This window comes from Magnolia sinica, chromosome 1 (assembly GCF_029962835.1).
Source record: "Magnolia sinica isolate HGM2019 chromosome 1, MsV1, whole genome shotgun sequence".
Lineage (NCBI taxonomy): Eukaryota > Viridiplantae > Streptophyta > Magnoliopsida > Magnoliales > Magnoliaceae > Magnolia > Magnolia sinica.
Window position 1 is genome coordinate 15,089,639 of NC_080573.1, and position 288,358 is coordinate 15,377,996.

Consider the following 288,358-nt stretch of genomic DNA (forward strand, 5'->3'; position numbering starts at 1 on the left):
GCGTCAGCCGAGAACAATCTATGGAAGAACCTAACTGCTGCTTCCTTAATTTCAGGTTGAGAATATTCCACCAGCTGCCCCGATTCCAACTCAATAGATCTGATGGTCACTCTCCTATTTTTCTCAATCACTGAAGTATGAAAATACTTAGAGTTTCTGTCTCCTTCTTCTAATCAACTGTTCCTAGCTTTTTGCTTCTAAAAAATATCTTCAATAAGTTCCAGACGAGAGAGGTTAGCTCTCATCTCAATAATCTCTTGATGGGAAGGACTGACCAACTCCTTAGAAGCATCACGCTACCGAAGATTGTCTTCAATATCTGCAAGGGACTTCTCCGCATTCCTGACAAGAGAGAAAATGTTCCCAAAAGTTTCCTTATTCCAGGATTTTAACTAATTCTTGATGTCCTTTAGCTTGATGAGAAGGTTAGACATAGGCTCCGGGTCACCTTCCATGGACCAGGCTTTCTTAACAACTGCAAGGAAGGAATCATGTTGGAACCACATACGTTGGAAGTAGAAAGGTTTTGGACCTGTAATGGGCTACCAAGGAAAGACCATCAACAAAAGAGCATGGTCCGAGTTGGCACGGGCTAGGTGCTCAACCTAGAAGGAAGGAAAGGAGCTGCTCCAAGAAGAATTAAATAGGACTCTATCCAATCTAGCCCACACCTTGGCAGGGCCCTGCTAATTGTTAGACCAGGTGAAGGAGTTCCCAAGGAAGCCTGCATCGAAAAGACCCGCAATGTTAATTGCATTAGAGAACTCGCTGGAGCTACCACTGTCGTAGGACCTACAACTCCTCCTCTCCGTGACATCTACAACTGCATTAAAGTCCGCACTCAGGGCCCATGGACCTTGCACTGACCGGTATAGAGATGTCATGTCCTCCCAGAGGGCCCTCCATTGGACCCTCTCACAGCTAGCATAAACAAAGGACAGGGTGATATGCTATTGGAGGGGCTGAATGCTGGCATTAAGCGAAAGGATCTGGCTAGACTTGGAGAGGATAGAGATGGTTGAAGTATTTTTGTAAAATACCCAAATCTTCCCTCCAACCTCTCCATTGGAGAAGGAATGAAATCCTTATTTGAGCCCAATAGCTAGCCTTTTAAACTCCCTTAGCATGGGTTCAAGGATTGCTATGATCCACGGATTGTGAGTATTAATAAACTTATTAAGAGTCCTGATAATGTGCAAATTTTCTACCCCTCAAGCGTTCCACACAAGGATCTTATCCATCATGTGAAACTCCATTTGACACGACCCTTTTCTTTAAACATCTCAGCTTGGACATCCACTCTCCATTGGACGAAATGTATAGGGAGTTTATCTGGGCAGCCTTCACTCCTCTCTTTCTAGGGATAAGCTTCTTGAACTTCCTAGCCTCCCCTCGATAACGATCCATGTCATGCCTCAAACCTGAAAATCAGATTCACAGGAATGCCGATCGCCGAACCCGGTACCGACAGCCTCTGCTGGTTGATGAAATCAGCTCGATTGGGTAATCAATGTTACCCGCATATCTAGCCCTGTGGAACTAAGGGGATAGATCTACATGAATACCTGAGCTGAAGTTAGCAAACATACCTTAGGATTGAGGGTCAGTAACAGCAGGCAGGGAAGTAGCAGGAGACCTAAAGACCAGGAGATGCTGATGAGAAGCTACTTGAGCGGTTGGTAAATTTGGAGGCCAATTGTCGAGGCCCAATGTGATGTATATGCGGCCCGTATTTGAGGCCCATTTTTATAACACCCCGTACATTCCAATACTCGGGTGTTACCATATAACCAAACTTAGTATAAAGATAAGCTACACTTATGTAAACATTTACGTGCATCCTAGTTTAAATCTAATCGTTAAAACAATTCCCATCCATATGTTAACCCATTTGTCCATTGGCACTCCAATGATATTTAATAAGTATATTTATTTTATTTATTATATTTTACACAAACATAGATCAGGGAAATTTTAGATGTATCTTGATAAATTACTTATTATATAGAAGTGTATGAAAATGTATTGATATGTATATATTTAATGTAAATAAAATATTATGAAAGTAATATTACATTACAATAGTTTTACAATGTATAATGGAATTATAAATATAAATATAGTATTAAATATCTTTATAAATACGTATACAAAAGTTATCAGATATTTTTAGGAAAATTGTATAACAATATTACTGAGTACAGACATGATTTTAAATTGATTCTCAATTCATTTATATGTATGTTTACTTATAATAGAATGTTATAAATTAACGTGATCAATAGCATGTATACAGTAGTGCAATAACATTAAAAATTTTATTTATATGTATGAGATTTTAATCATTAAATTACCAAAATCCTCTCACATTAGAATTTCATTAAAAACGATGCTTAACCGTCCTGATCAAGGCATTTAACCACTAGGTTACCTAGGATTCTCATTTAAACTCGACCTGAGACCCTTAGGAAACCCGTAGGACAAGCATGATGACGATCCGACCGTCAGGTTGACGGGGATTAGGAACCAGAACACCAAATCCCTCTATTGGGCCCCACTTAGGCCTTAACTCCACCTGATCTTCAGTCAAAGTCCATATAGGGGCCTTCCAAGATGAATGGACGGTGTGGATTAGTCACAAACATCATGATGTACACCACACGGGGTGCGAGTGCACCTAGTGCACCCGTACCCGCCGTGCACCAGGCGTGTTTGCTCGGTCAGCTGGCGCTGGCCCGAAATCTCTCCAAAAAGAGAGATTTTCTCTCCCTTCTACTGCTCGTCAGCGGACGGTCGGGCACCCATTTTCCTTGATCAGTGGCCCACCTTCATGGCCCATCTTGATAATCTGAGCCGTCCATCATGTACGTCCTTCATCCCTGACCAAAATCCAACTGTCAAAACTAATTTTCATGCACGTGCGAACACACGATCCTAGCTGCAATCCGGTCCTGCAAGCACACCATTTCCAATAGAGGAAACTGCTCTCCCAGCCAGCTCAGCGATCCGCGTGAGCTGCTCCTACGCCATCTCAACCCTCCATCCTAGCGACATCTCAGTCATCCCATTCGCTTAGGGCTTTCCAAATGAAACCATGACCAGTTTTCATTCCTTCCCATGGTTTTGAGAAAACCGAACGGCAGTATTCAATCCGGGCCATCCAATCCTCATCCGATGGCCCTGAGGGAGTTCAGGGCCCGATTTAAGTCCAAGAGATGGGAGTTGCAATGGGTCTCTCTCCCACTCCCTTGCCTCAATTCAAAAATGGCCGTTTTCTTCATTCCTTCAAAACCACCAAACAAACCTTCCTCAAGCTTCGAAAAGGCTTGTCTGGGAGCTTTCTAGGACCCATCCAGAAACACCATTTTGAAGAAATGTCGACTGACTCCAAATCTGCCATTAACGGCAAACCATTCTCCTCAGCTAAAACGCATGGTTGTGGTATGACGTAAAATGACGCATCCTGCTGTCATCACTGTCAGAAAGGAAGAAGAAGAAGAAAGAAGAAATAAAGAAATGGAAGGTTAGAGAGAGAGAATCGGAGAGCGGGGGGTGAGCTCGACTCGGGCTGTACTGCACCACACCCGCTGTCAGTGCTAATCCGACTCACTGCCGAGCTGAGTCTGCTCCGGCTTTGTTGGACGCTGGGAAACAGAAGGAAAGAAAAGAGAGAAAGACGACAGAGAAAAGAGAGGGAAGGTGCGACCGTGCTGCTGCATCGAGCTGGGCCTGACGGCCGATGAATCTGGACCGAGTCTAGACCGAGTTGGGTGCGGTCTGGTCGAGTCCAGACATTGTCTGGTCCAGCAGACTTGTTGGACAGATCTGATGAAGGAAGAAAGAAAGAAAAGAGAAGAAAAGAAAGGAAGATGAGAAGAAAAAGAAAGAAGGCAGTGCGTCTGGCTGCTGTTTGCTGCAGTAGCATGACTCGAGCAAGTCATGGACTGAGTTGAGTCCTGCTGAGTCCAGATAATGGACGTGAGTGAGAAGGAGAGCAGGGAGTAGAGGAGAAGAAAGGAGAGAAGAAGGAAGGAAAGAAGGAGAAGGAGATTTGTGAGAGAGAGGGTGAGTGGGCGAGTGCAAGTTGCACTCGCTGCCAAGTTGAGTGTGCTCGACTCACTGAGGCCCTGTAATACTTAACTGAGTTGACCCAGCTGATGACCCAAGACCAGGGCGGGTGCTCGGCTAACAAACTTGTCATTCATAGAAGGAAAGGGAGTAGAAAGAAGAAGAGAGGCGAGCAATGGTGTGTCGAGTCGACTAGGTGCGTTCTTCTACCTCTCATTGAAATTCCAGTTTGTAGTTTAGTTGGTTAATAGATTTCCTAATCTCAACTAAGATATAAGTCAGCCTTCCCTCCTAAAGTAAATCGATTGATTTAGAACTATAATAGGTGTCGCCTTAATAATAGATCATAGTATTTATTATTATCATAATAATTATTATCACCATGTTGATAACATTAATTATAACATTAAGGTTAATAATCATTTTTCTAATCATTAAAATAACATTGTAATTTATTATACACCAACTGCAATGTAGATCCTAGAACCTAAGTCTAAGGCTAAACTCTAGGATGGAAACCTAGCTCTACATCAACACATTGTTTGAGCTAATGCTAGTCATTATAAGCAAGTTACCATTAACGATGTTAGTGTAGTATCCATCACGTAAGAATATTATCATTAAAAATAAATTACATGCTACATTGTAGTACTTAGTATTACCATGGTCACAAATATTAGTCATATCATTAACGTTAAAACTGTAACTAACCATATCATTACATTATGTTTAAGCTACACCTACACCCTAGTTCGACTCCTAGAACTAAAACCCTAGGATGAAGCCCTAATTCCATATATAAAACCCTAAAAGAAATCCAAACCCTAGGTAGTGATTAGAATTTGGACCTAATTGTACAAGTTCATGATTTGTGGTAGGATATAATTCTAAGGGCGCAAGCACTTAGCGACACTAGAAGGTGTTGAGGGTCAAATATTACATATTAGACCCCAGTTATTTCTTGAATTTACGAACATGATACCGTTTAACGACCCGCTTTAATCATGTTTGTGATGCAGAGTGTATTTACAAGCGTGGACTGAAAAGAGAGCTTAAAGCATGGATTTAATGCTCCAATGACACTAAAGGCAAGGGACGGACTTCAGAGGACCAAGATCGACGGAATTACACGCCAGGGATCCGTGGAAATCAAGAAACTGAAGCTCAAGCGGCCTGGAAGTTAGCCAGAATGCAAGATCACTGGGTTTCTATCATCTGTTCGGCTCAAAACTTTATTCATGGCTCGAGGACTCAAAAATAACCGTACACGTCAAATTTTAGCCATTGAATCCCTCTAGAAGTGGCCCAACGCTCAAATCAGCCCATAAACCATTAATTTTGGGCCCACCTGAGATCTGGATATGCTTAAAGTTTGGTCTCAACCCATTATCTGAGGAGACAAGACGGATGAATGGAGCGGATTTCCTGGATCCATCATCATGGACTCCACATGAGTTGGATGTGCATATAGTGTACACGCACGTGAGCTGCACCAGACCAGCCGGTCTGGTCAACCCGATGCTGACCCGTCTCCTTCCGCAGTAACAGCGGACAGACGCTGTCCGTCCATTTTTCAACAGTGGGCCCCACTCGCTCTTCAGATTTTAAATCCGGACCATTCATTCGCTCCAGAGTATAGGCGTAACCATCGCCTAGGAGGCGGAACTCCAGAAGACAATGGAGAGATGGTTTCAGCTGTCCAAACGTAAGATAAACGGTGGAAGAAAAACATTTGTGGACCACACCAAAACTCGACAAAAACCAGCCCATTCTGACCGAAAAATCGAGAGAAATCTGATGGACGGGGTGGATTTCATCATAAACATCACCACGGGTCCCACAGAACATGTCAGCGCGTCCGCGTAAGCCTTACGCGCATCCGGGAAAGCCGGAAGTTGCGGGAAGTTGCGGGCCTCCATCCGTGAACGGATCAGCGATCCAAACCGTCCATTTGATCATACAATGGGTGCTTACACTCACCATGCTGGCAGATTTCAAAGAGGGGAAGACTCCTTCTCTCAAACTGAGTCCAAACGCAATCAGGCTAAGCGGTTCCTGGCGTAGAAACAGAGTTCCGCGAGGAATCTGCCGCGAATGATTTCGCAATCTAGCCAGGCCTCTCCTGCACTGCCCCTGGCACCTATAAAGAGAGAAGAAAGGAGTTTTTGGAGGGGACGATTCAAGGCAGGGACGTGAGGGAAGGAGGAGTTTTGAGATTCAAGGTGGAGGCCGTGGGAGGCACCAAGGAGGGCTGAACGTGGAGCATTGAAGGAGAGGCCGTGGTGGAAAGGAAGGGAAGTTGGCTTGGAGAACGAGAAGACAGGAAGAGGAAAGGGGATTCTTTCCTTATTTTCTTTTTTCTTTCCTTATTATTCTTTGCTGTTATTTTTCTTTTCCTTATGACTCTTAAGGATTTTAGCCTAATCATGTGTGGCTAAACCTCTTAGCTAGGGCTAAGAGGTGAAGCCTGTAGCGAGATGGGAGATACTATTTCATGCTTTTAAATTTCTGAACTGAATTTGATTTTAGTTGATTCTGGAAGGAATGTTTTTTAGTCTTTAATGGTCTGTTGTGACTGAAATTACAATGGATCTGCAATGGCCTTGAATATCTCCTTTTCCCTTTTGATGTATATGACGTTAGGAAGTCCTGTTGTTCACCATCGTCTCCTGGGCATGGTAGGATGATGGTACCCTTTCTAACTTGCATGCACTGTGATTGGTTAGTAATTAGTTTAATCCTGTTGTTTGCTTTGTCTCCTGGGCATGGTTAGATGATGGAATCCATTCTAATTCATATACCTTTCATCTTGTGAAGACTAGATCAAGAAGGTTCAGTTTGATTTCTGTGATTCTTGATGCAGGCAAAAGATCTCCCTGATCCCTACAAGTGGATCCTCTGAATCCCTAGTTTTCTTTCTCTGAATTCCTTAAGTTTTACATTAATCTCTCACCATTATTCATCAATTTACATTGGATTTAGATTGCATCTTAGGCTAGTTCCATATCTAGTTAGTTTCAGATCACGTACAAGTTTCAGTCCCTGTGGATTCGACCTCGGTCTTACCGAGTTTATTACTACATCACAACCCTATACTTGGGGAGTGAACAAGTTTTTGGCGCCGTTGCCGGGGACTGACGGTTACGATTCTTTGAAATTAATTAGTTTTAGAATTAGTTTGAGATTAGGATTTTACTAACTTTAGTTTTAGATTTTTATTTCTATTTGATTTCTAGAACTAACTTTTTTCCTGTTTGTAGGATCCTGACATAAACTTCCAAATTGGTAATCCTTTTCTTATTCTTCTACTTTTTCTATTTTCATAATTAGGGCTTGAGTTTTAGAAATTTTCTAATTTTAGTAGTTTTCTATTTTTAGGAAATAGTTTATTTTTATAAACTTTCCTCTTTTGTTTTTAGAAACTTGGTTAGTTATTTCCTTTTTTTTAGAGTTTCTTTCTAATTTTAGAAACTAACTCATCTTTCCTTTATTTTTAGAAATTTTCTAATTCTGGAACTTTCCTTTTTAGAAACTAACTTTCTATTTTTATTAACTTTCTAATTCTAACTCTTTTAGAATCTAACTTTGTTTCCTAATTTATTTTTAGAAATTTTCTACTTGTAGACTTTTTGTTTAAAAACTAACATTACTTTAGAATTTTTAGATTTAGAAACTAATTTCTGTTGTTTTCTTTTGCAGGATCTTAATATAAGAATCTCTAGTCTGGTAACATCTTTCTAACTTCTCCTCTTACTTTATGTATTGCTGTAGGATTTTTCTTTCTTCTAGGATTAGACTCAGAGTTAGGGTTCTACCATGGAAGCGTGGGTACGTGCATATGCCGAGATGGATAAGAGATATTGGGGAATGCCTGAGGATTGTGGAATTCAACGTATACCTCAAAATTTTTTTCCATTAAGAACAGACATTGAGAGCCGACTAGAACGTTATATTCCATCGATTAATATGGCCGTATACGATCATAATTATGAAAATGAGGATTATTATCAACCATCATATCCTCCCATGTATGATCAGTATGACTATTACCAGGGGAAACATCAAAATTTGGGAGATGAACCAACTATATGTTATAATGATTATCCTCTTGGATACCCTACCATTAATATCCAACCAGAAACAATCCAAGAGGATTCAGCTCAACGTAGCCTGGCCTATCTCACGGAAATGAGAAAATCGTTGGAAGCGCTTAATTCGCGCCTTGATAAGATAGAGGAGGCTCGGTTATCTCAGCCACAATTCATTCCAGAAATACAATGCGAGAAAAGTGATCCTAACTCGCTTTTGAAGAACTCTGAAATTACAAATGAGGAGTTGGATTCCATTAATGAGCATACGGTTCAATTTCCCGATGAGTTGATCTCGATGACTGTTCAAAGGAATGGTCAAGATACGTGGGTATCTTTCAAATACAGTGATGATGACACACTTTCCTCACATGACACACAGGATCTCAATGATGAGGTAGAGGTTAGTTTTTTCAAACCTCAACCGAACTTAGGTGTAGAATGTGAGGAGAGCAACCCCATCCCAAGTGTGTACTGCACGGAATTAGACGATGATGCGTATTGGGATGATGATCATGAATGTACAGCCCAGAATCCCCTAGAATCAATCTTAAGTTTAGTCCAGGTCAATGATCAAGACATACACGAAGTGGTCGGTCATAATGAGCCACTCCCCTCACCTGACATATCTGATTTTAAGGTGGAGGATGAGCCCCTTACAATCGACCCTTTTAACTCTTGTGAAACATGTTTGGACTACTCCTCTAAATTAAATGATGATGTGATTCGGGAGAAGGACGAGTTGCTCGCTACGACCTTGGAAATTGAAACCACTAAGTTGAGGCCATCATCTGAGCTGTACACGTTTGACAATTCAACGCCTCGATTGAGTAGTTTCAATGAACAAAATGATCACATCGATGCTTCTCCTATTGATTTTCAATCTATCTGTGTAGGGCTGGAGCAAGAGAGCACACCTTCGTTTACCTTTAAAGACAATGGATTCCTTGGCAGATCATCACGAGCTTTAATGTGGAACATAAGTCATGCTCAACTGAATTTTTTAACTTTTTGGATGATTGTTTGGCACACTTTACAGATTCAAATGATCCCATGATAAGAGACATAGTGAATGCCTTGCAAGACAATATCTCGGTAGTCATCACTGACCGAGAGAACCCTTATTTTGAAGCCCCTTCTTCCCCATATCCTAAATGTCTACCATTAAAGGAGGAGGAGCTGACAATGGAATCGAAGTCTAACACTTCGGAATGTGTTGAGACTACATTACTTCTTGCGAAGTTTTCTAAACTTTATCTACCTGTAGTTTCTGATTCATTATGGGATACTAACGATGAAACTTCTTCTGTCACAGGTGAATCGTATATGCTATGGATACCTCAAGCACTTCAAAGGAAATTTTCTTATGAGGTACATAAGTTTCTATGGAAGGTCATGCTCCAAGGCGTCCAAGCCTATTGCAAAAAGGGCTTTTAGATGATCCTGTTGAGGAACTTACTGAGAAACTTATCAAGATATTGGCCGAAAGAGGAACCTTGCGGCTTGACTCAGTAGTTTTTCCTTGCTTTCTTAGGACTAGGGTAGTTTCCTTTATGCTGTTTTAGGATAGACGGTAAACTTAACGCTCATGGGAGCCAATCTAACTTCGCATTTCATTTCATTTTTTATCATTAGTTAGTTCAATGTTTGTGGGTAACATTACTGCAAACCCTCACGAGACTACAACTCGTCCACTAGGGGCAACCTAGGGGTTTAAAGGCTTGTTGCATACGCTAAATGCAATCGAGAGCACCTGCGAAAGTGGTGTAGGTAGGATTTTATTTTTGTTATTTTTATTTTACTTCTTTTGGTTTCTCTTTTGGGCTTACCCGCTCTTACATTTTTATATTTGGAAAGCCTATTGATTCTTTCGTCCAGGCACTATCTTTCCATCACTCCTATTTTTCCGTTGTCTCATGTGCATTAAATGTCTATTGCTATAATCACATGTGTTAGCTGGTGGAAATTGAATTGATATGTTGCCTGCTTAATGTTCATCATGTATATTTGTTCATGCTTGTGGATTATTTATGTATTGCTTATAGACTTTAAACTGGTACATTAGTGGGAAACCCCCACCTATAAATGTACACCTATACTTGGGATGTAACCTGACTGGTTGTGATTAAAATGGACCTTCGACTTAGTAGTTATTGAGTGGTGGTCTAAATGGATCATTAATGTGGGCCTACCATCCAGGGTTATTGTGTCCAATAGTTTTCAAGGATGGTCTTTTATCCCATGGTTTTGATACTCACCCTATGAGGCCTATTTTGATAATTGCCCTATGTGGCTTGTTTGATATCACCCTATGTGGCTTTTTTCGTATTTCCCTATATGGGTTCGATGTTTTATACCGTGCAACCATGCAATGGCAAGCCCCATATGCTGTAATATAATTAGTCACTAGTCGATAGGTTTCCATTAAATATCCTAAGATGGTAGCCTCATGGGCCGGGGATGGTGGTAATGGGACACTATGACCGAGCCGTCGGCCTACACTGGGCCCTGTGCTCCCCGTAGTGACCGTGAGCTTATCTTAAAATGGCTGATTGTAATTGGACTAATAATGGGCTGGCAAATCATGTACGCATAGTATATTACGACAGCTTGGATCATTATGCCCATACGATTACGCCGCGTGTTGTGCTAATAACCAGCCGATCATTTATGACTTGGATCACTCATGCCCATGCGATTACGCCGAGTGTTGTGCTGATGACCAGTCACATCCTTGGGTGACGACCCCATTGCCTGTCTGGATGTTTTTCCCGGGGCACAGACCATCTGGATGTTTTACCCAGGTCAATGATTGCATTCATGCATCCATGCATTTAATAAGACTGCATTTACTCTGTTTTGGTTGTCTGGATGTTTTATACTATTTCTTACCTAATGCGGCGGTGTGTAATCTTGAGGGAAATTCACACTGAGTTGGCCACTCATCCATCAAATATAAAACCATATAGGTAGTGCAGGTGGCTTAAGTGATATGCATGTTAAGACTTGATAAAGAGCAGGGTACGATCACCAGGAATGCTTGACTATATGCTTGGAGGAGCTGTGTGATCTTGTAGCTTATATTTATATACTTTTTATTATTTCTCATGTATTAGATCATGTAATTCTTGTATTTATTAATTTTGGAGACATTGGTTTGTATAAGTCATTATGGGCATATTTGAATGATAATAAAATTTTTCTTTATGTCGATTTGTCCACACTACGTTCATTTGCTTACTCTGATAAAAAAATATATATATCCGACCATCCTTTAAAGTTGGCCTTGTGTTTTCTTTTTTTTTTTAAATAAAAATGATTGGCAGGTTTCGGGTTATTGAATTTGTTCTTCTAGATTCATAACTGCCAACTTATCATCTTGCGATACTTGAATATAATCAATGTAATATACTAATATGCTTGTAATCTCCTAAAAATAAACTAAAGAAGTATAAATAAACCAATCAAAGTAAACTAAAATAATATGATTCCATGGACGATCAGATTCCTTTAAGAAAAGGGAACCTAAAATATATTAAATTATAGAACTAGATATAAGAAGAGAATTCAGAAATACTATTTGAAGATCTTGCAACTAGTAAGATTACATAACAGATGTAATAAAATAATAATTTGAAAGTTGCAGCACTTCAACTGCATTAAGATCATAGCAATTAATAAAGGAAAGTTGTTGAATCAATGCAATTATGTGCATACATGCACATGTGTCTTTGAAAGAGCACATGCATTGTTGAGTGAATGTGTGGATATTTGTAATTTGTGCATGCATGTATTAGTGTATGACCAATTAATTTTTTTAAAATAAAAAGCAACTTCCATTTCATGATGGGAACTATACAAGACAATAGACATTCGGGCTATCCCAGGACTTAAAAAAAAAAAAATAATAATATGGGGCCTATCGTAAACCCTCTACAAGGCGACCGAGGCCGAGCCAACTACTCCACCACGCTGGATTCTCTAATAGAACCCATCCCCACTTTATTTAACAGGAAGAGCCCTTGAACAGGGAGAGGGAGATCCAAAACCTGCCGGAAGAAGAGGCTCACCCGAAGCTTGCTCCCCAAATGAGCCAGCTCACTGTCAAGGCATTACCTTCTCTCAGGACGTGAACGAAATGAATCTTCCCCCTTTTCTTCAATCTTTCTATTCTAGCTGACCAATACCGCCTGTTCCAAGCTGTTTGGGACAAGCAATTCAGGGACTCCACCACAAACTTGGAGTTTGATTCGACCACTACCTTGGATAGGCCTTGGTTCCAACAATGGGTGAGGACATTATACACCACTCATAACTTAGATCTATTATTGGAACCCACCCCATACCCTATTGAGAACACGAAAAGAAGGATGAAAAGAAGGTCACCTTTTTCCCCTTTACAAATACCTCAGCCTCCCGAATCCCCGAGTTCCCTCTAGCTGACCCATCCACATTCGATTTAACCTAACCTTTTTCTCACTTAACTCACTTGACTAGAGCATACTCTTTTCTTAGAGAAGTTATAGACGCAATCCCCAATACGTTGAGGGTCAACCAATTGGCCATCGACAGGTTCTTGGGAGATGAAATCCCCTTACTAAACCACGCCAACCACCACTTGACTCATGCTATCGGTCCAGCAGCTAGAACCTGCTTGTCGTGTCGAATCTAATTACATTTCTGGCCTCCAGATTTCCCATAGAATCAGGCATGGGGCTAGCCCATGCAGCACAATTATGTTGCCCCCCAAAGAAGCCGTGAGCCACCATTGACTCGTTCTTTCCGAGACCAATTGGCCAACCATGAGGACAATACCAAAATGATACCAAAATGATGCTATACCTTAAAAGCCAGACTATCGCCAATGAACAGGTGGTTTAGCGATTTTGTGTGAGGTCGTTGGTCCAACTCATCTCCACAGCAAGCACACTTAGATGTTAACGGAACCCCTTTTACCTGGACTCTTTCATTAACCGGGATTGCCCCCTGCAGCAGTCTTCAAACATAGGTAAGAGATCTTAGGTGGCATTTTAAAGTGCCACACCCAGTTAGCCCAACCCCTACGATCCCCTCATTTCTACAACCTCTCAGGCCGATTTCACCAAGAATTTACTTGAAGGTTTAAGATGCATCTATCTGGACCGTCCAAAAGGCGGAAGCCCGCTTGAAAGATGAAGTTGACTGTGTGTTGGGGGAGAAATGTTAATGCCAAGGTAGGGGGAAGAGGGCCGCACACACCTAGGGCTTGATTCACTTTAAGAGACAACAGGTTGGGAGGAATTGGCTCTTCAACAATCTGCAGCAGCAGACCTAGTCCTGTCCAGTTTGCTGTCCAAAGATTGCAATCACTAAGACCCAACAGCCATTGGGCATTATACTCCACAATAGGCAGCAGCTTCCGAATCTTCTTCCACGTAGGTGAGGCAAAGATAGTAGGGGAACTCAATCAAGCAGGGAAGAGGTCTTGAACATATTTTGCATTCATAAAATTACTCCATAGACTCTCCTTGGCCTTGTCTTTAATCGCCCAAGCCATCTTAAGCCTAAGAGCCGTCATGAATTCTGAATGCTTTTTGGTGCCCAACCCTCCATCTTCTTTGGTCTATGATTTTGTGTTCCAATTTCTCTAATGTAGTTTCCTCTTACCATCATCCCAACCCCAAAGGAAATTCGCAAAACTGATTTCCAAAGAAGAAAGAACCTAAGTTGGGATGTGGGTTGTTGCCATAGAGTGGACTGGAATACTTCCAAGTATGTGATGCACCAATACAGATCTGCCTGCCTGAGAGAGGAATCGTGCCTGCCACCCCTTAATTCGGCCCTCCACTTTATCCGCTAGAGGTTGGGAAGCACCACTATTTAGCTTGCCAAAGGCCAAAGGGATGCCCAGGTACGTTAGCCCAGAGGCAGCTTTGGAAATTCCCAAGAGTCTCTCAATAGACCTGACCCTAGAAGTAGGTAGCTTGCTTGAACAAAAAAAGGCGCTCTTACGGAGGTTAATTTTTTGGCCCGACGCAGCTTAATAGGAGTCAAGGAAGTTTTTCGTAGCACGAATCGATGTTAGGCTCCTGTTGAGGAATAAAAGGGTATCATCCACATAAAGTAGGTGGGATATTGGCGGGCATCCCCTCCTATTCTTGAACGGCTAACAAAGACCTTGATGAATCAGATTTTGGAGTCCTCTGCTAAGAACTTCAGCAGCCAAGATGAAGAAGCTCGGAGAAAGAGGGTCGCCTTGGTGGATATCTCTTGAAGACTTGAAAAAGCCTGCAGCCTCACCGTTAATTAGAAACGAAAACTAGCATTGCTCCAACACTTTTCCACCAACTCTACCCAGGAGGGGCTGAAACCGAAATTTTAGAAGGACCTGTTTGAGAAACGTCCAATCCAACCTATCATAAGTCTTTTCCATATCCAATTTTAAAACAAGGTTCCCCCCATGAACTTTCCTATCAATGTCTTTGAAAAGCTCTTGGTGAGGGCAATATTTTCAGCTATAGATCAGCCCCTAACGAAAGCTCCTTGCTCAAGAGATATCAACTTTGGGAGTAAGGGGCCAATCCGGTTGACAACGACCTCAGCAAAGATTTTATAAAGGCAATTACATAGACTTATCAGGCGAAAATCAGCGAAGGATTTAAGACCCACTCTTTTGGGCACAAGAATGATGAGAGTGGATGTGAAGGCCCTGCCTTTAAACAGATACACCGCCACTTTGAACAAGTCTTTAAAGCGCCAAATTATGAACCTCACTTTATATGGATCCACAATGACATGCGGCTATGATGGACGAATTCAACGCATTGGTCAAGACCATGACGTGGATCTTTTTACCGATTGCCTTGCCTAGATTCTTGGTTGCATGGGTGTTTCAAATCTCAAAGAAAGGTCAATGGTTTCCATACACTACGAAACGAGAGAATTTTCCCATGCTCTAGGAGTGTAGTGGTTCGCTAGCCATGTGTCCTAGCCACCGACTATCAACATCTTTTACCATGGTGGTATAACAATCTTGGTCCATTTACCAATTAGATGTTAAGAGTGCGTTCTACTGTCAATCTTTTAAAAATGATTTATATGGAGTAATCATCAAACTTCTTAAACAAAGACTTTCTTACACATGTTTGCAAGCTCCACACGATTACGGTATCAAATAGGCCCTACATGCCCGGTTTCAATGCTTTATCCACTTCCTTATTGCGATCGATTTCATTTTTTTCTCTTTCTTTTTCTAGTTGATTTCATTAACAACAAGGTTGATTTCTTGATGTTTATTTGTTGGTGGAAATCATCATGTCTTATCATACATTTGTATGTGGATGATCTTATTTTAACAACAAGCAATCTTAAAGATGTTGAGTCATTTATTTCTGAATTTGGATTAGATTTTGATAAGAAGGCCTTTAGTGACTGCACTTCTTCTTTAATGTACATGCAAAGGGAACAATTTGGCCTTTTATCACAATCAAAATAATCTACGATCATCTAAATTGTGTGCAACCTTTATCATTTCAACAAAGTTAATTACAGGTGCTCCCACCTTTCGAGAAAAATCTATGGATCTTAATCATTCTAACATGGTGGATTTAAAACCAAGCTTGGCATTGGTGGCATTAAGAATGAAGCTTCTCCTTGATGGTGATGTTTGTTAACATACCATCTCCATCTCTTTCAAGAGTTAGATATAGGAGTAAAAACTCATTTTGTTTTATCCAAAAGTTGTTGTAAATAAGCATGTATATCCCTATTCTCTTTTATCTATAAATAGCAATGGGTCTATGAAATTCAATGGATGATTGGTTCTCCAAATCTTAAATATCTTTATGGTATATTAGAGCTAGAGGACTAGAAAGGCTGAGAATTGTTCCCAAGCCGCCAGAGGAGCAAATCAATTGTCATTGTGAGGACCTACTTAGTAGGAGAAGAGATGCGAGAAGTTAGAATGTCAAAGAAGAAAGATGTCCTAACGTGTGATGCTAAAGAGTTGAGTAAACCTAGGTGTTGGAGAGGGTTGTTGGAAGAGCACGCAATGTATTGGGATGAGGAAGTTTCTTTTTTTAATAGAATCTCTTTCATTTAAGCTTTTGAAGCTGTACAACATCTAGACACATTCGGGCGCCCTCCCGGAAAAAAGGACCTGAACACCAAGCCTATCGTATTACTTATAAAAAGACCCCACCTATAGGCCACGCCCACGGGAGTTGGCTTGCCTAACATCTCCCAACCCAACCCTATCCAGGAACAAAAGACCCCTGACCTCGAGGGGGAGGTTACTCGACAAGGAAGAGAAAAAGTAACCTTGGGATTCCAAACCTCTACGGGCCATCCTATCCGCCGGCCTATTCCCTTCCCTGAGAATATGGGAGATGGACACGTTGGCCCTCAAACGGTTGAGATGGGATGTGGCTTTATCCGCCTGAGTGAGTGGGCATTTCTAGGCTGAGTTTGACCAGCTCGTGAGTGGGTCCGCTACCGTTGAGCCTTACCGGTAATTGGTCATCCACAAGCGGGTAGTGAGGTGTAACACCCCAGTTTTCAGAACCCGAGTACGCAACTCGCATTCCAAAAGCTCAGGAGTTAACTAATGATAATGATAACCAACAAGCAAATCAAGTGCAAATAATGGAAATGAAAACATAGCATATATGTGATCTAAAGATGGGAAAAATATTCTGGCCCGCTCAGCTGGGGGCCCACTTACACAACCTCAAGTTTCTCAAATTCTAAAAGTACTGAAATAAAAATAAAGGGCTAATCTACTGGTTCAGCCTAAAATAGGTGGTCGCCTCCTGCTGCGGCTCCTCATCATAGAGCTCCTCCTCGACCACCACCGCCTCCAAATCTGTTGCGTACTCATCGGCTCATGTACCTGCGTCCTCTATACGGTTGAATATTGATGAATGAGTGGCCAGCTTAGTGTGATTTTCCCTCAAGATTACACACTACCGCCCTAGACAAGATATAACATAAAACAACATAGCATACAAAACGATACATGATGCGGTCTTATTAAATGCATGGATGTATGAGTGCACATTAACTGGGGATGCTCATCCAGTTGGTTTTTGGGCAAAACCCATGTAATGTGGCCGGTCACCAGTGAAAGTACATAGTACATACAACATCACGAATTAGCCACCCGTCATCGCCCGAATGCAATGTATGCATGATTAGACAATTCATTATTAGTGTAATTACACTCAGCTAATTTAAATAAGTTCACAGTCACTATGGGGAGCACATGGCCCAACGTAAGTTGATGGCTAGTACATAGTATCTCATGACTACCATCCCCAACCCATGAGGCTTCTGACTTAGGGTATGTGTATAGAACCCACCAACACGTGGTCAATCAGTTCCACTGTAAAGGGCCACTACCATATGCTGACTTGGAATGGATTATCGAATTTGTTAATCACGATAATTAAAACATCATGGCATGTATGATTAAAAGATGAGTAAACAACAGTAATTGTAAATATTGCAAGGTTCATCTCATAGTCAGATAAGAAGAATCACATATGGATAGTAAACCCCAAAATCAATTGTCACAATCCACAACCTCCACGTTAGGGGTCTAATTACGTCACAACTGGTCTAGTTACACCCCAAGCATGGACTCTCCTTAGTTAGAGTTTTCCATGGAGAGATTTTAACAATGTGTGTGTCACAAACAATAACATGGAATCTGCCTATGAATAAGAAGTAGAGAGCATTGCATGTATTCCTACGAGTCACGTGATCATGAGTTTATAATCCAAAATATGTACTAACTGAACTAGCACATTGCGCATGTCATGAATGACTAGTTGAAATATTTGGATAAATTTAATACACATGTTCAAGCGAGCTAACCAAGTATAAATGTGACCCTAAAGCATGCTTTCAATCCCAACAATCAAATGTACTAAATAATCTCACTAGGTAAGTCAATTATTTCTAAATCATGGGAATCATTAATCTAAACAAATATACCAAATAAATGCAATCAATTTCCGAGCTATTAAATCATTCCTTGAAGCAGTTTCTAGGTAACTAATTTAAAAACAATCCACCATAAGTCTAATTGGTCATTCAATGTCTTTACATTTCTAGATCAACACCAGACAAATAGCAATGTGCCCCTTGATCCGAGTGATCGTGAGTACCTAGCAGTCCAATATCATGAGAGTAGCCTCCTGGAGCCATTTCCAATGTAATAACTGGCATTAGAAGGCATTCCTATTTATAAAATGAGCACGACTAATGAGGACTTGGTGATTAAGGGAACATGGTAAGGCCCACACCGTGCATAGGCCCAAGGTCAGCCCATTGCGAGTGGCCCACCAGCGCCTTATGGTGAGGCCCACTGGTCTCCACCCAAGTGCGACCCACTTGTGGGTGAAGCCCACGGTTATGTGTGGTGGATCCACCAGTGCACACAGCCCAAAGCTGGTTGAGAGGGCAGTCTGGCCCATTACCTTGTGAGGTGCGGTCCATTGTGATTTGGAGCGTGGCTCACCATTGTGCAATCCAAACCCAAAGCTGTAGAAAGCTTGGTTCTGGGTTGGGCAGAGCCCGCAGTCCATTAACGTGAGGCCCAGCAACAATGTTCTACTGTGAGCGGCTCACCTGAGACGTGAACACGTCAACCTGCTGAACACTTTTCTCCCTCTAAACGTGGACTAATTGTGGGCCCCGAACAGTACCAGTAAGGACTGCCTTCACGGCCCACCATTTGGACTGACTCTGCCCAATTTTGGGTTGGCTCTCAGCCCCAGGTATCAGCCCATTGAACCAGCCATTTCAGGGGCCAGGCAGTTGCACAGCCACGACAAGGGCTGGAACTGGGTTCTAATTTCTGGTTCAAATCATCGCCCTCTTGTTGGCCATCTCAGCGTGTTACAGAGCTCGATTAAGAGCCGGCCTCAAGCCACAATCCAAGCTAAGAATCAGGCCATCATATGGCCTGATCAAGTTCCAACACAGAGCCATTTCTGGGATTTTCTGGGCGTTACATTGCTGCACTCGCTTGACCAGATTTTGGGCCCCATATACATCCATTGTATAGCCTATCGGTGCCTTACTCCATAGCACAAAACAGGGCCTGTTTCTGCCACAATTCTAGCCTAGAACTCGTCCATCAATTGGCTCGATTTCGGCCCTAACCAGAGTCACGTTCTTGGCCGTGTTCCAGCCCAAAACACAGACATGGATTAGTCTGGTTTTGGCCCGAATTAAGCCTGTCTTCTGACATAGTCTGGGTTCGAATTACAGCCATGGTCTGTCATGGTTTCGATCTGAAAATACTTTCATGACTCGGCCTAGATTCAGCCTGACTTACAGCCATCGTACGGCCTGACTTTGGGCTGAAACCGAGCTGTCCCTTGGTCCCTGTTTTGGCATGTAATGCGACCATAAAACGGCCTCATTCCAGCCCCCAGAATGCTACTGTTTTAGCTCTGTTTGGGCCTGAAATACAGCCCTAGGTTGGCTTGCTTTCAGCTCAGACTCGGCCATTATTTTCGTCCAAAGAGAGACCTGTCCTGACCAGTCTTTTCGTCTGACTCACGACCATTAATTGGCTTGGTCCCTGAGCCTGTTTCGAAGCTCTATTGAGAGCTCAAAACAAAGCCCAAATGTGCGTTGTAGCCTGAAGCGGGGCCATTGCTCAGCTCAACTCCAGCACCCAAACACCACTACTGCTAGGCTGAATCATAGTCATTACTGGGCCTTGTTTCGGTCCAGGCAAGTGTTGCTTTATCCTAATTAAAACTATAAGGAGACAGAAAATATGGTCACCTAAGGTGGGTGCACACCGTCCTCTTCTCTCGAGCTGCAACGGGAGGAAAACATCACCCTCTTCCACACACACACTCTCTCTCTCTCTCTCTCTCTCTCTCTCTCTCTCTCTCTCTTGGCGTGAATCCCAAGAGCTATAGGGCTCCATTTATAGCCGTGGAGGAGAGGGCTCCAACGGTTGGATGTGGTCCATTGGAAGGTCCGGGATCGGCCTTCCAAAAGGGGAAAATATTCCCTCTCTTTTCCCGCTACAGGTGACTGTTCGGTCGTTTTTTGCAAAAGGGGAAAAACATCCATCCAATGGACGGATGGATGGGATCGTGTGATTGTTAAGGTCGTGGGCCACCCGGATGCTCGCAGATGTACCCACCATCTCGGATCCCTACCGCATGAAGGATTCCGAATGGTCTCACCCGATCTTTCTCTTCCCTATGCATAGGCCCAAAAGCCTATACGGTTTTGATCATATGGGCCCCACGGGGAAGTTGAACCGTTCGGATGGTTCGAAAAGTGGCCTGGGTGGGCCACTTTGGAGCTCAAAGGTCGCCAGATTCAAATAGCCATTGGCGGGAGAGGAGTTTTTATGTTTTGGCACCTTCAAAGATAGTTTGACCAACAAGGGACGTCCAGTGCACTTCGTGCACAAGTGCTAAGGTGCACGTGCACCCTATGTGAGGTCCCCCTTTAAGGTTTGTGGCAGATCCACACCATCCATTTACCTTGGGATCCCCGCCATAAGGGTCCCAACCCAGTTTGGGGTGGGGTTGAGGTCCAGGTGGGCCATATCATGCTCTCTAGTCCATCTAATGGATGGATTGACTTGATTTTTGGTCCCAACGACCAAAGGTGGTACTTAGGCACAGTGGTGATTTGGTTTGTCGCCTGTTATCCCGCGGAGACCAGCTACTAGGGCGTTTGATCATTATTTCCTTACTAATTGACTTAAAACTGTTTTAAATCTAATGAAATTAGTTAATTGTTACCTTCTTGATTATCATGAGATTCTGTCTCAATTTTTAGGGCCCTCAGATGGATGGCTTTGATGCTGGCTGGAGTTCACATCTTGCATGTACAATGTTTAACTAACTTAGTTACTCTGTTTTATTCCCTTAGTGTCGACTTAAGAAGGTAACACCCGGGTATCGAGCGAACGGGGTGTTACATGTACTAATAGCGAATATGGTTCGACATTATACACACATAATTCTCTCACAACTAGAAGTAGATTGACCTCTACTTTATTAGTTTACATCTATATACTGTTCCCTCTTTAGATCGGCTAACGTAACACCTAGCCAACGTACACATTCAACTTCATGTTAGAATAAATCCAACTGTCAAGTACAATCGTCATCCATCTACTAATTTTCAAAGCTGGACCATCAAATCATCAGGTCCACCGTTTACCGGGACCTAAAGCATTAAATCCATCGTCCTTCGAGTGCACAACCTTTGAGTTGCCAATCCACCACCTGATTATCACCATGAGACCACTCGATCATTAAAACCACAGTTGGATTCCAATCTAGTAATGCTCAGAGACTTGAGACCCCATGTGGGTCAAATATGGAATGATCTGACACATGATTTTCCTAATTCGACCATCAGGTTATAAAATTGACCATTAGGTGGCGATTAATTGGCCCTATAAACCACTAAAACCATTCAATTAGGACTATGGAAGGTCCTGACCTTAAATCATCATAAAAACAAGACCCAATATGCCAAATTCACCGTTCATCACATCCTTAACAATCCACACCTAAACCATACTATCTTGCTAACTAACCCTTAGTTAATAGTTAAATCCTCCTTAAATGTTGTTGGGGATTTATGAGATCATTGATAAACTAATTTTAGTACAATCTGGCAATTGTATGATCTGTAAACATGTGGTTTGGCACCCAAAACCACTTAGTGTGACCCATCTGAGCCTTTGATCTACCCCACCCTTAATCAGAGGGCCTTTCTGGAACCTCCAAAGTAAATGGAAGGAATGGATTTCTCACAAGCATTATCGTGGACCCCATCTTTAGGAGCGCATGTACATAAATGGAGTGTACCCACCCAACACCGAACTGGTCAGCTCGGTCAAACAGAGCTGACCCGATTACAATCCGAAAAAAGAGAAAACTCTCTCCTTCCCGTGGGGCGTTTAAACGAGCAGCCGTATCTGACATCGTCCATGGCCCATCATCATGATCAACTTGGATCATCCGAACCGTCCATCTTAAAGATAAGAGAATTTTGACTAAAACCATGGCCATCTTACATGAAGTAATGAACGTGCGAAGATAGGATCTCCGTCGTTAGTAAGCTACAACGGTGGATTTCATCGAATTAGGAAATCTGAGCTGTAAAATTGCCGAAAGTCAGTGCCAGCTAGTCCCTCCATCTTGACCCTCCATTACCACAAATCTCAACCCTGCTATCCCTCCTCATTTTAGGGCTTCTGTAGCTTGAGATAAAGGTGGAAAGAATCCCCATTACTTTTTGCTGGCATGATTGTAGTCGTTCATAAACTTCCTAGTTCATTTGGTACGTCCAAACTAGGGCGTTAGGAAGCCCTTTTGCATATGTTAAGGAGATTTCGGGAGAGAACTTGTTGGCTTGATAAATAGCGTATGAAACGAGAAAATCTCGTGCATCATCAAGGAACCCTCCTGTTCTCCTAAAACATGGGCCCCACTGTGATCATTGGGCCAATCAAAACCATCCATATGTATCTGATCACCAGATCCATCACCCATAGAGAATCCACCATTATAGAAGAGATCATCTTCCCCATTCATTTGGAAAAGCCACTACCTGATGATGAGACCCATTCACTGATATGAGACATTCATCATGTGGCCTAGAGTCGTCCGATCACAACCATGCTATTAAAATACAATAAAATCATCTCATATCTTGTCGGCTTATACAACTAAACCTATAACTAATCTGTCGATTAGTTGGATAGAAGCCTCTAGAATAGGATTAGGAAAGCCTATAAAAGGGCGCCTTTTAGGGCAACCGGTACTAAAAATAAAAAATGGAAAGAGAGGAAACTAATTGTGCCATTTCTTCCTTCCGCATTCGTCGACTCGGACCGAGTCATAAGTCTTTCTGAGTCACTGGACGTCGGGCCGAGTTCCGGGTTTTCACTAGGTCTATCCAACCAGGTTTGAACAATGAGAGAGTGAGAGAGAGAGTGAAGCAGAAAGAAGAAGAACAATAAAAAGAGAAGAAGAAAAAGGAGAAGAAGAGATTATTGCGGCTGGTTGATTGGTTTAAATGAACTCAGTATGAGTCGGGTCGGTTTGAGTCACAGTCCATATCTAGATTGAGTCCAGATCTTTCTAGTTGAGATGGAGAGAAAGGAAAAGGAAGCATGAAGAAAGAAGAAGAAGCGAAAGACCGGCGAGGGAGAACGAGCTTGACTTAGTTCGAGTTGCAGCTCGCTGGCTCAACCCATCTTCACTGAGTTAAGCTGAGCTAAGTCTGGTGGGTCTAGTTTGACCCAGCCATCCTGCTAGACATGGGGTTGGAAGAGATAAGAAAGAAAGAAAAGGAAAGAGATAAGGGAAAGCGAGTCGAGCCCTTACCGATTTTGATGCACCGAGTCGACCCGAACTGAGTTAACTCAGTCAGGTGGAGACTAATGTGTTGCTGACTTCAGGTGTTGGCTGGAAAGAAGAAAGGAGTAGGACATGAAGAAAGAAGGAGAAAGAGAAGGGTGATGCCATCACCGAGTCGAATTGCTGAGTCAAGCTACTGAGTCGGCTAATGTGAGTCAACTTGTCTTCCCCAAATTAGAATTTTGATTTGCCATTAATTGTGATTACTATAATTATTATAATTATTAAGCGATTAGCCATTAGTGAACTATTTATGCTAATATTAGCTATTATGAATAAAATTTCAATGATTAAATATTAGTATTTCATTTATCATTCTAAAATATTAATATTTATTACTTTTGTATGTTATTATGTTAGTTAATATTAATTATATCATTATGATAATAATTATTTTGTAGTAACCCATATTATTTACATTGTGCTTAATTATATATCAATTATAATTCAAATCATAAAATCTAAGTCTACACCAAATGCCTAAAACGAAACCCTAAACTTAAGAAATTCAAAACCTAGGTTATGATCTTAACCACGGATAGGGTATAAAGTTGGATCTATGGGTGGAATCGAAGCAATTGGTGGAGAGGTTGACCTTAAAGTGCACATACAAGTATTTGCAACATTGTAAGCCAATTCGATTCTTGAAAGGTGAGGATCACCCTTCAAGCTTTTATACATCTTGATAGTTAGCTTAGTTTATTCATCTTTGTACATTTATATAATTGATTGTTTAAATGGTGAATTTCTCTTGTTAATTTTGGTCTTTTATAGATGATTGATGGATTGGATTTAAATTTAAACATTTCGAAGTGCGATGAAATTTCATTACCTCTGTTCTAGGTTAAGATGAACATTTTACATGTGTAAGTGCCATTGAGATTATACATGACTCATTTTACCATTTATTATTACTTGATGGTAACTTTGGAAGTCCTCGAACTAGTGGCCACTTTATCTAATAAATTAAATGGAACATCTATTGTGGAATTACCATTTGTGCCTATGTGGCTTTTGGGGATAATCCCATTTTTATCACATCCTTAGGACTGATTATTTTCCCTTACAGTTTTGATGGAATATTTGCCCATGTAGCTTTGACGGACCATTTTTATACGTCTTTGCGATGTTAAGTTCCACTTTTTGGACAATGATTGACCACTAGTTGGAGAGATTCTCTTTGAAACATCATAGTTATTAGATCCCACTGAGTTGTTAGCCTATACTGGATGTTAAACTCTCTTATAGTGTCCTTAAGTTTACATAAATTGGCTGGTTGCAACTAGAATAATAATGGTTGAGCTAATCATTCATTTCATGGCATGCGGGCTTTACCGGGTGGTCGATACAAGACACTTGGTTTTCTTGGGTCACTACGGGCTGTACCGTAGAGTATTTTACCTAGTGATCCTAAGTTTTCATTTCGTGTATTTGAGTACCATGGGTTGTCCTCTTCACATGGGATTTTCCAGGTGTTTAGTTCTCTTTGGACGTACATAGAGTACTCTTCCATGAAGCTAGGCCACCTTGGGTGTCCTCATTGCATGGTCTTTTTCGGGTGACTAGTTCTCCTCAGCGTACCTTTGAGTACTTTCTCGAAGGCTAGTTCTCATTGGGCGACCTTTTGCCAGATGGATGTGCATCCCTAGGTCTGTAAGCATGTGCATGCATCTATGCATTTAAACAAGATTATCTTTGTAGAATTTATTTAATAAATGCATATCTGATAAACTTTATCTGATTACTATGATAATCATTGTGAAATATTTGTTATACACTGTTCCTAATTATTGTGCTTAATTATCTTGATGATACGATAAATCTTGGGGGTATACCTCACTGGGATAGTCATTGACGCTATCAAATCGTATTCAATGTGTAGAAGATGCAGATGATGCACATGTTGGTGTTCATGTGGAATAGGAGGAGCCAGATGATCTTGCAACTCTCTATTCCTGACTTCATTTGTATTTAATTTGTACTGTCATTTTTTGTAAAAAGATAAGACATTGGTTTGTATAAGTTTTCGGTAACCACTTGAAATTTTGGTTATGTATATCTGGACTCCCTCTTATACTTGATTTGTTTCTATTTTGCTAGTTTACCAACTTTGATAAAGAAAAAAAATGTACATGAAATTTGAGTCACCGATAAAGGTTAACACTCGGGTTTTTGAAAAATGAGTAGTGTACTCGGGTTTCAGGAACCGGGGTATTACATATAACATCCTGCTGAAGTACGTGAGGGTCTAGCTACCACTACCCTGACGGGCTAGGCCATCAGCCAGGCCATTCCCTTCTCTCAGAATATGGCAGAATTTCACCTGGCCACCACCCTTCAATATCTCTAGAGACCCAATACATTCATTTCCAATTTTCCTTGGGAAGAGGAAGTTATAATGGATAAAGATGTTCCTTGCTTTGTCCTTAAAAGAGGATCTTTCCCAACTTGTTTTTCTTGATAGAAAAAATCAAATCAGGTGAAAATAAAATGACAATCATTATCTTTAGTAAACTATGAAACAAACAAGATATTGGAAGAAATACTACAGGCATGAAGAATTCATGCAAATGGATATTAGAGGCATTAATTGGAGTAAGATGAAGAACCAATGTGTGAAATAGGCAACCCTTAACCTTTTCCAACGACAAGATAGTTATTGCCTGTATATTTCGAGTAAAGAGATAAATTGCCCAAATTAGAGGTGACATGATTAGTATATCCAATATCAATGAACCATGTAGTATCGCTTTGCTAGGCAGAGGTCATAACCTAAAACTTTTGAGGTGGTTAATGACCTTAGAATAAGGGGTCCAATCGATGGAAGCAATCAAGAGTTGAGTGGCCAACTCTATTATAGATCCGACACATGAAACTGTTGGGGATTTACTCTACGGAATCACACAGATCTAGACTCCTAGGTTGCAACTCTTGCCTCCCCCATGAAAAGTGGACCGGCGTGAGACCCTTCAGGGCCTCGAAGAACTTTAGTTGTTTAAGGGTAGTCACCAGTTGCTCTACCGAAGAGCTAGAATGATGTGATTCTAAATGCATTTTAAAAGTAAGGAGCTGATCGAATAATTATTCTAAGATGATTGGATGAACACGATTTGCAATGAAGGTATGGACAGGGTCATATTCTTGGCCTAAGTCATTGAAAACTTTTTTTAATTTTTTAAGGAAATATTATATTCAATGGGGAAGCACAAGGGCTTCACACAACAGGTACATATTTGGGCAGGGCCCCTTAACAAAAAGGGCAAGGGCCCTCCTATCATATGAGAAGAAATAAAACAAAGTTAGACCTCCTGTAAGTTACCTAGGACTACTCTGTCCAAAAATAGTAGGCCCTGCGTTGGCAGGAGATCCACGGATGTGTTGAAGAGAAAGTCCAACTGATTTTCACTTCCCATACAGGCAAGGCTATCAGCAACAGAGTTGGGTTCTCTAGGGGTGTGGGAGATTTGGACCTCCATGTTGCATATGAGGGCCTCTATTCTTGCCTTCCAACACCACATGGACCAAGATGGGGTATTAATTGTTGCGGGAGAGAACCTTCACTACCGAGATAGAGTTGCTAGCCACCTCCACTCTAAGTCATTGAGAACTTGATTGCAAAGATCATAATCCGTAACTGGTTGGCCAATAGCCTCAATAAGATTAACGAGGATTTTCAACCCTGAATGAATGAGATGAAATTTCTCTAACCATAGCCATACCTCCTGAGCAGTTTGAAGACTGACCACACGTTGAAGAAATTGTGAGACTTTCTTATTTGAGGTTTTGGAATTAGTGTTTTAACTATAATATCCTTAACTGTGACTGAATGAGATAAAGCTTCTCCAACCTAGCCACATCTCTTGAGCAGTTTGAAGACCGCCCACACATTGAAAAACTTATGGTGTAATGGTAGCATTTATGCACAGTAGCACAAGAGGGTCTTTCTTCAGACATTCGTCATATGCAGGATTGGCGGCTAAAGTAGGCTCACCGGCATCATCAAGAAGAAATTGGTTCGGACACATAAAGAAACTGTCCACAAACTTGAGTAACTTGTTGGTACAAAGAATTGGTACAAATTGAGTCTTCCATAATAAACAAATATTGCGATCCAATTTAATCAAAATTAAGCTAGTAACATTTGAAACTGAAATAAGCGCAGAAGTAAGCGCAGAGGCAGCCATTGAAATGCGTGAAGTGAATGCAAATAAATAGAAGCTAGCTAGAGAGGCTAGTAGCAGCTCCTAAAAAGTTAATACAACGTAGGGAAGAGCGTCAAACGGTAAGAGGAACATTAACATCCTTCCCAAGTAAACAAAACCTTAAATCCACAAGGTAAATTTTTCAGTCGATAAGAAAACAGGGAAATTTCAGCTATTTTATTGGATAATAGACTAAGATTGTTCGATCACATCAATTATATAGAAGACTTGAAATTTTAATTTGAAATTATCCAAAATAGTTTAAAAAAATATCTCCCAGGCCTAATTTGCCAAAAATAGAAACTTCCAAAGAAACGTTACTAGAGCATTCTGACATTATTACGAGCAACTTCTAAACAAGATAGAACTCTTAAAACTGTAAGAATTATATATATATATATATAGAGAGAGAGAGAGAGAGAGAGAGAGAGAGAGATGCTCACACACAGCTAGTTGGACCTATCGATTTGGTCCAACTACCTGTGCATTAAATGCAAGAATGCCTCTTTTGATTCACATGTAATGCCTCCTTGTAAAGTATGATGTAATTAATACAATGTCCTACTCAAGTGAGATGGTAATAAGTATTAAAGATACTCTCCGTTCATCAAATAGGACCCATTAGTTACATGTTATTTACAAAAATTTATTTAAATATACTAGTTATTTAAATCACATATGGAAGTTAAATTTAAATTAATATAATGCATTTCTAACCACTCCAAATTTCTTCTAAAAGAGTGGTACTCTAATCAACTATTGATTAAAAGAGGAAATAAAAAATAAAAAATTGGCCTATCATATTATCATAAGGTGCCGTACTTGATAAACAGATCAGATTTCTGACACATGTAGCGTATTGTACAAATGCATCACACATGTAAAACTCCTCAAATATAGCCAGAAAAGTTGTAAACATGGCTATGCTCTCACTCTCTCCCTTCTTTTATTACCCTCTCACCATCATTTATTACTCTCTCACCACTTAAATCTCTCCTCCTTTCTCTCCTTATTAAAAGGAAAGCATAGTTAAAAATCTCTCTCCAAACAGCACGAGGAGATGTGGGCTTGGCATCCCATCCTTATATGCACGTTAAATTCACTCTAACCATTATGTGAATAGTAGAAACTTAACCAAAGGGCTAAAAATACAAGTAGATTTGTAATTAAGTAGGCCAAACTAAGAGACAATAGAAGAGGTGGTTGCCAACCCTTGATTTTCATGAGGCCAATGGTGATGTTTACTTACAACCCACTCTGACAATCAATTAAGTCAGATATAGCCATGTCTAGATCCTAAAATTCAGGTTGTCATGCAATTTACGTAGGCCACAAAAAATAAAACAACTTTGATTAGATGTTCACCATTAATTTTTTTACTGGGCTTATCATAATGTTTATGAGAAATCCACTCCAACTATTAGATTTATTTTGACAAGTTATACATTTGGACCAAATATTGGGCCCATGCATGATTTGTGTGCCATATCTAATAAAAAAAAAAAAAAAAGTTTGGATGGTGACCGTCTCCCTACATACTTATTTTCACCTGTGCAACTTACCTGAACCATAAAAGTTGCTGATTTTTATTATTAATATTATTTTATATACGTTATGGTTAACATTCCATGGCACACCTTATGGTCAGAGTAGATTTCATACATAAATCAAGGAGAGGCACACCATTTGCTAGAGACCACATCATTTTTAGCGTGACACACGGAGACTAGTGGCTGAATTCACATCTCAGTTTGCATGGGAATGCAGAGGCCGCACGCCAGCCATGTGAATAATAGGGGGTGGATTGGGGTGGGCCCACATTGACTTGTATGTAAAATCCACTTTGCTTATACAGTGTGTTACAAAGATTTACCAATAAAAAAAAATAATAAAAACAAAAATTTTAAAAAATAGCATAATTCTTGCCTTAAATGTAGCCTTACCTAAATCGTGTGTCAGCATAATTTTGGACCCTAAATGTAATAATGGAACGGATCACGACACTGTTATTGTGGGATAAAATATCAAGGGAGTGAGTAATAAATGAACGGGGAGAGAGAGGCTACCTTTCCAATAAGAAGGATTATAGTTTAGAGTTGTATGAGTGTGATTTATTCATATGATGGATCAAATATGTAAGGGATCTGGTCCATTGAACAAATATAGTACCTTGTACTCATGTTGTGTAAAAAAATAAAAAAAATTATTTTCTATTTAGTAGTTAAAATAGTTATAAGAGAAATTTAGACAGTTAAAAATGTATTACAAGGGTCCAGATTTTACTTGCACCTGTGGGTAAAGATATAAGTATATTTTGATAATTTTTTTATTATAAACAATATCCTATTAGCGGGTTATTTGATAAACGGTCCATAACTTTAACACGTGTACCCACCTTTATTAAATAGGATATAGTATACAGAATTTATAAAGGAGATCATTACTTATTCACAATAAAAGTTTTTTCACCGATCTAATGCCTTGTACCAATTTAAAAGGTCAACCAGTTGTGTGAGAGCATTTCTATATATATATATATATATATATATATATATATATATATATATATATATATATATATAGACACACACATATAACATGTGTGCATGTGCCATTGCGTGGGACATGAAAAATGAAAATAATTTTCTTCGTTGATTTACATTTCTCTTTGCTAACACCTCGTTAAACCTGTGGAACCAAGTTTTACTTTGATCTAAAACTTTGATGGGCCATGAAAAATGAAAACAATTTCCTTCGTTGATTTACATTTCTCTTTGCTATAGCTCATCACCAGAACTTTAGACCAGTGAAAATTTGTCAAATGAGATTTTATGGGATTCCGCATCACATAGACCGTTCAGATTAGACACCTATGGCACGTGTACAAAGGTACGCACGTGCGTAGGTGCGCAGGGGAGCATGACTATATATATATATATATATATATATAACAAAATTAAAAAAGGCAATTACCACTATCCAAATAGGCTCGCATCCACGTGATTCCTATAAAAAGGCAAAAACTCAAGAGAAAGAAACTACATGGTTTAACATATGCAATGAAAGGAGCAAAGGTAGAGAACTAATTAATAGCATTTGAACACGACCAACATAAAAGTTTGATTTGGTTAATCTGGTTCCAAAGTAATAAGTCTCCACCGGACGCGGATTTCCTGTGAAAGTCTTTTGCAGGAAGTTCCTGCGCAAGAATGCTGTGTGGGGCCACCACCATGTTTTCGAGAAACGTACTCCGTTCATCCGTTTTGCATGATAATTTTAGAATAAGCTACAAAAAACGAAGTGGATCCAAGACTCAAGTGGGCCACACGAGAGGAAACAATAGGGATTCAGTTAGAATCGTTGAAACATTCTTATGACCATAAAAGCTTTGCTTCAGGCTAAATTTTTTATATTTTCACTTCATCCTTATGTTAATAACCTTATAAACGGTTTGGATGGCATATAAATGTCAAGGTGAGCCTAGGAAGGTTTCAATAGTAAGTATTTCTTTCTCCAATTTTCCCTCTCGTGTGGCCACTTTAGTTTTGGATCCACTTCGATTTTGGTGGATTTTTCTAAAATTATCTTGCAAAACAGACGAATGGAGTACATTTCTCAAAAACATAGTGGTGGCCCACGCAGCATTATTGCGCAGGAATTTCCTGGGAAAGGCTTTCGCAGGAAATCTGCGTCCATTCTCCACCACAACTCGGGTCACTGGACCACTGAAATTGTACAGTTCTTCTCTCCTGTTTTGCCTTCTTGAAGCACGCGTTGCAGCTTTAAAAAGCCGACCTTACCCATTTGCACCTTTCTTGCATCCATTCATTCATAACATACTTCTTGGGAGCCACATATATAAAATTAATTAAAGATTAAAATAAAAATAAAAACTTTCTGAACGAGCACTGTATTTGAGTGTATGGAAAATGTGTTAGGTTGTGCTACAAGATATTATACAAAACAGAAAAATAAATAAAAGAATGAAAAATAATAATATTAATATATGCACAAGATTCTCTCTCCTCGAGAATCAGAAGAGCTTTCCGGCAAACTCCTCCACCGAAGATGTTGCAGCGGCGAGATTCCTAAGCTCCTGTAAGCTCCTTCCAAGCTCTAAGGTCATCTTCATCTCAAACAATTCCCCATTATCTCTCTTACTGGGTTCTCTTTCCTGTAAGTTGGATTCAATGGACTCTTCCAAGAGGCGGTAGAAGCCGCCGCAGTTCCGATACATCTCAAATACCATTCCCACCTGCCCGCCGTGTTGTACCGTGTTGACTATGCTAGCTAGTGCCCCACCAATGATGCCGATCAACATAGCCCATGACCCACGAGAATCAGATCCGATAAAAGAAGTCCCAAGTGCAGCAAGGCCAGTGAGTAGAGGACCCGATACTGAGAAAATCTTATTGACTTGCAATACCAACTTGCTCAGTCTCACATACTCGGCGATGTCATTTCTCCTCAATATTTCAAGAATGCCTCTCATTTCTTCTTCAAGTTTCCCACTCCAACCGTTCTTTTCGTCTCGAGCGGGAAGTGGGTGTAGCTTCTGTCGTCTTAGATTGAATGAAGGCCACCATCTTGCAGGCTCGACTGTAGTTGGGAACTTGTCGAGCATTCCTGGGAGCAAGGGAAGTGGGTAGGCCTTGTCGAGAGCCAACACCCTCTCCATCGCATCTTCCACGTCTGTTGGAGTAGGCTTACGGAGTGCGAGAGTGGTTTGAATCAGTGTATAGAGCTGACGGAACAACCGAGTAGCATTCCTTTGTTCTTCTGCAAGTTGGGAGGGCTGGATCTTGTTCACCAACAACAGCAGTCCAGTCGCGGCGGAATACAAGATAGTGGATGAAACCTTCAATGCCATGCCAGGGGCGGTCCCTGTCGATATTGCGGAGAGTCCAGCCATGGTCGTTGCTGTGAGAGTGATTGCATTGATGGAGTTGACAAGGAGATTATTCCAGCTATTCCTCTGCTCTGCAACGTTTGCATGCATCTCTGCCCGATCAGTGACCGCTTCCGTGATTACATAAAGCTTGGAAATAGCATCCATGAAGTCATCATCATCACCGTCGATCACCGCCCGCTTTTCTATCTGTATATCGGTTTGGATCAAGTTTCCATTTTTCATATAGAGTTCATTCATGTTTACAATTGGTGTCTTTGCGAATGATAACTTACTCTTTCGGAGTTTTGGGGCTTTTAGAATTGCAGAAAATCTACGCTCAGGATCACACAGTGGAGAAAATGAAGATGATAATAGGCTAGAAGTAAAAGAGGCTGACATTCTCCTTCTCTCCTTCTTTTTAAATCTTTTTCTTTCTTATAAAATCTTTGCTAGATTCTTTGAGTTTGAGTAGAGGATGAGAAGGAAGGTGGGATTTGGGTTGTAAGGATGTATGTCTTTGATGAAAAACAGGACTGAATTTGTGGTGGGAAGATATGATGAGAGAGGTTTGAGGTATTTGTACGCCGGTGCGATTGACTGTACGCCGCTCTCGTTGAATAGAGAGTGGGAGAAGACGCGGATTCAGTACTAACCCCGCCCGTCCTTAGCTAGGAACGGACAGGAGCTCTTAGGGGCCACCGTGATGTATGGTTTTTATCCACACCGTCCATCCATTTTTTTTCAAATTATTTTAGGGTACAATCCAAAAAATGAGGGAGTTCCAAATATCAAGTGCATCGCACAGTGTGGATTAAACACTTACCGTTGATTACTTTTTCGGGGCCATTGAAGTTTTGGATCAAGCTGACATTGGTGTTTTCCCAGGTTCGTCCAGGTCTACGTGACTTTATGAACAGGTTGGATTGAAATTAACCATCACGGTAGGCCGTTTCAATTGCGGGTGTCATTATCACCGCTCGTTTTTTGACCTGAACTCTAAAATAGTGTGAAAAAATGGATGGACGGTGTGGATGAACCCATACATCACGATGTCCCCCTCCGAGCCACTGTCCGTTCTTAGCTAGGGATGGACGGTGTATTAGCCAATCAGCGTCCCCAAGAGAACCATTCTCGGTCAAAAGTGGTTTGGAGACAAGGACGTGGATTAGCTACTGAGCCCGACTGTAGCGAGTTTTCTTTGGGCCTCACCATGATGTATATGTTGTATCTACACCGTTCAAACATTTGGAGAGATCATTTTAAGGCATTAGCCGAATAATGAGGTAGATCCAAAGCTCAAGTAAATCCCACCACAGAAAACAGTGGGGAAAGTGACGCCACCGTTGAAACCATAAGGCCCACCATGATGTTTATTTGAGATCTAACCTGTTTATAAGTTAAAACAGACATGGAATAAGGGACACCACAATTATCAGCTTGATCGAAAACTTCTGTGGCCTCGATATGTTTTAAAGGTAAGCGTTAAATCTCCACTGTTTTCTGTAGTGGGATACACTTGAGTTTTGGATCTAACTCATTATTTGTCTCATGCAGTAAAATGATCTCTCCAAATGTATGGACGGTGCGGATATAAGGCATACATCATGGTAGGTCCCACAGAAAGTAGTGGCATCACTTCAGCTGCCAGTCTTGCTACTGTGTTCAGTAGCTAATCCGCGTCACGGAGACAATGTCTATATTTTATTTGTAATTTATTATTATTTAATATTCTTTACGCATGAGTGCTGACTGATGGCCATCCATCTGTACGGACTCGGTCCGGGTAGGGGCTCTTTGGCGCTCACTGTGATGTGCGGGTTTTATCCAAGCAGGCCATCCATTTTTCCATGTCGTTTTACGCATTAGTCGAAAACAAATGAAGCAATCCAAGGCTCAAGTGGACCACACAACAGGAAGCAGTAGTGAGATGACGCCCACCGTTCAAACCTTCCTAAGGTTGTTTGAAGGGAAAACACAGTTTTTAATGGTGGGCGTTCAATCTCCACTGTTGATCAAAACTTTTGCGGCTCTCAAGAAGTTTTTAGTGGTGGGCGTTCAATACACTAAAATGATCAGGAATTGGATGGACGGTGTGGATAAAATCCATACACCAACCCACGGAGCCCTTTCTTGCACCGAGTCCGTCCGGGCGAGGCCCGACGTAATCCGCTTCCCATCCATCGGGAGCGGAGTAGGTGGAAGCTGGCCTAGCCCCGTAGGGCCTCCTAAGTGGCATGTTAGTAGGAAATACAGTACGGGACCACAGGTTATGGTAGTAACTTGACTTCAGTGTTGCAATTTTCCAGTAGTCAAATCCATAGGGATGTAATGGCGACCTTTTTTTTTTTTTTTTTACACACGCGCACACAATTTTAGAGGTAAGGCATCCATGCCATCCATAATCCATGCCGTGTTATTTTAGGAGTAAGGCATCCATGTTGTCCATAATCCATGCCGCCCATCCTTTTTGCCGTGTCATTTTAGTGGTAAGGCTCAAATATCAGCCGACAAGATGACGGATTGGCTACTCCCCCTAGAGTGAATAAGAAGTTACCTTCTATTTTAACCCCTGAGAAAGTGACTGATTGGCTACTCCCCCTGCCACCTGCCACCAACCAACGGCTGGTGCTTGGTGGTCAGTGGGCCCCACCACCATGTATGTGTTTCACCATGCAGCCCATCCTTCCTGCCATGTCACTTTAGGGCTAGGGCCCAAATATCAGCTTGATCCAGTACTCGTTTGGCCCATATAATAAAAAATAATGGTGACTGTTGAAACTTTCCAAGCTTACTGTGATGTTTGTTAGAAGTGTACAATGCCCATGTCAGGACTTTTTGGGCCCACAGCGAGCTGGCTGACAAGGTGGATGGATCGGATCACCCCATTGTGGGCCTTAAGCTATGGTACCAATGGTTTGGTAGAAGAGGAAGTGAACACGTGGATACCACGATCCATGCAACATGACAACCACGACCCATATCACATGACAACTATGACCCATGCAAGCCACAACCTAAATGGGCCCACATTGATGTATGTGTATAATCCATGTCGTCCATCCTTTTTATAATGTCATTTTAGAGATAGGGCCAAAATATCAGCCTGATCAGCGCTCGTGTGGGCCACAAAATGAAAATAATAGTGACAATTAAAACTTTCCAAGCTCACTGTGATGTTTGTTAGAAGTGAACACTACCGAAGTTAGGACATTTTGGGCCCATAGCGAGATGGCTGACAAGTGGATGGATCGGATCACCCCATTGTGGGCCTTTAGCTATGGTACGAATGGTTTAGTAGAAAGGAAGTGAACACGTTAAAAACCACGATCCATACAACATGACAACCACGACCCATATAATATGGCAACTAAGACCCATGCAAACCACGACCCAAATGGGCCGCAGTTGTATGCATGATCGTAGTTGTCATGTTATATGGGTCTTAGTTTTCCTATTATATGGGTCTCAGTTATAGGAGTCGTCATTGTCATATTATATGGGTCATAATTGTCTGTTATATGGGTCTTAGTTGTTTGGCTCGCGATGTCATGTTATATGAGTCATGCTTGTCATGTTATATGGTTCACGATTGTATGGATCGCAATTGTCTGTTATATGGGTCGCAATTATCCTGTTATATGGGCGCAGTTGTCATGTTATATAAGTCGCAGTTATCCTGTTATATGGGTCATGGTTGTCATGGGTCGTGGTTATCATGTTATATATGGCCCACAATGGGGTGATCTGATCCATCCACCTTGTCGACCAGCTTGTCGTGGGCCCAAAAAGTCCTCACTTGGGCACTGTCCACTTCTAATAAACATCACAATGAGTGTGGAGAGTTTCAACAGTCACCATTATTTTTTATTTTATGGCCTACACGAGCACTGGATCAGGCTGATATTTGTGCCCTACTCCTAAAATGACATGGCAAAAAGGATGGGCATTATAGATTATACACATACATGGCAACTACGACCCATGCAAAGGAAGTGAACACGTTGAAAACCACGATCCATACAATTTGACAACCACGATCCATATAACATAGCAATTATGACCCATGCAAGCCACAACCTAAATGGGCCCACATTGATGTATGTGTATAATCCATGTCGTCCATCCTTTTTATAATGTCATTTTAGGGCTAGGGCCTAAATATCAGCGCGATCCAGTGCTCGTGTGATGCACAAAATAGAAAATAATGGTGACTATTGAAAGTTTTCAGGCTTCTGTGATATCTGCATATGTCATATACTAACTTTAATGGAGGGTAAGGATCTTACAACCATGACCCTAACCACATTACAACCATGACCCTTGTGGTTGTCATGTTATATGGGTCATGGTTCTCATTTCATACTCCTAGGTTGTATGACAACTACGACTCATACATGCACATAAGATCCTTACCGTCTATCAAAGTTAAAAAAGTAACGTGCCATTCTGTAACAAAGCTAGTCTAGCATTTTTCGAATATGAGATGACTATTGATAGACTGCAGGAGCAGGAAATGCAGGCTATATGGGTCGTGGTTGTCATGTTATATGGGCCGTGGTTGTCATGTTATGTGTCGTGGTTGTCATGTTATATGGGCCGTGGTTGTCATGTTATGTGTCGTAGTTGCCGTATAGGTCGTAGTTGCCATGTTATATGGGTCGTGGTTGTCATGTTGCCTGGATCGTGGTTGTGCGTAGTTTTCAACGTGTTCACTTCTTGTTCTACCAAACCATTGGTACCATAACTTTAGGTCCACAATGGGGTGATCTGATCCATCCACCCTGTCGACTAGCTCGTTGTGGGGCCAAAAAGTCCTGACTTGGGTAGTATCCACTTCTATCCACCTTATCAGCTGATATTTGAGCCTTACCCCTAAAACAACACGGCAAAAAGGATGGGTGGCATGGATTATGGATGTCGTGAATTATAGACACAGCATGGATCAATTATGGACGACATGGATGCCTTACCCCTAAAATGACACGACAAAAAGGATGGGCGGCATGGATTATGGACAGCATGTATGAAACACATAAGCACCGAGCACCAGCCATTGCCTGGTGGCGGGGGGAGTAGCCAATTTGCATTATGTGATCTCACTGTGGGGCCAACCTATTGGAAGGATTGTATGTCACTTGCACTTAATAAATTGGAAGTTATTTTAAGGGTGGGCCACCCCATCCCAGCTGTTCCCGTGGCACGACCCACCAGTGTTTTTCATTGGCCTGACTTTTGGGCCGTAGGTTCAACTTGGGAAAGGCATCTTATGAATGGATTGGATGTGGACACTACACCAGAGTGGGCCCACACTGCCTGGTAAAATAAGCTTATAATTCCATGGATCTTGTTGAAAAACCGGCCTTTTCCTGCTGTAGCTATAAACATCTGCGTCAGGTCGTTCTTTCAAAAAAACCCTTCACGCCTAATGGGCATTCGCAGATGTATTTTAATATTAGTAAGAACTTTAATCCTAAGAGCCTGTTTGGCCAGACCGATCCCACGGTATTAGGAGGGATGGGATTGCGAGATCCAGGGATATGCATGACGAGCCAAACAGACCGGTGAACTTGTCCCGGGTTATTAGTATTCCCATGGATCTTAAAACAATCCACTGGCATCATCATCATTACCTAAAAATGGATCCCATCCCTTGGTTGGATGGATTGGAAGGTAAAATCCCGTGATATGTCGGGCGTGCCAAGCAAACCCAGTGAACTTGTCCCGGATATAACAATCCCATGGATCTTAAACCAATCCACCGACACCACCATCATTACCTTAAAATCCATCCCATCCCTCCTAATCCCATAGCATGCGCTAAACGCGCCCTTAGGATATTTGAAAGGTTGGGTAATTTGCCCAAAGTTCGAGGTCAGTATCGTTAAAATCCCAATGAATTTTGCTAAGCCCGCACGCGTCTGCATGTCAGCTAATACACGCGACGACTGCATATGCCAGTGTGGCCCCACAGCTGAAGTATCCATGCCAAAACAGATGGATGACATGGATGTACAGTTCATACATCAAGGTGGGCCCCACAGTAAGTGCCGCACCGTACATCTTGGGTGAGGCCAAGGCCACACCCAATCCCCTCCCTAATCACCCATCCTGCTGGTGGTGTGTTGGCTTTTGGTTTGGTTTTGGTCAAGTGTGGTGTGCGCGAGCATGTCGGAATCGATTATACGACTCAATTTAAACCAAACATCTTGACCCTTAGCATCAAGATGGGCGGACACGTTGATCGCGATTGTATATGATCAAGATATGAGAAGATCAATCACATATTTAGCCACTCGCAAAATAATTGTAAGATGATCGATGATAGTAAGAGGGTGTGATTCTTCCTCCAAAATGGATTACAACTTGCCTTATGTTCAAAAAGACTTTATTATACGGATGCAATCAGACTAGAGAGAAATACTCATAGTCGGTTGAAGCACAACTAAAATAAACTTTTTTGAATCAAGAGCTGCTTGTATTAAGAACAAATAAAGTCCAATGTATAAGCGTAGACTTGAATTACAACTAAAAGATTACTGCTACTCCTAAGATATAACTAATATTGAAAAGATTATGCTACGATAACATAAGATAAATTTGATTGGATTGATATAATATAATTTGTTCTATTCTCTTTTATTTAACTTTGTATCCATTTCTTCTATTTCAACTATTATAGTAGCTAAATCATTGCAACACCACTCTTCTAGATCTTCTTGTCTTTTTATATTTTTCTAATTGTTTAACTTTTTTCGACCGCTTTCTATCCCCTTAGTTTCATGGCAGCGCCCATCATCAGATGATAACATATATAAAAGCATTATTTATATGTTGATGGACTTTATTTATTCATGACCACTTAATTGAAGTAAATATGCTATGTTTCATTATTAATTATTATGCATGTAATCTTAATCAAGTTATAGGGATGCCTTATGTAATCTCCCTGGGTCACTAGAAAAAAAAATGAAGTAGACATAATGCTTAGTAGACATTATTGCCAAGGGAGAAATGTGGCACCATGGATCTTGAGTATTTTAAATTCCACAATCACTTCACTGGATTTGGGCTACTCGAGACTAGTTGTGTGGTCATCCTTCATGGTGAGATATGAACTTACCATTACTCAGTGTCTTATAATAGACACAATAATCATACTTCTTTTTATATATATATATTTAAAAGAAACCATGACAAAATTCGGGCAGCCCTCGGACATCTAAAAACCACTCGAGCCGCCTATCATATCCATATACAAGCCCCTCACCCGACTAGTGACTAGAGACCAACTTTAGACTCTCTAATCGCTCCCAAACCTACCTTATCTAACAGATACAAACCCTTAATACAGATTGGTAAGTCTTTCTCATTTTTGAACAAAGCGTTTCCTTGACAAGCCACGCCTTCTCTTGCGAGTTCGTCGGCCGGCCCGTTCCCTTCTCTTGGGATGAGGGATATGGAAAAGATACCCCTCCTCTTAAGGCCCTAGATCCTAGTCAGCCAATACCTCCACTTCCATGCTAGATAAGACTTACCCCTAAAGGCATCCACCACAAATTGTAAATCTGATTCTATCTTTACCTGATCATATCCAAAAGAAACATTGAAGACCATTGCATCGTGTAACGATCAGAGCTTAGCCCTATTGTTTGTTCCTTCCCCATATCCTGAAGAGAATGCAAAAAGAAAGTTACCGGAGGAGTTTCTACAAATTTCGCCTCCCTAGACAACCCTGGGTTGATGGAAGTTGTGCCATCCACATTCACCTTTACCCATCCCAAACTTGGCCTGGCCCATTTGACAATTTGGAAAGTCTTAGCAGAGGGAGATGGGACTGGAATCCCCAGGTTCTGGTAGATTAGGCACTGGAGAATTTTATTTGGGTTGGGGCTGGGAAGGCTGCTACTATTTTTTGCCAGCAGCCACTTGATGCAGCCAACAACAGCGCCAACATTCTATCTAATGCCATCAAACCTTGCTGCATTTCTGGCTCTCCAGATCTCCCAGATAATCAAGCACGGGGTAATGCGTCAAAGCTTGGACGAGCTGCCACCAGAAAGATAGGACTGCCACCAAGCTGCGAGTCTATCACTGACCGAGCTACTGGAATGGATTTGAAGGTTGAACATTTTGCTAAAAATCTTTCAGACTTTAACTGACAGTGCCTTGCAGATGAAAAGGTGGCTCAATGATTCTGACTGGGGAGAGAAATCTTGCTCTTCTTCACAACACACACATCTTGAAGCAAGGTTGATCCCTTTCTTCTTGATCCTATCTTTAATAGGGATCTCCCCCTATATTAGCCTCCAGAGGAAAATTAAAATCTTGAGAGGGAGCCTCGCATCCCATATCCACTTGGCCCATGGTTTTTCCTGCCCTCCCACTCTGCAAACTTCTCAACCAAATTTGACAGAGAAAAGACCTGAGCGATCATGAGGCTAGAAGCGTTGGTCCGGCTCAGCAAAGGTAAAGAAACCACCCTTGCTAATATGATCTACCACCCCTTTAGGGAGAACGGCTACGCAGCGAGTGAAGATTGATCCCCTCCAAGCTAAGCACTTCATGAACATCGCCTAAAGGAGCTCTTCCGGGATCGGATGGGTTGCAACCAGAGGGCCTAAACTGTCCGATTGCATTGCTAGAAGTTGAGCGAGCCTTGACCGACATGCCATTGCATGTTTCGTCCGAGAACGGGAACAAATTGGATAGAAAATTTTAGAGAGGAGACGCGTTGGTCGGAGGCTGCAGTAGAAGGGCGAAGATGGCCATACTTAGAGAGCATGAAATTGGCCCAAAGACTTGAGCCGTTGCTACTGACCATCGTCCAAGCCATCTTTAGCCTGAGAGCTTTTAAAACCTCCTTGAGCCTTCAAATTCCCATCCCGCCCTCCTGTTTTGGCAAAGCGATTTTGTTCCATTTTAGTCAATGTAGCTTCCTCTTCCCTTCGTGCTAACCCCAAAAGAAATTTGTAAAACTCGATTCCATGCTTGCCAAAACTTGGACCGGGATTATGGTAGCTGCCATCGTGTGAACCGGGATACCACAAAGCACGTGGTTTATAAGAGTAGACCTGCTAACCTGCGATAAGTGCCTAGCCTTCTAGCTTTGGATTTTGGCTTCAATTTTGTCCACCATGGGCTGATAGACTGCACACCTGACCCTGCCTTTAAACAAGGGAACCCCTAAATAGTTGAACGATGCCGATGAGCTGGGAATCCTAAGAATCTGCTCAATGTCTCTCACCTTACCAACGGGGAGCTTGGAAGGGTAGTGGAAACAACTTTTCCTCCGATTTATCCTCTGACCTGATGCGGCTTGGTAAGTGGAGAGAAATTTTGAGACAGCTTTCAGGGAAGTGCTACCACCGTTTAGCAATAGGACCGTGTCACCTGCATATAAAAGGTGAGTTGTTTGCAGCCTTGTTTTAGCTTGAACGGTTGACATCTTCCGCTGTCGATCAAAGCCGAGAAGCCTCTACTCAACACCTCTGCAGCTATACTAAAAAGGCTAGGGGATAGAGGATCCCCTTGGCGCAGCCCTCTAGACGATTTAAAGAAACCCGCCCATCCCCGTTGATGAGGACCATAAACCAATTGTTGTTTCAACATTTTTCTACCATGTGTATCTAGGCTTGAGAAAAGCTGAAATGCACAAGCACTTTTTTGAGGAAGTCCCATCAATTTGTCATACGCCTTTTCCATGTTCAACTTAAGAACAATGTTCCCGCCTCGAACCTTTCGATTGACTTCTCTAAATAACTCTTGGCCTAGAGCTATGCTTTCGACAATCGAACGGCCTCTAACAAAGGCCCCTTGCTCCAAAGATACCAGCTTCGGGAGGACCATGGCCAACCTTTCCTCAATAAATTTTGTGAAGATCTTGTACATGCAATTGCAAAGGATAATTGGCTAGAAATCGGAGATTTTTTTTGGGGCCGTCATTTTCAGGATCAAGAAGATAAGGGAAGTAGAGAATGTTCTATGCAGAGATCCTCCTTGGAATAGATGAGCTATTGGTCTGTGGATATTGGAACCAATAATATGCCAGCTGCTAACAAAAAAGGCTCTAGAAAACCCATTCGGCCCTGGAGCTCCATCCTTTGGGGGGGGCCAATAGTGCATTCTTGACTTCATCTATCGTCGGGATTCCCATTAACTGCCTATTATATACTGCCGAGATGAGTTAAGGGATAATAATGTCCACTAGGTTATCTGTCTGAGGCTGCCTTTACGACTGGAATAAGTTGGAGAAGAAATTTACAGCTTTCTCCTTTATTAAATTTGGGTCTGCAGTCATCTCTCATGATTCCAGCTAGATCTCCCCGATACCGGCCCTTCTGAATCTATCCGTGGCTAATAGATGTAGGACTATTTTCTACCCCTCGGGCATTCCAAACAATGACCTTATCCATTTTGCCTGGCATGCGCGCATTTGGCCTTCCGGCATTTAATGCATGCCACAAACTGACTCTAACTAGTTGATCGCCTCTAATCCCAACTGCATCTGATTTTCTAGATGTAAAAGGTTCTGCTCAGCTACCTTTAATTGTTGGAAAACATTTCCAAATACATTCCCGTTCCATTCTTTTAGATGGCTTTTCACTTTTTTTATTATTTTGAGCATGAGGTTGATCATAGGCTGGTCCGACAAATATTCCTCCCAAGCCTCTTTAATCACTTGGATATAGCCTTGGTGCAGAAGCCGCATTCACTAAAAATGAAAAGGCTTTACAATAGAGGTAGGGGCCCTGGGGAAAACCCACGGAGCCCTTTCTTGCACCGAGTCCGTCCGGGCGAGGCCCGACGTAATCCGCTTCCCATCCATCGGGAGCGGAGTAGGTGGAAGCTGGCCTAGCCCCGTAGGGCCTCCTAAGTGGCATGTTAGTAGGAAATACAGTACGGGACCACAGGTTATGGTAGTAACTTGACTTCAGTGTTGCAATTTTCCAGTAGTCAAATCCATAGGGATGTAATGGCGACCTTTTTTTTTTTTTTTTTACACACGCGCACACACCCCCCACACACTCACGCCATCGTGGGCTTTCACCACCTATGGATACTCGAACCCTTAACCGGGTGTTGAAACTCCCAAGAGTCTACCACCCGAACAGGAGCAAGGATCCATGATGTAATGGCGCCTGATAGGCATGCACTTACAGGCAATTTGGATAGCTGATAATAGTTATGATGCATTACTAAAAAGTACAGTGATTACAAATTTTAGTACCTATCTTGTGGTCAATAGATAATTTGACCAAATTTTCTGTATTTAAATGATTATGATAAAAATCAAATGATAATATTTTTCTATAATGAGATGCCAAATTTGCAAGAAAAATACATTGATTCCAAATGTTTCGGGAGAAAAATTCTCAATATTATAAATTAGTAATGATTAAAAAAAATTACCTATCTTATATTAAATCTGGAATTACTGGATACTTTACATGTTCAAACAAACATAGTAAAATTCATGATGATAGTACTTTTATTTTACAATATAATTCACTGTCCTAATAGCTTAGAAATAGGAAGCAGATAAGTGAGACCTAGCTCCACCCATGACACAGTGCGGCCTGGCCCTTACCATATGCACGGTGAAGTATGCATTCTGTATCTATACTGTTCATCCGTTTTTCTCCAGGTCGTTTTAGGGCATGATCCCGAAAATTAAGGAGATCCAATTATCAGGTAGATCTTATATACCGCCGCAAGGAGTACTGATTATTGAACATCCTACCATTAAAAACTTCTCAAGGTGCACGTTAATGTTTCCATGGTATTTAGTTTTTAATACAATCTATTGATAAGGTCACATAAGCTTGGATAAAGAGAGGACAATCATCAGCTTGATCGAAAACTTTTGTGGCCCATTAATGGTAAATTACCATGAGTTCCTATGGTATTGTTCACCTGATAATTGGATCTGTTTATTTTATTGATAATGCCTTAAGATGATTTGGAATTTTATTGATAATGCCTTAAGATGATTTGGATAGAAGAATAAATAACATAGATATATATAAAATACATACATCCAGGAGGGCCCCACGGAATGGCCCGACCATCTTAGGTGAGTCCAAGGTTTCACCTAATCCACTCCCCAAGAAATAAGCCCATATATAGCATATATTAATTCAAATAAATCATTCCAATTATGGGAACTGTTTAGAAAGATCATCATCTAAAAGTTAGGTTACTTAAAATAATTTAATTTCTGATTAGCGGTCAAAGTTGCTGAATTCATAAAGTTGAAACATCTTTTCACTTGAGCATTCATTGCTAAATTCAGGTGTATGTTAGTTTTACGCTGGGCTGTTTCCGAGGGAAACGGATTGGCTACTCCCCCTGCCACCAGCCCTGTGGCTGATGGTCGGTGCTCTGTGAGCCCCACCATGATGTATGTGTTTCATCCATTCCGTTCATCCATTTTTACAGATCATTTTATGGCTTGATCCCAAAAATGAGAGGGATATAAATCTCAGGTGGACCACACCACATGAAAACAATAGTGATTGGATATCCACCATTAAAATCCTCCTAAGGCCCACTATACTGTTTATTTGACATCCAATATGTTGATTAGGTCATACAGGCCCAGATGAAGAGAAAAAATAAAGATCAGCTTGATCCAAAACTTTTATGACCCCCAAAATATTTTTAATGATTAACCCTCATTCAACACCGTTTCCTGTAATGTGGTCCACTTGAGATTTAGATATACCTCATTTTTAGAGTCATACTGTAAAATGGTCTGTAAAAATAGATGAACGGCATGGATGAAACGGGGCCCACATAGCACCGACCATCAGCCATTGGCTGGTGTCAGGATAGTAGCCAATCCGTTTCCGTTTCCGAGGGACTTTTTTTTCCTGTTCTGGCCTGTGGTTGTATTGTATATTTGGATTTTTAATGAATGTAACACCCCTTAAAAAAAGGGAAAAAAAAAAAAAAAGTGCGTAAGACATACACTAATAAACTCGATCGTCCCTTATGCCATTTAAACGCTAAGATAAAGCTTTTACTGTGGCCCAATAACCCTTTTTCTTCCAAATATTAAATATTTTTATGAATACGCTCTTTTCGAGATAGAAGTATGCTTCTTTATTTGCAAGCCATCCAATCGGTAGCCGCAATTTGGATGGTTTAGTTTAAGTTAATCATAGGTCAAGCAAATTCTAGGTGCCTGAGTATCGATTATCATAATCTGCGAGAGTATCTAATATTTTCTCATTTTCAAACTGAGTTAAAACGTGCTAACTTCCTCCTTTTCCCCACGTTGCATCAAATATAGAGATCGTTTCGCTCCGTCGCGACGTGTTTCTCAATTATATGTCGCCCCGTGCGGTCCACATGTAAAGACGTTTGGATAATCCGAAGCGTCCATACTGCGTATATTATTTTCAATGGCCAATAATCTAACATTAGTTCTTATATAAATGATCTTGGTGCAATCCGCTAAAAAAATTCCTTCCCGTAGTAACTACATCCATTTAGACGAATTTTCTTTGTGTGTGTAGTAAGAAAACTTGGACGGTTCTGATCATCCGAATATCTCCTCATGTGGGCCCCAATGGGGCGACGCAAGTTGAAGATCCTGATTGGGGAAATAGTCGTAACGAGCCTATGAATAAATCATCGATACTTGGTCCAACATCCTGTACAATCTTACATGCTTTTTGCATGCCCACCAATCACGTGTTGCTTTTCTGGCACGTGGGAAAATGTCTTGGACGGCAGAAGTTGCGACTCACTTGCCTGTCGCATCTTGCCGTTGGTACGTGCATTAAGATGATTCGAACGAGTCACTAGGTGCATCGCGCTGTAGAGCTAGGTACACTTGCCTTACGTGTGGATACGAAGGACACGTGTACATAATCGAAGCCGTTGATCAGGAAACTCAGGTTGTGTAGATCCTATGATTCGATAATCAGTTTAATCCGATCATCATATGGACCATATATGTTCATACGAATCCGACTGTTTATCAATTTTGTTAAACCATTCATTCAATATGTAGATAATCTGCCTGCCTTACTTTAGATAGTATCTACCCAGTGACGATCACCTGATGACCGGCTCCGATCTTACACACGTGTTCTTCATTTCAAGTGTGAGGTGAGTGCACTTACCGTTTCTTCACCTGAAAATGTACCACAGCTTAAAATTACAGGGCCAGCAATGTCGAATCTTATTTGGGAGATGACGCGTTGGAGCCTTTTAACCGGCTAGGCTTCGGTGGATCCCTGACTGTGGGGCCCACCGTGATGTATGTTCCTTACATTCATACCGTCCATCCGTTTTGACAGATCATTTTAGTACAGGATCCCAAAAATGAAGCGTATTAAAATATCATGCGGACTACACTATAGGAAACAGTGGTTACTGACCATTTAAAACTTTATGGGGGCCACAAAAGTTTTGGATCTATCTGATATTTGTGTGGTCCCTTAATACATGTCTTTTTGACCTTATCAAAAGATTAGATGGTAAATAAACTGTCCGGTGGTACCCAAGAGTCTTTTAATGGTGGATATTCAATCACGGCTGTTTCCCTTGGTTTAGACTAGCAGTCCACGATGGAGGCGGATTGGTTGGGGACTCCAACACCATTAAGCTAAGTGGTGTTGGGCGCTGTGGGGCCCACTGTGATGTATTTTTTTTTTTGCTTATTTTATTATTTGTTACTAATTGTACTACTTTTATATTCTAATCAATAAAATCAATAATTTAACCCTATTTTCAATCTATTTTTATTTTTTTTATTGAAAAATACAGTTAAATATATCACCACTGAAAGAAAATTCGTCTTTAAGGCAAAAATAATATTATTTAAAAGGTTTTAACCATTTTCTTATAGAATCATTAGAACGTTGTAAAAATTGTTAATTGACCGTCAAGCCTATTTTTACAAATCTAATCCTAATCCAACTAGTTTAGAGACAGGCACTTAGGTCACAAGCGTTCAATAGCATGCTAGTCATCTACTTTAATTACACATGTTTAAGTGAAATCAGTTGTTCACTGCGCATGGCCATGTCCATATTCAACATCAAACACTTCCACCAAACAGATTACTTGATTGGCAAGTTTGATGAAAGATACAACCATAGTGGCCCCGCACCTAAACCTATGGTTAGCATCTCTTTCCTATTGTTCCCTGTGGTTTGGCTGACCTAGGAGAGGATTAGGTATGGCCTAGCTTGACCCAACACGGTGTGGCCCTGGCCGTGGGGTCTACCTTGATGTATGTGTAATATATCCATGTTGTCCATCCATTTTGACCTCATTGTAGGGCATGAGCCAAAAAAGAAGCGTACAAATCTCAGTGGAGCACACTATTAGAAACGATGGTGATTGACCCACCATTAAAAATTCTTAAGGCCCACCATAATATTTATTTTCCATCTAACCTCTTGATAACGTCACACACCTGAAGGGAAATAAAAATATCAGCTTGATCTAAAACTTAATGTGGTGACTCACAAAAAGCTTTTAACCGTCAATCAACACTGTTTCCTGTAGTGTGGTCTTAAGTCCTCTTGATAAGGTCACACAAATGAAGGGAAAAAGAAAAAAGAAAAAAAAAACAACAACAGCTTATCCAAAACTTGTGTGACTCACAAAAAGTTTTTAACAGCCAATCAACTATGTTTCCTGTAGTGTGGTCCACTTAAGAACAATTTTTGTTCGTGCCCTAAAATTAATGATTTGGGTATGGTTATACTACACATGCATAAAGGTAGGCCGCACCTAATCCGGTCCACTGAGATGTGGATGTGATTGATTTTTTAAAAAAAAAAAATTTCAAAATCGTACCAAAGCCTGGAATCAAGGTTATGACCATCATATTAGATTTGACATGTTCAAACATGGTGGTCCTTAAGAGCCTTAATGGTCCAGATTAGATTCCACCAAGTTAGTGTAACTAACGCTAGCTAGGTACTGTAAGTTACTTTCACAGACCGAGAGCTGCATGGGTGCAACTTTCATAAGATCCACCTGGTCCATAAGGTACGTGCCTCATTTCAACCACTGAACCAAAAGTCATGATAGTCTAAAACTCAAGTAATCCAGTCCGCCGGAAAATAATTGGAATGGAATACCCACCATTAGTTTTGTGCAGGGCCACCGTAGTGTTTATATGCTATCCAATCTATTCATCTGATGTGTCTCACCAGGATTGAAGAATTACCCAAGAATCACAGTATTTAAAGGTTTTAAGTATTATGTTTTTGGGGTGGCCCACCTTAGTGTTGAATCACAGAAGGGGTGGAGTAACTGATGGACGCTGTGGATCTTATTCACTCACACGAGTATATCTGCCAGTTCCAGTAACTAGCTGGATACTGAAAACGAAATATTGGGTTATGCCACCTAAGTTGTTGATGGTTGATGCCTCACAAAACTTTAAGATGAGAATATCCTGACCTTTGGATCAATGGACAGCTGAGAATACCATCCACTATCCAAAGAAAATAAGTTCAATGTTCAAAGGGTTGAAATATTCTAACGTGGGAAGCATCCGCATCAACGGTTTGGTCATTAAAAGATTTTCTCACATGTTCTGAATCGTGCACACTTAGATCTTGGGGACATGTTTCAACAATCAAAGCACGGGCCTCTCCGTGGATGGGGGCCACCAAAGATATCTCCCGCATTCGAATATTCAAACACTATGAGCGTTGGATAATTTTCCTTTAAATAATGACCAAAGCAATCTCCTGTCTTAAAGATTTCTGAGGTAGCCCTATCTGTGCTACTTTTCTTCAGATTAGCGGCTTGGATCACCGAACCGTGTCCCCACATGCACGGGATCATGCACGTCAGATAAGAGCAGCACCTTATAATTGGAAGCGGAATGGTTACTGTAGGGACCACCTTGATGTATTTGTTTTATATCCAAGCTGTCCGTCTGTTTTTCTGGCTAATTTTAGGGCGTGAACCCAAAAATTAAGCAGATCCAATCCTCAAAGTGCACCACACCATAGGAAAAAGTGGGAATAATGACACCTACCATTGAAACCTTCCAAGGGCTTTGCCATCCAACCTGTTGATAAGGTCACACAGACCCGTAGGAAGGAAAACACAAATATTAGATTCATTCAAAACGTTCCTGGTCCCTAGGAAGTTTTTAACAGTGGCCGTTAAATCACCACTATTTCTTGTGGTGTGGTCTACTTTAGCTTTTGATCTGCTTCATTTTTGGGATCATACCCTAAAATCATCAGGAAAAACGGATGAACAGAGTGGATGAAATATATACATCATGTAAGGCCCCACATCACCCAACACCACCTAGCTGGTGGCCAGTCCTATAATTCTTGGTGCTTTGCTAAGCGCGCAGGCGTGTCCAATGAAGCTCCTGTACACGCCACACATGGTGTGAGATCCAATCAACATCCATCACGTGGATGGATTAGAAAACTTCAAGGGAGTTTTTCAGTCCCGTACATTTTTACTAACAGTGGCCCAACTGACCAGTGGATCAAACTGATTCTTGGGATAAAGCAACAAAATGGTGGTTCTGTTCTAAGGGATGGATTGGATCTCGGACCTATTGTACCATGCAGGCACATGTATGGCGTGGACATAAGCTTTATCAGACGCGCGTGCGCTTAGAAAACGCTAATTTCTTCTATAAAATACACACCACGCTTCTTTTTCTATTCGCTTCTCCCTCCGATATACAAATTTCCGTTACAACTCCCGCCAATTTTCAACCGCATGTCCGCTTCACCACTCCCTCTCCCTCGTTCCCGCCACCCACAAAATGACCAAAATGCCCCTTGGATTCCAACCCCCCAACTCCCCTCCGAATACCCTTCTCCGCCATCTCCGTTCCTGCGACTCCATCAAACACCTCAAGCAAATTCAAGCCCAATCCATCGCATCCAGAGCCATCCACGACAACTTTGTCGCATCCTGTATCCTCTCTTTCGCCGCTCTCTCCCCCAACGGATCTCTCCCGTACGCCCGCCACCTGTTTGATCAAATTCCCAAACCCGATGCCTTCATCGCCAACACCCTCATCCGTGGCTACACGTCTGGGCCCTGCCCAATCGATGATCTCCTATTCTGTAGGCTATTGTAGCCTTTTTACTTAGTAAAAATAACTTAAAAGGGAATGGGAGAAACCTAATTTTTGTTGTATTACTTCTTCATATATGAAAATGAAATCCATACACATATTTATAGTATTAAAAAAAAAAAAAAAAACAAACCCTAAGGGACATGACTCTTCAACAAAGAGACATGAACCTTTTCAACCAAGGGACATGTGACTTTTCAACAAAGAGACATGAACCACCTTTTCAACTAAGGGACATGTGACTCTTCAACAAAGAGACATGAACCTTTTCAACACTCCCCCTTAGTGCACTTTCCGAATTACTCCCAACATCTCTTGAAGATGACAAAAACTTTCTTTAAGGGGTGCCTTGGTGAATATGTCAGCCATTTGTTCTTTCGTCTTGCAATACGTCAACTTGATCTCGCCACCCTCAATAACTTCGCGGATGAAGTATGCTCGATAGCAATATGCTTCGTCTTGTTATGATATACTGGATTTTTTGCAATTGAGATGGTTGACATGTTGTCGCAATATATAGTAGTTCCTTCATTTGTTTTTCGCTAATATCTTCAAAAATTCTTCGTAACCATATTGCTTGAGAAACTGCAAGAGATGCCGCCACATACTCTGCTTCTATTGTAGATTGAACAACGGTACTTTGTTTCTTTGACGCTCAAGAAATTATCCCGGATCCAAGAGAGAAAGTGTATGCCGATGTGCTTTTCATATCATCTATGGATCCTACCCAATCACTATCTGTATATCCTATCAATTTTGAGCTTGGAATAAGAGTATACATGATTCCATAATCCAATGATCCTTGGATGTATCGTAACACCCTTTTTGCAACTCCTAAGTGATTTTGCTTTGGACAATTTATGAATCTCGAGAGTAAACTTGCAACAAACATAATATCAAGCCTAGTAGTAGTGAGATACAAGAGGCTTCCAACGATACTTTTGTACAATGATTCATCCACCTTTTTTGAACCATCGTCTTTTATCAGCTTCTCATTTACTACAAGAGGAGCAGTAACTGGGTTGCATCCTTCCATGTTGAATTTTGCAAGAATAGATTTAGCATACCTTTTTTGAGAAATGAAGATTCCATTTTCATCTTGAGAAACTTCTATTCCCAAGAAATAATGCATCATGCCAAGATCATTCATCTCATATGTCTTCATCATATCGAGTTTGAACTGATGGAACATATTATGATCATTTCCCATGAGTATCAAATCGTCAACATACAATGATACAATGAGAATAGATGTACCTTCAGTCTTGAAATATAAGTTAGGCTACTCTTTGATGTTTTATTTAAACCAACATGATTTAAATGATTTTTAAACTCGCAAGTATACGAATCAGATGTAGATACGGTACGTATTACGAGATCGTTCCCACGAGGACTGGTCGTCACAATTCAAATCTATGATTCTCCTTGACTAATCCAACAAATAATGGAATGAATTACTAAGCACAATTTTATGAAAAATAATTAATTAAGAACAGGGAAGAAAATTCAATCAGAGAGAGAGCACTAGGACTTTCGAATCCACCCCTAATTATCCTAACCCTTGTTTTGTCTGTTGATTCACCTTGATCTAGATTGATACCACTTAAATAGAGAAAGCACAATCTGTGTCCTTAATCGGGCATACAAACTGCCTAATTCCTTTAAGCAATGCCATGAATGACATATCCCATATCCTTGGTCGGGCATAAGGGATGTACAATTCATTAAAGCATCCTGTTTCTTCCTCTATAGGAAACCTGTTCCTGATCAGACACAAGCACCTATAATAAGCATCCAAACAACATCCATATATATACTTTGGTCAAGTTCATAGATGGAGAAGTATAGAATTTAAACCCATAAAGCCCACTTAAAGAAAGAAATAAATTAATTGAAATTCAAAGTAAATCAACCAATACAAGAGATAATCAAATTAGGGGCTTCATCTCAGCCCTAGCTGAGAGATTAGTGACCCATAAAATCCATGAAAAATATTAAATAAAATTCATAAAAATTAAACACCAAACCAATCGATCTCTCTCTTCTTTCTTCTCTTTCTTCTCTTTCTTCTCTTCCTTGCTCCAGATCTGGAATCCCCTGGTTCTGAATGGTTCTGAATGCCTTTCCCACGTCCAAAACTCCCATTTTATAGCTGCTGGATGGCTGAGGTCGGTGGCAGAGTCGTAGAAGGACTCGGAGTACAAATTTTCGCAGCCGTGATCGGTGGGCCCCACAGAGGCATTTTCTGGAAAATCTACCCCGTCCATTGGATTCAGGACGAAATTTCAGTCAAGAATGGGTAGTTTTGAAGGTCCATTAGCGCGGCCCACAGAAGAAATCTCAAAAAAAACAGTTTTGAACGTCACAAGACGGCCTGTTTGTGGCCTCTGTACCGCACACGTGTGTACGCATGGGCGAAGAATATCAACATGGTTTTGAAGCTCTCGAAGCCCTCTACACGATGGACGGGTCAGATCGGCCGTACGCGTGACGTACGGGGCCCACAAACCTTCGCAAAAACGGCCAGCGGAAGACGCTACGCGGACGCCAAACCGACGCTGCGATGATGGTGGGGCCCATTCCTGGACTTTTCACAGGAATCCACGTCGTCCATTGGTTTCAGCTCGAAAAATCAGTAGGAATTGACTAGTTTTGGGGTGGATTCGGTGCAACCCACGGAGTTTTGAACTCACCGTCCATTTTACGTTTTTTCAGCGATCAACGTCCGTACATATGTATGGAACCAAACGGACATCTAGGCGATGACGATATCGACCTCAGGAAGCGGATGGACGGTTTGGATTGTCCATTTGGACAATAGGTGGGCCCCACAACCGACGACAACGGTCGGCTGCCGCGGACGCTGGAAACGGAGGTTTCCTTTTCAAAGACGTAGTCGGGTCAGCGCTGCTGACCCGACGCAAGCCCGTTCGGTGCTCGGTCAGTGCACATGTGCACCATGCACATGTCACTCAATGTGGGGTCCACTGTGATGATTTCGAGAAATCCAATCCGTCCATCTTCTTTGTCATATAATTTCAACCGTCAACACCAAGTTTGAAGCAGTTCCAAATATCAGGTGGGCCCCAAATTGGAGATTAACGGGCTGATTTGTCAGTTGGCTCACTTCCCGAGATCTTTAATGGCTGAAATTTAATATGTACGGTTAATTTACGGCCCTCATCCCATGTATTAAGTTTCGAACTGATCGGATAGCGGGAACCATGTGATCTTGCATTCTGGACCCTTTTCGCCCCTTTGGCTTGCTTTCCTCAGATCCCAGGCATGTAAAATCTTCATTATTGGTTCTCTGGAGTCCATCCTGTGCCCTGGAGACTTTGGATCATGAAATCCAGCCTTTAACATCAATTTTCAATTAACGCTCCTCACTTCATCCTGTAACAAAAATACAATTAAAATATGGCATTAAACCTTATCATGTACGTAAAATCAGGCAATTACTGGGGTCTGATATTCACACTTGCTCTGATGAAACTGATTCTTGGCAAAATAACCATCGATTTGGCTATACCAAGCACGCGGCACTTGCTTTAGTCCATACAACGTTTTCTTCAACCGATAGACTTTATCTTCTTTACCCTCCACCACAAATCCTTGTGGTTGATCAATATAAATTTCTTCATCGAGGACACCATTCAAGAAGGCTGATTTGACATCAAGCTGAAAAATGGACCACTTCCTTTGAGCTGCAAGTGCAATGAGGGTTCGTATACTCTCCAATCGAGAAACCGGTGCAAAGGTTTCATTATAATCGATGTCTGGTTGTTGTGTAAAACCTTTTGCAATGACCCTTACCTTATATTTTTGGATTGAGTCATCTGAATTGAGTTTAGACTTGTAAACCCATTTTACTCCAACAACATCTTTGCCGCTTAGACGATCAACTAACTCCCAAGTAGAGTTCTTCTCGATCACGCAAATTTCCTCTTCCATAGCTTTCACCCAATTTTCTTCTTGAGCTGCAACTTCAAAGCTTTCTGGTTCTGCAACCGAAAAATTGCAACGCTCGTAGATGTCTCTCAGACTCTTCATTTTTCTCGGGGGCGATTTGGATGAAATACTTGACTTTTTTTTTTTAAAAAAGGAAAATTTCATTCCATAGACAAAAGGATACAAGAGATCCCATATAATTCAGGTTCAGCAGTAACAAAAAGGCCTACTCAAACCTATCGTAAGAGGAACCACTACAAAAAGAAATAAAAAGTTATGCAAAGAAGCCCTGACAAAGTTAAATTCTCAGGGCACCCAGGCCCACCCTATCCAGGAAAATGAGGCCTCTTATCTCCTGAGGGACGTCCGAGAGGGAGAGAAAAAGCGAGGAGGATTGAGACCCACTCCCAAGTCTAGCCAGCCTATCTGCCGGCCCATTTCCCTCCCTAAGAATATGGCGGAACTCAACGTCCCGGCCTTTTGGAGATCGATAATTCTACTCAACTAATACCTCCATTTCCACCCCGCGTGGGACTTCCCAGAAAGGAAACTGATCACCATGAGAGAGTCAGACTCGAGGATGACCTTATTGAAGCCCCTCTTGAGACAAAGGATCAACCCGTTGTGAATGGCCCTGAGTTCACCTTGTGTGTTGGAAGCCCTGCCATACCCTTCAGCAAAATCGAATCTGAAAATGCCATCGTGCCCTCTGCAGATCCCACCCCCACCAGCGAGGCTCAGGTTTCCCCTAGCAAAGCCGTCAACATTCAATTTTACCCATCCCTCCCGGGGTTTCACCCATTTGACAACCCGTGTTTTAGATTCAGGTTAGAGGATAATTTGAAATCGCAAACCCAAATGGGAGAGGAGAAAGTTGTTGGAGCGGCGATGGGGGCGATCCGGTAAGCCTCGGTGAAAGGTCACGTGGAGCCAACCTTTAACCTGAGAGATAAACACCTGGATTGAGGGGTGAGATCCCTCGAATTTAGCCTGGTTCCTGCCCATCCATAATTCCCAAACGATGAAAGCAGGGACCAGCCTATAAAGAGATTTCGCCTAGCCCCTAGGGGAAGGACCCTGCCACCATTGTTGAAGCCTGGCTTGCACTGAAACAACCCCAAACAAGGAGAATCCGAAAATGGGGGCGAAATGGGACCGCAACGCTTCGGCCCGGGCGCTATTGAGGAAGACGTGCTGGACAGTTTCAATTACTGACCTGAGTGTCGAGTGGCCAATGCAGCAGATGCAGCAAGATGCGAGATGGATGCCTTTGGCTTGGACCGCTGACTCCACCGGGATGGCTCCTAAAATCATTTTGCATAGTAGTAAGGAAATCTTAGGCTACAGAAGCGGGAGCCAGACTTTTTCAGGCCAGTCAACCTGCAGCCGGGGAGATCTGTTGTGCTGCCAAGCAGATTTAACAGTGAAGGCACCAGATAAATCGATAGGGCAGACCAGCACATCCTGCCAATCAGAGATGCAGAACCCTCTCTGGAAAATTTCGTCTATCAGCTCCTACGGCAGGAGAGAGAAAGTCGAGGAGTAGGGAAGAGGCCCCATGCGCCCCAAACAGTCCCTGATCCTGAGATCCATCAACTCTGCAGGAATAGCATTCTCCACTCTGAGATAGAGAGGGCCAAAGCCTGACCAGTTATCTCTCCAAAAACTGCACTCGCTCCTCCCGATCTGCCATTGCATCTTAGAGTCCAAAAGGGGAAAGAGTTCTCGGATCCGTTTCCATAAAGGCACGGTTGTGGCCACTGGACGGACATGATCTGAAGTCTGAATGTCTCGAGGGAATCTAGCCCGCATGTGCTTGGCCCAGAGGCTATTTGCATCTTTATATTTGACCGCCCAAGCCATTTTTAGCCAGAGGGCGACCATGACCTCCGCTAAACTCCTGATGCCCAAACCCCCTTCAGCTATAGGGGACGTTATTGCTAACCACTTCTTCTAATGGAACTTTCTTCTGCCTTCCGCCCATCCTCAGAAAAATATGCAAAACGACTCTCGAGGGCCTTCAATGTCTGGGTCAGAACAGCCGCAGCAGCAAGGGTATGCACTGGGACACTGCTGAGGACATGCTTCACAAGAGTGGCTTGATGAAATACTTGACCTTGTTGATGGAGAACTTGATGATGCGGATGGAGTAGCTTCTGGTGAAGAGAATGGAGTTGTGGGTCGATAATCTTCTTCATCATTTTCTGCTTCTGTTTCTTCTTCCACATCTTGAGTGCTTTTCGGCTCATCTTCTTGGATAAGAACGGCTTGTTCTTGTATATTTTTCTTTTTCCAATCCCATCCTAAACTTTCACTGAACAAAACATCTCGACTAATCATTAGCTTCCCCGTCTCAAGGTTATATACTTGATAACCTTTCGATAAAGTATTATAACTAATGAAAATACAAATTTTAGATTTTTCATCAAGTTTTTGACGCTTTTGAGATGGAATATGAACATAATAAATGCAACTGAAAATTTTGAGATGTTTTACAGAAGACTTGTAACCTGACCATGCTTCAATCGGTGTTTTGCCATCCACAGCTTTTGTAGGACTCTGATTGAGCAAGTAAACAGCTGTCGACACAGTTTCAGCCCAAAAAGTATTTGGGATGCCTTTCTCCTTCAGCATAGAACGAGCCACTTCGACAATTGTTCTATTCTTCCGTTCTACAACCCCGTTTTGCTGAAGTGTATAAGCAACAGTAACTTGCTTCTCGATTCCTTCTTCTTCACAATGTCTCAAATTCTTTAGAGACATACTCGCTGCCATGATCACTTCTCAGCGTCTTTATTTTGAGAGACAAATTTGAGACCACTTTGTCTCTCAACTTGTGATTTGAATCCCTTGAAGATCGAAAGAGCTTCTGACTTTTGCTTTATGAAGTACACCCACATCATTCTTGTATAATCATCAATAAAGATGATAAAATACAAGCTTCCACTAAGTGATGGAGTTTGCATTTTTCCACAAATATCAGTGTGGATCAACTCCAAGGGCGCCTTTACACTTCACGTGCTTCTTGAGAAAGGTGCACGATGATGTTTTCCCAATGCACAACCCGAGCAAATGTCATTTTTAATTTTGATAGACGGTAAACCATCTACCGGATTCTTCCGATCCATCAACTTCAATCCATGAAAGCTCAAATGCCCCAGTCTTTTATGTCAAAGACAAGATTCATCAAGTGTCTCAACTTTCCATGCACAATCGATCGAATATCGCAACTTAATAGGAAAATTACGATTTTTCTCCATATTCACCTTAGCAATCAATTGATTTGTGCCATTTTTTTTCATAGATAATGCAAAAATCATTTTCGAAGAATATAGAGTGCTCATTTTGAACAAGTTGCCTAACACTTAGCAAGTGATCCAAGTCAGGAACAAGTAAAACATTTTTTATATACTTAAACCCTTTCTTGGTTTCAATGGCAATTATCCCCTTTCCATTTATTTCCACAATAGCACCATTTCCTATACGGACTTGAGATCTGACAGATGAGTCGATATTTGTGAATATCCGATCATCACCTGTCATATGATTGCTGCATCCACTGTCCAAGTACCATATGTCTTCAGTTTGAGTGAGCGAGTACTGACATGCATCTTGAGATCTGATGGATGAGTCGATATTTGTGAATATTCGATCATCACCTGTCATATGATTGCTGCATCCACTGTCCAAGTACCATATGTCTTCAGTTTGAGTGAGTGAGTATTGACATGCAAAAAACATGTTTTCTACAACTTTTTCTTCAGAGAAGTTTGCAGCATGCTAATTGTCCTTGAAACGACAATCCTTCTTTACGTGTCCAAACTTTTTACAGTTAAAACACTGAGGTTTGCCTCGATTCCAACACTCACTTTCAATATGGCCAGACTTTTTGCAAAAATCGCAGGTAAGATTTGAAGTTTTACCTTTGTTTCGATTTTACCATTTCCCTTGCATCGATTTTCCATCTTTCTTCTAATTGCCTTGATTCTTTCCGAGACCAACTTGTGTCTTTTCGGAAGAACTTTGTGAACCAATTGAAAGTTTTGCTTGAAACACACTTTCAACTGATTTTTCTTTACGCCTCAACAATCCTTGTTCATGTGATTCTAAAGAGCCCATCAACTCAACCAATGATAAGATTGAAAGGTCCTTAGATTCCTCTATTGTGGAAACAGCAGCATCATATTTTGCAGGGAGGCTTATTAAAAGCTTCTGAAGGGCAAAGAATTAGTGTGACTTTAGGGTTATGATTCACCCACAATTGGGCGCCAGCAAATTCAGCGCACAAGATCAGATGGTTAAGATATTTGCTTAGTTTGATTTTTGGGTTTTGCTCCACCAACAGTAGGGCACCCACAAATTCAACTGTCAAGATCAGAGGGGTGCTTAAGACATCTGATTAGTATGATTTTCAGGTTTTGCTCCATCCACGATGGGGCACCTTCAAACTCGAAGTGCAAGACCAGATGGACGGTGGCTTTTTTTTTTGGTCACGCACACTCACATCGCAAGGTTACTCAATCCCATTATCTCATTGTTGAAACGGAGTCGAGCCGGACCAATTCAGATGGTTAAGATATCTAATTAGTGTGATTTTTGGGTTTTCCTCCATCCACAACGAGGCACTCAAAGGCAAAGTTCAGAGTGCTGCATGCATCGCTTGAACCACCCCATTTTAAATGTTATCTTGGTCCCTTCCATTTTCATCAGACATCAACCCACCCATCACAGCTGTACTTTTTTCGAGAGAAGTTTGTGCGAGAAGCCCATACAATAATCAAACACCCTGACCAATGTACAGCCAAAGTGGGATTGGCAAAGTAGCCCGGTCCACATCAGCCTGGGCCTGACCGAGTAAAAGAAATTGTCAGTAGGCAAGGATGGCCAGGTCCAAGTCAGACCAAAGCAGATTCAATAAAAGAAGGCAGGAATTGAGGATGAGATTGGCCTGTGGCTCAAAAGGCTGGTGCCTAAGCCAAAGCACAAGTCTAGCCTGATATGCTATTCTCTAGGTATAAGCTATCATGTAGTAAATATACATGCAATTGAACACATCATCATTAATATGACCATGGTCTGGGCAGGGGTAGTCTTAACTAAAGCTGATGGACCGGTGACCTTCGCCCAAACCCAAGTCAATTACTAGACCTTAAAGCTGATGGACGAATGACCTTCAACCGAACCCAAGTCAATTATCAGACCCTAAACATTTAAGACCATGTTTGGATAGATGGAATCCAGTATATGATAATGGAAAAGTTTATGATTATGTAAATTTCATTCTTCTTGAGAAATGTGTTACCTGGAAAGGATGAAAATGTTACCTTTGAAACCATGGTTTTCATGGGCAACCTGATATAACATGTTAATTCAAGGGATCCCTTCCCATGCCCAACATCTGACAAGCTAAGACTAAGGACCAAGGGATTGGCCTCACCCAACACCATTAAGCATAACCAGATCCAGGCGCAAACGTGAAATGTAGCATCTTACAGACCTATCATGTGATAAAACCAACCATTATTAAACAAGGTAGGCATAGGTCCTCTCCAAGCTAACCACAGACCCTTATGGACCACTAGGAGATTGACCAAACCTAAACTAACACCCAACCTAAACAAATATTTTGGCATCCCATCACCAAAGACCATCCACCATGTCCAAGGCCATTCTTCCTATCCAGTCTTGATAAAATGACACTATTTGGACAGACCAAACAATCCAATCTGTAGCATCAAAAAATGAATGGACAAGATCATTTGCATATGATAGACACAGCAACGGATGCTTAAGAGCATCCAAATTACTTCAATTTTTGCACATTAACCAGAAGAATTGGGGTGGAACGAATGGATGGTTTAGATAGGTGATGTGAATGCCAGTGATTATAAATCAAACTATGCATGGAAGAGTTTCCATACGCTCCGCCTACCAGATCAGGAATCTTTGCAAATTCCATCAATCCATTACTTTGATGTGAATTAACAAGATTGCTAGAACCAAAGTTGAGATTTTAGCAATTACTGTTGTTATCTGTGCCATCATCTACACAAACATTCAATCCTACTTTAAGGGCGCATTTGTTTTTGTGGTATACATTGTAATTAAAAATGGATTCACCATTTCATTTTGAAGGCTGTTTGGATTGGTGATATCCCAATAATCGATTTGAAAACAAAAAGTAAAATGTAGACTGAAATCCCAAGTATGAGATGGTCAATGGTCGAAAAGTAAAACATTTCTCGATAACTGGAACTTTTTTTTTCTTTTTTTCTTTTTTTCTTTTTTTGTGAAAAACAGTGAAAGAAAAGAAGAAGAGAAAAAAACACAATTTTCTACAAATTACTTTATTGTCCCAGTCCACAGAAGGCTCTCTTCTAATGTTACTTTTAAATTCAACCGAGATCCAAAGAGGCCCTTGATTTTTTTTTTTTCCTTATTGATGGCCAAAGGATCAACATCTATGGTAGTCCGATCAATATGATCTTTGATATTTACACCATTCACAACGAGCCCACAATTCAAATGTTTGGACTGAAGCACATCACGCCACAAGTACAGTCTAACAGTGCCAACCGTGTACTACCAGTCTAGCCACTAAGCTAGCAATTATAGAATATCTCAGTGCGTTCAGGTTGTCAGTTTGTACAAGTGGCGCCCCATGGTTCAGTGATCAAAACCAGTCTTGACGGAACCTCTCTAGGTAGCTTAAACAAAAACAATCTTCTATATGGATTACCCTGCCAATTAAAAATAAGCAAGTAACCAGGCATTTGAGCAAAGAGAGTATAGCAACAGTTCACATTCAACCAAAAAGGCCCATCCAGTAAAACCACAGTACGAGTGTAGCCCATTATCCTCGGATTGGTGTTCACACCCCAAGTGCAGGGTTGTGATGTAATAATAAACTCGGTAAGACCGAGGTCGAATCCACAGGGACTGAAACCTGTACGTTATCTGAAAATAACCAGATCTAGAACTAGGCTAAGATGAAATCTAAACCAATTGTGATTTGAGGAATAATGGTGAAATATTAATTTAAACTTAAAGAATTCAGAGAAAGGGAACCAGGGATTCAGAGGATCCACTTGTAGAGATCAGGGAGATCTTATGTCTGCTTCATGGATATTATACTGAACTTACTTGATATAGTTTTCAAGAGATGGAAGGTATAAGAATTAGGTATGATTCCATCACAAATCCATGCCTAAAGGACAAGGTAAACAACAGAACTTAGACCAATCCATACCCATCTAAAAGATGTATGAGTGTTAGGAAGGATTCCATCATCCAACCATGTCTATGAGACGATGGCGAACAACAGGGTTTCCAAACATCAAAATAAAAGGAAAGGAATTATTCAAGCCATCACAGATCTACTGTAATTTAAATCACAACAAACCATTAATGACTAAAAGAATTTCTTAAATCAAAACAAAGTCAATCAGTTCAGTTCAAATCAAACTTGTAGAAGCTCCCATCACGCCACAAGCTTCACCTCTTAGCCCTAGCTAAGGGATTTAGCCTAACATAATCATAGGAAAAAGAAGAAAAATAAAGAAAAAAACATAAAAATTTTAAACACTTCTCTCTCCGCCTCTCTCTCTCTCTATCTGATGTCCCCTATTCAAGCATCCCCTCTTCTCCACGTTTGGAACTCTTTTTATAGCTTATGGAGTGGTGGAAATCGGATTTGGGAAGCTATCGCACGCGCAGCGAAAGCCTTTTCGCAGCCAAGTTCGGGGCTTCATAACTCTCACGTTCCTTGCGTTATTCCTATAAAATCAGTGTCTCTTGGAAGTATTTTGGCCCTACCGATGGATGGTACAGATCGCCATATGATCAAAGATTCCCCCTGAAAAATCCGATTTGGCGGCGTGCCGCCCGTCCGGCGGCGTGTCGGTGGGCCCCACAGAGGTATTTTTAGAGAAATCCACCCCGTCCATTAGATTCAGGATGAAATTTCAGTTAAGAATGGGTGGTTTTAAACGTCCATTAACACGGCCCAGAGAAGAAATCACCTCAAAATTTGTTTTGAACGTCGCAGGACCGCCTGTTTGTGGCCTCTGTATCGCGCACGTGTGCTTGCATGGGTCCAAAAGTTCAGCAAGGTTTTGTAGTAGTCGAGGCCCTCTACACGATGGACGGTTTGGATTGTCCGTACGTATGCTCTGTGGGGCCCACTAGCGTCCGTAAAAACGGACAGCGTCCGTCCGTTTTACGTGAAACGGCAAGAAGGAGACGCGGGTCAGCGCTGCTGACCCGCGTTTGTTGGCTCGGTGCGGCTCGGGTCTACGTGTGCCGTGCACACACACACGCGTAAAGTGGGACCCACCTTGCTTCTTTGATAAATCCACATCGTCCATCTGGTTTCCCATCTAATTTAATAGGTTGAGACCAAAATTGGAGTATATCCAGATATCATGCGAGCCAGAATTAATGGTTTATGGGCTGATCTGTCAGTTGGGGTACTTTTTGATCCGAGGGTTGAAATTTGATATGTATGGTTAATTTATGGCCCTCGGGCCATGTATAAAGTTTTGAGCCAATCATATGGCGAGAACTATGTGATCTTGCATTTTCACCAATTTCGGGCCTTTTTAACGTGAATGACTTGATTTTCTCGGATCGGCATGTAATTCCATCGATCTTGGTCCCTGGAGTCGTCCCTTGCCTTGGGTGTCATCGAGCGTTAAATCCATGGTTTAAACACCCTTTTCGTTCATGCTTGTAAATACACTCGCATCACAAACACGATTAAATCGCTATTAAACGGTATCAATGATTGTAAATCCATGCAATAACCGGGTCGATATGCAATATTTGACCCTCAACACAACTCCCCAACCAACATTTTGCTAATCCCGAGCAAAATATGCGAAAAGTAAGTTGAGAATTACGTAACAATTTCTATAAACTCGAGTGATTTTTGTAGAATAATCCGGATATGAGAATTTCCCGATTCATGAATGTTGGATATTACTTTCTCTAGACTCAAGCGCACGGTAAACTTCCTAATCAAGTTCAAAGTATTATTCCATTAATTAGAAAAATTCTAATCATTGAGATCTATGAGCATATAGTATAATCTACTTATCATCATTAAAATTCACTTCTCTATTTCAGGATATTACTGGTAACCAATAAAAAGATTCATGATAACCAAAACTTGCCTCACAGATCATCTTTTCATTCCTTTAGCTTTTGATTTTTCCATTAAAAGTGACACCAAGAAGGGGAATCAACTCCTCACCTACAGGGAGCAAACCTATGATGAAGACTGTACACCCAAAATTTTCACATATTATTTATAGAGAATTAAATCTACACCTATAGGGAGCAAACCTATGATGTAGACCATTCGCCCAATCCTTTCAATTTCTTAGGTTGGTTCCTTTCAAGCTTAGTGAGTATCAAGTAAATCCTTCAATATCAAACTGAAACCTTAATGTGAAAGCAAGATGTGACATGTGAGATCATAACTCAATCAATGTTTACAACTTCTAATTTTGGATTAACAATTCAAACTTAACTATGAAATCCAACAGATACTGAATCCAAGCGTCTTAAATTATCAACAACACGTATCTTGAAATTCCAAGTGCCCTAGATGGCCGTCAAAATCCTTTCGAATTCACAAGAAAGTCCAGAAAAATTAAAAAAATTTCACAATTTTTGCTCAAGACCAAGAAAATGCTGATTAGGAAACCTAATCTCCCACCCCCAACCTAAAATCTACATTGTCCTCAATGTAAAAAAAAATAAGCATGCAATGCACATGGGACAACAAAAATATAAGAGGAGTGATGGAAAGATAGTACCTGGATGGAGAATCAAGAGGCTTTCTCAAAAATATCAACGTAAAAGCGAGTCAGCACAAGAGAGAAATCAACAAAAGCAAAAATAAAATCACAAAACAGATCCTACCTATACCACTTTTGTAGGTGCTCTCGATTGCATTTAGCATATGCAACAAGCCTTTAAACCCCTAGGTTGCCCCTAGTGGACGAGTTGTAGTCTCGTGAGGGTTTGCAGCAATGTTATCCACAAATATTGAACTAACTAACTAGGAAAATAAAATAAAATAAAAGGCTGGGTTGCCTCCCAGGAGCGCTAAGTTTACTGTCTTCAGTCAGACAAATAAAGCAAACTACCCTAGTCCTATGAAAACAGGAACCTACCTATACATCCATCAGACTAGGAGATCAATCCTGGTAAACAGGATCAGTCAGAGGTATAGACATGTCCTCTAAATCAAATTTCTCGACCAATGGCTTTAAGCGATGTCTATTTACTTTAAACTCCTTGCCATTGTCGGGGTCTCTTATCTCGACGGCCCCATGAGAGTAAGCAGTGATAACAGTAAAAGGGCCGATCCAATGAGATCGAAGCTTACCCGGAAAGAGATGTAATCGAGAGTTATACAAGAGGACTTTCTGGCCTGGCGTGAATGATTTTCGTAAAATATGTTGGTCATGAAACGCCTTCATCTTGTCCTTGTAAATTCTCGAGTTCTCATAAGCGTCCCAATTTCTTCGAGTTCATTTAATCAAGTTTGCGTAGCGAGCCGGGTTGTCCAAATTGAAATTCAAACTTTTGATCGCCAAGTAAGCTCTATGTTCCAACTCCACAGGCAAGTGGCAAGCTTTCCCATAGACAAGTCTAAAGGGAGACATTCCAATAGGGGTTTTAAAAGCAGTACGGTACGCCCATAAGGCATCGGTCAATCGAATTGACCAATCCTTACGGTCAGGGTTAACCGTTTTTTCCAAAATGTGTTTGATCTCCCTATTGGAAATCTCAACTTGCCCGCTTGTCTGTGGGTGGTATGGGGTGCTCACCTTATGAGAGATACCGTATTTCTTCATTAAACTCTCAAATGGTCTATTACAAAAGTGTGAGCCCCCATCGCTAATGATAGCTCGAGGCGTTCCAAATCGGGAAATGATGTTTTCTTTCAGGAATTTAATGACCGTGCGATGGTCATTAGTTCGACATGGAATCGCTTCGACCCATTTAGTGACATAGTCTACGGCAAGCAAAATATATAAATTCTCAAAAGATTGGGGGAATGGCCCCATGAAATCGATGCCCCAGCAATCAAATGCCTCGATGATAAGAATGGGGTTCAAAGGCATCATATTTCGACGGACAACGCTCCCAATTTTTGACAACGCTCACAAGCTTTGCAAAACTCGTGAGTGTCCCTGAACATAGTGGGCCAGTAAAAGCCACACTGTAAAATCTTGGCCGTGGTTTTTTTAGTAGAAAAGTGACCACCACAGCCCGTGAGTGACAAAAGGAGATGATACTTTGATGCTCATCGCCTAGTACACATCTCCAGATTTTGGTCTAGGTAGTATTTTAAAAATATCGATTGTCCTAAAAGAACTTACATACCTCGGTGAAAAATTTTCTTTTCACTTGCGCAGTGTAATGTGTTGGCGTGAAACCTGTAGTAAGATAATTTGTAATATTAGCAAACCAAGGTAACTGGGAGAGTTTGATTAGTTGTTCATCAGGGAACATGTCATTTATGGGAGTCATCTCAAGGGAATCAGAGAGGTCAACTCTCGAGATAAGGTCAGCCACTACGTTCTCCACTCCCTTTTTGTCTCGTATTTCTAAGTCGAATTCCTTGAGTAAGAGGATCCATCTTATCAAGTGGGACTTAGCATCATTCTTAGAAAAAAGGTACTTAAGCGTCGCATGATCGGTGTAAATAATGATCTTGGATCCAATCAAGTAGGACCTAAATTTGTCCAAGGCGAACACTACGGCTAAGAGTTCCTTTTCGTAGTCGAGTAGTTCACTTGGGCGGATTTAGAGTTCTACTTTCGTAATGAATAACGTAGGGTTTCTTATCTTTTCTCCGGCCTAGAACCGCTCCAAGAAATCAGACGCGCCGCACATAAGTTCAAAAGGAATGCTCCAAATGATGGGTGCACTAGTCAATATGCCCTTAAGCTTAGTGAAAGCTTCCGACATGGCTCTCTACTCGTATGGTGCATCCTTTTGAAGTAGATTACATAAAAGACGAGAGATGAGACTAAAGTCCTTTATGAATCTTCTAAAAACCCGGCGTGTCCTAGGAAGGATCACACGTCCCTTATGTTCTTGGGTGGAGGTAGGTTAGAGATAAGATCGATCTTTGCCGTATCCACCTCGATTCCTTTGGATGAAATAATGTGTCCAAGGACAATTCCCCGAACCATGAAATGACACTTCTCCCAATTAAGTTTCTTTTCTTCACATCTTTTCAACCGCATTTAAGACTTTCCGTAAAGATGGACCGAAGACAGAGAAATCGTCCATGAAGACCTCTAAATATTCCCCACCATATCAGAAAATATGCTCATCATACATTTTGGAAGGTGGTAAGGGCATTACATAGTCCAAACGGCATCCTTCGATAAGCAAAGGTGTCGGGGACATGTAAACGTAGTCTTTTCTTAATCTTCAAGGGCTCTCTCTTTGTTGTAGCCCGAATACCCATCAAAGAAATGAATAGGAATGACCCTAGGGATCCAAAATTTGATTAATGAAGGGCAAATGAAAGTGGTCCTTTCCTGTGAAGGTATTCAATTTTCTATAGTCAATACACATTCTCCAACCAGCAATGACTCTAGTTGGCACGAGTTCATTGTCGGCATTGGCTACAATGGTGATTCCGGACTTCTTAGGAACCACCTGAGTTGGACTCACCCATTGACTATCGGATATAGGGTATATGATACCCACATCCAATAGTTTAAGAACCTCGGCCTTAACCACTTCCTTCATGTTTGGATTTAGTCTACGTTGTGGTTACCGAGCGGTCTTCGCATTATCCTCAAGATATATATAGTGAGTACAAATCGAGGAGTCAATTCCCTTGAGGTCCGCGATTGTCCATCCAAGGGCTCCCTTATGCTCCAGGAGAGTAGATATGAGCATACTCTCTTGTTCTTTCTCAAGGTGGGCAGAAATCACCACCGGGTATGTCTCATCTTGACCTAAGTATGCATATTTTAAATCAGAGGGCAAAGGTTTTAGGTCAAGCTTCGGTGGCTTGAGGTTAGACGGTAGAGGCACTTCATCAGTTTGGGGTAACTCTTCAAATTGTGGCCTCCACCGGTTAACTTCAAGTACCGGTACCGCATCAAGCATGGCACACGTCTCCCTAATTATGTCATCATCAAACTCATGGGAGTGGGCCAGGCACGTCTCTAGAGGATCAGAGGATAAGGTAAGGGGTGTCCTGTCATCCACGAAAGTATCGATCATGTTAATATCGTAGATATCGTCATCTTCCTCTATCCGTCTGGCCGTGTTGAAAAAGATATTCATTTCTAATGTCATATTCCCGAAAGACATACTCATGACACCATTCCTGCAATTGATAATTGCGTTTGAAGTGGCAAGGAATGGGCGACCAAGAATGACGGGAATCTGAGTGCTTGTGTTACCAATGGGTTCGGTATCCAGGATGATGAAATCAACTGGGTAGTAAAATCGATCAACCTGGACCAACACATCTTCAATTATCCCTCTTGGTATACGAACAGAGCGATCAGTAAGTTGTAGTGTGGTTAAGGTGGGTTTTAATTCACCTAAGCCCAACTGTTTATATACCGAGTAGGGGATAAGATTAACGCTTGCTCCTAAGTCAAGAAGTGTGTGATCAATTCGATGGTCCCCAATTACACATGATATGGTTGGGCTACCGGGGTCTTTGAATTTTTGCGGCACATCTTGCTTTAGGATGGCACTCACTTTCTCAGTCAGGAAGATTTTCTTTTGAATATTTTACCGTCTTTTGGTCGTACATAAGTCTTTCAGGAATTTGGCATATGAAGGTATTTGTTTCACGGCATCAAGTAGTGGAATGTTGACCTTCACTTGTTTCAACACCTCTAGAATATCCTGAGAGTTAGAGAGCGATTTTGGTGTAACCAACCGTTGGAGAAATGGAGCAACCGGCTTTCCTTGAGGTTCCGGTTCTAATTCTGGTGGGGCATGGCTAGATCCATCTTCTTTATCTACTTCCGGGTCCTTAGGCTTTTCAGCCCTAACCGGAATGGTTTTGTCAATGATCTTTCCACTCCTAAGAGTGGTGATGGATTTAGCTTGCTCCATCTGATTTGAAGAGCTTGGGTCGCTAACTTCATATTGCGGTTTAGGATTGGGAAGAGGTTGAGCTGGGAAGCTCCCCTTGTTCCCAATCGTATGTTCAGCCTTAAGTCCTTGTATTGCTTTTGTTAGGTCTTGGAAGGCCTGTAGCATACCCTGATTGAAAAGCTCTTGCTTTTGAAAATGTTTCAGAACCGAATCCTCTTGAGGTTTCTCTTGAGTTGGATTTTGATTTAGGTAACCTTGAGGTGTAGGGTTTGTCCATTCCTCCAACTGAAGTTGGGATGATTTCTCCAGCCAGGATTGTATGTGTTAGAGGTGGGCCCACTAAAATGTCTTTGGTAATTGCTTACAGCATTGGATTGCTCATTTAATACCTCTTGAAAGGCAGAGATAGTTGGACAGTTTTCAGTAGTATGAATGTTACAACCACAGATGCTACAAACAATTTCCTTAGCCTTATCCTTCTTAAATTTCATGGCCTCGAGTTTCCTAGTGAGATTAGCTACCTTAGCATTAATATCATCGTCTTCTCTCAGGAGATACATTCCACCCCTTTCCTTGGAATGAGTCTGCCTAGACGTAGTACTAGGTCTAGGGGAGATGTCCCATGCTTGTGTATTCTCAACAAGTTTATCAAAGTAATCCCACACTTCATCGACTCCTTTATTCATAAACTCCCCATTACACATCGTCTCGACTAATTGGCGCATGGCAGATGTCAGTCCATCATAGAAAAAGTTCGTGATGCGCCACGTTTCAAAACCATGTTGTGGGCATGAACTGACAAGATCCTTGAACCGCTCCCAACATTGGAAGAATGTTTCATCTTCCCTTTGGGCGAAGTTCATGATCGACTTTCTTAGGGTGTTCGTCTTATGGTATGGGAAAAACTTCTTAATGAACTCCCTTGTCATGTCATTCCATCTGCCAATTGATCGAGGACGTAGTGAATATAACCACGTCTTGGCTCTCTCTTTCAAAGAAAAGGGAAAGAGTTTCAACCTGACCGTGTCATCAGACACGTTAAGAAAGTATAAGGTAGCTATGATCTCGTCAAATTCTTTTAAATGTAAGTAAGGATTCTCTGACTCAAGCCTATGAAATTTAGGGAGGAGTTGGATCACCCCTGGCTTGATATCCATGTGTCATTCATTCTCAGGAAAAACCATACATGAGGGTGTACTCACCCCCGCCGGTTGTAAGTAATCTCGTAAGGTATGAGGCGGGGGTGCTTGATGCACCTCATTCTCATCCTGATGATCTTCTACCCTAGGTTGGGGTAGAAGAGGTTGATTTTCAGTCATATCCTCAATTAACTCAGGGGATTTCGAGCGGTGTCTAGTCCTACGATGGACAGTTAACCCCTCAACTAATCCTCCTTCAGTCAAGAGACATCGAGTGTTGTCACGAGTCCACTTGGGCATGAAACACTCGCAGCCCTCAATCAAATTCTAAGCCTAATCCTAAGAAGGGAAATAAAAATCTAAACAGAGAAAGAGGGTTGGAAGGAAGTTACCAAATTGGAGTCCCTAAATTGAAACCTGCAAAATAGAACAAAACAAGTTAGTTTCTAAGAATAGCAAGCCTATAAAATTCTTAAGAAGAGAAATATAGAAATAAAAAGAAACAAGGAAGAATTCCTAAATTAGAAAGTAGAAATTTAGAAAGAGCGTACCGAATTTAGAAATTTCTAATAAGCCTACAAAACAGAAAAGTTAGTTTCTAAACAGAAAGTCTTAAAATAGAAAATTTCTAAAAATAAAATAAGAAACAAAATTAGATTCTAAAAGAGTTAGAATTAGAAACTTACTAAAAAGGAATCCTAATCTAGAAATAGTAAGGAAAAGAGAAATTACCAATTTAGAAACCTATCTCAGAATCCTACAAAATAAGAAAGTTGGGTTAGTTTCTAAAAAAAAGAAAAACTATCTAAAAATAGAAAGTTATTTAAATAGAAGATTTCTAAAAATTAAAGGAAAACCTGGAATTAGAAAATTCTAAAATAAATCCTAAAAATCAGAAAAGTCCTAATCTTAAACTAATCGTAACCGTCAGTCCCCGGCAACGGCGCCAAAAACTTGTTCACACCCCAAGTGCAGGGTTGTGATGTAGTAATAAACTCGGTAAGACCGAGGTCGAATCCACAAGTACGTTATCTGAAAATAACCAGATCTACAACTAGGCTAAGATGAAATCTAAACCAATTGTGATTTGAGGAATAATGGTGAAATATTAATCTAAACTTAAAGAATTCAGAGAAAGGGAACCAGGGATTCAGAGGATCCACTTGTAGAGATCAGGGAGATCTTATGCCTGTTTCATGGATATTATACTGAACTTACTTGATATAGTTTTCAAGAGATGGAAGGTATAAGAATTAGGTATGATTCCATCACAAATCCATGCCTAAAGGACAAGGTAAACAACAGAACTTAGACCAATCCATACCCATCTAAAAGATGTATGAGTGTTAGGAAGGATTCCATCATCCAACCATGTCTATGAGACGATGGCGAACAACAGGGTTTCCAAACATCAAAATAAAAGGAAAGGAATTATTCAAGCCATCACAGATCTACTGTAATTTAAATCACAACAAACCATTAATGACTAAAAGAATTTCTTAAATCAAAACAAAGTCAATCAGTTCAGTTCAAATCAAACCTGTAGAAGCTCCCATCACGCCACAAGCTTCACCTCTTAGCCCTAGCTAAGGGATTTAGCCTAACATAATCATAGGAAAAAGAAGAAAAATAAAGAAAAAATACATAAAAATTCCAAACACTTCTCTCTCCGCCTCTCTTTCTCTATCTGACGTCCCCTGTTTAAGCATCCCCTCTTCTCCACGTTTGGAACTCTTTTTATAGCTTTTGGAGTGGTGAAAATCGGATTTGGGAAGCCATCGCACGCGCAGCGAAATTGGGGCTTCATAACTCTCATGTTCCTTGCGTTATTCTTGTAAAATCAGCCTCTCTTGGAAGTATTTTGGCTGGCCTACACGATGGATGGTACAGACCGCCATATGATCAAAGATGGTGGGCCACAATCGCCTGAAAATCGACGTGCGTCGCCTTTCGCACGTCCGGCGCCGACGTGATCGGTGGGCCCCAAGAGGTGTTTTTGAGAAATCTACCCGTCCATTAGATTTAGGATGAAATTTCGATCGAGAATGGGTGGTTTTAACGTCCATGACGGCGAGAAGAAATCACCTCAAAAATTGTTTTGAACGTCGCCCACCTGTTTGGGGCCTCTGTATCGCGCACGTGTGCTTCATGGGTCCAAAAGTTCAGCAAGGTTTTGTAGTAGTCGAGGCCCTCTACACGATGGGCGGTTTGGATTGTCCACTGACAATGTGTGGGGCCCACTAGCTAAAAAATACAGCGTCCATCCGTTATGCCACGTGAAATGGCAATTGCCGTATTTGGGAAGGAGACGGGCGCCGGCACCCGCGTTTGTTCTCTGCGGCTCGTCACGTGTCTTTTGCACACACACGTGTAAAGTGGGACCCACCTTGCTTCTTTTGATAAATCCACATCGTCCATCTGGTTTTCTATCTAATTTAATGGGTTGAGACCAAAATTGGAGTATATCCAGATATCAGGCGGGCCAGAATTAATGGTTTATGGGCTGATCTGTCAGTTGGGGCGCTTCTATAGTGATCCGAGGGCTGAAATTTAATATGTACGGTTAATTTATGGCCCTCAGGCCATGTATGAAGTTTTGAGCCAATCAGATGGCGAGAACTATGTGATCTTATATTTTTCACCATTATCGGACCTCTTTAACGTGAATGGCTTGATTTCCTCGAATCCCTGGCGTGTAATTCCATCGATCTTGGTCCCCTTGAGTCCGTCCCTTGCCTTGGGTGTCATCAGAGCGTTAAATCCATGGTTTAAACACCCTTTTTCAGTTCATGCTTGTAAATACACTCTGCATCACAAACACGATTAAATCAGGCTATTAAACGGTATCAATGATTGTAAATCCATACAATAACTGGGTCTGATATGCAATATTTGACCCTCAACAATTGGACCACTGAAACATGGTCCCACATATACTGTCCGTGCAGCCTTTAAGCGCGAGGTACTCTTTAATCATGGCCGAGCATCATACAATAACTGCCCTACAAGGGGAGAAGCAACTCCTTCAGGATTTTCCTGCTTAAGGACATCAATATAACAAAGCAAATTTGGTAGTTAAAAAACTCAAAAACACAGCACAATATGCAGAGGCATTGGGTAGACATCGAGACACGACTCCTACTTAACAATTAAGTTAAAAGGACTTCCAAGTAATATTAAATATTTTAATATGATTGCATTAGAAAACAGCTAAAATAGACAATAATGTGGTCAGATTGTTTCTAGATGAAGTTTGCTCCCATCCTTGGTGTTGTGAGTACAAACTCGTATCCCACTTTCAATTTTTTTTTCAAAAAATCACCCACTCTAACAGGTGACTCGATTCAAGTCCTGCAAGAAAATTGCATTCATTTCGCTATTTCCCTGTAATCACGAAAAATGGTATTCCTAACATCGAAAAACCAATAATTGCACGACATCCTAATCACATTAACCACTCGTTCACCAGCCTATAAAAGTGGTACTTGGGTTTCAAATTACTTTCGTAAGCCAATCCGAACCAGAATCCTTATTGCAACACCTTAAGCATTCATGGATTTCTTTGCACTTTCAATTAAAATAATGGAGGAGATATTCGAAGAAGGCACCAAGTCCTTCTCACGTTCTTCCTTTACGGGTGATCACTTCCCTTTCCTCAGGGATGTTGTCGATTTTCCTGAAGATCAACAGCCTTCACAGAAAATTCTGAAGACAATTTCAAAACTCCGGCAACTCGGAGATAATTTCTCTGAGGCGGGCAGAGAAATCGAGCGGTGTTGTTTCACTTAGTCTCGCGAGCAAGACTTTAACTAGAAAAGGATACACTGGATCAAGAGGTACAACGCGGCAAAGGAAGCGAAAGTTCAGGCCGCTAAAAGATTTGAAGACCTCAAATTGGCCCACCCGTAACTCCCATCCAATTACTCTTCTTCTTCCTTGTCCTGTTATTCTTGTAATTAAACGAAAGTTCACTTGTTGATTTTATAGTCATCTTATAGAGTTCACGGATAATGTAATTTTCAGGTGCAATAGAATGTCATATAAGGTCGTGGTGAGGGTCGTAATTATCATGTGGTAAGGGTCGTGGTTATAAGGGTCGCGTTAAAGTCCTAACTCGTTGGCCCAACTATGTTGCAACATGGTTGACATGTTATATGGGTCGTGGTTGATATGTTATATGGGTCGTGGTTCATAGTTATGTAAGTGTCATGATTGACAACCATGAATCACTCGAAGGGTCGTGGTTTTCAACCAAAATGGGTCGTGGTTCACAGGGCAGTGAACAGCATGATCCTTATAACATGACGATCACGACCCATCCGGCATGACAACTACGACCCATAACATCTGCCAACCACGACCCATGTAACATGATGACCACGACTAATGTGCTTGTGAAAAGTACGATCCTTATAACATGACAACCAAGATCCAATGTGCATGGGAACCAGGAACCACAATCATTCGTCTGGGTTGTGGTTTTGAATACGTGAAGGGTCGTGGTTGTCACTGTCGGTGGTCCAGGTTTGATTTCTTAGAGGGTGGAAGGTTTGAAGACGTGAAGTCGTGATTTTCTACTATCAATGGTGTAGGTTTGATCGAGGTGTGCCCTACAATAAGCTTCCTTCATGTGAGAAGGACCTTCTCGACTCTTCTTCCTTTATCTTATCAAAATGTCTACAAAAAAAAATACAAACCTCGTAGTGGACGAGAATTTCAGACAATGACAAACAGTGTCCCTCTCTGGAAGTTGGTCCATGGATCCTTACTTTTCTATGAAAACGAAAGAAAAAGAAAAAGGTCTGTAAAAGGTGCATGTGAAAGGCGACATTCAGCCATTCTAAGCTCATATATTCTTTCGTATTCTTCGTGGGAGAACAGATTAGCTACTCCTCCTGCCACCAGCCATGAGCCCAACCATGACATATGTGTTTCATCCATTCCGTTGATCTGTTTTTACAGTGAAAGGCACTATCGTTCATCTGTTTTGACAGATCATTTTAGGGTTTGATCCCAAAAATGAGAGGGATCATTTTAATGATCTACGACACTCATTCAACACTGTTTCCTATAATGTGGTCCACTTTATAGCTCATTTTTGGTCTCATACCATAAAATGATCTAGAAAAATATATGGACAGCATGGATGAAACACATACATGGTGGTGGGTCCCAGCGACCATCAAGCACCAGCCATTGGCTGGTGGTAAGGGGAGTAGCCGATCCATCGCTTTCTTGGGCATTGGAGCAACAGGTGACTTCTACTTCACCTCAAGATCGTACAACTCCTGAACCGATGACAAGGGCATTTTCGTCCGAAACAATCTTCAAATGTTGTCAGAAGTCCACTCTTAGGATATATTGAACGTCGTAGCTTTCTAAGTAATTGGCCCAAACTTCAAGGTCAGTACGGTCAATTTCCCTTTTTTCTCTCCTTATCTGGATTCCCAACTCGGACAGAGGATTTGACCGTGGGGACAACCGTGATGAATATGTTGTATATCTACGCCGTCTATTCATTTTTTTCAAATCATTTTATGATTTGGTTCCAAAACTGAAGTAGAGAAAAATCTCAAATTGACCACACTACATAAAGCAATGGAGATGATAATGACCAAGGTTGAAACTTTCCTAGAGACCACCATGATGTTAATTTGCCATCCAACTGTTTATATGGTCACCCAGACCCTGATGAAGGGAAAATTCAAAGATCAGCTTGATTCAAAACTTTTGTGACCCACAAAAAATATTTAATTGTCACTTACCATTGTTTCCCATGGTGTCCACCTGAGATTTGGATCTGCTTAAAATTTTAGGATCACATCTAAAATAAGCTTTAAAAACAGATGGATGGCGTAGATATATAAAATATTCATCGAAGTGGGCTCCATACGGTCAGTTTAACACCCACTAACGTGTGACCCAGGTAACATCTAATCTGCTCCCGAGGATTTGGGACGCTGATTGCCTAGTGATTTGGTCATCACGGATGTCCCCCTGGCACGTACGATTCTACAGGGCCACAGTGAAGTTTGTGTTTTATCCACGCCGTTCATCCATTTCACCAGTTCATTTCAGTAATAAGCTTGCAAATGAGGTAGATCGAAAGCTTAAGTGGACCACACTACAAGAAATAGTGAGTATAATGACAGTCACCGTTAAAACCTTCCTAGGCCCATCATAATGTTTATTTTCCATCCAACTTGTTATAAGGTCACACACCTAGATGAAGGGAAACAACAATATCATCTTCATCCAAGACTTCTGTGGTCCTAAGAAGTTGACTAAGAAAGGTGTTCAATCCCCACTATTTCTGGTGGTGTAGTCTATTTTATATTTGAATCTACCTCATTTTTAAGTTCATGCCCTAAAATGAAGTGGAAAAATGGATGGACGGCTTGGATAAAACACTTCCGTTATGGTGGTCCTCAGAGTCGTGCCACCATAGATATCACTTGGAAATCCGCCAGGATTTGTATGCCGTTCTCGATGATAGTTGTGACTTGTGAATTTGAATCATAGAACAACCCAGCTGTGGTGCCTATCAAGTCGTGCGTGTGATTTTCACTCTGTCCTTCGTGTGCGTTTTGTTCCGCTTATGGTATTAGCCCAACATCAGCAGTTGCAAAACTTATGTGGAGACGTGAATGTTTTAAATGGAGCGTTACCCCACTATTCCTTGCAGTGTGGCCCATTTGACTTTTGAACATGCCTGATTTTTCGGCCCACGTCCTAACATGAGCTGTCGAAACCGATGGACCGAGTAGATCCACTCGGACATCACAGTGTGCCCACAGAACTTAGGGTTCCGATTTGGAATGTCCACGCCAAGGCAGACCCAATTACTAAGTAGATCACACAACAACGATTGAACTCCTGACATCATGTGATTTCCTTTTATTGAGGTCAAAATCTGGACCATCCTCCACTCAATGCCGTGAACTTTCGATGAACCTTGGTCCTGCACAAAAGGGTAAGTAAAGGAGACTCTGGCTTAGCCGGGGACCTTCCGATGCCTAAGTCAGGCTAAGGAATCTGGGTTTAAGTTGAATGTAGAGAGAGGGTGCGAAATATTGCATACCTGTAGCAATGTGGTCCCCTGGTATTTATACCTGTGGGTTGAACGATCCACGTCTGTTAATCTCAGCATGATTTGCTCAATCAGCAAGATATTATGATCGTGGAGATATTATCCGTAATCTTTGGGTCGTGCGGCGTATCGTGTCTTAAGGGCGTGTATCCTTGGGCAAGATCTTCGATCATGTCTGCATTTGGGTGCCTCCAGGCTCGGCACACGAAGTATCCTCACCCGAGCTCGGCCTCAGCCTCGGCATACGGAGTATCCGCACCCAGGCTCAGCCTCAAACTGTGTAATCTCGAGGTCGAGCACTAGTAGTCGGTAGTTTGTCAGTAGATCACCAAGGCCGGAGTTCGCTGAATGAAATTGAGGACGAGGGTCAGAGCTTGGCTCAACCATTCTTCTTCGAATAAGGATGAGGGTTCGGATCGGCCAATCAAGATTATAGTTCCGAGTCGTGATTCATTAGTGGGGAGCTTGTCTCAGCTAACCTGCGATCGTAACTTAGGGATCGGCTCATACTTAATGTGGTATCTTCCTTCCATGGCCTTGTTAACTGATTCGGGAAGCTCAAGTCGATCCCGATTATCCTCGTTCAGATTTCCCCATAACACCTTTCATCCAGGTTTTTATAACCTTATCAACTGGTTGGATGGCAAGTAAACATTATAATTATAATAGGTTTTAGGAATTTTTTAATTGTTTTCATTCAATCAGAACTGTTTTCATGTGGTGTGGTCTACTTGAGATTTGGATCTACTAATTTTTGTGACCATGCCTTAAAATGAGCTAACAAAAACGGACGGACAATGTAGATTTACAACAATAAAAATGGATGGACAACATAAATATACAACATATACATCTAGGTGACCAACGACCAGAGCCTCACCCACTAGGACCTAATCTGAGATTTCCAAAATAATTTTATTTGAGAATTTTACGTAAAATTACCTAATTGGTATATAATTTATGTTCACATACCTTTTCAAAAAAAAAAAATTCAATAAGCTACCTTATTAATCTAGTTACTTATCATCCCACCTTTGGTTATATTTCTTAGTGCATGTTTATTAGAAATTCATGTGATAACTAGGTACTTCAACCCTTTTAGGCGAGGGCACTAAATAATTGAAAGCCATGCACAGGTCAGTACTCACCTTTCAAACTGCTTTCCTTGGTTTGACCGCTTAAATATGAATGGACATGATTTTCTGGCCTTAAGCCTAATTTTTTTAAATGGCATCTAATCATTGGAGTGGATTTCGTAAAACCATCGTTAGGCCTGTAAAAATTGAGAATGGACATTTTTTTAAAAAATGTTTCCTTTTGCATGGCTTAACGGAATCATATAAGTCAACCGGTTTTTTGGTCCTAGGCCATAATGGGATTGCATATCTAATGGTTGGAGTTAATTTATATACACATCACATTAGGCCCTGCCAAATTTCAACGTGGCATCCCTCTCCTAACTATTAAGATAACTAGATATTTATATTAAAAAATGAAATTTTGTGGGAAGCTACCCTTAATTTTTTATGAGGCCCAACTTGATGGGTATATAAGATCATTTATACTCTAAATATATACTCTAACATTAGGCTTAGAGCAAATAATAATAATAATAATAATTAATGTTGATCAGTAATCCAGACAAGCCAGTAAAGGAAACAATTGGGAGAGAGATGTCAACCCTTAACTTCATAGGGTGCACTATTGTGATCATATGAAATCCATTCCAACCATTGGCTTATTTGGACTGCAGGATTAAATGTTATGGAATCACATTAGATGGAATTAACACCATTATTTTACAATAATTACATGTCTGGAAATACTATGGTATTTTGACGTCCAATCTCAAGTTTGAGGTCAAATTCTTTTCTTAGAAAATACATTGATGGACCATAGAATTGTAATAAACAGACCGCATTCCACAACTAATGCCAAGCACCTATGTACACAAGCAACTTGAATGTCATGTGTAAAGTAAACATATGGATGTACAATGTAGATAAAACACGTGCATCAAAGTGGGGGCACAAATACCACCGGAAATCATGCAACATCTGCCATTAGCTCTGGATGATATAAGACTTGTTTCCAAATGCTGGATGAAATTTACAGGGATAAAATACAATTCGATGTCACCTAATCCCACCTAATACAATGTGTTTTGGATTCTCTGCCCAAATTATCGTGAATCAGTTAATGATTAGGTGGACTTCACATCACATCAAGGTAGGGCCTACCTAGCCCACAACCCAATTGCTGGAGCTATAAAAAAAAATTAAAAAAAATGTAATGGAATATAAGAAAAACCTACTCATGACTCCTATGTTGAAACCCGGTGCATCTACCATGAGCCATCCATTTAGACCGTATTATTAATAATGGTAAGGAATGTAAATTCTACATTAATTAGGCAATTATTTGTAATTTTCTTTTATTTTTCGCAAGTTTTTAATGAAATTTTAAATTTATTTGTTTAGTTTTACCATATTATATTTTTATTAATTTATATTCAATATTTTTAATATTTTATTTTCAGCTAGATTTTCCCATAATATTACCAGAAAAACTCAAAATCCCATGCTGAGAAATTCCGAGAATGATATTTTCCCAAATGCAGTGGGGGAAAGCCAGTACAACTAAGTTTTTAAATTTTTTAATTTTTAAACTAGCGGAGCTCTCCCTACCATCACTGCTTTTCGGACACGTTGACGCTTTCACTCAATTGATCTGGACCATCCATCTAGCTCAATCTGCTTTCGATGTGCTGCTATGACAAAACTGCATGTTTGAAGCTCCCATCCATCCTATTAATATCCTAGGAAATAGATGGTCAGCAATATTTCTTACAGACCATTCAGTAGGCCCCACCTTTGACTACTTGAGTATGGAGCGTCACTTTTAGAAAAAAGAAATAGATTTTAACCAAAGTAGCAGTGTGGTATTTTCAAATGCCCCAAAATTTGGAAGGCTTAAATAAATGTCTTATATAGCTCATGACACATTTTTAAAAATATTTGGGATGAAATTGTCCTTCCTTGGAGGCTAGTGTCTTATATATATATATATATTTTCATTTGTTATTTTTCAAGGACTTTTTTTCTTCCTTTTCAAACATGTCTTATGCGTCATTTTTTGGGCCCATGTCATAATAGTATCCAACGAAATGAATGGATAGGGTAGATTTCTAACAAACTTTGTGGTGGGCCTCACCTACCTTCTTATAATAGAAAGTTCCTGCGAGCTTGTCGCAGGTAATCTGCATCCGTTGTCCATCATGTCAGGCTCAATTTTGAAGTAGGCCATTTATCTTTAGGAGCCAACTTTTGATGTGCACAAATTATTATGTGGGGCACAGGTTTGTATGGGTCATCTTTCATGTGGGCTCACTTTTGATGTGGGCCATTTATGATTAGGGGTTGACCTTTGATGTGGATCATCTATTATGTGGGCCTATGTTAACATGAGTCATCTAGCATGTGGGGCGCACTTAATGTGGAACGTCCATTGTATAGGCCCATCTTTGATGTGGACCATCCATCATGTGGGGCCTCTGGTATGGACCATCCATTATGGAGATAAGTAGCTTTCAACATATAAGTTACTTTTACATGGCACTTACTAAATTAACATTAAGTTCAAAAAATATCTTATTAACTTACATATAAGTTAAAAAAGTTATTTATTAGGTGGTATCCTATAAATTCAAAAATTAGCTTAAAGTCAAGAAAGTCCTTAAAAGGCTTTAGCCCAAAGAGGCCTGAGCCAGCCCATCCAGCCCATTTGCCGCACCAGTCTTTAATGAAGATGCCGTGAATGCTTAGATGTACAATCTTACAATTTTTGTGGTCATGTTGTTAGTGATCAACTGTAGTGTTTGGTGTATCCCAGGCCATCTTTAATCTTTTGTGGATCCACTTGGGCCATGTAAATAAATTCACCCACTGAGAATGTACTGATTGCAATATACTAAATCATGACAGATAAAATGCAATATGAAGATAACAGTAAAGTGTGAACTGACAGTGGGTGTACTAACAAGCTAACCAAAAAAAAAAAAAAAAGATAACTTTTAAGTCTTTTGAGACGTCAACAAGCAAACAAGTTATAAAACCCAAATCAAACAAACACATGCTATATTGGGAAAAACAAGAATACTATCCATCCATGCGAATGATGCACCAAAGGCCATCTTCTTGGAGCATATACTCGAAGGCTTTGTTGATTTCAGAAAATGGAATTTCATGTGTGATGAATTTCTCTAATTCAAGCTCTTGCAACCATAATGAGATATATGTTATAATAAAGTACTTGTTGCAGAGGCTGTGTAACAATGGTTCCTGCAGTTAACAAGTTAACAGGCAATGTAAGTTGAAGATGACTTATATTCGATTTGTTAAAAGGCAAGGGATCATAGCATCAACCTATATCCTCATCTAGAGGCATATATGAGGTTCATAACCTTCATCTATGGGGTCCTACCATGAACTGACCATAACGAGTCGATAAACATAGCTGCTGGTTGTAGGATTTTTATTTTTATTTATTTATTTTAAATTTTCCTGTAGGGCTGTGTTCTGGCAACTGTTTTGACCATATATAATCATCAAAAGCCCTCCAATTAGTGGCGGGATTATGCAACCATTTCATTTTGGCTTAAGTCTAACAAACATAGGACAGATCCCATGAACTGTCCATGTATGGATAAAAGTGGTTTTTAACACTGCATTCCATCTCTTGTCGAAATGAATACAAAGATATAATTCATTGTCTAGAGTAAAATATGTTGGTAATTACAGTTCAATGTAACAAAAATCTACTCATGCATACCTTATTCATGTATTTTTCCACAACTGAAGGAAGATCCGACCGTGATTTATAGTTTCCAAAGAAGGTTCATTTAACAAATTCATGGGGTGCGTCTTGAGCACAGCATCTCTGTGAGGTATGCCGACTAGTATAGCAACACCTCAACCCTGTGAACATTAATGGAATTTCAGTGTTATAAATTACATAATGAGATCAAGGCTAAAGGAGCAATGCATAGAAGTGAGAGTAGAAAAATACATCATGAACGCATTCAAATGCAAATATCATGGCGTTGATGTTCCTAGTACATTCAATGCTACAATCTACTCCTCCACCATTCATCTCAGCAATCACCTATTGAAATTCAAGAACTTGTTAAATTACTGAAAATACTTTTTAGTAGAAAATTACAGCCAAATGCTTTGGACTTAGAAAATATATAGAAAACTACAACAAACCTCTTGAACTGGTTTGTCATGTTCTTTTGGATTTACAAACTTTGTAATGCCGAATTTCTTTGCTGATATCAGAAGAAAGTCGAATAGTAAGTAATGTATATAAAATCCAATGATACGTGTATAAAGACAAAACACCAATAAAAAAAATCTATTAATGTAAATAGAGTGTAACATTAACCTTCCTCGAATTATTTTTTTGGGTTCAAATCAACACCAATAATCCTTGAAGCTCCGACAATTCTAGCCCTTTCAGCAGCCTAATCACATGATATAATTACATCATTTTTCATAAAGTGAGAAGTTACATAACATAAATACACTTTATATAGATGAGAGGAAATTGAATTTTGGAAAGAACAAACATACTGGGTATAGAAACAACATTTTTGACTCAACAGTTGGATAGATTAACCTTGTAGATTAGAGTCGCAGTCGCATCATGGGATGGTCTATGCCCTAAAATTTTCTCTATCAGCTCATACTAGTTGTCTAATGAAAATGGATAATTGCAACTAACTCTCCACATTCAACAAGGCTCCAATCAAATGGTTTGGATCATATAATTAGGAATACTTATAACATCCATCAGCTACCATAGCCCCAACATGTGAAAAAAATTGGATCACATTTTTAAATTTGTTTAGCAAAATATTGATAAAACACAAATATTTCCTCGGCGAAGAAAATTAGAAGAAGAAAAAAAAGAAAAGAAACTCACAGCTAGGTCGACTGCTCCCAATCCGAAAACAGCAACACTGGAACCCCTTGTGCGTTCCACAACATTTAAAGTGGCACCAAGTCCTATAAGTAAAAAAAAACTCAATTCAATTACAAGAAAAAAGAATTCATGTTGAAAATTCATGAAACAGAGGAAGTTAACCAAATAGAAAGTTGAATTTTTATGGTAGTGTAGAGTCCACTTGTTGAGATTCCACAACTAAGAACACAAACTTTATCAAGAGGAGCAGCAGGGTTGATCTTGGCAACACAATCAACATGAACAACAGTGTATTCGCTGAACGTAAAAATTCCTACAAAATGGTAGATGGGCTTCCCATTGATGAAAAACCTTGATTGCCCATCACTAATCATTACTCTCCTATCTATTTATTCTAAGGAGATCACACATTGCTTTTCTCCGATTTACAGTGAGCACATTCCTTGCATTCCCCTATGAATACAGGGAGCACATGGCCACCTAGTTCAAGATTCGTCACACCCTCTCCAGCACTCTACACTCCTATAAATAAGATAGAGATTATATAAACTATAAATGCAAAAAGTATTGTAATTGTACTAGTATCATTTTCTTTAAGCTAGAACCAAAGGCCAAAACATTAAATATCTTAAAATATATGAAGAAAAATGAAAATTAAAAGAATAAAAATGTAATTAAAATAAAGAATCATACCCTCCAGCTTCATGGCCAAAGATGTGACGGAATATAGGTGTTTGCCCTTGCAATATTCAAATATTTCAAAATTATTTCATCCATCATTTTACAATAGCATTAAAAAAACATTTGTTTATATATATATATATATAATATATATATATATATATATATATATATATATATATATATATATATATATATATATATATATATATATAATTTTCTTTTCTTTTACAAGCATGAATGATATGATTATGATAAAAAAGAAAGAAAAGAAGAGAGAAACCTTGGCTTCCCAGAAGTAGACATCAGTATGGCAGAGGGAAGAGAAGAGAATCTTCAAATGGACCTTCATCGCCTGTGGTGGAGTCGCCACCAACTCTTCTATCACCAACGGCTTCCCTGCTTCCCATGCTACTGCAGCTGCATCCATCCATGGAAGAACATGATCATCCCCAAAGATATTACAAAATTACATATGATAGAAAGGGAAGAGGGAGAAGGTAATATAAGATGATACCTCTACATCGGATAACCTGATTAGCTGTGCTCGATGACATCTCTCTTTCTACTTTTTCTTCGTTCTTCTTCTCTCTGTGGTAGACTCTGAGCTAATGAAGGGAGATTGGCTACTTTGTGGGATATTTATACATAAGATAAGAGCATTTGAATGTTCTAATCTTTAATAGTGTAAAAATGGAGATTGGACTTTTTAACGAATACAACGCTGTCATGAAAACCATTTTCTCTCTGCCTGCACCTCTTACATCTAGTGTAGTTTTGGGTACCTGAATTTGTCCCACAGGATGCTTTTGTATAGGGAATTTTTATTATTTCGCTGAGGGTCCCGGTCATGATGAATGCGAATAAAGTGGACGCTGATTGGATACGGACCCGGATTTCCTACAACAGTGTCGGAGGAATTTCTTGCTTTTGGAAATTAGGTGGGCCCATCGTTATGTTGGTGAGAAATTCATACCTTCAATTCATTTTTCCAGCTCATTTTAGGAGATAAAACTAATTTTTTATGTTTTAATTCAACCCATGGTAATGACTCCACTAACAACGTGGATGCATATAAACCTCGAGGTGGACCTCGAGGAGCATCAACAGTGGGCATTTCTTAATACTTTGTACTCTCATGTGGCACACTTAAGTGATGTATTTGCATCACTTTTTTATTTCGTCCTAAAATGAGATTGCAAAATGAATGGATGGGCTAGATTTCTCATAAGCCTTATCTAGCTTTTGAGCTCCTGTTACTGTCAATCCACATACATTGGATGCTGCCATAACTGTACCCAACTTCCTCTATATGGCAAGATTTGGACGGCAGGAAGCAACTTAAGAAGAGTCTGTATTCCTTAAAGAAAGGGATGCGGATTGGGTACTATCCTGCCCGTCACTAACATCACAGTGGGCCCCCCTAGCTTTCAAGCTCGAACGCGGATTGCGTCCTACCCCCACCCTGACGGTAATCCGTCCGAGCAGGGCTCTGTGGGGCCCACAGTGATGTAAGTGTTTTATCCATGCCGTTAATCATTTTTCTCAGATCATTTTAAGGTATGATTGTCACGCCCCAGACTCAGTAACCGAACTCAAAAGGAACCCGATGGCCGGTTCTAACCGCAACAGCCTCCGTAGTACACCATTCTCGGCTCCTGAGGTAGGTTTCGATCCTGGAATTTAACAAGGAGGATTTCCATAAAAGCATAATCATTTTCCAATATGAGCATACCTAAGTTCACAGCAAGTACATCTGAGAATAACAAAGGTACACATCGCAAAATTCACTATGAATTTGAACTTTTACAATCATCCATAAGGTCCAAAAGGACATACATGAGAATAAAAGGAAAAGAGAGAGAAATTAGCAACACTGGAGTCCTCACTGCTCAACTCTACTCCACGCTCTGCTGCTACGGTGCCTACCTAGAATTTCCTACACGCATCAATCGTGCATAAGCTTATAGAAGCTTAGAGGGTGGTATAAGTATGTGACAATGGTGCACAGAAGAATAGTAGTAGGTATAAGGAGAGAAGCATAATCAATGAGCATATCACTAGCCTTACCAAGGCTTACCATGAATGCGATGCAATGAGTAATGGGTGTCATACCAAGGCAATGCATGAAGGGGGCTTGTACAGCCAATGCTAATGCGATGCAAGTAATGTCAGTACTCATATCCAAACCATAAGTCAAGTACAGTTCCAATCACATGGAAATCACCGGGGTCCATTACATTGCTGAATGACTGTCACTCTGCAGACCCTACACAGTCAAATGAGTGTAAGAGACCTCACTACCCGCCTGTGGATAACCAATCACCAACAAGGCCTGAAGGTAGCGGACCTATTTACGAGCTAGTGAGACTCAGCGTAGCAATGCCTCCTCACACCAGGCAGGTAAGGCCACACCCCTATCCAACCGACTACACGACAGTGGGAGTCACGGCCTAATGGTATAAGGCCCTCGTGCGCTCATGTATTCCACCCGGTCACAGTGTTGGAGCATATCCTTGATACCATGAAAGTTTTAGAAATTTCACCCATGGGCATCCTATGCACCCGGTATGCTCAACTAATATTTCTGGTGTCTAGACATACGGTCATCCACGAATACCCCTGTGGAGGTAAGGCCCTGATGAAGCAAGGGCGGATATCCACAAGTTATGCAATGCCAGATGCATGAATCACACAATCACCCATGCATCAATCCTAAGCATCCATCTCTCGGGGAGATACTAACATGTCCTACACAATGGCACGACCATGGCCAATCATACCTCAACCAAGCATGCATATGATGCGTATGGGAGTGGGCCATGAAGATGAATAGGGGTGCCAATGAGATGAAGATGAACTCTCTACCTAACCATGAAGGGTATAGGTACTTAACCAATTCCTCATGAGGAATACAACCTCTAGTGGGGGCCCATATACCTGGGGTAGCCCACGAGACTAAGGAGAACAATGGTATGGGCCTAAATAGATGAAACGGGCCTAGCAAGGGTCTATGGTAGACCTTTAACCACTCATAAAAGCCCGTGGGCCTACCTTAGGGCCACCAATGTGGACATCCAACCACAATTGGTCCCCAAGAGGTAGCCCATCTCTAATTGATCATGGATCAAGGCCCAAGGCCCATGCAACATCAGAAATAAGAAATAGGCAGTCATAATCATACCACAAACACTGATGTTGGGCTTCAGAAAGGCGGCCCAAAGCCTATCCAAAACATGGGTCCAAGGGAAACACACATAGCCCAACCCATATATACCACTATGGGCCCATAGGGGAAAGGTTAGGGCCCAACATAAAGGCCACTAATCCCATATATTGTGGTGGCCTAGTGGGCGACCCATTGCTCAAACCACATGGGCAAATGTCATGCTCTTAGTCAAGTAAATTGGGCCAACAACCCGGCCCAAGTATTAAAGTTGATTTGGTGGGCAACCAAGGGCCCATCTACTTATATAATCTGGCCCACTAACCTAACACAATAGTATGGTAAAAATAACCCAAGAGTTTAATGGGCCTATCTGGAAAGTCCCAGCCCAATTGGGCCTAAAGAGTTCAACAACTAGCTACATTCATGGACCCAATTAAATTCAACTGTGGTGGGCCTCAAAAGTGCATTTATTAAGCCCAACATTTAAGGAACCAAAGGTATAAATTATTCCCTCTAAGATCTTCACAATGCGTGGGCCCCACTCCTCAAAATTTCAGCCCAAAGGCCAAGTATAATTATAACAAGTTGCTGGATTTTTAACCCAACAGGTTTATGGGCCTATTGGAGTCCAGTAATTGTTTCATTTGATTAGGACATCAGCCCAAGTGGTCCAATTATCAAGTCAGAGAGCCCCACCACATAGGGTTATATCATACGACACAAGGGAGTAGGTGGGCCACACTGCTAGACCAAAGTTCAGCAGGTAGCCTACATGGGGCGTCCCATATGGGCCTGGGCAGTCCAAGGCCTAGACGGCCTGGCTATACATATATTAAGGCGGGCTCCACGTACACTAAAGTGGGTCTCATAGGGGATGTACACGTAGGGTAGACCCTCCCTACATGGGCCACCCATGGATGGGACGGCTGGGATATACAACACATCAAGGTGGGCCCATGAAGCAGGCTGGACGCCCCAGCCTGGGCATCCCTGCCTAGCTAGACACTCCCGGCCACACCACGGCCAGGTAAAATGTCCGTTGGGTCTAAAATTTTATAGAGTGACACTTGCATAGGTGGGTCACACCCCCACAAAATTTCAGAACTTTCAGACTCTTAAAAATATTTTAATTTATTTAAATGAAACAAACTGTCTAGAAAATCGGACTGATCTGGACACCATATTGTAATGGGCCAGTCTAGCCACCACCATGGTGTGTACAGGTGTCCATTGGCCCTAACATTTTGTAGGTGGGTCGCAACATGGGTGGACCACCTCTCTATAAATTTTCATGATTTTAGGATATCCAGAAGTATTTTAATTAATTTGAAGGATACAATCTGTACAGGGTGGAGTACTGCTGGAATATGACTGTGCTGAATTTGGGTCATTCCAATGGGTGGGTCATGGGCCTCCAAAATTCTAGAAATTGAGGGCCAAGGTCTCTCATCATGTATACAATAAGAGAAAACCTAAAAAGGTAGCCCACCATCATCAAAATAATTTATGAATTTCAGTTTACAATAGTCTACATTGCTGGACTGCACAGCAGAAAATCAGGCTGACCACCCTTCTTGGCCCACCCTTTTGGATAACCAAATGGAGTCATTTAGGGCTGAAATTTGGCATACTTGTAGGTGGGGTCCACACCTTGAAGAAACATATATTACATGGGACCAAACACCCCTCTAAATGCCCAAAAATCTGGCCTCAAGATGACCCAAAAATCTGTCTAAACAGATTTGGACAGCAACATGTTGCTGTCCAAACCACCCCAAAAGATAATTAAAAGGAAAATAAATCACCATTTCTTTAGGGTGGGGTCCACCTAGATGGGTCACACAACTCTCAGACCCAAGCCCCTTTCAAGATCACCCATAATATTAAGCCCAAAGGCTGTCCAAAACATGATAAGAATATGGGGCAACAAGGTGGGCCTTGACATCTAACCACTTGGGCCTAGTTGCATGGCACATCAAGTGGGCCACACATACATCAGATTTACCATAAAGACAGGAAAGAAAAGATGGAGAAGAAACACAATTTGGCCATGGGGTAGGGCCCCGCCACTAATGGGCCCTCCCAAGAATGAATCATACCCATACAACTACATTGATTGTACATACAACATAAAATCACTACATGCATGATCTATAATTGCTATGGATGGTTGGGATGCCATCCCAACATGATCCTTAGGGTCTAGATGACCTTGAGATGGAGTAGATCATTAAATACATCATGATGGGGTCCATGGAGAATGCCCCATCATAGGTCATGACATGCATGTAGGATGGGCCAAAGGGCCACATCCATGGGATCAAATGGGATCCCCCCCATGGATGGGTGGGTCTCATATGATCCATCTAGGAAGAAAAATAAGATCAAAGGATAGAAAAGAAGATCAGAAATTATAATCACCCACCTTAATGGATCCCACTCCAAAGTTACATCAATCTTCTCTTCATGCTCCAAGGGACATGTTTCAATGAGTGAGATGGATTGTTGAAGGTTAGATGGGAGGAGATTTAAGGGAGAAGGGACTGAAGAAGAGAGAAAATGGGGCTAAATTTTTTTGTAAGAGAGAAAGAAAGAGAGAAGAGAGTAGAGAGAAATGAGAGGGAGAGTATGGAAATTTGCTAGAAAAGAGAGAAAGGGAGAGTAACCATTACTCTCTCTCTTAGATAAGAGAAAAATCATCATAGCCTAAGGTGATATAAACTATGTTGCTAGGCTAAAGTAGGGATAGGTAGTGTGTGGGCGGTGGGTGGTGTACAATATGGTGGGTTTAGGTAGTGTATGGGTTGTGTGTGTTGGAATTTGCACCAAATAGGGTTGCTACCTTGAAAAATGTGCCCTCCACACTAGGTGGGCCACATGATCATGCTTAAAGGCTATAAATGAGACACACACAACTTATGATCCACACATTGGATGGACACACAAGATGCGTCGTTAGAACCGCGGCGACGATGCGGTCACAATGGCATAGGTCTCAACTCAATCCGAGTCGGGTCTTCACGACTGGGCTCACGGATGACCGCAAACACTATCCAAGGGTCACGGGTTGCCGGAATTCGACCGGTAGGACTGCGAGATCAAGATGGACGGAATGCATACTTACACCCACATGCACACAAGTGAACTCGGGTCGGGTCTCACAACCCTCCCCACTAACAAAGAAATTTTGTCCTCGAAATTGATGAAATTGGAACAGCAAAATGCATAACACATCATACATATATCAATCATCAATCTCAAGAGAAGGCAATACAAGCAATCAGTCATCAAACAAATGGAGATAACGCTCTCTAATCTCGGCCTCACGTTCCCAAGATGCCTCGGCCTCCAAAACTGGAACAGCAGGCTGAGGAGGGTGAATAAGTGGGGGAACCGGAGCAACTGGAGGTACGGGCGCTACGGGCTCAACTGGAGGAACAGGCCGGATTGGGACCTCAGGAACCTGATCCTCAACAACGGGAGCAGGATGTGCTCGAGTAGGATGGGTAACTCGGGTGCCTCGAATATACAAGAATATCATCAATGAATACCACTACGAACTGATCGAGGAATGGCTGAAAAACCTTGTTCATCGGCTGCATGAATATAGCGAGCGCGTTGGTCAATCCAAACGACATGACCAGGAACTCAAAGTGACCATAGCGTGTCCGGAAAGCCGTCTTCGGAATGTCCTCCTCTCGGACCCGAATCTGATGGTAACCGAAACGCAAGTCTATCTTGGAAAAGTATTGCGCACCCTACAACTGATTGAACAAATCATCAATACGGGGAAGCGGGTATCGGTTCTTGATGGTGACTCTGTTGAGCTCACGATAATCTACACAGAGTCACAACGAACCATCCTTCTTCTTCACAAACAATACCGGGGCTCCCCAAGGTGAACTACTGGGATGAATAAAACCTAACTCCCGAAGCTCATCCAACTGCTCCTGTAGTTTCCTCTACTCCAACGGTGTCATCCGGTAGGGGGCCTTCGTGATGGGCGCTGTACCGGGCACCAAATCAATCTGAAACTCTACCTGCCGACGTGGAGGCAAACCCGGGATCTCCTGAAATACATCCGGGTACTCACAAACAACTGGCAGCTGCTCAATACTCTCTGCCACAGAATCCTCAACGACTGAAGCCAAGAAACTAGATAATGGCTCTCCTTTGGGCTCAGCAACGAACTGGAACACTGGCAAGCCTGGAATGTAAAAGGTAACCGTCCTCGCGGCACAGTCTAAGATGACACCATACTCTGTAAGCCAGTCCATACCCAGAATCACATCAAAACTTGACATCAACATCACAAACAAATCGGCAGGAAGGAACATCTCGCCCACTAACACTGGGCAAGAAGAACAGAGACGGGTCAACATCATAGACTTCCCCATGGGAGTCGAAATGGTCAAAGCCTCAGACACGGACTCTGATGGAATACCGATCGATCGGCAAAACTGCTCAGCCACAAAAGAATGAGAGGCACCAGAATCAAATAAAACATGAGCAATGCAGGAAGAAACAAGAAGAATACCCTCGACTACTCTACCAATCGATGACTGCGGGTCCTGGCCTGGCGCCTGCTGCGCAGAATAAAAGAAGCCTTGAGCTGGTAGGGGAAGTAACTCGGAAGACTGAGGGTCCTGAGTCTGTGCCTGCTGGGCTGCAATACATACTGGACCCAAGGACCGGACATACGGATATCCCCTCTGCTGGTGCTGTAGCTGCTGCTGTCTCTGCTGCTACTGTCACTGCTGAGGAGGTCTGCCTGGCTGCCTATACTACTGAGGAGGAGCCCTAGGAGTGGCGGGTGGAAGCTAAGCTCTCTGCTTCTGCTGAGGAGGACGAGGAGGCAATTGCGATGGCCTCTGCTGCTGAATGGGGAGAGGGCACTCACGCCTCCAATGCCTGGCCTGTCCACAGCCGAAGCATACACCAGAAAAGGGGCTGGAAAATAGTACTGACGATGATGATGAAACTACTGTCTGAACCGTACGCTGCTAAAATCCTGACCTGCCGCTCCATCTCTGCTGACGGTGCTGCCTATAACTGCCAGCTGGTGCTCTCCTCTTCCGGTCTCCACCGGAACTCTGCTCTCTCGACCTCTGGGTCATAGCCCAGTCCTCCTCATATCACAATACATCTTCGTGGAGCCCGGGTGGATAGTAAGTCTTGATCGGTGTCTCGGTCATCAGATCCCAACGCAACTCTAGAATGTCCGGGACACACAATCGCCCTCTAAAGTGTAATCCACCATCGGAACCAATCTGCCAGTCTGATTGCTCCACGGATACGGCCTCTGCTCGGTACTCCTGAAGTGACTCGTCTGTCTGCTGAGCCTCGATCACCCTGGCCACTAAGAAGGGTTGAATCGACAAGCTCGAAAGATGAACAATGAAAGACTGTAGACCGAACTCAAAGTCAAACTCTGATATATCCACGAGCATCTACCACTCACACACCATCATCTGTGCCACCAAGCCATGCCCCAGAATCAGTAAGCGGACTTACAAGGAACCCAATGGCCGATTCTGGCAGCAACAGCCTCCGTAGTACCCCATTCTCGGCTCCTGAGGTAGGTTTTGATCCTGGGATTCTACAAGGAGGATTTCCATAAAAGTATAATCATTTTTCAATATGAGCATACCCAAGTTCACAGCAAGTACATCTGAGAATAACAAAGGCACACATCGCAAAATCCACTATGAATTTGAACTTTTACAATCATCCATAAGGTCCAAAAGGACATACATGAGAATAAAAGAAAAAGAGAGAGAAATTAGCAATACTGGAGTCCTCACTACTCAACTCTACTCCACGCTCTGCTGCTACGGCGCCTGCCTAGAATTTTCTGCACGCATCAATCGTGCATAAGCTTATAGAAGCTTAGAGGGTGGTGTAAGTGTGTGACAATGGTGCACAAAAGAATAGTAGGAGGTATAAGGAGAGAAGCATGATCAATGAGCATATCACTAGCCCTACCAAGGCTTACCATGAATGTGATGCAATGAGTAATGGGTGTCATACCAAGGCAATGTATGAAGGGGGCTTGTACAGTCAATGCTAATGCGATGCAAGTAATGTCAGTAATCATATCCAAACCATAAGTCAAGTACAGTTTCAATCATAAGGAAATTACCGGGCTCTATTACACTGCTGAATGACTGCCGCTCTGCAGACCCTACACAGTCAAACAAGCGTAAGAGACCTCACTACCCGCATGTGGACAACCAATCACCAACAAGGCCTGAAGGTAGCGGACCCATTTACGAGCTGGTCAGACTCAGCCTAGCAATGCCTCTTCACACCAGGCAGGTAAGGCCACACCCCTATCCAACCGACTACACGACAGTGGGAGTTGCGGCCTAACGGTATAAGGCCCTCGTGCGCTCATGTATTCCACTCGGTCACGGCGTTGGAGCAGATCATTGGTGCCATAAAAGTTTTAGAAATTTCACCCATGGGCATCCTATGCACCCGGTATGCTCAACTAATATTTTCGGTGTCCAGACATACGGCCATCCACGAATACCCCTGTTGAGGTAAGGCCCTGATGAAGCAAGGGCGGATATTCACAAGCTATGCAATGTCAGATACATGAATCACACAATCACCCATGCATCAATCTCAAGCATTCATCTCTCGGGGAGATACCAACATATCCTACACAATGGCACAATCATGGCCAATCATACCTCAACCAAGCATGCATATGATGCGTATGGGAGTGGGCCATGAAGATGAATAGGGTGCCAATGAGATGAAGATGAACTCTCTACCTAACCATGAAGGGTCTAGGTACTTAACCAATTCCTCATGAGGAATACAACCTCTAGTGGGGGTCCATATACCTGGGGTAGCCCACGAGACTAAGGAGAACAATGGTATGGGCCTAAATAGATGAAACGGGCCTAGCAAGGGTCTATGGTGGACCTTTAACCACCCATAGAAGCCCATGGGCCTACCTTAGGGCCACCAATGTGGACTTCCAACCACAATTGGTCCCCAAGAGGTACCTCATCTCTAATTGATCATGGATCAAGGCCCAAGGCCTATCCAAAACATGGGTCCAAGGAAAACACACATAGCCCAACCCATATATACCACTATGGGCCTATAGGTGAAAGGTTAGGGCCCAACATAAAGGCCACTAATCCCATATATTGTGGTGGCCTAGTGGGCAACCCATTGCTCAAACCACATGGGCAAATGTCATGCTCTTAGTTAAGTAAGTTGGGCCTACAACCCGGCCCAAGTATTAAAGTTGATTTGGTGGGCAACCAAGGGCCCATCTACTTATATAATCCAGCCCACTAACCCAACACAATAGTATGGTAAAAATGGCCCAAGAGTTGAATGGGCCTATCTGGAAAGTCCCAGCCCAATTGGGCCTAAAGAGTTCAACAACTAGCTACATTCATGGACCCAATTAAATTCAACTGTGGTAGGCCTCAAAAGTGTATTTATTAAGCCCAACATTTAAGGAACCAAAGGTATAAATTATTCCCTCTAAGATCTTCACAATGCAGTGGGCCTCAATCCTTAAAATTTCAGCCCAAAGGCCAAGCATAATTATAACAAGTTGCTGGATTTTTAACCCAACAGGTTTATGGGCCTATTGGAGTCCAGTAATTGTTTCATTTGATTAGGATATCAGCCCAAGTGGTCCAGTTATCAAGTCAGAGGGCCCCACCACATAGGGTTATATCATACGACACAAGGGACTAGGTGGGCCACACTGCTAGACCAAAGTCCAGCAGGTAGCCTACATGGGGAGTCCCATATGGGCCTGGACGGCCTGGCTATACATATATTAAGGTGGGATCCACGTACACTAAAGTGGGTCCCATAATGGATATACACGTAGGGTAGACCCTCCCTACGTGGTCCACCCATGGATGGGACGGCTAGGATATACAACACATCCAGGTGGGCCCATGAAGCAGGCTGGACGCCCCAGCCTGGGCGTCCCTGACTAGCTGGCCACTCCCAGCCACACCACGGCCATGTAAAATGTCCGTTGGGTGTAAAATTTTATAGAGTGACACTTCCATAGGTGGGTCACACCCCTACAAAATTTCAGAATTTTTGAACTCTTAAAAATATTTTAATATATTTAAATGAAACAAACTGTCCAGAAAATCGAACTGATCTGGACGCCATATTGTAAAGAGCCGGTCTAGCCACCACCATGGTGTGTACAGGTGTCCATTGGCCCTAAACTTTTGTAAGTGGGTCGCAAAATGGGTGGACCACCTCTCTATAAATTTTCATGATTTTAGGATACCCAGAAATATTTTAATTAATTTGAAGGATACAATCTGTACAGGGTGGAGTATTGCTGGAATATGACTGGGCTAAATTTGGGCCATTCCAATGGGTGGGTCATGGGCCTCCAAAATTCTAGAAATTGAGGGCCAAGGTCTCTCATCATGTATACAATAAGATAAAACCCAAAAAGGTAGCCTACCATCATCAAAATAATTTATGAATTTCAGTTTACAATAATCTACATTGCTGGACTGCACAGCAGAAAATCAGGCTGACCACCCTTCTTGGCCCACCCTTTTGGATAACCAAATGGAGTCATTTGGGGCTGAAATTTGGCATACTTATAGGTGGGGTCCACACCTTAAAGAAACATATATTACATGAGACCAAACACCCCTCCAAATGCCCAAAAATCTGGCCTCAAGATGACCCAAAAATCTATCCAGACAGATTTGGACAGCAACATGTTGTTGTCCAAACCACCCCAAAAGATCATTAAAAGGGAAATAAATCACCATTTTCTTAGGGTGGGGTCCACCTAGATGGGTCACACAACTCTCAGACCCAAGCCCCTTCCAATATCACCCATAATATCAAGCCTAAAGGTTGTCCAAAACATAACAAGAATATGGGGCAACAAGGTGGGCCTTGACATCTAACCACTTGGGCCTAGTTGCATGGCACATCAAGTGGACCACACATACATCAGATTTACCATAAAGACAGGAAGAAAAAGATAGAGAAGAAACACAATCCGGCCATGGGGTAGGGCCCCGCCACTAATGGGCCCGCCCAAGAATGAATCATACCCATACAACTACATTGATTGTACATGCAACATAAAATCACTACATGCATGATCTATAATTGCTATGGATGGTTGGGATGTCATCCCAACATGATCCTTAGGGTCTAGATGACCTTAAGATGAAGTGGATCATTAAATACATCATGATGGGGTCCATGGAGAATGGCCCCATCATGGGTCATGACATGTATGTAGGATGGGCCAAAGGGCCACATCCATGGGATTAAATGAAATCCCCACCATGGATGAGTGGGTCCCATATGATCCATCTAGGAAGAAAAATAAGATCAAAGGGTAGAAAAGAAGATCAAAAATTATAATCATCCACCTTAATGGATCCCACTCCAAAGTTACATCAATCTTCTCTTTATGCTCCAAGGGACATATTTCAATGGGTAAGATGGATTGTTGAAGGTTAGATGGGAAGAGATTTGTGGGAGAAGGGGCTGGAGAAGAGGAAAAATGGGGCTGAATTTTTTTGTAAGAGAGAAAGAAAGAGAGAAGAGAGTAGAGAGAAATGAGAGGGAGAGTATGGAAATTTGCTAGAAAAGAGAGAGAGAGAGAGAGTAATCATCACTCTCTCTCCTAGATAAGAGAAAAATCATCATAGCCTATGATAATATGAACTATGTTGCTAGGCTAGAGTAGGGATAGGTAGTGTGTGGGTGGTGGGTGGTTTAGGATATGGTGGGTTTAGGTAGTGTATGGGTGGTGTGTGTTGGAATTTGCACCAAATAGGGTGGCCACCTTAAAAAATGTACCCTCCACACTAGGTGAGCCACATAATCATGCTCAAAGGCTACAAATGAGATGCACACAACTTATGATCTACACATCGGATGGACACACAAGACGCGTCGTTGGAACCGCGGCGATGATGCGGTCACAATGGCATAGGTCTCAACTCGATCCGAGACGGGTCTTCACGACTGGGCTCACGGATGACCGCAAACACTATCCAAGGGTCACGGGTTACCGGGATTCAACCGGTAGGACCGCGGGATCAAGATGGACGGAATGCATACTTACACCCATATGCACACAAGCGAACTCAGGTCGGGTCTCACAATGATGTAAAATATTAGATAGGTAAAAGTCTTAAGTTGACCACAATGTGGGAATTGAACGTCCACCATTAAAAAGTTCGTAGGAGTTGGAGAAGTTTCGGATCAAGCTTATATTTGTGTTTTCACTTCATCCATGTCTACATGACCTTATTAATAGGTTGGATGGTAAAAAAACATCACAGTGACCCTCATAAAGGTTTTAACGGTGGGGTCATTATCACTGCAGTTTCCTTTGGTGTGGTCCACTGGATCTGTAGACCTGCCTTGTTCTTTGGGTCATAACTTAAAATAGTCAAATAAAAATGATTAACGGCGTGGATAAAATACTTACATCACTTTGGGCCCCACAGAGCCCTGCCTGGATGGATTACCGTTCGGGTGGGGATAGGACGCAATCCGCGTCCTTCAAGCTCCTACCATACCCTGTGGGAGGCGATCTAAATCCTCGAGTGCAGATTAGGTGAGACCAGGCCTCACCCAACACGGTGCTGCCCTTACTGTGGGGTTACCGTGGGGCCCACCTTGATGTATGTATTATGTATCTACATCGTCCATCTGTTTTTCCAAATCATTTTAGGGCATTATTCTATCGAAACAGTGGTGATTAACCATTAATGGCCACAAAAGTATTGGATCAAATATTTGTTTGTTTATTATTTTTTTATTTTTCCATCTAGGATTATGTGACCTTATCAATAGATTGGATGGTAAATAAACACTATGGAAACATTAAGGTGCGCCCTCAGAAGTTTTTAATGGTAGATCAACGGTCTAGATTAACATAAAGGTTGGATATTGTGATCGGCTGCACTAGTGAGCCCTATTAAGTTGTGATACATCCAGAAATTCGTGAGGGGTGGTGTGCTACCACTGTGATTAGAGCATAGTATCATAAGGGAACTAGGAATCCTGATTTCGCGAGGGATAGGAATTTTGATGGGTTTCAAACTCCTCTACTCCTAGCAACTATAAGAATAGGTTAGGTCCGAATCCAACACCATCTACTGAAGGAAAATTTCCGTCGCATCTTCTTAATGGATATAAGAAAAGGAAGATATTGGCATTCTGATTCTTTAGTAATGGCGTGGCAGATAGGTAAGCTATCTTCCTATTTTGATCACTGTATTATGTGCCCAGCAAGGTCCTTTGATCTTCTTCAGTTTATGGGATAACGCATTAAAGTGATTTGGAAAAATCGATGGACGGAGTGAATGTTAGACAGATACCTTGTATAGCTAAGATACCTTGTATAGCTAGTATACCTTGTATAGTTCGTTTCCATAGGTAGAGGATTCTAATTTTATTATTTTTCTTGTATAGATGACTGTAATCTCTATATATGCAACCCCTTCGGGTTGTCTCAAATACACAAAAGCTTTCAGCTCCTCTCTGTTTTCATGGTATCAGAGCTTCACTGATCTAAATCCGGCATCACCTGTCAAATCCGACCATCCCTGCTCATCCGACCGCCCCTGCGTGGTCTGACCACCCTTGCTGCTGCGTCCGACCACCATCCCTACTCATCCAACCGCCCCTTCATTGTCCGGCCACCTTTACTGCATCGTCCGGCCACCCCTGCTGCGTCGTCCAACCATCGCTACGTCGTCCGACCACCTTACAGCGTCGCCTCTGCTAGTCTGACCACCCCTCTGCTAATCCAGCGCCCCTGCGTCGTCCGGCCACCCCTATTGCTCAATCTGTTCTAGGTCCAGCAACCCCTGTTGTTGTTGCTCCAATCCAGCAACCCCTGTGCTGTTCCAAATCTCACTTTTCCATATCTAGATCCACTATTGTTGTTGCTATTCCACTAGATACAGATCTAGATTTTTCAGATCCAGAGCCCCTTTTGTTGTTACTATTCCACCAAATCTATATCTTGCTTCTCCAGATCTAGATTTTCCAGATCCAACAACTCCTGTTGCTGGTGTTATTCTGCCAGATTTAAAAACTGCAATCCCTTGGGTATCTCCTGTTGTACGATACATCTAAAACCTTCTTCTGCTGTAAATCTTTGCGTGCTTTACATTAATTCCGATCAATGGATAAGAACTCATTACGTACAGAGGCCCCACATTGTAGTTTTGATGGTACCAACTATTCTCTATGGGCCATCCATTTTCAGAACTTCCTCAAGGGTCATGGTTTGTGGGGACTAATTGATGGATCTGTTACTATCCCCACTTCCACAGATGCCGACAAATTAGCTGATTGGAAAATAAACAATAGACGGATTATTACCTGGATTCTCGATTCGGTCGATCGGTCCATTGATGTTGGCCTCACACCTCATCGTACGGCTAAGGCAATGTGGGAGCATCTCCGGACAATTTATCAATAAAGTAATGTGGCCTGGTTATTCCGTCTGGACCAGGATCTCGTTAACCTTACTCAGGGTGACAACAGTATTCAATCATTTTACTCTAAAATTGTCACAATTTGGACAAAGATGGCTATGATAGATCCAACATTTTCTCATGACTTTAAGATATTCCAAACTATGTGCGAGAGTGCGCAAGTCCGTCAATTTCTTATGAAGCTACGTCTAGAATTCAAGTATTGTCGGGCTGCTCTCTTGAACCGTAGCCCTACTCCTTCATTGAATTCGGTTATTAATAATCTATTGGCTGAAGAACAACAATTGAAAGTTCTCTCTCTTCCTTCCTCAACTCCGGGATCATCTGATATGGTGCTTGCTGTGTCCACCACTACACCAACACATGGTTCCACTCCTTTGACTTATCGCAGCTGCAACAAGGTGGGGCATGTTGTCGCTCAATGTAAAGAATGGTGCACTTATTATTGACGGACTGGTCATAGTATTCAAGACAGCCGTACACATGCCTATGCATCTTCTTTCGGCCGTGGACGTTGTGGTTGTGGTCGTGGTCGTGGTCGTGCTTTTTCTGCTGCTGCTGCCACTATTTTTTTCGAGTCATCTGTTAGTGATTTTGCATCTACTATTTCTGTTGAAGGTCTTTCATCACCTTTAACTCCTGCAATGCTTCAGCAAATCGTTCAGGCCCTTTCTGCGGCCGGTATGTCAGGTATATCCCCATCTTCTACATGGTTCTTCGATTCGGGTGCTTCCAATCATATGACTGGTGTTGTATCCCATCTTCATGACATTTGTCCCTACACCAGCAATCAGGCTATTCTATTGCGGATGGCACTATACTACCTATTCAGTCCATTGGCTCATTAACTTTCTCTCCTTCTACTCATTGCCAGTTTACCCTTTATGGAATAATGCGTTAAAATGATTTGGAAAAACTGATGGACGGAGTGAATACATAATACATACACGAAGGTATGTGCCATAGTAACCCTATGGTAAAGGCCGCACCGTCTCGGGTGGGGCTAGGTTCTCACCTAATCTGCTCTCAACTTCCTCTGCCTCTGACACAGAGAGATTTCGTTGTACAACAAATGGCAAAGCATCATAAAGAAAGAGGCGTGGATTGCGTACTACCTCTGCCCTCCCTAGCTAGTAACGGAAGGGACTTTGAGGGCCACCGTGATGTACGAGTTTCATCTACACTGCCCATCCATTTTTTTCATATTATTTTAGGGTAGAAGCTAAAAACATGAGGCAGCTCCAAGGCTCAAGTGGACCACACAGTAGGGATTAAATACTTATAGTTGATTTAATTTTTTGGAACCATGGAAGCTTTGGATTAAGTTGATATTTGTGTTTTTCCTTCATTTATGCCTATGTGATTTTATGAACAGATTGGATGGCAATTAACCATCATGAAGGACCCTAGTTTTAATGGTGGGTGTCTTTATCACCCTTGATTCCTGTTCATGTGGTTTCACTTTAGCTTTTGATCTGTCTCATTTTTAAGCTGGTACTATAAAACTATTTGGCAACATGAATGGATAATGTGGATAAAACCCATAAATCATGGTAACCCCTCACACACCTTGTCCATTACAGGGATGAGTGGGTTAGCACACAATCCTCACTCATTTGAAAGTTGTTTTACCTACTTAACTAAGTCTCCTTCTAACTGGGCCTACTGTCCCATCAAATCCAGAGGGAGGAGTGGATTAGGTGTTACTTGGGTAATAAGTTGGTGTTTCCCTAATTGTGGGGCTCACCCTGATATATGTTTTGTATATCTTGCATCATTTATTATCTTTTAGAGCTCATTTAAAAGCATGGTTGTAAAAACCAAGCATATCCAAATCTCAAGCGGACTACATTACAGGAATATTAATCATTAAATGCCCATCATTAAAAACTTCTTAAGGCCAAATGTAATGTTTATTTGTCATCCAACTTGTTGATAAGGTAACATGGGCCTAATTTGATCAAAACTTTACAACCCCATTAATGGATGACATTTAATCCCTACCATGTGAGTCCACACGAAATTTGAATTGCTTCATTTTTTGGATCATGCCCTAAAATAACTAAAAAAAACTTATGAACAATATAGATATACAACACATACATCTAAGTGGGCCCCACGGCTAAGGAAAAACCCAATATTGTATTACTTGTCTAATCACTCCCACATAAGGGGTGGAATTGGGAGCTGATTAGCTATTACCCAGGTAACACTACCCAGCTAAGACCCGGATTGTGTGGGGCTTACCTTGATGAATATATTCATGTCCGTCATCCATTTTCTCAACTCATTTCAGGACGTTATTTAAAAAATTAAGTATATCCAAATCTATGTTAAACTACACTATTAAAAGCTTTTTGTAGGGCTCAATTTTTTTGGATCAAGCTCATATTTGTATTTTCCTTTATTTATGTTTATTTGACTGTATCGATGTCTGGAATAGTAATTAAACAATATATATTTTCTTACAATTGGCCATGGGAACAATCACCACCATTTCTGTGGTGTGTTCTACTTAACATTTAGATATGCTTAAATTTTGGGACCACATCTTAATATGGGCTGTAAAAATGGGTGGCCAGTATTGATATATAACAAATTATTAAGTTAGGCCCCATGCTAGCAGCTTATCCATTCCCACAGAACTTGGGCCAGGCAGGGCAATACCCTGTTCACGTCCCTGTTCACAGCCCTTCATGATACTACCCCATTTGAAAGGAGCTTCACCAAAGGTGTCGTAGCAAGATTTGCTAGAGTCTGGTTGAGTATGTCATCCACATAAGAACATTCAAACATGCCTTCCCTAACCCATCTCGTCTTGTGTTTGACATTCAATCTAATCATGTCATATCAAATTGGGAAGGAGCTATTTCGTGGCAAGAACAGTACCCAATCTGCCTTGTGCCTTAATGGTGTGTTGACGTCATCAAGTTTTGTGAGTCCCTCCTTGAGATATGTGTTATATCCAAACCATTTGTCTATTTGAGAAGATAATTGTAAGCTCTGAGCCTAAAAAAAAGACAGATCTAAAGCTCAAGTGGACCACACTGCAGAAAGAAGTGGGGTATTGAACGTCCACCACTAAAACCTTCTTAGGGGTCATAAAAGTTTTAGATGAATCTGATTTTTATTTTTATTTTCCTTTTATACATATCTGCATGACCTTATGAACAAATTAGATGGAAAATAAAAATCATGGTGGACCCTTATGAATGTTTTAATGGTGGTAATCACTGTTCCACTGCTATTTGTGGTGTGGTCGACTTGAGTTTTGGATATGAATCATTTTTAGTCTTATACTCTAAAATGATCTTGCCAAATAAATGAACGATGTGGATATAATAAATACATAATAGTGGGGGCCATGTTACTTTAATCTCCTTTCAATCCGCATAACATTTAGTCTTAAAGACCTGACGTTTGTCTTCACCCATGCAATCCGCTTCCCTCAATGTACCCATGTGCACTTCTTCTACTTATCAAGAAATGTAAATTTCAGTGGCATGTCTGAGGAAAAATTGCACTATATCATTCAATTGGTTCACATAAGGCCCATATTTAGACGTGTGGTTCCCGTTGCTGGTTGGGGAAGAAAATGTCAGCCGACATGGTAGCTATTTGCATTTCATGTAAGTGGCTATTTGCATTTCATGTAAGACAGTGAAGAGGGTTACGGCCTCGTGCAAATCCTCAATAACACAAGCTAGGCCCCCACCGAGACTTGTGTTACGTCCACTCTGTTAACCTATCTCGCTACGTCATACAATAAGAAATGGGAGCGTATTAGGTGAGGCCCTCACTCACTCAAGATTGTGTGGCCCTTATTGTGGGGCCTACCTTGATTTATGTATTTTATATCCTTGGTCTATGTGTTTTGCTGGATTATTTTAGGGCATGAGCCCAAAAATGCAATAGATCCAAATCTTAAGTGGACCATATCATAGGAAAACAATGGTGATTGACCACTAAATCATTTTCTTTGGTTACAATAGTTTTGGATGAAGCTAGTATTTTTTTCCCTTCATCCAAGTCCGTACAAACTTATCAACAGGTTAAATAGCAAATAAACATTACCCAAACATTACAGTGGGCCCTAGGAAGTTTTTAATGGTGGGGCATTCAATCAAAATTGTTTCCTGGTGTGGTCCAATAGAGATATGGATATGCTTAATTTTTGGATCATGCCCTAAAATTGTAGAATAGATACATCAAGGTGGGTCCCACAGTAAGTTCTGGAATCTTGGGTGAGGACGACTGCACCTTATCCGCTTTAAAGCTGGGCCCAAGATGACTCGACTCGACAAACTTGACTCGACCGACTCTTTTAGATCCGAATTGATTCGAGCCGAGTGGGTGAGTCGATCCGAATCAAGTTGACTTTGTCCAATCCGAACTCAAACCAAGTCGAGTATGAGTCACCCAGCAACTCGACTTGACTCGACCCGAAATCAAACTCGGTACTAACTTGACTCGATATGAAATTTGACTCGTACATATATATTAAAAAAAAACTCAGATATGAGGTTTTAGATATGAGATGTCGTGTAGCTGATGGAGAGGTGGCAATTATGGCAAGTGAATCTAGGTTTTAAGTTGTGATTTCAGCCCGTGAATACCCGTTACACCCGACCCGACTTAGTGCCGACTTGATACTTGTGACTGAGTTAGACTCAGTCCGGATTAGTCCAACCCTGACCTAATCTTGGATTGGGTCAGGCATACTGAACTCAGTACCAAGTTGGGTCGAATTTGAGCCAAGCCTACTTCATAACTGGATTGATTAAGGTTAGCCCTAACTCAGTTCGACTCGACTTGATACCCAACTCTACCATGTCTAATCCTTTAATAATGATGAACAAAACATACTATAAGATATAATCAGTAATGGTGAATACTCCTTGAAAAATAAAAGTTTAATTGATCACATGATTAGAATTAGGGCTGAAAGTTAGGCGGGTTCAACCCGACCGACCTGTGATCGACCTGACATTAGATTGGGCTAAGGCAGGGTCTATTAGTTTCGGTCTTGAGCTTGGATTATACAAACACCAACCCGATAAAACTTGGGTTGGGCTCAGGTTGAGTTCTCGGGTTGGCAGACCCAACCCGAACCCGATCAATATACAAGTTACTCATAAATTATAATTGAGTGCGGATCATCTGTGTTGAAGGCACAAGAAATACAAGTGTCGTCAGGTCTCCTTGGTACACATCATTTCCAAAGACTCAAGCTAACAAGATACACCGGATTTCTCTCTCCCAAATAGGTTGTGTGGGACACAACACGACATTGAAAGGAGTAGTTGTCATATATTTTATCTTGTTTATTTAAAAAAATGAAGTACTTTAAGATAAATAACTACATATATAATTAATAAAACCATAGGTACAAGAAACAATACATGTATTGAAATATGATAGACCAATGTAATAACAAAAATATTAGCATGTATCCGCCCGACTAACCCGATCAACCCGAACGAGCCCGCTTGGGTTGGGCTTGGATTGAGAATTCCCAACCCAAGCTTGGGTTGGGTTAGGGTTTAAGTATAGGAACCTTGGGTTGGGTTAGGGTTGAGCACCAACCCGACTATTCGAATGTCTTTTGTAATGTGAGGCCCGCCTAAACCGTGTTGTATTTGTTTGAAGTTCATTTGCCATCCAACCTGTTCATAAGGTCACAGAGAACAGGTTGAAACTTGCGCTAAACATATGGAAAGAAAATTTCTGATGGCTTATATTGAACTATACAGTCAATTATAAAAGATTTCATAGCTCAAAATTAGGATAGTCCGTTTTTCTCTCACTGGTCAGAAACTCAAGGAGTGAATGAATCAACCAACTTCAGCCAGCACATTTTCAAGATAAAACCCAACAGACCATTAGATGAGGAGGTGCACTGACAATTGTACATGGCCCAATACCCCTCATCGGACCTTTACAATTATATCTTATATAGAAAATCATTTATAGTATTAATTACATAAAATATATATTGCACATATTAGTTATATAAGAAGTAATATAATATAATTTAGAGAGTTTTGGTAAAAATGTATATTGTGTAATGTACAAATAATCATATAAAATGTATAATTAAGTATAGTTAGAAGTTATAATAAAAATGAATAAAGAGTGATAAATATATAAAAATGAATACTAATATATAATATAAAAAATATGAATGATAGATTAATATAAATATAAAATATTAAAATGCAATATTATTGTATAATAAATATGTTTATTTAGAAAAAGTTTAAATAGTATTTAATTTTTATATACACAAATAGCACGATATTTATATAGTATATGTTAAGTACAATTTATGTATATGTTATACATTATAATTATTATCATTATTAACAGTGTATAGTTAAGTATAGCGATATTAAGGGCGTGTTTGGGCAGACGCATTAAGATGGCTTACGACGGATGGGATCACGCGATCCCACATGCCCATCCCATGCGCGCATTTATGGCGCATGAGATCCGGATTTCATCTCTATCCCATGGTATTTATAACTCATGTACGGTGGATATTGATGAGATATCCATCCCACCTCTCTCGTCTCCTCGAGCCCACCAACCAAATCCTATGGGATTTTGGCTTGCCATCTGCTGCTAGATTTTCTCGTATACAGAGAAAGGAAATGACGCATGTCGAGCTCCATTCATCGCCCCACGGGGAGAAAGTAAGCTTCAGTCTCTAGATGCAGTTTACCGTTCTTGCGTGAGGTATGTCTCCCTTACCCTGATTTCCCCCCAATCTGTCTCCTGGTTAGTGATTGGGCGTTTCAGGAATTTCTGTTGTTATCTACACTTCAAGCGGATGTCGTCTCGTTTTCAAAACTTGTAATTCTTTTGATGAATCCATGTTTGAAATTAATTTCTTTGTAATTGCAAGTAGTTGAGTTCTAAAAATCCATTCGACTGCCACATACATTGCAATGTGAAGGTACGACCGTTGGATCTGTAACTTCGCATGCATGCACAATAAATGCCTCTTTTGGCTGAGAGGACTTGGATTCAAAATGGATTTGGGAATGGAATCCACCATAAACAGACTTTACACAGAGACCATAATGTCAGTGGGTGTTGGAGAAGCTCGACTTCTTGTATGACGCAGAAATGGTTTGGTTTATACCTCACAGATGGACATGGTGGTGCCTTAAAATAGATTTTCACAGAATGTGTAGTAGAAAAAAAAAAACTTTTATAGCATTGTTTTTTGTTATTCTTTAAAGATTACTTGATTACTGTTACTGTCTTCCACTTTTGGCACCATGTTATCAGCACCGAACAATTTGGTTTTCATGAAGGGCAAAGGATATCTGTTGGAACTTCAAGTTGATATATGTTCCATATATTTCTTTCTTTTTTTTCTTTTTTTTCTTACTATGGTGAAAATGAAATGATAGTTATTCTCTATTACCAGCACCATTTATCTATACCGACTGGTTGAATTTGATCTGGAGACGGTTTTTTTTTGTTTTTGTAGATGGCTTAGCATTTCAAATTTGTTTGGAGGTGTCCTACTTCTCATTATTATGATCACCAGTTGTACAGTTAGGATGTGGCTTGTTTATTAAGGTAGCTGAGAACACTGACTTGTATTACAGGTTGCCGTGTTTGGGATGCACTTTCTTCCTATTTATTTCTGTTTACTGAGGTTGCATTGTAGTAGGGAATCATTATGGAATCGCCAATCAAAGAGAAATTGATAATGTACGAAATATTTAATTTGCCAAATGATTGATCATTCAGCCAGTGGATAAATTTTGAAATATGGAATAACTATTTTAGATTCATAGTTCATTTATCTTTCAATTGATTTGTGGATTGTTTAAACCGGTGTACTAGTAGTGAACATGGCCTAATATGGATGGGTACGGTTTTACTCTTCACTAGTTTCTACCTTTCACTTCAGGAAATCCTTACATATAAATTAATTTGATTTTACTTTGTATATGATTTTCAGGTGACCAGAATTTTAGAAACATCGTTCACAGGTACACCTGTAATATCTTCAATTGGCCTGTAGTACTCTGTGTATGTTGATTGTTTCTGTGATCTCCCATTATGGATTGAGTAGTACTTGAAAATTCCTAGACAGGCAATTAAATCTGTTGAATAGTTAATTTTTTCAATGTGGATGGTCATTTCATACTACTCTTAACCATCTATTTGCATCCACATGATGGACACTGCGAATTCATTATCTGAGATCTTTGGTGTGTTTTCATCTCAGGTGTATTGTATCTGTTTTGGCAGCATTGTCAGAAAGATCTTTATACAGAATGTGATTGTTTTGTCAGATTATGAAAGGAGTTTATTTATGTAGTTCTTTGAAATGTTGAAATTTCGATAATCAAAATGTCTTCTGTCTTCGATTTTTATTTTTTACATTTGTGGGTGAAGAAGTTGTCATAACTGATCTCTATTACTAGCACCAGTTATCTAATTTGATGCATGGATTAGGATCTGGATACGGTTTTTGTGAATGGCTTATACTTTAAAATTGTTTTGGATGTTTCCTAGTTCTCATTACTATGATCACTTGTTGTACATGATTGCCTAGTATGCATGTGGTGCATGTTTCATTACGGATCAAGGGGTTGGAGCTGTGATTATATGGAATATTTAATCTTTGTTCATCTCTGTTGATTACTATTTTGATTTCATACCATTTTATATACCTTTCTTCAGTCCATGTTGCTACCACATGTTCCTTTGTTTTTTTACTGATATTGAAAAAAAAAAAAAAACATGTGGAATCATTCCTTTGTTTGCTAGATATGGATCTTCATGAAGGAACCTAATAAGAAAACATAATAGAAAAATGGAAATGTCCTTGTGATGAGGGGCTGAGTTGTGACTAGGATTGAATACATGCATCAAGGTGGGCCCATGGTAAGAACCACACCGTCTTGGGCAAGGGCACCTAATCTGGCCCCAATGGTATAAACTATCAACCCACAAGCAACAGGTGGCTTGGCTCATCCATCTACAAAAAAGAAAAAGAATGCAGTTAAACACACATTGGACCACCACATTATTATACAATCACCATTTCTTACAATGCAATGCCATCCCTCCTGCAAAAAATCATAGTAACCAACACAATCCTTCTTTTCATGTGAGAATCAAACAATCACCCATCACTACAACTAGAGAGCACACAAGCACATGCAACTACAAAACTGGCGCAACACCAAATAGAAGAAAATTGTAACAAATGGCTGCAGCATATACCTTTTTAAATAGACAGCTATAATATAGAACCAAAACAATTATTGAGCGGGCCACAGGTATAAAACTGGCAACGCACTCTCGATGTCAGGGCCACAACTAAAAAATTGGCAGTGCACTCAGGTTAGATCATTTTACGACATGAGTTAAAAAATGATGCAGATTCAAAACATTGTGTGGATGCTCTTAGTTCACTTTGAGATCTATTGTGATGGTCAATTGGTTTAAACACTAATTATGTTTCCATATTCATGCTTGGGTTTTTGCAAATTACAGCGAGGCATTCGCCTATAGCGACATCGCGTTCATATACCTGCAACACGTAGTTTCAGTATGTTTTATCACAACCCAATGGATTTGGACACTGCTAGGTTGATAATGTGCATGGAAATATGTAATATTCATGTGCATACAACTCTAAAATTTATGGCAATATGTGAAATTCATGTGCATACCACCATTGGGTTTTCAAAAACAAAGTATATGATTTTTTAAAGGTTTGTACATGAGTAGCTAGCTCTTTGATGGCTTGGTGGGGAGCTTGAACGAGCCATGCACGTGACCATCTTTTCTTTCGTGGAGGATATCGCGTGATTCTTTTCGACTCGTTTGTAATTTCTTGCAGAATAATCATAATTTCTCTTCTTCTTTATTTATGAATTTTGATGTTATAACTCTATGTTTTCTTCTTTTTCAAACTTGTTTAGGAAATAGTTTCTAGGAAGAGAGAGTTCTATTTTCATTATTGAGTAAAACTTTTTGAGGTTTTCATCATGGATCTTTTCAAATTTTCTAGTACATTCACTACCAGAAGGCTGTTGGACAGATTTCCTAAACTTTTCAATTATAAATAGCAAATGGAAAGGTCTGTGTAGAACAATTCGGTTAATATTCTCAATGGAACGTGTTTATCAACTTGATTAATCAAGGGAAACACTAAGGGAAATAATTTCACAAAATAATTTGAAAAGAAAATAAATTATACTTGGGAGGTTCATGCTAATTTTAAAGTCCTCTACTTCCACCTGTATACGTATTGACAAGTGATGGACGATGAAGATGAAGAAGAGATGGCAGATTCCATTGTAATTCTAGCAACAGTTGCATGTGTCGTAGTTGTTGGGGAATACTATCGACACTACATGTTTAGAGAACCAGCTTGAATAAGGGATGATGCGCGTGCCAGATTTATCAATTCAATTATTCAAACAGGCGATAAGGATTGCATTACCCAACTTACGATGAAGCAAGACGTATTTTTCCATTTATGTGAAGTAGTGCGTGACAAAATGACCCTACGCGATACACGTAACGTTAGTTTAGAGGAACAACTTGTGGTGTTCTTGCATACAGTTGGCCACACCGTCCAAAATCATGTGATAGTACACAGATTTTGTCGATCTAGTGAAACATAAGCCGTTACTTTTACCGAGTTTTAGATGCGATTGTTTCCCTGTACCCTGAGTATGTTAAGCAGGCAGGCGCACAAACACCGATTGAGATTTAGGAAAATACACGTTGGGCCAGTTATTTCCAGGTATCATTATAGACCAACTAATCATTTATTAATCTATACGTAAAAATAAATATCATTTGATTTTAATCCTATAGGCTTGAAGGATGACTGGATCAGAACTCGTGACAGAATCGCGGAGCGCATGTGGGCAGACACCCAAAACAATAGTAGGATTCAATAATCCTACTTAGTTTTTGTAATAATAATGACATACTGCATGACTAAAGTAATGAATGCAATGAGTTTTTTGTACAAGTTCGAAGCACTAGTTTTTTGCACTTTGTACACCTAAGCTAACAAATTTTTCTACATACATCAACAACTATTTATTTGTCTACATATTTATGTTGAGAAATCTTATAATTGACACATACTGTATTCTACATGATTCTCTTTTTGTAATTGCCTTCCCATTTATACATAGGTGATATGTCGGCCAATTTGGGAGGTTCTACTCCAACTCTGACGCAATCACCACTGCGTAGTCCGGTTCTACCGACAAGTTGCTCACCACATGAGAAGTCCGTAAAATCTTTGGCAAAGCCTTCCTCACGCATTGCCAAGATCAAATGGACTGGAACTATGGATCAAGTTTTGTTTGACACCTTGATTGAGAAAATTGCGCTAGGTGGAAAGGCAGATAATGGCTTCAAATGAGAAGCATATCAAGTAGTCGCCGACGAGGTCCATAAACATATACAGATTCTTATCAGCTAGAAAAATGTTCAAAATAGATTGAGGTATCACAAGAGGGAGTACGGTGATATAAAGGACATGCTGGTTGCGAACGGTTTCGATTGGGACAGTGAGCGCATGGTGGTGACAGCCCCAGACGATGTTTGGGAGGAGTATTTAAAGGTAACATAAACTGTAGTTTTGGTTGTATAAAATTTTGAAAGTCAACTGACATTTACTGATATTCAAAATTATCATGTGTATAGTCTCATCCGCGAGCTGAGAGGTTTCGTGGCAAGCAAATTGAACGAATGGATGATTTATCGGTGATTATCGGGTTTGAGCAGGCTACTGGCAGATATGCGCAAGGAAGTAGGAACATTACGGCATCCTCGTCTCGTGTTTATAAAGACCTGAATGATTCATGGAGAGAGCCGGATGATGACACAGATGCTACCGTGGACCTATCTGAGGAAAACCTCTATGAATCACCTAGCATATATGGCCAATTAACGGACAGTCAAATAAGGGAAAATAGGCTGTTTTAGGATACTCCCAATCGTAGAACCAATTCCGATAATAGTCGTGGTGAGAGTGCGACAACAAAAAGGATGCAACCTGCTCGACCATATGATGTCATAGGCATATGCCTCAAGAGTGTTGTAGAGGCTATGCGTAACTTCTCCGTTAGAAAGAATGTCAACTAAATGAGATGTGTATTAGACATACTGAAAGAGGTTCAAGGGCTAACCAATGCTGAATTTATTGAGGTTAGTCAGCTCTTAAATAAAAATGAGAAGCTTGCATCCTTTTTTGTTGTCCTACGGCCTGATCGTCGTGTTGATTCGCTTAAAAAAACTCTATCCGATTTGAAGAGTAATGATGGTGGTGGTTCTGTTTAATGGTTGCTAATCTTTGGGGTTTAAAAACTTTGAAAGTTGGGTACCGTTAATATGGTAATTCAGACGGAGAACAGTTGCTACAAGAAACTCTTTTTTTTTTAAGGTTTAAGGTTTTTTGGTTTTTTTCTACTTTTTTTTGGGCATGTAATAACTTCCACATATTTTTTTTATATTGTTTATATTTTTGGATTCCACATATCTGCTAAGGCGAGTGTTAGACACTGGCCTTAAACCGTTTCTGGCTCGATATACTTGATATGTAATTATTTAATCTAATTCTGGATCATTTGCTTTTGTTATATAACTATTTTACTGATAGGACTACACACTTCGTACGGAGAAAAGGTACGCTCCCCAAACATATGTCAAATGGTTTTATTAGATTATATATTTTTCATTGTAATGTGGATGTCACTCTTTTCTTGTAAATATATATAACTTTCAATCTGTTGCTATTCATTGTGACACTGGACCTCTCTTTGCGGATGGCGAAGGAAAAATACCATGTTGTCCTAGTTGGTCGTCGGCCAGGTATTTATCTTACATGGGATGATGCGCGAGTCGAGGTGGAGGGATATAGTGGGAGCTGCCATCAAGCGTTAAAGAATTGGAGAGAGGCTACGGCATGATGGGACAGTTTTTTCGGTCTGGCAACTGCACCACCGACACATGGATGTGGAGCTCCCTCGGGAGATGTGGCAACATCAGTGGACGCAGTTGATGCCCATCATTCTGTAACGCTACCTATCCAACAGACAGCCTGGGCCACTATTTTCAGGCCCACGTCTACTGATGATCTCCCCTCTTCAGCTGCAAAGAGATTATTGGCACTCCTGATTGGAGTAATGGTTGTTTTTTTCGTATTGTATATTATGATTAAATTATAGATATTGTTGGGTATGTTTTACGGACACTGATACTTTGAACAGCTTTTTTATTTGGATGATTTCATGACATAGTATAGTCATGGTAGGTGATGCATTATTAGTTGATATCATAATCATACATATGGATCTGATTCCGTAAATATCCACATGTATGCACAAATTTCTCGCAGCATGTTGTGTATGGCTGAGATCAAGACCGGGCAGCACCAAATCCGCCCCCGTGCATTAGGTGGCCTACACACATCTCGAAAATGACCATATATAGAAACCATAATGTACACACAATCATAAGGCGGGTCATGGGCTACTTTTCCAACCATCCAAATCGTTGTGGACGGTTCGGATGATACAGTACAACATATGGAGGGTTCGGATGACACAGATACATCGTTGTGGGTCCCACAGAGCACCAGCCACTACTTATAGATGGTTTGGATTGGGTGTGGTAGCCAATGCATTTTAGGCCAGAGCATCCATTCCCAACAAACGGCTAATTCTCCAGTCCGGTACAGGAACACTCGGACGTCCAAACGCGGCGAGTGTGGGATTAGTTGGATTAAAATTCAATCCCATCTCCATCCAAACAGGATCACTCACGTGATCTCAGGATGGCTGTAACAATCCAAACAGGCAGGTGTTTTGGTCCAGGGATATGAAAATCCCATTGGATGCCCGACCATCCACTGACACCGCCATCGTTACCTTAAAACTCATCCCATCCCTCCTAATTCGATGGGATCGGTCCGGCCAAACATGCCCTAATATTATGGATATATATGTATTAGTTGGTAAGATTATTATATGGTTTATATACCATTTACACCATAAACACCATAAGTAATTTACAATATATAGTTAATATATTAAATAAAGATAAATAGTGATGTAGGACATATAAATATATTAATGTTTTAGTATAGTTTAAAGTCAAGTTAATACATGTTAATGTTTATATATATCTTTCAGCACAGTTTAAAGTTAAGTTGATAAATGTTAATGAATATTTAATAAATATTATTAAAATGTAAATGATAGAACATTAACATAACATTTATTAATTATTATGAAATATTAGTATATATAGAGGTATAAATGTTGACATGAGATCAATGTAAATTATAAGTGTATGAACATTATGCATGGTAAATGAGTTAAAACGTATTATAAAAATAATTGTTTAAATACATAAATTGATATGAAAAATAATTGGTAAAATTATACATACATATATATATATATATATATATATAAGTTAAAATATATTATTATATATAAGTTATTATTATGATTAAAAAATGAATTAAGTAAAACACACAATATAAGAAGTACATATAGATGTAGTTGTATGTGAATAATCAGTTGCATATAAAATAGTTATAAAATAAGTAAGTTAATCTATATAGTATTATATGAGAGAATAGAAAGTATTAAATAGTTTGTATGTATAAAAGTATTATAATTGAGTAATTCATTATATGTAAGTAAAGTTAACATTATCATATTGGCATAACAAATTGTTGTTATAGATTAATAAATAATAGGTATTTAATAAAATTTATTACATGAAGTTGTTTACATAGTATGAAAAATATATTTTACAACAAAAATTTTTAATATATATTTTAATGAATAATAAAAAGATTATTAATTAAGTAAATAAAATATAATGTTAAAAAATATGTAAAGAACTATATTAAATATATCATTTGGAGTGAATATAAAATACAATATAATATCAATAAAATCCTTAAAATAAGATTATATTATAAAAAAATGATAAGCATAACAATAACAATATGTGTGTGTGTGTACATATATATAGTGTAATTATTAGTTAATAATAAATGTTTTATATATTGATAGTAATATATATTAAATATGTACGCATTTGTAAGATAAAATATGTAATTATATAAAAAGTATGATAAAGTTAAAAAGTATTAGTCATATTATTAAAATAATATTATGATTTATATTATTTTATATAATATTATTATGTTTACAATGTATATAGTGCATAATAATATTAAGTAATATAATTTTATAAATTGATTTTAAAATTGTAAATATATAACAGTACTAATAAATGCATTGTATATAATTATATACGATTTATACAAGAAAATACAACAAAAATAGTTAAAATGAATAGAATTGTAATATATATGCACATATATAATAAATATATAGATAGAGTATCAATTTATAATAATAAATAATACATATGTAAAATGTATATAATATGAGTGTGATAAAATTAAAATAACATAAAAATTAAAATAAGTATTATGAAATAATAAAACTATAGTATAATTATATTAATGTGAAAGTATAATATAGATATAAGTATAAGATAATAATTATATTTTAATAATCATAAATGTTTAATTATTATTATGAATTGTAATATTCAGTAATAAAATAAAATAAAAATTATTTATTATATGTAAAATGAATGGTAAAAGATGAATGTGAATAAATCCATAATAATAGTGTTGTAACATTTATTAAATAAATTAATAAATATAAAAGTATAGAGTGTGCAGTAATTTAAATGTCTCTAGATTACATGTTAGTACATATTCGATTATACATGATAGTAAAAATAAATTGTGTTGTAGTTTTAATAAAAATAATTATAGATATTGTAATTATTATGTATCATGTATACATGTAAATAAGTATTATACATATAATTTATAAGTACAAAAGTGTTGACAATAATTAGAAGACGTAAAAATTAATATGTTTATATTAATAATTATTATATTATATATGAAAGATAATAATTTAATATAATTATATAATTAATTATATATATATATATATATTTAATAATAAAAGTAATAAAACAGTATATATAATAATGAATAATATATAACATGAATGAAATAAATAATATAAAAAATATTTAATTAAAAACATAAACAATAATTAGAATGCATATGTAGCAATGTATATAGTATGTATAGTAATTTAACATTATACCATTATATAATTAAGAAACATAGAAGTATATTTTAAAAAATATATATGTATAATATAATAGTAAATAAATAATACATATAGTTAAAGATATGAAATATATAAAAAATAATTATTATAATTGTATATTAATTACTAATATAATATAATAATGTTAAAGGTTATGAAAGAAAACGTGTAAACAAATTCACTATCCTTTGATTGGTTCACATAAGGCTCATATATTCAGATATATGGTTCTCATTGCGAGTTGAAAATTAAAATGTGGGCCTACAGGATGGTTCCATGCATTTTAATTTATAGGCTCTTTATTTGCATGGTTATGATTATCTTATGTGGACATATTTTAATTATGCAAATAAATTCACCTGTTAAGAATGTATGAATAGAACTCATATGATACCATAACTCATAAAATTCAATAACAAAAAATCAATGTCACTTAAAATATGATAGGAAAAAAATAAAAATGTTTTTGTTCGAAATTTTAATTATTTACAAACAACTTTAAATTTTCTTATAACAAGAAATTTATGAATGAATGAAAAGAAACTAATAACAGTCCAACACATGCTTTATTCAATCTTTATCCATCCATGCGAATGAGGCATCGAAGACCCTCCCCTTTGAGCATGTAATCAAAAGCTTTGTTGATCTCAGAGAATGGTACTTCATGTGTTATAAACTTATCTAAGTCTAACTCCTGCAATACACAATTATACGCAAGTAAATATAGTATTTTATTGAAATAAATATAAAGATATATAATTCATTGGCAAGAGTAAGATATGCTGGTAATAGTAGTTCAATGTAACAAAAATTTAATCATGCATACCTTTTTCATATACTTTTCGACGACTCCAGGAATATCGGTACGTGGTTTATAGTTTCCGAAAAATGTTCCCTTTAGAGTCCTCTCACTCAACACATTTAAGGGGTTGGTCTTGAACACAGCATCTTTGTGAGGAATGCCAACTAGTACAGCAACACCCCAACCCTGAGAACATTAGAATTGCAGTGTTAAAAATTATAGATTGCAATTAGCCTAACAAACATAAGTTAAGAGTAGAAAAGTACATCATGAACACATTCGAAAGCAGATATGAGAGAATTAATGTTGCCAGAACATTCAACGCTACGATCTACTCTCCACCAGTCATTTTGGCGATAACCTGTTAAACTTGAAGACCTCTTCATATTAGTGAAGATATCAGCTAAATCCAAATGTTATTAAACCTAGAAAATATATACAAAATGCATTTGATTGGTAATCACCAATCAAATATAAATAAATAATTTACTTCAAATCAAGATTTACAACAAACCTCTTGAACAGGTTTATCGTGCTCTTTCGGATTTACAAATTCTGTAACTCCAAATTTCTTAGCTGGTATCAAAATAAAATCAAATAATTAATAATGTATATAAGATCAAATGATAAATGTAGAAAAACAAAACAACTTTCACCTTCATTAAATTTTTTTGAATTTAAATCTACCCCAATGATCCTTGAGGCCCCAGAGATTCTTGCCCCTTCGGCAGCCTAGTGTGATACAAAACCAAGAGAAAGTTAAAATAACACAAATGCACCATATATAGATGAAGGGATAAATAATCTCAAAAGAATATACACCTGAGGAAAAGAAACCTCCACATTCAATAAGGGTCCAATTAAATGGTTGGTAAGAGGCAATTAAAATCTCATCCACCATGGGCCCACCTTATGAAAGAATTTAGATCACATATATTTTCTCAGCAAAGAAATTTACAAAGGAAAGAAAAAGAAACTCACCGCAAGGCCGACTGCTCCTAATCCGAAAATAGCAACAGTGGAACCCTTTGGAGGTTTTGCAACATTCAAAGTGGCACCAAGACCTAAAAGGTAGAAACCAAATTCAGTAACAAAAAAAAAAATCATATTGAAAATTTATGAAACAAATGAAACAAAGCAAATAGAAAGATTTTTTTAGTATTGTAGTCTCCACCTGTTGAGATTCCGCAACTAACAACGCAAACTTTATCAAGAGGAGTAGCAGGGTTGATCTTGGCAACGCAACCGACATGAACAACAGTGTATTCACTGAAAGTGGAGGTTCCTAAAAAATGGTAGATGGGTTTTCCGTTGATGGAGAACCTCGATTGCTCATCGTTGATCATCACTCCTCTATCAGTGTTTATCCTAAGGAGTTCACACAAGTTGCTTTCCTTTGATTTGCAGTGGGAACAATCCTTACATTCACCAGTGAATATAGGGAGCACATGATCACCTGGTTTGAGTTACGTCACATCTTTTCCAACACTTTCCACAATCCTATAGATAGATAGATGATTCCAAACAGGCAATGCAAAAAAAAAAAAAGTATTATAATTGTAAAATAATGAACGAAATTTAAAATTAAAGTAAAATGAAAATCCAAAGAAAAAAATAATTTAAATGAGAAATAAAAAAAGGCTTACCCCCCAGCTTCATGGCCAAAGATGCGAGGGAATAATGGTGCCTGCCCCTGTAACATTTAAATATTCCAATCTCATTTTAGTCATCCTTCTACAATATTATATTAATAAAAAAAATACTTAATTTTTTCATATAAATGAATATTTTTTTTCATTTTTAAAAAGCATTGTCGATATTATTATAATAAAAAGTGAGACCTTAGCTTCCCAGAAGTAGACATCAGTGTGGCAGAGGGAAGTAAAGAGAATTTTCAAACGAACTTCCATTGCCTGTGGTGGTGCCACTTCTACCTCTTCTATTACCAGCGGCTTCCCAGCTTCCCATGCTATCGCAGCTACATACATACATACATAAACATGATTATTATAGAAATTACAAAATTACAAATGAAGAAAGTAGAGAGTTTTTAAGATATACCTTTGCATCGAATAACTTGACCAACTGTAGTCGACGGCATCTTTCTCTTTCTTTGTTACGTTGAAATGATGATAGAAGATAGCTACTTTGTGATGGTATTTATAAGTACAAGGAAATAAGAAGTTGTTAGAAATATTCTAATCTTATCCATTTAATCTTATCCATTCTGGTAATTAGCATTTGACTAGGATTTAGTTATGATCATTGGTCTTATGCACGACTAGGTAAGGCAAAAGTAACATCTTAGAGATGAGGCCCTGATTGCAATGTCCAACTTGATGTATTTATTGTATATCTACATCGTCCATCTGTTTTTCAACATCATTTTAGGGTATGGTACCAAAAATGAGGAAGATCCAAATCTTAGGTGGACCACACTACAGAAAACAATGATGATTAAACACCCATCATTAAAAACTTCCTACGGCCCACTGTAATAATTATTTTCCATCCAACTTATTGATTAGGTCACACAATCCTGGATGAATAGAAAACTCAAATAGTTGTTTGATCCAAAACTTTTGTAGTCCCTAAGAAGTTTTTAATGGTGGGAATTAAATCCCTATTGTGTGGTCCAAGTGAGTTTTGGATCTACCTCATTTTTGGGAGCATGAGCTAAAATGATTTTGAGAAATGGATGTACAACATGGATACACAACACATACATCGAATTTGGCCCTATGGTCAGCTCCTCATCCACTAAGTTTTTTCCCCGCCTCACCTAATTAGGGCCCCCGGTTGGTGCTATGTGGGCCCCATCATAATGTATGTGTTTTATCCACATTGTCCATGTCATTTTTCCTGCTCATTTTGTTGTATGAGAAGAAAAATAAGGCAAATCCAAATCTTAGGTGGACCACACCACAGGAAACAATGGCGATTGAGTCCCACATTAAAAACTTCCTAAGCCCATGAGTTTTAAATCAAGCTGATATTTTTCTGAACCCTTCATTCAGATCTGTGTGACCTAATCTTCAGGTTAGATGGCAAATAAACATTATTATGTGCTCTAGGAAGTTTTTAATGATAAGCGTTTGATCACCATTTTTTTTACTGTAGTGTGGTACACCTAGGAGTTGGAACTACCTTAGTTTTTGGGAACATGCCCTAAAATAAGCTGAAATATGGCTGGACGGTGTGAATAATTCCATCATAGTGAAGCCCATAGAGCACTAACTAGTACCCACTCACTTATGAATAGATCACTGGCCGACCTAAATTGTGTGAGCCTGCCGAGTACACTCTGTGGGGTTCACCATGATTTATCTATACCATCCATATGTTTTATTAGTTGAATTTAGAGCATTAGCACAAGATAGAAGCATATCCACCACTCAAATTGACCACACTTAAGGAAATAGTAGGGATAATAATACACACCATCGAAACCTTCTAAGGGCCCACAATGACGTTGATTTGTCATCCAACCTGTTCATAAGGTTAGACAGACTGTCTATAAAAGGGAAAACACAATTATCAACTTGACCCAAAACTTCTGTAGGCTCAAGAAGTTTTCAACGACAGCTTTCTATTCCCACTATTTCCTATGGTGGTGATCGACTTGAACTTTGGACATGCTTCAATTTTGGATTTTTTTTCCCTCTAAAATAAGCTAGAAAATTAAATGGACAGCATAGATAAGACACGGAGTATAGTGGACCTCATAGAATTTATTAAGTAGAATATAGTGTAAAACGTTACTCAGTACCAATTCCTATCTATCACACTGAATCCTGATCCCTTCGCTTGACCCGGTCTCTTCCCTCAAATTTTCGCCTCCTTATACGTTGAGTTTTTTCAGTTGGTTGAGTGACTGGATAGAGTTTATCCCCATGGACACGGATTAGTTAGTGATTCATATTATCAACTCAGCTATTACTCCACGCTCTGTAGGCCCCACAATGGTGTATGTGTTTAATCCATGTCGAGCATCTGTTTTCCCATCTCATTTTATGGCATCAGCCATAAAATAATTTAGATTGAAATCTCAGATAGACTATGCCACATGATTATAGTGGTTATTAAATGGTCGCCATTAAAAAATTGTTAGGGCTTACTGTAATATTTATTTTCCATTCATCCTGTTGATTAGATGAAACAGATCTGGATGAAAGGAAAATACAAATATAAGCTTGATCAAAAACTTTTCTGAACCAAAGAGTTTTTAATGGTGGGCATTTAATCACCAATGTTTCGTGTAGCATAGTTCACCTCATATTTGGATTTGCCTTGGAATCAAACCCTAAAATGAGCTAGAATAATGGATGGACGGCATGGATAAAATATATACATCATGGTGGGTCCCAAAAAGTGGGGACGAGTAGCAACATGGCTACTTAGAGCGTCGATAATAGTAAACTCGATATGCAATCAATGTGCAATCCCCCAAGCCTCAGCACGGGCAACAGGGATATTCCCGTGTCACGACTTGGCTCAAGCTCTTTGTGGCCCACCATAATTTATGTATTTTATACATGCCATTCATCTATTTTGTAAGCTCATTTTAAGGCATGACCTTAAAATGATGCAGATTTTAAACTTTAAGTAGACCACATAAAATAGTAGGGATTGAACGCCTACCACGGTTGAAAACTTCCTAAGGCCCATCATGATGTTTTATTTGTCATCCAACTTGTTCACAAGGTTACACAGACCTAGACGACGAGAAAACACAAATATAGCCCCTAAGAAGTTTTCAACGGTGGATGATCAATTGTCACTATTTTATGTGGCATGGTCCACTTGAGCTTTTGATTTGCATTATTATTTTACTTATTCCTAAAAGAAGGTGGAAAAATGAATGGACGGCATAGATAAAGCACATACATTACAGTGGACCCCCACATATCTCGGGCCACCTTTGACTACTTGAGTATAGAGAGTCACTTTTAGAAAAAAGAAATAGATTTTGACCAAAGTAGCAGTGTGGTATTCCCAAATGCCCAAAAATACAAAAGGTTTAAATAAATGTTCTATTTAACTTCTCACACTTTTTTTTTTTAATGTTTGTGATGAAATTGTCCTTGCTTGTAGGCTAGTGTCTTATGGATATTTTTCTTCCTTTCTTATTTCCCAGGACATGGTAGATTTCTCACAAACTTCGTGCTGGGCCCCACCTACCTTCTTATAATAGAAAGTTCCTGCGAGCTTGTTTGCATCCGTTGTCCATCATGCCAGGCTCAATTTAGATGTAGGCCAGAGCCAACTTTTGATATGGACAATCTATTGTGGGGCTCATGTTTATATGGGTCATCTATCATGTGGGTCATTTATGATTAGGGGTTGACCCTTGACGTGGATAATCTATTATGTGGGCCCATGTTAACATGAGTCATCTAGCATGTGGGGCCCACTTAATGTGGAATGTCCATTGTATAGGTCCACCTTTGATGTGGACCATCCATCATGTGGGGCCCGTGGTATGGACCATCCATTATGGAGATAAGTAGCTTTCAACATATAAGTTACTTTTACATGGCACTTACTAAATTAACATTAAGTTCAAAAAATAGCTTATTAACTTACATATAAGTCAAAAAAGTTATTTACCAGGTGGTGTCCAATAAATTCAAAAAGTAGCTTAAAGTCAAGAAAGTCCTTAAAAGGGCTTTAGCCCAAAAACGACCCAGTTAGCCCATCCAGCCCATTTGCCGCACCAGTCTTTAATGAAGATGCCGTGAATACGCTTAAATGTACAACCTTACAATTTTAGATCCGAAGCTCAAGTGGACCACACCACAGGAAGAAGTGGAAAAAATGGAAATGCTGACACCTACCCTTGAAACCTTCCAAGGGCTTTGCCATCCAACCTGTTGATAAGGTCACACCGACCTGGATGAAGGGAAAAGACAAATATCAGCTTCATCCAAAACTTTCCTGGCCCCCAAGAATTTTTTTAATGTTGGGTGTTAAATCACCACTATTTCCTGTGGGGTGGTCTACTTGAGCTTTTAATCAACTTCATTTTTGGGATCATACCATAACATGAGCTGTAAAAACGAATGAACGGCGTGGATAAAACACATACATCATGGCCCCATAGCACCCAACACCACCAAGTTGGTGGCCAGTCCTTTGCTAAGCGCGCACGCGTGTGCAGTAAAGCTCATGTACACGCCACACATGTGCCAGCATGGCACGTGGGTGTGAGATCCAATCAACATCCATCAAGTGGATGGATTAGAAAACTTACATTTTTACTAACATTAGCCCACCTGACCAGTGGATCAAACTGGTTCTTGGACTAAAGCAACAAAATAGTGGTGCTGTTCTAACGGATGGATTGGATCTCGGACCTATTGTACCATGCAGTCACATGTGTGGCGTGGACATAAGCTTCATCGCACACGCGCGTGCGCTTAGTAAAAGCTCGTTTCGTCTATAAAATACAAACCTCGTTCCTTTTTCTCTCATCCCCTCCCTGCAGTATTCAAATTTCCGTTACTACTCCCGCCAATTTTCAACCGCATGTCCGCTTCACCACCACTCCCTCTCCCTCCTCACACTCTCCCTCGTTCTCGCCACCCACAAAATGACCAAAATGCCCCTTGGATTCCAACCCCCCAACTCCTCTCCGAATACCCTTTTCTCCGCCATATCCGTTCCTGCAACTCCATCAAACACCTTAAGCAAATTCATGCCCAATCCATCGCATCCGGAGCCATCCACGACAACTTTGTCGCATCCCGTATCCTCTCTTTCGCCGCTCTCTCCCCCAACGGATCTCTCCCGTACGCCCGCCACCTGTTTGATCAAATTCCCAAACCCGATGCCTTCATCGCCAACACCCTCATCCGTGGCTACACGTCTGGGCCCTGCCCAATCGATGCACTCCTATTCTACATCCATATTCTAGAATCTTCCCTCCGTCTCGATGCCCATGCCATTCCTCTCCTTCTCAAGGCATGTTCTGAAATACCTTCTCTTCCGTTGGGCAGAGCGATTCACTCACATGTTTTCAAATTTGGTTGGGGCTCTCACATCCCGCTTCTGAATTATCTTGTTTATATGTACTCCTCCTGCGGATCGATTGATTCTGCAGAACTTATTTTTAGCAGGATGACAGAATTTGATGATGCTTCATGGAATATAATGGTGGGTGGGTATTTGAAATGCGGGCTTTTTGAAGCTGCACGCCGGCTGTTTGATGAAACGCTGGAGAGAGATGTTGTGTCATGGAGCGTGATGATTAACGGGTATGTCCAGAGTAGCTTTTTCAAGGAGGCTCTGGAGCTGTTTAGAAAAATGCTAGTTGAGAAAGTCGAACCCAATGAGAGTGTGTTGGTGAATGTCCTTTCTGCTTGCGCTCATTTGGGAGCCATGGAGCAAGGGAAGTGGATTGAGGGATATGTGACGAAGAAGAATGTAGGTGTCACCGTGCGGTTGGGAACTGCTCTTGTAGACATGTATTCAAAGTGTGGGTGTGTCGAGAGGGCACTTGAGGTTTTCAATGAGATGAAGGAGAAGAACGTACTGGCTTGGAGCGCAATGATCGGTGGGCTTGCAATCAATGGGCATGGTGAGGATGCATTACGTCTGTTCTCTCAGATGGAAATGCATGGAGTCAGAGCAAACAATGTGACGTTCGTTGGAGTTTTAAATGCGTGTAGCCATTCAAGGTTGGTCGATGAAGGATCAATTTACTTCGATTCCATGACAAAGGTGTATGGGCTAAAGCCAAATATTCAACACTATTGTTGTATGGTTGATCTTTATGGTCGAGCTGGGTTGTTAGATCGAGCACAAGAGGTCATTAAAAGCATGCCCATGGAACCCAATTCTGCCGTTTGGGGAGCTCTCGCTAATGCTTGCAGGATTCATGGGAATGCCCAATTGGGCGAGCGAGTAGGAAAACAGCTTCTTGAGCTGGAGCCGGATCATAGTGGGCGGTATGTCCTCTTATCAAATATATATGCTGCTGAAGGGAAGTGGAGCGATGTTGCGGTGCTGAGGAGAGAGATGAAAGAACGTGGTGTTAGTAAGACGCCTGGGTGTAGCTTCATAGACTTGAAAGGTACCATTCATGAGTTTATTGCAGGAGATAACTCACACCCGCAAAGCCAAGAGATTTATGCCAAATTGGAAGATATAAGCAAAGAACTCAAGCTTGCAGGTCATACACCCAACACTAGTGCAGTATTGCTCGATATGGATGAGGAAGAAAAGCAGACAGCGCTCTACCACCACAGCGAGAAGTTGGCAATTGCATTTGGGTTAATTAATAGTGATCCGGGTGCAACCATTCGAATCACGAAGAACCTTCGTGTGTGTGAAGATTGTCATGCCGCTACAAAGATGATATCAAGGATTTACAAGCATGAGATTGTTGTGAGGGATCGGATCCGCTTCCACCATTTCAAGGATGGCTCATGTTCGTGCATGGACTTCTGGTGAATTTCAGTGGATTGGCTCTGCCAGCCATGTTGAATTACAGAAAGAAGCTAAGCTGACATGTTGAAAAAAGACTGCAAACAGTAAGGGAACTTTAATGACATGGACTGACAGATCATCCTCATCGTCGTTGTTGTCCTTGGGGCCTGCTATCATCAACTGCATCACCGCCGTCATCATCATTATCATATCCTTATCTCAGCTCCTGTATAAGGAGCGAGGTATTGTAATGTAGCAGGTGCATCCACTGTTGGTGTATTCCACCGGCCCGTCCTTTGAAAGTAGTCAAGCTAGTTGATATGTCGACGATCACCTGCTTCATCTTCGTCATCCTCAGGTGCATGCTTTCCAAGTTATCTATGCCACCCTTCCCTTCAATCAAACCAGTTGAAGGATGACATGTTGGAATTTACATGGAGAAACTCTAAGAAATCCACTGGACTCATTAAGGAGAAGCAGTAGAACCTGTGTGAAGCTAATCTATTCATCAAGCAGGGCCAGAGATAACATGCCCCAAAATCTGGCCAGTCAACTCATCAGGTGGGGCCTCTCTGTAAATTTAATCATTGATCAGGACCACCCATTCACCACAGCTGTTCTTTAATGGGTTAGCATGAAAAAATGGCATAAATCATATACCATCCAAACCTTCCCCTTTATTGTGATACCCCTCCATTTGTCATCAATGTTCTTGACAGTTCATTTTGTAGGCTATTCATCAGATGGCTAGCGCTTTATGCAGTCTGTTTGATTTTTGCAACCAGCTACAACAGGGGGCCAGACCAAAGTGATGGTCCAGATTTATGATTTCACCACACGTCCAGATGCAGCTACCCTGCATCATAGCCTACAATGCTACTTACATGCGGTTGCTTCACTGTGACAGTTCAATAGTGCGGCATACACGTGCATAAATCCCAATCGTCCAAAACATAGGGCCCATTTGAGGATAGTTCTCGATTATTGATCAGACACCCATCATCTGATAAGTGGCTATCAGATGGATAATAAAAACAGAATGATCTGTGTTGTAACCGAAGGGCAAAGACAAGACTGATTTGTGTGACTTTAGGGTTATGATCCACCCACAATTTGGCGCCAGCAAATTCAGCGCACAAGATCAGATGGTTAAGATATTTGCTTAGTACGATTTTTGGGTTTTGCTCCACCAACAGTAGGGCACCCACAAATTCAACTGTCGAGACCAGAGGGGTGCTTAAGACAACTGATTAGTATGATTTTCAGGTTTTGCTCCATCCACGATGGGGCACCTTCAAATTCGAAGGGCAAGACCAGATGGACGGTGGTTTTTTTTTTTTCTTTGGTCACACACACCCACATCACAAGGGCATTCAATCCCATTATCTCAGTGTTTCAGTGTTGAAAAAGAGTCAGCTATGGAGCCGGACTAAATCAGATGGTTAAGATATCTAATTAGTGTGATTTTTGGGTTTTCCTCCATCCACAACGAGGCACTCAAAGGCAAAGTTCAGATTGCTGCATGCATTGCATGAACCACCCCATTTTAAATGTTATCTTGGTCCCTTCCATTTTCATCAGACATCAACCCACCCATCATAACTGTACTTTTTTCGAGAGAAGTTTGTGCGAGAAGCCCATACAATAATCAAACACCTTGACCGACGTACAGCCAAAGTAGGATTGCCAATGTAGCCCGGTCCACATCAGCCCTGGCCTGACCGAGTAAAAGAAATTGTCAGTGGGCAAGGATGGGCCAGGTCCAAGTCAGACCAAAACGGATTCAATAAAAGATGGCAGGAATTGAGGATGAGATTGGCCTGTGGCTCTAAAGGCTGGTGCCTAAGCCAATGAAGCACAAGTCCTGCCTGATATGCTATTTCTAGGTATAAGCTATCATGTAGTAAATGTACATGCAATTGACACATCATCATTAATATGGCCATGGTCTAGGCAGGGGTAGTCTTAACTAAACCTGATGGACCGATGACCTTCGCCCAAGCCCAAGTCAATTATTAGACCTTAAGCTTTTAAGACCAAACGCAACTAAAGCTGATGGACGAATGACCTTCAACCGAACCCAAGTCAATTATCAGACCCTAGACATTTAAGACCATGTTTGGATAGATGGAATCTAGTATATGATAATGGAAAAGTTAATGATTTTGTAAATTCCATTCTTCAATGTGTTACCTGGAAAGGATGAAAATGTTACCTTTGAAACCATGGTTTTCATGGGCAACCTGATATAACATGTTAATTCAAGGGATCCCTTCCCATGCCCAACATCTGACAAGCTACGACTAAGGACCAAGGGATTGGCCTCACCCAACACCATTAAGCATAACCAGATCCATACGCAAACATGAAATGTAGCATCTTACAGACCTATCATGTGATGAACCCAACCATTATTAAATGAGGTAGGCATAGGTCCTCTCCAAGCTAACCACAGACCCTTATGGACCACTAGGAGTTGACCAAATATAAACTAACACCCAACCTAAACAAAGATTTTGGCATCCCATCACCAAAGACCATCCACCATGTCCAAGGCCATTCTTCCTACTGTCTTGATAAAATGATACTATTTGGACAGCCCAAACAATCCAATCTGTAGCATCAAAAAATGAATGGACAAGATCATTTGCATATGACAGACACAGCAACGGATGCTTAGGAGCATCCAAATTACTTCAATTTTTGCACATTAACCAGAAGAATTGGGGTGGACCGAATGGATGGTTGAGATAGGTGATGTGAATGCAAGTGATTATAAATCAAACTATGCATGGAAGAGTAGCAACGGATGCTTAGGAGCATCCAAATTACTTCAATTTTTGCACATTAACCAGAAGAATTGGGGTGGACCAAATGGATGGTTTAGATAGGTGATGTGAATGCCAGTGATTATAAATCAAACCATGCATCATTTCTCATAAATCTATTAATGTAAATAGAGTGTAACATTAACCTTCCTCAAATTTCTTTTTTTTGGGTTCAAATCAACACCAATAATCCTTGAAGCTCCAACAATTCTAGCCCTTTCAGCAGCCTAATCACATGATATAATTACATCATTTCTCATAAAGTGAGAAGTTACATAACATAAATACACTTTATATAGATGAGAGGAAATTAACAAACATATTAGGTATAGAAACAACATTTTTGACTCAACAATTGGATAGATTAACCTTGTAGATTAGAGTTGCAGTCGCATCATGGGATGGTCTATGCCCTAAAATTTTCTCTATCAGCTGATACTAGTTGTCTAATGAAAATGGATAATTGCAACCAACTGTCCACATTCAACAAGGCTCCAATCAGATGGTTTGGATCATATAATTAGGAATACTCATAACATCCATCAGCTACCATAGCCCCAACATGTGAAAAAATTTGGATCACATTTTTAAATTTGCTTAGCAAAATATTGATAGAACACAAATATTTCCTCGGCGAAGAAAATTAGAAGAAGAAAAAAAAAAAATTCACATCTAGGCCGACTGCTCCCAATCCGAAAACAGCAACAGTAGAACGCCTTGTGGGTTCCACAACATTTAAAGTGGCACCAAGTCCTAGAAGTAAAAAAACTCAATTCAATTACAAGAAAAAAGAATTCATGTTGAAACTTCATGAAACAGAGGAAGTTTACCAAATAGAAAGTCGAATTTTTACGGCAGTGTAGAGTCCACCTGTTGAGATTCCACAACTAAGAACACAAACTTTATCTAGAGAAGCAACAGGGTTGATCTTGGCAACACAATCAACATGAACAACAGTGTATTCGCTGAAAGTAAAAGTTCCTACAAAATGATAGATGGGCTTCCCATTGATGAAAAACCTTGATTGCCCATCACTAATCATTACTCTCCTGTCTGTTCATTCTAAGGAGATCACACATATTGCTTTTCTCCGATTTACGGTGAGCACATTCCTTGCATTACCCTATGAATACAGGGAGCACATGGTCACCTAGTTCAAGATTCGTCACACCCTCTCCAACACTCTACACTCCTATAAATAAGATAGAGATACTTATAAATTGTAAATGCAAAAAGTATTGTAATTGTACTTGTATCATTTTCTTTAAGCTAAAACCAAAGGCTAAAACATTAAATATTTTAAAATATATGAAGAAAAATGAAAATTAAAATAATAAAAATGGAATTAAAATAAAGAATCATACTCTCCAGCTTCATGGCCAAAGATGTGAGGGAATATAGGTTTCTGCCCTTGCAATATTCAAATATTTCAAAATTATTTCATCCATCTTTTACAATAGCATTTAAAAAAACATTTGTTTATATATATATATATATATATATATATATATATAAATATATATATATATATATATATATATATATATATATATATAATTTTCTTTTCTTTTACAAGCATGAATGATATGATTATGATAAAAAAGAAAGAAAAGAAGAGAGGAACTTTGGCTTCCCAGACGTAGACATCAGTACGGCAGAGGGAAGAGAAGAGAATCTTTAAACAGACCTCCATCGCCTGTGGTGGAGCCGCCACCACCTCTTCTATCACCAACGGCTTCCCTGCTTCCCATGCTACTACAGCTGCATCCATCCATGGAAGAACATGATCATCCCCATAGATATTACAAAATTACATATGATAGAAAGGGAAGAGGGAGAAGGTAATTTAAGATGATACCTCTACATCGGATAACCTGATTAGCTGTGCTCGATGACATCTCTCTTTCTACTTTTTCTTCGTTCTTCTTCTCTCTGTGGTAGACTCTGAGCTGATGAAGGGAGATTGACTACTTTGTGGGATATTTATACATAAGATAAGAGCATTTGAATGTTCTAATCTTTAATAGTGTAAAAATGGAGATTGGACTTTTTAACGAATACAACGCTGTCATGAAAACCATTTTCCCTCTGCCTGCGCCTCTTGCATCCAGTGTGGTTTTGGGTACCTGAATTCGTCCCGCAGGATGCTTTTGTATAGGGAATTTTTATTATTTCGCTGAGGGTCCTGCTCATGATGAATGCGGACAAAGTGGACGCTGATTGGATATGGACCCGGATTTCCTATGACAATGTCGGAGGAATTTCCTGCTTTTGGAAATTAGGTGGGGCCATCGTTATGTTGGTGAGAAATCCATACCTTCAATTCATTTTTCCCGCTCATTTTAGGAGATAAAACTAAGTTATTTATGTTTTAATTCAACCCATGGTAATGACTCCATTAACAACATGGATGCATATAAACCTTGAGGTGGACCTCGAGGAGCATCAACGGTGGGCATTTCTTAATACTTTTTACTCTTATGTAGCACACTTAAGTGATGTATTTGCATCACTTTTTTATTTCGTCCTAAAATGAGATTGCAAAATGAATGGATGGGCTGGATTTCTAGCTTTTGAGCTCTTGTTACTGTCAATCCGCATACATTGGATGCTGCCATAACCGTACCGAACTTCCCCTGTATGGCAAGATTTGGACGAAATAGGATTGCGTACTGAGTTACTCAGTACGCTTTCATCGTACGGAGTAAATTAAGTTGGGCCTACTATATGAATGTATGTGGGTTATCTACGTCGTCCATCCGTTTTTTTTTCAGATCATTTTAGTGGTTGAGTCCAAAATACAAGTATATCCAAAGCTCAAGTGGACCACACCAAAGGAAACAGTGGGAATAATGACTTCCACCGTTAAAACCTTGCTAGGGCCCAAAGTGATGTTTATTTGTCATCCAACCTGTTGATAAGATCACATAGACATGGATGAAGGGAAAACACAAATATCAGCTTGATCCAAAAATTCTATGGGCCCCAAGAAATTTTCAACAATAGATTTTCAATTCACACTATTTCCCGTGGTGAGGTCCACTTGAGATTTGGATATATTTAATTTTTGGGCTCAAGCCATCAAATTATCTTTTAAAATGGTTAGACAGAGTAGATAAAATATGTAAATCAAAGTGGACCCCACAGAATTTACTCAGTATGCACATCGTACTGAGTTACTCAGTACGCAATCCGCATCCGATTTGGACGGTAGGAAGCATCTTAAGAAGAGTCCGTATTCCTTAAAGAAAGGGATGCGGATTGGGTACTATCCTGCCCGTCACTAACATCACGGTGGGCCCCGCCTAGCTTTCAAGCTCCTACCATACCCTGCGGGAGGTGATCTACATCCTCGAGAGCGGATTAGGTGAGACCAGGCCTCACCCAACACGGTGCTGCCCTTACTGTGGGGTTACCGTGGGGCCCACCTTGATGTATGTATTATGTATCTACACCGTCCATCCGTGTTTCCAAATCATTTTAGGGCATTATTCTATCGAAACAGTGGTGATTAACCATTAATGGCCACAAATGTATTGGATCAAATATTTGTTTGTTTGTTTTTTTTTTTGTTTTGTTTTTTCCATCCAGGATTATGTGAACTTATCAATAGATTGGATGGGGTCCTTACTCTTAACCGGGTGGTAGACTCCAAGAGTTTCAACACCGGGTCAAGGGTTCGAGTACCCACCGGTGGTGAACGTGTGTGGGGTGTGTGTGTGTGCGTGTGTTAAAAAAAAAAAATTCAATAGATTAGATGGTAAATAAACACTATGGAAACATTAAGGTGCGCCCTCAGAAGTTTTTAATGGTAGATCAACGGTCTAGATTTACATAAAGGTTGGATAGTGTGATCGGCTGCACCAGTGAGCCCCACTAAGTTGTGATACATCCAGAAATTCATGAGGGGTGGTGTGCTACCACTGTGATTAGCGCACGGTATCATGAGGGAACTAGGAACCCTGATTTCGAGAGGGATAGGAGTTTTTATGGGTTTCAAACTCCTCTACCCCTTTCAACTATAAGAATAGGTTAGGTCTGAATCCAACACCATCTACTGAAGGAAAATTTCCGTCGCATCTTCTTAATGGAAATAAGAAAAGGAAGACATTGGCATTCTGATTCTTTAGCAATGGCGTGGTAGATAGGTAAGCTATCTTCCTATTTTGATCACCGTATTATGTGCCCAGCAAGGTCCTTTGATCTTCTTCAATTTATGGGATAATGCATTAAAGTGATTTGGAAAAACCGATGGACGGAGTGAATACATAATACATACACAAAGGTATGTGCCACAGTAACCCTATGGTAAGGGCCACACCGTCTCAGGTGGGGCTGGGTTCTCACCTAATCGGCTCTCAACTTCCTCTCTCTCTGACGCAGAGAGATTTCGTTGTACAGCAAATGGCAAAGCATCTTAAAGAAAGAGGCGTGGATTGCGTACTACCTCTGCTCTCCCTAGCTAGTAACAGAAGGGGCTTTGAAGGCCACCGTGATGTATGAGTTTCATCTACACTGCCCATCCATTTTTTTCATATTATTTTAGGGTAGAAGCTAAAAACATGAGGCAGCTCCAAGGCTCAAGTGGACCACACAGTAGGGATTAAATACTTACAGTTGATTTAATATTTTGGAACCATGGAAGCTTTGGATTAAGTTGATATTTGTGTTTTTCCTTCATTTGTGCCTATGTGATTTTATGAACAGATTGGATGGCAATTAACCATCATGATGGACCCTAGTTTTAATGGTGGGTGTCATTATCACCCTTGATTCCTGTCATGTAGTTTCACTTTAGCTTTAGATCTGTCTCATTTTTAAGCTGGTACTGTAAAACTATTTGGCAACATGAATGGATGATGTGGATAAAACCCATAAATCATGGTAACCCCTCACACCACTTGTCCATTACAAGGATGAGTGGGTTAGCACACAATCCTCACTCATTTGAAAGCTGTTTTGGTTGGTACCTACTTAACTAAGTGATCTCCTTCTAACTGGGCCTCCTGTCCCATCAAATCCAGAGGGAGGAGTGGATTAGGTGTTACTTGGGTAATAAGTTGGTGTTTCCCTAATTGTGGGGCTCACCCTGATATATGTTTTGTATATCTTGCATCATTTATTATCTTTTAGAGCATTTAAAAGAATGGTTGTAAAAACCAAGCATATCCAAATCTCAAGCGAACTACATTGCAGGGATATTAGTCATTAAATGCCCATCATTAAAAACTTCTTAAGGCCCAATGTAATGTTTATTTGTCATCCAACTTGTTGATAAGGTGACATGGGCCTAATTTGATCAAAACTTTACAACCCCATTAATGGCCGACATTCCATCCCTACCATGTGAGTCCACACGAAATTTGAATTGCTTCATTTTTTGGATCATGCCCTAAAATAACTTAAAAACTGATGAACAATATAGATATACAACACATAAATCTAAGTGGGCCCCACGGCTAAGGAAAAACCCAATATTGTATTACTTGTCTAATCACTCCTACATAAGGGGTGGAATTGGGAGCAGATTAGCTATTACATAGGTAACACTACCCAGCTAAGACCCGGATTGTGTGGGGCCTACCTTGATGAATGTATTGTATATTCACGTCGCTCATCCATTTTCTCAACTCATTTCAGGACGTTATTTAAAAAATTAAGTATATCCAAATCTATGCTAAACTACACTATTAAAAGCTTTTTGTAGGGCTCAATATTTTTGGATCATGCTGATATTTGTATTTTCCCTTTATTTATGTTTATTTGACTTTATCAATGTCTTGAATAGTAATTAAACATTATATATTTTCTTACAATCGGCCATGGGAACAATCACCACCATTTATGTGGTGTGTTCTACTTAACATTTAGATGTGCTTAAATTTTGGGACCACATCTTAATATGGGCTATAAAAATGGGTGGACAGTATTGATATATAACAAATTATTAAGCTAGGTCCCATGCTAACAGCTTATCCATTTCCGCAGAACTTGGGCCAGGCAGGGCAATACCTTGTTCACGTCCCTGTTCACAGCCCTTCATGATACTACCCCATTTGAAAGGAGCTTCACCAAAGGTGTCACAGCAGGATTTGCTAGAGTCTGGTTGAGTATGTCATCCACACAAGAACGTTCAAACATGCCTTCCCTAACCCATCTCATCTTGTGTTTGACATTCAATCTAATCATGTCATATCAAATTGGGAAGGAGCTATGTCGTGGCAAGAACAGTAACCAATCTGCCTCGTGCCTTAGTGGTGTGTTGACGTCATCAAGTTTTATGAGTCCCTCCTTGAGATATGTGTTATATCCAGACCATTTGTCTATTTGAGAAGATAATTGTAAGCTTTGAGCCTAAAAATTAGACAGATCTAAAGCTCAAGTGGACCACACTGGAGAAAGAAGTGGGGGATTGAACGTCTACCACTAAAACCTTCTTAGGGGTCACAAAAGTTTTAGATGAATCTGATTTTTATTTTTATTTTACTTTTACACATGTCTGCATGACCTTATGAACAAATTAGATGGAAAATAAAAATCACGGTGGACCCTTATGAATGTTTTAATGGTGGTAATCACTGTTCCACTGCTATTTGTGGTGTGGTCGACTTGAGTTTTGGATATGAATCATTTTTAGTCTTATGCTCTAAAATGATCTTGCCAAATAAATGAACGATGTGGATATAATAAATACATAATTGTGGGGGCCATGTTACTTTGATCTCCTTTCAATCCGCATAACATTTTGTCTTAAAGACCTGACGTTTGTCTTCGCCCATGCAATCTGCTTCCCTCAATGTACCCACGTGCACTTCTTCTACTTATCAAGAAATGTAAAATTCAGCGGCACGTCTGAGGAAAAATTGCACTATATCATTCGATTGGTTCACATAAGGCCCATATTTAGACGTGTGGTTCATGTTGCTAGTTGGGGAAGAAAATGTCAGCCAACATGGTGGCTATTTGCATTTCATGTAAGACAGTGAAGAGGGTTACGGCCTCAAGCAAATCCTCAGTAACACAAGCTAGGCCCCCACCGAGACTTGTGTTATGCCCACTCTGTTAACCTGTCTCGCCAGGTCATACCACAAGAAATGGGAGAGTATTAGGTGAGGCCCCCACTCACTCAAGATTGTGTGGCCCTTATTGTGGGGCCTACCTTGATTTATGTATTTTATATCCATGGTCTATGTGTTTTGTTGGATAATTTTAGGGCATGAGCCCAAAAATGCAATAGATCAATATCTTAAGTGGACCATATCATAGGAAAACAATGGTGATTGACCACTAAATCATTTTCTTTGGTTATGATAGTTTTGGATCAAGCTAGTATTTTTTTCCCTTCATCCAAGTCCGTACAACCTTATCAACAGGTTAGATAGCAAATAAACATTACCCAAACATTAGGTGGGCCCTAGGAAGTTTTTAATAGTGGGGCATTTAATCACAATTGTTTCCTGGTGTGGTCCACTAGAGATATGGATATGCTTAATTTTTGGATCATGCCCTAAAATTGTAGAATAGATACATCAAGGTGGGTACCACAGTAAGTTCTGGAGTCTTGGGTGAGGACGACTGCACTTTATCCACTTTAGAGCTTGGGCACAAGATGACTCGACTTGACAAACTTAACTCGACCAACTCTTTCAAATCCGAATTGATTCGAGCCGAGTGGGTGAGTCGATCCGAATCAAGTTGACTTTGTCCAATCTGAACTCAAACCGAGTCAAGTATGAGTCACCCAGCAACTCGACTTGACTCGACCCGAAATCAAACTCGGTACTAACTTGACTTGATATGAAATTTGACTCAAATATGAGGTTTCAGATACGAGATGTCATGTACCTGATGGAGAGGTGGCAATTATGGCAAGTGAATCTAGGTTTTAATTTCAGCCCGTGGATACCCACTACACTCAACCCGACTTGGTGCCGACTTGGTACTTGTGACCGAGTCAGACTCGGTCCGGATTAGTCCAAGCCAGACTTGAACTTGGATTGGGTCAGGCATACTGAACTCGGTACCAAGTTGGGTCGAGTTCGAGCCAAGCCTACTTCAAAACCGGATCGATTCAGGTTAGCCCTAACTCAGTTCGACTCGACTTGATACCCAACTCCACCACATCTAATCATTTAATAATGATGAACAAAACGTACTATAAGATATAATCAGTAATGGTGAATACTCCATGAAAAATAAAAGTTTAATTGATCACATGATTAGAATTAGGGCTAAAAGTTGGGCGAGTTCAACCCGACCGACCTGTGACCGACCTGACATTGGGTTGGTTTAAGGCAGGGTCTATTAGTTTCGGTCTTGAGCTTGGATTATACAAACACCAACCCGATAAAACTTGGGTCGGGCTCAGGTTGAGGTCTTGGGTTGGCCGACCCAACCCGAACCCAATCGATACACAAGTTACTTATAAATTATAATTGCGTGCGGATCATTTGTGTTGAAGGCACAGGAAATACAAGTGTCGTCAGGTCTCCTTGGTACACATCATTTTCGAAGACTCAAGCTAACAAGATACACCGAATTTGTCTCCCCCAAATAGCTTGTGTGGGACACAATACGACTTTTAAAGGAGTAGTTGTCATATATTTTATCCTGTTTGTTTTTAAAAAAATGAAGTTCTTTACGATAAATAACTACATATATAATTAATAAAATCATAGGTACAAGAAACACTACGTGTATTGAAATATAATAGACTAATGTAATAACAAAAATATTAGCATGCATCCACCTGACTAACCCGATCAACTCGAACGAGCCCGCTTGGGTTGGGCTTGGATTGAGAATTCCCAATGCAAGCTTGGGTTGGGTTAGGGTTTAAGTATAGGAACCTTGGGTTGGGTTAGGGTTGAGCACCAACCCGACTATTCGAATGTCTTTTTGTAATGTGAGGCCCGCCTAAACCGTGCTATATTTATTTGAAGTTCATTTGCCATCCAACCTGTTCATAAGGTCACAGAGAACAGGTCGAAACTTGCACTAAACATATGGAAAGAAAATTTTCTGATGGCTTATATTGAACTATACAGTCAATTATAAAAGATTTCATAGCACAAAATTAGGACAGTCCATTTTTCTCTCACTTGTCAGAAACTCGAGTGAATGAGTCAACCAACTTCAGCCAGGACATTTTCAAGATAAAACCTAACAGACCATTAGATGAGGAGGTGCACTGACAATTGTACATGGCCCAATACCCCTCATCAGACCTTTACAATTATATCTTATATAGAAAATCATTTATAGTATTAATTACATTATATATATATATATATATATATATATATATATATATATATATATATATATATATATATATATATATATATATATATATATTGCACATATTAGTTATATAAGAAGTAATATAATATAATTTAGAGAGTTTTGGTAAAAATGTATATTGTGTAATGTACAAATAATCATATAAAATGTATAATTAAGTATAGTTAGAAGTTATAATAAAAATGAATAAAGAGTGATAAATATATAAAAAAGAATACTAATATATAATATAAAAAAATATGAATGATAGATTAATATAAATATAAAATATTAAAATGCAATATTATTGTATAATAAATATGTTTATTTAGAAAAAGTTTAAATAGTATTTAATTTTTATATACATAAATAGCACGATATTTATATAGTATATGTTAAGTATAATTTATGTATATGTTATACATTAAAATTATTATCATTATTAACAGTGTATAGTTAAGTATAGCGACATTAAGGGCGTGTTTGGGCAGACGCAATAAGATGGCTTACGACGGATGGGATCACGCGATCCCGCGTGCCCATCCCATGCACGCCTTTACGTCGCGTGAGATCCAGAATTCATCTCTATCCCATGGTATTTATAACTCGTGTACGGTGGATATCGATGAGATATCCCATCCCACCCCTCTCGTCTCCTTAAGTCCAACCAAATCCCGCGGGATTTCGGCTTGCCGTCTGCTGCTGGATTTTCGCGTATACGGAGAGAGGAAACCATGTCGCCTCCTGCAGCATCCCTTCCCAGCTATCAGGTCCATACTAGCAGAGATGAAATATCTCTGGTATGGGCTTTGGTCAGTGACGTCCATCATCGGGTATTTAGCCATGGACAGCATGTCGAGCTCCATTCATCGCCCCACAGGGAGAAGGTAAGCTCCGGTCTCTAAATGCGGTTTACCGTTCTTGCGTGAGGTATGTCTCCCTTACCCTGATTTTCCCCTAGTGTCTCCTGGTTAGGGATTGGGCATTTCAGGAATTTCTGTTGTTATCTATACTTCAAGCGGATGTCGTCCCGTTTTCAAAACTTGTAATCCTTTTTATGAATCCATGTTTGGAATTAATTTCTTTGTAATTGCAAGTAGTTGAGTTCTAAAAATCCATTCGACTGCCACATGCATTGCAATGTGAAGGTACGGCCGTTGGATCTGTAGCTTCACATGCATGCACGATAAACGCCTCTTTTGGCTAAGAGGAGGACTTGGATTCAAAATGGATTTGGGAATGGAATCCACCATAAATGGACTTTACAAAGAGACCATAACGTCAGTGGGTATTTCATACCGTATAAGTGGGCCAGTGTTAGAGAAGCTTGACTTCTTACATGACGTAGAAATGGTTTGGTTTATACCTCATGGATGGACATGGTGGTGCCTTAAAATGGATTTTCGCAGAATGTGTAGCAAAAAAGAACTTCTATAGCATTATTTTTTGTTATTCTTTAAAGATTACTTGATTACTATTACTGTCTTCCACTTTTGGCACCATGTTATTAGCACCGAACAATTTGGTTTTCGTGAAGGGCAAAGAATATCCGTTGGAACTTCAAGTTGATATATGTTCCATATATTTCTTTTTATTTTTTTCTTTTTTTTTCTTACTATGGTGAAAATGAAATGATAGTTGTTCTCCATTACCAGCACCATTTATTTATACCAACTGGTTGAATTCGATCTAGAGACAGTTTTTTTGTAGATGGCTTAGCATTTCAAATTTGTTTGGAGGTGTCCTACTTCTCATTATTATGATCACCAGTTGTACAGTTAGGATGTGTCTTGCTTATTAAGGTAGCTGAGAACACTGACTTGTATTGCAGGTTCCCCTGTTTGGGATGCATTGTCTTCTTGTTTATTTCTGTTTATTGAGGTTGCGTTGTAGTAGGGAGTCATTATGGAATCGTCAATTAAAGAGAAATTGATAATGTACGAAATATTTAATTTGCCAAATGGTTGATCGTTCAGCCAATGGATAAATTTTGAAATATGGAATAACTATTTCAGATTCACAATTCATTTATCTTTCAATTGATTTGTAGATTGTTTGAACCCATGTACTAGTAGTGAACATGGCTTGATATAGATGGGTACGGTTTTACTCTTCACTAGTTTCTACCTTTCACTTTAGGAAATCCTTACATATAAATTAATTTGTTTTTATTTTGTATATGAATTTCAGGTGACCATAATTTTAGAAACATCATTCGCAGGTACATATGTAATATCTTCGATTGGCCTGTAGTACTCTATGTATGTTGATTGTTTCTGTGATCTCCCACTATGGATTGAGTAGTATTTGAAAATTCCTAGACAGGGTGTATCATGGCAATTAAATCCGTTGAACGGTTAATTTTTTCAATGTGGATGGTCATTTCATACTACTCTTAACCATCTATTTGCACCCACATGATGGACACTGCTAATTCATTATCTGAGATCTTCGGTGTGTTTTCATCTCAGGTGTATTATATCTGTTTTGGCAGCATTGTCAGAAAGCTCTTTATACAGAATGTGATTGTTTTATCAGATTATGAAAGGAGTTTATTTATGTGGTTCTTTGAAATGTTGAAATTTCGATAATCAAAATGTCTTCTGCCTTCTTTTTTTATTTTTTACGTTTGTGGGTGAAAAAGTTGTCATAGCTGATCTCTATTACCAGCACCAGTTATCTAATTTGATGCATGGATTAGGATATGGAAACAGTTTTTGTGGATGGCTTATACTTTGAAATTGTTTTGGATGTTTCCTAGTTCTCATTACTATGATCACTTATTGTACATGATTGCCTAGTATGCATGTGGTGCATGTTTCATTACGGATCAGGGGGTTGGAGCTGTGATTATATGGAATATTCAATCTTTGTTCATCTTTATTGATTACTATTTTGATTTCATGCCATTTTATATACCTTTCTTCAGTCCATGTTGCTACCACATGTTCCTTTGTTTTTTTTACTGATATCGAAAAAAAAAAAAAAACATGTGGAATCATTCCTTTGTTGGCTGGATATGGATCTTCATGAAGGAACCTAATAAGAAAACATAATAGAAAAATAGAAATGTCCTTGTGGTGAGGGGCAGAGCTGTGACTAGGATTGAATACATGCATCAAGGTGGGCCCACGGTAACGACCACATTGTCTTGGGCAAGGCCACCTAATCTGGCCCCAATGGTATAAACTATCAACCCACAAGCAACAAGTGGCTTGGCCCATCTATCTGCACAAAAGAAAAAAATGCAGTTAAACATACATTGGAACACCACATTATTATACAATCACCATTTCTTACAATACAATGCAATCTCTCCTGTAAAAAATCATAGTAACCAATACAATCCTTCCTTTCATGTGAGAATCAAACAATCACCCATCACTATAACTAGAGAGCACACAGTACATGCAACTACAAAACTAGCGCAGCACCAAATAGAAGAAAATTGTAACAAATGGCTGCAGCATATGCATTTTTAAATAGACAGCTATGATATAGAACCAAAACAATTATCGAGCGGGCCACAGGTATAAAACTGGCAGCACACTCTCGATGTCAGGGCCACAGCTATAAAACTGGCAGTGCACTCAGGTTAGATCATTTTACGGCATGAGTTAAAAAATGATGTGGATTTAAAACATTGTGTGGATGCTCTTAGTTCACTTTGAGATCTATTGTGATGGTTAACTGGTTTAAACACTAATTATGTTTCCATATTCATGCTTGGGTTTTTGCAGATTACAGCGAGGCATTTGCCTGTAGCGACATCGCGTTCATATACCTGCAACACGTAGTTTCGGTATGTTCTATCACAACCCAATAGATTTGGACACTGCTAGGTTGATAATGTGCATTCCAATATGTGATATTCATGTGCATACAACTATGAAATTCATGGCAATATGTGAAATTCATGTGCATACAACTATGAAATTCATGGCAATATGTGAAATTCATGTACTTACTACCATTGGGTTTTCAAAAATAGAGTATATGATTTTTAAAATGTTTGTACATGAGTAGCGAGCTCTTTGATGGCTAGGTCGAGAGCTTTAACGAGCCATGCATGTGACCATCTTTTCTTTCATGGAGGATATCACGTGACTCTTTTCGACTCGTTTGTAATTTCTTGCAGGATAATCATAATTCTCTTCTTCTTTATTTATGAATTTTGATGTTATAGTTCTATGTTTTCTTCTTTTTCAAACTTGTTTAGGAAATAGTTTCTAAGAAGAGAAAGTTCTATTTTCATTATTGAGTAAAACTTTTTGAGGTTTCCATCATGGATCTCTTCAAATTTTCTAGTAGATTCACTGTCAGAAGGCTGTTGGACAGATTTTTTTAACTTTTTAGTTATAAATAGCAAATGGAAATGTCTGTGTAGAACAATTTGGTTAATATTCTTGATGGAACGTGTTTATCAACTCGATTAATCAAGGGAAACAATTTCACAAAATGATTTGAAAATAAAATAAATTATGCTTGGGAGGTTCACACTAATTTTAAAGTCCTCTACTTCCACCTGTATACGTATGTGGTTGACAGGTGATGGACGATGAAGATAAGGAAGTGATGGCAGATTCCATTGTGGTTCTAGCAACAGTTGCATGTGTCGTAGCTGTTGGGGAATACTGTCGACACTACATGTTTAGAGAACCGGCTCGAATAGGGGATGATGCACATGTCAGATTTATCAATTCAATTATTCGAAGGATGAAGTAGGACGCATTTTTCCATCTATGTGAAGTAGTGCGTGATAAAACGACCCTACAAGATACACGTAACGTTAGTTTAGAGGAACAATTTGTGGTGTTCTTGCATACAGTTGGCCACAACGTCTGAAATCGTGTGATAGTACACAGATTTTGTCGATTTGATGAAACTATAAGCCGTCACTTTCACCGAGTTTTAGATGCGGTTGTTTCCCTGTACCCTGAGTATGTTAAGCAGGCAGGCGCACTGTCACGCCCCAGACTCAGTAACCGAACTCACAAGGAGCCCGATGGCCGGTTCTGGCTACAACAGCCTCCGTAGTACCCCATTTTCGGCTCCTGAGGTAGGTTCCAATCTTAGGATCCTACAAGGAGGATTTTCATAACAGTATAATCATTTTAATACGAGCATACCCAAAATCACAGCAAGTATATCTGAGAATAACAAAGGGCACACATCATAAAATTCACTAAGAATTTTAACTTTTATAAGTTTACATAAAAGGACATAGAATAATAGGAAAAGAGAGAAAAGTTAGCAATACTAGGTCTTCAAGCTCAGCTCTAATCCACGCTTTGCCGCTCTATAAAACCTGCCTAGGATCACCTGCACGCATCATTCGTGCATAAGCTTATAGAAGCTTAGAGGGTGGTGAAAGTGTGTGTCAATGGTGCACAGAAGAATAGTAGGAGGTACAAGGAAAGAACATGCTCAATGAGAATATCACTACCCTTACCAAGGCTTATCACGAATACCATGGAATGAGTACTGGACGTCATATCAAGGCAGTGCATGAAGGGGGCTTACACAACCAATGCTAATGTGATGCAAGTAATGTCAGTGCTCATATCCAATCCACATATCAAATACATTTTCAGTCATAAGAAAATCACCAGGGTCCATTACACTGCTGAATGACTGCCACTCTACAGACCCGTACAGTCAAACGAGCGTAAAAGACCTCACTACTTGCCTGTGGACAGCCAATCACCAACAAGGCCTGACGGTAGCGGACCCATTTCACGAGCTAGTCAGACTCAGCCTAATAATGCCCTTCCTCACAGGCGGATAAGGCCATATCTCTATCCAACCGACTACATGATAGTGGGAGTCATGGCCTACAGGTGTAAGGCCCTCGTGCGCTCATGTTTTCACTCGGTCACGGCGTTGAAGCAGATCCTTGGTACCATGAAAGTTTTGAGAATTTCACCCATGGGCATCCTATGCACCCGATATGCTTAAACATTATTTCCAGTGTCCACACATCCAGCCATCCACGAATATCCCTATGGAGGCAAGGCCCTGATGAAGCGAGGGCGAATGTTGATCATACTATGCAATGTGAGATGCATGAATCACACAAACAGCCATGTATCATACCTAAACATCCAACATGCTCAAGAGGGAAAAACTCCATCCCTCACAATATCATGCCCAATGGCATAACCATGATCAATCACATCTCAGCCAAGCATGCATATGATGCGTATGGGAGTGGGCCATGAAGATGAACAAGAAATGTCAATGCAATGAAGATGTTCCCCCTCCTCACTAATAGGGTCTAGGTACTTAGACCGTTTCTCAAAAGGAATGCAACCTCAATGAGGGCCCAATAGCCTAGGGTAGCCCACGAGACTAGATAGATAATGGCATGTGGCCTAAATAATAAGAATGGGCCTAGCAATGGTCTATGGTGGACCTTTAACCACCCATAGAAGCAAGAATGGGCCTAACAAGGGCCTAGAGGGGCATATCAAGGTGGGCATTCAACCACCATTGTCCCCTAAAGGCAACCTAATAATAATCTACCAAGGATTAAGGCCAGTAGCCCGAGCATCACCATAAGAAAGAGATGGGCAGCTATATACATATAGATACATCACATGTTGGGCCTCGATAAAGTGGTCATGGGCCCAATAGGGGCAATATACAGCCAAATCCACATGCAATAATATGGGCCCATAAGGAAGGTTAGGGCTCAAACATAAGAGCCACAAAGTCCATACATTGTGGTGGGTATAGTGGGCAGCCCATTACTCCAACACATGGGCGAGAATCGTATTCAAGATAAGCAAGTTGGGCCTTACAACCTAGCCCAAGAATTTAGTTATTTTGGTGGGCAACCTAGGGTCCAACCACTCATACATTCTAGTCCACTAGCCCAAGAGAATACCATGGAGAATACACTCCAAGAATCCACTGGGCCTATCTAAAGGGTTCCAGCCCATTTGGGCTTACAAGGAATCCAAAAATCTGATTACATATAAATACCCATATAGCCCAAATAAGGTGAGCCTCAATGATGCATTAATTAAACCCAAAATTTAGAGTGTAAAGGCATGAATTATCCTACAAAATCCTCACAATATGGTGGGTTATACAACACATCTAGGTGGACCCACAAGGTAGGCTGGAGGGCCAGCCAAGGCTGGACGCCCTAGCCTGGGCGTCCCTGCCTGATGAGCCACTCCAGGCCATACCACCAGCATTACAAGGGCCCGATGGCTCTGAAATTTTACAGGGTGACACTTTTATGGGTGAGAAATGCCTCCACAAAATTTTAAGATTTTTAGACACCTGAAAATATTTTAATTAATTTAAATAAAACGGTCTATACAGAAAATCAGACTGACCTGGACGTCCCAACGTGGTAGGCCAGTCCGGCCCTTGCCACGGTGTGTACAGGGGTCTAATGGCCCCAAAATTTTTTAGATGGGTCCTAACATGGATAGGTCACCTCCCTGTAAATTTTCATAATTTTTAGAGACCTAAAAATATTTTAATAAATTTTGGAATTCCAACCTGTCCAGGGTGGAATGCTGCTGAAAAAATAGCTGTCCACTATCCTGAATTTGGGTCATCCAAATGGGTGGGTTATGGCCTCCAAAATTCCTGAAATTTTGGCCCAAGGTCTCTCATCAAACTTTCAATAAGGTGGGATCCAGAAATATGGCCCACCTTCCGAGAAAATATTTTTAAAATTTTATTTTTATGGAACTATACTGCTGGACACAGCAGGAATTTCTGGCAGCCCAATATGTTGGCCCACCCTTTTGGATGCCAAAATGGGGTCCATTGGCCCTAAAATTTGTAGGTAGGTCCTAACATGTGTGAGGCACCTCTCTAAAAAATTTTAGAATTTTTGAAGTAGTATAAGTATTTTATTTAAATTCAAAATTACAATCTGTCCAGAATTTCTGCTAAGTGCAGAATTCTGAATAGATCATGGTTGAGCACCCAATGGGGTGGGCCCTGGAGGTCCAAAAATTGAGAAAATTAAATTCAAACATTCTCTCATATATGTAGTATAAGTTGGGGTCCACAAAAGTGGCCCACCTGATCAGAAACTATTTTAAAATTTTACATTTCCAAATTACAACCTTGCTGGAATTACAGCAGAAAACCCAGCAAGTACCCATATTGGCTCACCCTTTTGGGGACCCAAATGAGGTCAATTAGGGCTGAAATTTGGCATGCTTATAGGTGGGATATCCATATTCAAAAATCATATTTCACTTGGTATACAATTCCCCACCTAAAGCCCCAAATCCTGGACTCAAGTCGGCCCAAAAATTTGTCCAGACAGATTTGGACAACAACATGTAATAGAAAGAATTAAAATTTAAACATTGTTTTCCATGGGATTTAACCCCAGGAATATATGTGGTGGACCACCCCAGTGGGCCCCAAAAATGTCCAGACCTTCCCCATCATCAAATACCCCTTATATATGTCCCATTTAGGTAGATTTTGGGGCCACATGTCTAAGGATGGACCGCTATGGGCGTCCAAGCTCCATGGTTGGTCTGGATTTTTGTTGGCCTACAAGGTGAGCCACACATGCAAGATCAGAATTCTATCATTAAAAAAAATAAAGAATCGGCCACAAGAAGAGGGGCTCCGTCACATTGAGGCCCTCCCCTTCATCAATCACACCATACATTCCTTCTATTCATATGTTACAATAAAGATCCACCACATGCATGTCCTAGATTCAAGATCAATGGTTGGGATGTCATCCCAACCATGATTCTAAAGTCTAGATGACCTATCATGCCATGGAATCCAAGTAATCCTCCATAATGGGGGCCCATAGAGGAAAAACTCCATGCATAAGCATGCATGCATCAAATAGGCCATTTGGCCACAACTAAGGGATGATGTAGGATCTCCACCATTGATTGGTGGGTCCTACACTTCCCATAAAAAAAAGAGAAAGAGAGATCTAAGAACATGAAAATAGAACTCCTAAATCCTAGGAGTACACCCACCTTAGATTGCTCCAAACTTGGACCTCATAGCTCCTAGTGCACCAAGGGATCCATATCAATGGGTAAGATTGGATTTAGATGGTTAACTTTAGAGGATTAGAGGGGAAATGGGGCTGGAATGGAGGGAAGATGGGCTGGAATAATGGAGGGAAGTTGCTAGGGAAGAAGAGAAGAGAGAGAGAAATGAGAAGGATAAAAAGAGAAACCTTTTTTAAGCTAAGTAATCATTACTTTCTTACCTTGGTTAGAGAGGAGAGATTATTGCAAGTAGGGAGTTACAACCAAAGTTGTAGGTTTAATAGGTTAGTAGGCATGTGGGTAGTGTTTGGGTGGTGGGTAGTGTAGGTTATCAAATTTTGGGTGTGTTGGGTAATGTGTGTTGAAACTTGTGCATTAGGGATGAGACCATCTAGGAAAATGTGCACATCACTCCTAAGTGGGCCATGTGATCATGATTAAGGACTATAACATGAGATACACACAACTTATGATCTATACATCAGATGGACACATAGGACGCGTCGTTGGAACAGCAACGACGATGCAATGCAATGGCATAGTTTTCGGGTCGATCCGAGTCAGGTCTACATGACCGAACTCAATGATGACCGCAACCACTATTCGAAGGTCGTGGGTCACCGAAATTTGACCAGTAGGACCGCGGGACCCAAATAAACGAAATGCATACTCACACACACACACCCATGCGAACTCGAGCCGAGTCTCACAAGCACAAACACCGATTGAGATTCAGGAAAATACAGGTTGGGCTAGTTATTTTCAGGTATCATTATAGACCAACTGATCATTTATTAATCTACACATAAAAATAGATATCATTTGATATTAATCCTATAGGCTCGAAAACTCTGCCACTATAGGATTGCGTGGGTACGATCGATGAGACACATTCCGACACACATACCAGCAACAGAACATACAAGCTTCCGCAATCGAAAGGGTATCTTGTCGTAGGATGTACTTGTTGTTTGTTCCTTTGATATGTCAATTTTGTATATGTTAACTGGATAGAAAAGTTCAGTGTCGGATGCACGGGTCCTACATAATACCCTGACGCGATCAGACGATCCACTTATTGTGCCCCACGGTAACTAATATTCAGTATCATTCGATTATTAATTAGTGCGTAATATCGTCTTCATGCAAGACTAAAAGAATCATTCCTACAATTGTGTAGGAAAATACTTCATCGTGGACGCTAGTTACGCTCATTCAGCAAGGTTCATAGCCCCCTATCATGCAGTTCGATACCATATGCAGGAGTACTGTAGGGAGAGATCACCCATGAATGTGAAAGAATTATTTAACTATCGACATGCGCAATTGCAAAATGCAATTAAGCGATGTTTCGGTGTGATGAAGGTTTAAAGACGTCTATGCAATATTCATTTGATACACAAGTTAAAATTGTCGTTGCTTGTTGTGTGCTACATAATTTCATACGGAGAGAAGATAGATCAGACCAAGACTTGCGTGACATAGGTGTACCAGTGGGTGACGTTGAGGATAATCCTACCCCAAATGAGGTATCAACAATTGATGAAAGGCAATGGCTAGTCCAAGTCACTCAACGAGCAAAGGATGACTGGATCAGAACTCGTGACAGGAACGCAGAGCGCATGTGGGCAGACGCCCAAAACAATAGTAGGATTCGATAATCCTACTTAGTTTTTGTGATAATAATGACATACTACATGACTAAAGTAATGGATGTAATGAGTTTTTTATATAAGTTCGAAGTACTAGTTTTTTGCACTTTGTACACCCAAGCTAATAAATTTTTCTACATACATCAACAACTGTTTATTTATGTAGATATTCATATTGGAAAATCTTATAGTTGACACATACTGTATTCTGCATGATTCTCTTTGTGTAATTGCCTTCCCATCTATACATAGGTGATATGTCAGCCAATTTGGGAGGTTCTACTCCAACTCCGACGCAATCGCCGCTCCGTAGCCCGGTTCTACCAACACATTGCTCACCACGTGAGAAGTCCATAAAATCTCTAGCAAAGCCTTCCTCCGGTACTGCCAAGATCAAATGGACTGAAACTATGGATCAAGTTTTGTTTAACACCTTGATTGAGCAAATTGTGCTAGGTAGAAAGGCAGATAATGGCTTCAAACGAGAAGTATATCAAGCAGCCGCCGACGAGGTTCATAAACGTACACAGATTCTTGTCACCTAGCAAAATGTTCAAAATATATTGAAGTATCACAAGAGGGAGTACGGTGATAAAAAGGACATACTGGCTGTGAGCGGTTTCGGTTGGGACAGTGAGTGCATGGTGGTGACAGCCCCAGACGATGTTTGGGATGAGTATTTAAAGGTAACATACATTGTAGTTTTAGTTGTATAAAATTTTGAAAGTCAACTGACATTTACTGATATTCAAAATTATCATATGTGTATAGTCTCATCCGCGAGCTGAGAGGTTGCATCGCAAGTGAATTAAACGGATGGATGATTTATCGGTGATTGTCGGGTCTAACCAGGCTATGGGCAGATATGCGCAAGGAAGTAGGAACATTGTGGCATCCTTGTCTCGTGTTTATAGAGACCTGAATGATTCGTGGAGAGAGCTAGACAATGATACAGATGTTATCATGGACCTATCTGAGGAAAACCTCTATGAATCACCTAGCATATATGGCCAATCAACGGACAGTCAAACAAGGGGAAGTAGGTTGTTTCAGGACACTCCCAATCGTAGAACCGATTTCGATAATAGTCGTGGTGGGAGTGCGACAATAAAAAGGATGCGACCTGCTCAACCATGTGATGTCGTAGGCATATCTCTCACGAGTGTCACAGAAGATATGTGTAACTTCTCCGTTGGAAAGGATGTCAACCGAACGAGATATGTATTAGACATACTAGAAGAGGTTCAGGGGCTAACCAATGCTGAATTTATTGAAGTTGGTCAGCTCTTAAATAAAGATGAGAAGCTTGCATCCTTTTTTGTTGCCCTACGGCCGGATCATCATGTTGATTAGCTTAAAAAAACTTTGTCCGATTTGAAGAGTAATGATAGTGATGGTTCAGTTTGATGGTTGCTGATCTTTGGAGTTTAAAAACTTTGAAAGTTGAGAACCGTTAATATGGTAATTCAGGCAGAGAACAGTTGCTAAAAGAAACTCTTTTTTTTGTGGTTTAAGGTTTTTTCATTTTTTTGCTTTTTTTGGGCATGTAATAACTTCCACATATTTTTTTATATTGCTTATATTTTTGGATTCCACATATCTGCTAGGGCGAGTGTTAGACATTGGCCTTGGACCATTTTCGGCTCGATATACTTGATATGTAATTATTTAATCTAATTCCGGATCATTTGCTTTTGTTATATAACTATTTTACTGATAGGACTACACACTTCATACAGAGAAAAGGTACGCTCGCCAAACATATGTCAAATGGTTTTATTAGATTATATTTTTTCTTTTTTTTGAGCATGTAATAACTTCCACATATTTTTTTTATATTGCTTATATTTTTGGATTCCACATATCTGCTAGGGCGAGTGTTAGACACTAGCCTTGGACCGTTTCTGGCTTGATATACTTGATATGTAATTATTTAATCTAATTCTGGATTATTTGTTTTTGTTATATAACTATTTTACTATAAGACTGCACACTTCGTACGGAGAAAAGGTACGCTCCCCAAACATATGTCAAATGGTTTTATTAGGTTATACATTTTTCGTTACAATGTAGATGTCACTCTTTCCTTGTAAATACATATGACTTTCAATTTGTTGTTATTCATTGCGATACTCGACCTCTCTTTGCAGATGGCGAAGGAAAAATACTATGTTGTCTCGGTTGGCCATCGGTTAGGTATTTATCTTACATGAGATGATGCGCGAATCGAGATGGAGTGATACAGTGGGAACCGTCATCGAGCGTTTAAGAATTGAAGAGAGGCTACGGCATGCTAGGACGGTTTTTTCGGTCTGGCAACTGCACCGCCGACACATGGATGTGGAGCTCCCTCAGGAGATGTGGCAACACTAGTGAACGCAGTTGATGTCCATCATTCTGCAATGCTATCTATCCAACAGATAGCCCGGGCCACTATTTTCAGGCCCACGTCTACTGATGATCTCCCCCCTTCAGCCGTAGAGAGATTATTGACACTCCTGATTGGAGTAATGGTTATTTTTTTCACATTGTATATTATGATTAAATTATAAATATTGTTGGGTATGTTTTACTGACACTGATACTTTGAACAACTTTTTTAATTTGGATGATTTCATGACATAGTATAGTCATGGTAGGTGATGTATTATTAGTTGATATCATAATCATCCATATGAATCTGATTCCGTAAACATCCACATGTATGCACAAATTTCTTGCAGCATGTTGTGTATGGCTGAGATCAAGACCAAGTAGCACCAAATCCGCTCCCGTGCATTAGGTGGCCTGCACACATCTCAATAATGACCATACATAGAAACCATAATGTACACACAATCATAAGGTGGGTCATGGGCTTCTTTTCCAACCATCCAAATCATTGTGGACGGTTCGGATGATACAGTACAACATATGGAAGGTTCGGATGACATAGATACATCGTTGTGGGTCCCACAGAGCACCGGCCATTACCTACAGACGGTTTGGATTCGGCGTGGTAGCCAATGCATTTTGGGCCAGAGCATCCCTTCCCAGCGAACAACTAATTCTCCAGGCCGGTACGGGAACACTCAGACGTCCAAATGCGGCGGGTGTGGGATCAGTTGGATTAAAATCTAATCCCATCTCCATCCAAATTGGACCACTCATGTGATCCCAGGATGGCTGTAACAATCCAAACAGGCAGGTGTTTTGGTCCAGGGATATGAAAATCTCATTGAACACCCGACCATCCACTGACACCGCCATCATTACCTTAAAACCCATCCCATCCCTCCAAATCCCATGGGATCGGTCCGGCCAAACACGCCCTAACATTATGGATATATACGTATTAGTTGGGAAGATTATTATGTGGTTTATATACCACATACACCATAAGTAATTTACAATATATAATTGATATATTAAATAAAGATAAATAGTGATGTAGGACATAAATATAAAATTTTACATTTTATATATATATATATATATATATATATATATATATAATGATTTTATATCATATATTAATCTTTCAGTATAGTTTAAAGTTAAGTTGATAAATGTTAATGAATATTTAATAAATAATATTAAAATGTAAATGATAGAACATTAACATAACATTTATTAATTATTATGAAATATTAGTATAGAGGTATAAATGTTGACATGAGATCAATGTAAATTATAAGTGTATGAACATTATACATGGTATTATAAAGATTGATGTTTAATAATGTTTACTACAATTGATAGTTATAAGAGTAGACATGTAGTATATGGTAAATGAGTTAAAACGTATTATGAAAATAATTGTTTAAATATATAAATCGATATGAAAAATAATTAGTAAAATTTTATATATATATATATGGGAAAAGGTACTATGCGCTCAACCTCACAATAAGCTCCCGTGAGGTCGGGCTGTGTGAGCCCCACCGTGATGCGTGTCGACCATCAACACCGTGCATTTGATGGGTCCCCTTTAAATTATGGGATATCCCAAACATCAGTCGTATACGGAACTCAAGTGGGCCATACCATCTAAAATCATGTGAAGACACCGTTAAAACATATAAAAGCACTTGGTGGGGCCCACCTAAAATTTGCATGCATCTGAAACTTGGTCTAAACCCTCATCTAAGTGGGACACACATAATGGATGGGCTGGATTTGCAAACCACATCTCGGTGGGCCCAAAAAATGATTATGAATGTTTTAATGGTGCACGACCCCTCTCCACTTCTGTATGTAGTGTGGCCTACACAAGTCACGGATTGACTTGATTTTTGAGACCTAGGCCCACGATGGAATGGTGCATCTGACTGATGGGATAGATGTTCGAAACGCATCACGGTGGGGCCCACACAGTTCGACCTCATGGGATGGACTCGTGAGGTCAAGTGTATAGTACATTTTCCCTATATATATATATATATATATATATATATATATATATATATATATATATATAAGTTAAAATATATTATTATATATAAGTTATTATTAGGATTAAAAAATGAATTAAGTAAAACACACAATATAAGAAGTACATATATATGTAGTTGTAAGTAAATAATCAGTTGCATATAATGTAGTTATAAAATAAGAAGGTAGATGTATATAGTATTATATAAGAGAATAGAAAGTATTAAATAGTTTGTATGTATAAAAGTATTATAATTAAGTAATTCATTGTATGTAAGTAAAGTTAACATTATTATATTGGCAAAACAAATTGCTGTTATAAATTAATAAAGAATAGGTATTTAATAAAATTCATTACATGAATTTGTTCACATAGTATGAAAAATATATTTTACAATAAAAATTTTAAATATATATTTTAATGAATAATAAAAAGATTATTAATTAAGTAAATAAAATATAATGTTAAAAGATATGTAAAGAAATTATTAAATATATCATTTGGAGTGAATATAAAATACAATATAATATCAATAAAATTCTTAAAATAAGATTATATTATAAAAAATAATAAGCATAATAATAACAATATGTGTATGTGTGTTTGTGTGTATGTGTGTACACAGTGTAATTATTAGTTAATAATGAATGTTTTATATATTGATAGTAATATATATTAAATATATACACATTTGTAAGATAAAATATGTAATTATATAAAAAGTAAGATAAAGTTAAAAAGTATTAGTCATATTATTAAAATAATATTATGATTTATATTATTTTATATAATGTTATTATGTATACAATGTATATAGTGCATAATAATATTAAGTAATATAATTTTATAAATTGATTTTAAAATTGTAAATATATAACAATAATAATAAATGTATTGTATATAAATATATACGATTTATACAGGAAAATACAACAAAAATAGTTAAAATGAATAGAATTGTGATATATAATTAACAAACATAGAAGTATATTTTTTTTTTAAAAAAAAAAAGTAGTTATAATTGTATATTAATTACTAATATAATATAATAATATTAAAGGTTAGGAAAGAAAACGTATAAATAAATTCACTATCCTTTCATTGGTTCACATAAGGCTCATATATTCAGATATATGGTTCTCATTGTGAGTTGGAAAATAAAATGTGGGCCTACAGGGTGGCTCCATGCATTTCAATTTGTAGGCCCTTTATTTGCATGGTTGTAATTATCTTATATGGACATATTTTAATTATGCAAATAAATTTACCTGCTAAGAATGTATGGATAGAACTTATATGATACCATAACCCATAAAATTCAATAAGAAAAAATCAATGTCACTTAAAATATGATACGAAACAAAATAAGAACGCTGCTGTTCGAAATTTTAATTATTTACAAACAACTTTAAATTTTCTTATAACAAGAAATTTATGAATGAATGGAAAGAAACTAACAACAGTCCAACACATGCTTTATTCAATCTCTATCCATCCATGCGAATGAGGCACCGAAGACCCTCCCCTTTGAGCATGTAATCAAAAGCTTTGTTGATCTCAGAGAATGGTACTTCATGTGTTATAAACTTATCTAAGTCCAACTCCTGCAATATACAATGATATGTATGTAAATATAGTATTTTATTAAAATAAATATAAAGATATACAATTCATTGGAAAGAGTAAGATATGCTGGTAATGGTAGTTCAATGTAACAAAAATCTAATTATGCATACCTTCTTCATATACTTTTCGACGACTCCAGGAATATCGGTACGTGGTTTGTAGTTTCCGAAAAACGTTCCCTTTAGAGTCCTCTCACTCAACACATTTAAGGGGTTGGTCTTGAACACAGCATCTTTGTGAGGTATGCCAACTAGTACAGCAACACCCCAACCCTGAGAACATTAGAATTGCAATATTAAAAATTACAGATTGCAAGTAGCCTAACGAACATAAGTTAAGAGTAGAAAATTACATCATGAACGCATTCAAAGGCAGATATAAGAGAATTAATGTTGCCAGAACATTCAACGCTACGGTCTACTCCTCCACCAGTCATCTTGGCGATAACCTGTTAAACTTGAAGACCTCTTTATATTAGTGAAGATATCAGCTAAATCCAAATGCTATTAAACCTAGAAAATATATACAAAATGCATTTGATTGGTAATCACCAATCAATTTGCTTCAAATCAAGATTCATAACAAACCTCTTGAACAGGTTTATCGTGCTCTTTCGGATTTACAAATTCTGTAACTCCAAATTTCTTAGCTGGTATCAAAATATAATCAAATAATTAGTAATGTATATAAGATCAAATAATAAATGTAGAAAAACAAAACAACTTTCACCTTCATTAAATTTTTCCGAATTTAAATCTACCCCAATGATCCTTGAGGCCCCAGAGATTCTTGCCCCTTCGGCAGCCTAGTGTGATACAAAACCAAAAGAAAGTTAAAATAACACAAATGCACCATATATAGATAAAGGGATAAATAATCTTAAAAGAATATACACTTGAGAGAAAGAAACGTCCACATTCAATAAGGGTCCAATCAGATGGTTGGTAAGAGGTAGTTAAAATCTCATCCACCATGGGCCCACCTTATGCAAGAATTTGGATCACATATATTTCCTCAGTAAAAAAATTTACAAAGAAAAGAGAGAAACTTACCGCAAGACCGACTGCTCCTAATCCGAAAATAGCAACAGTGGAACCCTTTGGAGGTTTTGCAACATTCAAAGTGGCACCAAGACCTAAAAGGCAAAAACCAAATTCAGTAACAAAAAATTTAATTAAAAAAAAAAATCATATTAGAAATTTATGAAACAAAGCAAATAGAAAGATTTTTTTAGCATTGTAGTATCCACCTGTCGAGATTCCGCAACTAACAACGCAAACTTTATCAAGAGGAGCATTTGGGTTGATCTTGGCAACGCAACCAACATGAACGACAGTGTATTCACTGAAAGTGGAGGTTCCTAAAAAATGGTAGATGGGTTTTCCATTGATGGAGAACCTCGATTGCTCATCGTTGATCATCACTCCTCTATCAGTGTTTATCCTAAGGAGTTCACACAAGTTGCTTTCCTTTGATTTGCAGTGGGAACAGTCCTTACATTCACCAGTGAATATAGGGAGCACATGATCACCTGGTTTGAGTTCCGTCACATCTTTTCCAACACTTTCCACAATCCTATAGATAGGTAGATGATTCCAAATAGGCAATGCAAAAAAGGTATTACAATTATAAAATAATGAACGAAATTTAAAATTAAAGTAAAATAAAAATTCAAAGAAATAAATAATTTAAATAAGAAATAAAAAAAGGTTTACCCCCCAGCTTCATGGCCAAAGATGCGAGGGAACAATGGTGTCTGCCCCTGTAACATTTAAATATTTCAATCTCATTTTAGTCATCCTTCTACAATATTATATTAATAAAAAAAATACTTAATTTTTTCATATAAATGAATGTTTTTTTTTTCATTTTTAAAAAGCATTGTCGATATTATTATAATAAAAAGTGAGACCTTAGCTTCCCAGAAGTAGACATCAGTGTGGCAGAGGGAAGTAAAGAGAATTTTTAAACGAACTTCCATTGCCTGTGGTGGTGCCACTTCTACCTCTTCTATCACCAGCGGCTTCCCAGCTTCCCATGCTATCGCAGCTGCATACATACATACATAAACATAATTATTATAGAAATTATAAAATTACAAATGAAGAAAGTAGAGAGTTTTTAAGATATACCTTTGCATCGGATAACCTGGCCAACTGTAGTCGACGGCATCTTTCTCTTTCTTTGTTACGTTGAAATGATGATAGGAGATAGTTACTTTGTGATGGTATTTATAAGTACAAGGAAATGAGAAGTTGTTAGAAATATTCTAATCTTATCCATTTAATCTTATCCATTCTGGTAATTAGCATTTGACTCGGATTTAGTTATGATCATTGGTCTTGTGCACGACTAGGTAAGGCAAGAGTAACATCTTAGAGATGAGGCCCTGATTGCAATGTCCAGCTTGATGTATTTATTGTATATCTACACCGTACATCCGTTTTTCAACATCATTTCAGGGTATGGTACCAAAAATGAGGAAGATCCAAATCTTAGGTAGACCACACTACAGGAAACAATGATGATTGAACACCCATCATTAAAAACTTCCATCATTTAAATGTAGGCCAGAGCCAACTTTTGATATGGACAATCGATTGTGGGGCTCATGTTTATATGGGTCATCTATCATGTGGGCCATTTATGATTAGGGGTTGACCTTTGACGGGGATAATCTATTATGTGGCCCATGTTAACATGAGTCATCTAGCATGCGGGGCCCACTTAATGTGGAACGTCCATTGTATAGGTCCACCTTTGATGTGGATCCATCATGTGGGGCCTGTGGCATGGATAAAATGTATACATCAAGGTGGGGTCCACAAAACTGACCGGTACCGAGACCTGGGTACTCAAGGGTCATTACCGAATCCGACTCTATTCTCGCGCGCCCCCACCGTCAAACCTAAAACCCTCGCTTCTAAAACCCTCCTAAACACTCTCCAGCCGCTCGTCGCTGCAGCGAAGAAAATCAGAATCCATCACAATCTCAAAAACTGCTCATTTCTAGGGCTCCCAAACGCCCAGAAACACAACCAAATGGCAGCCACTTCCAAGAAGAAGAAATCTCCAAAGGCGAATACCAAAGACGGTTTCAAACCTAAAAAAACCGCAATAAAATCCTCAAAGAGGAGAAACAAACCCGAAAAGGACCCGAAACCCGAATCTCTCTCTATCCCGATAGAAGACGACGAACCAGATTTCCCTCGAGGTCCGTCTTCTCATCTCATTTATTTTCAGAGGAATTGAATTTTTTTCAATGTCAAATTTTTTTATTTATTTAATTAATTTATTTATTTTTTTAAAATTTAAATTTTGGCTGTATTTTCAGGAGGCAGGAGCGTTCTCAGTCGATGGGAGGAGGATGAGGTCCGAGCGGAAGTCACTGCGGAATTTGAAGCAGAAGAGAGGGCGGCGAAGAAGAAGAAACGGTCGGGGAAGACATTCGCCTTGGAAGATGATTTGGGCTCCCTCTTCGGTGACGGCATCACTGGAAAGCTGCCGAGGTTCGCCAATCGGATCACCTTCAAGGTACGATAGCAAAAAGCAGATGCTTGTTTACCGTTTTGAGCTGCCACGTGTCGTGGGTCCCACTGTCCAACGACACAGAGTGTTGAGCAGATGGGCCTCAGCATGGGGTGTGTGGGCCATGTCTCAAACCTACAGACGAAGAACCTAAGTGTATAGTCCCTGGCATTTTCTATATTGAACGTGGGCCGTTGTTATGTTCTTTTCTTAACCATCTATTTGCAGGGTAGCAGTGGAAGGGATATGATGTTCCCATCATGGAGTTTCTTGGATCATTGGTCATCCATGGTGGGGATCCGTTTAGGTAAAAATCCTGGATCATGAAATAATGGGTCTATCTTGAACAATCTCTGGGCCTGAATATGCGATACATGTCCTTGGACCATGCTTCATGTAACTTTAGGGGTAGCTTTTGGGGTGTTGGCAATCCAATTTTCAACTAGAAAAATGCTAGTTGAGAAAGTCGAACCCAATGAGAGTGTGTTGGTGAATGTCCTTTCTGCTTGCGCTCATTTGGGAGCCATGGAGCAAGGGAAGTGGATTGAGGGATATGTGACGAAGAAGAATGTAGGCGTCACCGTGCGGTTGGGAACTGCTCTTGTAGACATGTATTCAAAGTGTGGGTGTGTCGAGAGGGCACTTGAGGTTTTCAATGAGATGAAGGAGAAGAACGTACGGGCTTGGAGCACAATGATCGGTGGGCTTGCAATCAATGGGCATGGTGAGGATGCATTATGTCTGTTCTCTCAGATGGAAATGCATGGAGTCAGACCAAACAATGTGATGTTCGTTGGAGTTTTGAATGCGTGTAGCCATTCAAGGTTGGTCGATGAAGGATCAATTTACTTCGATTCCATGACAAAGGTGTATGGGCTAAAGCCAAATATTCAACACTATTGTTGTATGGTTGATCTTTATGGTCGAGCTGGGTTGTTAGATCAAGCACAAGAGGTCATTAAAAGCATGCCCATGGAACCCAATTCTGCCATTTGGGGAGGTCTCGCTAATGCTTGCAGGATTCATGGGAATGCCCAATTGGGCGAGCGAGTAGAAAACAGCTTCTTGAGCTGGAGCCGGATCATAGTGGGCGGTATGTCCTCTTATCGAATATAGATGCTGCTGAAGGGAAGTGGGGTGATGTTGCAGTGCTGAGGAGAGAGATGAAAGAACGTGGTGTTAGTAAGATGCCTGGGTGTAGCTTCATAGACTTGAGAGGTACCATTCATGAGTTTATCGCAGGAGATAACTCACACCAGCAAAGCCAAGAGATTTATGCCAAATTGGAAGATATAAGCAAAGAACTCAAGCTTGAAGGTCATACACCCAACACTAGTGCAGTATTGCTTGATATGGATGAGGAAGAAAAGCAGACAGCGCTCTACCACCACAGCGAGAAGTTGGCAATTGCGTTTGGGTTAATTAATAGTGATCCAGGTGTAACCATTCGAATCACGAAGAACCTTCGTGTGTGTGAAGATTGCCATGCCGCTGCAAAGATGATATCGAGGATTTACAAGTGCAAGATTGTTGTGAGGGATCGGATCCGCTTCCACCATTTCGAGGATGGCTCATGTTCTTGCATGGACTTCTGGTGAATTTCAGTGGATTGGCTCTGCTGGGCCATTTTGAATTACAGAAAGAAGCTAAGCTGACAAGTTGAAAAAAGACTGCGAAACAGTAAGGGAACCCTAATGACATGGACTTACAGACCATCCTCATCGTTGTTGTTGTGGCCTTGTCCTTGATGCCTGCTATCATCAACCGCATTACCGTCGTCATCATCATCATCATATCCTTATCTCAGCTCCTGTATAAGGAGCGAGGTATTGTAATGTATCAGGTGCATCCACTGTTTCACCTACCACAATAGTGTATTCCACCGGCCCGTTCTTGGATAGTAAAGCTAGTTGATGTCGACCCTCACCTACTTCATCTTCGTCATCCTCAGGTGCATACTTTCCAAGTTATCTATGCCACCCTTCCCTTCAATTAAACCAGTTGAAGGATGACATGTTGGAATTTACATGGAGAAACTCTAAGAAATCCACTGAACTCATTAAAGAGAAACAGTAGAACCTGTGTGAAGCTAAGCCATTCATCAAGCAGGGCCACAGATAACATGCCCCAAAATCTGGCCGGTCAACTCATCAGGTTGGGCCTCTCTGTAAATTTAATCATTGATCAGGACCACCCATTCACCCCAGCTGTTCTTAATGGGTTAGCATGAAAAAATGGCATAAATCATATACCATCCAAACCTTTCCCTTTATTGTGATACCCCTCCATTTGTCATCAATGTTCTTGACAGTTCATTTTGTAAGCTATTCATCAGATGGCTAGCGCTTTATGCAGTCTGTTTGATTTTTGCAACCAGCTACAACAGGGGGCCAGACCAAAGTGATGGTCCAGATCTATGATTTCACCACACGTCCAGATGCAGCTACCCTGCATCATAGCCTACAATGCTACTTACATGCGGTTGCTTCACTGTGACAGTTCAATAGTGCGGCATACACGTGCATAAATCCCAATCGTCCAAAACATAGGGCCCATTTGGGGATAGTTCTCGATTATTGATCAGACACCCATCATCTGATAAGTGGCTATCAGATGGATAATAAAAACAGAATGATCTGTGTTGTAACCGAAGGGCAAAGACAAGACTGATTTGTGTGACTTTAGGGTTATGATCCACCCACAATTGGGCGCCAGCAAATTCAGCGCACAAGATCAGATGGTTAAGATATTTGCTTAGTACGATTTTTGGGTTTTGGCTCCACCAACAGTAGGGCACCCACAAATTCAACTGTCGAGATCAGAGGGGTGCTTAAGACAACTGATTAGTATGATTTTCAGGTTTTGCTCCATCCACGATGGGGCACCTTCAAATTCGGAAGGGCAAGACCCGATGGACGGTGGTTTTTTTTTTTGGGTCACGCACACCCACATCACAAGGGCACTCAATCCCATTATCTCAGTGTTTCAGTGTTGAAACAGAGTCAGCTATGGGGCCGGACCAAATCAGATGGTTAAGATATCTAATTAGTGTGATTTTTGGGTTTTCCTCCATCCACAACGAGGCACTCAAAGGCAAAGTTCAGATTGCTGCATCCATTGCATGAACCACCCCATTTTCAATGTTATCTTGGTCCCTTCCATTTTTATCAGACATCAACCCACCCATCATAACCGTACTTTTTTCCAGAGAAGTTTGTGCGAGAAGCCCATACAATAATCAAACACCTTGACCAATGTACAGCCGAAGTAGGATTGCCAAAGTAGCCCGGTCCACATCAGCCTGGGCCTGACCGAGTAAAAGAAATTGTCAGTAGGCAAGGATGGCCAGGTCCAAGTCAGACCAAAGCAGATTCAATAAAAGAAGGCAGGAATTGAGGATGAGATTGGCCTGTGGCTCAAAAGGCTGGTGCCTAAGCCAATGAAGCACAAGTCCTGCCTGATATGCTATTTTCTAGGTATTAGCTATCATGTGGTAAATATACATGCAATTGAACACATCATCCTTAATATGACCATGGTCTAGGCAGGGGTAGTCTTAACTAAAGCTGATGGACCGATGACCTTCGCCCAAACCCAAGTCAATTATTAGACCTTAAAGCTGATGGGCGAACGACCTTCAACCTAACCCAAGTCAATTATCAGACCCTAAACATTTAAGACCGTGTTTGGATAGATTGAATCCAGTATATGATAATGGAAAAGTTTATGACTATGTAAATTTCATTCTTCTTGTGAAATGTGTTACCTGGGAAGGATGAAAATGTTACCTTTGAAACCATGGTTTTCATGGGCAACCTGATATAACATGTTAATTCAAGGGATCCCTTCCCATGCCCAACATCTGACAAGCTACGACTACGGATCAAGGGATTGGCATCACCCAACACCATTAAGCATAACCAGACCCAAGCGCAAACGTGAAATGTAGCATCTTACAGACCTATCACGTGATAAACCCAACCATTATTAAATGAGGTAGGCATAGGTCCTCTCCAAGCTAACCACAGACCCTTATGGACCACTAGGAGATTGACCAAACCTAAACTGACACCCAACCTAAACAAAGATTTTGGCATCCCATCACCAAAGACCATCCACCATGTCCGAGGCCATTCTCCCTATCCTGTCTTGATAAATGATACTATTTGGACAGCCTAAACAATCCAATCTGTAGCATCAAAAAATGAATGTACAAGTTCATTTGCATATGATTGACACAGCGACGGATGCTTAGGAGCATCCAAATTACTTCAGTTTTTGCACATTAACCAGAAGAATTGGGGTGGACCGAATGGATGGTTTAGATAGGTGATGTGAATGCCAGTGATTATAAATCAAACTATGCATGAAAGAGTTTCCATACGCTCCGCCTACCAGATCAGGATTCTTTGCAAATTACTTCAATCCATTACTTTGATGTGAATTAACAAGATTGCTAGAACCAAAGTTGAGATTTTAGCAATTACTGTTTTTATCTGTGCCATCATCTACACAAACATTCAATCCTACTTTAAGGGCGCATTTGTTTTAGCGGTATACATTGTAATTAAAAATGGATTCACCATTTCATTTTGAAGGCTGTTTGGACTGGTGATATCCCAATATTCGATTTGAAAACAAAAAGTAAAATGTAGACTGAAATCCCAAGTATGAGATGGTCAATAGTCGAAAAGTAATTCTCGATAAGTGGCACCTTTTTTCTTTTCCTTTTTGCGAAAAACCTTGAAAGAAAAGAAAAAAAAAAAAAACAAAAACATAATTTTCCACAAATTACTTTATTGTCCCAGTCCACAGAAGGTTCTCTTCTAATGTTACTTTTAAATTCAACCGAGGTCCAAAGAGGCCCTTGATTTATTTTTTTGGTAGTCCAATCAATATGACCTTTGATATTTACACCATTCACAACGAGCCCACAATTCAAATGTTTGGATTGAAGCACATCACGCCACAAGTACAGTCTAACAGTGCCAACCGTACACTGCCAGTCTAGCCACTAAGCTAGCAATTACAGAATATCCAAGTGCGATCAGGTTGTCATTTTGTACAAGTGGCGCCCCATGGTTCAGTGATCAAAACCAGTCTTGACGGAACCTCTCTGGGTAGCTTAAACAAAAACAATCTTCTATATGGATTACCCTGCCAATTAAAAGCAAGCAAGTAACCAGGCAGTTGAGCAAAGAGAGTATAGCAACAGTTCACATTCAACCAAAAAGGCCCATCCAGTAAAACCACAATACGAGTGTAGCCCATTATCCTCAGATTGGACCACTGATACATGGTCCCACATATACTGTCCGTGCAGCCTTTAAGCGCGAGGTACTCTTTAATCAAGGCCGAGCATCATACAATAACTGCCTGCAAGGGGAGAAACAGCTCCTTCAGGATTTTCCCGGTTAAGGACATGAATATAACAGAGCAAATTTCATAGTTAAAAAACTCAAAAACACAGCACAATATGCAGAGGCATTGGGTAGACATCGAGACACGACTCCTGCTCAATAATTAAGTTCTAAGGACTTCCGAGTAATATTAAATATTTTTAAATGATTGCATTAGAAAACAGCTAAAATAGACAATAATGTGGTCAGATTGTTGCCAGATGAAGCTTGCTCCCATGCTTGGTGTTGTGAGTACAAACTCATATCCCACTTTCAAATTCTTTTAAGAAAATCACCCATTGCTAGATGAAGCTTGCTCCCATCCTTGGTGTTGTGAGTACAAACTCATATCCCACTTTCAAATTCTTTTAAGAAAATCACCCACTCTAACAGGTGACTCGATTCAAGTCCTGCAAGGCTGCAGTAGGGCTCCTGGTTTCAAGAAGTCTAGTCGGGTCAAAACTGAGTCCTGCTCAGCACGTTTCCTAATGACTCGGTGGAAAACATTGTCAAGTTGACTTGGACGAGTACCAAGTCAAGTCACAGAGGCTTAGAATTACAACAAATTTACAAAAAGAACTTGCCTAGTGAACATCCCTATTAGAGTAGAGAACCAGGATCAGAGTCCTAGTGATGCATTGGTTTCAGTCTGCCTGAAAGGATTTTGTGATCTCAACCAAGATGAAGCACTTCAAACAAACGAGCTCCATTGAAGAATTTGTAGAACATTAGAAGTTTCTGGCTCGAAGACTGTCTGAACCCAGGACTCCAAACAGAACCATCCTTCCACCTTTGATCATGCAATATGAATACTAGAAATAACTAATATCCAAGTGAAGAGAACAGGCATGTACTTAGTAGCTGGATTGGGTTTAGATAAATTGATCCCCAACAAAAATGTTCAAAGCACACAAACATAAAAATAAAGTAAAAAAGGGATCTTCCAATTTGGGAGATTTATTTAGGCAAGCTCAATCCAAAAGGGGGCCATCAGGATGCAAACAAAGAACCATTGGCTACGATCTTCCAATTTGGGAGTTTTTTTTTTTTTTTTTTAAGGCAAGGTCAACCGGGTCCTTACTCATGTCTAAGTGGTAGACTCTCAAAAGTTTCAACATGAGGTCATGGGTTCGAGTACCCATTGTGGTATAAATAAAAAATTTAAAAAAAAAAAAAAACCACAGTAGTGTGTGAGTGTGTGGTTGAGTTTTTAAAATTCTCCCAACTTCTATGGCCCCTAAGAAGTTTTCAACAGTAGGCGTTCACCGCCCACTGTTTCCTGTGGTGTGGTCCGCTGGAGCTTTCGATATGCTTCAATTTTGGGATCGTGCCCTCAAATTAGTTGGAAAAACAGATCAACGGCGTGGATAAGATATACATCACAGTGGACTCCACAGTTTACTCATCATGCTAGAGCATGCTGAGTTAGCATGCAATCCACATCCCTGGTAAATCATGTTGGTTGAAAATATATCAACTCAAACATTACCTCTACCAAAACAAACCTCTAAATGTGTGGGCATGCCAAAGAAGAAAAGAGGTCATTAACTAGTATCTGCATTGTGTTTCCATGATTTATCATTATCATAGTCTTGTTCCTGCTATTTTGGTTCCATGGTTTTTACATCACTGAAAATTAGAGACTGCAAATAGAGGTTGCACACTTGCCAACCAGGCAGGTGTCTGTACGACATCTCAGCAGTGGACTAGATGGCTCCTGCAATGGAGATGACCTTACACCAAATTCAAGCTGTTCCTCCCGTCCATTCAGCAGGCAACCCACATGTTTTTTTCTTCTTCTTTTCTGTTTTGTTGAATATGGATCTATGGCAAGTTCTATTTTAACAGTCAGTTTTTTTTGTACAGGGTGGCCCACCTAACAAATAGAAAAGCCTGATTGTCTTTTTTTAAATATGGCCATCGTCATGATCTGGGCCATCTTATGCACTACTCAGATGTTCCATACACTTGCCATGTTGGCATAAGTGATGCATGTAAAGGCGTGTGTGGAGAGGGTGAATGTGGGGCTAGCAAACCTTCAATAGTCCTTTCTATTTTTTATGAACTTTTTTTTAATAAACTAGTAGAGCCCATTTGGTAGACGCTTAAACTGAGTTCATCTCACTTTAGTTAATCATAATTATGTACTAAAGATGATGATTGTTGGTAATCAAGATTATTTTTAATCCTTGCGAAAGAAACATAATCCTTAATACATACTATTAACTAAAATGAGATGAACTCATTTCTAGGTCTCTACCAAACAGGCCTTTTGAGGTTAATAGTGTAAATTAGTTCCAAATGGTTGCATGATGATGATGATAATGAATCATGATAATGATGATGATGACCATGAGGAGGAGGAGGATGATGAAGATGAGGATGGTGATGGTGAAGTATATGGGTACATACTACATAGTCTCTACTTATGTGAAAAGACTGCAACAGCATAACATTAAATGAATGGGGGAAAAAGAAACATAAAGTCAAGGTGGACAAAGGCCCAATGAAATTACATAAAAAGTTTAAATTGCAACATCAAATTGGAAAGTAATAAATAAAAACTACAAGTCAAAAATAGTTAATATAACCACAAAAACAGAAAACATAAATAAAGAAAAATGAGCAAAACATACTGGATAACGTAAGTATTTTGATACTCTGGCAGAGTATGATGGTTGACGCATGCATTAACTCAAACTAACCCATCCAAATTGCCACACCTTACCCAAAATCAGATACAATTGAGCCATCCCAAACTCTGATTGATGGACGTCTGTTGGTTAAATTAGGACTTTGGCCTTTTTTATTTGTCATTTCAACTGTCCATCGAATGTCCACCACTTGTCCAGGTAGAAAATGCTATCGGTGTAATCTTTTCTTATGATCCATATACATTAGGCACGTGACTTGGTGGGTTTAATTTGAGTTTACTTCTGTGTACAAATTTGTGCCTGCGTATCGACCAGCACACTGCCAAAGTATCAATTTACATTGGATAAATAGTCCCATGAGGCCAGAGAGGTAATCGACTTAGAGCAAACAATGTGTGCCTGCACTATGCCCTTAAATAAATGCATGCACACATGTTTCCATCTGATTTGTGCATAGTAAATTGTAGATGCACCTGATTTGCATGCATGCCGCACCTGCAAATGTGTGGCATGTTTTGGTGATCACACTCACCACCCGTAGCATATGCCTATGCCATAGCTGAACAACTGAATTCAGCTACATGCATAGAGAAATAAACAGTCACATACAGAGACCATAGGTACACATGTAGCCACACGCGTAGCAACAATAAACAGTGAACAAGCTATGGACAATGTCAAACAAGAAGAACAATCAATAAAACCTGAGCGCATTGTGCTGTTCCCTATGATAAGACTTGAGGCTTAAAAAACCTGTTTAGTCTTGCTAGCAGTGATGAGAATAGACCCTTAAAGAAGTTGATATGTATCAAAGCAGGGCTTTCCAGCATTACATTTGATGCCAAGCAGCCACTCAATAGCCAGAAATAACTTCGGATCATAGCCACCTGCAAATCCAACAATGTAAAGAGTTATAGAAAATTAAATAAATAATAGAAGATCCTACGGATGGCACTAATGGCAGAAGGAACATGCAGAAAACAAACCAGAAAAGAAGAAGAAACAGAGAGAGAGAGAGAGACGATCACCTACAGACACTAACACCACAACTTGTGGAACCTGTCAAACGTGGAACATCTGTAAAGTGCAAGGGATGGGCCTCACTGTGGTACAAAATCAGGCTGGGTGCACCCATCAGGTGGACTACGCATGTGGCCAGGCCAGTTGGATTTTTTATTTAACCCTCTGATGTTCTCAATACAGGGGTGGCCTGCCTGATGAGTGGACTACCCTGATGTTGCACCACATCATCTTTGCAAGCAAAGATCAGATGTTCCATGTGCCTGCCATGTCAGAATGTGCTGCATGTAAAGGTACGCATGGTGAAGGTGCATGTAGGGTAGCAAACCTCAACATGATTAAATACAAAAAGAAGGCCACACACCTAGTGCGGAAGTTATAACAATATCAAACAATCAAGTCCTACTATTCCCACTACTGCAACATCGCGGACAGTTGTTTGTACTAACAATCTACACGGTATGTTCAAAATGGGGGGAGGATGATATTTAAAACAAGCTGAGTTACGATAAAGTGACATTCAGATCACACAGGCAGTAGGAAATAAATTGTAGGGTCCTTCAGTAATCTACATCTATTTTACGGTAGTAATTTCATTCCCCGACTCCAAGATCAGGACTCGTTTGTGAACAGTAGACACTAGAGAGTTGTTTTCCACAATTAATCATCCCAATCGGATCATTATTATAGCCATCTCTATATACTTGGGTCAAGTATATGAATTATGTTTACCAATCATTCCAAAGGCCCTACCCTAAGGACAGGCACAGGCCTGCATTGTCCCTTCTCACCGCCTCGATCCCCCCTCCTTGTAGGCCCCTCAACCCTAATCAAGGTTCCCCTCCTTACTAGGCCATCACCAGTTTCATTGCACAGAACCAAACCATCTCAATCTGCTCAACATTGTTGTCCCATTGAGGCCACTCGTAGGATGGCTTCTAATGACCTACATCTTGACCCTCCGTCCCAGTCTTCCACAATAAAGGGATTTTTACCAAAATGGATGCAAGGTTTAACCGATGCTAGTGTTTGGCCCCACTTTTCATTCCTTTATATTTTTTGCCCTCTGACAGCTTTTGAAATTTTTCAATGACGAAAATACCCTTGCATAGGGGAAAGAGCCAGTACAATGGTAAACTGCTCAATAAGTTAAGAGGATCATTACCGAAAGTGTGGATTTGGTCCCATGAAACCATAATTTGAGCCCACACCACAGGAGATCTGATCCACATCTAGTTTGGCCAGTCTTGGAACCATAGAAAGCATTGAGTTTATTCCGTTTGAAGCCCTCTATAGCCCACAAATAGCATTAACGGTGGGCGTTCATTCCCAATTGTTTCCTCGGGTGTGGTTCACCTATGATATGGTTTTCCTTCATACTTGGGCTCATGCCCTGAAATTAAAACCCTAATCGAATGAATAGCATAGATTCCACTCATAAGGACTCGTGACCCCACAGAAGTTGCTTGAGAGCCCTCTTGTGAGGCCAACTCAAAGGAGACGACAACATTTTCATTTTCTAAGGTTCTTTTCTTCAGAGGGAACCACCAACACATCTCACAATTGGAAGGTAGTTTTGTGGGGCCAGCACTCTCCGGTGAACCTTTGGCTTACTTTTCTCTTCATTGTGGGACCCACATCAATTGTCCAGGAAGAATATGTCTTCCTTTTTTACATTTTCAAAGTAGTTTTTCACTCTCCGGCTAACATTTTCACTCTTTGACGACCAATCCATGGCGGCCAAAGGTAAGAGGTTGTTTGTAAAACTAAAAAAATAAAAAATGAGGTCATCACTTTTGGCTTGGCCCCACGAGAGGGCTTTCAAGCAACTTCTAAGGGGCCCACGGATCTTATGAGTGAAATCCACACTATCCATTGGATCAAGATTTTAATTTCAAGGCATGGTCCTAAGTGTGAGGGAAAACCACATCACAGGGGGACCACACTAGATGAAACAATTGGTAATAAACGTCCAACGTTAACGCCATTTGTGAACCACAGAGGGCTTCAATTAGAATCAACTCAATTTTTATGTGGTTTCAAGACTTGGCAAATAAAATGAGCATATCAGATCTCTCGTTGAGTGGACCCAATCATGGTTTAATGGGACCCACTCCATACTTTTGTAAAGGGCCCTCTTAACTACTCGAACACTCAACCATCGTACCAACTCTTTCCCCCACGCAAGGGCATTTTCATCCCTAAAAATTTCCAAAATATGTCAAACGGCAAAAATAAAAAATAATGGAATGAAAAGTGGGGCTAAACACTGGCATCAATCAAATCCCTTCAACGAATCCATCTACACATCTTCATCTCTGCGGCAATCTACACATCTTCCCCTCCTTACTGGGCCATGACCACTTTTGTTGCACAGAACCAAATTATCTCTATCTGCTTAACATTGTTGTCCCATTGAGGTTACACGTAGGATTGCTTCAGATGACCTTAAATCTTGACCCTCCTTTCTAGTCCTCCAACAAATCCATCTACACAACTTCATCTCTACAACAATCACTCGCTACTCATGTCACTTCCTAATCCCCAAACACTCCACCTCATATGGCCTTGCCAATAAAAGAGTCACCAAATACAAGGCTGGCAATGGGTTCATTCGACCAACCTATAGGCTATCTAGTAGAAGGGTTTGGCCACACTCATGGACCAAGTTTGAGCGAAAATATGAGACATGTTGAGTAAATAGGAGGGCTCAGGCTTAGTTGCAAAAACACTACACCAAGTGTCATTCCCGCTTTCAAATACACTTCAAACTAGCTCCCTCACTCCCGCTTCCTAGTTATTTATACTCGCTAATATTTTAAGACAGACGCTTCCCCACTACTGCACTAGAATCTGCTACCACCTTGCTTCAGGCTTCATTAACTTTAAGCTAACCCCAACCGAATGAACCAGCCTACAAGAAGTCTACAAAAATAGTAATTAAAAGCTTTAATCCCCCTTCCAAATGAGGAGTGACAAGAAGATCACTCGTGATTGACTCCTGTCACTCATTTCCATTTCCCCACTTGTAGTTTGCCTTCTCTTTATAATAAGAGTTATTATCTTTCAAAATGACGGCATCACAGCCGTTATTTACTTGTTTTAGCAGTCCCGTAGTTTTAACTTTGTAAGTGGGCCAAAAATGGCCCAAGCCCCTAGAGTGGTTGCTTCTGTTTGGCTGATGGCTAATGATAAATTGCACACCAATGATCATCTCAAGAACAGGAGAATGATGATAACAAACAGTTGTAGCATGTACCTTAGAGATGCAGAATTTGTTGACCACCTGTTCATACATTGTGTCTTAGTTTCAAAGATTCGAGGCAAATCGTTGACTTTGTTTGAGATATATATTGGGCTATGTGGGATTCTATTGGAGCTCCTCCGTACGCTAGGAATGGGGTTTGCTCAGGGAAGGAAAGGGACAGTAATTTGGCATGCAGTTTTCAACAAGATAAAGAGTAAAGTCCTATTTTGGGCATTTGGATATACCCATTTAAAGGTCTTCAGGAGGATCTTTTCACTGCTCAGGGTGTTTTCTTGTATTTCTTGTCCCATGGTTTGGGGATGATCCCTCCACATTCCCTGCCTCCTTGCTTGTATTTTTCTGTCTAATAGAAGTTTGTGATAACTCTCAGGAAAAAAAAAAATCAAAAGAAAGAAAGAAAGAAAGAAAAACAGCCGCTATTTACATAGAACCGTCTTTCAAACATAACACAGCTATGTTATGCATGCAACGCCATTTTTCTGTAAAAATGGCCATCATCTTCTAACTGCCTGATGCTTTCGATTTTTTTCATTTTCCCACCTTTTCACAATAGACACTATCATTACATAGCAGCAGCTTTTGTCAGCTAATTATTAGGTTATAATGTTGTTTTCTTCTGCTAGCACTTATTAGGTCATAATCCTCTCTTCTTCCATCAGGCATTAATATGTCGTAATACTGATTCTTAAACCTTGCCCTGAACCTGTTAATAGCACCAATGGCCCTGAAAATGAGGCCTGCTGATTAAACTAGTTTGATTGAATGATTGAAATTTTTCTTCTTCTTTTTTGAGAAGGTAAATGAAAATGCATTAAAAACTAAAAGGGAAATGGAATTCCTAATAAAGATAGAATTGAGAAACCCCACCTTAGCGAAGGCACCTATGACAGAGTTAGCAAATCTGCCAAAATGGGAAAACGAAATGTTTAGACCAGTTGTGAGAGTTCTAACTTCATTGAAAACAAAGAACAGATCCCAAGGCTCGAGCCTTGACCAAATGGCCCAATCGATAGCATTTGCAGAAAATCCTCTCGTAATGACATTAGCAGCAAATTAACTTTGATGGGTGCTCGTTTGATGACACCAGGCCTGCAGGGGTGGGAGACATGTGAGATAGTAGCTGGTCAGTGCTTGTGGATTTCCCTGGGCCATTGGTGTTCAGGACCCAAATTTTGGGAAGCCACTGCTTTGTTGAATGTGGTCAAGGTTGCAGTTCGATTTGATTTCTTGAGCCACCCATTTCCTGTAGTGAGAACCTCTTAATTTCTCCTTTCCACCTGATTACATCTTCCTCTCTAAACTTCAACTTTTCATACGAGGATAAGCCCACCAAAAGCCTATCATAGATGCAGGTACATTGGTCAACTTCTTCGCACTATCTCATGGAACAGACCTGATTGGTGTTGTATAACTTGTGTTTACAGTCGATCCAAAAGATGTAAGCTCTGCCCATCAACCGCACTGACCAAGAGGAGAGAGACCAAAAGAAAGGGTATTCGAAATCCTATTTGATCCTCCTCTTTCATCTAGGAGACCAACGACCAATGTTATCTATCACTAGATGGAAGAGGTAGAAGCACCTACCTGCCTGAGGACCAATTCTCAAACCGGGTTCCAACCAAATAGAGTGCAGAGCCCCATGATGAATTAAGTCGTTCAGTCGTTAAGCGTCACGAGCTTACGCCAATAGGGGCTGGATCAAGCTTGAAAGGAATGGACGGGCGTAGGCTTAATAGTGAACGCAGACTTCTCCAGACTCAAGCCATGATCCAGTTCCAGACAACATGTCTGAGGTACGCCACTCCTCTCGTCTCTCTCGTCCTGTTCAATCAGGTCTCTCATGGAGCAGACCTGATTGGTGTTGTATAACTTGTGTTTACAATGGATCCAGAAGATGTAAGCTCTGCCCATCAACCGCACTGACTTTCACCTACCCCTTACCACCTAGCTGGCCAAGAGGAGACAGACCAGAAGAAAGGGTATTCGAAATCCTATTTGATCCTCCTCTTTCATCTAGGAGACCAACGACCAATGTTATCTATCACTAGATGGAAGAGGTAGAAGCACCTGCCTACCCGAGGACCAGTTCTCGAACCGGGTTCTAACCGAATAGAGCGCGGAGCCCCATGATGAATTAAGTCGTTAAGCGTCACGAGCTTACGCCAGTAGGGGCTGGATCAAGCTTGAAAGGAATGGACGGCCATAGGCTTAATAGTGAGCTTGATCTAGTTCCAGACAACATGCCTGAGGTACGCCACTCCTCTCGTCTCTCTCGTCCTGTTCAATCAGGTCTCTCATGGAACAGACCTGATTGGTGTTGTATAACTTGTGTTTACAGTGGATCCAGAAGATGTAAGCTCTGCCCATCAACCGCACTGACTTCCACCTTCCCCTTACCACCTGGCTGGCCAAGAGGAGATAGACCAGAAGAAAGGGTATTCGAAATCCTTTTTGATCCTCCTCTTTCATCTAGGAGACCAACGACCAATGTTATCTAGAGCGCGGAGCCCCATGATGAATTAAGTCGTTCAGTTGTTAAGCGTCACGAGCTTACACCAATAGGGGCTAGATCAAGCTTGAAAGGAATGGACGCACCCCCCCCCCCCCCCAAATCAACCCTCATAACAGGCATACCAATGATGCATATGAGCATGTATCATACAATCATGTGCACAAAGTACATAGCATATAGGGATTCACATGCATCATCAATATCATGACCATTGTCCAATACTATCATTATACATGCCCTAAGCATTAGTTGTCTATCATGCATAAGGTTATCCTTACGTCCACCAACATCATTTGTTTATCATTATCCATGCATCAAGTAAATTATGGTTATCTTATCCACATTATTATTACGACAATCAATACGTGCATCATTATTACTTGGATATCAAGCATGGTAGTCAACTAACATGTTTTGTCATATATATATATATATATATATATATATATATATATAAAATCATAATCGTTACCATGAGGATCATTTTCACTTCATGATTAACATAAACAATGTCATAAGTACTATAAATAATTACTCATCCATCATCAATACAGATGCTATAATTCACCATCCATTAAATCATATCTATCATTTCAACAAGCAACTCACGACATCATTATCATGTTCCCATACATGTATTATCATCTCACCCATCACTAGGTGCGTCCTACCTAATGTGACTTCCACACTAGACTTGAACTACATGCAAGGCATGGGATCATATAGTCAGATTCTTTCATGATAAAATTTAGAAAATTCTAGACTGATAGATATTTCTGTAAGGACAAATTTTGAATTTTTATGTGTGTCCAGATGGATCCAAGGCTCTATATGGTTGGAAACCTATAAACAACCTAAATGATGTATTACTAAACCATCCGTTGGCTCAGATTTTCCAACAGAGAATCTGATCATAGAGATTTGATCAATATATTTTATGCGCTACTTAATGTGTATGCTGGATATATGTTGTACATAACATTCATCCTCTTATTGACCCACTTGGGTGTGGGATGACTTGTGATTTATACATTTTATTAGTTCATCCAATCTGGAAACCTATGTACATTGACGTGTGTCTCTTATCTACAGTTTGCTAGCATGTGGGCCCCACTTGCCATTGGATCTATTTCATTTCCTTTGCACTTTCTGTTTGCTGAAATTTTCTAAGTACTTAACTGTATTGAATGTAGGTAGGGGTGTACACGAACCAAGCTAGCTTAGTTAGCTCGCTCGACTTGACTCGAATCAAAAAAGCTCGATTCGACTCAGTTCGAAGCTGAGTTCAAGCTGAGCTGATTTTTTGAGCTCGAAAATGAGTTCGAGCCGAGTTCGAGCAAGCCCCAGCTCGACTCAACTCGGATCGAATCCAGCTCGAATCGAACCAAGTTGGTGACTCGGTTTGGCTAGTGGATTGTCTTGATGTTGCTCACCAACTGTTTGATAAAATGATCCAGCCATTGATCATTTTACCTCATCAATAATCCACACAAAAAAGCTCAAATAATCTGGCCATTGATGTTGCTCACCAACTGTTTGATAAAATGACTCAACGAAATGTGGCTGTGGCAAGGAAGGTTTGGCTGGTGGCAAGGAAGGTATGTACATTAAACAAATACCTTTTTTCTCTATTTTTTTTTTTTTTAATGTTACTTAGAAGGTGTTTGGTAAAACACCTGTAAAACCATTGCCTCTATTTGTAAAACAGTGGGATTTTGAAGTTGCAGTTCAGGTGTTTATGGAAATGCCTCAATGGCGAACTCGGCTCGATCTTGGCTTGAACTCGGCCCGAGCTGGTGACCGAACCGAGCCGAGCTGGCCAGTCAGGCCCAAGGACCGAGCCGAGCCGAGTTCGAGCTGAGGTTAGCCAATGTTCAAGCCGAGTCGAGCCAAGGCCAGCTCGACTCGATGTACACCCCTACATGTAGGACTCTTTAACACCTTGTAGTGGGCCCCGCATTCTGTGGTTAAGGGTACCACTATGGAGGATGTTTATTCCTTAGGGTGTGTTTGGGCGGTGGGATTAGAAGGGATTAGGTGGGATGGGAATCACATCATTATTATTACCCATGGCAGGGATTGCCCCCTATTGCCATGGGATAAGATTAATTCCATGCTTTGTTGGTAATACGGTGGTACATTGAATGGATATACCCCCCATCATTTGAAATTACTGAGAATAACACACATGTTATATCTAAACCATTCATTTGTTTTGTAACCTCATTTTATAGCATGGGCCTAAAAATGAGGCAGATCCAAAACTCATGTGGCCCCAAAGAAGTTTTCAACGGCAAGTATTCAATCCCCATTGCTTTCTATGCTGGGGTCCACTTGAGCTTTAGATTTACCTGATTTTTTGGCCCATGCTCTAAAATAATCTCGAAAAATGGGTGGACGGTGTGGATATAGCCCACACATCATGGTGGGACCTACACAACTTGCTAACATTGAGTGAAATTGGCACGGGACCCAATGCAATTCCATCTAATCTAATTCCAAGCTTTTCCATTCTTCCCAAACACGGAGTGGAATTGGCACAGGACAAGATAATCCATCCCACCTAATCCCTTCTAATCCCACCGCCCAAACACGCCCTTATATAAGTGAGTTGAGATGTCCCAACTGTGTATCAGGAATGATCCCCAGGTGTTTGGAAATTGGGCCCTAAGTTATGACAGACCCCATTGTTGAAAACTGTTAGATTATTTGTGTTTTGTACCAACTTTGGGCCTTTGTAGTGGACCACGCGCTGGAGATATGAGTAGGCCACCACTTGAAACTTTAACCTATACCAATGAATAGATAAATAATATTTTACTTGGGCTAAATCAAACCCCACATGATCAGGGAATGGATCCCAAAATGGGGCAAGGCATGGTTGTGCAGAATATTATGTGCAGAAAATTAAAGTACTTATGTTTAGCCCTATACCAATATTATGTGTGCACAACCAGTTGGTCTCAGCTTATCATTTTTTAAGTAGATATATAGTACTACCAAGGGCACCTGTCGGAACACTGAAAGGTAGTCCCTTGTAATATTGGGACATACTCAAAGTTGGGACAAAACTAATTTTGCACTGTGTTTCCTGCACATTTCCTCCAAGTACCCATGTTTGGGACATCACTGTAAATTGTATACACTAAACCAATAAGGCTCACCTTATATTTTTTAAAGCCCATGCATAGATCTAACATATGGATCCTTCCTTTCACCAGATGTGGGTCCCACATGATCAAAAATCTGAATTGAAGATGGCCAAAAACCAACATTGCACAAAAATCTGTTTGATGTAAAATTTATGTAGGGCCACGTCAGTGGGGTCCGCCACCTTCCCAAAGCAATTAATGCAGCATCTAATCTTTGAAAAATAACTCTCAGATATTGTTGGGCTTAAAAACCTTAAGTGGGCCATCTAGTATGGGCTATCTTGTATGGGCCTTACCTTTCACGTAATGAGGTCCACCTGGCATATTTTGTAAATGGGTGTTGTATGACTTGTAAAATATTTGGTGGATAGATCTTGCTGTCCAAATGTTCTCTTAAGACATAAGTAGCCTTGGGCCCATCTAAATGATGCAAACCTAAGGCCTAAGCGGACCCAACACTAAGAGAAATCGTTGGGGAATGAGAAACCCACAATGGTAACCTTCCTTGAGCCTGTTGGGCAGGCGCATTGCCTATTGGGCAGCGTGCCTTTCGTACTACCTCTAATCAAGTGGACCATGCTTAGAGAGACCTATTTTACAATGCATAAATTGGATAATTGCGATTTTTCTTGGTTTGTTGTGTATGTGGGTAGTGGGCCCAATATGATATATGACATGAATGATGTTAGTATATTATCCTTGATGTTTGAGATTGTGCGTTATTCCTAGTTGGTGGAATGTGTGGGGTCCACTTAGTTGTGGAATTAGATCCACACCATTGAAAGCGTTGTGGTTGGACATTTATGAACTTGGATTGGCCTATTGGTTCACCAAGTGAGACTCACACTTGACCTATACGACCCCATGCCTTGCATGTAGTTCAAGTCCAGTGTGGAAGTCACATTAGGTAGGATGCACCTAGTGATGGGTGAGATGATGATACATGTATGGTAACATGATAATGTTGATTGTGAGTTGTTGGTTGAAATGATAGATATGATTTAATAGATGGTGAATTATAGCATATTCATTGATGATGAATGAGTAATTATTTATAGTACTTATGACATTGTTTATGTTAATCATGAAGTGAAAATGATCCTCATGGTAATGATGATGATATTATATGTGTGTGTGTGCGCATGATGACAAAACATGCTAGTTGACTACCATGCTTGATATCCAAGTGATAATAATGCACGTATTAATTGTCGTAATGATAATGTGGATAAGATAACCATATTTTACTTGATTCATAGATAATGATAAACAAATGATGTTGGTGGACGTAAGGATAACCTTATGCATGATAGACAACTAATGCCTAAGGCATGTATAATGATAGTATTGAACAATGGTCATGATATTGATGATGCATGTGAATCCCTATATGCTATATACTCTATGAACATGATTGCATGATACATGATCATACGCATCATTGGTATGCCTGTTATGAGGGATGATTGATCATAGCATATGCTATTGGACTGAGATGTTTATGGGACTCCTTGCTAGACAGAGTTGCCCCCACATGATCACGCAATACGCATAGATTTGATACATGACTGGATGGTATGACTCATACATCTCGCATTTTGTGTGACATGATCGACACACTGAGAACATGCTTAGTATAACATTATGATATATGCTCATACACATCATTGGTATGCCTGTTATAAGAGATGATTGATTATAGCATATGCCATTGGGCTGAGATGTTTATGGGACTCCTTGTGAGACGGAGTTGCCCCACATGATCGCGTGGTACACACAAGTTTGATGCATGACTGGATGGTATGACTCGTGCATCTCGCATTTTGTGACATGATCATTTGGCACCCTAGCTACACCAGGGCTGTGGTATCCACAGGCTTATCGTGGACAGTCAGATGGGACACCGTAAATTTTTGGAATTCAGCATATGGGCATTTTGAATGTCCGTGGGTGAAAGTCCATAAACCCTCTTGGTCAGGGAATGCTCCAACGTCTAAACCGAGTGGATACATGAGCGCCCGAGTGTCGAATACCAGTAGGCCGCGTCTCCCACTGTGTTGTGGTCGGTTAGGAGTGTGACCTTACCCGCCCGGGTATAGGGAGCATAGCTAGGTTAAGTTTGACCAGCTCGAGAAATGGGTCTGCTGTTGACGAGCCGGGTAGATATTGGCAAACTACTAGCCAGGCGGATAGTGAGATCTTCCACTCACCTAGTTGTGCGCGATGGGAGGGGCAATCTAGTGTGGAGTGTACTAGACCCCGGTAATATCCCAGAGATGTACAGTACTAATATTGTGACGCTCCATCACTGTTACACACGTGAGTGGACGCTGATGTGGGCGGGGCCTAACGACCTGGGCAAGCTACTAGTGGTTGGCAGGCTACTGTGCATAGAGTGGGGCAGAACCTTGTCCCACATTGGAAGCGTTGTGATGGTTATATGTAAACTTACAGAGTAGGAGTTGCGTACTCAGCATCTGACTCATTTATTCATTCATTCACTACCCACTCAGGCTGGTAGTGCGCAACTAAATCATCATGTGTACCTTCGCAATGGCCATGATTTCGATAGGGTACACGACCAACCTGAGATCAGTAGTTTACCACATTGAGTCTACCTATCCAAATTTAGGTATAAGACTGGTTTGGATAAAAGTCCCTTGTGATGAACCCTACGGCTTGCGATACCACATACTATCATCCCGACTACACACTCCAGCTTTGTCATTTCTTTTGCATCGCATATTGCATTGCACCCTCAGCATATGACATTTGGTTTACTATGTTTCTACATTGCATGACCTAGATACGGTTGACGGTATTCGTGGACTCGTCAGGATTTGCCTATCGCATTGCATCCTCAGTATATAACATTTGGCTTACTATGTCTCCGCATTGCATAATCGATCTACATCGCTTCCCCAGTATATGACATTGGCTTATTATGTCTTTGCATCGCATAACCTGGATAAGGCTGATGGTATTTATGGACTTGCCAGTATTTCCACTTACTCTGATATCTATTTGCTTGGCACATGCATTGCACACACACACACCACCCTCTAGGCTTCTTGTAAGCTTATGCACGACTGTTGCGTGCAGGTGATGCTAGGTCGCAGCAGCATTGAGACAGAAGCGTGTGCTAGAGCTTTGGAGTTTTTGTTTCATATATGTATTTCCCTTTCGGCATTGTACTCGAATGATTTTATTAGTGGATATGTGGTGATGTTGTTTTGTGACTTGGTTATGCTTTAAAAAAAAATTTACTGAAAATCCTCCTTGTAGGATCCCAGGATCGAAATCCGGTATATGGGTGCCGGGAGCCGAGAATGGGGTACTACGGAGGCTATCGGCGCCGGATTCTACGATCGGAAATTTTGTGAGCCCGATTTCCGAGTTTGGAGCGTGACAGGAATTAGTATCGCTAAGGTAGACATCTTCCGCCCTGTTGTAATCCTGACATGGCAGTTCCTTCCCTACTTCCATGAAAGAGGTTGGTGTTTGTCATTTGAGCTCAAACTTCCTTTGCTCCAGGAGGAACTATTTATGCCCAAATCATCTTCTTCCTTCATCTTGCTCTAGTTCAGCCATTAATTCCGATCCTTCTCAAAACAAAAACCCCAAATAAGCACCCCACATCCTCCTCGCTTTAAATCAGGAAAGACCTCCCCTACCTTCAGTTTCTTGGTTCCAAAGTCCTAAACCTGCTTCCTACAATAACTTGTAACCAACACTGGATCCACATCTGATATCTTCCCATAGCATTCACAATTTCCACAATTGTTTCCATGAACTAGGCATGTAGAAGGATATCATACATTCTAATCAAAAACACCTTTAGGGGCAGTGTCCTCTGGCCAGGGGATGATAAAAGCAAAACTGGTATCCCTCATTAAAGTCTTAGCAATTTCCATCATGGCTTCCTCTGAGTGGAACTTGATAAGGACCAAGGTATCCCATAACGGTAATGGTGGCAATAACTGCCACCATCGTTACCATTATGATACGGGCCATTACAGCCGTTACAATCCTTTTTTGTTTTTTGAAAAAAAAAAAAAATGTTACAGGACCATAATGGGTCCATTACAGGGCCGTTTCGGCCTGTTTTTTCTGTAACGGCTATTTCGGCCCCGTAACACGCAATGGTTATTACCGTTACCGTTACGTAACCAATTTGGGACACCTTGATAAGGACACGGTGAGGATGTAGTCTCAACACTCACGAGACTCCTCCCTTTTGCCCAGCAACTGAATCCACTTGGTAATGGCTACTAGCAAATCATCCAACTCTGGGATGTTGAACAGCATTAGAACCTTACGTAATGCTTTTTCCCTGCTCGACTGCATCTGAGTTTGCCTGAACTACTTCTCTAGCCACATACCTCCAAGCTCTACCACAAATCGGCTGGAGATTTCAAGCGCGGCTTCCTAGTAGCTTGCCTCTATCCCACCATGGGAAGAGGGGATTGAAGACAAGCTCTAAAAGCAACCCCAGCCCGATGAGATCTATTTTCTCACTCTTCGTTGTAGGCTGCATCTGCCATAGGAGATAGGACCGCACTTCAAGCAGGCAGGAAGGGTGCAGAGACACTTCTATTGAGCCTCCTCACCATCTCCACAAACTCAACTCCAATGTCTCCACCCCTGAACACAGCATCCTTGAGAAATTAGCTTGGAGAACATTTTTGGATCCAAACATCATAAACACAGCCCCTTGAGAGCAGTTCCTAACTTCTCTCTGTTTGCTCTCATCACTGCAGAAGCTTCTTAAGATGTAGCAAGCTTTGCTTTTAGGCCATCCATTGCTTTACCAATTCTGCCAACATCATAGAAAAGCCAATGCCGAGAATTGGGTAGTTTAAAACCCTAGTTCGAGGAAATCTAGAAGCATTAAGTTATCATATATTTGTTTTGAGTTATGCCAGAGGCTTAAATAGTAGACATGTTTCATAAATGGGCCCAGCTCAGGTTGCAGTTCATAGTCGGGCCCAAGTGGGAATTCTTGGGCATATTGAGTAACATGTAGGGCTTGTGTTTGACTTCTTGGTCCATTTAGTATATGGATCAGGTCGGGGCTGACCCAGCCTGGCTCAGAACTGACACGTTGCAACACCTTGTTCTACAAAATTTTCCCTTGAGGTTCATTCAAAATGCAGTGATCACACTACTTGAGAGGCGCATCTCCAATTTTCCATTTTATCCACCCATCTCTAATTCTATTAGAAACAGCCTAATTAACCTTTCCCTCCTTCCAAATTATAGAGGTGATGTGTGTGTGTGTGTGTGTGTGTGTGTGTGTGTGTGTGTGTGTAAGGGAGGCTCTTGGCTATCAATTGTACCTAAAGCTAACAACTAGTGAAGTAGCATTTCAAATGATGCATTGCTTTTACTAACTTTTAAACCTCTAGACTCTAAAGCCTTCCTCCAAACCACCAATTTAGCATCTGTCCCTCACTAGTCATGTTGACACCAGTCCCAAACAACATGCACCAGGGAACCTTTTCCTGAATGTTGACAACTACTTTAAAAGACACTAATTTTTTTATTTTGAAGGGTTAAAAGACATTATGATCAGTGTTGTCAAAATCCTACAATTTACGATTTATGATATACGATTTTAGTCGAATCTTAAGCAAAATTATTTGAATCCCAACCTTGAATCCCTTTTCATATGAATCCTATGATTCTATGATTTGAATCCTATGATTTACTATTCAAATCCCAATTTACGATTCAAATTATACTTGTTCTCGCCTATTTTAAGCTTCACTTGGCTTTCATTTTATGTTTTTTAAATTGGTGGGGGCTTTAAGAATAGTTTAGAAAAGTTAAATTATTTTATTTGTTCTTTATAAGTGATTAAATTATATACATTCTCTTCAATGTTAAATCGTGTAACTTTTTTTTTTTGTGATTTCTTACTTCTTAACTAGTTGAAACACCAAATTGATGTATGACTTACCTGTAATGTTTTTATGGATGGTTACAATCATGTTGACTTATATATATATTACGGAATGATGTTTAGAAATCAAAATATCTTTTTTCATCAGTCTACAGTATCGAAGGCCACTTTTCCACTGTGATTCTACATTCAAGAAAGGTAACAAGAACATAAATAATTAAAGGACCCTTGTATGCTTTTTTAATAAAAATTTCTTGAAAGTTGAAAGACATAAAAATAAAGGAACAAGAATCCTTGAACAGTATTAAAACATGGTATTACTTGGTGCACATTAATGGCAAAAGGAAGACTGATGAGTTTTAAAAATAAAATTAAAAAATCTGATTTATTTATATTTTTCATATTTTTTTTAAAGAAAATTGTAAAAAAATCTTAGGATTTACGATACAATTTGCGATTCGATACAATTCAACCCCTACTACGATTTGCAATACGATAACGATTTTGACAACATTGATTATGATCCATATACAATGTAATCAAAGTTATTTAGAAGTACTAGACATCTATATAAAAGCATAGTTAAAACTCGTCTAGTCAACTTGAAAGTCAAAATTCATCTAAGATGACCCAACTGGACTGTAGTTGAGTTGGCTTATTAAAAAGTTCAATTTTAATTAGTTCTTGGTTTAAAAAAAAAAAATTTAAAACAAAAAAACTCTCATCAAGTCGAGGAGATTATAATATCTAGGACTAACAAGCAGTTGGGTTCAGATTGGATACTGTTTTGCACATATCAGGACACGATTAAGGGAATCGGATTGCGGTCCGGTTGAGTACAGAGACACAGGATTTAAAACCAATCGCGCCCAGGTATCCCATTGGGTACTGTCAAGTCTACTTTCAAGCAAAAATGAGGACTTGGAGTGGGGCTTGGACCTGTAATCAGTACTGGACATGGGCTTAGGTTGGGATCCGGATTTGCCTCCATTCCAAAAAAAAAAAAGACGAAAAAAGCATGCCTATTTTGTGGGTTTGGAATCATAAACATAAATAAGTCAAAGATAAATAAATCAAATATCTGTGTACCTGATCCAACCCGATTTATAATTTTGTGGACCTGAATCCAACCTGATCATTAATCAGACCCAAAATAAGGAACAAGGACCAATTAAATCAGGTTAGATATTTATTTTATTGACAGATACAGGGTGCCTATTGACGACCCTAATTACATCAGTCATCCCAATTGGTATGACTTTGTGTTTGATTTTGAATATTGCTACCTACATTCATGTAACACAACAAATATCTTTTTATGCATATTGCTTCTGGTGGAGTTCTGTTTGGTAGAAATACAAAGAATGGCTAAAGAACGATTTTCAGTCAAAGAGGTTTTGTCATGTACTCATTGCTTTCTCTTGTTTGGGCAATTTTGAATGGGGCTTCTTGTTGGCTTCAATTCAAGCATACAACAGCATTAGCTTGCACAGTTTTTTCCATGTTGCAAGTACACCTCATCTTTACTCAAAGGTATTCAGCAGTTTCAGGTTCTTAACCTGGTGTTGAAGCACACCAATTTTTTATGCTTGTACAGTATTGGAACATGTTGGTCCTCATTAGTGTGTTACAGATATGATTCCTCTCTATTGTTTTGTTTATTTAATATACAATTTCATAGTACTTTTGTCATTAATTTTCAGAAGAAGAACAAAAGTACTTTTGTCATTGTTTTTACAAAGGATAAACTTGTCCTCGCAATTTATACATCATGTTTAGGGTTGATTGACCCACGTTGAATACAACAGATTATTCTCTCCTGTTTTCTAGATTCATTGAGATCCCAAACACCTCACTACAGCCCATCAAATTTGAGATTATAGAAGGCACGGTCAAGTGCCAACATGCAGATAATGCTGATAATAATGACGCATAGAGTGAAATGGCAGACAGGATTCATGAAGCCGACACCAATTAGTTGGCATCAGTGTTTTAAATAGCATGTAGCGTATAGCGTGGCGTTTGGCCCTCTATAGCGTGTAGCGTAAGCTATACAATCCTTAATATTTTTAATTAAAATAATAGAACATATAATAAAATTTACAAAATGCATAATTTCTATGAGTTCTTGACTACGAATATGGATCATCAACCACTTATTTCCATGCAAAATCCCTCTCTCTCTCTTTGCCTTTGGACATCTCTACGTATTACTTCTTTTTTATTTATTGAAACAACACAAATTCATGATATAGACCACAATTTGGATGGTCCGGATTGATCTAAGTGCTCTAACTACAATATGGACCACAATTTGTATGGTCTGGATTAGTTTAATGTAGTGTCATGTGTCATAGGTATAAGTCATCACTATTTTAAAATAGGTGTTTAACTAACATAGAAAAAACACTTGAAAAAATGAGATTTCGGGTAGCTTACGCTATCCACACTACACACTACACTACACTACATGTAGCGTACGCTACATGCCCTGTAGCTTACGCTACCATGGAATTATGCTACATGCGTACGCTACATAGCGTTTTTGCTAAGCTACACTACGTAGCGTACACTACACGCTACGCTACAGCGCTACTGAAAACACTGGTTGGCATAGGGCTCAGATAATGGTGATGAATATAATTGAGGACTGTTATATTTGGGTTTTCAATTATACAAGTGGGGCCCAATACTCAGTGACCCAAACCTTTGATATTATGGGACTCGCCATGAGTGGTCTATGCACCAAAACTTTTCCAGCGGGAAAAAAAACCATGGACCTTTGAATAGGCGGCCAAAGAAGAACTGACCAGGTGAACTAGGAGTTCCTAGATTATATGCTAGGTCAGTTAGGGTGCGGGCAAGGATGGAAGGAGCGGATCAATGCATTCAGTCAACTAAGTTCTCTGTTTTGAACTTTTGATGAATGGGTCCCCGATGGCTTTTTCAAGGCTTCGAGGGATCTTTAACAGAGGGATGTGCTATCTCATTCTTGTTTATGGCAGTCGTGGAAGCTTTTAGCAAAATGTTGGACAAATGGCAGGCCATGGGTTACATTAAGGGGTTTGTGGTGGGGAATGCAGGCCTTCATATTTCTCACCTTTAGTTCGCTGATGATACTATCATGTTCTGCAAAGTAGAAGAAGGCATGGTGGGTAATCTGAGGAAGATCGTGAGGAGCAGTGAAGTGGTTTATGGGTTAAAAGTTAACATTATAAAAAAAGCGAGATGTTGGGGATCCGCATACCTAAGGAGCTGGAGAGGCTAGCTTGGGTGTTCAGATGTTCTGTTGGGTCATTCTAGTCTTCATATCTAGGCCTTCTACTGTGTGTGAGAAAACTTGCTAAGCATCTATTGGACAAGGTCATTGAAAAAGTTGAAAGGAAACTATCAAGGTGGAAAAGTAGGCATCTATCTTTGGGTAGTAGAATTACGTTCATTAAAGCATCCATGTCTAATATGCCTCTCTACTTCATGTCTTTGTTCACATATCCAAAGCCCGTGTTGGCCCGACTAAAGAAAGAAAATGAGGTGGGACTTCTTATGTCAAGGCATCGCAAATTCTCAAAAGTTCCACCTATTGAGGTGGGAGGAGGTATGCAAGCATTACCGGGAAGGGGGAGCAGGTATCAGGAGGCTAGAGATGGTGAATCTTGCCTTGTTGGGGAAATGGTTATGGAGGTTCAATACAAATGAGAGGAGCTTGTGGCAGAACATGATTACTGGCAAATATGGAGTCAAGGAAGGGGGTTGATGGGTTAGGGACTCATCTTTATAGAAGGCTTATGGGCTCTGGAAGGCGATAGGGAGTGTGGCACGCAAGTTCAAGGAGAGCGTGAGCTTCTCAATTAGGGACAGGGAGAGAATCCGCTTTTGGGAGGATGTGTAGCTAGCTGAAGGGCCGCTCTAAGCCAAGTTCGCAAGGTTAGTATGGATATCTATGGACATGAACACTCTAGCTGCTCGGTCTTCCCCCTCTTGGGCAAGGAAGCGACGTGCCCAAAGACATGAAGTTCCCAAGGTCAGCATGGATACACATACAATCTCCCACCCGAGCATTGTATATAATACAGCACTGATGCTTCTCAAGGAATGAATAATAAGTAGACTTAATTTATTGAAAAACACAGTAAACACAATCAAGATGCATCACCCACTATTCTAGATGGCATAACCAAGCTTTTTTTGGCTTCAATCCAATACAAAGCTTTGAACGTTAAGCTTTTTACATTAAGCTCAACGTAGAAAGTGCATCTAACAGTGTCTAAGTTCATCTACGTGCATTTTAAGCGTGCCTAAGACATTCTTACATCATGTCATGTACTTAGATGCACTTCAATGCACTAGATGAACTTAGACGCACCTACATGCACGTATATGCAACATACAAAAGTTTTGTATTGGATCTGACCTCTTGTTTAACTGAAAATGTAACAATGAGAATGGCTAATGTCAGTTGCAGAGTAACCTACAACTCAAGTGAAAGGATACACTGAAATGAAAGGACACACACCTCATGGAAGTGAGGTACACTTCAATGCAGAAAACTGGAAGTTGTGGAGCGGTAGCAATTTTCCCTGACATGTTAACAAGCTCAACGGTCAAGCATATATGAAAATGAGATGAAGATAAATCTAAGAGCGAAGTTATACCATCCCATACACTCATGATTACTACGAAAACAAAGCAATGCTTGGAATGCAAGTAGTATAATGCAAAAGACTTCCTCAGAATCAGAAATGTTTCTAAAGTAAACTACCAGCTCAAGATGAAACATTTTTATAAAAAAATCAATGAATATACAAAATAAGAAAATACAAAAACTTTTACTGATTATAAATATTTTTAAAAACCCACATCAAAGAAGAAAACCATAGAAAGCAATTGCAAGAAAAAAGTCAGATGTTCAGCCTAAATCCAGTGACAGTTAATAAATCATCCAAAGAACAGGAAAAAAACATAAATCTTTTCCAACTGTATGATCATCTACCTTTTACTTAATCTGGACAAAATTAAAGAAAGAACCATGAGACCATAGTTCAAAACTATATACATGTGTATGTGTGTGTGCATGTATATACACAGATTCTTTGCTTTCATATACACATAAACATGCCAAATTTAAATCCTTAAGCTAGATTTGAAGCATTCCTACAAGATCTGGAACATGTCCGACTGCTGTAAAAGCTACTGAATGCATTACCAACTAACAAACAAAAGAATAATGAAATAAAAATTAATCATCAATCCCCTTTACATGCAAAGCCTACATGTAGAAAACCATTAACATTATGAGGATATCTTGAAAACTGACTTTTTCATTATAAACCAAATGGAAAATCTTGAAAACCTAATTTTCCAACTATTCTGGAAAGTTCCCACCGCCCCTCTAGAACTAAAACCTCAAAATGTTCAAATAATCCTCCCACAATCATTCTCATTTTGCACTGATTGGCCATTAAGCCTCTTTCCTTTTGGCAATTTCCCAAGCCAAGAACTTCATGATATTTAATATTTCCAATATCAACATTTACCATCCATTGCCACATCAAATATGTTCCTTATTGAGTACTTTTTATCCAACAACCAAGAAGATATTGTTCCAGTGTTCCATGATAATTATTATGATGTTGGTTAGTCAAACAGATAGTTGAATCCATCAAAAAGCGTGGCATAAAGTTGAATCATTGAAAATGAATTGAGTGAAAATTAGTGCAATTAAATTTTCGCAAACATGTGGGGAACAGGGAACTGAACATTAGAGCTGCATTCATGGTATCCTTTCTCTTATCTCACATGTCCCATCAAGTGACTCATGCAATCTTTTTTTTGCCTGACCCAAATTGAAAATAGACCAATCATAGGTGTAGCTCTTCACTGCATCAGATCAAGTGCTTTCTGTTAAATGGATGATAACCATCTTTGCAGCTTTGACCCAAAATCCTGAGATACAGTATGCCGTGAATAGTACCCCACCATTGTAGCCTGGACATGCAGCACTAGTCATTCTCCAGCGGACATCTACTACATGCACAGTATCCTCTCTCTTACCTCACATGTTCCGTCAATGACTGTGAAACTTTGACTTGCCTTCTAAAAGTCAGCAACATATCTTGTCATAGGCTCGATGCTTCAGATCATGTGCTTTCTGTTACTGGATGACACCATCTAAGACTCCAGCTTTGACACAAAATGTTAAGATATGTCCTGTTGGTTGACAAGTTTTTTTCTCCCACTACAACCAGCCAAAATTTCACTCCTTTGAGTATACATCCCCTGCCATTCTTTACTCTCCCATTATAAGTTTCATTGTTGTGACACAATTATTTCATCAAGCAAGTAGCAAAATACCCACTTTTACTTCTTTAACCAAAAACCAACTAAAGACTTCTTTTCTTTATGAACAACTAAAGACTTCTAATTGAACTAGTTTGCTAATCAAGCAGACTAAGAAACCACCTCCAACAAATCTTTTAATTAAGAAAGCAACTCAAAGTGATCTTAGAATCTTCTCAGATCCAGAAACTTCTACATGTTTCAAAGATCCCAAACACAAACAAAATTGTAAACCCACCCTAATCACACACACAGCAAAATTGGCACCTGTTGGGGGACGCAATAAAGGTTGTGTCACCACCTTATATCTCATTGTCTTGCTCCCACATTGCACCATGATCTTATTTTGATTGTAATCTCATTTGATGTCAAAATTTGCATGACCTTGGACTTGTTGAAATGTGTAAGTCAATAGAATGGCTAAAGGACCATGCCCATACCAACTTAACTTTGGCTGATTCAAGAGCGATATGCCTAGGAGCATAAGTAAGATCAAAACGAAAATCAAAATAGAGAACAATAAATAAAATCCAAGAATAGAAGCACTAACGCAATAGATATGGTGTAAGTCTCGAATTTTTTTTGAAGGTCAACTGTTCTATAATTTTTTATTTTAAAAATAAATAAAAAGAAAGGCAACAGATTTTATTGATAGGCCGCCAAAGGCAGGAAAAGAATACAATGCAAAAAGGAAAAGATGGGAAAAAAGAGGAAAATTTTGCCAAGCAGTCGAAGCTGCTGGGACAAAAGGAGCCCAATTCTTCACGAATCCTTTAACTGCTTCTATCACTTTAACCACCGAACCCAAAGATAGAAGCTCCTCCTTAGGAACGTGCACCCCTAGCATCTCACTTTTGGCAATGTTAATGTTGAGGCCCGAAACCACTTCAAAACAGACGAGAATTTTTCTAAAAATGCATTTCATACTACCTCAGCAGCTCTAAAAGCCACATCCTACTGCTAAAGACTCCAACTTACTAGTCTAAAACTTTCTAAAACCAATTACATATTGTAATCTTGGTGCGCCGTAAAGGCTGTTACGGGGCCGTAAAGGCAATTACATAAAGGTAATGGTGGCAACTGTTACACGTTACGGGGTCGTACTTGTCGTAACAGTCGTTATAGAAAAAATGACCTGTAAGTGTAAGAGCCATTAACAGCCTGCTATGCCCCCTATAAAGGCCTTAACATCCCCGCAATGGTTTGTTACTACACAAATATAGGTTTTTCAAAAAAAAAAAAAAAATATCAACATTACAGGGCAGATATAGGTTTTTTGGGTTTTTTTCTTTCAATAAAAAAAGAGATTGCATTATGACCCATATCGTAAAGGTAACAATAGTAGTCGTTATGGCCATCGTTACCATTACGAAATACCTTGCCTGTAATAGAATTCAAATTTGTATAGAACTTCAAATATAAACTTCTAAAACTTTACAACCAACTTTGACTTCATTCCCGAAAAGCCCAGATAACTAGAGCTTTCTAATTGAGCTAACTTTTTTTTGTTTAAAGGTGAATACACGCACACTCTTGCACCCACCCACATACCACATGGGTTCTTGAACCCATGACCTTCGAGTAGAAACACACGGTATCTACAATTGAGCCATGAGTACAAACCCCACCTGAGCCAACTTGTTAATCAAGCAAAACTAAAAATCCAACTCAACCTACACATAAAAGCTTCTAGAATTTAGAATTTTCAACAAGTTCTAGTACCCCAAATGACTAAAATTATGAATCATCACACGAGTACCCCAAACTAAGCTCTCAAAGGACACACCAAATGTGTCCTTCTCTCATATTCTCGCTAAAGAAAACGCCATCACCTTATCTCCCATATTCTCATGACCATGCTGGATTTTGAGCATATCTTGCTCAGTTGAGGTTGAAATCGTATGACCTTGGGACCATTTGCATGTCACTCTACATTTGTTTGACCTGAAGAAATAAAAAAGAGTTGCAAATGCCAAATGGTATTGGTAATAGGGTGTGTTACCTAACATACACATCTTCCAACATGTCGACTATAAAACACCACGTTATAATCATCCCTCATATTATCTTTGACCCTTGGTGTCAATTTCTAGGGTCATCGGGTCCATACCGCATCATGAAGGTACAGTAACCCATGGTCAAGTTTCCAACCATGAGTGATACAACCGGATCTAGACAAGAATAAGCAAGCACTCCGTACTCCCCATTATGGAAGATCAAAAATTCAGAATGCCCATCTCAAGCAATGCTTTCAGGAACACCCCAATATGTTATTTACAACATTAGAATGAGTCCCTTTTAGAGAATGCACGATAGGTCGCAATGGGTCAAGTCGACCAATGGGCCAATAGGCCCAAACTGCTACTAAGTCAGGTTCAGGTCAGGTTGTGAGTCAGGCTCAGGCCAAAAAGGTAGGCCATTTAGATTAATTGGTTGGGCTTGGGTTTAGACCAACCTGACCTGACCCACCTATATATTGAATCAATGGACAAAGCCAAATGACCCAACCATCCTTTAGTTTTTATTCTAGACCTCTTATACATTTTCGCAATTCTCTTACCACTTGTACCACAACAAAAATTGTTGGCTTTGTCTATTTTGTTTTCTTTAATTAAAATTTTATAGAACTAATGAATGTTTAAGAATTCAAGGGCCCGTGGTTTAGGAATCCAAACCATTGGTTTGTTTGATCAATCGTGGATGGGCTATATGTGGGTACCAGTGAGCTCCATGCACGTGAAAACTGCAAGAAGAACCAAGGAGCCCAACATGAAAAATTACGGTTAGCATATGGGTCGGGTTAGGTGGGTCGACTGAGCCTGACACGACTGTAATTAAATGGGCTGGGTCGGGTCAGGTTGGGTTTGGGCTATGGAAATTGATCGGATCACTAGGTAATGGGTAGCGGGTGGGGTTAGGGTCGATTTTGGGCTATAGAAATTGATTGGGTCACTGGGTAATGGCTAGTGTGTGGGGTTAGGGCCAGATTTCTAGACCCGGTTATTAAATTGGCCAGGCTTGGGCTAACCCTGACCTGGACCAAACCTGAGCTATTGCCAGACCTAATGCACAAACTGCCATGTAACACCTAAGAGATTCAATCTCATGATGATGAGATATATGAAATTGATATTAAACATCGATACATCTCATTATCATTGAGGAGGTTCAAGGTTTCTAACTTGAGACAATTATTGACTACAACGATCAACTAGGGTTTCAATTGCTTTGCGTTTCACTTCTTCTGATGATCAGCATTTGCTTTTCCTAATTCCTCTAACAAACTCGGCTATGTAATTCCTTTTGAGAAAGGAAAATTCTTTGATCCTGCTACATGAATACCTAGGAACTACCTCAATCTTTATTCCCCAAGTTTAAAACCCTTCTAAGATACCACTCCAATTATAGATACCAAACGTGAGTGCTATGTTGTCATCATACATAAGTGCTATGGCAATCATTTATATTATCCATCTAATAACAGCTCTGGCAAGCTCGCTGTAGTCATGTCCGGTATCAGAGGTGGTGGATCAGAGAGAAAGTGAGTGTTGCAGGGAAAGCACTAGATCTGTTGAGGGAAAGAGTACCATGGAAGGTCAAGCGGATCAGACATCAAATTATCAGCATCACTCTATTTGAATATGAGTTTCATTACAAAGCCAAATTAAGGTTTTCAAACCACAGTTTAGAAGACAAGTTAAGAAAATGTCTGTTTTCAACCAACACTAAATTCTTATCCCCTTGCTTTAAGGATCCAGAATGAAGTGACATTCCGCTTCTTCCTCTAAATGTATAAGGAAAAGCATTTTTAAAATCAAGTTGATAAACAGCTGACACTTGCAACAATAATAGACTGGATAACCCTACAAAGTTCAACAAGGTAAAAAGTGCAAATGTTTCTTCATAGCCAATTCCATACGCCTGCAGGCATCCTCTCACGGCCCATATTGTTCATGGTTCCATACCAAATATAGAGAAAATGGTAAAAGATTAACTTCAACTGATACAACAAGGGGCAGCAAGCACTACTAGATTAGCAATATTTCCTAAAAAAGATGGCACAAGAGTTAGTTGACACATGAGAAACATCTTGCCTGTACGTTTTGTGCAGAACCTCAGAAAGATGATATCCTTTCTTCCTATAATTTCACTAAAATAACTGTCTGATCATGTATGCATCACTAGTCAAAATATGGCACCTTTATGCATAGTGTAATTGACAAATGTTGATTTTGGTAACCTCACGAGTCCTCGTACAGTGAAACCCGCCAAACCCTTCCACATTGTCCATAAATCAAAGGATTTTCCGAAAATGCTATGTAACACACTAAGGATGAATCTATATGTTATTGGAGTTGCAGGCAGACTTCTCAAAGATGCCTGACTTATCCACAAATTGAACATCCATATAGAAGCAGACAGAAATGCTATGAGGTTTGAACTTGAGGTGCTAGGACGCTGATTTCATGTTTCCCTTCTCATAGATCTTGTATGTCCATGGGTGCAAGCCTTCCACTTCTCATAGTTTAGTAATTGATCTTATGATGCAATTTTGAAGAAATTCTTTTCTTAATAAACATATTTCTCCATTCTCAAGGAAAATGTAGGCGCTCTTCATGAACGGGCATATTCTAAGGTGCAGTAGCATCCTTTAGTTTTTTAAGGATACAACAATGTGGTCCAATATGCCAATATAAAAACGTCACCATTCTTAAGGGGCAATGATGTTTCACAATTATAGGCGCAACACAATCTAGTCAAAATATAATCAGTGGCAAACCAACTCCCAATCTAGTAAAAGCTACTCCATTGTCAAAATCTGAACTCCGTCCGATATATAAGCATACAATAATTAAAAACCAATTAATGCTCAAACATCACACGACATGAATTCAACCGCATAGAATAAAATATGAATGCCTACAAAAATATCCATTAACCATGAATACGTACCAACATGCAAATGCATGTGTAAACCTAATGCATTTGCAAGTTCACACTTCACATTTTACCTTATAAATTGTTGTGGTAGTGGCAAAACAATTCACATTGGATATAAATGACTTCTATGAAATTTTTAAGGAGACAGACCCTAAAAGAAGTTAAGAGATGAAAAATGAATTGAAATAGATACTAGAAACAACAAATAGATCATCACTCTCCAACCTAGTATGAAAAACCTAGAGAGACATCCCTTCCATAGCCTAAGTTTTTGCTGCCACAAAACGATATTCAATGGCCCCTTGCAACTAAAGGAAAAGGATTCGACCCCATTGAACTACTAGATGGCTACATTGCAGGGAGAGTTGCTTCTGTCTGGACATCTAGACATAATTAAATGAACAATAGCAAGGAGGATAGATATGATTGCAACTTGCAACAGCAAAACTCACATGTAAAATATCTCATCCCTTAGCCTGTTGAAAATTTGAAGAATTTCACACCACCCACTGTGCATATCCGGAAAGGATCAAACACAATTTCAAACTGATGTGGCCCTAATTTAGAGCAATTGCGCTACTATCAGGCATGGAGACTTCACTCTGATAAAGGAAAGTCTCTCCCATAATCCATATCAACTGAAGGCACCAGCGCCCATGACATGTCTATGATATGGAGGTAATAGAAGTTCTCATAACAGTTTGTGGAACAAACACTCAGGCAGACACAGATTAACCATAACATGGATGCAATTTAAGTAATGTAACAGAAAACATTCAGGAAGATAGTATGACTTACTTGACCATGGAACTCATCCAGCTTGCTTCAACAGCGAACCAGTCTTGCCAACAACCAGAAGCTCCTTCCAAAAGCAATGAATAAAATCCACTCATTACTTGCTGCTGCACTTCTTTTTATGACTCGAGGGCACTCTTCTCCCAAAATGCCCCACGAAAACACCTCCCTCTCCCCCCAAAATGTCGCCAACTTGCCATATGAACTCAGAAGCTATCCATTTGTTCAGGATCACATTCAGAGTGGGAACCTGATGTAACTAGTGAAACCCTAATCACCTACAAACTAAGTTCAAAAACAATGACATCATCTGCAGGGCTATCCTAGTTAGGTTACCTAAAAACTAAATCTCAAGCTCATCAGCAGGACTTCTTTTAGGTTCTTTGCCGGTGGCTCTTGGAGGATCAATAAAAATACAATAGAGAAGACCATCACGCTGTGAGGGTAATAGGTCTTAAGACCCTAAGGAGGTTAATTTGCCTCAGAAAAACCACCACCAGAAAATTAGTGCAGCTATATCCATGATAGGCAAAAAATAATGAAAGCAGCAAAAGTCCACAGGATTAACTGAAACCCTGATTTCAGACCGTCAAAGGGAGACTACAAAAGGTCCCATTAAATAGATTGAATAAAAAAAGTTTTTTTTTTTAAAGGTGAAGTGTGGCTCAACTAGCAGATGGACAGACCACTGAGGGCAAGGGTCGAGCATTCGGGAGAATATCACATGATAATATCCTATATGTGACACTGTACTCCTTTCCAGTATAACCAATATTCAGCATCATCGTAATGCCCTGGGCTGAATGAATGGGACGGGAACCTAGTTCTACTTGTACAGTTACAGAATACAATTAGCCTAAACATTACTAAGTGCAGTTATCACAATTACAAATGCCTGAGGGAAAGCATCTAGAATCATCACCAGAAACATCAGCATCATCTAATCTAAGCCTTATCCCAACTAATTGGGATCGCTACATGAATCTCTTTTCTTTTCCTTTTTCTTTTTTTTGAAAGGTGACGCTACCTGAAACTTGTTCTGCCATTCCACTCCATAAAGGAGTAAATAGCAGTTCCACCATTCCACACCTGAGGGAAAGCATCTATCTATGGTGCAAATTTGTCAAGCCTAGCACACATTGCTGCCACATGAGCAAATAAAGGTGTTAAAGCATGAAGCTTACAATTATGACAATCAAAGGAAACCCAAGATCCAGGGGAACTGTTCTAAGAAACATTTTGTTAGAGTTTCACAGAAACGTGTCTAAAGTATTCACTGATTCAATCCTGCCCAGTATGCAGTTGTAGTGTAGGCAATTTCGGTAAGGAGATTCTGCACAACATACGTTTTCCAATCATTGCTGGGAAAGACAACATCCAAACACAGATCCAGGTAAGTATTCTAGTTTTTTAGTGTTTCATAGAAGCAACATCCAACTCAACCTAATCTGATCCTGCTCCAGTATGCCGTTGTAGTGCAGGAGAACTCAGTAAACAGATACTACAAAGCATTTATTTTTCCAACATAGCTGGGAACCAAGTTGTGGAAGAAGTATTACTACTGACAAGCACAAAACCATTGTAACCTAGGGATGCAGAGACAAGAGGTGGTTCAACTGATCTCAAGACTAGGACGGTATCCTGCTGCATATCTACTGTGTAATTCAAAACTGCAACTATGGGACCCTCTGCAGCACCTTCTGCTAAAGTAGATTCATATAAATTGCTAGGACCAAGAAGCCCACTCCTATTATATTGATATTGCAGCCTAAACATCCCAGGAAAAGCAAATCTGCTCTCTTAGATGAGAATAAAAGGCATACACGCAACAAATGATGGTAAAGAAATTCCAGAAACATGATTGGATGTAGTAGAAAGTAAGATACCAACTCTGCAGAAGGAAATATCAAAATAAAATTAGTATGGATGTAGCAGTCATGGAATTCAACATTTTCAAGCCAGGATATTCAAATATCCAATAATAACTGTAATAGCATTTGATTTCCAAAACACAATTCATGACAGACACTTCAGACCCCGGCCTAAGTAGCTACTGTGTTGCTGCCCAAGGTACCAGTATGCATGTAAGCAAAACAAGCGGGCACAACTCCACATGACGTTGCACACTGATTCATCTACGTCCATGAGCTCGTTGCATGTCATATGCACTCCAAGAGCCAGGCCCAGGTCCATATTGTGGAACACCTTCCGCACCACCTTGTACCTGAAATGCAGAGAGAAAAAAATCATGTAAGTGCAAAACAGTCTTTCAAAGGAAAGGGTATCCCAAAGAACATATTGATGCTGCCCTTATATGTCAATGGTAGTCATAGAAAGCGTACAGGATTCATGCCATAGCCAGCAGGATAAGTATTTCCTCCATATCCAGCATCAGTATTGCCATAATTTCCACCATAACCTGCACCTGCAGACCCCATAGTCAATCGCAGAGGATGATGTTTAAGAATGGCTAAGGAAAGGCATAAGACAAGCACAGCATGAGAAAAAGATAAAGAAAAAACTATCCTTCCTGCTGCAAAAGACCTCAATCGAATTAGGAGGAGAATAGAAAAATGTAGCTATCAGAACCAAAGTTTTAAAACTCAACTGAGCAACTAGAAAACATAGGGAATGTAATGCGGGGGCATTTTCACACCGGGCTCGAGTGGGGTGGCCTGTGGGATGCAGGGGCACACTCGAGGTGGGTGGCCTGCATAACCCATGGATTTGGGGCCCATGGAGGCGGGTGGCTCTTGTGAGGCAAAGCCCATGGATTTGGGGCCCACAAGAGGGTGGAACCCATGGATTTGGGGGCCACGGGAAGGTTTCGGCAGAGGACCTAACCCATGGATTTGAGGCCTGGGCTATGAGATAAAGGGATTAATTTGCCATGCTCTAACAGTTCGAGCTTTTAGAGCAAGTGGTTAGTTGTCCTGCATCAAATTAGTATCAGGGCGACACTCCTCACCAGGGGTGATTAATGCGGGGGCATTTTCACACCGAGCTCAAGTGGGGTGGCCTGTGGGATGCAGGGGCACACTCGGGGTGGGTGGCCCGCATAGCCCATGGATTTGGGGCCCGTGGAGGTGGGTGGCTCGTGTGAGGCAAAGCCGATGGATTTGGGACCCACGAGAGAGGGCAGAACCCGTGGATTTGGGGCCCATGAGGAGGTTTCGACAGAAGACCTAGCCCATGGATTTGAGGCCTGGGCTATGAGATAATGGGATTAATTGGCCATGCTCTAACAGTTCGAGCTTTTAGAGCAAGTGGTTCATTGTCCTGCATTAGAATGTTGCCATTTTTTTCCCGAAAGGTGGGAGTGTTTGCATTTAAAACGTTTTAAAAAAATAAAATGAAATCATTAACAAACTAATCTATTCTTATCGACTAATTTAGGTTTATTGACTAAATAAAGACCTTGTATTTTCTTTTTCATGTGTGTAACAAAATCAAGTACAACTGTGAAGTCATTTTTTCTTTTTCTTTTTCTTTTTCTTCTTTTTTTTTTTCTTGAGATTTTCAAACAACAAACAGGTAAGGCTGAGTCTGGCAGCACTCTCACGCATTGTTGTCATGTGCAACCGCACATGCGATCGCATATGCACGTATCCATATGCAGATCGCATATGTGATCATGGCACATATGCGATCGCACATGTGGCATATGTGAAAATATGCGATTGCATACAACATATGTGATAGCATATTAGCCATGGCACATCACATATTTTTTCTTTTTCATTTTTTTTGTAAAAAAACAAAATTTTGCATGTAAAAAAGCTTCCACACCTCCTCCACTTGCAATATTCTCACCCCAAAACTCTCTTACTCTCTTCTTCTCTTACATTTCTTAATTTCAAGTGCTCTCTCTCTCTCTCTCTCTCTCTCTCTCTCTCTCTCTCTCTCTCTCTTGGAAGTTAGAAGATCAAGATTCAAGCACTTTCAAGTTTCAAGGAAGATAGCTCGTTGATTTTCTACAATAATAAATAAATAACTTACTGATTTTGTTGTTACTTCCTACTTGTTAGCTATACTGTTGATTATTGATGACTTGATGTTTAATCCATTGTGTAAATATGTAAAATTAGTTATCTATTAACTTAGGAAAGTTTCCCTTAGTTTCTTTTTTTTTTTACATTTTTTATTTATTTTTTCAATTTTTTAATTTTGCAAAAAAACAATTTTAAAAAAAATATGCGGTCACATATGCGATTTTGCGATCGCATATGCGCATAGGCATATGTGATCGCACATGATCACATATGCGATTTGACAACATTGCTCTTATGACTAACAGCTTTTTTTCTATCATAACTTCAAACATCGCACATTTGTTTGATATCATGCATACATTAGTAGGTTGAAAGTTTCAATCAGCTACAGATCAAAATGGGCATTCTTTTCTAGAATATTTCATCATCGTGCCGTGAGACACATTAGAGTTCTTTCGACCTGATTCATATAAATGTGCAAAAAGAATTGATTCCCAAGAACTTAGGATTCAAGAAGCCAATAAACATTGCTTATACTTTTTTCTTGGTGCCACTATATGTAGCAGGTAATATCACACTCAGAGAACAAGGTCTAGACAGAATGAGTACTCAAATCTGCTTCGCTTATCAAAAAGTATTTATATATAATTGGCATTTATTATGCTTTTCAGTATATCAACTCGAACATTGGTTGAGGGGGTGAAGGATGCATGGACCTTGAAGTAGAGAAACCAGTGTAGCATGGGCAAGGAGAGAGATTGATTCATAAGTTAGCATATTAGGTGGGGTAGTGTGATGTCCTTGCAACGAGGCCCATGGGCATAATGACAATTGCTTCATTAGGTTAATAAGCCAAAGGGAATTTGGTTTGTTCAGTACAAATGTAGTATATAAAGCCAGACAATTCACAAACAAAGCATCATGCTGACAACGAGTTCTTGTTGCAGATTATGGTCATGATGTTATGCTCATCTTTACAGTTTTTTTTAAGTGCTCATAGATATGAATATCGGTATCATATCGGCCGATATGGCCATATTGTATCGGTATCAGCATGAGACAATTCGCAATACAGGACCATATCGACTTGATACAAAAAAAAAAAAAAAAAAAACTTGCCTATATTGGCCTGTATGGGCCCGTATCAGCCGCTAGGGGCATATCAACACCGATACAAGGCCGATACGCCCATAAAAGCCCAATTTTGATTTTTTTTTTTTTTCACTCACATCTCTTCTTTTTTTGCATTTAAACCATGGAAGAAGCTTAAAAGGTCATTTTAGTGATCTAGACCTATTTTGGGCTCAAAACAAATGATTTGAATGAGATTCGATAAATCAAAGCGAAGTGGCCCATTATGGGAAAAATCAAACAAAAAAAAAAAGTAACCCTTCACTTTCTTTTTTATATTTTCATATCCTTTTTATTGTGTTCCAATGTAATGGGGCCTGGTTCACCAAATCATGCTTGATTTGTGTTCAATTAGAGCCCATTTAATTGACCGTTAACAAGTCAAACTGATAGACAACATTCTCATCAAAGAATGGTCCGATATACCATCATATGCATGTCCAAAATATATATATATATATATATATATATATATATATATATATATATATATATATATATATATATATATTTAAAAGAGAGAGAGAGAGAGAGAGATTGATTCTTGGATTTCTTAATATTCTCTTCTTTCCTGATATTTAATTCTTTGGCTTAAAAATAATTTTGACCGATAGTTATAGTCCGATACGGACCAATATCAATACATGACACCCATCTCATATCCTTTTTTGTCCATGCCAATAGGCCCCCTGATACCGATATTCAGGACCATGGGAAGTGCTGATATGCAAGTCTCTGCATAAAAATTTCATGTGGTTCCTTCTCACAGATGCTTAATAATACTTCAAAATAGACGTTTCCCCACCACCGAATATGTTTACCCTTAACTTCACACCCCTTGCACCTATAGACAGCACGCATGGCAAACACGAACTATTATTCTGCCTGACCACCATGACGATGAGCCATATCCTGAAAACCAAAATGTTTGAACTATGGCAGTCATATGATCAGTGGCCCACAGAAGAAACAGTTAAAAGTCAACATTCGAGCAAAACTCATAACAAATGGATGGTTAGTGTTGTCCAATCACTACAATTTCCAACCTACAGTCCATCCACATGGGGTTCGCAAGATAGACAACCTCCATCATACCATCACTAGAAATACTTCCGTGTGTAAAGTTGCTTCCACTGTCGAGTTTCTAGGGAGGCCAATTCCAAAGTAGGTTCACTTGCAAATGAAGGGGACCTCAGCCTTATTTGTCTACAAGAAATAGTTGTGTGAACCCTCTACCTAGGTGTCAGTCCCACTTTCAATCACACCTCAGACTTGAATTCTAATTCCCATTTCCTAGCTGATTCCGAAGTGGATTCACTTGTGAAGGAAGGGGTCTCAAGGTCGTCTCTGTGTACCAGAAATAGTTAGTTAAATGAACACTCTCCCTAAGTGCCAGATTGTCAAACCCATGGATCACTCTTCAGACTAACATTCCAACTCCTATTTCCTAGCTGCTTGTAACTGCTAACATTTTGAAATAGACGCTTCACACTCCCACACCCAAATCTATTGTTGCTTCTCTTCATGCTTCCTACAACTATTGTTGGAATTGTGCCCTTGAAAACCAATGAGAATCTTGTCAATTAATGACATGGCATCTGGTGATATTGATGATCCTAACTAGATCATGATGACTATGGATCCTGGATAGATATGCTGCAATGCCATAGTTAATATGTTTAACTTAAATGTATGTGAACATAGGCTAAATGAGAGGGATTCCTCTGGTTGTCCTCAAGAACTTAAGAGTGGACACAAAGGTCATTGACCAAGGAAGAGTTGTGCGCCATGGATCTCAGTACCTTATTGTTCCATAACCACGTAGCAAGTTGTGGGACAAACTTGTAGCTATTATTATCATGTGGTCATTCCGTCTACGGGACTCATGACAAGTCAGGATGGAAGGTCTCCACCATTAAGCTCTACAACAAGTAGGTGCCTTGCCCTACCCCACATAGGAGTGAGTGCCATGTAAATAGGCACATGGTGTTGGACCCGTTAGTCACTTGCACTAGTGGATCAATTCAAGTCCCTAGACTGGGGGGCCTATCATGCCCTACCCATGACTGACTTGTGGATGTATTAGATTTGATTAATCCTTAGACCTAAGGACGTGAGGAAAACAGAGCCTTGATCACATGTGCTTTGATTCACTTTACGAGCTCATCTTATTGCCAACAAAGTAGGTATAGTTGGGTGCATGCATCAAGGTCCGATTGAGGCTCACAATGTTCAATAAGGGATCCATTGGTTTCCTAAGAAATATCCCATGGCTTAGATTATTAGGATCGGATATTTATAATGTTTTTTCCATTGGACCCAACACTCAAAAGGTTTTAAGAAGTTCCATACATGTTTTCAACGATTAAAATTATATTTTTATTGTTAAAAAGGTTTTGATTACGCTTGATTATACCATGATGGTTTCTATCTAGTGGTCCACTACTTAATTCACATGGGTACTGGATCGATGGTGAATGGCCATGACACTGGAGGGATTGGATCAAATATGGGTACACGGTTAAGGCATGATCATAGACTTCTAGCACAACGAAGCATATGAAAAACTATAGGGTGGCAAAGTATCAGAATTGATCTCCCTGAAGCCCTAAAATAGAACTCATCCCAAAGCATAAGAGAGAGCCTTGGAGGTCCTTGCCACCACTGGGTGTCACCTGCAGAGAAAGGAGGGGAGAGAGAGACCCTTCCCTCTACACATCCCACACGTTTGGATGACTTTGTGCATCTCCCTTGATGTTGTTCCAAGGTTGAGATGTTGGCTCTCATTATTCTCCCTAATTTTTTAAGTGAAGAAAATCTATTACAAAAGATCAAAATACAAGAGAAAGAGGGAACCTCCTGCTGAGATAGCGAGAGAAACGACCTCCAAAGCAAAACAAAAACATGCTAAGTAATGGGATAAACAAGGCCCCAGTCTGCTAGGAATTGTTGGACTCTCATAATTGTAGAACCTGGTGATTTAGAGGTCCCTAAAAAACATCTCCCATTTCTTTATTCCCAAACCGACCACCAAACTGCCAACACACCCATTCTCCAAGTAATCATTTTCTGTTTTCCCAATTTTGGCCCTAGCCAAGCTTTAATCGGGCCGTTGGTGGAGGAAGGGAAACACCACGCAATGTTGAAAGAGCTGAAAAGAGCTGGCCACACTTGACCAATGAACGGACAGTGAACGAAAAGATGATCAACCGATTCCTCATCAGCCACGCAGCAGAGACGAATATTGGTAATTAACATGCCCATCTTCCTTAAGTTCTCAACGGTCAAGACTTTCTTCTTCCCTACTAACCAACCGAACACCGATATCTTTGGAGGCACTTTAAACTTCCAGATTTTTCCCATCATGTGCTTTTCCTTTCCCTGAAGAGGTTGCAGCTATGGAAAGGTAACGAGATTTGACCGAAAATAGTTTAGATTTGTTGTGCCTCCACAAGAGCTTGTCTTTTTTAGCTTTGTCAAGATGGAGGCTGGATATATGACTGAGGAGAGCCGCAAATTCTTCAATCTCCCAATCTTGTAAATTTCTTCTACAGTTGATGTTCCATGTGCCATTATCCCCAATACTTGAATAATAATCAGCCACCATGATGGATTGATTCAGCACAAGACGGAAAATGTTGGAAACTCATCTTTCAGGGGGGAATCCACAGCCCAAATGTCTTCTCAGAAACGAGTTTTGTTTCCTTTACCAATTGCAATGCTGATCCCTTTGAGAACCTCCCTTTTAGAGGACAAGATGCCCCTCCAAATGGTTGATGTTTTGTAAACCGAAGAGTCTTTGGTCCACCCTCTGATCTCCCGTATTTGCTTTTTATAAGCGAGTTCCATAACGACCCGTCTTCCATACCCAACCTCCATGTCCATTTGCCAAGAAGAGCTGAATTCATGATTTTTAAATCTTTCACCCCTGCGCCCCCTTCTTCGATATGCTTGCACACTTCCTTCCATTCAATCAAATGGATTTTCTTTTGCTCCTTTCCGTGCCACAGAAAATTTCTTTTAAGTCTTTCTAAAGTTTTCAAAACTGACACTGGGCATTTATAAACTGACATGAAATATAGAGGAATGTTAGATAGGGCTGAATTTATCAACGTAAGCCGACATCCCAAAGATAAATATCTGCATTTCCATGTGGCAAGATACTTCCCGAATCTTTCTATAACCTTGTCCCAAGAGCCTTTTGGAATCTTACCAATACATAAAGGGAGACCAACGAATGTAGAGGGTAACTTACCTTTAGGACATTGAAACAGTTGAGCAAAAATGTCTATATCTGCTTCCTCCATGTTGACCCCGAAAATCTTTGACTTTGCCAAGTTAACTTTAAGGCCCGAGAATGCCTCAAAGCAAAGGATGATTGAACGTAGAGTGTTGATTTTATCTTCTTCGGCCTCACTAAACATTAATGTATCGTCGGCGAACTGGATGTGAGATATAGGGAAACTCATACCTTTCACCTTAAAACCTCTGATAATACCTTCTTGTTGGCCCTTTGATAACATTCTGGAAAAAGCTTCAACTACAATTAAGAAAAGGAAGGGAGACAACGGATCACCTTGACGTAAACCTCTCGAACATCTAAAAAAACCTTTGGGGGAGCCGTTCCGGAGAACCAAGTAGTGTGCTGACCGAACACATTCCCCCACCCAACTGATCCACTTGATGCCAAAGCCCATGAGCCCCAACATGTAATTGAGAAAAGACCAGTTGGCGTGGTTATAAGCTTTTTCGATATCCACTTTGAACAAGAGACCCTTGACGCCAGATCTGTGTTACAAGTCCAAGCATTCGACTACAATGAGGGCATTGTCAATAATCTGTCTGCTAGGAATGAAAGCGCTTTGATTGTCGGAGATTATCTTGCCTAGCACTCCTTTCAGCCGATTAGCAAGAACTTTCGCTAAAATTTTGTACGAGGCGCCTATGAGACTAATCGGTCTGAAATCTAATAAGGAGTTCGCTCCCGAGGATTTGGGAATTAGAGCTATAAAAGAGGCCACCAAATCGATAGAAATACGGCCTTTATTCTAAAATTCAAAGATAAAATCCATCACATGCCCTTTTAGATCCTCCCAGAAAATGCGAGAAAAAAAAAAAAAAAAAAAGCTATAGGAAAGCCATCAGGCCCGAGAGCTTTGTCACCTTCCATACTGTCCAAAACACCTTTGACTTCCTCGACTGAAATGTTAGATTCTAAGAAGAAAGCTTCTTCAGCGGAGATGCCATCGAACTATAAGATTATCAAGTTTTGGTCTGATCCACCCATCGTCCCGAAATAGAGAGGAGAAGTGACGAATGGACTTGGCAGCAATTCTGTCTTTATCCTCTGTCTGAATCCCTTTTATAAGAAGCTTGTTTAACATGTTATTTCTAGCACGAGTAGAGGCTATGGAATGGAAAAATCTTGTGTTTTTGTCACCTTCCTTTATCCATTTGCAACTGGACTTTTGTCTCCAAGATATTTCTTCTTCTAGAACCCCTGCAGCATAAAGCTGCGTTAGCTGTAATCTTCTCGCCCTCAAGTTTGTGGATAACTGATCAAATTCGGCCTGAGAATCTATGGATTACATTTCAGAGAGAAATCTGCTCATTTCTAAATCTCTCTTTCGAAGCTCGGTAGTTTTCCAATCTTTGATTTTGAGTTTTAGAAGCTTCAATTTTCTGCTTAATCTGTAACCTGCATAACCTTCCACAATCAAATCAGACCACCAATCTGAAATTTGCTGCTTGAATCCCTCTATCTTCAGCCAACCCATATCAAACTTGAAGGGTTGTGGCCCCCAATTGTCCTCAATGGAAGAAAGAATAAGGGGGCTGTGATCAGAAGTCGGTCTGGGGAGAAGATGCTGGGAGAGAGATGGGAAAGTTTCAATCCAATCAATGGAGACTAAGAATCTATCAGAGAGAGACCACGTTGAAGAATCGGCATCAACAAAATTGACGGTTTCTCGACGGCTTAATCAAAGGTAATCCTAGCCATAAGATTAGAGTTTTAGTTTTCCTAAAAACATGATAATATCTAAATGAGGATCATGCTCGAAATCTAAATTTTGGGTTTTTGAAAACTTTTATATTCCACTGCATTTCGAAAAACCTAATAACTATAACCAAAACCTCTTATCCATTACCTAAATGGAGAGCACATTCCTTTTCTTTCTTTTAATAGAAAGTTCATTGCCAAATATTTTTTAAAAAAAAATTGCCATTTGTACTATTGAGGAAGGAGCTGCATACAAATTATATGTGGCAATATGCAGATTATTATTATATCAATAAGTACATCGTCAGTAACATAATCGTTCTTCATTTTAGTTTTAATTAGTGGTCTGTAGATTACTATCCTTATAAGCAGTGTGATGGTTTACTTGAATAGCTGTGAGTGTGAGTTGTGAATTTCATTGTAACCCATGACTCTTGTGTCACATTGGCTCTTTATGAAATTTGATTAGTTGTGACATGCAAGCAAGCAATGGATCGATGATATATGATAACCATGCATCAAATTTTCATATTACCATACTAGAATATTGTTACTTTGTTATCCACTCCTTATTTTACTCATTTTGAACCATTTTAAAGCAAAACCTTCAAAGGATCAAAATTTAAAATTTAAAATCACAGCAAAACCAGTCCAGTAATCGAACAATATTCAAGATTGTGTGTGTGTGTTTCTCACCTTTCAAAAAAAAAAAAATTTACGCGCGCGCGCGCACACACACACACACATATTCGAGATAACTGATACTAAGCCTTCATATTCATGATCAAGTTTCAAATTCTTACAACTTGATAAAACCAATTACCTGGGTTCACAGCAGCAGCAGCAGTCGCATGTGCCCTTTTCTCTGCATTAGCAATCTCCGCACGTAGCTTTTCCACCTCACGAGCCATCAAGATCAAATTCTTCTCCATTGCTTGACCATGTTCATAATTCTCAGCATGTCCTTTCTTCTCATACTCAATGGCAGCTCTACACATGCCAATAAAATGTATTAAAAACGATGAAATTAGAGCATGTTTTTATGTGCCCCAAATTGCAAGTGGGATATATGACATTAGTAAAGGTTCCACTGTGCATTTAAGACAGGGAACCGCATTGTGTAGAATATGGATTTTTCCACCACCTTTTTGCCCCAAAATAAATCATTGGAATTCCAGGTCTAACCACTCAAGGGATTGATTTGGGCAGAAAGACATCTGCCTAGATGGCCTTTTTGACACCCAGATGCATACTTAAATATGACATTCACCTACAAAACAATGGCCACCAAATAACAACTCTTTCTCATGAATCACATGATCCTCAACCAAAGGTACATAGTATCCTCCAATATTAGTCTAGAAAAGCAGTGTCCACGGTTGCATGAACCAGACCTCTAATGGGATGATAGGAGGCCCAGCATTGATAGATCGTGGCCTAATCCCATCCAATCTTTCATCATGTTGAATGTAAATTGTTTCTATATATTTATTCTAAACCATCAATTTACAAGCCATCCAAGGATTGGTTAGGCCCTCTTTGGATAGGTGGGATCCATAGGAAAAGAAAACATTTTCCCTTGATTTGACATTTTCTTATGTTTGGATAGCAAAGAAAACTGTGAATTTCACAAAATAATCATTAGCCTCATTTGTAGTAACCTTCCTCTTGTGGAAGGTGCAAGGTAACCATTGTCTAATAAATCTAGGATTTCTGCCAGCAAAACAAACATAATGAATCAACATGTTTATAGTGATGGAAAAGTAATCGTTACGGTATCCATGTCCACACCCTGGATTCCTCGTATCAAAATAGGCCCATTGCCATCTGAGAAAGTTTTGGGGGATGGCTCATCTAATATCAACATTATGTATCATTCTAACCAATTTCCCTACTTGGATGGACTTAAAACCATATAATTCCTGATTCATCATTACCTTGCCCTCTGCAACTCCTGTTTCATGGCCTCAATTTCTGCCTTCAGCGCAGGAGCCTGCTGCAAATCAGCAGTGGCTCTACTCAAATCTTGCGTGAGTGCTTGAACCTGGCCAGCAAGCTCCTGTCTTGAAGCACTAAGCTTCTGAATATCTGAACGAACTTGCATCAGCTCGGACCGCATGGCCTCTGCGGCCCGGAGATCCGCATCCATTTTCATCGACTTCTCAAAGAGCTCCCTCAGCTGCATGTCCGACCCGGCCTCCATCGCACCCGCGGAGTGGGCCATCAGCTGCAGCTCGTGCTGGGCGGCAGCGAGCTCCTGCTTCAGGGCGACGTGTGTGGCAGCCAACCGTTGGTTGTCGACCAGGAGGCCTTGGATCTCGTGGTGCTGACCCGCGAGCCTCTCCTCCATGATAGCCGCCGGGGGGATCGGCGGGGGCCGAGGGCCACCCCGGAAGAAGGGAGGACCGTCACGGAGATCGTCGAGAAGGGCGGGGTGAGGAGGCATGGGGCCCATGCCACGGGCGAAGGGAGGGTCGTGCATGGAAGGATGGGGCCCGCCCTTCATTGAATGTGGGGGCCCGCGATTTCTCCCGGACATCTCAAGGAAATTGGAAGAGAATATTGAAGAGCCTGAACTTAGGGTTTATGAAGATATCAAACCCTAGAAAAAGGAGAGGAGAGAGAAACCTGGGATTTTTTACGGGGTGTAGGATTCCTGGTCTGCAAAAATCCTTCCACCGCTGCAAAGAAATAATAGCGGAATGAACTGAAGCCGGGAAAGAGAGACCCTTCAACGAAGCTAGGGTATTGGGCACACGTACGGCATATCGCACATGTGCGAGGTGAGGGCCGTTCATCTGGAAGCACGGCTGCGATTTGGGAGCGAATTTTGTTACCCTTGCCGTGAGGCCCACCTTAATGATTTATTGTATATCCGCTCCGTCCATCCATTTTTCCAGCCCATTTTATGACGAGGTCTCAAAAATGAAGCAGGTGGACCGTACCATAGAGCACCTCACCATTTGAAACTTCCTAGCGCCGCATTAATGGCCACCATATTGTTTATTTTCCATCCAGTCGTTTGTAAGGTCAAACCGACTCAGATTAAGGGAAAAATATACAGAACTTTTATGGCGATAAAAATCTTTTAAGAGTTATTCACCATGGTCCCCCTGAAATTTGAACCATAAGTGAAAAAACAGATGGACGGCGTGGATATAGTAAAACGGACGCGGTTTGGGGAAACGGATTCGCTACTCCCCCTGCCTCTATCCAATGGCTGGTGATCGGTGCCCTGTGTGCCCCACCATGATGTATTTGTTTCATCAATTATGTCCATATATTTTTGTAGATCATTTTAACCTATGAGATTTAAAAAATTGAGGTATATCCCAATCTCAATTGGACCACGTTGCAAGAAACAACGTTGAATGATAATTGACCATTAAAAACTTTTTGCAGGCATAAAAGTTTGGATCAAGGTGATATTTGTTTTTTACCTTCATCCAGGTCTCCATGACATAATCAACAGATTAGATGTCAAACAGGATTTAATGGTGGTTATCTAGTCACTATTATTTTCATATGGTGTGGTCCACCTGAGATTTATATACCTCTCATTTTCTGTATCAAGCTCTAAAATGATCTTTAAAAGTAGATAAATGACATAGATGAAACACATGCATCATAGTGGCAGGGACGGATTGGCTAGTTACGCTGCCACCAGCCTAGGTCGCTAGTGATTGGTGTTTTGTAAACTCCACCATGATGTATGCGTTTTATCCACGTCGTCCATCCATTTTGAAAGATAATTTCAGGGCTTAATCCTGAAAATGAGATAGATTTAAATTTCTGGTGGACCACACCATGGGAAAATAGTTGTGATTAAACGCCCACTATTAAAAACCTCCTAGGGCCCACTGTAATGGTTATTTGACATCTAACGTATTGATCAGGTCATACAGACTTGGATGATGGGAAAAACTATATATCAGCTTAATCCAAAACTTTTGGGCCCCCAATAAGTTTTTAATAGTCGGCGTTCAACCAACACTATGTGGTCTACTTGGGATTTGAAATATACCTTGTATTTTGAGCTCATATTATAAAATGATATGAAAGAATGGGTGGACAGCATGGATGAAACACAAACATCATAGTAGGGCCCACAGAGCACCGACCACTACCCATTGGCTAGTGGCATGGTGAGCATCCAATCCGTTTCCTACTAAGGGCCCGTTTGGCCAGGTGGATGGCATGGAATGCTAGGTAATGATGGTGTTGTCAGTGGATTGTCTTAAGATCCATGGGATTGCTCTATCCTTGGATTGCTATATCCAGTCTGTTTGGCACGCCCGGCCAATCCCGGGATTAAACCTTCTCATACCTTTTCATCCCTTTCAATCCCTCAAACCAAACATGTCCCAGGCAAATTTAAATGGATTAGAGTGGATTGGATGGGATTTAAAGGTAATGATGGTGTTGTCAATGGATTGTCTTAAGATCCATGGGATTGGGATCGGATCACTGACCCCGTTTGGCAGGCCCGGCCAATCCCAGGATTTAACTTCCAATCCCTTCCAATCCGACCAGCCAAACGGGCCCTAAAACTTCGTAAAGGTGGGCTCCACACGGTAAGGTTCAAGGAAGCCGATTTGTTTACATCACAAAGTTCTATGGTCCTATCACAAGGTATGTGTTATATTCAAACCATCCTTTCATTTGGCAAGTTAGTCGCACCACTTAGTGGAAAAATAAGATAGATACAAAGATCAAATGGACCACGTTGTTAAAAGGAGTAGGAGATAGGACGACATTTGAAACCCTTCTAGGTACAGAAGTTTTTGATTAATATGATATTTGTTTTTCCACTTCATCTAGGTCTTTGTGGCCTTATGAGCATGTTAGATGGAATTATGTCTAGACTTATAAATGTTTTAACAATGAGAATCATTGTCCCACTGTTATTTGTAGTGTGGTCTACTTAAAATTTGGATATTAATTATTTTTGGGCTCGTGTTGGAAAATGATCTTTGCAAATGGATGAATGATATGGATATAATAAATACATTATTGTGGGGGGCCATGTAACTTTGATCTCATTTTAATTGGTAGAATTTGGAGCTCAAGGAAGTTAGGGATAGTCTTCCGTACCCACGCCAGCCAGGTCGGTGGTGTGTGGTACACCAGCCAACCCTTTACAAGGGGATGGTTAACCGCTAATCCACTCCATGCGACTTTAAGCAAGAATTGGCACATATGCCCATCGCCTGCCTAAGACTTTAGTGAGGAAGAAATAAATTGTAACCTTATAAGGTTCACCTTAATGTTTGTATTACATTCAAGCAGTTTATGAGGTCATACGCATTTGGGATGAACTGAATGATAGAAAGCAAACAAAAATTAAAAACTAAAAACCTTATCCTAATGTAAAACTTATGCGGCAATACAAATGTTTCAACTATGGTTTTTCTAATTCCTTTTGTTTTTTCTTGTATGGCCCACTTGAGTTTTGAATCTACCTAATTTTTGTTTCATGTTTTAAAATGAGCTAGGTGGATTTATCACAAACATCACCGAGACGTCACCTCACTTCCCTGTGCAATGGTATTTCTTACCAAAGCCTTTGGCAGGCAATCAGCGTCCCGCTGAGAATATGTTTCATATCTTAGTGTTATTTTTAACATGCGGGGCTTGCCTTAATGAATATGTTTCATATCTAAGCTTTATATACATCTGTACCTAACCCTTATTTTAGGACCATATCTTAAAAAGTATGCGGATCCATATCTGCCGTGAACCACACCATTGGGAAAACTGGTAAATGGTCATTAAAAACTTTTTCTAGGCCACAAAAGTTTTAGATTAAGTTGAAGCTTTGTATTTTTTCCTTCATCTAGGTTGGTTGACCTTATCACCGGGTTGATGAAAAATAAACATTATAAATTTGCTTACAGTGAACCTGGGTAATTTTTAACGGTGGTTGTTCAATCACCACTGTTTCTTATGGTATGGTCCACCTGAGATTTGGATCAGCGCAATTTTCCCAGAATGGGCATGAAAATGGATAGACTGCATGGATATACAATACATTATAAGGTGGGCCCTATGACAAGGTAACACCAACTAAGGATTATGTGCCGCCCGACTTCACCCAAGATGGTGCAGCCCTTACCATGGGTCCACTTTGATGTATTTATTCTATATCAATGCCGATCATCCGTTTTGATATATCATTTTAAGGGATGAGCCAAAAAATGAAGTAATTACAAGCGGACTATATCAAATGAAAAAGTGGTGATTGATCATTTATAGTCTATGGAGGTTGGATCAAGCCTATATTTGTTTTGTTTTGTTTTGTTTTTTTTTTTTTTGTTTTTGTTTTTTTTACTTTCATATAAATGTAAGAGCGGGCTGGAGAATATGGCTGAGCTTACGTATGATCCACGTGATGCGTGGCTATATATAATGGAAAAAGAACTGATCACGTTGAACTAATTTTCTTTAATTATTTATTTGATTACTTAAAAGGCATGTTATTTTTGTTTTGGTTTTACTTTAACTTATTTGATTGGTAAAATTGTTGCATGGAGTTTTAATATGGGTTTAGATGTATTAAACATGGGTTTACATTATGGATTATATGTTAATAATAATTTTAGATCAAGACACCAAGTGAGTGGGCCATTACACTTATTAATTGAAAGTTGATGAATTTATTTGATTTGATGTATGCAAATGTGTATGAATAAAATTTAGAACGGGTAATAAGATTTATGGTTTCAGCCTCTCGATAAATTGCATTTTCATTGAACTCGAGCATGAAATGCACGGTCAGCCCCTGAACTCCGTATCACGAGACCCCTTGTTTTCTTTTCTTTTTTTTTTAAATAAAAAATAAAAAAATTTTACACACGCACTCACACACCCACACACTAATACCACAATGGGATTTCACTATGATGGATAAATGAGCCCATGCCTCTGTTGAAACTCTTGTGAGTCTGACACCAGGTCACTTTTATCACATGATCCTCAAGGCAAGGAAATGGATGGTCCATATTTGATCATCTAAATAAATTAATCACTAACATAAAATATTCATCATGTGGATCCCACTTTTTATTGTATAAAATTATAAAAGATCATTTTTGTAGGATAATTCTAATTTTTCTTTTTACGGTTAGTGACCCTTCGGCTGATATGCCTCTTATCATTTTAATCATTTGTTCAATGCTCATAAAAACGGATAAGCCAGGTTCATATTTTGTTCAATGAGTTGGAGCCCATGCACTAATGGTAGGCAAATGTGTTTCAACATTGAGGCCTAAGTTTCATAGTTGACGCAGGGATGAACGTGATGAGGATAACTACTCCGAATCCATGGAGCTTCTCTGGACTCCTCACAGAGACTTCTCGAATCCACGAGGAAAGAAAGCAGATAATAGAAATAAATTCTAATAAATTCGAACTTGATTAATTGATGAATAAAAACGAGTTCACAACTCTTTAAATAGAGCTAACAAGCAATGGAAAAGAAATTAGAATCAAACTACAACTCAAACTCTTAGAATCTGCGACTTACTATGTCTACTAGTGTGCAAGGTTTTCGGCCAAAAATAGTAAGTGTCCTATTTGGCTTCACCAAACCGTTCTCCTAATTATTCTAAGCTCTTTTCATGTTGGGCGCAACTCCTAAAGCCCGACGGATGAAGAGTTATAATCAAACTAAAACTTATTATTTATAGTAAAAACGAAATTAAAACAGGGAAATGACCGTCAATCCAGGGTTTTTTTGCAATTCCGGGCTGCGCAACCTGGTATAGCAAGGTTGGTTGGCTTCAGTAGCTCGTTCTACCCCAAAATCATATATTTTACGTCAGATAACTCATTTTGTATTGCAAGATACGCCCGATTTAAGGTTCGATGGTCTGGATCACTTCTGTCGTCGACCGGGCCTTTTCTGATCCATGTTGGCCATGTAATTGTCCGCGACCCGCTCTATATCAATAGTCTATGCATAATTATAAATAGGAAATAAAATAATAAAACAATGACTCATATTCTTGAATTGATCGATAAGAGGTCAATCATTGATCTAGACCATATGCCATGGGTCCCACACTTGGAATGCCATCATTATAATAACTTTGTCTAACGATCCTAAGTAAGGGTGTACATCAAGCCAAACCAAGTCGAGTTGGCCTCAACTCGACTTAGCTTGGCCACTAGCTGACCTCAGCTTAGATCGGCTCGGTCCTCAAGCCTGACTGGGTAGCTCGACTCGGTTTGGTCAGCAGCTCATGCCAGTTCGGGCCGAGTTCGACCCAAGATTAAGCTGAGTTTTTCTATGCAGCATTTCCACAAACACTTGTACCACACCTTCAAAATCTCACTGTCTATAAAACAGCAGCAAAGGTTGTTCAAGCATTTTATCAAATACCTTCCAAGCAGCATAAATTTTTATTTTTTTAAAAAAGGGTATTTGTTTCATATATATACCTTCCTTTATATATATATATATAAGTTATATATATATATATATATAGATATATATATATATATATATATATATATATATATATATATATATTTTAAAGGGTATTTGTTTCATATATATACCTTCCTTGCCACCAGCTACACTTTGTTGAGTCATTTCATCAAACACTCGGTGAGCAACATCAATATCAAAGTAACCGAGTCACCAAACTGGTTCAATCCGAGTTTAATTCGAGCTGGGTTTGATCCAAGTTGAGTCGAGCTAGGGCTAACTCGAACTCATTTTCAAGCTCAAAAAATCAGCTCGACTCGGCTTGAACTCAGCTTCAAACCGAGTTGAATTGAGCTTTTTCGAGTCGAGTCGAGCGAGCTAACCGAGGGGGTGTACACGAACTGAGCCAGCTCGGTTCATGTACACCCCTAGTCCTAGGACAGTCTATATTGATCATGCTACAAATGTTTCAACCATTGATCTAAACTATCCATTATGTGGTTCTAATCTTCATTATTCATCTTTGTTAGATAATCCTAATTGTCCATTCAATGATTAAGGATGGTCTACATTGATCCCAATACATTAATTATTGATCATGTCGGTCACACCATTAATTGCTCATCACTGCCCTTCAAAGCCTAAGGAAGTTGATAGTATATTAATTATACTATAAATGGTTAGATCAAAGATATAAACCATCCATATCATGTAAGTTCACTATTGAATCTCCATCACCCTCAAATCATCACTCTGGCCCATATGATCTTAATCTTCCAATCAATACCCACAGAAATAACCTATCCATATCAATCATACTACAAATGGTATAAAAACATATCTAAACCATCTATCATGTGTTCCCACTTTTGATTCCCATTTGCATTAAAAAAACAATTCGGCTAGGTGCTACATCCTGTTAGTGCGTTGAAAAATGAATGGTCCATATTGATCATCCGACAAATGATATCATCTTTGATTTAGATCCTCCATTGTATGGGTCCCACCTTGATGGAACATCTCTCCAAAAAAGTCACTTTCATCAGGTGATTATAAACATTGGATGTTGCCAACCTTTGATTGCACATCCCTCTTATGAGAGAGAGAGAGAGAGAGAGAGAGAGAGAGCCCATTTATTAAACAGGTCAAGAAACCTGGTCCTAGCCAGTCTAGCAACCCATTACCTGGTGAGCTAACCCAAACCACTTAAAATTTACTAAGTACATCTTAACCTAACCCATCTAATTGGAACTGGGTCAGGGTCAACTGACTCAAACTGACCCAACCAACATTTAAGAAGGTAAGCTCGCATACTACCATTGAAAGTGTCAAGCTCATCATCATGTCAAAGAGCCCAACCAGCTCCTATTGCCTTCAAATTTCCCATAAAATCCAACACGTGCTTGCAAGTTCCACACGTGTAGCACAAGATTACAAGCTTTTGATGTGCCAACATTAGGTACATGAGCAGGATCCAAGCCAGCAATTAGGTAGAACTATATATGTAAATGCCTTCAAAATTGATAGTGCAAAAAGATACACTTGTTATGAAAGAAGTGGGAAAAAGCTAACATTTAAGCAGTCTTGGGTCACTAAACATGGATTTTTTGTTTTGTTTTGGGTCATGGGTTGGGCTGGGTTAGGCCATCTGACCGAGCCCATTAATGTGCTCTATGGGTGGGTCGGGTCTAGTTGGTGTAAATCTAAGCTTGACCCATTTGTCCAAAGTGGGTTATTTTCTGGCCAAGCTCGACTCACTCCCCAACCCGACATGGCCTTAAACTGACTAAAAAGCAGGTTGGGCCAACCTAATTGGGATGCCCGTTGAGCACTTGAACATTCAAGTATTTTAATATGTAGCCACCCCTAAATGCAAAAATTGCACTTCAAGTGGAGATGGGAATTGTTGAGAATACTAATGACCTCCATCCAAACAGCACCTTATGCCCCATTTTTTGCCACTTAAAAATGAATTCAGCTCATTTTAGTCAACAATATGTATTACGAATCCGATCTATGATACATAATTACCGTGAACTTAAATGAAATGGGCCTGTTTGATTTTATTTTTTTTCTTCTCTCTCTCTCCAAATAAATTTCTCAACTTTTCTTAGGAAAATATGTTTAGTAATGTTCCTTTCATGGCTCTTTTATTTTCCAAGGTTTCCCAGCTTTTCATGGAGTTTAAGGGGAAACAAGAAAGGGGAACAAAATAAGGCCTAAAGCAACATCTCAAATTATTTCAACGTGCCTGAAATGGTAGATTTGAGTTAATGCATGCTGTATGTACATTTATGAACGCATGCATACGAAGTGTCATACCTTGCCGAAGCATCAAATAATTCCATATGTTGCAAAAATGGTGGAGGCTACATTGGGTATACAAACACACACCCATGCACTCACACCGCAGTGACTTTTCACCACAAAGATTACTCGAACTCATTACCCGTGTTGAAACTCTCGTGAATCTATCACTAAGGCATGAGTAAGGACCTCACAAAACCTTATAGGTAAAATAGACTAAATGTTCAATTACAAGCACTAATTTATTATGGGTTTTTTATTTCTTAATATTCTACTTAAATTTATACAGTGGAGAAGAATATTCTATTATAGATTTTTCCTTTATGAAATTATTTAGAGTTACTTTCTATTTGAATTAATGGAAAGACATGTTTTTAAATCCATTAGTGTTATTAATTTAATGTTGGTTTATAGTTAATTATTTATATTTAATAGTTTATCAACATAAAATGAATTTTGAATTATTGAGACTATTTTTATGGTTCACTAAATGATTCCTTTAGCATCAGGATTGACCACATGCTTTATTGTGTTGAGCTTATACTAATAATCTATCTTAAATGAAAACTTTATATATCATTTCAATATTTTTTAAAGGATTTACTATTTTAAGTTTTATTGTGCATTAATACCCAATTATAGGCTGTAAATAGATTACAAGTTATCTAAACACATACAACTATTTATAATCAAATTACAATTTAAAGGCAAACAAAAAAGGTTGTAAATAATTTTCACTTATAATTGGATTACAACTTAATGATTTTACAGGCATCCAAACAACCCCTTAGGGAGTTCATGCCAGAAATAGCTCTGCAGGCCTACCCTAATGACTATGTGATACCCACTTCATACATTTTTTTATATGAAATATCATATAAGAACATCAACCTAAAAGTTAGGTGGAACGAGACACGAGCAACTCACAATAAGAAATAATGAGATGGGTTGCCCATCAATCCCACCCTCCCTCGTACAGGCAATCACCTGCATTTAGCTCCTACCTTTTCCTCTGCCTTCCCTTTTAACTCTCTCCCCTCAAAGTCTCTCTTCCTCTCTCTCTTCCATCCTTGCTCCACAAGCATTACACATACCATGCCTCACTCTCCATTTTCCTCTCTCCCCTAATATCTTAAATCACACAGATCAAGCATTCTTAACCATGGCCATTAAATGGATAGCAACCAGTGAAAAAATAGATAGTCATTCAAAATGGGACGTGGATTAGCTACTGACAGGTTGAGTAGCTACACTCCCTACTGAAGTGATGTCACCAAGTTCTGAGGCCCCTCCATAGTGTACGTGTTGTATCCACACCGTCCATCCATTCATTGAGATCAATTTAGGACATGATCCAAAGAATGAGTCAGATTCAAAGCACTAGTAGACCCCACCACAGAAAACAGTCAAGATTGAATGCCTATCATTAAAAACTTCTAGGGGCCACAAGTTTTTAATCAAGCTTCCCTTCTTTCATATCTGTGTCAGCTTATGAACAGGTTAATCTCAAATAAACATCATGGTGGACCCTAGGAAGTTTTCAACCGTGGGCATCACTCTCTCCACTATTTTCTGTGGTGGGTCCACTCGAGCTTTGGATCAGCTTCATTCTTTGTCACATGCCCTAAAATGATATCTCCAAATGGATGAATGATGTGGATACAATACATACATCATGGTAGGGCCCACAGAACTTAGTGACGTCACTTCATTAGCCAATCTTGCTACTCAACCTGTCCATTAGCTGGGTCCTTGGTCTTGCTCCGGTGGTAGGCTCTTAAGAGTTTCAACACCTGGTTGAGGGTTCGAGTACCTGTAGGTGGTGAAATCCCACTACAGTGTGAGTGTTTGGCAGTTTGTTAGTAGCTAATCCATATGATTATAGCTTTTAGTGTCGATCCTGTTTATCTTTTGCAGGAATTGGGTTCATACCCATGGAACCTACATCTCCTGAACGATTATCTTTGAATACTAAATGGGGCGACAAAAGTTTTGGGTCAAGCTAATATTTGTGTTTTCCCTTCATCCAGGGTTACGTGACTTTATGAACAAGTTGGATGGCAAGCAGTAAGCCATCAATCTCTGCTGTTTCTTGCAGAGTGGTTTACTTGAGATATGAACCTGTCTCATTTTTGAGTTCATACCCTAAAATGAGCTGAAAAAAATGAATAAAGGGTGTGGATAAAACACACATTATGGCAGGTCCATAAAGCTTTGATACCAGCTAATTAGCTAACTTGTGTCCTGTTCACCAGCGACGCAGCATCCACCTATGGATGAGAGGATTGTCGCTCACTTGAGAGTGGAACCTTTCTCATCCACAAACAAACAGGCATGACAGATCGAACATTCCATACGGTGGGCCACATCTCAAAGTGAGGTTGTTTCATTCAGGTGGGTCAAGTGGTTGTTTGGAAAATTTCTAGCTATTGTTTGTACTAAAATGTTGCAAATCAGATTAATGGTGCGGATGGTGACATGTGGTGCATTTATATCTCTAGGGTGTACGCCAAATATTAAGAGAACAAATCACATCTTCGGGTAGCCACAACATTAAAGCAATCTTTGGATAAGGATGATGGCCGTTAAAGCCACGTCAACAACGTTGCGCGTTCAATGAAAAGTATAATACAATTAGAAAAATAAAATGTAATCGCTCTTTTCTAACAGGTTATATGAGATATGCCATATGAACGGTCAATTATTCTCTCTATTAGAGGAAACTATAAAAGGCAAAGATAGATACGGAGAAAACTCTCTTAACTCCAAACAAAAAATCCTAAAATTCTACCACGAAGCAAAACCAATCCAGTGTAATGGTGTTTATCGTTGTTTAGGATTAGACTCTTCACCGTTCATCAACCGTGATTTCTTACGTTAGAAGTAGAATTAGTCCATCCTTGCAGCCATATCGGACTGACTTGTAGTTATTGCCAATAGTTATAATTCTCATTCATTTATGCTAGCATGACAGATATGAAGGAAAATCTTATTCCTGTAATTTGTCCACCTAAGCTCATATGTTGAGCCGATTATAGTTATTACCATCGAAGTCACATTTGCCTCGCTCATCAACACGTTGCTCCGAAAAGTATCCATTTGCTCTCAGTCAGGCTGATAATCCCACTTCAGTGGGAAGTCATGCACATTTTCGCATCTACCTCTCTATTTCTTTTCCATTCCCTTATATAATGGTTGCAACTTTTGTGAAGTCATTAATCATCAAGGTAAAAAAGAGTTCATTAGAGGAAGAGTTCATAACCTCCACAAGTGACCTGGTAAACAAGCGCATTGTTGGTTCAATATATAGTTAACCCATTGGCCGTTTGATCAAGCACCGCTCTACTTCGATGCCAGGGGTCAACAGTGATCATGATTTGAATCGGACCCAATCCATTCTAGCATGCTCCCATAGCAGTAATAGTTGAAAATCGCACCAGCAGCCATCCATATGTTTTGTGTACCCTTGCCCACCGGAGGAGCGAAATGACCTGATTTTAAGAGGGAAAGCTCAGATCTCACACACAGGAATTTGCAAACCTCATGTAAGGACTCGAAACAAGAATATCCCCTCGAATGAAGTTAAAGAGATATAGTTCAGCGATAGAACCTAAGGTGGATGAACATCACAAATTGGGCCCAACGGTTCAGATCATGCTGATGCTGTGAACGTGGGCCCACGTCTCGTAAGCTTCTCATGGATGGGCATCTCCTCCTCAAATTATTCCCATATAAATTTAAAAAATGGCCTAAGTAAGGAAGTATTTTCTTAGAGCTGTCCAAATTCCAATCTGTTCGAGGAAGCAGTTAGGCTGACCCAATCTTCTATTATCACACTCTGCGGGAGTAAAGAAAACCATATCCACTGAAACAGCACACATGTCATGGATAACTCAATCCAAACCATCCAATTTATAGAACACACCATGGATAAGGTATATAACCAAAAACCACATCAACTTCAACCATTCACTTGATGGATATAGAAGAGATGTTTAAGATCGTCTGCTGAGCGTGACTTTGTCAAAAGTTACAATTTGGACGGATCAGATCGAATTACTTATCTGGTAAGTATGATGTATGATTGCGCAGTCCTATGATGTAGATAGTCTGGCAGAGTAGGGTATAAATCCACAGTACATTGACATCGGGCCATCTAAATGCTAGTCATTTGTCTTTTTAGACTCCAGGCTGTGGGCAGTTGCCTGACTCAACGGACACGGACGTCACAACGCTGCCTCTTCCGTTACGTGGATCACGACACGTGCTCCATGCTCCCAACGAACGACTCCACTGCAGGTGGGCCCGGTACCGGTATCCTCTACCACACCTGTTTTACGCACGGCGCGTAGGTAGCGGAAGTGGATTGCGTGTACTTATTAAATTCTCTGGGGCCCACCGTAGATGTAAGTGTCTTATCTACGCCGTCCATTCATCTTTTCAGATAATTTTAGAGCTATAATCTAAAATTCAAGTATATCTAAATCTCAAGGGGACCACACCACAGGAAACAGTGGGTATGATGACGTTCACTCTTGAAAACTTCTTGATGACCATTGATATTTATTTGTCATCTAACCTGTTCATAAGGTCACAAAGACATAAATGAAGAGAAAATGTAAATATCAGATTGATCCAGAAATTATGTGAGCCCTAAAATGTTTTCAATGGTAGATATTCCATTTACCACGTTTCTTGTGGTGTGGTCTACTTGAGCTTTAGATATGCTTGAAATTTGGGGCCATGCCCTAAAACGAGTCCCTAAAACAGATGTAGGGCGTGGATAAGACATGACACGCTGTTCCCCATAGAACTCATTTATCAGTACGCTTTGGTGGGTAGCGGATTAGGTGCCGCCCTGGTTTCACCCGTGACGGTGCGAGGCTCTAAATGGCCATTTTCGTATATCATTTTAGATTATTAGCTCAAAAATAAGTTGGATCCAACGTTCAGGTGGACCACAGCACAGAAGGCGGTGATGCTAAGGATGTCCACTATTGAAACCTTCTTAGGGCCCACCGTGTTGTTTATTTGCCATCTAACCCATTGATAGGGTCATATATACTTAGATGAAGTGAAAATACAAATATCATCTTGATCCAAAACTTATGTAGTTTTGAAGAAATTTTCAATGGTAGAAATTTAATCACCACTGTGTGGTCCACTTAAGCTTTGAATCTTCCTTTTTTTGGGTTCATATTCTAAAATAGTATGAAAAAAATGGAGGAACAGTGTGGATGAAATCCATACATTACAAGGGGTCCCTCGGAGCCAATAGGCAGGGTGGTACCTAATCCGCACCCTGTATTGTATATCCGTGGACCGTGGTGAATCAACGGAATGAGGGGCCATGACGTTTGAACTTCAAGGTTTTATTGGTGTGGCTCATATGATTTTTATTGGGCGGATACATTGTTTGTACGCATTAGTAAAGGTCATCGCCTGATGGACGAGAGGAATCAATGGGGGTCATAAGAGAAAAATATCATTTGGGTCAAAGGGATTGACTGGTTTACAAGTGTTGTGGAAAACTCTATGCACTCATGCCACAATTATTTTTTACTCCATGCGCCTATGATCTCGGGTCGAAACTTATGTGAGTCGTTATATATATGGAATTATACCACGAGGTCGAGCTGTGTGGGCCTCTCCGTGATGTGTGTCGAACATCTACCCCATCAGTTAGATGCATCATTCCATGGTGGGCCACGGACTTCAAAATCAAGTTAATCCATTACTTTTAAGGGCCACACCATATACAACAGTTGAGAGGGGTTATCATCCCATTCAAACATTCATAATCATCTATTGGGTCCACTGAGATATTGTTCATAAATCCAGCCCATCCATTGTGTGTGTCCCACTTGGATGAGGGACCAGGCCAAGTTTCAGCCGCATCCAAAACTCACGTGGGCCCCACCAAGTGTTTTTATATGTTTTATACATGTCTTCACATGGTTTTAGATGGTGTGGCCCACCTGAATTCCTTATATGACTGCTTTTTGGGATATCCCATAACATAGAGGGGACCCATCAAATGCATGGTGTTGATTTTTGACACACATCACGGGGGGGTCCACATAGGTCGACCTCATGGGAATTTCCCATGACATCGACCTCATAGTACCATTTCCATATATAGAGGGAGAGAGAGAGAGGCATGCTTACCTGCACACCTTTGGACACATGTTATGGGCCTAAAATCAAAACGGTCATGTAATCTGGCACCCAATGAAAATCAAGGATCAATTTTCACCATGATCCAAAACTTTGGTGGGCCATAGTGAAGAGATAATCAAATCAAGGGAGGAAAGTGTTTTCTTTTGCTATAGCTTACCAAATTTTTAGATCATGATAAAAGTTGGGCCGTAGATGTTTTATGAAGTGTTGCATCACATGGACCATTCAATTTTGGGCTCACATCATGTGTGATGAGTTTTCTAAAAGTTCTCAAGAGAACCTAAGAGAACTTAGCATTAGGCTATACAAACAGTACAAGATTTGAACCATTCACGTGATGCAGCACCTCATGAAACCCTCAAGGCCCAACTTTTACCTGATTGAAAACTTTGATGGCCCATGGAAAAAGAGAGAAATCAAGGGAAGAAATTGTTTCATTTTTCCATGGCTCACGAAAGTTTTGAATCAAGGTAAAAGTTGGGCCTTATGGGTTTCATGGGATTCTGCATCATGTGGACAGTTCAAATTTTGCATTCACACCATTCCGAGTTGAGTTCTTAAAAAGTTCTCACCATTTCTCGAACTGGTGCATGCTAGGTGAGCATCTGTCTCTCTCTCTCTCTCTCTCTCTCTCTCTCTCTCTCTCTACACACACACACACACACACACAATCCAACTGTCTTGTTTCAAACACATGTAAACAAATAAGAACTTCGTACTGTTTAACAATGTCTTCAGGTCACGTGTAAAATTTTATGAGTGCATGTGTATCAAGCCTCATATGCAACCGGAGTATCAAATACCTTTACCATTTTTTCACACCTACAACTAGAGTTGTACATGAGTTAGCTTGGTTAGCTGGCTCGACTCGACTCAAAAAAGGTCGACTTGCCCGGGCCTGAAATTGGATTTGGATCGAGTTGACCTGATTTTTGGAGCTCGAAAGAATTTCGAGCCAAGTTCAAGCTTGCCCGAGCTCGACTTGTCTTGACTTGAACCTCAACTCGAACCAATTCGGATCAATTCGGCTCAGTGACTCAGTTATTTTTATGTTAATGTTGCTTGCCAAGTGTTTGGTGAAATGACTCAACAGAGTGTTGTTTCGAGTGCGTACATTCTCCGCAGAATTGGCAAGGAATGGATAGAAACAAATTGCTATTAAAAAAAACCATTACACTATAGGACTGCCATCATATCTTGTTTTTTATGATGCTCGTTGAGTGTTTGATGAAATACAAGTAAAGTGTTGTTACTGTTTTACATTCTGTTAGAGATTTAAGATGCATTCTATGTGTTTGAAAAAATGTCGCATGTTGATGCAAAAAAGCTGGTCGACCCTTGTTAGACCTTTGAGTACCTGCACATAAAGAAGACAAAATGAGACCCTGGGTAGAGTGGGGGACCCTTCGATGCCAAAGTTAGGCTAGGAATCTATGTCTGGTAGTATTGATGAGTTTTAGGTGGAAGATTCTGCATACATTTTCATGTAGATAGGCCCCTTATTTATAATGTAGGTGAGCCCGAGACATTTGCGGTCTTAGGCACAATCTTCGCATAGGTTTCTTAATCGTTACGCGAGATTCATGTAAGTGATAAGTGTTGACGTAATTGACCCTAGGAGGTGGTCGAGACCAACCTGAGCTGAACCCTTGATCACTCAGGCTGAAGCCGAGTTGAGCCAAGCCATCGATTGGTCGGGCAGATCTCTCCATGATCAGCTCAAAACGAGTTTCTACACTGATTGTCACTGGTCAACTCTTCGTGTTCCTCGATCTATCTAAGCTCCAACCACAGGGGGTGGACCCATCTCCTCGATGTCCCTTTGATCTTGCCAAGCCGATTAGTCTGCTAGTCATCGTTTGATCATATACATCCGAACAGCTCTCGGAGATGTATAGATAAACTTGGTTGAAGTTCAAAAATATATGATACCGATGACTCAACTCGGGAGTGTAAAGTCTATCCTCTCTCCAGAATGGTATCATGTGGCTGTTGAGGAGTCCTTTTGTAACGACCTTGGAAATTTTGTGCTAATCTTTCCTTAAGTAGTTGTTTTGGGGTAGTTAGTGCTTTACTTGATTGCTTGTGAAATTCGCATCAATCACTTTAAATTGTATCTGCATGGCTCTAAACGTGCAGATTAGTGAGCGCTACGTTACTCTGAAATATCCAGGACATATAATCTCGTTACGGGGATTTTTAGAAGATCTGGATCGGACTGACCGCGCATCGAAAGTCCGATGGCGATGATCTTAAGCATTGCGGTCACCGAGTTGGGCTTGGTCTTCACCTCAAAATCAAGTCGATCCGATGTTCAGGTCGATTTGATTGAGTTCGGAGTGAAGAGTGTGAGAACGGTTGGAATTTAATAAGCTTTTATGAAATTGAGTCGTGTCCTTGCGCGACGATTTTAAGCATTCGACCGTTGGATTCGACCCAATTTCACCCTCCGATCAGGATGTTGGCCCCGGCATATCCTAGTGCTTGTGGACTTGATCGAGTTTTGACCGATTGAATTGAGTGTGGTCCGCCACGGTCGATCCACAGATCCGATCGCGAAAACTCAGGCTGACCTAGATCCATGGTCGGTGAGCTTAAGTCCGACCTTTCGTGGTTATAGGCCCACCAGAAGTGCTTCGTTGGATCGAGAAAGGCGTACTTTGGTTATTACCTAAGTATACCTTGACCCTGGGGTTATTTCCATCATTTTAAGGCCTATATATAGTCCTTAAACCCTAGCTCTCATTTCCATACGAATTTTCTCTAACCCTAGCTTGGAGAGAGAGTGGAAAAGAGAGAGTTAGTGAGAGAGATTGGTTGGTGAATCATCTTGATTCTTCCTTGTTCTTCTTCACCTTTGAATCTTCACTTTGAATCGTTCCTCTGACGATTCTGAGTTCCTTTGGGGTAAGTTAAACTAACCCTAAACTGTGTTAGAGCTTAGATTAGACTTGGTGTTGTTGTATCTCATTTCTATCCTTATTTTAGGGTATTCTTGCGCCGTTGACGAAGACAACTCGTCTAAATCAGTTCGGCGGTTCTTTCCTCGCTTAAGGTGCGGACTTTAAGTGTATAGGTTATGGTTTTCAAGGCTTTCAATCCCAGTTAGTGATTTATTCTTGTTATGGATGAGATTTCACATGTCAAATGTTATGTTTGCATTGCTTTCCTGATATGCATGTGCTATATTGAGATTTGTGTATTCTATGTGTATTTATAAAGTACCGTATACGTATAGAATATGCACTTATGTTTGCCATGATTATTGGTCATGTATGTATGCTAGATGCATGTATGACAACTCCTTGATAAAAGGAATTGTCTAAGTGCATGTATTTCAACATGCGTCATGTATGTTGTTCCATGTTTGCTAAGTGTTTGTAGAAATGCATGAATGACCTACGTGTAACTGATTACACTAAATGTGGGCGTTGAGAAGTGATTCTCAATACTCCTATTGATGCGCATGATTTCCTTTATGCAGTTACATTCCAAGTTATTTAAATTCAAGCATCTCCTATGCTTACATTTATGTTAAGTTGATATTCTTCAGATGTGTATGTAACATGATTTGAGTTATTGTTCCATTACTGTTTTACATTCCATATGAATATCTGTAGTAGTGTAGGATATTTGGGACTATGCCTTAGTCCAGGAAATCGGTAATTGACCCTATATTCGTGGTTGAGATTGCTTTCGCCACGTGAGACGCATTAGACGAACCCGAGCCGTATTAGAGTTGGCGGCAGTGGTTTGGCCACGCGGAGTGTTTGCGCACTCTATGTCGTTCAATTCAACGTGCGCTCGTGCTAGTCGAGTTCGTCAACTAACCCGATTGTCCAGTGTATGTTAACCATGTATGGACGCTCCTGCTTGAATCTAGGGGTACCGAACTTACCAGTGAAATCCTAATAACCATGGTACCTGATCCGCTAAGACTCATGAGCCGGACATGGTGGTATGGGACACCGTGGTCGAGCTGTCGGCCTACGCTGGGGTGACGAGCCTCCCCGTAGTGACCAGTGAGCAACTAAACTCGTGAGCCGATTATGGTGGTATGGGACACTATATTCGTGCTGTCGGCCTACATTGATTGGTGACGAGCCCTTTGTAGTGACCTCGAGCATACCTGGATACCACAAGGAGGTGACGAGCCGATCTGTGGTAGTAAGGGCATGAAAGGCGTGCATTGATTGGTGCGAGCCCTTTGCTACGACCTCAACTATATGATCGTATGAGATGTCTAGGATTGACGACCCTAGTATGGATCACTGTTGGATGGTGATATGAGGAAGGTATCTTAGCTTCCCAATCCTGATGTATGAATTGGACTAATAACAACTTGGTAATCATATCCATGCACCGCATTTGCATGTGCTTTGTAGATGTGGCGCACTTTGAGGCGATGTCATGCGTAACGTAAGATGAAGACGCTGAGGGTGTACGCGTGAGGGCACGCATCATATTGCATTCATACTTGCATTAACAAGAGTACTTAGGATTTATTTAATTGTCTGCTTTATCATTCTTGTTTGATTGAACTGATAAGCATGTTAACCGAATGCCTTATTGTTCCACCGAGTTGATCACTCACTCCCACGTTTCAGGCGGTGTTTCACACCCACCAGACTCTCTTAGGCCCCGATGTTGCAGATGTGGATGCGACGTCGAGGCAGAGCGGGAGCTGGTGACGACGAGGCCGCCTTCTCCTATATGCGGTTTTGAGACGGGTTCTAGCGAGCCTCGGTGTTTGCGCGGATCTATGGGATTACTATTTTTGGGAACTGAAATGATGTAACTTGTACTTATAAATTTTGATAAATAACACTTTTACACGATCTGGTTGTATATGTAATTCAGGGACTTACACTTGTACACATATTTTACTATAAGTCTTCCGCTTGCTTTATTCACTTATCCCTGAATCATATCTGCATTTTGGCTTAATCTATCCCATGTTTATGTGCTAATACATTAAACATACATCATTCATTAATTATATTGCATAAGTGATGTTTTGTAACTCGGTAGCTGAGATATGCTATACACACGAATTTCATGGAGTTACAAGTTGGTATCAGAGCATGATCTGGATTAAACCGGACCTGGGTTATGGTCACACACCGCACGTTGTCACCACTATAGTGTAATTGGGTGCGGGTCTATCATCGCTTTGTGTTTGTGCTCCGTAGTTTCTATCGGCGAAAGTTTCCTGAAAACCTTTACCGAGATCGAGTCTGTACCCTTACCTGATCACACACAGCGACCCGAAACCTGTTCTAGACCCTCTATTAATGAGTGTAGATGGTCTACCCTCCCATTATTCAGTTTTAAACCTTCCAGAAATCGCTGTTTGCATCAGATTTCTGTCAGAATGACCCGATAGGCTTCTAATTACACAAGGGGCCAATCGGGGCATTTTCTGTGGGACCCAGGGGGGGAACCACATCATTTGGACCAAGGAGGACCAGGAGGACCTCGCCAAATCGGCGAGGCATCGCCGATATGTCCAGAGACCGGCGATGCCATCGCCGGTTCGGCGAGGGATCGCCGGTCGGCGGGCCGGGCCGACGCGGGCCGATCGTCCATGAGGCTTGTGTGGCCCACCCCTCCACGGTTTTCATTTTAAAACCCTTCCTTTCATCTATTTCCTTCACAAAACCCTCTTCCAAGCTCTCCTTTTCTTCAACAACCTCTCCAAACTCTCTCAAATCTCTCCCAAATCTTCATCTTCCTTCCATTTTCGTGCAAACCCATCACCCCATTCTCAAATCTTCCATTCCATTGCTGATTTCTCCATCTTTCCCTCTCATTTGAGCCCTTTCATTCCCTTTTTGGCTCATAGTTGTGTGGAAGCTTCACCATCTTCCTATTTCTCTCTTTCTCTCATTTCTCATGGCCCTCTTTGAGATTGTGACGGCCATCTTTTCCATTTCTTCCCTTCTTTCCTTGATGGGGAAGAAGAGAGCGCCGTGGATGAAGCCGGGCCGAGCCGCCCAACCCGTGCACGGAGGCCGAGAGGTGCCGCCGCTAGCACGTCCGCCACGCGCGAGTTCCGGACGAAGCGGGACCTCGATCCTCGAGCTCCTGTCAGTAGGACCTTGTTGGCGGAATTGTCGCATGGAGTCTATGAAGGGCGTAGAGTCCTTTTTGAGGCTCATGTTGATCCGCGGCTCTTTGGTGAGTTCTTTTTGTTGGAGCGCCTAGAAGGGGCTGGTTGGGGTCCCTTGTTCGAAGGCGAGTATCGCGCGAATGCTAGCACTGTTCGGGCCTTCTATGCCAACATTCTGGAGCCTTCTCTGGATCCTCTGCAGTTCAAGATTTCCTGTGGTAGCGGTCGAGTTGGAGTTGGCAATGTTGCTTTGATATCCCGACTCTTGAAGGTGCCACTTGGGGAAGTGCATGCCAGCGAGACGAATGTGGACAGTGTGCGCGAGAGGGATCGTCGCACCCGCTCCTTGTGTGGTCGTCTGGTCGAATGGCAGCTGAATAGGAGTCTTTTGGCTTCTCACATGTCGGACGACTTCCGTTTGCTTCACCACCTCTTTACGTGCAATGTGTATCCGAGGTGGAGCAAGCTCAGGGAGTGTACGCGCCTGATGTTAGATTTTCTATATCAGGTGGGGCAGGATGCGAAGTTGTGTGTGCCGACGTACGTCTTGCGTCAGATTATTCTCATCGCTCGTTCGAGTAGACGGACCGAGTCTCTTCCCTTTGGCCGCCTCATTTGCAAGATTGCACATGAGTTTGGCTATAGGCTTGGAGCGAGAAACCGGTCCCTGTTCGTCATCTCAACTTGAGGACCCTTAAGCCGATGGAGGTTGGTTCTGGTCGGCTTGCCTCTGAGGGTGAGGCCGGGTCTGAGAGAGTGATGATGAGAGTTATGCTGAAGGTGGTGCGGAGTCTGAGGAAGAAGCAGAGCAAGACGAGGAAGAGAGTGGGGCACAGGATTCGAGTGATCGCTCTCCTCCTGTGGTGCCAGAGCAGGGCGCAGAGCAGGTTGCCAGAGATGCCCGTCTTACACGGCTTGAAGAAGGGCAAGCTGCTTTACACCAGGAGATGGTTGATCTTCGAGGCTTGGTTAAGCACAAGTTTAAGAAGATGTCTCGGACTTTGATGTCTATCCTGTGTTGCTTGCTGGATAAGGGTGCTCCGCCTCCGTCTCCTGACTCCGACGAGTAGCATCGTCGTGGCCGTCTTTGCTTTGTTTGGTGTTTCTTTCTGTGTGTAGCCGTTGTTGGCTTGTAGTTGGAGTTGTTGTAGTGTGGTAGCTGTTAGTGGTTGTAGTAGTTGTGGTTGTTTGTAGTGTTAGATGTTGTTGTTTTCATGCTTTCCTAGTCGTGATTCATGTATTGCTCTGCACTACTTGTATTGCGACGATTTTGATTAATGGAATGCATGTGGTTTGTTTTGGTGTTGTGCTGTTGTGTTGTTGTTGTGTGGATGGATTATGTGACTTAGAATCGGAAAGTTGCATCCTTTGATTTAATGTAGGGATGCCTCTAAGGGTTCGAAGGCTTCGGCCGTCTTTCTCTGATTGAGTCGCTTGTTGGGGTTCCTCCCTTGAGCGATAGCGAGTCAGATCCACAGGGTCCATCTCGTGTTGGTGTTGGGTCGACACCTATGGCTCCTCCGGTCACACCCCGGTTCCTGGGCCGAGCCATGCACCTTCTTCCGCTTCACCTGTTGATAGGAGCAGATGATGTTGTTGATGCGGCAGCAGCAGTTGCAGCAGCGGCAGCGGCAGCGGCGGCAGGAGTTCCTCTCCTCCATGGTGGCATCTTTGCTCAGTCAGTAGAGGCGACTCCAACTGTTTCACCTATGCCTCCATCCGGGAGTGCCAGTGTCAGTGCGTGTTAGCGGCACATTCGAGCGATTCCAGCGCTTGAGACCTCCTACTTTTGCGGGTTCTCACCGACCCGAGGAGGCCGAGTATTGGATTGACCGCATCTCTAAGATCTGAGGCCGTTGCACTGCTCTGAGGTCGAGCAGGTTGAGCTTGCCACCTTCATGTTTGAGAAGGAGGCCGGTTTGTGGTGGGACAGTGTGCTTTGCGCTGTCGAGGAGGACTTCGTGTGGTCGTGGCGGGCGTTTGAGGCGCGCTTCCACGAGAAGTATTTCCGGTCACGGACATGAGAAGGAGAGTGAGTTCCTTCGCCTCCGCCGGGGAGGGTTGTCGGTGACGATGAGAACCGGTTTACTGAGTGGGGGCGGTATGTTCCTTTGATCTGGGCGATCAACCGATGAGGATGCGGCATTTTTCTGAGGGGCTGCGACCTGAGATCCGATCGAAGATTTGCTGTGCCAGCATTTCTTCATATGCGGAGCTAGTGAGCATGTCCTTGCGAGCAGAGCAAGACGGAGATAGTGCGTCCCGCATGCGAGCACCGATGCCTCCTATGCCGTGTACGGATTTCCAGGGTGAACCTTTCATTTGCAAGAGGCCGCGTGTTGATTCTCCTCCTTGGAGTTAAGCGCCGCCCGCTCAGCAGATTAGAGCTGATCTGAGATGTTATTAATGTGGAAAGGTTGGGCACTTGGACCGTTTATGCTTTTCCCGTATGCGAGCAGGTGGTTTTACTACACCGCAGAGTGTTAGCCGACCGATGACTCCGGATAATTCTCCTCCTCCTCTTCGATCGCGCCGGACTCATCCATCCTTCGGACTGCAGTTCGGCTTCGAGGCCACCTCGGGCCCATGGTTCCTCAGAATCGTCGGCGCAGGCTCGTGTTCATGCGCTTTCGGCAGAAGCTATGTCTGACTTGGTGCCGAGGTCCTTTGAGGTGACAGCGCAGATATCAGGTATTCCCGTTTCTGTGCTAGTGGATACAGGGTCCACTACTTCTCTTATTTCTTATGCGTCATTGAGGCGATTTGGTTGGAGATCTGTTCCTATACAGGAGTGACGCTTACTACCGCTACGGGGATGTCCTCTGCCTTGGGCAAGCGTTGTATGGATTGTTTGGTCGATCGGGGAAGTGGATCGATCCGTGTTGATTTGCTAGTCGCACCGCTTTATCACTACGATGTTATTATGGGTATGGATTGGCTCACGAGGATGCGGGCTGAGATTGATTGTGAAGCTAGATCAGTGACGATCCATGGACCTGAGGGCGAGATTGTTACTTTCCCGGTTCAGGTCAGTTACCCTATTCGTATTGATTTTTATTCTTCTCTGTTGGAGAGTTCGGCCGAGTCGGCGTTGGTTAGTCCGCCGGTAGTTCAGGAGTTTGAAGATGTGTTTGAGTCGATTCCTGGATACCTCCTCAGCGTGAGATTGATTTTGCTATCGATCTTATGCCTAGTGCGGCGCCCATTTCTTTACCCACCTATCGGATGCCTCCGAGTGAAATGGAGGAGTTGAGGAAGCAGATAGATGGTTTGCTAGAATTGGGTTTTATTCGGCCCAGTGTGTCTCCTTGGGGAGCACTGTCCTTTGTGAAGAAGAAGGATGGTTCCTTGCGATTGTGTATTGATTATCGCAGTTGAACTTCTGGTAATCGTGAAGAATAAGTACCCTTGCCCGGGATTGATGATCTGTTTGATCGATTGAAGGGGGCACGGTACTTTCGAAGGTTGATCTGCGATCGAGGTATCATCAGTTGAGAATCAGGGATGAGGATGTGCATAAGACCGCTTTTAGGACCAGCTCCGGTCATTATGAGTTCCTTGTGATGTCGTTCGGTCGTACGAACAGCCATGTTCATGGATCGATGAACAGGGTATTTCGGCCTTTCTGTTTCGATTCGTCATTGTATTTATTGATGACATCTTGATTTATTCGGCGAGCCGGCGAGCACGAGGAGCACTTAAGAGCGGTTTTGGGTACTCTTAGGAGCATCAGCTTTTCGCACAGTCAAGAAGTGTGATTTCCGGAAAGAGGAAGTCAAGTTCCCGGGACATGTGGTGTCCAAGGAAGGTATAGCCGTCGACCTTGCCAAGGTAGGTGCAGTGCAGGAAGCCTGGTTCGATTTTCGAGGTGAGGAGTTTTCTTGGCCTTGCAGGGTATTATCGACGCTTTATTCGGGACTTCTCGAAGATTGCCGACCGTTGTCGCAGCTGACAGAAGGATTTGAAGTTTGCTTGGAGTGAGCGGGCGGAGTTGCAGGAGGTGAAGGACAAGTTGACGTCCGCCCTGTGCTAGTATTGCCGAGCAAGGGGTTAAGTATATTATTTATACCGACGCCTCTCGCGTTGGTCAGGGTTGTGTCCTTATGCAGAAGGACGGGGTGATTGCTTATGCTTCGCGTCGATTAAGGAAACACGAAGAGAATTACCCTACGCACGACATGGTAGTGGCAGTCATCTTCGCATTAAAGCTTTGGAGACATTACCTTTATGGTGAGGAGTTCGAGCTCTTTTGCGACCACAAGAGCCTTAAGTATATTTTCACGCGGCGTGATTTGAATATGAGGCAGGCAGATGGATGGAAACATTGAAGGACTTCAAGTTCGATGTTTCTTACCATCCTGGTAAGGCGAACCTTGTGGCGGATGCGTTGAGTCGCAAGAAGGCTTTGGAGTTTGCGGCTCACTGATGATAGCAGAGTGGGAGATGTTGGAGTTCGTGCGCGATTTTGAGCGAAGCTTACGGTGGTTGAGCCGTATGAGGTTATCGCACACATTCGTGTACGGCCTCATCGACGAGAGGATCGTTGCGGCTCAGGTAGATGATGAGCTCTTGGTGAAGATGAGGCAGCGGGTGGTACAGATGGGAACTCCGACTGGAGTGTTAGTTCCGATGGGGGCCTACGTTTTCGTGGCGGTTATGTGTTCCTAACATCCTGACTTAGGACGTGAGGTTCTCGAGTTAGCCCATAGTTCTAAGCTTGCGATGCATCCAGTAGCACGAAGATGTATCGGGATATGAAGAGGTCTTATTGGTGGGACAATATGAAGGTCCAGATTGCTGAATTTGTTTCTCGTTGTCTCACGTGCCGCAGGTCAAGGCAGAGCATCGCCGACCTCCTGGGTGGTTGCAGCCCATGCCAATAGCTGAATGGAAGTGGGATTTCATCTCTATAGATTTTATTTCTGGGTTGTCGAGGACGAGAAAGGGATTTGACTCTATTTGGGTGATCGTCGATCGATTAACGAAGTCGGCGCATTTCTTACCGATCAGTCACTTACTCTGCAGACGAGTTGGCTAGGTTGTATATCAAGGAGATAGTGCGTCTGCATGGAGTTCCCCCGGAGATTGAGACATGCGATTCACATCTATCTTCTGGACTCGTATCCAGGAAGCGATGGGTGTGAAACTGAAGTTCAGCACAGCGTTTCATCCGCAAACAGATGGGCAGACGGAGCGCGTGAATCAAGTCCTGGAAGATATGTTGCGAGCTTGTGTTTTGGATTTAAAGACGGTTGGGATGATTGTCTTCAGTATGCCGAGTTCGCGTATAATAATAGTTTCGGCGAGTATCGGTATGGCTCCCTTCGAGGCGTTGTATGGTCGCCGTGCAGAGCACCATTGTTGGGCCGAAATTGGTGAGCGTAGTTTGCTTGGCCCGAAGTTGGTGCAGGTGACTTCAGAGAAGGTCGACATCATTCGGCGTCGACTTCTGACAGCGCAGAGATGATACGAGGCGTCGGCCGCTTGAGTTCGTAGTGGGAGATCATGTTTTTTTGCGAAGGTCTCTCCTATGAAGGGAGTTTTGCGGTTCGGTAAGAAGGGGAAGGTCGAGGCCGAGATTTATTGGTCCATTTCAAGTTCGGATCGAGTGGGAGCGGTAGCTTACCTTTCCCCACACCTCTTGCGGGCGTGCATAACGTATTTCATATCTCTATCTGAAGAAGTCGTTCCTGATCCTTCGCATATTATCGTTGGGAGCAAGTGCGGTTAAGTGAGGATGCCACTTATGTCCTGCAACCAACACGTATTCTGGAGCAGGTACTGCGTAGCAGGGTTATCCCTCTCGTGAAGGTGTTATGGACGCATTGGCGTAGGAGAGGCTACTTGGGAATCTGAAGCTGAGGTCGGGAAGACCTACCCTCGATCCTCGAGGCTTATATGAAGGTATGAATTTCGAGGACGAAATTTTCTTTAAGGGGGTAGATTGTAACGACCTTGGAAATTTTGTGCTAATCTTTCCTTAAGTAGTTGTTTTGGGGTAGTTAGTGCTTTACTTGATTGCTTGTGAAATTCGCATCAATCACTTTCAATTGTATCTGCATGGCTCTAAACGTCGATTAGTGAGCGCTACGTTACTCGAAATCCGGGATCCATCGCTAAATTGTTTTGGGGAATTTTTGGAAGATCTGGATCAGACCTGGACGTCGCGTCGAAAGTCCGATAGCAATGATCTTAGGCTGTTGCGGTCACTGTGTTGGGCTTGACCATCACCACAAAAATCAAGTCCATATGATGTTTTAGGTCGATTTGATTGAGTTCGGAGTGAAGAGTGTGAGAACGGTTGGAATTTAATAAGATTTTATGAAATGCGAGTCGTGTGCTTGCGACGATTTTAAGCAATTCGGCCGTTGGATTCGACCCAATTTCACCCTCCGATCAGGATGGTTGGCCCGGGCATATCCTAGTGCTTGTGGACATGATCGAGTTTCGTGATTGAATTGAGTGTGGTCCGCCAACTGATCTGAAGAGCCGGTCGGTTCGAAAACTCAGCTGACCTAGATCCATGGTCGGTGAGCTTAAGTCCGACCTTTCGTGGTTATAGGCCCACCGAAGTGCTTCGTTGGATCGAGAAAGGCGTACTTTGGTTATTACCTAAGTATACCTTGACCAGGGGTTATTTCCATCATTTTAAGGCCTATATATAGTCCTTAAACCCTAGCTCTCATTTCCATACGAATTTTCTCTAACCCTAGCTTGGAGAGAGAGTGGAAAAGAGAGAGTTAGTGAGAGAGATTGGTTGGTGAATCATCTTGATTCTTCCTTGTTCTTCTTCACCTTTGAATCTTCACTTTGAATCGTTCCTCTGACGATTCTGAGTTCAGGTGGGGTAAGTTAAACTAACCCTAATTTGTGTTAGAGCTTAGATTAGACTTGGTGTTGTTGTATCTCATTTCTATCCTTATTTTAGGGTATTCTTGCGCCGTTGACGAAGTCGTCTAAATCAGTTCGGGGGTTCTTTCTTCGCTTAAGGTGCGGACTTTAAGTGTATAGGTTATGGTTTTCAAGGCTTTCAATCCCGATTAGTGATTTATTCTTGTTATGGATGAGATTTCACATGTCAAATGTTATGTTTGCATTGCTTTCTTGATATCATGTGCTCTATTGAGATTTGTGTATTCTATGTGTATTTATAAAGTACCGTATACGTATAGAATATGCACTTATGTTTGCCATGATTATTGGTCATGTATGTATGCTAGATGCATGTATGACAACTCCTTGATAAAAGGAATTGTCTAAGTGCATGTATTTCAACATGCGTCATGTATGTTGTTCCATGTTTGCTAAGTGTTTGTAGAAATGCATGAATGACCTACGTGTAACTGATTACACTAAATGTGGGCGTTGAGAAGTGATTCTCAATACTCCTATTGATGCGCATGATTTCCTTTATGCAGTTACATTCCAAGTTATTTAAATTCAAGCATCTCCTATGCTTACATTTATGTTAAGTTGATATTATTCAGATGTGTATGTAACATGATTTGAGTTATTGTTCCATTACTGTTTTACATTCCATATGAATATCTGTAGTAGTGTAGGATATTTGGGACTATGCCTTAGTCCAGGAAATCGGTAATTGACCCTATATTCGTGGTTGAGATTGCTTTCGCCACGTGAGACGCATTAGACGAACCCGAGCCGTATTAGAGTTGGCGGCAGTGGTTTGGCCACGCGGAGTGTTTGCGCACTCTATGTCGTTCAATTCAACGTGCGCTCGTGCTAGTCGAGTTCGTCAAGTAACCCGATTGTCCGATGTATGTTTACCATGTATGGACGCTCTGCTTGAATCTAGGGTACCGAACTTACCGGTGAAATCCTAATAACCATGGTACACGATCCGCTAAGACTCATGAGCCGGACATGGTGGTATGGGACACCGTGGTCGAGCCGTCGGCCTACGGCGGGGTGACGAGCCTCCCGTAGTGACCGTGAGCAACTAAACTCGTGAGCCGATTATGGTGGTATGGGACACTATATTCGTCTTTGTCGGCCTACATTGATTGGTGACGAGCCCTTTGTAGTGACCTCGAGCATACCGGATACCGCATTGGAGGTGACGAGCCGATCTGTGGTAGTAAGGGCATGAAAGGCGTGCATTGATTGGTGACGAGCCCTTTGCTACGACCTCAACTATATGATCGTATGAGATGTCTAGGATTGACGACCCTAGTATGGATCACTGTTTGGATGATGATATGAGGAAGGTATCTTAGCTTCCCAATCATGATGTATGAATTGGACTAATAACAACTTGGTAATCATATCCATGCACCGCATTTGCATGTGCTTTGTAGATGTGGCGCACTTTGAGGCGATGTCATGCGTAACGTAAGATGAAGACGCTGAGGGTGTACGCGTGAGGGCACGCATCATATTGCATTCATACTTGCATTAATAAGAGTACTTAGGATTTATTTAATTGTCTGCTTTATCATTCTTGTTTGATTGAACTGATAGCATGTTAACCAATGCCTTATTGTTCCACCGAGTTGATCACTCACTCCCACGTTTGGAGGGCGGTGTTTCACACCCACCGGACTGTCTTAGGCCCCGATGTTGCAGATGTGGATGCGACGTCGAGGCAGAGCGGGAGGATGACGAGGAGGCTGCCTTCTCCTATATGCGTTTTGAGACGGGTTCTAGCGAGCCTCGTTTTGCGGGATCTATGAGATTACTATTTTTGGGAACTGAAATGATGTAACTTGTACTTATAAATTTTGATAAATAACACTTTTACACGATCTGGTTGTATATGTAATTCAGGGACTTACACTTGTACACATATTTTACTATAAGTCTTCCGCTTGCTTTATTCACTTATCCCTGAATCATATCTGCGTTTTGGCTTAATCTATCCCATGTTTATGTGCTAATACAGTCAACATACATCATTCATTAATTATGTTGCATAAGTGATGTTTTGGAACTCGGGAGCTGAGTTATGCTCGACCCCCGAATTTCAGGGCGTTACACCTTTGGTCCAGAAGTATGTGCTCATGAGTCTTAGTTGACCTTATGGGTGACCATTTTTACCTACAACATCACACATGCTCGAACTGGCTTGAGCTATTGACCGAATCAAGCCAAGCTGGCCTGTTAGGCTCGAGGACTGTGCTTAGCCGAGTTCGAGTTGGGGTTAGCTGTTGGCCGAGCCAAACCAAGCTTAGCTGTGCCAAGCTCCACTCGGTTCAACTCTTGTACAGCTCTACGTACAATTGATGGTGTGCTCATCCACTATACAGACACCAGAAAATGTACGTCAATTTGGACCGTCTAAATTTTGGCCGGATTCTTGGTGGAGAATATCTAGAAAATTACAGATATTGGATGATCCAAACAATTTAATTGGTCAGCTTGATGGTTAAACATCATATTTAACGGCTGAAAATATTGTTAAAATCACTAGATCAGTGTGATTTTTGGGCGGGCGATTTGTGCGGTCAAGATTAAAGTACATTTATGCCACCTGTACGGCAATGAAATGGTGAAAAACGCATACGGAACTTTTCTAGCTTGGTTCATATAAGAGGTTGCTATTACCAGTAGTCACCGTTCATCTGGTGGACCATACCGTCGACTGGCCAAGATGTGCACGAATCACGTGAATTGCACAATCCCAGCAGGCAAATGAGTGATATTTCAAGATTGACGGTGGAATGTGGCTGACATTCTGGCGGATTAGCTGTTACCAAAAGGTAACACCTTAGTGGGTGTGGCCCTTGCCGTGGAGCCCACCTTTATGATTTCTTATATATCAATGCCGTCCATCCTTTTTTCCAGCCCATTTTAGGTTGTGTTCCCAAAATTTAAGCAGATCCAAATCTCAGGTGGACCACACCATAGGAAACAGTGGTGATTAAACACTCACTATGAAAAAGTTCGGGGCCACCGTAAGAAAATCCGTAATGTTTATTTTCCATCCAACCTTTCAATAAGGTCAAACACACATGGATGAAGGAAAAATACAAAGATCAGCTTTATTCAGAGCCTCTGGGGCCTAAAAAAGCTTTTAATGATCATTCGCCACTTTTTTACAGTTGTGTGGTCCACCTGAAATATGGATCTGCCTAATTTTTGAAATAATGTCATAAAAGTAACTGAAAAAAAGGATAAGCAGCGTGGATATACAAAACATTCATCAAGGTGGGCTACACCAGGGTAAGGGTATGGGGGTACATCGAGTTGAACCGAGTCGACTCGGCTTGGCCACTAGCTGACCTCAGCTCGAACTCGGCTCAGCTCAGTCCTTGAGCTTGACTAGCCAGCTCGGCTTGGTTCAGTCAATAGCTCGGGCCAGTTAGAGCCAAGATCGAGCTGAGTTCACCTGTGTAGCATTTTCACAGGCACCTGGATTGCACCTTCAAAATCCCACTGTATTTTAGACAGTAACAATGGTTTTACAAGTATTTTATCAAACACCTTCACCTTTTGAGTAATATAAAAAAAAAGGGTATTGGTTTCATATACATACCTTCCTTGCCACCACCCGTTGGGTCATTTCATCAAACACTTGGTGAGCAACACCAATATCGAAGTAACTGAGTCACCAAACTGGTTTGATCCGAGTTTGGGGCCAGCTCTAACTCATTTTGGAGCTCAAAAAATCAGCTCGAACTCAGCTTCAAACTGAGTCGAATTGAACTTTTTCGAGTCAAGTCGAGTGAGCTAACCAAGCTAGCTCGGTTCGTGTACACCTCTGGGTAAGGGTAACACTCACTAAGGTGTTATCCATATAACGGCTAACCCACTCCCCATTTAGTTGTGACAATCAGATGATCAAGATTGTTTGATCGATCAAACTTTGGAACGTCCGTCCATAGTATGTCTTACCACGTAAATGGTCCAGATCACCGGTCATCATGAGAGTGTCTTGTATTTTTGGGATATCCGTAGCTGTGCCAACTTGCCCTCCTGCCACATCCTTCCCACTATTGTGCAGGAAAAAAATAAATATCACGAGATAAATTACTTAAAATTTCTACAAACACATAAAGTACATTGGTTGTGTAATTAAATTTATAAAAGTAAATTAAACATGAGAACAACAATAAAGTGAAAAGAAAATTAGAGAACAGAGAGGACAAGTGCATACCTAATTTACAAGATTTTTTATTTTATATTTTATCAATCTAAGAAAAAAATCAGGGGCCGGGGCAGAAAAAAAAAATCATTATGTAATATTGAAGGATTATAAACGTTCTCTCGGGCTGACTCGAGGATCTTTTAAAATCCATTAAAAAAGGCATTTGATGTTTGAAAGTAGTTCAAATACATCAAAAGGCGATTTCTCGATATGATTTCAAAATACCTAACTTTCTTTCACATGACTACGTATTCACAAGTTAAAGTCATCTCTCCTGCTCTCTCTTTTAAACTACGCAAGTAAATATAATTTAATAATTTTAATGATTGGATTGTAGGATTTCAGTGAATTCTGGCCATGAAATGTTAAGAACTGCTTGGAAGTGTGAATTAGTGGTAATTGAGATGTTTGAGAGGTGTTCAATTCATGTCAAATGCACTGAAAAATATTTTTTGAAATTGTCATAAAAACATTTGATGTCATTTCACATGGATTCTCATTGTCACCATTGGTGGGAATCTCTCCCATGCTCTCCTCTTCAAATAAAGGTTGCTTGCCCATTTGCTACCTAGGCTTAGGTGGAATTAGGTGGGATGGAATTGCATTTAGTCCGGTGTAAATTCCATCTAGTATTTGGAGACGACGAGAATGATTAGGATTATGTGGGCCCAAATTACATTCAGTTTCATGCAGGATTTCTATTAGATTTTGAAATCCAGTACATTTGAACCCCACATTGGTGCGTATGTTTTATCCACGACATCCATCCATTAGCATCCTTTACACATGACATTCAAGTTAAATATGTATATAAGTGATCGACATCAATTATGAATTCAGTTTGTTGATTACAGTTCCATAGTATACCAAACATGGATTTTACTTGATGCAGTGTTTTTTTTAGAGGAAGGTTTCATCCCAAATGTGAGGATTGGATGACCAAAACAGTATAGCGTTTTCATATATACAATCATTGTGCAATAATAATGTTAATTCCATCAAATGCAATTTCATACCGTTTAATCCAATGAACCAAGTAAGCTAAATGCAACTAAGTTATTTGGAATGGGGGATTAAATGATATAGAATTGCAATAGATGAAATTAATGTTGTTATCATGCAATGATTATATGTCTAGAAATATTATAGTACTTTTCACCGTCCAACTGTACAATTGGAATCAATATTTTTTTCCTTAAAAAAAATAAAAATCAAGAGCCTATTTGATTTTCCTTGATATATGTAAATCCCTGATAAATAAATAATCATCACTTTTATGCTAGGTTTGAAAAATGAGCTAGTAATATCATATAAAAAATCAATCCAAAAGTGTTGACTTAAATTTGTGGGTTCCACTATAATGTATATAATATATTTGTATCATTCATCTGTTTTATCATAATATTTTGGAACATGAGCTGGAAAGTGAGGCTGATCCCACACAAAGGAAAGAATAGCCTTAAAAATGAGGCTGATCCCACACAAAAATGAGGCTGATCCCGCACAAAGGAGCCTTAATTCATTCATTTGTCATCTAATTAATTCATAGAGTAGCAAAGAAATAAATAAAGGTTAAACACAAATATTAGTTCAATCCAAACTTTTAAGAGCCCCAACAAGTTTTTAACAATACGCATTCAATTCCCACTAGTGGCCCACTTAGGCTTTGGATCTACCTTATTTTTGGGCTCATGCCCTAAATTCAGTTGTATACCGAATGCGTGGTGTAGATAAGCCACACACATCATAGTGGGCTCCATATTTATTTCACAAAATTCTCACTTTTAGTGTTAAAGAGGTAAATTGTCCTCTAGGTAAATAGTTATTACCTATTTAGAAGATAATTACAGTTTGAGCTTAAAAATCAAATACGCCCTAAATTAAGTGATACCAACTCACCAGATTTTACAACTGATGTTAGTCACCAATTCACCCTATTTGCACCAAATGCAATTCCATACCCCCTAATCCCACGTTTCAACTGGGCCTCTGTGATTCAAATTCACATGGTTCCGTGATGGTTACTAATGCTAACCAATGCATATCAAATCATTCCATATGCAAAACAGACCCTTCGGCTTGACAGGTGGCCCACAACTGTTCTTTGATTTAGACCATTGGTTATCGATTGATTCTTTTTTTTTTTTAACCCACCAGATGATAGGATCCGCATGAGTTTTGTACCCGTTGATACTCATGGTTGTTCTTACTGTTTGAACGGTGTGGATTTCCTACAGAAATAGTATATTAGCAGGAAAGTTGTGACTGTACCAGAAGTATCTGTACATCCCGTTGCATTTCACCACTTCGACGGAAGGAAGACACTATTTACTCCCAATCAATTGATAGTTACACCATATTTCTACTTTTTGTGACACAATCATACAGAAGTTGTACTATTTTATACGGAAAGTAGAAAAAAGTGCATTTGTAGTCATCTTTTCGTAATGCATTATGAGCATTTCTCTATCCGGCATCACATGTGCTGGCACGGCACACAAGCATAAGATCCAAGCCGTCCATATGCAAGTTGTTTTGTTTTGATCCAATGGCACAAAACCAAAACCATTCCGTACATCATCATCGGCCACAACTTCTTAATGCATCTGTTCTATCTGGCAACACATGTGCTACACGGAACATAAGCATAAGATCCAAGCCGTCCATATGCAAGTCGTTTTGTTTTGATCCGCTGACAAGAGATCAGAACCGTTCCTTACATCATCATCGGCCACAACTTACAAATGAAATTGATCGACGAAGAACTTCAAGCAAGTATTCCTACGACGTCTACCTATTTCTTATATCTGTGGCCCACCTGAAGAGCCAACTAGCCGGATTTTCAGAAATGGAAACTGAATTGTGGGACCCACTTGATTGACAGCTTGGATTTCATACACGTATGCCATGCTGGCACATTTGGCGCCATGTACGTCAACTGTCTCGTACACGCATGCGGCCTAAACACTCCTCATGCACTAAATAGCAGAAATCACTAGGGAGATCCGCGCGTGGAAAGATCAAGAAGCGCCACCGCAGAGCCCATCCAGTATTGGCATGCTTATATAGATCCAGACCGTTCATCAAGCGTGGAACACTCAGAATAAATCCCATGCTAACCATCTAATCAATCCCTCCATCAAAATTCCCAATGCACTGTACTCAACATCCTCATCCAGCCCACCTGACGACTCGGCCTTCTTGAATTTCTTTCCCTGAAACAACTCATTCACCACGGCCCCACCAAACCAACGTCCCAGATTTCACACGTGTATCTACATCGCATCACATTATCAAAACTTCAACATCTCCTCGCGCGAATCGCTAACTGTTTCTCTAAAATAACATTTCGTCAATGGAATGGAAAATGCGATGAGAGGTGATAGTGGAGAAGAGAGAGAGAGAGGAGAGAGAGAGATAGAGAGAGAGAGAGAGCTGCTGCAGCTGCTGCATCTGACACAGCCATTCACACCAGCCCCCCTCACGCCACGCCCGCGAGCCAAACGATGCGCGTTTCCGCCGCCCTTCTTCCTTCTCTCTCAGCCGTCCATCACCAAACCCCACCTCATCATCAACGGTCCAAATCATCTCCACCTCTCCTCCACCCCCCTCTCTCCATCTCCTCCTCCCATCCATAAAAAACTCTCCACCCCACCACCGTCCGTTCCCTTCATCAATTCACGATCAGATATCCAAACTTCGTACGAGAAATCATCCGTACTTTTTTGGGGTTATCCTCGTTTCCCTTGTATTCACCAGATCAAGAGAAAAGGGGCCGTTCCTCAACGATTCCGGGGGCGAAATTTCCATTTCTACCCGCGTAGCTGGTATGGTATTTCCACCGCCGTGGTTTTTTCATTTCTGCATAGATTCTCAAACGCGAGAAGCAGCCACGTTGATTTCACATCTCATATCAGAAACGGCCCGAAATCCCGCTGTCCTGAAATCTGCATGCAGAAAGAGATAGCTACAACAATAGAAGGAGAGCCAGAGAGAGAGAGAGAGTGGTAGTGGGTGTAAATCCGGAGAAAATAGAGGTTTTTCTATATAGAGATGCAGCAGGAACGGAGGGTGAGACCAGAACAGCAACAGCAACAGCAACAACCACAACCACAACAACAGCCACAGAGATGCCCTCGTTGCGAGTCTCTCAACACCAAGTTCTGCTACTTCAACAACTACAGCCTTTCCCAGCCTCGATATTTCTGCAAGACCTGTAGGCGGTACTGGACCCAGGGTGGGACCCTACGCAACGTGCCGGTCGGTGGCGGTTGTAGGAAGGGAAAACGGTCTAAAAGACCCTCTTCATCTTCTACTTCTAATTCCTCTTATTCTTCCTTAGCTCCCACAACGAGCTCTGATAGCGGTTATCAACATAACCTACTATTACCACAACAGCATCAACCACAGCAAGACTCGATTGTGGTTGCTACTACGAGTAACAGTCCTTTAAGGAATGGACCGGATGCAACTGCCGGAACGGGGAGCAGCTGTTCTTCTTCTTCTTCTTCATCATCACCTTCTTCATTTCCTTATTACAGCGGCGGTGGTGGAGGGTTCTTTTCTTCTCTAATCGCTCTTCAATCCTTCAACCATGCCATGAACGTTGCTGATTTCAGCGGTCTTCCATCATCACCGGCGACCTCCCCTTTCAATCTCCCGATGTTACCAGGATTCGGTCTCCCTCTCCATCAACAACAACAACAACAACAGCGAATTCAGCATCAGCAACAACAGCAATCTCAAGGATTTCAAATGGGTGGTGGTGTTATAGACAGACCCCTTCAACAGCTTCTACTACCGATGCAACCGAGCCGACCTGCTGCTGCCACAGCTACTACTCATCATCAGGAATGGCCCCCACATACGATCGCTCCAGATGGAGATTATTGGAACAGCAGCAGCATCGGTGGGCCACCAACGAATACTAGCCATTGGCCTGATCTACCAGGTTATGGTCCTTCATCTTCCTCCCCATCCTTCTTATAATCGTTAAAGGCTAATTACCTAACCACTCTCACTTGCTTTGAACTTTTTTTTTTTTTTTTCTGTTTCCTTTTTGGGTTTTGCTCCAAATTCCACAATTGCATTACAGGAGAGATTATATCAGTTTCTTCTGCTGTAGATAAAAAGGAGGGAGATGGTTTCTTTTCTTGGGGTTTTTTTTTTTTTTTTTGCTCTTTTTTCTTGTTTTGGGTTTGGTGATTTGCTTAGAAGATTATAGATATTGAAAAAAGCTTTTTACTATCTTTTCCTTATTCCAAGGTAGGAGATGAAGAAGATGAAAGAGAGTTTTGTGTTATTCAAGTGACAAGATAGTTCGTTTTTGTGCATGTGCATTTGGAATCTGACGATTAAGTGCTTTATCATTTCTACAGTCTGATGCTGCTCAGAACCACTGCTCTCTTCTTTTTCTTTTCTTCTTCTTCTTTTTCTCTCTCTCTCTCTCCTGATACTCCCTTTGGGAAGTGCACCGGATCAGACGGCTATAAATGCATGCATTCTTCGTTTATTTCTCTTCCTCTTATTAATATGACTTTGAGAAGGATGGGTCTCTCTCTCTCAGTGTTGCAGTCACTGATGTTTTTTCACGGTTAGTATATGTATTCAGACGAGGGTCTTCTACACAGAGGGTAGATCGTTCGGTTGAAATTCAGAGAACCATCCATTATCGGTGCATGACTAATGATAACTCCATCCATGCCGTCTAAATTGTGGGCCCTATTGATCTGGTACACAGACCAAAAATTTCAGACATTTTCTTTCTTGAGATCCAATCACATTGTTTTGTTTTCTACGGTATGGATTGAATGGTTGTTTCCCACGTGTGGGTGCAGGTGCATGTGTGTATTTGAATTCTTTTGTTGAATTGTACGAGGAATGCTGCTTGCAGAGTTCACTTTTGTAAATGCAATCTGACATTCATGACGACGTGGAAATGAGGCCTTGTGTGGAAGATCAGAGTCAGTTGTGTCCCAACGACTTACTGGACCTATGTGATCCATCAATAGGGTGTGATCCGTACAAAATTTGAACGGTAAAGATCAGCTGATGGATGGTTCAGATTCTATGTACATTTAGGGCCCGTTTGGCCGGGTGGATTGGAAGGTATTGAATGGTATTAGGGTGCATGGCATGGATTTCTAGGTAATGATGGTGTTGTCAGTGGATTGTCTTAACATCCATGGGATTGCGGATTGCTATATCGAGTCTGTTTGGCACGCCCGGCTAATCCTGGGATTTAACCTTCCCATCCCTTCCAATCCTTTGAACCAAACACGTCCTGGGTAAATTTGAACGGATTATGGTGGATTGGATGGGATTTAAAGGTAATGATGATGTTGTCAGTGGATTGTCTTAAGATCCATGGATTGGGATCAGATCACGCAGTCTCTTTGGCACGCCCGGCCAATCCCGGATTTAACTTCCAATCCCTTCTAATACCATCCAATCCCTTCCAATCCGCCCGGCTAAACGGGCCCTATGGTCCACCTCATGATCATACCTACCTAAGTTTATGTAAACCTTTTCATGCACAGGATCTCTTTGGACCGTCCATCACGCCCAATACATTCTCTCCCAAACAAACACTTACGGAGGGTCTTGCAGATCAGTGATGTTGATGACAAACGAATCCAAATGCAACTGTGCATTTGAAGGCTTGGGTGGCAATGGACCAGGTAAGGCAGGGCTAGGGTCCTTGAATTTTTAGCCACCGGGGCTGAGCCCTGCCTTGCCTGGTCCAAGGCATATAAAGTGGCTACTACGCTTGGCTTGAGATGCATGTGTAGTTTAGAGTTACTCGTTTGCTGATAATTGTTATTATTATTATTATTTTTTTATATCGATCTTCAACATCAAATGTTTTTATTATTTCCTTTTGCCTTATTGAAGCTGGCCCTCGAAAGGTTAATGGATCCTCACCCTATGTTTTTATTATTTCCTTTTGCCTTATTGAAGCTGGCCCTCGCAAGGTTAATAGATCCTCACCCTAGCGCAGGGGCCTCTGGCAAATTAAAAAAGTTGCGCTAAGCCCATGTTTTTTATTTTACACACCTAATGCACACGAACACACTCACACCATAGAGGGATTTCATCACTTATGGGTACTTTGAATCCTTGACCTAGTGCTGAAATTCTTGTTAAGTCTATCACGAGGAAAGAATAAGGACTTGATATGACAAGTTGGTATGCAATGAAAATCTTATTCTCAATAAGGATTTCTTTTAGATTTTGACAATTTTTTGTGATATTATTAAAAAATAAGCTAAAAATAAAATATTAAAATACATTATTATAAATTAATTAATATGTTAAAAAAGTTAAAATACCAGTAAAATTGGTTAATTTAAATTGTGGTAATTTTGTAATAAAAGTGTGAAAATTTAAAATTTGAGTCGCTAATGGGGAAGCATATTGGCCGGTGTACCACACGCCAACAGCCTAGCTGGTGTGGGTATGTGTGGTGCCAAGATGAGTGCTGACCTCGAGCTCTGAGCTGTACGAATGGTTTAAAGGAGATTAAAGTTATATGGGCCCCACAATGATGTATTTATCATATCTATACTAATCATCCATTTGGATAGATCATTTTAGATCTTGATCCCAAAATTGATTAATTTCTAAGGATCAAGTGGACCACACTACAAATAATAGTGGGGATAATGATTCTAATTGTTAAAACATTCATAAGGCCTACTGTAATGTTTACTTTCCATCCAATCTGTTCATATGGTCATGTACACCAAAATTTATGTGACTCCTAAATTAAAAGTTTCAATCCTCCACTACTTTTTACAATATGCTCCAGTTGATTTTTGGATTTGCCTTATTTTTCGGCTCAAGCCTTACGATGAGCTCACCAAGTGGATGGACGGTTTAGATATAACTTATACCTCATGATGGGACCCATAAAACTTGGTGAACACTAGCCACATAGGTGGTGTGTAGTACACTAGCCAGTTCACTTCCCCTAATGGTAGACCGCGTGTGTTTCAACACTGAGGTCATAGGTTTGAGTGCCCTGGCATGTATGGGTGTGAGTGTGTGCAAAATAACATTAAAAAACCAAAACTACTCTGAAACTTTTGCAATAGAAGTAATTCAAATTAAACTATTCGGATTGTCTGGTAGGGTTTAGTTGGCTAAAGATTAGGGTATTTGATTAGCTGGCATTTTTTATAGGGTTAAAAATGAAAATATCTTGAGGCTTATTTGGAAGCTTGTAAATGGAGATAAACGGGAAATGAAATTCGAGGTAAATGAATTGTGAGAACATGGTTTACAAAATTGTGTTTGAATAATAGTAAATAAAATGCATTTGAAATTCAGATGTTCTGTTTGGATGAGAGTAAATGGGAGGAATTAGCATGTATTTAAAATTTTAAATATATTCATGGAAATTTTGGATATTCAAAATCAGCTTTAGTATCCTAACTTAGTATACATATTCAGAGAATGATTATAATAAATCTATTGAAATATATACTTTAATAAAAAATGAAGAATTTTGGAATCTCAGCTGAACAAAAAACTATATGACTCACAACTAAACAACTTGCCAATATTTTTTTACTATTAATTTATGTAGTCATCATTTGCATGGTTTGAATAATTTCTTTAGTTGGATTCTAGTGATGTAACTAGAGTTATACATGAGACGATCCTAGTCGAGCTTGACATAACTCAGCTCGGATAGTAACTAACTCTAGCTTCAACTTAGCTCGAGCTTGTCTGGCTAGCTCAGCTCAGTTCAGTCAGTAACTCAGGCTAGTTAAAGTCGAGCTCGAGCCTGTGTGACATTTTATTAAACACCTGTGACTTAGATTTCTCATAGAATAAGAAACGGTAACAACATTTTACAAATATTTTATCAAACACCCTTATATGCAACATCAAAATCGAACACCTAGCGTACAACATCAAAATCAAACACCTAACAAGCAACATCAAAATCAAACACCCAACATGTCTATCCTTTACTCACCAATACTTCATTGAGTCATTTTATCAAACACTCGGAGAACAACATCCATGTCAAAATAACTAAGTCACTGATCTTATTCGATCTGAATTGATTTGAGTTGAGGTTCGATCTGAGTTGAGTCGAGCTCAAGCAAGCTCAAAATACTTTCAAGCTCAAAAAATCGAACACCTAGCGTACAACATCAAAATCAAACACCTAACAAGCAACATCAAAATCAAACACCCAACATGTCTATCCTTTACTCACCAATACTTCATTGAGTCATTTTATCAAACACTCGGAGAACAACATCCATGTCAAAATAACTAAGTCACTGATCTTATTCGATCTGAATTGATTTGAGTTGAGGTTCGATCTGAGTTGAGTCGAGCTCAAGCAAGCTCAAAATACTTTCAAGCTTCAAAAACTAGCTCAGCTCGGTCCTAATTCAACTTAGAGCCTATGCGAGTCAAGCTTTTTGGAGTTGAATCAAGCATGCTTAAAAAGCTAACTCAACTCGTGTACAGCTCTAGATGTAACATATTACCAGCGTAACATGTGTGCGTTTATACAAGGAAGCACATGCATCTATTGCCGTTTAAACACACCTTATATACCATTGACCTCCGTTTACTCCTGGTTCCATCCATTTATTCCCATCCAAACGGCCGTGTACAGTTTTAACTGTGGTCCCAGGTTAAATGGGTCATGAACCAAGTATCACTATTGTTTGGTTGACCGTTATTGGACGGTCACAGATAAAAATATCCAACGATTCCTATTTCAACGAACAAGTGTCCACGGATCAGTCCGATTTTGGGACTCGGTCTCATAATTTACTCGGTCTGGTCTGAGTTCACGTATGCGTATGCCTCTGGTACAGTTTCTAAAGTTCCTGTGTATCAAGCGCCGTACAAAACAAGAGTATCTAATAACTCCCTTTTCCTCATTATTAGAATTATGTTATTACAGCAATAATGATAGTAATAAGACTTATTTAAAGTCCAGAGAGATGGGGAAGCGGAGTGCGTCCTGTCCCCGCGTCGACATTAATTGGTCCAGGCACGGACACTGTAGGGCCCACTGTGATGTATGAGTTCTATCCGCACCGTTCATTTATTTTCCCATACCATTTTATACTTAATAGGCAGATCCAAGGCTCAAGTAGACCACAGCAAATGAAGCAGCAGTGATAATTACGAGTTTGAAGGACGTGGATTGCCTGGTGACCAACCTGACTCGGTGGGGCCCACCGTGATTTATTTGTTTTTATACAGGCCGTTCATCCGTTTTGGCAGCTCATTTTAAGGTATGAGCCCAGAAGTGTGGCCGATCCAAAGCTCAAGTGGACCACCGTACAAGAAACAGGGAGATAATGACTCCCACCGTTGAAATCTTTGTGAGGCCCATCATAACTTTTATTTGCCATCCAACCTGTTCAGTCAATGATAACCGTTCAATCCCTACTATTTCACGTGGTGCGGTCCATTTGAGATTTTATCTCCGTAGATAAAACACATACATCACGGTGGGCCCCACAGAGTCGCGTCACTAGGAATATCCGCGTCCGGGTTTGGGGGGAGAGGAGGGTGAGATGAGCGGATGAGATTGCAGTTCCCGAAGCTAGCATATCTTTTGTCTGAGAAAAGTGAGATCTATGCCCAGAGAATAAATGCTCGAGGGGGCATAGAAGCCTGGAGCCGTGACTGCTTCCGTACGGATTCCACCATTCCCGTTTCTCCTTCTTTTATCTTTTTTAAATATAAAATATAATTAAATCTTGGTACTCTGTTAGTGTATATACAGTTGATACGCATGCAGTAAACTATTGTACACGTGGCATTCAAGAAACTCTAATCAAACCGTCCAATTTGTGGGCCTTTATACCAGAATTTATACTGATTTGATTGCTTGAATTGGTCGATGTTTAATGGATGGTTGAGGTGAAACAGACCATAAGTCCGAATTCATATAAGCTCGTTCACTAATCAGAGGTTATGATTTTTTGATGTAATTAAAAGGTGATGAGCTGCGTATAGTGGATGATGTCAGCTGTCTGATTTTGCCAGTTGAATTTGGACGGTTGAACGTTTTAGATGGTTAGGATGGTAAGGTTGGGCTATGCTTGATCCACTGGACCCAACGGTTTAGATGGCCCCAGTGTCCCCCATACGTAAAAAGAGGATTTCCATGCTGCTTGGCCCACATCTTTTCACGAGTTCGCGTTGTTTGGATGAGTAATGTTAGGACTCTCATCTCACCGTTCATCTAAAGGTTACAACATGAAGGGTTAAGATTCTCCTGTCAAGGAGATTTTTGAGGCATAGTCCATCCACGGTGGGACTCAGAAAACTATATATAATAGCTGAGGAGGCGGATTGCGTGTTGTGCTACACACCACTAACTTCCGTGGTGTGTTGACGTCACAATTTTGTGGTCGCATGTATGTGTTGTATCCATGACGTCACAAGTTTTGTGGTCTCACTTTAGGGCATGAGCCCAAAACTGAGGCAGATCCAAAGCTAGGAGGACCCACCAAAGAAAGCAGTGCGAAATAATGCTCACCGTTGAAACCTCCCTGGGCCCATCATGATGTTTATTTGCCATCCAACCTATTTATAAGGTTACACAGACTGCGATGAACGGAAAAAGCAATTACCAGCTTCATCCAAAACTTTTATGGCCCTTAAAAAGTTTTCAACGGTGGGTATAACTGTCTCCACTGCATTCTATTGTGTGGTCCATTTGAGCTTTGAATCTGCCTTATTTTCAAGATGATAGCGGATTAGCTGTTACCTAGGTAACACCGAAGTGGGTGTTACCCTAGCCATGTGGGGCCCACAGTAACTTAGTTTTTGTATATCCATTCCGTCCATATATTTTTACATCTCATTTTAGGATGAGATGCAAAACCTTAATAAGATCAAAATCTCATGTGGGCTGTATCACTGAAAACAGTAATGAATGACTATTAAATACTTTTTATGAGCCACAAAAGTTTTATATCAAGATGATATATGTATTTTAACTTCATCCAGGTCTACTTGAAATTATCAACATGTTGGATGGAAAATAAACATTACTGAAACCTTACTATGAGCCTTTTGGTTAAAGTGAGGCACTCAATCACCAATATTTGTGTGGTCCGTCTAAGATTTAGACCTACTTAATTTTTGGGACCCTTCCATAAAATGTAATAGAAAAAAAGATGGACGTCGTGGATATACAATACATAATCAAGGTGGGCCACATGGTAAATGGGAACACCTGATCCGTCTCTTTACGTCGGTAGTGTGTAGCAGACCACGCAATCCGTTTCAAAATAGCTGCTGGACGGCGGAGGCGGATTTCCAGCCAGAGCATTTCGGATGAAATCCTGCGCAGGTATGCTAGGTGGGGTCCACAATTATGTATGTGAGAAATCCACCCTGTCCATTCGTTTTTTTAGTTCATTTTAGTACTTTTAAAAAAAATGAGGCGGATTCAAACCTCAAGTTAGATACACGAGAGTAAACATTGGGGAAAGAAATGCCTACCGTTGAAACCTTAGTGGGTCCACTTGATATTTATGTGTCATCCCAACCGTTTATAAGATTAATCTCACTGAGATGAAGTGAAAACAGGGAAGATCTTAGGCTGATACAAAATGTTTGTAGCCATATGAATGTTTCAACGGTGGTAATGGAATCCTCATTGTTTCCTCTTGCGTAGCCAGTTTTGTATCCGTCTGATTTTTAGTAGAGCGTCTTAAAATGAGTTAGTAAAACGGATGGACGGGGTGTATTTCTCACAAACATGACCGTGGCCCACCTAGCATCCTAGCCCAGGAACTTACTGCGAAAGGCTCAGGAAATCCGTGTGACTGGATGGCCAAGCGGTGGCCCCCACCTATCAGAATTTATTTATTTATTTATTTATTTTCCATTTATACTTTGCAAATGTGGACCACCTATCTTATAATTGCCTTTTAAGATGGTGGTGAACTATCACCTCATGTATTATTTAAAGGTGGTCACCTCTCCTGGTCCTGGTGTCTGTTCTCCCTTGTATCTTCCTGTCTTCGTGGACCTCTCTATTATTGTAACATCACATGCTCGTGCGTGTCCACACGCGTACGTAGCCCTGCTCATATCTACGTCAGCACACTTGTGCGAGATCAGAGCTCGTGGCCCACACTCTCCGGATCATGTGGCAAAAATGTCAGGCTGGTTGACTCCTAACTTGGCTGCAAAAAAAGAAAAAAAAAAAGGGACGGCTGGAATAAATCATTTAAGCTGCCCATCTATTCTGTCCACTCTGGCCCACTTTATTGTTGAACCGGACTGATTTTTTGGCCAGATGATCTAAACAACGTGGACCATCTCATGAAAAGCTCAGATCTTGTACACGTGTGCCATGTTGAAGCACTTGCTGGTGTGTAAATAAAGGGTTATAAATGCATGCGTACATAACCTACTTCATGTTATTGAGAAAACTCTGCTACTCTGGCGGAGTATGATGGATGATACGCAGGCACTTATAAATTGCTCAGAAATTGCAATACTGAAATTTCAAATTATGGGTCCTAATTCAGATGTATCATGATCCAGAAATTTAGCTTGTTTGATTAGATGACCATCAGATTGGTGGACATTTATTGGATGGTTAGAAATGAAAATAGCCAATGGTCCTACATTTACAAAAAGTGTCCACGAATCAGATGTAAGGATTGTCTGAGCAATCTGATTTTCGAACTTTGATTTAGAGACAGTAATTTCTACAATTACTCAGCTTAATCTGTGTTAATATATAACTCGAGTACATTTCTTAGTGCCTGTGTGTCAAGACTCATATGCAGCCAGAGTATCAAATAATTCCAATGTTATTTTACATGTACTTCATTAGAATAGGAACCAGTTCAAATAGGGGATCGAAAGGGATTCGTTGGAGCATTATTTTGATGAGAAAAAAGTTGGTACTCTGGCAAGTGTGATGGATGATACACAGGCACTTAGAAATTGATTAAAATTTGCACACATAGGATGCAAGAAATTCAAACAAAACCGTCCACATTATTTTTCCTAATTTAGATTTATATGACCCAAAAATTAAAACCTATCCAATTATCTGACAATAGGATTGCCGGACAATTATTGAACGGTTGACATGAAAAAAATCCAATGGCTCCATTTCAACAAACTATTATACACGAATCAGAAGCTTAAGATAGTTCAACCAATCTGATTTCGGAATTTTGATCAGCAACAGTGAGTTTCTCAATTTAGTCGGTTCAATTTCAGTTAATTTATGCCAGATGTACAATTTCTGGGTGCCTGTGTATCAAGTATCATAACCAGCCAGAGTATTAAAGGTTGACAGAAGCTGCGGCTATTAGAAGGAATGACCTAATGTATCTTAGCATTTGTATTATTTTGATATTTTTAATAAGGGGTTAGGTACACCACATTCTAATGGTGGGCCACACCCCCCAATCATACGTTGATGCGTGGAATCAACGGTGTGCAGAACTAACCACTATCTTCTGTGAGTGGAACTGGTAGATGCTTGCTCATGATTCTCTCCAGGGAAAGCATAGTTTGTAGGACGTACGAACGTGAAACACGTGTAAGAGATCCTGGCAAACCATCAAGTGGGCCAGGCCGTGTGCATCTAATGGCCCGAAAATCATGCTATGTCGGCCACATGGGTACGAGGAAAATGGACGGTTGAGAAACCAACGGTCTATATTTAATGTGTATGGCCCACCCAACGCGTGGACCAGCCCCTAGTGCCACTTTGGTACTTGTCACGTCTTCAATCTCTGGTAGTGTGGAAGCCAGCCCCGCCGCTCATTTGGTCGGTCAAGATCTACCGATGGGTAGTTCTTTTCAACCGTCCATTTTGATGGAAGCACGCTCGCCGTTCGGTTGGAGTTCACAGATGTAAAGGATTCTGGTGTGTTTGGATGGAGGAAAATTAAAAAGATTGAAGACGAACTTTAAGTGCTCGACGAAATGCCATGCTCAACAGGGGTAAAAAAAATCCAACGTCAAAGCTTCAAATCAGTCCGTTGCGTAATGTGAGAAACCGCACGCCATTAGGTAGGAACGGTGAAATGGAAAAAGGAGAAAGAGGCAATGTTGGCCACACGTGCACACACGTGCCAAGGAATATGACATAGAAACCTCGAGAAATGAAAAAGCATACATTCCAATTTCCCGTCTGGTGTTTGTCTTGGGTTGCTGTTTTACATGGATTCCATGTACAGATACCTTAAATGGCCACCATATATGTTTTCACTACCTGATAAATTGATTTTTATATCTTTTTTGAAATAAATGAATATCCACAGTTTTCGAGGAAAAGCTTGGAAATAAAAATTTCTTCGCAGTCATACTTTTTTTTCTCCGTAGGCACGTGTGTATATATATATATATATGAAATGGTACAACGAGGTCGACCCAACGGGAACTTCCTGTGAGGTCGAGCTGTTTGGGCACCACCGTGGTGTGTGTCGAATATCTCACGCCGTCAGCCAGATGCACCATTCCATATGGTGGGCTAGAGGCTTAAAAAATCAAGTCAATCCAGGACTTGGGTGGGCCACACCACATACAACAGTTGAGAGGGATTACTCTCCTATTAAAACATTCATAATCATTTATTAGGTCGACTTATATGTGTTTCAAAAATCCAGCTCATCCATTGTGTATATGTCCCACTTGGATGAGGGGTCACACCAAGCTTCAGTTGCATCCAAAACTTAGGTGTGCCTGAACAAATGCTTTTATATATTTTAGGCATGTTTTCACATGGTTTTAGATGATATGGGCCACCTGAATTCTATATAGGGCTGATTTTTGGGATATGACCCAAGAAATGCATGTAGTTTATGTTCAACGCACATCACGGTAGGGCCCACACAACTCAATCTCATGAAAAGTTCCCATGAGGCCACCTTATAGTGTGTTTATATATATATATATATATATATATATATAGAGAGAGAGAGAGAGAGAGAGAGAGAGAGAGAGAGAGAGAGAGGAATGCTCACCTACCCACCTTCTTACTGGAGAACTTGTGCACACCTTTGCATACATGTCATGGACACAAAATCTAAACAGTGTACGTGATGTAGCACCCCTTTAAACCTCACAAGCCCAACTTTCAGCCTGATACAACACTATGGCGGGCTATGGAAAAAGGAAACAATTTCCTCCATTGATTTGCATTTCTCTTTGTTATGACCCACTGAAAATTGGGCCCACAGAGTTTCTAGGGGTGCCACATCACGTGGACCGTGTAGATTCTGTACCCATGACACGTGTGCAAAGGTGCGCACAGGTGAGCATTCCTCTCTCTTTCTCTCTCCACACACACACACACACACACACACACACACACACATATATATATATAGTAATGCTCACCTAAGAACCGATTCTCACGAGAACTCGCAAACACTTGAGAACTCATCTTACATAATGTGTATATGCAATTTGAATGGTCCACAAGATGAGTCGCCTCATGAAACCCCTACGCCCCAAAACTTAGCCAAATCCAAAAATCTAGTGGACCACAGTGAAGTGAGAGGCAAATCAAGGGAGGGTATTCCTCTCACTTTGCTATCAATTAGGTTAACTTTTGGACAGTAAGGTTTCATGATGTGATTCATCAAGTGGACCATTTAGAATTGTGCCCACATCATATATCAAAAAGTGCTCACGAGTTTTGGTGAGAACCGAGTCCCATGTGAGAACTGATTCCTAGGTGAGCTCTCTCTCTCTCTCTCTCTCTCTCTCTCTCTATCTCTCACTCACACACACACACACACACACACATCAATTACATCATGGCTACGTAGCTTGTTCGAGTACATTAAGGACTTCTTAAATGATGAACCATGTTACTGCTACAGAAAAAGCATTCTTCACATCCATCTAAAACACATCTATATCAAAGGTATATGTAAGTAACAGTAGAAAATGTTTTTTCATGGTCAATCACACTCTTATTTTGTACACTTGAGCAACTAATTATGCTTTGTATGTCTCAAAATTTCATTCTAACTATTTTTTTATTGGGAAAATTCATTTACTACCAATCATGAGGGATAAAAACACGAGATTGTAGATATCATTCTGCAATAAGGCATTGAACTCTGTATTCATGGTCTTCTTCCAACATGGTATTTTAAAGGCTTATTAGTATGAAGAGAGAACATCTATTGAATAAAGAGAGGTAAACACATATGAATGTTATGTTAAGAGAAACATTTATGAGGATAGGATAATAGTTGGATAGTCTTATAAGAGAAGTGTTATTCAAAAGACCAGTATCAAAAGAGGTAGATATAATAGAGTTAGAAGATTAACCTTACTTTGTTGATGTTCAGGAAGACTAATAGATGATCTATGATGGTTTCCCTCGAATTTGTTTAGGAATGAAGTTGATTTCAGGTCAGACCTTCCTTCTATAATAGCTTATATAACAATCTCTCTCCCCCATGCAGGAGTTCTCCTAGTACCCTACACATGTCAAATAAAGATCTCTTATTATAAAGACTGTCATGAGCCACTTCATATTCAGGTAATAATTTCGCCGAGAACCACATCACTCTTTTATCTTTATTAATATCTAACTGGATATAGATTTTCATTAACAAAAGTAGGTGAAGATCTATCAGGAAGAGTGCAGGGGTTGTGAAGAAATAGGGATGAATATTATAGATGTGAAAACAATCTTATCTGAAATTACCAGAGAAGATGATTGTCACATCCCGAAAATTAACACCTGAGCACAGAGACCCCAGTCCCAAGTTCTAGGGTGTGAACCAAATGAAAACTCATGTGTGACCTCGTTTAGATTTACATTTATTCCACACACGAATAATCAGAGTAGCGTAATTCAACTTAGTGGATACAAAACGAGGTAGAGATAACAACAATTCACAAATATAAGACTAATAGTCAAAGTACATTTCCAATATTGGTGATCGCCCCATATGAGGATTATACAAGTTACAAAAATAATACAACGAAATTAACATATAGAGCATACCCAGTCGGGGACTTCAACATATACATGTACAAAATTTAAATAAAAGCAAAGTATTCCAGTTTCTCCTGACACTCCCAAGACATTATGATAAAAGTACAAGCCGATCCAAGCCTACCCGTTGAAGGCCTCGATGGCACTTGCATTAACAACATCGCCTGGTTTGTGTTTTAAAACACCATCCCAGGTGGTGGGAGTGAGTAGTTAACTCAGTGGTTCTGTTCCATTAGTTATAAGTTACACATGTTATTAACCCAATCAATGCAGGTAATGATAAAACAAGAAATTAATCACTTCTTAAGTACTCTTGTTAAATGCACGTATAAAGTTATGACATGATGCATGCCCTTACAATCCAACACTCCCTCACAAGAGACTTCAACGGCTATTTCATAAATGCCAACACTCTCATAAGCGACTCCACCGGTGAATCGCAACACCTTATCTAATGCAATGCGATTGATTCATATGTTAGGTGATTAATTATTAAATTTTGTTTATCCAGTATATCGGGGAAGTTATGGTACTACCATTTTATCATGGTTTCAACTGGATCACAAGGCTCAGGGCGGTCGTAGCGGCTCCTTACCTATGTCCCTTGATTCGTTTTTAGGTTCATCACTGAAGCGACGACTCCCCAGCCAATGCGGGACTAATACTGGTTCGATCGATCTCAAAGGACACGAATGACATAGTACGGATGATACAGTCAGGATGACATAGGGTTAGTCACTTTATCAACATGGTGGAGGACGATCACAATTAATGCAAGAGTCTTCATGTAAACGCAATTGTGATGCGGTCGTGGCATCCATTCCATTAATGAAATAATATGCTTGTAGCCTTCATGATTGTTCATTGGTCACTACTGGAGGCTCATCACCCTAGCGTAGGCTGATAGCTCGGACACGGTATCTCATACTACTATACCCGACTCATGAGTTTTGTGGATCGTACCACTAATAGTTATAAGTAGACTCTTAAACATGGCTACGTAGCTTGTTCGAGTACATTAAGGACTTCTTAAATGATGAACCATGTTACTGCTATAGAAAAAATATTCTTCACATCCATCTAAAACACATCTATATCAAAGGTATATGTAAGTAACAGTAGAAAATGTTTTTTCATGGTCAATCACACTCTTATTTTGTACACTTGAGCAATTAATTTTGCTTTGTATGTCTCAAAATTTCATTCTAACTATTATTTTATTGGGAAAATTCATTTACTACCAATCATGAGGGATAAAAACATGAGATTGTAGATATCGTTCTGCAATAAGGCATTGAACTCTGTATTCATGGTCTTCTTCCAACATGGTATTTTAAAGGCTTATTAGTGTGAAGAGAGAACATCTATTGAATAAAAAGAGGTAAACACATATGAATGTTATGTTAAGAGAAACATTTATGAGGATGGGATAGCAGTTGGATAGTCTTATAAGAGAAGTATTATTCAAAAGACCAATATCAAAAGAGGTAAATATGATAGAGTTAGAAATTAACCTTACTTTGTTGATGTTCAGGAAGAGTAATAGATGATCTGTGGTGGTTTCCCTTGAATTTGTTTAGGAATGAAGTCGGTTTTAGATCAGACCTTCCTTCTATAGTAGCTTATATAACAATCTCTCTCCCCCATGCAGGAGTTCTCCTAGTACCCTACACATATCAAATAAAGATCTCTTATTATAAAGACTGTCATGAGCCACTTCATATTCAAGTTATAATTTCGCTAAGAACCACATCACACTTCTATCTTCATTAATATCTAACTTGATATAGATTTTCATTAACAGAAGTAGGTGAAGATCTATTAGGAAGAGTGCAGGGGTTGTGAAGAAATAGGGATGAATATTATAGATGTGAAAAGAAATCTTATCTGAAATTACCAGAGAAGATGATTGTCACACCTCAAAAATTAGCACCTGAGCACAGAGACCCCAGTCCCAAGTTCTCGGGTGTGAACTAAATGAAAACTCACGTGTGACCTCGTTCAAATTTACATTTATTCCGCACACGAATAATCAGAATAGTGTAATTCAATTTAGTGGATATAAAATGAGGTAGAGATAACAAAAATTCATAAATATAAGACTAATAGTTAAAGTACATTTCCAATATTGGTGATCACCCCATATGAGGATTATACAAGCTACAAAAATAATACAACGAAATTAACATATAGAGCACATCCAGTCGGGGACTTCAACATATACATGTACAAAATTTAAATAAAAGCAAGGTATTCTAGTTTCGCTTGACACTCCCAATACATTACGACAAAGTACAAGCCGATCCAAGCCTACCCGTTAAAGGCCTCGATAGCACTTGCATCAACAACATCGCCTGGTTTGTGTTTTAAAACACCGTCCCAGGTGGGAGTGAATAGCTAACTCAGTGGTTCTGTTCCATTAGTTATAAGTTACACATGTTATTAACCTAATCAATGCAGGTAATGATAAAACAAGAAATTAATCACTTCTTAAGTACTCTTGTTAAATGCATGTATGAAGTTATGACATGATGTATACCCTTACAATCCAATACTTCCTCACAAGAGACATCAACGCTTATTTCATAAATGCCAATACTCTCACAAGCAACTCCACTGGTGAATTGCAACACCCTATCTAATGCAATGCGATTGATGCATATGTTAGGCGATTAATTATTAAATTTCGTTTATCCAGTATATTGGGGAAGTTATAGTACTACCATTTTATCATGGTCTCAACCGGATCACAAGACTTAGGGCGGTCGTAGCGGCTCCTTACCTATGTCCCTTGATTCGTTTTTAGCTTCATCATTGAAGCGACGACTCCCCAGCCAATGCGGGACTAACACTGGCTTGATCGATCTCAAAGGACACGAATGACATAGTACGGATGATACAGTCTGGATGACATAAGGTTAGTCACTTTATCGACATGGTGGAGGACGATCACAATTAATGCAAGAGTCTTCATGCAAACTTAATTATGATGCGGTCGTGGCATCCATTTCATTAATGATATAATACGCTTATAGCCTTCATGATTGTTCATTGGTCACTACGGGGGGGCTTATCACCCTAGCGTAGGCTGATAGCTCGGACACGGTGTCTCATACCACCATACCCGAATCATGAGTTTTGTGGATTGTACCACTAATGGTTATAAGTAGATTTTCTCAATGCGAATGATGTATCTTAGATTTCATTTGGTTATATCATACATTGTGAACATACATGATTAGCTGATTGTTAGACTAATTTGATTGACTTGAGAGAATGCCGACGTAACCGGCATTGGGTGTAAGCATCCCGCGTAGTTCAGGTACTGTCGGTCATCCATGTTCAACCTAGGTCGATCGAACAAGCTTAGGGTGATCGACTTAACTCGGGCCACCCCTTGGTTTAGACGATTTACTGATTAACCCAATATTGTAAGAAATTCTAAACATCACTAAGGGCTAACAATTGATTAGGCAATTATAACGAGATTTCGTATGAAGTCTAAATTATGCAACACAGACACCTAATCATTTCATCGAACATGTGAGTATCAATAATATAACACCATCACTTAGGCATTTCATCGAACATGTGAGCATCGATAACACAACACCATCACTTAGGCATTTCATCGAACATATGAGCATCAATGAAACAACTAATAGCATATGTTGCAATCAAATTCAAAATATGAACATGTTGGCATACACTGAGCCATATACACTAACAAATCATTAACTTAGACTCTCAAGGGTCGATAAATGGGAACTTAGGATTAACAGTCCACACTTTAAGAAAGAATTTTTTATTTTTGAGCTCTTAGGAGGGTTTTGGGAAAAAAATGATTCCTACACCAAATTCAAAGGAATTATGTGAGATTTATGGAATTAAATATAAGAAGACCTAAATTGGAAAGTGAGATCCAAATCTTACATTCGATTGCCAATGTAAGGAATCCGACGAAGAATCCAAGAGTGCTTGGGGCTTTGGTTGAAGGGGAGAAAGGCAAAGGGTGCACAACCCTCACCGATACCATCTTTCTCTCCTCTTTCTCTCCTCCTTTTCTCTTCTTTCTCGCTTTCTCTCTTTCTTTCCCAATCTTAGAGCACAAATTCATATGGGGAGAGGGGGTGTCCTTATGAGGATCTTATATAGTACTAGGAAATGTGTAAATGGCCTTAAGGCCCAGGTTTTCATTATACTAGCCCTATTGGACGATATTTCTAACTTTTGGGGTCCATTATGGCGTATAGGGGTCGATATACACCGTAGGATAGTTAACCCTATTGATAATTTACTTATATATACGATTAGCTCACCATTTGAAAGTGCCGATCGACGTGTATGATCAGTAGTCAGTTTGATGATCACCAATGGTCGATTGGGGCCGTGACTATACAGATATGTGCAAAGTAATAATATCGATTGGTGCCTTAAATTTGGTTATCATCAAACGGTTTGAAAGCCACAACTTTGGTTAAGACTGGATATAGACAATTAATTTAAGTTCTAGATTAATTTCAGGAAAATTCACACATTTCATGCACTGGTCTTACGAGTCCAAGTTGAGTGATTTGAGACGTAATCTCGGCTCGATGTCCCGTGATGTGCATCCAAACGACTACACATATACAACCATATAGAACATGATACAACTTAACTAATTAGGCTCAATAAAATATGAAACATGTTACAACCATGCTACAGTTTGAAGGAAAAAATACTACATATATCATCATGTTATAGTTTGGAAACATCATCATAGATTTCGGTCTATTAACATCAAAACATATATGATTAATGTTCTAGATCATCTATGTGCAAGTGGTGATTAAAAACCTACCATTAAGAACCTACTAGTGGTGATTTAAGGTTAGGGCTTACACACACACACACACACACATAGAGAGAGAGAGAGAGAGAGAGAGAGAGAGAGGAATTAGGGCTTCCCTCGCCCAATTTTTTATTCCGAAATTTAAAAAATTGGTGGCATTGTTACCAAGTAACTAAAATCTCGTTTGACGCAAACGCCATTGAATTTGTCCGTTGTTTTAATAGTGGTTTCTAGGGGTGTACATGAGTCGATCTGAGTCGAACTAGGCTCAACCCAGCTCGGCCCAGTCACTAGCCACACTTAGCCCGAACCCGGCTCGACCTGGTCACCGGGCCAACATGTCCAGCCCGAACCTGGCTCGGTTAGCAATCGAGCGAGTTCGGGCCAGTTTCTAACCTTACAGCAAGTTCATGGGAAGAGCTTTGGCAGGTAATCCGCGTCCCATTACAAAGCCCTCGATCAACGGTTTAAATAGTTAAATTATAGACTCCACAAAAAATCTAACTAGTCAGGACATTATAATTCTTTTTTATATTTGGATGAATTTAGGCCGTTCAAGTTATACGTCTGTGAGGTGGATGAGTCATTATCACTTCAAAGATGGGCGGTGAACTATCCCAGAAGTCAAGAGAGAGATAGAGAGATAGAGAGATTGAGAGAGAGATGATATATTATAAATTTACTATATTTACATACATTTGACAAAGCATAAAATAAAACATCAAATACAAACTGAATAAAGTCATACACTACTGACTACTGTTGAGGAGCTTCATCTGCTGAGCCCGAGCTGCTATCTAAATCTTCATATACGTACTCATTCACCTCTCCCTCTTCAGAAGGTGGAGATAGCTTTTTATCGCCTTCTTCTTGTATAGTTTGAATTAGATTTTTCAAACTATTTTTGTGAGAAGATTTATACGTACTTCCCAACGTCCTGTAAAATGTACCCAGATTGGAGAGAAACCTACTGAATTCTTACTATTCTTCTTTTTACCCTTGTAGCTTGAACCTGCTTCGACATCATGTGGTCTTGGAGGACATCACTGATGTATAGAAGCCTCTTCCATACTGCACTTTAAGGTGAGTTGAAATTATTCTTATTCCAATACTAATAATTTAGCTTCCTTCTCTGCCTCAGAAAGTTTGGATTGGGGATTGGAAGCTTTTTTGTTTGAATCAAGAACTGCTTGGAAAAGAACTTGAATTTCTTTTGAGGCTTTAAGATACATTTTTGCATCTCCACCCCAACAGGATAAGTATAATCTGAGCCGATTAGTTTTGTTAACAAACTTGGCTCCACACAAATTATACAAAATCTTTAACTTTTCAGACTTTGGAGAATGAACTAAGGAACCATAGTCCCAAACGTCAATCGATGGTTCGCTTAAAGACATATCTACATATTGTGTTAGAAAAGTATTTTAGGCTTTTTAGCAATAATGAAATACCGACATAAAATAAAAGCAATTTATGGATAAAAAAGAGCCATTAATGCATTGCGTAGCTTATATAACATCTATCAACATAACAAATAAATAAAAATAAAATAGTACCCATTACAGCATTTACAAATTCAAATAAACTAACAAGAAATGTTAATCTAACTTCATTCATGTAATCATATTGCTGTTATTTCATGTGTTGCGGCTTCATTCACATTCTCCTCCTCTTCCTCATCAAGATTATAACCTCCTAAACTCGGACGCAACCAATCTTGTATACAAATTAATGCTTCCACTGTATCTGGTGTAAGGGAACTTCTAGTCTTGCTCATGACCCTACTCCCTGTGTTAAAAGCAGATTTCGATGCCACGGTTGAAATAGGAACTGATAAAATATCTCATGCTATCGTTGATAGTGTAAGGTATTTTCCTTCACTAACTCTCAATTTCCACAACTCCGAAACATCGAACTCTGATTCCTTCCGCAGTACGACTGATTCTTTGAGATACATGTCTAACTTTGATTCTTTCGTTTCTGTATTTGTATTTTCTTCTGCTTAGAAAGATATGTAATCATCATTGAAGCTTGAAGCAACATGCGATCTAATTTCAGAAGAACTTGGTGTGGACACTGTGATTGTATACGTCTTGTACAATGTTTCGATTGCGTCACGAACCTTCCAGGTTTCAGATATTGCCTTTTCATCAGGATAAATCCTCATGAAGATGTGCTTAACATAACTCATCTTGCACCGAGGATAAAAAACAACAGCTAAGGACATTATCAAATGACAATTATCCTAGTACTTATCGAACTTCATTTGCATACTACCTGTCATGATTTGAAGAAAAAATGGACCGTCATCAGCAGCTTTCTTTAGGGCATCCTTGATCTTCCACACAGTTGGAAGAAAAATATTTGCTTTAGGAAACTTATTGCCAGAAAATATTTTCGTACAGTCATAAAAAACCTTCAAAAATTTGTGAGTTTCTTTCGATTTGTTTCAATCATCTTCAGTAGGCAATCAAACATATGTTTAATCACGCGCTGAATATTCTGGAAATGCATGTTCCAATTCCAGGGCTGAATCCAATATCTCAAAAGTCGAATTCCAACGTGTACATACATCTAGCTTCAACGTTTTTGGAGACTTCAAATTCAAACGTTGGACGATGTCATTACATATACTCAATCTTAACGGCGAGCCTCTTATATACTTCATACTTTTCCTCACATTTTCTATAATTTGGTCAATTGATTGCAACCATTCTTGTACAATTAAGTTGAGAATGTGTGCACAACACCAAACATGAAATATTTTCTCCTTAAAAAATAAATTGTCGGTTGCCTTGAACTGATTACGTAAAAATGATATTACACTTTCATTTATCGAAGCATTATCTAAAGTTAATGAATCGACTTTCTTTTCAATGCCCCAATGTTGTAGACAGTTATAAATGCAATCTGAAATAACCAAACCGGAATGGGGAGGTGGAAGGTGGCGAAAGTTCAATATTCTCTTGCAGAGTTTTCAATTTTCATCAACATAGTGTGCAATCAATGAAATGTAACCCTTTCTTTGATTTTGCACTGTTCATATATCAGACGTCAAACTTACCCTTGAAACCGAATCTAAAACTGCTTTCAGCTTCATTTTCTCACTGACATACATCTTCATGCACTCCCTCTTCACAGTAATATGGGAGACATTCTCAAACTAAGGATTAAGGAATTTACTGTATCCCATAAATATTTCACTCTCTACTATTTTAAATGGCTGCTCATTAATGATAATAAGCTTTGCAAACCACTCATTCAGCTTCCATTTTTCAAACTTATGAGTGGTAAGTGAACCTTCAGAAGCAGATCCTTCGGACTTTGTAAACGATAACAATTATTGGCCTGAAGGTGAAAGTGTAGGTCTCCTTGCACAACTTTGTATATATCTGTTTAAATGAGATGTCGACCTCCCGACACTTTTGCTGTATAGACTTTTGCAGTGCAGACATCTGATCTTGGTGACATTGTTAACTACTACTTCTTCAAAACTATCCCAGACAGCTGACTGTTTCTTTCCTTTATTTGTAACTGAAGACCCCTCTCCCTCAACAACAAATAGTAATGTGGCTGACGCACCGACACCAGAGGTAGTTGGGACTTCATCCTCATTAGCCATATCTAAAGATATGAAACAATTTTATTTATTCTTAGACCTTAGTAAAGAATTTTCTAAGTGGATAAATCAGTTACCCATTTAATGTTGGATAGATAGTAATGCTTTCATTATTCAATTTAAATGTCACGTCAAAATTTCAGCAGTATCTCCCCTTATCTCTCTAGAATATATTAATCTTATATTTGATTCACTCGTCAACTATCCACACAAAGTGTGGATATTTGATGATGAAGTAAATGCAAGAAATATATCCAGAGAGAATTAAGAGAGACGAACCGAAACAAATATGTACATTTAAATTAGAATAAATGATAACATTAATATCTATCAAACATTGAACTGTTCAAAAAGGGACAATTTGAGAATTTCTATGCATCCATGAACACACTCAATCTATGTCTGACAATATAAAAATCTTCAAATGGGTAACTGATTATCCTATATTACAACAACAACATAAAAAATAATTAAATCAGTTACCCATTCAATGTTGAATAGATAGTAATGCTTTCATTATTAAATTTAAATGCCACGCCAAAATTTCGGCAGCATCTCCCCTTATCTCTCCAGAATATATTAATCTTGTATTTGATTCACACGTTAACTATCCATACAAAGTGTGGATATTTGATGATGAAGTACATGCAAGAAATATATTCAGAGAGAATTAGGAGAGACGAACCGAAATAAGCATGTGCATTTAAATTAGAATAAATGAAAACATTACTATCTATCTAACATTGAACTGTTTAAAAAGGGACAATTTGAAAATTTCTATGCAACCATGAACATACTCAATATATGTCTGACAACATAGAAATCCTCAAATGGGTAACTGATTATCTTATACTACAACAAAAATAAAAAAATAAAAATCAGTTACCCATTAAATGTTGAATTGATAATAATGCTTTCATTATTCAATTTAAATGCCACGTCAAAATTTCGGCCATGCTAGGACCCTTGGGCCGACGTAAAAGCGGGCTCCAAAGGAGCTACTGCTCAAAGAGCACGGCTAGAGGTGTTACCTCTTCTACCAAACGGGCTATTGTTCTAAAGAAATCAATTTTATAATTGGCAACTGATAGTCCTATATTTAAACAATTTCATAATCATTTGTAATTGACATTCAACATCTAACTAACTAATAACAAAATGTGTTTAAACTAATTACTTTTCAAATTTTGTTTTGATAAATTAACCTAATAATATCTACTATATACTAGTAACATACAAGCAATATTGGGGCACCATATCATAGGCTGTAAGAATATCATGTCCCCCTAAAAAATAAATCCTCCAAGGATAACACACACACACACACACACACACACACACACATATATATATATATATATATATATATATATATATATATATATATATATATATATAATAAGTTGCTTATTGTCATTCTCAATCACAAGTATCATTTATTATCAAACTAACTATTAACAGTACAAAAATATAAATGACTACTTAATATGCACATATTTATTTAGTCAAACTGAAATCAATTATCAAATATTACAATAAAAGATATAAATAAATCACAAATCAAATGACAAATCCAAAATATAAATAAAAGCTTTAAACTTACTCTTTCTACTTGGATGGCATATAAACTAGTAATGGATTAAAATTCATCTATCGCATTTGGTTTAAAGAGAGCTAGGCCCTGACCATAGGGCTAGACTAGGATCAGGGCCAATTGGTGGATGAACAAGGTGAGATTATGTGCCATCGTCAACAAATGGAGGATTTTTTAATTGTTTTTAATGACAATCTCTGTTTTTTCTTATAGTTGTTTGGATGTTAATGCTTGAAAATTTATTTTATAGAAAGTCAATGCAGTTATCATTCCCATTGCATCTTTTTAGCCTTATAATTAATATAGTATGTTCTAGATCTCCTCATTAGGACTAAACTTGCATTGAAGGACAAAAACTTCTATTCTGGAATATTTTTGGGGCATGGTAAATCCTTTTTTCCCCCCTGTGTTGCAGTTAGAGAGTTAAGAAGAGAGGTACAATAACATTCCACATTCAACTAAAGTCTGCTAGCCACAATAGAATTATCTCTCACACACTCTTTATAGGCACACATTTGTGCTGATTTGGCATTTGTAGGACATCTGATAGTTGGGATCCACCATGCGGATAACACTCAAGTCCAGATCAATCCATTAATTGAATATGGACCGTTGGCAAGTTCTTTAAAACCATCCACTGTTTTACAAGGATGGCCCGCATGATGAATGGACCAACCTCATGGAGTCCACCTTATGCATGGAGTTCCTATACATGTGCCTGATTGCGTGTAAAGTGCATGTGGACTAGCAGACTACACATGTGCCTAATTACGTGTAAAGCGCATGTGGACTAGCGGACCACACAAAATTCTTCCCATACAAAGGGTGGCCGGCCTGATGAGTGTGTTGGCCTGTTTTTCCTACAAGTATTTCTAAATGGTCTATTTATTCTTGCATAAGGGTGGCTCACCTGGTAAGTTTAATGAACAATGACCTTAGATATTAAGCCCTAGGCCAATTTAATGAACCTAGCCCTAGCCCTAGCCTTTTACGGCCGGGTCACCCGAGCTGTGTTGGGACGACCCATTGGTACCCTAAAGAGAAGCAGATGATTTCTCCATAATAAATAGGAAAATTTGTATCTATTCCCCTCAAAATAGGGAAATTTGTATCCATTTAAAAGAGAGAGAGAGAGAGGTGAGAGCGTCGAGTGGGGCGCCAGACCGTGGTCGGACAGCGTCCGTTCGCTGGTCGGACGAGAGAGAGAGAGAGAGATTAGAGAGGTGAGAGCGTCGAGGGGGGCGCCGGATTGTGGTCGGACAGCGTCCGCCCGCTGGTCGGAAGAGAGAGAGAGAGAGAGAGAGAGAGAGAGAGAGAGAGAGAGAGGTTTGGTGGGGTCGGGCCGTCGGGCAGGGAGAGAGGGAGCAGGGTTTGGTGGGGTCGGGCTGTCTGGCAGGGAGATCAGGGAGCAGGGTTTGGTGGGGTCGGGTGCTGTTGCTGGGGTCGAGCGATCTCAAAAGGGTAAAGGGGAAAGGGACTGGTAGGGTTTTGAAAAAAAAAATATATACACCACTCGACCGAGTCGGGCCTGGTCGGGTCGAGTCGGGCCGAACTGGGACCTATTCGAACTCGGCCTGAACTCAGTTTTGGGCTGAAGAAAATGGCTTGTCCCGACCCAAACTCAGTTCCGGGTCGGGTTGAGTTGAGCTTTTTCGGGCTGATCGAGTGAGTTAATCGGGCTAGCCCGGTTCGTGTACAGCCCTAGCGGTTTCACATAGTGAGTTATTACTAGGTTATTTATGTTTCAAATGAATGCCTCAAATTTCTTATGGTTAGACACTCTCTTGATAGATAACTATGTTATTAATGGATTATCAAGTATGGTGTTGAATGGAAAAACCCTCCCTCCAAATTTTGAAAGGAGAAGTTTCTAACATCTCACACTTATGTGCTTTGGATGCTTATGCTATGATTACATATCATAATCTAGTATGAATGTACTAGTAAAATGGGTTGTGAAATGTATCTTTGTTGGTTATTTATCTTATAAAAAATGGTATAAATGTTTTGATTTTTATTTTTTTAAAAAGTCCACATTATCAGAAACGTGCAGTTCGTTGAGGATGTTTTGTATTATTCAGGACGCAAATATCTCATATTAATAGAAGTTTCGACGGGAGAGGTTTTAATTGATAGTCAAGTCCTTATGTAGCTATGCAACCCATTTTATATCAAAACCACCAGGAATACCAAGTAGAAGATGAATATAGAATGGAGAATGATTCTATCCAGATAGCTTCCCCTATCTAACCTAAGAACTATGTATATGATAGCACTGAATCTATCAGCATGGACCCCGTGGCCTCAAGTTCATCTCATCAATTAGAGTACTCTATAATAGGTTCTTTAAATTCTCTAGGTATATACACATTTCTCTCATACTCCTGTTATTTTACAAAAGAAAAAAGAGTCATACGTCCTCTTGTTCGTTTATCTAATTTTATGTGTTAAGTTGCTTATCCAATCTAATCGTGTCTTCATTGAAAACTTCTCGAATAACATGTAGCATTCTTAAGCTTTATCTCCACTTATGTTGAACCTGATAGTTTTGTAGAGGCCTGATCACAAGTTGAATGGAGAAAAGCTATAGATGAGGAATTAGTTGCTTTTGACAAATCCAACACCCGAGAAAATAATGCACTTGTCCAAAGGAAAAAAATAATCTATGGGATGCAAATGAGGTTACAAAATTAAATACTAAAGTAATGGCACTTTAGAAAGGTATAAAGCTAGATTGGTTAATTACAAAATGTTTTACTTATACTAATGGTATTGATTATCAAGAAACTTTTGTATTCGTCGCTAAGATGAACTCTATATGTCATGAGTGGTCTCTACATCAATTAGATATACAAAATACATTTTTACATGAAGAAGGGAGCACAATATAATATGTAAGTCAAAGAAGGAAATTTATGGGCTTTAATAACCGCTGAGAGCTTGGATCGAAAAACTAAGGTCAACCTTAATTGCCCTTGTATATGAACAAGGCTATGCTAATTAAATGACGTTTAGAAATAAAAAATCTAAAAAATGATGATTATTTTAGTATATGTTGATAATATTATAATCACTGGCAATGTTGATCAAGCCACTTGCAACTAAAGTATAATCTTAAGATACAATTTCAAATAAACGATAGTGAAAAATTAAAATTCTTTTAGGTATAAATGTAGCCTCTAAAAAAGAAATTTTTTCTCTTTTAAAGAAAATAAGTCTTAGATATGATCAAGGAAACATTAAAGTTAGTTGTAAAGCCCATTAATACTCAAATTGATTGCAATGTTCCCCTTACTGAAAAGATGGAAAAGCCAATTAAAACTATTGGGTTGTATCAACAATTGGTTAGATGACTTACATATCTCACTATTATCTGTCTACACATTACTCAACCCATTTTTTGGTTAGTTCATGCATAACCTATTCTCCATCATATGGAAGTTGTAAATAAAATCCTCCGATATCTTAAAAGTTTTCCTAAAAAAAGAGTGTTAATGAAGTGTAATGTGAATTTAAAGATAGTAGAATATTGAGATACTTATTGGGCAGACTGTCCAACTGACAAAAGGTTTACAACTAGCATGAGTAATTTTGTTGGTGGTAACTTAATTACATGAAAAAATAATAATAAACAAAGTGTTGTTGCACAATTCAATATAAAAGTAGAGCATGGATCAATGTCTTCAATTATGTGTGAGCTTTTTTAGATAAAAGCTCATGTTAAAAACATTTTATGATGAGAATCTTATTGATTTATTTTGTGACAATTGGACAACTATTTATATTGCTACTAATCCAATGTTTCATTAAAAAAAGATAAAACATATTGAAATAAATTATCATTTCATTAGGGACAAGGTTTAGGCTAAGGTGATTTCTACTTTGTTTGTACCTATTAAGGTTTCAAAACTTATTGTACAAGTTGATAATCATCGATATCTCGACTCCAACTTGAGGGAGAGTTTTGAAGATTGTTCTAGAGAATTCTAGAGCCAGGGTGATTGCGGTTTGCTGCAGGACTTTAGAAAATGCATCTCTATGAAGTGTCGAGGTTTGTTATAGATCGAATATTGAGATATGGGCTGGAATCCTCTTCAAATGTTGAGCCACATCATATGACTTGGCTACTTCGGCTCATCTTGCAGGCGGAGGAATCTTTGGCTCAATGGTGACGGGCCCGGTCAGTCACAAGCATGAACTATAAGGTAAGGCATGCGTTACAGGAAAGTGAAGGCGACCCCATATTCTGAACATGTCAAAACCGTCCTGGTGGAAAATGAGATAAATAAAAGAAGAATGGAAGAGGGATTGATCGGTGATTGGAGCAAAGGGTAAGACGTAGAGTGCTGCAAATGAGCGGCTAACTCCCCTCTGCTCCTAAGAGGAGAGAAGCTTCAGCCTGTAACATTGAATTTCGACACACTTATCACAATAATTGTAGTATTAGACATTGTATTGGCCGGCCAATAGTGAAACAATGTTTGGTATGGAAACATTTTTTGCCTACATTGGTGTGTGTATCTTTGCTTTCTTTGATGTGTGATGTACGTCAAGTGCAGTAGAACAAATGATTGGACCAGCTAGCAAGTTTTTTTCGAAAAACTCCATCTATTCTGGTGTAGATGGTAGGCATATGTAGAATATTCCTCTCTCTTGTAAATAGTCATGTTATATGCAGTTTCTCCTATATTTTATAAGTAGTTCTGTTATCCACGACTACTTCTCTCAAGTGATAAATCTCACACTATACAATAGAAAATAGTAATAAAAGATTTTGAAATTCTTTCCTCATCTCTTTCCTACTAATTTCTTTTATATTTGTGTTGGTGATCGGAGTTATCCATGCGTCAAGATCTAACAAATGACTTCAATTTCTATTATATTTTCTAATGTAATACTAAACTTTCAATAGTAAAAAAAATAAAGAGGGTGTGGTTCTTTTCTAGAAAACCAACACCGAAATCACTGTTTTTTATACTTCTATTTATTATAAAATACATAAACATATTATGTGTGCATTAAATGACTTCTGAGAAGTGGGACAATGGATCCTGATCTTCTATCTTGTGGGGCATGTCAACGGACCTTGCATGGTTGAAATTTACATTATTGAGTGGACTTACATGCCATCTACTTTTCTTGTTAAACATTGTCCCTTAATGGCTTTCATTTTTACTATCCATTTCAAGGCAACCCACCATTCACTGGCTATGATAATCCACTTGAAATAAGGTGGCAGTGGTCAAGGTAAGGCTGGCTAGGGTTGGCCTTGGTCAGTCCTAATCTCCTAATGCCTAACCCTAATCCGGCCCTGTCCATACCGGCGCTAGAAAGGCATTGACCTTGGCCAGTGCCTTATAGGGCTCGCCCTGTAAGAAAAAGAGTAAATGATCAGACGTTTGAAATAATTCAATTAATATATATATATATATATATATATATATATATATATATATATATATATATATAGCATTGCCTCTGTTACCGACGAGTCCCATCCCTTCATACAAATGATTTTGATAATTAGAACATGACCCGGGATATAAGAGTGCTTTTAAACTTCAAATATACATTCGTTTGGATTAAGACTGCTCACAAGATCTTTAGAGTGCTCATTCTTTTTGTATAATTGTGGCTACCAATTGGCCAGATCAGCCATTCATCATTTGCTTGGCTTGGCTCGAACATTGGGTGATGTAGACCAGGTGGTGGATGACTTCCTGGATGGCCAGGATCGAAAGAAATTGAGTTGGAAATCCCGAATTAGTGTTTAAAAAAGGCCTAAATGCATACTTTAGATTTCAACGGCCAGAAGTGTAATGTACTGTTTGGAAAGATATTGACGAGCATTATGCCCTAGCTAATTACCTAAAGTTCATTCTCACCCAACCGGCTTCGCAAAATTCAACCATTTTAGAGGTCAATTTAGAATATTTAAATTAAATTTACTATTTTTAGTGAGTTATGTTTTTCTATTTAAGGATTTAAAAATCCAATTGCAATCTAGAACCTTTGTTTTAGTTATGTAAGGAAACGATTACAAGTTTTGATAAGATTAGACTTTTTTTTTTTTTGAAATACTATTTTTTTGTAACTTGTATTAGTTTGAAAAGGTTTCTTATTTTTACGTCAATGTATAAGGTTTATTTTACTTATATAAGTTCATTAGATACATTGTAAGCAGTACTTTTCATCAATGTATTAATTTCTTTTCTCTCTGGCTTTTATATATTTCTCTTTTCTAGTTGATTAAGGGCTATTCTTTAGTAGACGACCGTAATATCTTTCCTTTATCCATGCAACTCCTATGTTATCAAGCCTAAATTTCAAGCCCAGCCCAACCCATGGGCCAAGTTTAAGAGACAAAACACATTGCTACCCCTAGCTTCAAGTGATTTTCACCTCTCCAGGTGATAATCACTACTCAATCCAGCATGCTCGGTCAAAAGTGGATGTTTTCTGCTCAAGATTTCAGTCATGATATGGAATGTACATAGCCAAGACTCACCAAGCCCATGAGCTGAAATTCCTGGGTGAGCCCTTGCCCTACCTCCTAGCAGAATATCTGGGTCAAGCCCAGCCCAACCCAGGTTGCTACTGAATATCCAGCTGGGTCAAGCCTACAGAAACTTTCTGGGCTGTTGTGATATTTAAGACCAGGCCTGGCTAGCTCATATACAGGTCCAACCTGCTTGCCTTTTGACTGCTGTGAAAACACAACCCAAAGCAGGCTGGGCTAGACTTGGATGAACCCCACCTGACCCATCCAAGTTAACTCAAACTCGGTTGGATCTCGCCCCCCTGACTCACCCCTAACTCAGGTGAGTCGCGACTCGACTCTAGATGCAAAGAGTTGGTTCTGGTTGCTGAGTCTTCAAAGTTCCACTGGGCCTGAAATAGTACATGTATGGTCCATGAATCCATCATCCAAACCATTGATATGACAGCCTCCTCAGTGAATTGAGATGCCTCCAAAATCTACCAGATTAGAAGATCACTAAACTTCGATACTTGGGCAATTCCGTTTGATATGAGCCGTTGATGTAGATAAGCCTAAACTACGTATGAACTAAGTTTTGAATTGAAGTTTAATGCCATTGCTGAGTGGTTAAGGTTGCAATTAGCCATCTGTGTTGTGAAACCTTCACCAGACCAGATGGTCTGTCCTGTTTGGCCTGGAAGCGGCCATTAAAATGGGCCGGGTCACTATAAAGAGCTACGCTCATAGGGTACCACAACTTTTGGTGGCACCAGGCTGCTGTGGGGTCCATGTAAACTCTATATCAGATCCACACCGTCCATTAGATACATCCTTAGGTGTTAGACCATGGGCCAAAAAAAATCAGATAAACGGAAACTCAGATGGGCCACACCAAAAGAAACAATTGGGAGGGGATGCCCAACCATTAAAAACTTCTCTACAGTTTGTTGTGCAAAACCATATTGTCTATATGCCATCCAGTCCATTCATCAGACATTCCCTACTAGGATGAAGGGATACACAGAAAAAAGAGCTGATGTAGAACCTGTCACAGACACTTTCCTAGCATGGTTGAGCCAAAAGAAGATGGACTGTGAATTGACTATAACTTTTGATCCGGGTATCTTTACGGGGCGCACAACCTATCAATCTTTACTGAAATGGGCCATCCGAGGTGAACCGACCCACAAAGTGGGTCGCATCTGTCTGTTTCGTCAAAAAGAGCGCGCTTTCAGCTCAAAAACGAATTTTTAGAAAAATTTTACTATTTTTAGTAATTCCGATTTTTTAAATATTTTTAGAGCTTTAGATTTTCTTTCCTTTTAGAAATAACTTTTAGTTATACTAGGACTCTTCTAGAGAAAGTTTATTTGCAATTTTTATTTTTAGAAATTAGGCCTTAGAAGAGTTTTATTAGAATTAGGATTTTTATTAGAGTTAGAATTTTCCTATTTTTGGTAATTACGAATTTTAGTTTATTTTTTTTCCTATATTAATGGTGTAAGGAGACACATTAGGATTTATCAATTATTCATTAATCAATTTCGAATTTATTAGAATTTATTTCTATTTTCTGCTTTCTTTCCTCGTGGATTCGAGAAGTCTCTGTGAGGAGTCCAGAGAAGTTCCGTGGATTTGGAATAGTTATCCTCTTGAGGAAGACGGTGCTCGACCTCACGTCCTCCCCTGCGTCAGTTTGGTATCAAAGCGAGGTTTCTCCTCGGATTGATGGCTTCTAACGACGGGTCGGGCAACAATCCCATGGGCGGTGCTCCAGGGAATTTACCTTTAACGGCGGCAGCTTTCGAAGCAGCACGGCGAGAGAATCGGCAAGCTATGCAAGGGCTGCAGGCTTCCATCGATCGCATGGCGGATCGTTTGGCGGAGGCCCTAGGGCAACTCCGTGTTCATGGTGGTGATCCACCATCAACAATTGCTACAATTCATAATCATATTGATCGTAGGGCGACGCTATCAGTGAACCACAGGATCACTCCTGATAAAGTGGGATCTAGCGACATGATTTTACAGCATCCTAGACGAGCCATTGATCAGATGGATCGGATGGACCAAGAATTCAAGATGAAAGTCGATCTTCCTAGTTTTAATGGTCAACTCTACTTCAAGGACTTCCTCGATTGGTTGCTTAAAGTCGAGCGTTTCTTCGACTACATGAACATAATGGAAGAAAAGAAAGTTAAACTCGTGGCCTACAAGTTGACGGGCAGAGCTTCAGATTGGTGGGAGCAACTTCAACTCGAGCGAATGAGACGGATGAAGGCGCCAATCCGCATGTGGTCGCGGATGAAGAAATTATTGTGCATGCGATTCTTCCCTACCAATTACGATCACGTATTATTCCAACAAAATCAAAATTATTGGCAAGATAACCAATCATTAAAGGGTTATGCAGAGAAATCCTATTATTTGTCGGCGAGAGGTGACCGAGTCAAAACGGAGTTGCAACAAACCACAGGATTCATCAGTGGAAAACATGTGACCCCTATGGGAACGGTGAGCCAACTCAAAACTTCTAAAGTGGAAGGACAATCTCTCATGACTGAACAGGCCTTTGTTAAACAATCTGAGGAAACGGGAGACATATATACAGTAGTTGAAGAGAAAAAATATGTGGAGCCTGTGAATATCCTAAAGGATTTGGAACCAGTATCGCAGGAGTTCAAGGGGGTTGTGCTCGATGAACTCCCTAATAAATTACCTCCCATACGAGATATGCAAAATTACGTTAATCCCATCGCAGGGGCAAGTCCGCCTAATTGCCCACATTATCAGAAAAAATATGAAATCTTGAAGACAGATGTGAAGGAATTAATCGATATTAGTCAAGTCAAGGAAAGCATGAGTATACGTATCGTATCGGCTCAAAAGCTTAATGCCAAGTACAAAAAAAAGTCTAATGAACATCGGCGTCAGAAGTTATCTCAGACTCATGTGCCAAGTCTCTTGCGTAACTCGAGGACGAGTTTTTTTCAAGTGGAGGGGTCTGATGTAGAACCTGTCACAGACACGTTCCTAGCATGGTTGAGCCAAAAGAAGATGGACCGTGAATTGACTATAACTTTTGATCCGGGTATCGTTACGGGGCGCACAACCTATCAATCTTTACTGAAATGGGCCATCCGAGGTGAACCGACCCACAAAGTGGGTCGCATCTGTCTGTTTCGTCAAAAAGAGCGCGCTTTCAGCTCAATAACGAATTTTTAGAAAAATTTTACTATTTTTAGTAATTCCGATTTTTTAAATATTTTTAGAGCTTTAGATTTTCTTTCCTTTTAGAAATAACTTTTAGTTATACTAGGACTCTTCTAAAGAAAGTTTATTTGCAATTTTTATTTTTAGAAATTAGGCCTTAGAAGAGTTTTATTAGAATTAGGATTTTTATTAGAGTTAGAATTTTCCTATTTTTGGTAATTACGAATTTTAGTTTATTTTTTTTTCCTATATTAATGGTGTAAGGAGACACATTAGGATTTATCAATTATTCATTAATCAATTTCAAATTTATTAGAATTTATTTCTATTTTCTGCTTTCTTTCCTCGTGGATTCGAGAAGTCTCCGTGAGGAGTCCAGAGAAGTTCCGTGGATTCGGAATAGTTATCCTCTTGAGGAAGATGGTGCTCGACCTCACGTCCTCCCCTGCGTCAAGAGCATTTCAAAAACATAGGTGGGCCACACCATATGAATTTAGAGGTCTTAGCCACGATTTTACATTGTTCCCTGCGTTTTGGCCCACCTAAGTTTTGGATCGGCCTGATTTTTTTTCTCTACGATGAGCACAAGGGTACCCAAGAGCGCAATTAAGTGGATTACTCTTCCGTAAAACATTTGTTGCCCTATGCACCAGATACCATAATTGTTGAGGAAACAAGCTCCATTTCTATGTATCAGTCCAATATCATATTCTTTTTGGAGTTATTTAATACTCTTGTTGCGTATGACACTTGATATGCAGCCACATAGAAATGGTATACTTGGAATACATACACTCAAAACTAAATCAACTAAATTGTGGAACCCACCTACAGATCAGTTACATAGTATGAAAATCAAATTAGTTGCCCAATTCTAACCTCTGATTTGTGGACACCTGTTTGTTGGGATAAGACCATTGAATATTTGTCATTTCTAACTGTCCAATAAATATCCACTAGCCTCATAGATAAATCAATAGATAAGCAAGGTTTTTCTATGAGGATACATTTAACTTGTTACCCACAATTTGGACATTGTAATTCAAATTACTTGTATGCCATGGTCACGATTTCTAAGTAATTTATAAGTGCTTCCATATCATTTTTATTTTCACACACCCACAAACACACCCCGTGCACTCAATTAATCCATGACTTTAATGTTGAAACGCAGAACATCTACCATTGAGCCATGCATCGAGACCAGTCTTCAATAATTTAAAAGTGCTTTCATATAATTTGATCAATATGGCACTTTTGCTTATCAAATAGTATAGAAAATCGATAGTTTTGCATGGTTTTGTGAAGTAGCATGTCCAAGGAATGAGCACATTAGTAGGGTTTTCTTTAGGTATGGCCATGCATAAATTAGGGCGCACTTGTTGATTAGATTATCTTTAGGGCTCATGCCATATATCTACGGATTTGGCTTTACCAATCTTATTTTATAGACCATTAGGATTGAAAGTAGAAATTCCGGTGATTGCCTGGCAAAAGTTCAACGACTGATTACCCACTATCTGCCTGATATCAACCCTTATTGGGGCACTTTGCTATAATAAACACGCGGAATTAATTGAGTTTTATAGCCACCATATATTAGGTTGTGCATAGTAATTAGATTTTTGAAACTTTGTTGTTATGCCTTTGGGCTCATGGAGGTGAAGAGATCAGGCATTGAATTCTTATCAAGATAGTTTATTACTCCAACTCAATCAAGTTACATTCTATGGTTTTTTTATACTGGTAAATTGTACTTTGGAGAAACAAACCAAAGAAGAATGGTTTATTAATCATGGAGTGTTGCTTGTTTGTTTGATTGAACTTGGTATCTTGTAATAACATAGGGCTTGTTATTGGTTCTTAAGGTTTTGTATTGGACATTTATTTTCGGCTACAAATCTATTGATATCAATTTGGATTTATTTTACATTTTTGGATCCTCATATGGTATTGTGGCATGTTGAAATTTAGAAGATCAAAGGCAGTGTAATGGGGCAATCCTGTTGCACCGGATGCTTCGTTCCTTCTACTATTTTGGTAACGTGAAAATTCTTAAATTTCTACTATATAAGGAATAATAGAGTAGTTTTACTTATTGTTCCTCATGTTTTCACTCATCTCATATTCTTCTTTCTCTTCTCCTTGCTTTTCTTTCCCCCACTTTAGGGTGTATTTGGTTGCACCATATATTATAAAATTTTGTGTAACCAAATGTACGCTCACACATTCCCATCCTCACATGGACTTTTCTTATGTTTCCTTTTCAAAGTTAATTTCCAAGGTTCACTGATGACAAACTTGGAAGGGCTGGTCCTTTGAAGAAGCAAGAGAGTATATATAGAGTTACCACAACTAATTCCAAGATATTGCTACCATCCAACTTGTATATAAATGCTGACATGTTGAGTGTGTACAACATCCACCATCTAAAAGGGCTGGCCCCAGTGACCCGGATCGGGTACTACCCTGACCATTATGGATGGGTTTTATCTACACTATCCATCCATTTTGCCATATTATTTTATGGTATAAGCCCAAAAATGAGGTGGATGATTTCGTTGACCACACTAGGAAGCTGGAAATGACACCTACATTTGAAACCTTCCTAGGGCTGACTATGATATTTATTTTCAATTCAACTTGTTCGTAAGATTAGATAGACCTGGATGTAGGTACACAAATATCAGCTTGACTTTTGTAGCACATAAGAAGTTTTCAATAGTAGGTATTTAATCCCCATCGTGTGGTCCACTTGAGCCTGGGATCAACTTCATTTTTGGGCTTATACCCTAAAATAATATGGCAAAATGAATGTGTGGATAAAACCCATCTAGTGCGATCATGCAGAATATGATAAGAATTGGAAAAGTTTGGATTGTTGAGTGCCAGTTATATGATCATTTAGTACACAAACACTCATATGATCATTCTAGTTGGTCTTACACCTCTATTTTCTATGAGACAAGCTAAATGGGTAGTAATCATTTAAGCTCATCTTATAATATGATTGAGTGGGAGATGTTGGATATTAGCTTGTGGGGGGCCTATTTGTAAGCAACCACTAATAGTGACTCCCACTTTTTTTTTTCCCCTCAATTTGACTCCTTTTGTACTCCCTTACTTTCTCTTTTGAATTTAAAACTCACATTTGAAAGAGAAAGATATATGGGAGAGAGAGATTGGGTAACATAGGAATAAGCCTTAACTCATTCAAACACCACCCTTATCTCCTGATAATTGCCTTTATAAAAAGGAAAAATTATATTCCCTTATAAAACACATTCCAAAAGGAAATAGTTTCGGAGAGAAAATATGGAAGGGGCAATTATATCATTTTGTCCATCCGACCTTCCCCTAGACGATGTAAGTCATTGATCAGACCTAGGGACCATCTTAATCGTAGAATTATAGGGTGACTGCATTCTCTCTACTCCCGTAGTGGTTGGGTGAACAACTAGACGTAGATCGTTCATCTTTAGCTTTGTGCAAAGATTTCAAGATTCTTTAGATCATAGATCCTGTGGTCCCACCCATCCAGGTCGCCTTTAAGAACTACTAATGCAAAAAATCAAACCAATCAACATCATAGAAAAACAATGGATGACGGCCAATATGGTCCAATGTACATGTGTAGACCACAAAAGTCTAATGAGTTGCATATGAACACAATGAAAAGGAGACTAGGAGAGTAAGTTGATGTTAAATACTCAGAAAATTATCCATTTTAAATATAAGTATAATGTTATGTACACTTGACACGTAGTTAATTAGGTACTAGTTGGATGCGCGATAACACTATCATCCAATATTTCTTAGCGAAATGAGAAAGAAGGCAGCTCCAACTCAAAAGTCTAATGAGTTGCATATGAAGACAATGAAAAGGAGAACAAGTTGATATTAAATACTCAGAAAATTATCCATTTTAAATATAAAGATATACTATTAAAGAGATTTTATAATGTCCCCGCCTTCACGGGGATGTTATTAGCCTCCCCAACGCTTTAAATGATGAATGTGATGCCCAATTATGAATATATATAAACTGTTCATTTATTCATACAACTACGGGTAAGTCATGATGCAAAAATCATGCCAATTGGATGATCCTAAATATGTTATCACTAGAATGAAAAATACACCGTGGAGGTGAGCAGAGAAACAAAATATGTCCGATCATCATCTTGAAACTTCTGCTAGATAGATCTCACTTTTCGTAGTAGTTATTATTCTAAAGTAGTATTCTGGTTTGATGATTCTAACCATGTGATCTATAGCCTGTAGACGATGAGCGGTTGTAACAAATTAACCCCATTTAATGGGTTACAATCATCCTATTGGCATCTACCATTGCTTGCTTCCAATAGTATTATTGAATGAAGCACCCCGATTGATGATTGGTAATCCCACATAGCATGTAGAAGCTTATGGGATGTTGTAAAAACCATTACTAAATGTATGAACTAATACAAAAATAGCCGACAAGATGAAAGAAGTTAGAAAATATGAGGAAACCAAGAAAATCATAAAAAGATCAACCTAAAAACTTGAAAAAGAATTAATGGAATGAGTTATTTGTCTAGAAGTCGTGTCCTGTAAGATGTTAGCAAGTAGAAGTATCTATGAAAGAGATAGGAGTCTGGGTTAGGTTTCTGTTTTGTCTTAGTGTTTTTGAAGCATTGGAATCTTTTGCTATTAGTTGCAAGTGGCTTATTTAAAGCTTCATTAATTAGCAATGCCTGTAACGGTATTAAGAATTAAAGGAAGGAAAAGAGTCTCTAAATGAAGAAGCTGGCCTGACTCTTAGGCTGCTTGATAAAGACATGGGCTTTTTAGTATTGACTTGGCCCTCATATAATATGATAAGGAGGATTAGAGTCCCTCCTCATATCTTTTACTTGGTTCTATGGCTTTGCAATAACCAATTGGATGAGGCCATGTGTTGCTTATCACACACGACCAACGGATTACGATAACCAAAATTAGACGTTTTTTCCATAATTCAAATTGTATGCTAATCAAGTGTTCATGTAACCTGGTTTGGTAGCATTTCAGCCATTAAAATAAAAAATCTTTTTATCCAATTGTGTGAGGTTATTTTATTTATTACAAATTAAAAAAAAATAAAAAATCTTAGAGATGATCAAGGGTTATTTGGCCACCTTATCGATCAAGTCATACATCTTTCACTTGGTAACTTAGTCTAAGATAGGTCTAATCACTTCTTAAACCCATGGAAATACATGTTTTCCTCTAGAATCAAATCGAGTCTTCGAGTCAAGGCGGCCTGGTTGACTTATGAGTCAAATCATCAAGTTTCTAAACAGACCCATGTAGACAAATGATCAGGATTACCTGTATCTGTGGGACCACAATGGATAGGTTACAGTAAAACCCTCTTACTGAATGGATGATTCTCACCATTGATTTGTGTAGTTCACCCATTGAGGTTCAATTCTCAAATCACTGGACAGAATCCACCTTGTAATTTGGCTATTGGATTGTGGGCTATCCACAATAAGATAGACAATGGACTGCTCTGATCAGCTGATCGTCTTTGCAGGTGGGCCCCGAGGGGCCAATGCATGCTGGTGGGCCAGAGTTGCCACATGGGAAAGGAAATTCTTTGAACACTATACTAAAATGTATTCTTCAATGTCAAAGGTCTGTATCCTCAATGCTCAATGCAGCAATCTCTTGAATGCTTTTGTACACTTGAAATTACAACCTGCAAGCAATACTAAAATGTACTCTTATTGATTCAACACTTGTTACAGATATCAGAAGTTGATTAGTATAAATGCTCATCGAATTCAAATGTCCAAAAAACACCAAAAGAATGAGATATCATGAATAAGGAATGACCATGAGAGAGAGGGGAAGTAGAAAACCCTCAAAGAGTTATTTTTTATCCTTATCGTCTGTCACCCTTTGGGGCCCACATATAGAGATGGTCCGATCATAGGAACCTTTCATCTTCTCAGTACTACCTTAAATGAGCCATGGTTCAAAAGTAACACTTCAAAATGATCCTTGCCTTTGATTTTAGAATTAAATACGAGCCATTAAAAAAGTTACTTCAACATTCTACCAGCAGTAGTGTCGAAAATCGGGACCATTCGGTTCATTAGATCATCTCAGCATGTGGGTCCATTAGGTCGACACAACAAACTTTGGTAGACCCAAGAGAAAAAAGCTGGCCAAGCTGGTTCCAGTTCCAGCTGAGTCGACCCGGACGATTTTTTTTTTTTTTTTCCAACCTTGCTCCAAATTAAAAGGAAGCTAAAATGTTGAAAATTCAACTCAGTTGTGCATCCAAACGAACCGTACATGCAACATAGGAATCTTTCATCTGATCCAAATACACCCTGAGATGGTACAAATAAGAACCGCATCTAAAAAACCATGGTCGTATATATGGCCAGTAATTGCTGGAAACTGACATCTACACCCTTCCTGATGATTTGCTCGTACCCCACTTTTCCATTTTGTATTATTACAAATGCCAAAAATGGAAAAATGGTTGTATGTAAATATAAAAAAGTGTGGGTGGAAATATAGATATCCTAATAACATCTTACCTGTACCAACTACCAAGGTCCTTGAAAAACTCTGATCTTGATAAATGATCAGAAAACCCTGATCCATTGGGCCCCATGCATAGATAATCCAATGATCAGGATTGTCCATCCTCTAGGTAATATCTTATATGATCCACATCAAGAAACTTTAAACCGATAGAACGATTCACACCGTACAGTTATATGACTGATATAATGATCCTCCCAGTTGATTTATATGGCCAAAAGTTTTCAATGGTCAGGATCATCCTTTCAGCATGATTATTGGGTCCGCTATTGGACCATGTCGGCATGTGGGTCCCACTGGGGAGACACTTGCTGGCGATCCTGAACAGCGACGCTGACAAAAATGCCGGTGCCGGCCAAAGACAAGGGAGAAATCTGTAATGCCTACATCTCTTTCACATACCCTTTCAAAGTAGTAAAGAAGAGTGCAGCTCTTACTTGGGTTTGAAGGGAAAGTGGATATAATGAAAACCAACCAATCTCTCTTATACAATCTGAAGAAAAACAAGGTTAAGAAACTTAGAACAATGACAGACCCAAACACCCACATTACAGAAAATCAAATCTCACCCTACAAAGATATTATTACACCAAAGCCCTTACCACAAAACCCCAAACGAGAAGATAAAAAAACAGCTTATTAGTCCCCTAAAAAGCTCCAACACCTATCTCCTATCCATGTAAACCCCCCCAATAAACCCAATCACCTACATAACAAATACATTAGATATGAAAAGGGTATGTCATGCATATATATACAATTAAAAAGCTAACTTACTAGACTGGGAAACGTCGCCGTCTTCTTCTTCAATGATTCTTCTCTCAAAGTAAGCCCTTCAACAAGTGAAGTTGAAGGGGAAAAGTTTAAATGGATCGGAGGTTCCTCTCGGAGCAAACGGTTTCTTGCCGTGCTGCCAGACAAAAATGGGCTGCGCGCCGTTGATGTTTGCAACCGACATGATCTCTCCGATCCAAATTCCTTTCCTACCTTAGTCTTTGTTAAGATCCAATTTCAATCACTTCCCAGTCGATATGTTACCAAAAAAAAAAAAAAAAAGAATCCGAGCCTCGACGCTTGAACTTGTATTTTAGCCTAACCTAATACAAGGAGGAAGGGTGGATCGGATGATAAATAGAACCTGTACTAGATCATGGGTGTAATTGATGATCCGTAGCTGGAAATGTCGGGCCACCCACCAACCATGCTTGTGTTCCAATAAGCAGATGAATCCATTCCGACTGATTCCAAAGGATTATCGCAAGGAATATGCCATTTGGCCTTGTTGCTCATCACATTGCTCTCTTCTTCCATTTTGATTCCCTTCATAATCCCAGAATTCCCGTTGGTTGCTGCCATTTGTAGGTCTTCAAAGGGCAAGAAGACCTGGAAGTCGTTAATGGATTGGGTGTCTTTGGAACCCAAACCAAGCTTCTGCTGCTGAAAGCTGGAAGTGATTAGAGATGCAGCAGCTGAAGAAGTAGATGATCCGAGAAGAGAATAATCTGGCAAATGAGAAGGTGAAGAGACTGGATCTTGGATCTGGGTTGGGTTATACCCAGCTCGATAATCGTCGGTGAGTGCGCTACTAGTTGTAGCTGATGGCTGAAAATTCAACCACATGGAATTAAAGTGAGGTTGGAGATCATAGCCGGAGTGAGATATCGGCATGTTTTCTGCATTTGGACCTGCTAATCTTGAAAGTAGCCTCGGCAACGCGAGATTAATGTCTGGAGGAGCGTTTGGTAGGCCATAGAAGGCAGGATTTATGCCATTTGGAGCGCTGGAGACGTGGATCTGAGGGGGAGGAGGAGGTGGTGGTGGAGGAAGCGACGACGGTGGATCTGACGAAGCGGGCTTCTTGACTCGCTTGTTCTTTCTACACCCTCCGCCGACGGGAACATTCCGGAGGGTCCCCCCACGAGTCCAGTAGCGCTTACAGGCCTTGCAGAAGTGGCGAGGCTGAGAGAGGCTGTAGTTGTTGTAGTAGCAGAACTTGGTGTTGGATGAATCGCAGCGCGGGCACTTGAGTGCCTGATCTTGGCCTTGTTTCTCCATGATCTTGGCGGTCGATGACGGCATCGCAGCGGCTGCAGCTTCTTCAGCTACTGATATCTGAATAGAAGGAGAGAAGTAAAAGAGAAAGGAAAGATATGAGAAGGATGTAAGTGTAAATATCACAAAAATATTCCGAGCCAAAGGCTAGAAAACAAAAGGAACATGTAGAAAGAATTATTGAGAGAGAGAGAGAGAGAGAGAGAGAGAGAGAGAGAGAGAGAGAGAGAGAGAGAGAGAGAGAGAGAGAGAGAGAGAGAGAGAGATGGGGCATATGGAAATGAACGGACCTGGTGTGGCCATTCATGAGGGGAAGTGATGGTCATCTTCTCAACGCTGCGAAGCATTTTTTTTTTTTCTTCTATGTATGAAAGGGAATCGTTGAAAACAGTGGTGTAAGGACAAAGAGCTGGTGCGACGTGAGTCTCTGTTGAGAAACGGGGATTTCAAATGGAAAGGGAGAGTAAGAAGATTTATAAGAGACAGAGACTAGGGTTAGACTCTTACAATAGTTCATCTAAAGTGGTGGTGACTCATGTACCGTGTACTTGGCTTAATTGCATGGTAATCCAGACCGTCCAGATAGCTGAAACTATCTTAATGGAATAACCCAAAAGTTGTATTTAGTAGATGATGTCAAACATGTTAATTTTCCTTGCTTTTTGAATTTGTACGGTCACTATTTTACTTTTATCGTGGCAGTTGCTAATCACCGATTTGATGGTTAGGATTGTTTGATCAGAGTCATTCTCTACTTGTGATCCACCTAAAAATTTGGCCCACAATTCGAATGGTTGGATAGCAGCACATGTTTGCCACATCCAGGTGAGACGCATCACCATCGTTTTAAAAATGGCTATGAACTATCTCTGGCGTATCGTTCATTTGTTAGATTTTTCTTCTGATTAATCAAGGAATTATTTTGATAATAGAAGACTTTGATACTCCGGCAGAATGTGATAGATACGCAGGCACTTATAAATTGCGTAGAAATTGTGTCGGTGGAACTAATTCAAATTAAGTTGTCCTTTTTATGAATACTAGTTTAGGTGTATCATAAACTAAAAGTATTGGTAATTGGATTATCTTATTTTAAGGATTTCTACTGCAAAATTCAGGAATTGACATTTTACCAAACAATGCTTAGTGGACAGTTGGTTATTGAAAAATGAAAATACAAAAATACCCTTATCTAATATTTTTTATGAAGTAGTGAAAAACAAGACTTGTGGGCCACATGATATGTGTATAACATCCAAACCATAGGAACACATGCACCTTACCATGGTGATGGTACACATGCACTTTACCATGGTGATTGTAGAAACAGAAATCAAGCTGAACAAATCATCATATGGGCTACACCTGAAATGGGATGTTTTGAGTAGTTTATATATTTTTCATGAATTGGCCCACCTCACTATGTTGAATTCCATTTGTTTGATGGGTTGGATGTGAGACACATACCACTTGAGCCCCACAATTTTAAATTCTCCACTTGATTTAAAAAAGGGTAATAATGTAATTTCTTATGCCAAGAAGATAGAATATCAGCTCCTCTGGTCGCTATTTAGTAAAATTCAAATCAATAGGAATTTTTTAGTAAAATACCCGTCATCTTCTTCTTGTTAGATTTTTGAACATTTATAGGGCGGTTAAAAATGGAAAATATCCAATGGTCCAATTTCAACAAATAGGAGTCCACGAATCATAGGTTGGGATTGTGGAACCAAAATAATTTTTCGACTGTGACTTACTGACGTTGCATTCAACAATTTAAACAGTTTGATATGAGTGAATGCGTGTCACATCTACCATTCTAAAGTGCCTGCTTATCAAGTGTCATGTGCAGCCGAGTATCAGCTAACTCCCCTTTTGATATATATAGGGTACGAAATCCTCCTTCATGCTGACTATTATTGTACACTAGTTATTATAAATTATTACTTCAATATGAGCCGTTCGAATCGTGGGTCCACTGTTGATAGATTATAAAGTGGATGATCCAGCTGACCAATTGATGGCCATAAAGTGGATCTTTTAGTATAAGACCAACAAATGCCGATTAAGCTAAGGTTAGTGATATCTAGCCAATCTTATTTCGGGTATGTGCTTGATCAGAAGTGGCTCTGCCATTTAGATGGCTTTGATGGAACGTGCGCCTTAAGTTGTTACAAGGTGCCAATGTTTTTCTTTCTTGCGGTTGTGGTTGTTATTGCCAATTCAATCAAACAAGACCATGCATGTGAATGACAGCCTATATTCGGTTTTGTGTGTGGGTATAATACATAGGTGTGTGAGAGTTTACTTGACTCAAGGTTTGATTGAATGGCTGGTGTTTCTTCCCATTGAGATGGATAGATTGAAGATTGGACACATGATTCAATTATCCTCTCAACTACCGATTATGCTAAATGTTCAGGCGATTTGTGAAAAAGGTGAGGGTTAATCCTTCAAATGAATTCCTTTTGCCTTGTTATAATAGAAGTGAGTTTATAGACTTAAGACTTTTTCCTTCAGTAGTACTTTCGGTTCAATATTTCTCAAAAGAATAAAAATGTACAGGCAAATAAAAGAAGGCTAAACAATGCCGATATTATTAATATTTAAATGTATGGCATGTTACAATCAACAGAGTATTAAATAACCAAAGAAATAAATAAAAAAGAAATATAAATACATAATTCATCTATTCGAACAAACGATTGAGGTGAATGGTCAGCAGGATGTGATTGGATATGTGTGATCGGTTAAATTTGAACTTAGTTAATCATTGATCTACAACTTAAAGATGTGGATATTTAATATACTCCTAAATTACTATAATAGAAGCCACTAGGTAGTAGCAATTTATATGAGAGATAGAACTAAGATAGGTTATGCTAAGATAAATGGAAAAAAAATAAATGTAAAATAGATAGCTGTGTTTCGCTTAGGATCCAGAGTTCTTTTTCGATTGCTCTTTTTACAACTTGTCAAGGTAGTAAAACCCTCAGATTTCGTTGCTGATCATGGATCTTCTGGACTTTTTGGATATTGGAATCTCCAGGATGAAAGCATAATTGTTGGCTTCTCGGATATTCTTCTCATAATTAATCTTGCTATAGAGATCTTCATGGCCTACTAAAGATCAAGCCTAGAAAGATGAAGATTTCTTTGATGAAAACAACTAGGCCAAGATCATGGAACCTCAAGGGTTGACCTCAAACCTCAAATTGATCATAGTTGCCCATCTAATGGCCCCCCTCCACTTTTGATTGAGGTATTGAACGATTCAGATCGAACCACCTCATGCATTCAACCATTCTCCATGATGGTTTAAAGTATTGGAGGGAATTGACACCTGATACTGATCTGCTATCGAGCTAAGATCGGATCTAATTCTCCCATTCTCTTTATTCCAATTGAATCACAGGTTGGGACCATATCATCCAACTGATGTGTTTGTCTCTCTTGATTTGGAGCAATTTTTAGACAGATTCACTTGGATATTTGTTTAATCTCCCAATATTCGGGACTTTGTTGAACACTATAAAGTTTCCAATGTCTTTGGGAAGATCTCCTATTTTGAAAAAATTGTGGGATAT

At 40.1% G+C, this 288,358-nt stretch overlaps 9 protein-coding genes, 2 long non-coding RNA genes, 1 other non-coding gene and 1 pseudogene across 20 annotated transcripts; 7 read left to right on the forward strand and 6 right to left on the reverse strand.

Moving 5' to 3' along the window:
* Positions 1 to 31,640: 31,640 nt before the first annotated feature.
* Positions 31,641 to 33,188, reverse strand: LOC131230863 (probable F-box protein At4g22030). The gene has a single exon (XM_058227236.1). The coding sequence runs from the start codon at positions 33,047 to 33,049 to the stop codon at positions 31,793 to 31,795; it is 1,257 nt and encodes a 418-aa protein (XP_058083219.1). The 5' UTR covers positions 33,050 to 33,188; the 3' UTR covers positions 31,641 to 31,792.
* Positions 33,189 to 69,566: 36,378 nt separating this feature from the next.
* LOC131223130 (small nucleolar RNA R71) lies at positions 69,567 to 69,673 on the forward strand. The gene has a single exon (XR_009160303.1). It is a non-coding gene; the product is annotated as a small nucleolar RNA R71 (small nucleolar RNA).
* An 11,928-nt stretch (positions 69,674 to 81,601) lies between these two features.
* Positions 81,602 to 118,375, reverse strand: LOC131244183 (alcohol dehydrogenase-like; annotated as a pseudogene).
* Positions 106,083 to 111,796, forward strand: LOC131240819 (uncharacterized). The gene is made up of 3 exons (XR_009168867.1): positions 106,083 to 106,097; positions 107,341 to 107,371; positions 111,678 to 111,796. It is a non-coding gene; the product is annotated as an uncharacterized LOC131240819 (long non-coding RNA).
* Positions 118,376 to 122,741: 4,366 nt separating the features above from the next.
* LOC131240797 (pentatricopeptide repeat-containing protein At5g66520-like) lies at positions 122,742 to 125,598 on the forward strand. The gene has a single exon (XM_058239273.1). The coding sequence runs from the start codon at positions 122,916 to 122,918 to the stop codon at positions 124,839 to 124,841; it is 1,926 nt and encodes a 641-aa protein (XP_058095256.1). The 5' UTR covers positions 122,742 to 122,915; the 3' UTR covers positions 124,842 to 125,598.
* Positions 125,599 to 127,404: 1,806 nt separating this feature from the next.
* LOC131244192 (alcohol dehydrogenase 1-like) lies at positions 127,405 to 128,857 on the reverse strand. Its single transcript, XM_058243841.1, has 4 exons — positions 128,516 to 128,857; positions 128,316 to 128,398; positions 127,792 to 127,872; positions 127,405 to 127,431 (listed from the first exon to the last, which is right to left on the reverse strand). The coding sequence occupies exons 1-4, from the start codon at positions 128,685 to 128,687 to the stop codon at positions 127,405 to 127,407; spliced, it is 363 nt and encodes a 120-aa protein (XP_058099824.1). The 5' UTR covers positions 128,688 to 128,857.
* Positions 128,858 to 147,336: 18,479 nt separating this feature from the next.
* Positions 147,337 to 148,619, forward strand: LOC131240826 (uncharacterized). The gene is made up of 2 exons (XR_009168869.1): positions 147,337 to 148,270; positions 148,356 to 148,619. It is a non-coding gene; the product is annotated as an uncharacterized LOC131240826 (long non-coding RNA).
* A 4,459-nt stretch (positions 148,620 to 153,078) lies between these two features.
* Positions 153,079 to 161,022, reverse strand: LOC131240811 (alcohol dehydrogenase 1-like). Its single transcript, XM_058239296.1, has 11 exons — positions 160,941 to 161,022; positions 155,757 to 155,841; positions 155,537 to 155,673; positions 155,340 to 155,386; positions 154,874 to 155,199; positions 154,677 to 154,759; positions 154,354 to 154,429; positions 154,212 to 154,273; positions 153,977 to 154,072; positions 153,735 to 153,896; positions 153,079 to 153,602 (listed from the first exon to the last, which is right to left on the reverse strand). Exons 2-11 carry the CDS (start codon positions 155,794 to 155,796, stop codon positions 153,486 to 153,488), a joined length of 1,146 nt encoding a protein of 381 aa, XP_058095279.1. The 5' UTR covers positions 155,797 to 155,841; positions 160,941 to 161,022; the 3' UTR covers positions 153,079 to 153,485.
* On the forward strand, positions 156,526 to 157,313 carry LOC131240801 (rRNA biogenesis protein RRP5). Its single transcript, XM_058239286.1, has 2 exons — positions 156,526 to 156,838; positions 156,959 to 157,313. The coding sequence occupies exons 1-2, from the start codon at positions 156,667 to 156,669 to the stop codon at positions 157,165 to 157,167; spliced, it is 381 nt and encodes a 126-aa protein (XP_058095269.1). The 5' UTR covers positions 156,526 to 156,666; the 3' UTR covers positions 157,168 to 157,313.
* LOC131244205 (pentatricopeptide repeat-containing protein At5g66520-like) lies at positions 157,603 to 158,750 on the forward strand. Its single transcript, XM_058243850.1, has 2 exons — positions 157,603 to 158,019; positions 158,172 to 158,750. The coding sequence occupies exons 1-2, from the start codon at positions 157,603 to 157,605 to the stop codon at positions 158,748 to 158,750; spliced, it is 996 nt and encodes a 331-aa protein (XP_058099833.1).
* A 1,055-nt stretch (positions 161,023 to 162,077) lies between the features above and the next one.
* On the reverse strand, positions 162,078 to 206,983 carry LOC131240831 (protein FLX-like 1). 9 transcript variants are annotated; one of them, XR_009168877.1, is made up of 8 exons: positions 206,196 to 206,983; positions 205,082 to 205,248; positions 195,477 to 195,559; positions 195,209 to 195,358; positions 185,576 to 185,639; positions 169,718 to 169,832; positions 165,959 to 166,092; positions 162,078 to 162,528 (listed from the first exon to the last, which is right to left on the reverse strand). XR_009168877.1 is itself a non-coding variant. In XM_058239321.1 (4 exons), exons 1-4 carry the CDS (start codon positions 206,795 to 206,797, stop codon positions 195,266 to 195,268), a joined length of 945 nt encoding a protein of 314 aa, XP_058095304.1. In that variant the 5' UTR covers positions 206,798 to 206,982; the 3' UTR covers positions 195,027 to 195,265. The 9 variants fall into 9 exon arrangements, 1 of the variants encoding a protein (XP_058095304.1); XR_009168874.1 differs by having other exon boundaries at positions 169,718 to 169,836; XR_009168878.1 differs by lacking the exon at positions 169,718 to 169,832 and adding an exon at positions 182,152 to 182,193.
* A 34,800-nt stretch (positions 206,984 to 241,783) lies between these two features.
* LOC131240856 (dof zinc finger protein DOF1.4-like) lies at positions 241,784 to 244,192 on the forward strand. Its single transcript, XM_058239363.1, has one exon. It carries the CDS (start codon positions 242,449 to 242,451, stop codon positions 243,382 to 243,384), a length of 936 nt encoding a protein of 311 aa, XP_058095346.1. The 5' UTR covers positions 241,784 to 242,448; the 3' UTR covers positions 243,385 to 244,192.
* Positions 244,193 to 283,180: 38,988 nt separating this feature from the next.
* On the reverse strand, positions 283,181 to 285,223 carry LOC131240863 (dof zinc finger protein DOF1.4-like). Its single transcript, XM_058239375.1, has 2 exons — positions 285,062 to 285,223; positions 283,181 to 284,831 (listed from the first exon to the last, which is right to left on the reverse strand). The coding sequence occupies exons 1-2, from the start codon at positions 285,116 to 285,118 to the stop codon at positions 283,863 to 283,865; spliced, it is 1,026 nt and encodes a 341-aa protein (XP_058095358.1). The 5' UTR covers positions 285,119 to 285,223; the 3' UTR covers positions 283,181 to 283,862.
* Positions 285,224 to 288,358: the final 3,135 nt, after the last annotated feature.

Bases quoted from the DNA above. Each gene is read 5' to 3' on its own strand.
- LOC131230863 (XM_058227236.1), bottom strand. From the start codon at position 33,049: ATGTCAGCCTCTTTTACTTCTAGCCTATTATCATCTTCATTTTCTCCA.
- LOC131240856 (XM_058239363.1), top strand. From the start codon at position 242,449: ATGCAGCAGGAACGGAGGGTGAGACCAGAACAGCAACAGCAACAGCAA.
- LOC131240811 (XM_058239296.1), bottom strand. From the start codon at position 155,796: ATGCCGTCGACTACAGTTGGCCAGGTTATCCGATGCAAAG. The intron at 155,387-155,536 runs GTCTCACTTTTT...TAAATGTTACAG, and splicing joins TCTACTTCTGGGAAGCTAAG to GGGCAGACACCATTGTTCCC. The intron at 154,760-154,873 runs GTGGATACTACA...TTTGCCTTTTAG, and splicing joins TAGTTGCGGAATCTCGACAG to GTCTTGGTGCCACTTTGAAT.
- LOC131240831 (XM_058239321.1), bottom strand. From the start codon at position 206,797: ATGTCCGGGAGAAATCGCGGGCCCCCACATTCAATGAAGGGCGGGCCC. The intron at 205,249-206,195 runs GTAATGATGAAT...TGGCATGTGTAG, and splicing joins CAGGAGTTGCAGAGGGCAAG to AGCTGCCATTGAGTATGAGA. The intron at 195,359-195,476 runs GTACGCTTTCTA...TCTGCATTTCAG, and splicing joins CTGGCTATGGCATGAATCCT to GTACAAGGTGGTGCGGAAGG.
- LOC131244192 (XM_058243841.1), bottom strand. From the start codon at position 128,687: ATGATTAGTGATGGGCAATCAAGGTTTTTCATCAATGGGAAGCCCATC. The intron at 128,399-128,515 runs GTGGACTCTACA...TTTTACTTCTAG, and splicing joins TAGTTGTGGAATCTCAACAG to GACTTGGTGCCACTTTAAAT. The intron at 127,873-128,315 runs GTGAATTTTTTT...TCATGTGATTAG, and splicing joins TGGGAGCAGTCGGCCTAGAT to GCTGCTGAAAGGGCTAGAAT.
- LOC131240801 (XM_058239286.1), top strand. From the start codon at position 156,667: ATGGCAGCCACTTCCAAGAAGAAGAAATCTCCAAAGGCGAATACCAAA. The intron at 156,839-156,958 runs GTCCGTCTTCTC...CTGTATTTTCAG, and splicing joins CGAACCAGATTTCCCTCGAG to GAGGCAGGAGCGTTCTCAGT.
- LOC131244205 (XM_058243850.1), top strand. From the start codon at position 157,603: ATGCTAGTTGAGAAAGTCGAACCCAATGAGAGTGTGTTGGTGAATGTC. The intron at 158,020-158,171 runs GTGTATGGGCTA...TAATGCTTGCAG, and splicing joins ACTTCGATTCCATGACAAAG to GATTCATGGGAATGCCCAAT.
- LOC131240863 (XM_058239375.1), bottom strand. From the start codon at position 285,118: ATGCTTCGCAGCGTTGAGAAGATGACCATCACTTCCCCTCATGAATGG. The intron at 284,832-285,061 runs GTCCGTTCATTT...CCTTCTATTCAG, and splicing joins CTCATGAATGGCCACACCAG to ATATCAGTAGCTGAAGAAGC.
- LOC131240797 (XM_058239273.1), top strand. From the start codon at position 122,916: ATGTCCGCTTCACCACCACTCCCTCTCCCTCCTCACACTCTCCCTCGT.